The following is a 225000-nucleotide window of genomic DNA, read 5'->3' as shown; positions in this document are numbered from 1 at the left end:
TACCTCAAGGTCGAAATATCATTTTGAGGTGTTTTTCGTTCCATAACAGTCCTTCCTCCCTCTCCAATCAACAGACGCCTCCGCCCAGCGAAATCACTTCCTTACAATGCTCCCCCATACAGTATCAATTCCCCTCAACTAATCGCCTCCATCCCAAGCCAGCAGCTATCTATCCCAAACCTAGACATCTCTTTTTTGTCCCAATACCTGAGCTGAAACTTTAAAAATTTCTTGTAATTCAGATTTAGGTGAGATAGGCTTGGAGATTATATTTCACGGCTCTAAAAGTTGTCTTCCGTATTCCACCGGCTATGTCTTTAATTGCACCCAAGCAAGATTTAGCAATCATATTAGCACTTTTATGCGGCTTTTGACTTGACTAACCTCTCGTCTGACCTCTTTAAGTTTCAATCCTCATGAGCAAGTAAAGCCTAGAGGGCCTTAGGTAGCTAAACTGCTCTCTTACAGTCTTACTAGTCTTTTAGTACGCGAATCAACAAAACCCAATTGGGGCGACATTTTATTGTGCGAAGTGCGGTTCTGAAACCTAAAAATTGTAACCCGCAACACTCCTCTGTCCATCCTACACCTCCCCAACACTCCCTCGCCCACCCTCCTCCACCTAACCAATTTGCAGCCCCAGTCATTCAGACCTCACGACCCCCTCCCCACTCACGCACAAAAAAACACTTGACCCTCCCCCACTACTCCACTCAACTCCCACTCTTCTCACCCAGCCCCTAATGCAATCATCTCTAAGCCCCAGGTGATTAGAAGGAAAGCCAACCGCTCGTCGGTCGTTTGAGAGCACTTCGCCCGATGTTCGTTGGTTATGTTTTTGTAGCTGCGTAGCTGTAAGCTGAGCGTAACTGTATTGTTTTTGTTTTGTGTTGTCAGACGCTTTTTGTTTTACATTTCACTTAGCAGAGTTAAAAAGTTTTTAAGTCATTTGCGTCAGTAGATCTTGATTATACTTCAATTACTCCCATGAAAAATTAATTTGAATCGGTTTAATATCAAAGGATCTCATATGTGTACTCAAAGTCATATTTGCATTTTTATTATAGGTTTCTGCGAACTGAATTTCAACAAGCCCAATTTATCGTTGAATGTTTTTAGAATACTTTTTGAGCTGCGTCGATAACTTTTTCAGCTGATCACTCTAAAAAAGGTTCAGGTAAATTTACCTGAAAAAACACCTGAATCTACCTGAACAGTTCAGGCAGATTTATCTCACCTGAACCCTACCTGAACACACCTGAAATTTACCTGAAATTTACCTGAAAAATTCAGGTATCACTGCCTGAACTTTTACCTGAACTTACCTGAAATTTACCTGAAATTTACCTGAAAAATTCAGGTATCACTGCCTGAACTTTTACCTGAACTTACCTGAAATTTACCTGAAAAAAAACACCTGAACTGTTCAGGTAATTTTTACAGTTCAGGTAATTTTACCTGAATTTTACCTGAAATTTCAGGCAAAAACTGCCTGAAATTTCAGGTAAAATTCAGGTAAAATTACCTGAACTGTAAAAATTACCTGAACAGTTCAGGTGTTTTTTTCAGGTAAATTTCAGGTAAGTTCAGGTAAAAGTTCAGGCAGTGATACCTGAATTTTTCAGGTAAATTTCAGGTAAATTTCAGGTGTGTTCAGGTAGGGTTCAGGTGAGATAAATCTGCCTGAACTGTTCAGGTAGATTCAGGTGTTTTTTCAGGTAAATTTACCTGAACCTTTTTACAGTTCAGGTACTGGTTCAGGCGAAATCCGGGCGCCTGTAGCTCTATTCAGGTAACCAAGTTACCGATAAGATTAAAAAAATAAGTGAAGTAAAACCATAGTAAACTGTCGGAAGTTTTCTCGAGTCAATTTATCAACCGACTATTGAGAAAACAATCCAGTATGTTGTATTTTTAAAGTGAATCTCAGCTCAGTATGTACAGAGTACACACCTTATACAGGACCGCCAACGAGAAGGCGTCCACTAAGGTCCCAAACTATTGGAGTGCCATAGAAGGATACGCGGCAAAGCCGGATCCTTGGAGGCTCTCACTAAAACAAACGAACAAGCAAAAACAAAACAACACAAGACACATCAAGACAAAAAACAAGTGTAGTAAAACCATTGTAAGCTGTCGGAAAAGTTTTCTCGAGTCAATTTATCAACCGACTATTGAGAAAACAATTCAGTATGTTGTATTTTTAAAGTGAATCTCAGCTAAATGAATGATCAGAAAGCAATCAGAGAAGTCGAATGGAATCACAATGGCTACGGCGGAACAAAAACATAGAAACATCAAAGGTTGTAACAAATTGAAGCTTGAAACAGAGAAAAGACAATACAGAAAATATAGAAAAGACAAGTGTGCCAACAGAGGAAGAGACGGTTTTGATTTTAATTCTGCCTCTAAACGAAAATTGCGTCAGCTTCAGTAAAAAATCAGACAACCGAAAGCAAAGGTTTGAAAAAGATAGAAGAGAAAAAAGACGCACCATTGTAAAACAAAAAATCGCACTAACAAAATTCTCTTAAAACAACCAAGATTCCAAAAATTTTAAAATTTCGTAATCAATGAAACTCATTCCTGAAATTTAGACCCAAAACCATAAGAAAAATTTAAAATTTCTGACAAGACGTGGACAGTGTTCCCAGAAAACGAAGAAGACCAAACAAAGATGACGATATGACCAAACAAACATTGACGATATGACCAAACAAACATTGACGATATGGCATCGAGAGGAACTACAGAACGCTCCGAATTAAAAACCAAAAAGAACAAACGTTCTGCAAAGACAAACAAGAAGAAAAACTGACCCAAGACAACCCTTTAAACAGCTGAAGCAGTAAACAAACATCAGCGCTGGAAACAAAGACAATAGAAAATCGAAAGAGGATATTGAAAAAATATAACAAAAAAGCAGCAACAAAGGAGCAACTGAAAGAAACAAATGAAAAATCATTTCAAATCTGAAGAGAACCCGAAAAACGTTATCAAAACATTGCTAAGATGAAATTTGGAAGAACTAGAGGTTAGCAGAAGGTCCAAACTCAACAAAGATTGAGGAGATGGCAACAAAATCAAATCCACAAGCAGCAGCAAGAAAAAAACACTTGAAAATGTAAAACAAAGAGAAAACCTAAAGAACCAAAAAGGGAACCAAAAAACTTAGAAACAACAATCCAGAGAAAAAACAGCGAAAAAGAAAAGATTTGCGAAAATGTAAAATATTTAAGAACTCAAGGCAACCCTATAACAAGCTGAGGCAGTAAGCAAAAAATAGCGCTACAAAATTACAGAAACTACAGAACAAAAAAACTGATTGAATAGTAGTCAACAAGGAAAAAACAAGCCACCAAAAAAAACAGATTAAAAAATCGGCCATCCACAAAAAGCAGAACCCAAAAAGCAACAAAAAAAACCGCAAAGATGAAATTTAAAAGGTCTAGAAAATATCAAACTAATTCAAACAGGCGGGAGGAGAAACGAACGTCAAAAACAGATGGTCATTAGAAACTTTATAGAAGGAAATGCAAATTTCGGGCATTATTTAAAACCTCTGAATCAATTAGTGAAAAACAAGACACAATCAAACGACTAAACACATTAACAAAAAACCAAAAACGCAAATAAAAATAACCAAAAAAGACACAACAAGAAAACATTAGAAACGAAAAAAGGTACACCACGCTTGAATGACAGAATCTAAAACACATAAACTTTGAGGAAAACCCTTGACTGAAATAAACGTACAACGGAAAAATCAAAAACAGCTAATTACAAACATTAGAAGACCAAAAACAAGAGGAACTAAAAACCCTATTACTTAACAAAGATAAAACCCTAAACAATGAAAATTGATAGTAACCCAAAACAGAAAAACCCTAGCAACACCATAAAAACCGCAACAAACAAACAAAATCAAACAAAGAAGGGCGACGAAACGAAAAAAAAACAGACAAAAAGCCGCCGTAACCATTTTTCGACTTAATTCATCACGTTGCTTTCTGACCCGTGAAGGGAAAAAAATTTATTTGAATTCAATAAATGGTACAATTTTTTTCTGTGAAGCTCAACGGATTATTTAAGATAAGATACATAAAAAGTTGATCGCGTGTTAGAAGCTTAAAAAGTAAACATGACTAAATCCGAAATGACAGTGAATATCATCAAATAGGAAAATGCAGTATTACAAAACCTCTAAACACGCGAACTATGGAATTCATTTAAGGATAGAACTAAGTGAAACAATGAAATTGAAGATAATGAAATAAAGAATGATTACAGAATTACGAAATCTGATAAGATAAAAATTTACAAGAAGAAATTTCAGTCTATTGGCTGAAAAAGTGCTCTTTTTATTCCACAAAACTTGAAATTTGAAAATCCGGATAAGCACGGAGTAACTTTCACTAAATCTTTGACACAATTCAGCCAAATAAATTGAAATTGATTCAATCGAAAGCAGTCTTAATATCAAATGCAGCTCTTTTGTTTATACGATATAAAGTAAGAAAGTAAAGTAGGGCTGAAATAACACATGAAAATATAGCTTTTAAGTGAAACAAATATCATGCAAGGGTAAAATCTATGCTTGATTTTGATTTTAGTTAGGAATGTTTAAACTATTTGATGAGATTAAATAAAGCGACTGAAGGTCGTAAAACCTAACAGCCGAAAACAAAAAGAAACAACTGAAGGCCGTGTAGCCTACCAGTCCCAAGTGTTAGATGAAATTAGACATAACTAAAATCAAAATGAAGCATAGGATTGTACAATCAATTTGATAGTTTTGGGTTTTGTGTCTGCTTATCAACTTGCAAGTTATTTATTACAAATGAACCTCGAAAGATTTATCACCTTCAGCGAACCAAAATTTTGTTCGCGTGTTTATGATTAACTGATAAACAAACAAAGACTACGCTTAAAAAATGACAGTACATATCATAAACTGGGATATAATTAACAAACATGGTTTAAGAAAGATAAACACGCGAACTAGGTAAAAGTATTCAAAACTTCAGTAATAGGTGCAAACAGATCAAACATTGAAATTAGCAAAAATGATAAGTGAAGTAGAAGCAATTAGCTGCAAGCAGAACAGAAATTGAAATAGGCATAATATGAAACAATGAGGCAACCAATTGGATTAAAAGAGTTGATTTAGAGTTGACAAGTCCGATTACTAATGAGTGCCAAAATTATTGAAAAAAAGTCAGGGCTTCGGCTAGAAGAATAACTTTTCAAGATCAATAAATTTCTGACAAAGGAGCAAAAAAATGCACAGTAATTACCAAATAAATTGTTTGGGACCTTAGCCGAAGACACTGAAAATGATTCAACTAAACAGCACTTTTTAAACAAAAGCAATTTTGTCAAATATTTGAAAGAATAAATATTGGTTAAACAGAAATAGTAAACGAAACACTTACGCTTTGTTTTGATTTTTATTAATAATTTACAAATTGGCTCCAAGAATTAAGAGAGCTGAACACTGTGTAATCCAGAAGCCACATTCAAAAATAAATAGATAGGCTGTAAAATTTTAATCTTAGATGAGATTCATCTGTTCCAAATCAAAACAAAGCGTAAATTTTAATTAACGCTAACGCTATTTTTTTTTGTTTTTTTTTGTTTGACAAGCAAATATAAATATTTGTATGCACAACTAGAGTCCGATTACAAATGAGAGTTGACATGAAATAGGCATCATATGAAACACTGAGGCAACCAATTGGATTAAAAGAGTTGATTTAGAGTTGACATGTCCGATTATTAATGAGTGCCAAAGTTATTGAAACAACGCCAGTGCTTCGGCTGGAATAGTAACTTTTCTAGATCAGCAAATTTTGGAAATCAAAAGAGCGGGAAACGCTAAGTAGTTAACACCTGAATTGTGTGGGGAACCTCAACCGAACACACTGGAAATGATTCAATAAAAAAGCACTTTCTAAACAGATGCAGTTATTATACTCAAAATATTCAACGTATGACAGTTGGTTAAACACAAACATAAAATCTAACACCTATGCTTTGTTTTGATTTCAATTAGCAAATTTTAAACTAAGTCAAAAATAACTCAAAAATAAACCACGCTTTAAAATCTTTGTCTTAAACGAGATTGGACCTAATCCAAATCAAAACAAAGCATAAGTTTAAATTAACACTAACGCTATAACGCTATTTTTTTGTTTTTTTTTGTTTGACAAGCAAACTTTTAAATTTTTTTGGTTATTTGAATACAAATATGAATATGCACAACTAAAATTTCATGTTATGAAAATTAAACAGAAGGTTATTAGCTATTTTTGACATAGTTACAATCAACTTGCGCTGACCTAACTCATGTAGATGACATTTATCATTAGGGCTGAAATGACAGGGATGAATTAATTTATTTCCGTAAAATTTACTGCCAAGCTTATTTTTCATTTTCAAATTAAAAGCTTCAAGTCTGGTGTGTTTAAAGCACCTATTTCCATTTTGATCATCATAATATTCTGCATGGTCCATTCTAGGTAGCAACTCGAGAAACAGAATTTGATGTTTGTAGGGGAGATGTTCTACTAAATCTGTATAGTATTTTAGCAAAGTTTCATCATTTGTCGAATTGAAATCATTATTTCCAACACAAACTACTATGCGCCTATACTGCACAATTTCTGGGTAGAGAGACATTAAATGTTTTGCTTGTCGTCCTCCTTGACTTTTATTATCAATAGCTAAATCCTTAATGCAATCATAGTGACTAAAATTATCAAAGGCATTCCTCATATTTGAGTCTCCAATAAATAAAACCCTTTCACTTAGGACTAATTGCACATGATGGTGTAGATAGTACATATAATCTAACATGGTAACTACGTCCTCATTTTCGTCCTCGTCGTAGAAGTAGAAGTTGTTTCCATTCCGCCGTACCAGCCTCTTGATCTCCATTCTTGACCACAAAAATAGAACTTTGAACAGGACACAGGACAACAAACAAGGACCAAAGAACTCAAATAATTGTTACAAGAGCAAAAAAAATAACCAACAGATCCAAATAAATTGCTAAAAAGACCAAAAAACAATTTACTCGACAGAAAAATAACTGTCATAAGCAGTTTAATACAAAAAACAAAAGAACGCAAAAACATTCAAGGAAAATTAAAGAAATTTAAAATTGGATGCATAGTTATTGTACTTTAGAGTGTGTCTCAGCACAACGTGTTCGTAAAAACAATCAACAACCGCGCATTTATGCAATGACAATGGATGAAAATCAAACAGATCATCAAACGCAACCAGAACAAGTCCTGCCTGATAATTTATTGAAACACAATAAGAACGCGATTTCTCTTGGTATTTAACTGTTTTTAACTCGAAGCAAGAAAAAAAAACTCGGGGCTCGCAAATCAAGACTTTTTGAATGAGCACAAACTTTGGATATGAATTTTCATGGTCAACATCTAAAATCAGAACATCATTCAAACCATATCTAGTTCCCATTATAACCGCATTGCTCGACTGTAAACACTCAGATTCAGAAAAACAACTACGATATTTTTCATTTGTAGAGATTAAAGAATCAGACACAAATCCTTGCTTGCAACAAGGAAAAATATTTTGTTTGATGGGGATATCGTCTTTCCAATTAAAATACTCGTTTACCTGATGACGTATCGCCAGACTTTTACAGATATTTTTGAAATTGCAAATGTTATGTGTCAACCGTTTAAAAAATTGATGTTTGCGTTCATACCTTAAGACACTTTGATAGAGAAAAGGTCCCGATGATTTCAGCACTCTCGGGTAATGAATCAACTTATGTTGCTTAAATGTTACCGATTCTGAGGGGAAAAGTTGAACCAAGGTCTCCAGGTGTTCATCTGAAACAACAGAAAAAAACACAGATGACTTTGAAATCAGCAAACAAAATCAGTCGTAATAACTTACGAATTAAAACCCCCAACAGTTGATAGTCGGACTCCACAAACGTCGGGCTAAGCAAAAAAGAAATAAGGTCAAAGAAATCAAGCAAAAATTTCCAAATTTCGTTAAAGGGAACAGCGTCATATATCATTAGTGGTAGAAAACGGTAGAGTGTAAACATTTGATCGTACTTCTGTTTGAAGTGGCCTTGCGACTTATCTTTGATCCTCTCAAAATCAATTTCTGACGTTTTACCATCAATGTCACGACCATAAGCAAAATTATTTATTCTTAAATTAAGACTATCAAGGCTCAAATAGTCAGGTGTTAATTCGTTAAGAACTATGCGTAGTATATTCATGAGACCTCCCTGGAAAATGTCGTGATGTAGATCAGCAGTGAAGTTCTCGTAAGGATCAAAATAGAAAGTTTCTAAAACGCAAAGGTGCTTGATACCATTCCGTTTGTTCACTGCGTCTTCTCTACAAGACTCAGAACTTCTAAGATCCTGTAAACGTTCTTCAAAAACTGATTTAAAGGATGACTGCGGCACCGTACATTTTTCACAACAAAAACCTCCAGAAAAACTTTTATTGAAACCAAAAACAGCATGGTAAGCCAAATTATCTGCGACGAAATTTAACCGTCTCAAAGCAACAGATAAAGTTTTACCTGTTCTTGTTTTAACTTCTATACCTTTTTCTAAACCAACCAAATCGCCTTTGATTGCAGTTAATACCTCCTTAAAGCCGTATGTTTCAATATCTAGGTACGGAACCAGCGCTACAAGATGTGTCATCCGCATATCCGAGAGGTACCAAGGAGGGAGATTTTTCAGGCACCAATAAAAACATCCTATCTTATGAATTGAGGCTCGACTTCCAATAGGATTTACAGGTTCAATTTCATCAAAATACAATTGTAAACTCAAGTTTGTTATGTCGTCAGAACCACTCTGCTGTATTACGAAATCTACATCACTAAGATGCGTACTTTTATTCGAGGTATACGGAAAACTTAACTTTCCGACAGTCTGCATGCCATCTAATATAACTCCAACTTTGCTTAAACCTTCCAAAAGACGACTATATGTCCCCATAACAGCAAAAATTTCATCGTGATAAAAAATTGTGTTTTGTAAAACTTTTGATATTGAAACAAATTGACCGGTTCTCTCAATCTGTTTAAAAACAGATTGACCCTTAACTGATCTTATTTCATGTTCAACCCCAAATACTAAATCGCAAGGCATCACAAACTGCCTTTTCTGCTTCAACAGTTTAAGAACTTGATACTCATTTTCAGCCGAATAGAAGGTAAATTCTCCAGAAGCCTTTAACAGACTGCGGAAGCAATGACTTGCGAGAACATCAGGACATTCCGACGAAATGAGTCCTAAACAGAGATTAACAGTTTTTATTATATCTTCAGTGAAGTTCTTAGTAGCCCCAATATAACGGAACGCTTGACTCCACGTTGCTGATGTGTCTCCTAACATACTAAGTAAAACATTCTGACCAGCAGAACCATCGATTAACCTAGAAATCCTTTCAATTAGGTCCGATTCTTCCGTTATTTCAACAGCTTTAGGAGAGCTTAAAACTTTTTCAAGGTAGTCGGTTGAGTCACTATTAGTATCATCCACAAGCACTTCGTTTTCGCATTGCATTTTTCTATGATCTTTCCTCGCATGCTTATTCAAATATTTTAACGAACAAAATTCTCTAGGACAGAAAGGACAAACAAAGGAAGACGCAGCACCATTATAGTTACTGAGGTGGGAAGTGTAATTACTGAGAGTGAGTTCTTTCATATCGCAGCCTTTGAACTTACAAGAAAAAGCACCGTTACTTTTTTCAACTCCTCTATACTTATCCTGGCACCAACTGTAGACCTTTTGCTGTGTGCCTAAAAAAGAGGAAGATATTATTCCCGTTACATATGGCGTACAATCACGCGAATCAGAAGCCCCTGACTCGCTATCAGAAGAACTATCAGCAGAAACGGCAGTACTAATAGATTGACTTTTTAGATAAATATCAACATCGTTACCTCTTGAAACTGACAATTCAAGTTCGTGTTTTTTTACATGATTAACAAAACTGTTAAAGCCCGAAAAAAGTCGAAAACAAACAATACATTTAAACTCAGCTTCTAGACGATGATATCTTCTAAGGTGGTCAAGGAAATCGTGGTTAGTTAATATGACCCGCTTTTTGCAAAACTCACATTCCGCTCGATAAAGCAAACTGCTTTCATCAGTATTTTCAATCACTCTCTGGTTTCTACGCGAAAACCTTCCTGAACCTAGAAGATCACTACTTTTTGACGGTTCTATGTTCTCTTCATTACAAGAGCTACCCGTTACCTGCCCTGGCGTTTCCCTTTCTATGGGTTCCGAAACGCCTAAAGTGTTGTCGATCATATCCTGAGCAGGTTCTTTGTGGTCTACCAGAGAACTGCTCACATTATTAGAATTAGTGGGTTCTGTTAACACAACGCATTTAGAAAAAGATTTACCAGAACGCGTACCTTTTAATGGAGCACATGGCAAGGCGTTTAATGACTTCGATTGATGATCTTCTTTAAAGGGACACAAACAAAATTCTTTGTTAGAACCAAAATAGTTTTTTCCATACGAAACTGTGATCTCTTCGCCTTCATTAACATCTCTTAAAGTTCTTATTAAAACAACACCATCTTTACCTCTGAGCGTTTCATACCTGCAATTAGGGCGACATGAATGATTAACAAAAGAAAGGGGGCCTTGAAGTGAATAAGATTCAGAATTACGGTAAAACACGGAGAAATTTAGCTCGGGAGAGCTATCGATATCGCTAGGGCATTCTGTTACTATACCTGAGAGGCCTAAAATAAGTTTATTAGCAACAAATTTAACCTTGGCTATTACCTTAATTCCAAGATAACCACGATTGTAATCCTCCTGATAAGCACTTTCCGGTTCGTAACTAACCAACAGACTAGAAGTTTCGTACAGATTGCGCATATATTTCAATACCAATGAGTTTCGAGCCAATGCTATTCGCTGATCACTTCTTATTGCACGGTGAACAAGTCTACCGCCCCTGTCGATCAATTCTTCTAGAAGAAGCCAGTCCGCACTTGCCACCTCGTAATAGTCTTGCACTTTTGATTCAATTTCAATGTCTCTTTCCATTGTTGGAAGCAACAAAGTGACTCACTGTTCGATAGAAAGCAAAAGCATCTAAAAAACGAAGAAAGGAAGAAGAAAGTGAAGAAAATTACTGGAAAAACTGACAAACAGACAGAGAGCATAAGTTCTCGTAAAGCATAAAAAAACGACTGACGGCAAATGTATTGTTGTACATAGAAATTATGTTCTCACGCTTTACAGAAACCAGAAACAAAAATTGATGAATCAAAAAGAAACAACAGTTCGCAATATTAACATATTAGTTCAGTTTACATTGGAACATAACCAAAAGACAAAACAAAAGTTAAGTAAAACCAGGAAAGAAAGCGGACTAGAAACATAAGCGGCTATAATGACGTTCATTCAAAGTCTGACTTTGATTACAACTCCTGTGGATCATTATTCAGTGATCTAGCTAGCGAATCTACTTGTGTCGGCACCTTTCCAGAAGGAATCTTGAACACAATTATTTGCAGAAAGGACCACAAAATGAAAGTCTCGTCTGGGTATTTTCCGTTGAGAACGTAAAACATTCTTAAACCGATATCCACCGCGTTGAACAGGTCCCTGGCCTCAATGGTGCCCACAGGTGACACCACAAACACCTGCAAGAAATCGAAACCAAACATCACCGAGCTCAATTGCAGAAAAAAAATTGAATTATTTTTGAGTTACGTTTGGGAAACATAGAAAAATGAAGTCAACCTGAGTTGAAGTTTTCAATATTGCCCCAGGGCAACGCTTTTTCGACTCCTGCTCGATGTTTGACACTTCCTTAACAAACAGAATCAAAGTTCTCAACATACTTTGAAAAAATTAGGGAAAAGTTATTACTGATATGTCGACGATAAAGTTGTCTCGGCATTTAATGATCGCTTCCACGACAGTTGGGCGGCTCTTAACGCCAGTTGGGAGCTTCACAGGAGCCAACAAAGGAAGCAACCTGAACGCTAGCTCACTGTCTGGCACTGAAAATTGCACAAGTTGAGTATAATTAGGCTAACTAGTATAATTAGGCTAATTAGTATAATTGAGAACAATTTTTTGACAGCAGAATATTCTTACATTGCTTCAAACGAAGATCCGAGATTTTATCGCGGCTTTCATTGGGTGGACTTTGTGCCAATGTCAAGACTTTTTTCACATACAGAAGAAACAGCTTCGAAAAACTGTCATTGAGTGCCCTTGGAACCCAGAGCCTGAATTCAGCGTCCAGCTGGAAAACAATTCATTAAGACAAATACCCTGTGAGAACCGATAAAGAAAATACAAAAAACCTCTTCAAAATCTCGCACATTGAGTCCAGTTGTGTAAAAATAGTCGGCGTAGTCCACCAATGCTTTTCCAGAAAGAAGCTTTTGCCTCTCCTCAAAGGTGTGCCTCCGAACTACTTGCGCACTCTGATCTGTTTCACCAAATTTTGTCATCAGATCCGACAAATCAGCAAGCGTCTCGACTTCATCGAGTGACCGCTCTTTTCTTGCCCGCTTAGCAGGAACAACTAATCCTACAAAAAACGATTAACGTGAAGAAAAAATCTAAAACAAGTTCGACTTCTCTATTTTGTTTCAAAATTTAGACTGAGAAAAACTTTTTCTTAACAGACCAGCTCTTGAGAGGCGAGCATCTTCCCTCATTCTGGCCTCTGTTCGGCGACTTTTGAGGTGCTCCTCTATAGTTCCCGTAGGTGTGTGCTTTCGCACTGCTCCTCCAGGTAGCTTTTCTCTGAAGTACGGCTTATACAAGACAGCCTAAACATCTCAGCAATGAAAACAAAGTACGAGAGGAACAAAAAAAGTGATAATAAAACTTACAAAAGGACAGTTTTCGTCCACAGACGCAAGCTCTGGAAAAGCCTCTAATGCAAGCTTCGCATACTTAATTTTCATTGAGGTGGATGGTTTCAGTTTGTCCATCTCCGTTCCCGGAACTCTCTTAATACAAAAAAAAACAATTTGAAAACTTCAATCGATCAGAAATAAATGTTTTAAAAAAACAGCAGAAACCTTTATCATCTCATCTACAACCAGCCGTGTTAGCACTTTCAAGCCGTTCGCAACCTTGACGTCTATGTGGCCAGCGAGCTCTTTCGGCTTCTCCACATTTAGCTCATCAGCATCAGCATTTTCGCCACGAACAGGTGTGAAATGAGCCGATGGAGTACTAGAGGAACTGGCTGCCGTATTTGGAGTGTTCAAGCTTATAGGCGTTAGGGCCTCACTTCCTCTCTCTAATAAAGCCTTCATCTCAACAATAGCCGGCAGAGGGAACCCGATTGCACAAAGTTGCTCATCTGTGAGCAGTTTAAAGGACGCAGTTGTCAGACAGGATTTAACAATCACCTGTTTCAGAATTTCCTTCTGAGAATTTTCGAGATCCATGTTTTCAAGCAAATTAACCAAAGGCATGTTCAATCTACAAAAAATAAAATCAAGGTTTCACTGAAACAAACGAAAGATGAGATTTTTTCAGAGAAAACAATGATGAACCGAAATAAAAAAGAGCACTGTCAAAGCTAATCTCAACAGCTTAATTTGAATCTCAAAATAAAAAAAAGCAAAAAACAAATAAAATAAGATTCAACTATTAGCTGCACTTTTTAAACCACTGAAGGTCGTCGAAACTAGCAGTGGGTCAGCTAAACCAGGAACAATCACTAAAATTTGAAAAGCCAATTTTAGAGATTATTAGCAATCGAAGGTAGAAAAACCTCACGACTGCAACTTTTTAGCCACTGAAGGTCGTAGAACCTAGCAGCGGGTTAGCCAAACCGGCAACAATAACTAAAATGGGAAAAACAAATTTTAGATAGTATTAGCAACCGAAGGTCGAAAAACCTAACGACTGCAAGTTTTTAGCCACTGAAGGTCGTAGAACCTAGCAGTGGGTAAGCCAAACCAGAAACAATAACTAAAATCGGAAAAACCAATTTTAGAGAATATTAGCAACCGAAGGTCGAAAAACCTAACGCCTGCATTTTTTAACCACTGAAGATCGTAGAACCTAGCAGTGGGTAAGCTAAACCAGGAACAATCACTAAAATTTGAAAAACCCATTTTAGAGAATATTAGCAACCGAAGGTCGAAAAACCTAACGACTGCCACTTTATAGCCACTGAAGGTCGTAGAACCTAGCAGTGGGTAAGCTAAACAAAGAACAATGACTGAAATTGGAAAAACCCATTTTAGAAAAACCCATTTTAGCCTTACTATTTGCTGATGATTTAAAACTTCTTTACAATGGGAGACCTGAACAAGAATCCTTAGAAAAACTGCAAACGGATTTACAAGCCCTTCACAACTGGAGTGTGCAAAACCATCTACTATTTAACTTGAAAAAATGTTCCATTAGCGAATTTCAGTACGGTAGAAATAAGAACACCCTAGAAGATTTTTGTTTTATTATGAGTGGAAGAAATTTAAACCACAAAAGCCTTGTTTGTGACGTTGGCCTGTTCATGGATGAATCACTAAACTGGAACGAGCATGTGAAAGTAAGAGTTGGAATGGCCAGAAAATCGTTCTTTCGGTTGAGAAGAAGTACGTCCCCGATCATTTGCACCAAGAGTAAAGTCGACCTATACCAATCAATAATATCAATGTCGATGCTATCTGCATCCGAATGCTGGGAACTAAGAAAAACGAATTTCGAAATAATTGAAAAATTCAATAAAAAGGTTCTGAAGTGGATTTGCGGAAATTTTGACTACAAGGATGCTTTGATCAAATCAAACTTATTACCACCACTCTACATTAAAGTGCTTAAAGACCTTCTACTTTTCAGTAACATCTTGGAAGGAAGGTACAATGTCGACTTTTCTAAAGAATTCAACATCACCAACAGCGGTAGAAGGAGACGTGTTGTGCTTCCAGACACTAGATTTGAAATACAGAGGCAAAATTTTTGGTATAGGACTGGATTCAGAATAAACGTCGTGCAAAGAGCTCTTGATTTCTTTAACCCGGAGAATCTGAAGAACAAATTTATTGAATACATGTGGAGTTATTTTAATAGACATTGGACTGAAAACAATCCCTGTACTTGGATTTTTATTTGTTTATGTACAAACTGTCGTGCCAATCCTAGATTGTAAACGCGGGGTGTGATTCCCCAGTGGCATATCCACGAATTCATAATAATAATCATAATAAATAAATAATAAAAAATAGAGAATATTAGCAACCGAAGGTCGAAAAAACCTAACGACTGCATTTTTTTAACCACTGAAGATCGTAGAACCTAGCGGTGGGTAAGCTAAACCAGGAACAATCACTAAAATTTGAAAAACCCATTTTAGAGATTATTAGCAATCGAAGGTCGAAAAACCTAACGACTGCCACTTTATAGCCACTGAAGGTCGTAGAACCTAGCAGTGGGTAAGCTAAACAAAGAACAATGACTAAAATTGGAAAAACCCATTTTAGAGAATATTAGCAACCGAAGGTCGAAAAACCTAACGACTGCATTTTTTTAACCACTGAAGATCGTAGAACCTAGCAGTGGGTAAGCTAAACCGGGAACAATCACTAGAATTTGAAAAACCCATTTTAGAGATTAAGAGATTAGCAACCGAAGGTCGAAATTGGACAACGTGCGAGGTACTTTTTTCGTAGATCACCAAAATCAACAAATATCTCTGTTTCAGAACCTACTAGGACTATGACACTGTTACTTAGGCCCTCAATCCAATTGAACAAGTTCTTGACTAGATGGAAAACCACTTTTCGTGAATTCGCCCAAGAGTATTTTTTGAGCTAAAAATTTGACAACGTGTTAAGTTCTTTTTTCGTAGATCACCTAGAAGAAAAATTATCTCGGTTTTAGAACCTAATAGGATTATGACACTCCTACTTAGGCCCTCAATCCAATAAAGGTGGAAAAACCTAACAACAAGCACAACTACTACATGAAAAACGGAGCCTACCAACTCTTTCCTTTATTGAACGGAGCAGAAAAATCCAGAAGCAAAATCTGAATGGAAATATACAACAATCAAAATAGGAACCTGGAAAGACGGTAATGAGATGCCAATGGCTTTTCTGTTCAACTGAAGGTCGAGAAACCTACCAGCTAGCACAAACCACAAACGAACGAACAAACAAGCAGCAAATGTCCATACATAATCATATCAAGACAGTTTTCAAATGGTCGTCAGTTTTTAATTTACGAGGCAATATGTTCTACTTGAATACCGCAGTCATGATCTTGCTTGCAGTTAAAGCATATTGCTTGAAGACAATGCTGGCAAATCCGAGTAACACTTTCTCGGAAAACAAGATCATAACAGTTGCCGCACTCCGCCGTCTCGGAAAGAAACTTCGTTGCATTTTTCACGAAGAGTCCAACAACGTAATATCTCTCGAGAAAGCTTGTCAACCACCCACGTCCAGGTATTTTGTTTTTGCACCAAGATGACGGTACTTTCAGATGCCACGCTAAACTTCTTTCGTAAACAAAATTAAGAAAAAATTTTTTCGACTTCACAAAATGGCTTGTAATTCTAACGATCTCCTTTTCCTGTTCATCGCTAAATACTTTTCGTCGACCACCTTTCTCAATGCCAGAGAGGCACCATCTTCTGAGACTTGAGTATGGGACATTACAGCGCCGTGAAGCCTCACGCAAAGAGCTTTCTTTCACCATTTCGACAGCCGAAGCTTTTTGGCTCTCAGTGAAACCTTTGAATTTTTCTATTTTCGAGACAGCCATTTCTCTAAACAAAAAAACAAACTATTCAAATTTATATGAAAATAGAATGTGTGAAAGTGTATCGAAAAAGTCCTTCACTAGACTGAAAATCGCTTTATGAAACTGCACAAGAGTATTTTTTTAGCTCGAAATTTGACAACGTGTTAAATACTTCTATCTAAGACAACCTAGAACGATAATCCCTTGGGCTTTAGAACCTATTTGGACTTTCCCACTCCTACTTAGGTCCTCAATTGATTTGAATAAGTCCTTCACTATACTGAAAAACACTTTTTGTTAAACTGTATAAAGATCGTATTTTGAGTGCGAAATCTGACAACGTGTTAAGTACTTCTATCTCAGACCACCTAGAACGATAATTCATTCTGCTTTAGAACCTATTTGGACTTTCCCACTCCTACTTAGGCCCTCAATTGATTTGAATAAGTCCTTCACTATACTGAAAAACACTTTTTGTTAAACTGTATAAAGATCGTATTTTGAGTGCGAAATCTGACAACGTGTTAAGTACTTCTATCTCAGACGACCTAGAACGATAATTCATTCTGCTTTAGAACCTATTTGGAATTTCCCACTCCTACTTAGGCCCTCAATTGATTTGAATAAGTCCTTCACTATACTGAAAAACACTTTTTGTTAAACTGTATAAAGATCGTATTTTGAGTGCGAAATCTGACAACGTGTTAAGTACTTCTATCTCAGACCACCTAGAACGATAATTCATTCTGCTTTAGAACCTATTTGGACTTTCCCACTCCTACTTAGGTCCTCAATTGACTTGAATAAGTCCTTCACTATACTGAAAAACACTTTTTGTTAAACTGTATAAAGATCGTATTTTGAGTGCGAAATCTGACAACGTGTTAAGTACTTCTATCTCAGACCACCTAGAACGAAAATTCATTCTGCTTTAGAACCTATTTGGACTTTCCCACTCCTACTTAGGCCCTCAATTGATTTGAATTAGTCCTTCACTATACTGAAAAACACTTTTTGTTAAACTTTTTAAAGATCGTATTTTGAGTGCGAAATCTGACAACGTGTTAAGTACTTCTATCTCAGACCACCTAGAACGATAATTCTTTCTGCTTTAGAACCTATTTGGACTTTCCCACTCCTACTTAGACCCTCAATTGATTTGAATAAGTCCTTCACAATACTGAAAAACACTTTTTGTTAAACTGTATAAAGATCGTATTTTGAGTGCGAAATCTGACAACGTGTTAAGTACTTCTATCTCAGACCACCTAGAACAATAATTCATTCTGCTTTAGAACCTATTTGGACTTTCCCACTCCTACTTAGACCCTCAATTGATTTGAATAAGTCCTTCACAATACTGAAAAACACTTTTTGTTAAACTGTATAAAGATCGTATTTTGAGTGCGAAATCTGACAACGTGTTAAGTACTTCTATCTCAGACCACCTAGAACGATAATTCATTCTGCTTTAGAACCTATTTGGACTTTCCCACACCTACTTGGGCCCTCAATTGATTTGAATTAGTCCTTCACTATACTGAAAAACACTTTTTGTTAAACTGTATAAAGATCGTATTTTGAGTGCGAAATCTGACAACGTGTTAAGTACTTCTATCTCAGACCACCTAGAACGATAATTCATTCTGCTTTAGAACCTATTTGGACTTTCCCACTCCTACTTAGACCCTCAATTGATTTGAATAAGTCCTTCACAATACTGAAAAACACTTTTTGTTAAACTGTATAAAGATCGTATTTTGAGTGCGAAATCTGACAACGTGTTAAGTACTTCTATCTCAGACCACCTAGAACGATAATTCATTCTGCTTTAGAACCTATTTGGACTTTCCCACTCCTACTTAGACCCTCAATTGATTTGAATAAGTCCTTCACAATTCTGAAAAACACTTTTTGTTAAACTGTATAAAGATCGTATTTTGAGTGCGAAATCTGACAACGTGTTAAGTACTTCTATCTCAGACCACCTAGAACGAAAATTCATTCTGCTTTAGAACCTATTTGGACTTTCCCACTCCTACTTAGGCCCTCAATTGATTTGAATAAGTCCTTCACTATACTGAAAAACACTTTTTGTTAAACTGTATAAAGATCGTATTTTGAGTGCGAAATCTGACAACGTGTTAAGTACTTCTACCTCAGACCACCTAGAACGATAATTCATTCTGCTTTAGAACCTATTTGGACTTTCCCACTCCTACTTAGGTCCTCAATTGATTTGAATAAGTCCTTCACTATACTGAAAAACACTTTTTGTTAAACTGTATAAAGATCGTATTTTGAGTGCGAAATCTGACAACGTTTTAAGTACTTCTATCTCAGACCACCTAGAACGATAATTCATTCTGCTTTAGAACCTATTTGGACTTTCCCACTCCTACTTAGACCCTCAATTGATTTGAATAAGTCCTTCACAATACTGAAAAACACTTTTTGTTAAACTGTATAAAGATCGTATTTTGAGTGCGAAATCTGACAACGTGTTAAGTACTTCTATCTCAGACCACCTAGAACGATAATTCATTCTGCTTTAGAACCTAATTGGACTTTCCCACTCCTACTTAGGCCCTCAATTGATTTGAATAAGTCCTTCACTATGCTGAAAAACACTTTTTGTTAAACTGTATAAAGATCGTATTTTGAGTGCGAAATCTGACAACGTGTTAAGTACTTCTATCTCAGACCACCTAGAACGAAAATTCATTCTGCTTTAGAACCTATTTGGAATTTCCCACTCCTACTTAGGCCCTCAATTGATTTGAATAAGTCCTTCACTATACTGAAAAACACTTTGTTAAACTGTATAAAGATCGTATTTTGAGTGCGAAATCTGACAACGTGTTAAGTACTTCTATCTCAGACCACCTAGAACGATAATTCATTCTGCTTTAGAACCTATTTGGAATTTCCCACTCCTACTTAGACCCTCAATTGATTTGAATAAGTCCTTCACTATACTGAAAAACACTTTTTGTTAAACTGTATAAAGATCGTATTTTGAGTGCGAAATCTGACAACGTGTTAAGTACTTCTATCTCAGACCACCTAGAACGATAATTCATTCTGCTTTAGAACTTATTTGGACTTTCCCACTCCTACTTAGACCCTCAATTGATTTGAATAAGTCCTTCACTATACTGAAAAACACTTTTTGTTAAACTGTATAAAGATCGTATTTTGAGTGCGAAATCTGACAACGTGTTAAGTACTTCTATCTCAGACCACCTAGAACGATAATTCATTCTGCTTTAGAACCTATTTGGACTTTCCCACTCCTACTTAGGCCCTCAATTGATTTGAATAAGTCCTTCACTATACTGAAAAACACTTTTTGTTAAACTGTATAAAGATCGTATTTTGAGTGCGAAATCTGACAACGTGTTAAGTACTTCTATCTCAGACGACCTAGAACGATAATTCATTCTGCTTTAGAACCTATTTGGAATTTCCCACTCCTACTTAGGCCCTCAATTGATTTGAATAAGTCCTTCACTATACTGAAAAACACTTTTTGTTAAACTGTATAAAGATCGTATTTTGAGTGCGAAATCTGACAACGTGTTAAGTACTTCTATCTCAGACCACCTAGAACGAAAATTCATTCTGCTTTAGAACCTATTTGGACTTTCCCACTCCTACTTAGGCCCTCAATTGATTTGAATAAGTCCTTCACTATACTGAAAAACACTTTTTGTTAAACTGTATAAAGATCGTATTTTGAGTGCGAAATCTGACAACGTGTTAAGTACTTCTATCTCAGACCACCTAGAACGATAATTCATTCTGCTTTAGAACCTATTTGGACTTTCCCACTCCTACTTAGGCCCTCAATTGATTTGAATAAGTCCTTCACTATACTGAAAAACACTTTTTGTTAAACTGTATAAAGATCGTATTTTGAGTGCGAAATCTGACAACGTGTTAAGTACTTCTATCTCAGACCACGTAGAACGCTAATTCATTCTGCTTTAGAACCTATTTGGACTTTCCCACTCCTACTTAGGCCCTCAATTGATTTGAATAGGTCCTTCACTATACTGAAAAACACTTTTTGTTAAACTGTATAAAGATCGTATTTTGAGTGCGAAATCTGACAGCGTGTTAAGTACTTCTATCTCAGACCACCTAGAACGATAATTCATTCTGCTTTAGAACCTATTTGTACTTTCCCACTCCTACTTAGGCCCTCAATTGATTTGAATAACTCCTTCACTATACTGAAAAACACTTTTTGTTAAACTGTATAAAGATCGTATTTTGAGTGCGAAATCTGACAACGTGTTAAGTACTTCTATCTCAGACCACCTAGAACGAAAATTCATTCTGCTTTAGAACCTATTTGGACTTTCCCACTCCTACTTAGGCCCTCAATTGATTTGAATAAGTCCTTCACTATACTGAAAAACACTTTTTGTTAAACTGTATAAAGATCGTATTTTGAGTGCGAAATCTGACAACGTGTTAAGTACTTCTATCTCAGACGACCTAGAACGATAATTCATTCTGCTTTGGAACCTATTTGGAATTTCCCACTCCTAATTAGGCCCTCAATTGATTTGAATAAGTCCTTCACTATACTGAAAAACACTTTTTGTTAAACTGTATAAAGATCGTATTTTAAGTGCCAAATCTGACAACGTGTTAAGTACTTCTATCTCAGACCACCTAGAACGATAATTCATTCTGCTTTAGAACCTATTTGGACTTTCCCACTCCTACTTAGGTCCTCAATTGATTTGGATAAGTCCTTCACAATACTGAAAAACACTTTTTGTTAAACTGTATAAAGATCGTATTTTGAGTGCGAAATCTGACAACGTGTTAAGTACTTCTATCTCAGACCACCTAGAACGATAATTCATTCTGCTTTAGAACCTATTTGGACTTTCCCACTCCTACTTAGGTCCTCAATTGATTTGAATAAGTCCTTCACTATACTGAAAAACACTTTTTGTTAAACTGTATAAAGATCGTATTTTGAGTGCGAAATCTGACAACGTGTTGAGTACTTCTATCTCAGACCACCTAGAACGATAATTCATTCTGCTTTAGAACCTATTTGGACTTTCTCACTCCTACTTAGGCCCTCAATTGATTTGAATAACTCCTTCACTATACTGAAAAACACTTTTTGTTAAACTGTATAAAGATCGTATTTTGAGTGCGAAATCTGACAACGTGTTAAGTACTTCTATCTCAGACCACCTAGAACGATAATTCATTCTGCTTTAGAGCCTATTTGGACTTTCCCACTCCTACTTAGGCCCTCAATTGATTTGAATAAGTCCTTCACTATACTGAAAAACACTTTTTGTTAAACTGTATAAAGATCGTATTTTGAGTGCGAAATCTGACAACGTGTTAAGTACTTCTATCTCAGACCACCTAGAACGATAATTCATTCTGCTTTAGAACCTATTTGGAATTTCCCACTCCTACTTAGGCCCTCAATTGATTTGAATAAGTCCTTCACTATACTGAAAAACACTTTTTGTTAAACTGTATAAAGATCGTATTTTGAGTGCGAAATCTGACAACGTGTTAAGTACTTCTATCTCAGACCACCTAGAACGATAATTCATTCTGCTTTAGAACCTATTTGGACTTTCCCACTCCTACTTAGGCCCTCAATTGATTTGAATAAGTCCTTCACTATACTGAAAAACACTTTTTGTTAAACTGTATAAAGATCGTATTTTGAGTGCGAAATCTGACAACGTGTTAAGTACTTCTATCTCAGACCACCTAGAACGATAATTCATTCTGCTTTAGAACCTATTTGGACTTTCCCACTCCTACTTAGACCCTCAATTGATTTGAATAAGTCCTTCACAATACTGAAAAACACTTTTTGTTAAACTGTATAAAGATCGTATTTTGAGTGCGAAATCTGACAACGTGTTAAGTACTTCTATCTCAGACCACCTAGAACAATAATTCATTCTGCTTTAGAACCTATTTGGACTTTCCCACTCCTACTTAGGCCCTCAATTGATTTGAATAAGTCCTTCACTATACTGAAAAACACTTTTTGTTAAACTGTATAAAGATCGTATTTTGAGTGCGAAATCTGACAACGTGTTAAGTACTTCTATCTCAGACCACCTAGAACGATAATTCATTCTGCTTTAGAACCTATTTGGACTTTCCCACTCCTACTTAGGTCCTCAATTGATTTGAATAAGTCCTTCACAATACTGAAAAACACTTTTTGTTAAACTGTATAAAGATCGTATTTTGAGTGCGAAATCTGACAACGTGTTAAGTACTTCTATCTCAGACCACCTAGAACGATAATTCATTCTGCTTTAGAACCTATTTGGACTTTCCCACTCCTACTTAGGCCCTCAATTGATTTGAATAAGTCCTTCACTATACTGAAAAACACTTTTTGTTAAACTGTATAAAGATCGTATTTTGAGTGCGAAATCTGACAACGTGTTAAGTACTTCTATCTCAGACCACCTAGAACGAAAATTCATTCTGCTTTAGAAACTATTTGGAATTTCCCACTCCTACTTAGGCCCTCAATTGATTTGAATAAGTCCTTCACTATACTGAAAAACACTTTTTGTTAAACTGTATAAAGATCGTATTTTGAGTGCGAAATCTGACAACGTGTTAAGTACTTCTATCTCAGACCACCTAGAACAATAATTCATTCTGCTTTAGAACCTATTTGGACTTTCCCACTCCTACTTAGGCCCTCAATTGATTTGAATAAGTCCTTCACTATACTGAAAAACACTTTTTGTTAAACTGTATAAAGATCGTATTTTGAGTGCGAAATCTGACAACGTGTTAAGTACTTCTATCTCAGACCACCTAGAACGATAATTCATTCTGCTTTAGAACCTATTTGGACTTTCCCACTCCTACTTAGGTCCTCAATTGATTTGAATAAGTCCTTCACAATACTGAAAAACACTTTTTGTTAAACTGTATAAAGATCGTATTTTGAGTGCGAAATCTGACAACGTGTTAAGTACTTCTATCTCAGACCACCTAGAACGATAATTCATTCTGCTTTAGAACCTATTTGGACTTTCCCACTCCTACTTAGGCCCTCAATTGATTTGAATAAGTCCTTCACTATACTGAAAAACACTTTTTGTTAAACTGTATAAAGATCGTATTTTGAGTGCGAAATCTGACAACGTGTTAAGTACTTCTATCTCAGACCACCTAGAACGAAAATTCATTCTGCTTTAGAAACTATTTGGAATTTCCCACTCCTACTTAGGCCCTCAATTGATTTGAATAAGTCCTTCACTATACTGAAAAACACTTTTTGTTAAACTGTATAAAGATCGTATTTTGAGTGCGAAATCTGACAACGTGTTAAGTACTTCTATCTCAGACCACCTAGAACGATAATTCATTCTGCTTTAGAACCTAATTGTACTTTCCCACTCCTACTTAGGCGCTCAATTGATTTGAATAAGTCCTTCACTATACTGAAAAACACTTTTTGTTAAACTGTATAAAGATTGTACTTTGAGTGCGAAATCTGACAACGTGTTAAGTACTTCTATCTCAGACCACCTAGAACGATAATTCATTCTGCTTTAGAACCTATTTGGACTTTCTCACTCCTACTTAGGTCCTCAATTGATTTGAATAACTCCTTCACTATACTGAAAAACACTTTGTTAAACTGTATAAAGATCGTATTTTGAGTGCGAAATCTGACAACGTGTTAAGTACTTCTATCTCAGACCACCTAGAACGATAATTCATTCTGCTTTAGAACCTATTTGGACTTTCCCACTCCTACTTAGACCCTCAATTGATTTGAATAAGTCCTTCACTATACTGAAAAACACTTTTTGTTAAACTGTATAAAGATCGTATTTTGAGTGCGAAATCTGACAACGTGTTAAGTACTTCTATCTCAGACCACCTAGAACGATAATTCATTCTGCTTTAGAACCTATTTGGACTTTCCCACTCCTACTTAGGCCCTCAAATGATTTGAATAACTCCTTCACTATACAGAAAAACACTTTGTTAAACTGTATAAAGATCGTATTTTGAGTGCGAAATCTGACAACGTGTTAAGTACTTCTATCTCAGACCACCTAGAACGATAATTCATTCTGCTTTAGAACCTATTTGGACTTTTCCACTCCTACTTAGGTCCTCAATTGATTTGAATAAGTCCTTCACTATACTGAAAAACACTTTTTGTTAAACTGTATAAAGATCGTATTTTGAGTGCGAAATCTGACAACGTGTTAAGTACTTCTATCTCAGACCACCTAGAACGATAATTCATTCTGCTTTAGAACCTATTTGGACTTTCCCACTCCTACTTAGACCCTCAATTGATTTGAATAAGTCCTTCACTATACTGAAAAACACTTTTTGTTAAACTGTATAAAGATCGTATTTTGAGTGCGAAATCTGACAACGTGTTAAGTACTTCTATCTCAGACCACCTAGAACGAAAATTCATTCTGCTTTAGAACCTATTTGGACTTTCCCACTCCTACTTAGACCCTCAATTGATTTGAATAAGTCCTTCACTATACTGAAAAACACTTTTTGTTAAACTGTATAAAGATCGTATTTTGAGTGCGAAATCTGACAACGTGTTAAGTACTTCTATCTCAGACCACCTAGAACGATAATTCATTGCTTTAGAACCTATTTGGACTTTCCCACTCCTACTTAGGCCCTCAATTGATTTGAATAACTCCTTCGCTATACTGAAAAACACTTTTTGTTAAACTGTATAAAGATCGTATTTTGAGTGCGAAATCTGACAACGTGTTAAGTACTTCTATCTCAGACGACCTAGAACGATAATTCATTCTGCTTTAGAACCTATTTGATTTCCCACTCCTACTTAGGCCCTCAATTGATTTGAATAAGTCCTTCACTATACTGAAAAACACTTTTTGTTAAACTGTATAAAGATCGTATTTTGAGTGCGAAATCTGACAACGTGTTAAGTACTTCTATCTCAGACGACCTAGAACGATAATTCATTCTGCTTTAGAACCTATTTGGAATTTCCCACTCCTACTTAGGCCCTCAATTGATTTGAATAAATCCTTCACTATACTGAAAAACACTTTTTGTTAAACTGTATAAAGATCGTATTTTGAGTGCGAAATCTGACAACGTGTTAAGTACTTCTATCTCAGACCACCTAGAAAGATAATTCATTCTGCTTTAGAACCTATTTGGACTTTCCCACTCCTACTTAGGCCCACAATTGATTTGAATAAGTCCTTCACTATACTGAAAAACACTTTTTGTTAAACTGTATAAAGATCGTATTTTGAGTGCGAAATCTGACAACGTGTTAAGTACTTCTATCTCAGACGACCTAGAACAATAATTCATTCTGCTTTAGAACCTATTTGGAATTTCCCACTCCTACTTAGGCCCTCAATTGATTTGAATAAATCCTTCACTATACTGAAAAACACTTTTTGTTAAACTGTATAAAGATCGTATTTTGAGTGCGAAATCTGACAACGTGTTAAGTACTTCTATCTCAGACCACCTAGAAAGATAACTCATTCTGCTTTAGAACCTATTTGGACTTTCCCACTCCTACTTAGGTCCTCAATTGATTTGAATAAGTCCTTCACTATACTGAAAAACACTTTTTGTTAAACTGTATAAAGATCGTATTTTGAGTGCGAAATCTGACATCGTGTTAAATACTTCTATCTCAGACCACCTAGAACGATAATTCATTCTGCTTTAGAACCTATTTGGACTTTCCCACTCCTACTTAGACCCTCAATTGATTTGAATAAGTCCTTCACTATACTGAAAAACACTTTTTGTTAAACTGTATAAAGATCGTATTTTGAGTGCGAAATCTGACAACGTGTTAAGTACTTCTATCTCAGATCACCTAGAACGATAATTCGTTCTGCTTTAAAACCTATTTGGACTTTCCCACTCCTACTTAGGCCCTCAATTGATTTGAATAACTCCTTCACTATACTGAAAAACACTTTTTGTTAAACTGTATAAAGATCGTATTTTGAGTGCGAAATCTGACAACGTGTTAAGTACTTCTATCTCAAACCACCTAGAACGAAAATTCATTCTGCTTTAGAACCTATTTGGACTTTCCCACTCCTACTTAGGCCCTCAATTGATTTGAATAAGTCCTTCACTATACTGAAAAACACTTTTTGTTAAACTGTATAAAGATCGTATTTTGAGTGCGAAATCTGACAACGTGTTAAGTACTTCTATCTCAGACGACCTAGAACGATAATTCATTCTGCTTTAGAACCTATTTGGAATTTCACACTCCTACTTAGGCCCTCAATTGATTTGAATAAGTCCTTCACTATACTGAAAAACACTTTTTGTTAAACTGTATAAAGATCGTATTTTGAGTGCGAAATCTGACAACGTGTTAAGTACTTCTATCTCAGACCACCTAGAACGATAATTCATTCTGCTTTAGAACCTATATGGACTTTCTCACTCCTACTTAGGCCCTCAATTGATTTGAATAACTCCTTCACTATACTGAAAAACACTTTTTGTTAAACTGTATAAAGATCGTATTTTGAGTGCGAAATCTGACAACGTGTTAAGTACTTCTATCTCAGACCACCTAGAACGATAATTCATTCTGCTTTAGAACCTATTTGGACTTTCCCACTCCTACTTAGGCCCTCAATTGATTTGAATAAGTCCTTCACTATACTGAAAAACACTTTTTGTTAAACTGTATAAAGATCGTATTTTGAGTGCGAAATCTGACAACGTGTTAAGTACTTTTATCTCAGACCACCTAGAACGATAATTCATTCTGCTTTAGAACCTATTTGGACTTTCCCACTCCTACTTAGGCCCTCAATTGATTTGAATAAGTCCTTCACTATACTGAAAAACACTTTTTGTTAAACTGTATAAAGATCGTTTTTTGAGTGCGAAATCTGACAACGTGTTAAGTACTTTTATCTCAGACCACCTAGAACGATAATTCATTCTGCTTTAGAACCTATTTGGACTTTCCCACTCCTACTTAGGCCCTCAATTGATTTGAATAAGTCCTTCACTATACTGAAAAACACTTTTTGTTAAACTGTATAAAGATCGTATTTTGAGTGCGAAATCTGACAACGTGTTAAGTACTTCTATCTCAGACCACCTAGAACGATAATTCATTCTGCTTTAGAACCTATTTGGACTTTACCACTCCTACTTAGGCCCTCAATTGATTTGAATAAGTCCTTCACTATACTGAAAAACACTTTTTGTTAAACTGTATAAAGATCGTATTTTGAGTGCGAAATCTGACAACGTGTTAAGTACTTCTATCTGAGACCACCTAGAACGATAATCCCTTGGGCTTTAGAACCTAATTGTACTTTCCCACTCCTACTTAGGCGCTCAATTGATTTGAATAAGTCCTTCACTATACTGAAAAACACTTTTTGTTAAACTGTATAAAGATCGTATTTTGAGTGCGAAATCTGACAACGTGTTAAGTACTTCTATCTCAGACCACCTAGAACGATAATTCATTCTGCTTTAGAACCTATTTGGACTTTCCCACTCCTACTTAGGCCCTCAATTGATTTGAATAAGTCCTTCACTATACTGAAAAACACTTTTTGTTAAACTGTATAAAGATCGTATTTTGAGTGCGAAATCTGACAACGTGTTAAGTACTTCTATCTCAGACCACCTAGAACGATAATTCATTCTGCTTTAGAACCTATTTGGACTTTCCCACTCCTACTTAGGCCCTCAATTGATTTGAATAAGTCCTTCACTATACTGAAAAACACTTTTTGTTAAACTGTATAAAGATCGTTTTTTGAGTGCGAAATCTGACAACGTGTTAAGTACTTTTATCTCAGACCACCTAGAACGATAATTCATTCTGCTTTAGAACCTATTTGGACTTTCCCACTCCTACTTAGGCCCTCAATTGATTTGAATAAGTCCTTCACTATACTGAAAAACACTTTTTGTTAAACTGTATAAAGATCGTATTTTGAGTGCGAAATCTGACAACGTGTTAAGTACTTCTATCTCAGACCACCTAGAACGATAATTCATTCTGCTTTAGAACCTATTTGGACTTTACCACTCCTACTTAGGCCCTCAATTGATTTGAATAAGTCCTTCACTATACTGAAAAACACTTTTTGTTAAACTGTATAAAGATCGTATTTTGAGTGCGAAATCTGACAACGTGTTAAGTACTTCTATCTGAGACCACCTAGAACGATAATCCCTTGGGCTTTAGAACCTAATTGTACTTTCCCACTCCTACTTAGGCGCTCAATTGATTTGAATAAGTCCTTCACTATACTGAAAAACACTTTTTGTTAAACTGTATAAAGATCGTATTTTGAGTGCGAAATCTGACAACGTGTTAAGTACTTCTATCTCAGACCACCTAGAACGATAATTCATTCTGCTTTAGAACCTATTTGGACTTTCCCACTCCTACTTAGGCCCTCAATTGATTTGAATAAGTCCTTCACTATACTGAAAAACACTTTTTGTTAAACTGTATAAAGATCGTATTTTGAGTGCGAAATCTGACAACGTGTTAAGTACTTCTATCTCAGACCACCTAGAACGATAATTCATTCTGCTTTAGAACCTATTTGGACTTTCCCACTCCTACTTAGGCCCTCAATTGATTTGAATAAGTCCTTCACTATACTGAAAAACACTTTTTGTTAAACTGTATAAAGATCGTATTTTGAGTGCGAAATCTGACAACGTGTTAAGTACTTCTATCTGAGACCACCTAGAACGATAATCCCTTGGGCTTTAGAACCTAATTGTACTTTCCCACTCCTACTTAGGCGCTCAATTGATTTGAATAAGTCCTTCACTATACTGAAAAACACTTTTTGTTAAACTGTATAAAGATCGTATTTTGAGTGCGAAATCTGACAACGTGTTAAGTACATCTATCTCAGACCACCTAGAACGATAATTCATTCTGCTTTAGAACCTATTTGGACTTTCCCAATCCTACTTAGGCCCTCAATTGATTTGAATAAGTCCTTCACTATTCTGAAAAACACTTTTTGTTAAACTGTATAAAGATCGTATTTAGAGTGCGAAATCTGACAACGTGTTAAGTACTTCTATCTCAGACCACCTAGAACGATAATTCATTCTGCTTTAGAACCTATTTGGAATTTCCCACTCCTACTTAGGCCCTCAATTGATTTGAATAAGTCCCTCACTATACTGAAAAACACTTTTTGTTAAACTGTATAAAGATCGTATTTTGAGTGCGAAATCTGACAACGTGTTAAGTACTTCTATCTCAGACCACCTAGAACGATAATTCATTCTGCTTTAGAGCCTATTTGGACTTTCCCACTCCTACTTAGGCCCTCAATTGATTTGAATAAGTCCTTCACTATACTGAAAAACACTTTTTGTTAAACTGTATAAAGATCGTATTTTGAGTGCGAAATCTGACAACGTGTTAAGTACTTCTATCTCAGACCACCTAGAACGATAATTAGCTCTGTACAACGCAGGAAAAAACCCACTCAGTGGGTGCACACTAGACTCAAATAATTGCTTAGCCTCACCACAGGAGGCTGAAGAGCACTCGGTGAGTGCTGACACACACGACCTAAATAATTGCTTTGCTTGGTCACAGGCGGTCTTGAGCAAAAGAAAAAACAAAGACACGCACTGCTCAAGCCGTCACTGTGTTGCCCAAGAAAGAGCGCTGCAACGCAGCACTGCTACAAAAAGAAGAAGGCACTCGATGAGTGCTCACAGGACTCAAACAATTGCAGCGCTTCATCACAGGAGGCTCAGAGCAAGCACAAAAAAAAAGCTCAGGCCATCACTGTGAGCGCTGAAAAGCAAAGAGAGCACAACGTGCGAACTCACCGTTTGAGGATTGAAGACAGCTGTTGTTCCGCCAAACAAGCAAACAAATGCTCTGAAAGAGAGCATTTAGTCTAACATGAAAAGAAACATAAACACAGAAACACACCGAAACGCACCGAAACGCAACGAAAGACGCCCGCAAAACTCGCCCGCACCGCGCGTACGTCCCCATCATGAGGTGCACCAAAGCCCAGAGGGGGGGAACCGACTAACCGGCGTCTCAACGGGACAGGGAGGGAGGTGCACCCCATGGGGCGAAACGCCCTCACCTTATAATAATAGTATACATAAGTAATAAGGGGAGAGAAGATCAACCCCTCAACCAATATGGCTGAAAATTGGAGTAGAGTTTTCCCACATTATATGGGGACTACAGTGCTTATACTGGTACCCCAAAACAACATTTTCCCATTTTCCCAAGGAAATTACATGATTTTGTGAATATATTCACGGGGGTTGGGGGGGGGGGGGTCACTTGCAGAGTGAAAATTGACCCCCTAGATCTCGGAAAACCCTATACAAAATATATATGGGGAGAATCCCCATTACAAATGGAGTTGAACCAGCCTATTCGTGCAGTCAAAGTGATTATTTTCACCATTTCACATGTAGAAACGTGAAACGTACCAGTCACTAAAAGGTCCAAATGACCGTATGTGTCGAGGCCAATTTCTCAAAAACGGCTGAAAGAAACAAAACGCCATTTACAGGGATTCAAGTAGGGCTCAAGCTGAGTTCAAATCAACAAACAGATCAAAAATCGGTCCACTCTACGAGGAGATATTCCAACATCAAGGTACCGTACCAATTGACCAAAATGACCCATTTGGATGTCCTGTTTCTGTGTACTATAACCAATAACCACTCATACATGAACTATACATAAAATATACATATTCAGAATCTACGTTATACGTGCTGTTCAAATCACTAATTTTTACACGTGCTTTTATGAAATTCAGAGTTCAGAAAGTGACCAGACCTGGCAGTCATCCTCTTCTGGGGACAAAATGGGGTCAAGTTCCCTGGCCAATTTCTCTAAAACGGCTGAACAAAAAAAACGCCCTTAGTACAGTTTGAAGCACTGCTTGAGATACGCATCATATTAAAAAATGAGCCCAATCGGTGCATTCTTCAAGGAGTTATAGCAAAAATAAGGTACGGTACCAAATGGCCCCAGAAGAGAGATACGCCAGATTCAGAGCTAAAATTGACCTTCTGAACGACATAAAATGCCCTGTAAAATATATATGGGGACAATCCCCATTATCGACCGAGTCTAACGAACTAACTGTCCAGTCTAAAATAGCCAGTTTTCTTGATCTAATATGTAGCTACACGAAAAGTACCGGACACGAAATGGTAAAAATGGAGGTATGTGTCCTGGCCAATTTCTCGAAAACGGCTGAAAGAAACAAAACGCTATTTACAGGGATTCAAGTACGGCTCAAGTTGAGTTCAAATCAACAAACAGATCAAAAATCGGTTCACTCTACGAGGAGATATTCCAACATAAATGTACCGTACCAAATGTCAAAATTGACCAAGTACGGCCTATGTTTTGCTAAAATTCACCACCTGGCCTCCATAAAACTGCATACAAAATATATATGGTAAGACTCCCCACTAACTGAGAATTCTAGAACACTAACATTTATTGGGTAAATCGGGTGTTTTGTTGTACCGAAATTTGGGTCACCCAGAATAGCCCGAAAATTCGACCTATTTCAACTTTGAACATTAATAACTTTTTGATTAGGCCGATTTGGGAAACCAACCAAACACTGCAAGCAAGAGGGGTTCAGTGCTAACAAAATGCGACCACTCCCGTTTAATTTGGTCCAGTACTTTAGCAGATATTAACAAATTACTGTTCTGTACCACATTTATTGGGCTAAAATCGAAGCCCAAGATCTCCGGAACCGACGTAAAACAACGTGAAACAGCGTTCCCGGCGCATTTGTGGGTGTAACTCTGGTCCACTTCCACGTTCTAGGTCACGGCAAACCTTAATGGTGAGGTGGGAAAAAATTTCCCACCTCACCATGAAGGATATGATGTTTTGTGTGTTTTGACACAAAACAACATCCAAAGAAATTTGACGAAATCGTGAAAAAAGAAAAATTGTTGAGTTAACCCCATTCATTGGTACAATTAGCTTCAAGGACTTAAATACTGTCCAGAAAACACAAAAAGCACGCCTAAAAACTTGTTCAATTGCAAAAAAACACCACTTCACTCATTCATTTGGTCAAATTACCTATTTTGACTACCAAGTTTCACGTTTCGCTAAAATAAACCATCAAAACCTGTGAAAAAATGGTAAATAATATAAATAGTGACACTTCCCATTAACTGAGCAATCTAAAACACTATAATTTTTAATCTTGACACCAAAAATTTTGACATTATTTCACCGCCGAAATAGCCGAAAACGGCTGATAATCGAGGTTTGGTGCCTACAGAGCCAAAATTGTCCCCTTCAATTCCATAAAACCATATAGAAAATGTATACGGAGATACTCCTCACTAACATACAAATTCAACGAACCCATATAAGTAGGGATGCTATGATTTTTTGGGGCACCCAGTTTTGGGGAACACCAATATCACTAAAAAAATGGTGACTTTTTTTCAAATTTACCAGTCAATTACTTTTTCACCATGCCGGTTTAGGACGACACATTAACAGCAAATGCAAGGCAATTACAGCATAAGAAAAATAAGCCTACGTTCGAATAAATTGATAGAGTACTTTAGAAGATATGACCAAATTACTGAAATGTACCCCTTTTTTGAGCTAGAAGCAGAGACAGAGTTCTTCAGAAATCAAGCATAATTGAGCAGAACAGCCAAGCTAACGTGTTTGTGGTAGTAGCTTAGGTCCACATAGTAGTTCTTTGTCACGGCAAGCCCTCATGGGGAGGTGGGAATAAATTCCCAACTCTCCATGAAGGCTATGATGTTTTGAGTGGTTTAAATAAAAACAACACACCCACAGAAATCTGTTGAAATTTTCAAAACTGAAAACTTGTTGAATTAACTATTACCACCGCCAACGTTGGCTTCAAGGACAAGAATGTGGCGTAGACAACGCGAATTAATCAGGGAAAAGACGCATCATTGAAATTTTAACATTCCATCTACAAAGAAAAAAAAACGGCAAGTTTTCGATGAATTGCAACAAAATAACATACTAAAAAGCAAGTGCCGATTAACCAATGATAAAGGAGAGCTCGCCCATTACTGACTTTAAAAAAATGCGTGTTTGATCACAGAAATTAAAGCAATACTATTGCCGAAATTGCACAATTTCTGAAAAACAACGTTGCTTTTGTTATTTCGTCCTAGAAAATCTTCTTAGAAACCACGCAAGACTGAGTGGCTAATCAATTGAAAGCAGGTTTCCAGATGTCTAACAAGATCTGTTTAGAGGCTTATTTAATCGAAAATCTGATTGTGATCAGCAAAAAAGCCGTCAAAAGATTGAGAGAAGTCAGTTGGTTAACAGAAGGTACCAAATGGAAAAATGTCTCTGCCGTTTCACGTTTCGCTAAAATACAACATCAAAACGTGTATAGAATTAGTACAATGAGTATATATATATAAAGATATTCTTCATTAACTGAGCAATATAAGACACTACACTTTATAATCTTGACCCAAAAAATTCAACTTTTCTATGTCACTGCCGAAATAACCGAAATTGGCCGAAAATCGAGGTTCGGCGCATACAGAGCAAAAATTGACCACTCCAACTCCGTAAAACCATATAGAAAACGTACATGGGGGTACTCCCCACTAACATACAAATCCAACGAACCCTTAAATGTAGGGATGCTATGGTTTTTTGGGGCACCCAATTTTGGGGAACACCAATATCACTAAAAAAAATGGTGACTTCTTTTCAATTTTAGCAATCAATTACTTTTTTACCAGGCCGAATTAGGGTAAAACAATTAAAGAAAATACCAGACGGTTACAAAAATAACAAAATAAGCATATGCTGGTAGAGGTTTGCTGAGCACTTGACCACTTATCAACAAAACAACTAATTGTACCTCTATCAATCTGAATCTGAAAGACTTAAAAAAAATGGAAGCTACATTGGGACCATATGTCGTTACCGCTTCTATATTAGTGTAATCTAGTTCTCCAGAGATCTATTTTATGCAGGTATATTAGTTTTTTATTTAATATATAGGGAAGAGTGATTGCATTCAAGTTGATCCACTTTAAAACCACTGCGTTTCCTGTTATTATGATTTAAAGAAATTAAAGTCTCTTTAAACAGTTTTTCTGAAACTTTAGGATTGATATTCAATTCAGACAACTCAAATGGCTTCCAAATAACTTGTTTGATCTAGAAACATCAGTGGGGCTGAAGAGTGGGAAACCTTTATATTATACTTAACCGTAGATTTGCTAAACTTAATAAACGGCAGGAAATAGTTCCATAAATGTTTGTTTTGTCCTCTATACTTTGTAGAGCCCAATTTCAAAAAGAAGCACCTAAAATTAACAGGCAAACTTCAGTTCGACGGACAGGGTTTTGAAGCAGTGCTTATGTTGGAAAATGGAAATAGTTCGAATTAAGAAGAATAACAATCTGATTCTGAAAGACTTTAAATAAATGGAAGCTAAATGAGGACCATACGTCGTTACCGTTTCTATATACGTATAATCCAGTTTTCCAGAGAGCTACTTTATGCAGGAATAGTAGTTTTTGACTCATTATATAGGGAAGAGTGATTGCATTCAAGTTGATCCACTTTAAAACCACTGAGTTTCCTGTTGTTATGATTTAAAGAAATTAAATTCTCTTTAACCCGTTTTTCTGAAACTTCAGGATTGAAATTCAATTCAGACAACCCATTTGGTTCCCAAAATACTTGTTCGATCTTGAAACATCAGTAGGGCTGAAGAGTGGGAAACCTTTATATTAAACTTAACCGTAGCTTTGCTAAACTTAATAAACGGCAGGAAATAGTTCCATAAAGGTTTGTTTTGTCCCCTATACTTTCTAGAGAGCCCAATTTCGGAAAGAGGCACCTAAAACTAACAGGCAAACTTCACTTCGACGAACAGGGTTTTGAAGCGGTGCTTATGTTGGAAAATGGAATTAGTTCGAATTAAGAAGAATAACAATCTGATTCTGAAAGACTTTAAACAAATGGAAGCTAAATGAGGACTATATGACGTTACCGGTTCTATATACGTATAATCCCGTTTTCCAGAGATCTACTTTATGCAGGAATAGTAGTTTTTGATTTAATATATAGGGAAGAGTGATTGCATTCAAGTTGATCCACTTTAAAACCACTGCGTTTCCTGTTGTTATGATTTAAAGAAAATAAAGTCTCTTTAAACCGTTGTTCTGAAACTTCAGCATTGATATTCACTACAGACAACTCAATTGGCTCACAAATTTTTTGTTCGATCTAGAAACATCATTAGGGCTGAAGAGTGGGAAACCTTTATATTAAACTTAACCGTAGCTTTGCTAAAATTAATAAACGGCAGGAATTAGTTCCATAAATGTTTGTTTTATCCTCTAAACTTTCTAGAGAGACCAGTTTCGTAAAAATGCACCTAAAATTAACAGACAAACTTCAATTCGACGGACAGGAATTTGAAGCAGTGCTTATGTTGGAAAATGGAATTAGTTCGAATTAAGAAAAATAACAATCTGATTCTGAAAGACTTTAAACAAATGGAAGCTAAATGAGGACTATGTGACGTTACCGGTTCTATATACGTATAATCCCGTTTTCCAGAGATCTATTTTATGCAGGTATATTAGTTTTTTATTTAATATATAGGGAAGAGTGATTGCATTCAAGTTGATCCACTTTAAAACCACTGCATTTCCTGTTGTTATGATTTAAAGAAATTAAAGTCTCTTTAAACAGTTTTTCTGAAACTTCAGGATTGATATTCAATTCAGGCAACCAAAATGGCTTCCAAATTACTTGTTCGATCTAGAAACTTCAGTAGGGCTGAAGAGTGGGAAACCTTTATATTAAACTTAACCGTAGCTTTGCTAAATTTATTAAACGGCAGGAAAAAGTTCCAAAAATGTTTTTTTTGTCCTCTATACTTTCTAGAGAGCAGAGAGCCCAATTTCGGAAAGAGGCACCTGAAATTAACCGGCAAACTTCAGTTCGACGAACAGGGTTTTGAAGCAGTTCTTATGTTGGAAAATGGAATTAGTTCGAATTAAGAAGAATAACAATCTGATTCTGAAAGACTTTAAACAAATGGAAGCTAAATGAGGACCATATGTCGTAACCGGTTCTATATACGTATAATCTCGTTTTCCAGAGATCTACATTATGCAGGAATAATAGTTTTTGATTTAATATATAGGGAAGAGTGATTGCATTCAATTTGGTCCACTTTAAAACCACTGCGTTTCCTGTTGTTATGATTTAAATAAGCTAAAGTCTCTTTAAACCGTTTTTCTGAAATTTCAGGACTGATATTTAATTCAGACAACCCAAATGGCTCACAAATTACTTGTTCGATCTAGAAACATCATTAGGGCTGAAGAGTGGGAAACCTTTATATTAAACTTAACCGTAGCTTTGCTAAAATTAATAAACGGCAGGAATTAGTTCCATAAATGTTTGTTTTATCCTCTAAACTTTCTAGAGAGACCAGTTTCGTAAAAATGCACCTAAAATTAACAGGCAAACTTCAATTCGACGGACAGGAAATTGAAGCAGTGCTTATGTTGGAAAATGGAATTAGTTCGAATTAAGAAGAATAACAATCTGATTCTGAAAGACTTTAAATAAATGGAAGCTAACTGAGGACTATATGTCGTTACCGGTTCTATATACTTATAATCCAGTTTTTCAGAGATCTACTTTATGCAGGGATAATAGTTTTTGATTTAATATTAGATAAGAGTGATTGCATTCAAATTGATCCACTTTAAAACCACTGTGTTTCCTGTTGTTATGATTTAAAGAAATTAAGGTCTCTTTAAAGCGTTTTTCTGAAACTTCAGGATTGATATTCAATTTAGACAAACCAAATGACTTCCAAATTACTTGTTCGATCTAGAAACATCAGTGGGGCTGAAGAGTGGGAAACCTTTATATTATACTTAACCGTAGATTTGCTAAACTTAATAAACGGCAGGAAATAGTTCCATAAATGTTTGTTTTGTCCTCTATACTTTGTAGAGCCCAATTTCAAAAAGATGCACCTAAAATTAACAGGCAAACTTCAGTTCGACGGACAGGGTTTTGAAGCAGTGCTTATGTTGGAAAATGGAATTAGTTGGAATTAAGAAGAATAACAATCTGATTCTGAAAGACTTTAAACAAATGAAAGCTAAATGAGGACCATATGTCGTTACCGGTTCTATATACGTATAATCCCGTTTTACAGAGATCTACATTATGCAGGAATAATAGTTTTTGATTTAATATATAGGGAAGAGTGATTGCATTCAAGTTGATCCACTTTAAAACCACTGCGTTTCCTGTTGTTATGATTTAAAGAAATTAAAGTCTCTTTAAACCGTTTTTCTGAAACTTCAGGATTGATATTCACTACAGACAACTCAATTGGCTCACAAATTTCTTGTTCGATCTAGAAACATCATTAGGGCTGAAGAGTGGGAAACCTTTATATTAAACTTAACCGTAGATTTGCTAAACTTAATAAACGGCAGGAAATAGTTCCATAAATGTTTGTTTTGTCCTCTATACTTTGTAGAGCCCAATTTCAAAAAGATGCACCTAAAATTAACAGGCAAACTTCAGTTCGACGGACAGGGTTTTGAGGCAGTGCTTATGTTGGAAAATGGAATTAGTTGGAATTAAGAAGAATAACAATCTGATTCTGAAAGACTTTAAATAAATGGAAGCTAAATGAGGACCATATGTCTCTTACCGGTTCTATATACTTATAATCCAGTTTTCCAGAGATCTACATTATGCAGGAATAATAGTTTTTGATTTAATATATAGGGAAGAGTGATTGCATTCAAGTTGATCCACTTTAAAACCACTGCGTTTCCTGTTGTTATGATTTAAAGAAATTAAAGTCTCTTTAAACCGTTTTTCTGGAACTTCAGGATTGATGTTCACTACAGACAACTCAATTGGCTCACAAATTTCTTGTTCGATCTAGAAACATCATTAGGGCTGAAGAGTGGGAAACCTTTATATTAAACTTAACCGTAGCTTTGCTAAAATTAATAAACGGCAGGAATTAGTTCCATAAATGTTTGTTTTATCCTCTAAACTTTCTAGAGAGACCAGTTTCGTAAAAATGCACCTAAAATTAACAGGCAAACTTCAATTCGACGGACAGGAATTTGAAGCAGTGCTTATGTTGGAAAATGGAATTAGTTCGAATTAAGAAGAATAACAATCTGATTCTGAAAGACTTTAAATAAATGGAAGCTAAATGAGGACCATATGTCTCTTACCGGTTCTATATACTTATAATCCAGTTTTCCAGAGATCTACTTTATGCAGGAATAATAGTTTTTGATTTAATATTAGATAAGAGTGATTGCATTCAAATTGATCCACTTTAAAACCACTGTGTTTCCTGTTGTTATGATTTAAAGAAATTAAAGTCTCTTTAAAGCGTTTTTCTGAAACTTCAGGATTCATATTCAATTTAGACAACCCAAATGACTTCCAAATTACTTGTTCGATCTAGAAACATCAGTGGGGCTGAAGAGTGGGAAACCTTTATATTATACTTAACCGTAGATTTGCTAAACTTAATAAACGGCAGGAAATAGTTCCATAAATGTTTGTTTTGTCCTCTATACTTTGTAGAGCCCAATTTCAAAAAGATGCACCTAAAATTAACAGGCAAACTTCAGTTCGACGGACAGGGTTTTGAGGCAGTGCTTATGTTGGAAAATGGAATTAGTTGGAATTAAGAAGAATAACAATCTGATTCTGAAAGACTTTAAATAAATGGAAGCTAAATGAGGACCATATGTCTCTTACCGGTTCTATATACTTATAATCCAGTTTTCCAGAAATCTACATTATGCAGGAATAATAGTTTTTGATTTAATATATAGGGAAGAGTGATTGCATTCAAGTTGATCCACTTTAAAACCACTGCGTTTCCTGTTGTTATGATTTAAAGAAAATAAAGTCTCTTTAAACCGTTTTTCTGAAACTTCAGCATTGATATTCACTACAGACAACTCAATTGGCTCACAAATTTCTTGTTCGATCTGGAAACATCATTAGGGCTGAAGAGTGGGAAACCTTTATATTAAACTTAACCGTAGATTTGCTAAACTTAATAAACGGCAGGAAATAGTTCCATAAATGTTTGTTTTGTCCTCTATACTTTGTAGAGCCCAATTTCAAAAAGATGCACCTAAAATTAACAGGCAAACTTCAGTTCGACGGAGAGGGTTTTGAAGCAGTGCTTATGTTGGAAAATGGAATTAGTTGGAATTAAGAAGAATAACAATCTGATTCTGAAAGACTTTAAACAAATGGAAGCTAAATGAGGACCATATGTCGTTACCGGTTCTATATACGTATAATCCCGTTTTCCAGAGATCTACATTATGCAGGAATAATAGTTTTTGATTTAATATATAGGGAAGAGTGATTGCATTCAAGTTGACCCACTTTAAAACCACTGCGTTTCCTGTTGTTATGATTTAAAGAAATTAAAGTCTCTTTAAACCGTTTTTCTGAAACTTCAGGATTGATATTCACTACAGACAACTCAATTGGCTCACAAATTTCTTGTTCGATCTAGAAACATCATTAGGGCTGAAGAGTGGGAAACCTTTATATTAAACTTAACCGTAGCTTTGCTAAAATTAATAAACGGCAGGAATTAGTTCCATAAATGTTTGTTTTATCCTCTAAACTTTCTAGAGAGACCAGTTTCGTAAAAATGCACCTAAAATTAACAGGCAAACTTCAATTCGACGGACAGGAATTTGAAGCAGTGCTTATGTTGGAAAATGGAATTAGTTCGAATTAAGAAGAATAACAATCTGATTCTGAAAGACTTTAAATAAATGGAAGCTAAATGAGGACCATATGTCTCTTACCGGTTCTATATACTTATAATCCAGTTTTCCAGAGATCTACTTTATGCAGGAATAATAGTTTTTGATTTAATATATAGGGAAGAGTGATTGCATTCAAGTTGATCCACTTTAAAACCACTGCGTTTCCTGTTGTTATGATTTAAAGAAATTAAAGTCTCTTTAAACCGTTTTTCTGAAACTTCAGGATTGATATTCACTACAGACAACTCAATTGGCTCACAAATTTCTTGTTCGATCTAGAAACATCATTAGGGCTGAAGAGTGGGAAACCTTTATATTAAACTTAACCGTAGCTTTGCTAAAATTAATAAACGGCAGGAATTAGTTCCATAAATGTTTGTTTTATCCTCTAAACTTTCTAGAGAGACCAGTTTCGTAAAAATGCACCTAAAATTAACAGGCAAACTTCAATTCGACGGACAGGAATTTGAAGCAGTGCTTATGTTGGAAAATGGAATTAGTTCGAATTAAGAAGAATAACAATCTGATTCTGAAAGACTTTAAATAAATGGAAGCTAAATGAGGACCATACGTCTCTTACCGGTTCTATATACTTATAATCCAGTTTTCCAGAGATCTACTTTATGCAGGAATAATAGTTTTTGATTTAATATATAGGGAAGAGTGATTGCATTCAAGTTGATCCACTTTAAAACCACTGCGTTTCCTGTTGTTATGATTTAAAGAAATTAAAGTCTCTTTAAACCGTTTTTCTGAAACTTCAGGATTGATATTCACTACAGACAACTCAATTGGCTCACAAATTTCTTGTTCGATCTAGAAACATCATTAGGGCTGAAGAGTGGGAAACCTTTATATTAAACTTAACCGTAGCTTTGCTAAAATTAATAAACGGCAGGAATTAGTTCCATAAATGTTTGTTTTGTCCTCTATACTTTGTAGAGCCCAATTTCAAAAAGATGCACCTAAAATTAACAGGCAAACTTCAGTTCGACGGACAGGGTTTTGAAGCAGTGCTTATGTTGGAAAATGGAATTAGTTGGAATTAAGAAGAATAACAATCTGATTCTGAAAGACTTTAAATAAATGGAAGCTAAATGAGGACCATATGTCTCTTACCGGTTCTATATACTTATAATCCAGTTTTCCAGAGATCTACTTTATGCAGGAATAATAGTTTTTGATTTAATATTAGATAAGAGTGATTGCATTCAAATTGATCCACTTTAAAACCACTGTGTTTCCTGTTGTTATGATTTAAAGAAATTAAAGTCTCTTTAAAGCGTTTTTCTGAAACTTCAGGATTGATTTTCAATTTAGACAACCCAAATGACTTCCAAATTACTTGTTCGATCTAGAAACATCAGTGGGGCTGAAGAGTGGGAAACCTTTATATTATACTTAACCGTAGATTTGCTAAACTTAATAAACGGCAGCAAATAGTTCCATAAATGTTTGTTTTGTCCTCTATACTTTGTAGAGCCCAATTTCAAAAAGATGCACCTAAAATTAACAGGCAAACTTCAGTTCGACGGACAGGGTTTTGAGGCAGTGCTTATGTTGGAAAATGGAATTAGTTGGAATTAAGAAGAATAACAATCTGATTCTGAAAGACTTTAAATAAATGGAAGCTAAATGAGGACCATATGTCTCTTACCGGTTCTATATACTTATAATCCAGTTTTCCAGAGATCTACATTACGCAGGAATAATAGTTTTTGTTTAATATATAGGGAAGAGTGATTGCATTCAAGTTGATCCACTTTAAAACCACTGCGTTTCCTGTTGTTATGATTTAAAGAAAATAAAGTCTCTTTAAACCGTTTTTCTGAAACTTCAGCATTGATATTCACTACAGACAACTCAATTGGCTCACAAATTTCTTGTTCGATCCAGAAACATCATTAGGGCTGAAGAGTGGGAAACCTTTATATTAAACTTAACCGTAGCTTTGCTAAAATTAATAAACGGCAGGAATTAGTTCCATAAATGTTTGTTTTATCCTCTAAACTTTCTAGAGAGACCAGTTTCGTAAAAATGCACCTAAAATGAACAGGCAAACTTCAGTTCGACGGACAAGAATTTGAAGCAGTGCTTATGTTGGAAAATGGAATTAGTTCGAATTAAGAAGAATAACAATCTGATTCTGAAAGACTTTAAATAAATGGAAGCTAAATGAGGACCATATGTCTCTTACCGGTTCTATATACTTATAATCCAGTTTTCCAGAGATCTACTTTATGCAGGAATAATGGTTTTTGATTTAATATTAGATAAGAGTGATTGCATTCAAATTGATCCACTTTAAAACCACTGTGTTTCCTGTTGTTATGATTTAAAGAAATTAAAGTCTCTTTAAAGCGTTTTTCTGCAACTTCAGGATTGATATTCAATTTAGACAACCCAAATGACTTCCAAATTACTTGTTCGATCTAGAAACATCAGTGGGGCTGAAGAGTGGGAAACCTTTATATTATACTTAACCGTATATTTGCTAAACTTAATAAACGGCAGGAAATAGTTCCATAAATGTTTGTTTTGTCCTCTATACTTTGTAGAGCCCAATTTCAAAAAGATGCACCTAAAATTAACAGGCAAACTTCAGTTCGACGGACAGGGTTTTGAAGCAGTGCTTATGTTGGAAAATGGAATTAGTTGGAATTAAGAAGAATAACAATCTGATTCTGAAAGACTTTAAACAAATGGAAGCTAAATGAGGACCATATGTCGTTACCGGTTCTATATACGTATAATCCCGTTTTCCAGAGATCTACATTATGCAGAATAGTAGTTTTTGACTTGTTATATAGGGAAGAGTGATTGTATTCAAATTGATCCACTTTAAAACCACTGCGTTTCCTGTTGTTATGATTTAAAGAAATTAAAGTCGCTTAAAACCGTTTTTCTGAAACTTCAGGATTGATATAAAATTCGGACAACCCAAATGGCTCCCATATTACTTGTTCGATCTAGAAACATCAGTAGAGCTGAAGAGCGGGAAAAATTGATGCTAAACTTTACAGTAACTTTGCAAAATTTAAAATTGAAACACTTTGAAAAAATGCTGGAAGCTGCCTAATAAATGTGTTGATGTTTCTCCTAAAGTTTGTATTTGTGTTGTGTTTTAGTTTCTGCTAAATTTTTGTTGTTTCACTGCCGAATGCATTGAAAGTTATTTTCAGGTAACCACACCTGAACTTGTTCAGGTGAAAATTTACCTGAAATTCAGTTCAGGCGTATTTCAGGTGCTTTTACACCTGAACTTCACCTGAACTTCTAGTTACCTGAACTTGGTTCATGTAAATTTACCTGAACTTTTTTTAGTGTGATATTTCTATCTGTAGTATACGGCAAGTCAATTTCGCAGCTAACTGGCGATCTGCCAGCTGTGTTTTGCTTGACCGATTTTTTGTCTTCCCTTTCAAATTTTAGCCATAAAAAACAGGCAAGGCCCAGAGGATTGCCAAGATAATAATATCTTTAATACCCGCCGTGAAATTCTAAACAAATAAATCATGCATTGTGCCAATCAAGAAGTAAAACTGACTTTGCTGGCCGGATACCTATTAAAAAAGATGAAAACGAGTTTTTCTTAATATACTACAATTGAAGTACTTGAAAATGACATACAATTGAAGTACTTAAATGACAATAGTCCAAATGTATTTAAAATGTTAGATAACTTTTGATAACTTTATGGTGTACCTATATCAAGTACCTAAAATTGTTGTCGTTGTCTTACTCGGGAACAGGTAAAAAATGGTTCAGTAGAACGACTCATTCAGATCATTAAACAACGCCTTAGCTTTTGGAAAGTAGAAAATAACGGTAAAATTCTGGCAAATTTAAAGCATCAATAAATGCAGCAAAATCAATGAAACACCAGATCCACATGTGTAGACGAAAAACAGTGCGTTTTTCCCCAAGTTAAGCCCTCTTTTGTAGACAAGCTAATTGGCCTCAACAGTATAAGTACCTCCACAAAGGATAAGTACCTTTGTGTAGAATATAGTAAATAGATATTTAGACGAAGAAACAGTAACAACCAATTAACTAATGAGTTCGAGAGAGCGATGTGTGGAACGGCAAATGGCGCCTGTAACAGGGAACGGAAGAATTTCAATCAACAGAAAGGTTTTTCCCAGTCAAACGGTTTGCTTGGCAGTTTTCTTAAAGTTGCACCACTAGAGTTGCCTATCAAAAACATCAAACATGGTCCAAAAAACTCAATGGCCTCTACGAATTGCTTGCTACTCGGTCTAGTCATTAAGCCGGATGTTCATTCTTCAAATATACGTGAACGTGGGAAACATTAACTGTCTGGCAAATTTCTGGACATGGGAAGAAGGAGGTATGCACTTCCATGAACACATCGCAGAGGAGTAGTAATAGAAATGCCGTTTATTTTACCGGGGGGGGGTGTCCTCCTCGTTATAATACCGGCATGGACTTTTTTAGGTGCCCTTGTCGAAAACGTTTCATTTTATGCACATGTTTTTTATGCACATTTTTATGCACAGGTTTTATTGCACATGTTTGAATTAACTAGAAACTGAGAATTAAAGAATTTGAAAGCTCGTTTAATTTCAAGCTTGGAAAGAAGTTTCTAGATGAGTTTCGAACTGAAAATACCGCTTGAGAGTGAATGGAGGTCAAAATATCATGCAAATGCACTGAAAAATTAAAGAAATTGGGTTAAAAATTTGTCTGAAAATTGGTTTAAAAAGTTACTTTAAGGGTTCAATGCTGTGTCGCGAAAGGCATGATATGAGCCAATCAAATACGGGTAGAAAATATTTTGAATGGAGAGCTTGAGGTGTTTTTTTTGCGCTAAAATAGGTAAAAAACATTGAAAAAAAGAGAGCAAAATTGGGTGTTTTTTTATGGCAAAACGTTTTAAAAAGTTATTGTTTTTGACGCCAATAAGCAGTTTTATGGATTTCAAAGAAGTGTAAAAATATGGTAGGTGAAGTGCTGTTGAGGATTTGGGTTTATATTATTTATTTCTGCTTTTTTGATAAAAAAAGGTCAAAAATATGCAAAAATTGATGATTTTTGAGGTAAAGTTGTAGAATAAAATAGTTTTTGCTAGTTAATATGGAATTGGCAACAAAATTTTTTCAGGTAAAAGTTTGTCAATCAAATAATAATTAATTGGATGTTGTTTGTATTTTACTTTTTGTTATTTTGTTGCCATTTGTTTGTGTTTTTGATGAAAAAGTAAAATAAAATTGATGTTTTTTGGGATCTGAATATAAAGTAAAGTGTTTTTGTTTCAGTTGAAACCTAAGATGTAAGACCATTTTTGTCATTTAATTGCTTGGCGGAACAAACAATAGTGACTAATTATGTGCGGAATGTACGCTATTTATTGCTAATTTTTTGTGTTTTTTGTTTAAAGTATCAATATTTTGCAAACATGAAAGAGAAACAGTCCGGTAAAGTAGACGCTGTCATTTTGATTAATCTTTAGTGTACATTGTCGTTGTGAATAATTGAGTTTAAAATGTTGTGGATGAAAGGTGTGAGAGAATGAGAACAATTAAAAGCATGTTTTTGACTATTATGCCGGCGATTAATACACTTTTGTTCCTATAAAGACCTCATCGAAAAGTTCATGTATAACTTCACTACGTGATAGACGAAACTCGGGTAGGTCAATCTTAAAATTCGGCTGAGTTTGAGTTTGAGTTCCATTTTTATTATATCTGTGCAATCGACAAAGTGAAAGCGGAGTGAGGAAAAGTGTTCTCAAATAGTTTTACTGGTATTAATTTTTTTCGTTTCAATTCAAAGTCAGTCGAGTTTCTTGAAATTCTTTTACAGCATGTTGATACTCTTTGAAGTTTTTTGTCCACGGCAGAACAATGTTATGACAAAAAATTTTTCTTTCATTATAATAGTGACTTTTACCACAAAACTTTGTGCTATATCAGACTAATTGATGTTGCTTTAGTTAAGACATACGAAAGAACTCTACTTTACTCTACGGCTCTTCAAAAGAGACTCCGGGGAATTTCGTTTTAACCAAAGAGTAATTCTCTCAGCTGCTGAATTCTATCTTTTTTTCACCAGAAAAAGAAAACAATTCAAGATCTATCGTCTCAAGGGACTGCAAAAAGAAACAAACAGAGGCAACGAACTGGCTCTGACAGTGATTTCGAGGAAACGCGCCAGTACAAAGGCGGAAGAGGAAAAAAATCAAGAAGAAGAAATAAAAATAAAGCAAGGAAAAGCAACAAAAAATTAACTATTAAAATAGTGGAGGCATTGTTTGGCGCACACCGGAAAGTTTTCGTTAGTTTGCCAAACAATTTTGTTATTTTATTTGTCAAATCGGTCCTATCTTTGACCACACAGTAGCAAAAAACTTTGCCTACAGCTTGCAAATGAGGGATGATTTTTGTAAAGTACCTGGATTTCATTATCATGTTATTGCTTCTAACGATCAACTTCCTGATTCTTTCAAGTCTACAGCATCCAAACCGTTCAGAATACCTTGTCTATTTATTAACACTAACCTAACAAAGACAAATTTTTGCGGAGAAGTAAAGAACAGGATTGATGAAGCGGTGAATTGCAAACAGCAACACCAATTGAATTAGGCATATTCTGAGCAAAAGCTGTCTAACGTTGATTGTGTTTTTACTAATAGTTTTTAAACTCAAGCTGATTTTTTCCCTAATTTTACTACTAATAAATTTTTAATTTTTTATAATGGTGGCCTGTACTGACAGCTTTCCAAAATACTGGATATAAAAAATAATGGCTATAGTTGTTTGCAAGTTGACCTTAATTTGATTCTGATCAATTTTAATACGGGTTGAAAGGTTCAGTTCATAATTGTGTTTTTGTTGTCTTTTGAAGAAAAAATGAACAGACAAAGTTTATTAAAAAATAATAGAACGTATGATTACGACAAGCAAGGCGTAGAAAATCATTATCGTTGATATTCAACATCAAAGGTCATTCGTAGCCAAACATCACATGCACAATATATATGCAAAAAACTCTATAGTAATGAGTTTTGATTTTCTACTTCTAAATTATATTTCTAATTGGCTTCAGTTTCAGAATTTTAGTGACTTCATTGTAAATTTTTGCCAGACGTCAACACAATAGTTAATAGTTTTGTATCGGGATTCCAAGCGGATCAGCCAAATAAACTTTAATTTCGCGAAACAAAAGAACCATCCAATGACTTATTGCAACGATGAAGCGGTAACTATGATAAATCTTTTTCATCGTAGTTTTGGGAAAGTGTGTGCTGCGAAAGCTCCTTAAAATTAATGTTTCAAATATAAAAATTTTCTTAACAAATAGCGCTTTCATCTCTATCCATCGGTAGGGTGGGTGATAAATGAGTCCTTTGTCACTTTTCGTTCCGAATTAAAATAAAACGTTGAGCTTCATTGCGCAAAAAGAAACTTTAAACGTCGGTTGCAAAAACTCAGTCGAAGGTTCATTGAACCGAAATGGAGAAATTTGTAAGTTCTGGATGAATGAAATCATGAGAAACCTCTTGCGTTCAAGTTAAGCCAAAAGCTAGAATAAAGTGATTGGGATAAGTGTCCTGAGTTATACCATGCCCACTATTGTCAGGAAAATCCAGGGCTTCCAAAGTTTTGAATTAAATGCGGTGATATAGAAAGTTGTGGAGATCGGAATTCCAACAAAATAATGAATATTTCTATAAGAAACAAATTGGCTAAAATTAAATTTCTGACAGTGAAAAAGATTACTGCGATTAGTTCCGAGGTATGCTTGATTTGTTACCATTGTAATTTTCATACGTCGTACCGTTTGTACTTTTTATTCCAGCCGTAGCTAAAAAAATTTGTGGCAATATTTCTGTGTAGCGATACATGGCAGGTGTTTTTAGTTGAGTTTTCTCGATTGCCGTCAAACCATGATCCGCTACTATCATTTTTCCAACGTATAGATTAGCTTCAAAAGTTTATTTTGTTATGTTTGTTTGACTCGGAAAATACAACAGAATCTTTTTTAAACATTCTGAAATAAATTCACAGAGTGACAGCACTCAACGTTAAATTAACAAAAAATCAGTTGCTTCCCTGCAGAAAAATCGAAATTTAAAATAACCGACAAAAGTTTTTCGTCGTCATCTGCCATGGTCAGGTTTTCCAAAGTGTCCAGCATCTTGTCTCCAATATAATAACCAGACCCATCATGGAAACCATTGAAACCTAGTATGCTTGGAATTTTGTTATCCGGAAAAATAACTCCTTCGTTTTCACCCAAATAAAGAAAGTAAGGTGATCACGATTTTCATAGGAAACAATTCTAAAGACACCTCGTTCTCCTTCGTATGGTCTGGAGACAATATCCAGCGGAATATTTTTTTCATTAAGCTTAAGGCCTTCAGAAGAAAATAACATCAAATCTTTTTTGTTCACTTGATTTATTTTTCCCGGAAAGATAATTTCATTTAGTGAAACTAAGTGAAACCTGAAAAGATTCATCGTTTGTTGCTTCTCTACAAGTTTCTCTAACTTTCACTAACTCTCACCCATAAAACTTTCCTTTGATTGGCTCCTGAGATGCTTCGATGAGAATATAAGTTCGGGGAATTGTTGTAGGTATATCGTAAATCTCAAGAACATCGGGTTTTGAGATCTCAAGAGCTTGAGAACACTAGAAAAGCCTGGGCCTCAGGCAAAACAAAAAACAACAATTAAGAAGGAGAAAAAGATCCTTTCGGACAGATCAGACACTGATGACATAATTGACACAGACAGTGAAAGTAATTTAACATCAGAATATAAAACTGAAGCCTAGAAAGCTATCAATCCGCTAAATGCTTTGAACGACGCGTCCAACAATTAAGCTAAATAATCACAGCTGGAAACTCATGAGGAGCAAAGGACATCAAACAAGGTTGCCGAGGGAGAGCTGAAACCTTCTTGAGGTGTAAAGGGATTACTGGAAAGAGTGCGGCACAAACAAAAATTCCAAAATTGGAAACAAGACACAAGAAGCGAGTAGTAACAGAAAGAGCGCTGAGGAGAAACTTAAATTAATCAAGAGACCCAGCAATCAAATAAAATGGGTACCTGAGAGGTTTCGAAAACTCTCAGCTGCGCAAGATGAAGAGTTCAGTAGTGAGGAAACAGATGGCGTTTTTGTTTTTATGGAAATTCAGAACAAAACAACTGACTCAAAAAGAAATGCAAGTTCGTCCGGAGCATTGAGTGATGAAGCATCACTATTTTTGTATCTGGCAATGCTAGTCATTTTTCTTGTCCTTCACTTTGTCTTTGTTTATGTGTTTACAATTTTAACAATATCTTATCACGAAAAACCTTTTCCTTGGATCACAGCACAAGTTTTGATAACAGGATTCGAGTATCGAAAACAATAAAATAGTTAGTTTAGTTTATGTTGAGGCTCAGTCAGAGATAAAATCAAAATTCTGCTTGTATGAAGCTGAATATACAGCATCTGCACTAAAAAGAGCAACGTAAACGATTATGTGGTTTTTGTTACAGAAAACTTAAGACTCCTAAAATCAATATACACGTGATTTGTGGGAACTTGTAGAAATTTTTGGCAAATATTAATTTTTGTCAAACGAAGTTTTGGTGTTAAAACAATGAAAATCAACATGTTGATAATGAAAAAATTTACAACAAACAAGCGGAACGACTTATTTCGAGGAGCATAGTCAAAACTTCATGAAAAAGGATGAGCGAAAAAGCGCTAAACATGCAGAGCCTATAAAATAGGTTCCAAGTGCAGAAGAAGAAGTTTTTGGAATTCAAGTAATCACTGCAATAATGTACATCGGAACAATTATGTGAAGGCTGTTACAAAAAAACAAACTACAAAAATCTTTAAAGAGAATGACCCTGTAAAAAATTTTGGTAACAAAAAGACAGCGTTTATCAGCGGGAATCATCTGCACAAAAACACAATCGAAGATTTTGCAAAGAAAATTTTATAGAACAAGGCAATTTTGTGTCGACAGCAGGTAAGAACAACCGGCACTCCTAGAAAAGGTCAGAACTGGCAACTGGTAATCTTAAAATAACAATGGAAATATTTCTCTGAGGTGTTTTCACACTTTAACTTCCAACTCCTGTAAGCGAGGCAAATTCTCTAAACGAAGATTAGAACATTTGAATTAAAACTAACCAAACAGAGACAAATTTTTGCGGAGAAGTAAAGAACAGAATTGATGAAGCGGTGAATTGCAAACAGCAACACCAATTGAATTAGGCGTATTCTGAGCAAAAGCTGTCTAACGTTGATTGTGTTTTTACTAATAGTTTTTAAACTCAAGCTGATTTTTTTCCCTAATTTTACTACTAATAAATTTTAAATTTTTTATAATGGTGGCCTGTACTAAGAGCGTTCCAAAATACTGGATATAAAAAATAATGGCTATAGTTGTTTGCAAGTTGACCTTAATTTGATTCTGATCAATTTTAATACGAGTTGAAAGCTTCAGTTCATAATTGTGTTTTTGTTGTCTTTTGAGGAAAAAATGAACAGACAAAGTTTATTAAAAAATAATAGAACGTATGATTATGACAAGCAAGGCGTAGAAAATCATTATCGTTGATATTCAACATCAAAGGTCATTCGTAGCCAAACATCACATGCACAATATATATGCAAAAAACTCCATAGTAATGAGTTTTGATTTTCTACTTCTAATTTATATTTCTAATTGGCTTCAGTTTCAGAATTTTAGTGACTTCATTGTAAAATTTTACCAGACGTCAACACAATAGTTAATAGTTTTGTATCGGGATTCCAAGCGGATCAGCCAAATAAACTTTAATTTCGCGAAACAAAAGAGCCATCCAATGACTTATTGCAACGATGAAGCGGTAACTATGATAAATCTTTTTCCTCGTAGTTTGGGGAAAGTGTATGCTGCGAAAGCTCCTTAAAATTAATGTTTCAAATAAAAAAACTTTCTTAACAAATAGCGTTTTTCATCTATATCCATCGGTAGGGTAGGTGATAAATGAGTCCTTTGTCACTTTCCGTTCCGAATTAAAATAAAACGTTGAGCTTCATTGCGCAAAAAGAAACTTTAAACGTCGTTTGCAAAAACTCAGTCGAAGGTTCATTGAACCGAAATGGAGAAATTTGTAAGTTCTGGATGAATGAAATCATGAGAAACCTCTTGCGTTCAAATTAAGCCAAAAGCTAGAATAAAGTGATTGGGATAAGTGTCCTGAGTTATACCATGCCCACTACTGTCAGGAAATCCGGGGCTTCCAAAGTTTTGAATTAAATGCGGTGATATAGAAAGTTGTGGAGATCGGAATTCCAACAAAATAATGAATATTTCTATAAGAAACAAATTGGCTAAAATTAAATTTCTGACAGTGAAAAAGATTACTGCGATTAGTTCCGAGGTATGCTTGATTTGTTACCATTGTAATTTTCATACGTATTACCGTTTGTACTTCTTATTCCAGCCGTAGCTAAAAAAATTTGTGGCAATATTTCTGTGTAGCGATACATGGCAGGTGTTTTTAGTAGAGTTTTCTCGATTGCCGTCAAACCATGATCCGCTACTATCATTTTTCCAACGTATAGATTAGCTTCAAAAGTTTAATTTGTTATGTTTGTTTGACTCGGAAAATACAACAGAATCTTTTTTAAACATTCTGAAATGAATTCACAGAGTGACAGCACTCAATAACGTAAATTAACAAAAAATCAGTTGCTTCCCTGCAGAAAAATCGAAATTTAAAATAACCGACAAAAGTTTTTCTTCGTCATCTGCCATGGTCAGGTTTTCCAAAGTGTCCAACATCTTGTCTCCAATATAATAACCAGACCCATCATGGAAACCATTGAAACCTAGTATGCTTGGAATTTTGTTATCCGGAAAAATAACTCCTTCGTTTTTACCCAAATAAAGAAAGAAAGGTGATCACGGTTTTCATAGGAAACAATTCTAATGACACCTCGTTCTCCTTCGTATGGTCTGGAGACAATATCCAGCTGAATATTTTTTCATTAAGCTTAAGGCCTTCAGAAGAAAATAACATCAAATCTTTTTTGTTCACTTGATTTATTTTTCCCGGAAAGATAATTTCATTTAGTGAAACTAAGTGAAACCTGAAAGGATTCATCGTTTATTACTTCTCTACAAGTTTCTCTAATTTTCACTAACTCTCACCCATAAAACTTTCCTTTGATTGGCTCCTGAGATGCTTCGATGAGAATATAAGTTCGGGGAATTGTTGTAGGTATATCGTAAATCTCAAGAACATCGGGTTTTGAGATCTCAAGAACTTGAGAACACTAGAAAAGCCTGGGCCTCAGGCAAAACAGAAAACAACAACTAAGGAGGAGAAAAAGATCCTTTTGGACAGATCAGACAGTGATGACATAATTGACACAGACAGTGAAAGTAATTTAACATCAGAATATCAAACTGAAGCCTAGAAAGCTATCAATCCGCTAAATGCTACGAACGACGCGTCTAACAATTAAGCTAAATAATCACAGCTGGAAACTCATGAGGAGCAAAGGACATCAAACAAGGTTGCCGAGGGAGAGCTGAAACCTTCTTGAGGTGTAAAGGGATTACTGGAAAGAGTGCGGCACAAACAAAAATTCCAAAGCTGGAAACAAAACACAAGAAGCGAGTAGTAACAGAAGGAGCGCTGAGGAGAAACTTAAATTAATCAAGAGACCCAGCAATCAAATAAAATGGGTACCTGAGAGGTTACAAAGACTCTCAGCTGCGCAAGATGAAGAGTTCAGTAGTGAGGAAACAGATGGCATTTTTGTTTTGAGAAAATTCAGAACAAAACAACTGACTCAGTTAGTTTAATTTATGTTGAGGCTCAGTCAGAGATAAAATCAAAATTCTGCTGGTATGAAGCTGAATATACAGCATCTGCACTAAAAAGAGCTACGTAAACGATTATGTGGTTTTTGTTACAGAAAACTTAAGACTCCTAAAATCAATATACACTTGATTTGTGGGAACTTGTAGAAATTTTTGGCAAATTTTAGTTTTTGTCAAACGAAGTTTTGGTGTTAAAACAAAAAAAATCAACATGTTGATAATGAAAAAATTTACAACAAACAAGCGGAACGACTTATTTCGAGGAGCATAGTCAAAACTTCATGAAAAAGGATGAGCAAAAAAGCGCTAAACATGCCGAGCCTATAAAATAGGTTCCCAGTGCAGGAGAAGAAGTTTTTGGAATTCTAGTAATCACTGCAATAATGTACTTCGGAACAATTTTGTGAAGGTTGTTACAAAGAAACAAACTATAAAAATCTTTAAAGAGAATGACCCTGTAATAAAATTTGGTAACAAAAAGACAACGTTTATCAGCGGGTATCAATTGCACAAAAACACAATCGAAGACTCTGCAAAGAAAATTTTATAGAAAAAGGCAACTTTGTGTCGACAGCAGGTAAGAATAACCGGCACTCCTAGAAAAGGTCAGAGCTGGCCACTGGTAATCTTAAAATAACAATGTAAATTTTTCTCTGAGGTGTTTTGACACTTTAACTTCGAACTCCTGTAAGCGAGGCAAATTCTCTAAACGAAGATTAGAACACTTCAATGTGAGATCCAGTGATTGAAAATTCTAACAAGGATTGATTTGTCCAAAAACTTTTTCCGTCCTGTAACGCTCATCGAGCCAGGAACCCAAATTAAAAGAGCTGGTTTATATGTTCATAAGTGCGTCAAAATGGTAGCAACAATAACTAAGTTTCCTCTGTGCGCAGAACTTCCTGTGATAATAAAGGGTGAGAACTTTTTTTCTATTAGATATTTGGACCCTCGTAGTAAAATTTTATATTTTGATTAAAGAATTGCTTCATGTGACCCGCTCTACCCCAATTTCGTCATATTAGAAGATGGTAGTTGTCAACAAAATTGAGAGACACTGAAGGAATTCGATCATTAAAAATATCAACGATAATTGAAAAGTGACTTAAAGGCTAGTAATCAAAACCTGCAACGCAGCTTTTTCTCAATATCAAGCTTAAAAAAGAGTCAAATTGCTCGGAAAATTTGCCACAAAAATAAGGGAATTATTAGTTGAAAAACGGATAGAGGTTTGGATGGAAAACAAACAAACTGATAGAACTTGAGAACACTAGAAAAACCTGGGCCTCGGGCAAAACAAAAAACAACAATTAAGGAGGAGAAAAAGATCCTTTTGGACAGATCAGACAATGATGATATAATTAATTGAGATAGACAGTGAAAGTAATTTAACATCAGAATGTCAAACTGAAGCCTAGAATGTTATCAATCCGCTAAATGCTACGAACTACGTGCCTGACAATTAAGCTAAAGAATCACAGCTGGAAACTCCGAAACTCCTGAGGAGCAACAGACGACAAACAAGGTCGCCGAGGGAGGAGGTGAAACCTTCTTGAAGTGTAAAGAGACTACTGGTAACAAAAAGACAACGTTTATCAGCGGGTATCAATTGCACAAAAACACAATCGAAGACTCTGCAAAGAAAATTTTATAGAAAAAGGCAACTTTGTGTCGACAGCAGGTAAGAATAACCGGCACTCCTAGAAAAGGTCAGAGCTGGCCACTGGTAATCTTAAAATAACAATGTAAATTTTTCTCTGAGGTGTTTTGACACTTTAACTTCGAACTCCTGTAAGCGAGGCAAATTCTCTAAACGAAGATTAGAACACTTCAATGTGAGATCCAGTGATTGAAAATTCTAACAAGGATTGATTTGTCCAAAAACTTTTTCCGTCCTCTAACGCTCATCGAGCCAGGAACCCAAATTAAAAGAGCTGGTTTATATGTTCATAAGTGCGTCAAAATGGTAGCAACAATAACTAAGTTTCCTCTGTGCGCAGAACTTCCTGTGATAATAAAGGGTGAGAACTTTTTTTCTATTAGATATTTGGACCCTCGTAGTAAAATTTTATATTTTGATTAAAGAATTGCTTCATGTGACCCGCTCTACCCCAATTTCGTCATATTAGAAGATGGTAGTTGTCAACAAAATTGAGAGACACTGAAGGAATTCTATCATTAAAAATATCAACGATAATTGAAAAGTGACTTAAAGGCTAGTAATCAAAACCTGCAACGCAGCTTTTTCTCAACATCAAGCTTAAAAAAGAGTCAAATTGCTCGGAAAATTTGCCACAAAAATAAGGGAATTATTAGTTGAAAAACGGATAGAGGTTTGGATGGAAAACAAACAAACTGATAGAACTTGAGAACACTAGAAAAACCTGGGCCTCGGGCAAAACAAAAAACAACAATTAAGGAGGAGAAAAAGATCCTTTTGGACAGATCAGACAATGATGATATAATTAATTGAGATAGACAGTGAAAGTAATTTAACATCAGAATGTCAAACTGAAGCCTAGAATGTTATCAATCCGCTAAATGCTACGAACTACGTGCCTGACAATTAAGCTAAAGAATCACAGCTGGAAACTCCGAAACTCCTGAGGAGCAAAAGACGACAAACAAGGTCGCCGAGGGAGGAGGTGAAACCTTCTTGAAGTGTAAAGAGACTACTGGAAACACAAGAAGCAAGTAGTAACAGAAACAGCGTTGAGGAGAAAGTTAAATTAATCAATAGATCCAGCAATCAAATTAAATTGGTACCTGAGAGGTTACAAATTTTCTCGGCTGGGCGAGATGAAGAGTTCAGTAGTGAGGAAACAAATAATGTTTTTGTTTTGAGAAAATTCAGAACAAAACAACGAACTCTAAAGGAAATGCAAATTCGTCCGGAGCGTTGAGTGACGAAGCATCACTATCTTTGTATCTGGACATGCTAGATATTTTTCTTCTCCTTCACTTTGTCTATAATTTTGTGTTTACAATTTTAACAATATCTTATCAAGAAATATCTTTTCCTTGGATCACAGCAAAAATTTTGATAATGAGGTTCGAGTATCGAAAACAATAAAACAGTTAGTTTAATTTATATTGAACTTAAAAAGAGCAACGTAAATTATGGTGGGGTTTTCGTTACATAAAACTTAAGACTCCTAAAATCAATATACATTTGATTTGTGGGAACTTGTAGAAATTTTTGGCAAATCAAATATTTCTGTCAAACAAAATTTTGGAGTTAAAACAATTAAAATTAACATGTTGATAATGAAAAATTTTACGAGGAACAAGCGGAAGGAGGAGCTTTGTCAAAGCCTCATGAAAAAGGATGAGCGAAAATGCGCTAAGCATGCTGAGCCTATAGAGTAGGTTCCAAGTACTGGAGAAAAAGTTTTTGGAAATCTAGTAATCAATGTAATAATGTACATCAGAACAATTATGTGAAGTCTGTTACAAAGAAACATACTGCAAAAATCTTTAAAAAGAATGACCCTGTAAAAAATTTTGGTAACAAAAAGACAACGTTTATCAGCGGGAAACATTTGCACAAAAACACAATCGAAGATTCTGCAAGGAAAATTTTAGAGGAAAAGGCAGTTTTGTATCGACAGCAGGTAAGAACAACCGGCACACCAAGAAAAGGTCTGAGCTGGCAACTGGTAATCTTAAAATAACAATGGAAATATTGCTCTTAGGTGTTTTGACACTTTAACTTCGAACTACTGTAAGCGAGGCAAATTCTCTAAACGAAGATTAGAACACTTTAATGTGAGATTCAGCGATTGAAAATTCTAACAAGGATTGATTTGTCCAAAAACGTTTTCCGTCCTTCTGTAACGCTCATTGAGTCAGGAACTCACATTAAAAAAGCAGGTTTATATGTTCATAAATGTGTCAAAATGGTAGCAAAAATAACTAAGCTTCCTTTTTGCGCAGAAGTTCCTGTGTTATTAGAGGGTCAGAATTTTTTTTATTAGATATTAGGACCCTCATAGAAAAATTTTAAATTTTAATTATTGAATTGCTTCATGTAAGCCGCTGTACCCCAATGTCGTCATATTAGAAGATGGCAGTTGTCAACAAAATTGAGAGACACTGAAGGAATTCAATCACGAAAAATATCAATGATAATTGAATAATGACTTAAATGCTAGTAATCAAAACCTGCAACGCAGCTTTTTCTCAACATCAAGCTTAAAAAAGTGTAAAACTGCTCGGAAAATTTGCCTCAAAAATAAAAGGAATTATTAGTTGAAAAAAAGATAGAGGTTTGGATGGAGAACTTACTAACTGAAACCTTAAAAAATTGGATAAAAGTTAAAGATATTGCTGTGTCATCCTAAGCAAGGTGCCTGTTTTTTAAGGTTGATAAAAATGGTCTCAAATTGTTTATCAACCTAAGTTAATTATTATTGGAGTATCTTGCAACAAATCTTACGGAATCTTGACCCTGTAAAGGGAACACGTATAATCAATTACTCAAGATAATTAATGAACATTGAGAACAAAACACGATTGAAGAGAAAAAGATGTCGGTTGTCTAAAACAGGAGAGCCTTGGGGTCAAGAGTAAAGTTATGAAGACGTCTTGAGTCCAAAACCACATAGCAAAAAAGAGAGAGGTTCTTTTTAGTTCAGGGCCAAAATAATGACAATGTCTTAAGTTCGAGACCGAAAGATGAATATGCTTTGAGTCCAACACCAAAAACATAAAATTTTTGAGGTCAGGACTAAAAGTATGGAAAAATTCCGGAATGAAATAGAATTCTCTTTCATAAGAGCAAGTTGCGAGAACCCACAAATCGGTGAAAATGTATACTACATGACCAAGTTGTGGAAAGTTATAGCTGAGATTTCCTCTGTAGTATACAAAGTGGAAGCCTGTCTACCTTGCACTCGAAAAGTCTCTACAATAGAACTTCTGGCAGTCGACAATATCCAGTCCCGATCCTTACAGACTGAAGTGGAGCTGAAATGCCAGTGCGTGCAACTAGAGAAGGTGAAGAGTACTAACACTTTCTCGAGAATCAACAAAAATTAGTCTACTATTGTGATAGGGCCAAAGAAATAACTAAGAAGAAAAATCAATGGACAAACTAAGCGCCAAGTGCGGTGCGCTAGGAGATAATCTAAAGGCAATGGCGGCCGGAAACGCCAAACAGGAGAAATCAAAAAATTTATCGAAACAAGATTTGGCAGATTTTGCATTCAAGTCTGCTGAAAGGAGCTGAGCCGCCGATAGATTTAGGGAGGAGAATGACCAGTTGCTGTCAGAGCTTCAACAGCTAAAACAGTTCTTGGCCTACGATTTTCGAAGAAAAAATTTTCTCGTTGATAGACAAAAAGTTCATATAATAAGGAGAAAACTAAAAAAAAGTTAATTTTTTTTAAGATTCGATACCAAATTGTAATGAATTGGCCTTCTACATTGAGCCTGTTGACGCACCTTGATGCAGGTGAGGATGAAGAGTTATTCGAGGCGAATAATCGGGATTTCCAAATTATGTCCATTGCACGAGAAGCATACAATATTTTGTGCTTTAGGAGGCCGAAAAAATTCTGCAAGACAAAAACTGACGTTAGGAGTTTTTAATTATTATGGGTTAACTTAACCCTTGCTACACTCAATCCTTGATAAGAGGGGGGGGGGGGCAGTGTGAGTGTCTTATGTTTGCAGAAAAACACCAATATCTGTTGGCTTCAGGTTCAAAGAATTAGTTCAGAAATTTTTTATTACCAGATTTGAGGTTGACACAGGGTCAAGAAACAAAATAGATATTTGGTTAGACAAAGCTCAAGCTTCGAGCAATATCAAACAAAATGACATTTCATTCTTGACATGTTTAATTTACCACGTTGATAAAACCGATATTTGGTATTCAACAAAGAAAAGTTTTATTCAAACAGTCCCACTAGAGCTGAACACTCTACAGAACCTTAATTTAATTTAATAAATTCCCCGGCTTAAATTTCTTATTAATTCGACTTCTTCTTATTAATACTCCTAAAGATATAATATATTGTGCATGGGTGGCTGCTATTTATTGATGCCAATTTTTTTTTAATGAAATGGGTCAAAAAGTGTTTTGCCAAATGCTATTTGCCATAATAATAAAGGAATTATTAGATGAAAAAGGAAGAATTATCAGACGAATGATTGATTTGTCCAAAAACGTTTTCCGTCCTTCTGTAACGCTCATTGAACCAGAAACTCACATTAAAAGAGCAGGTTTATATGTTCGTAAATGTGTCAAAATGGTAGCAAAAATAACTAAGCTTCCTTTTTGCGCAGAAGTTCCTGTGTTATTAGAGGGTCAGAACTTTTTTTATTAGATATTAGGACCCTCATGGAAAAATTTTAAATTTTTATTAATGAATTGCTTCATGTAAGCCGCTGTACCCCAATATCGTCATATTAGAAGATGGCAGTTGTCAACAAAATTGAGAGACACTGAAGGAATTCAATCATTAAATATATCAATGGCCAATGAATAATGGCCTAAATGCTAGTAATCAAATCTAGCAACGCAGCTTTTTCTCAACATCAAGCTTAAAAAATGAGTCAAACTGCTCGCAAAAATTGCCACAAAAATAAAGGAATTATTAGTTGAAAAAGGATAGAGGTTTGGGTGGAAAACTTACAAACTGAAACCTTAAAAATTTGGACAAAAGCTAAGGATATTGCTGTGTCATCCTAAGCAAGCTGCCTGTTTTTTAAGGTTGATAAAAATGGTCTCAAATTGTTTATCAACCTAAGTTAATTATTATTGGAGTATCTTGCAACAAATCTTACGGAATCTTGACCCTGTGAAGGGAACACGTATAATCAATTACTCAAGATAGATAATGAACGCTGAGAACAAAACACGATTGAAGAGAAAAAGATGTCCGTTGTCTAAAACAAGAGGGTCTTGGGATCAAGAGTAAAAATATGAAGACGTCTTGAGTCCAAGACCACATGGCAAAAAAGAGAGGTTCTTTTTAGTTCAGGACCAAAATAATGACTATGTCTTAAGTTCGAGACCGAAAGATGAATATGCTTTGATTCCAACACCAAAAACATAAAATTTTTGAGATCAGGACTAAAAATATGGAAAAATTCCGGAATGAAATAGAATTCTATTCCTTGAAAGCAGGGAGCGAGAACCCACAAATCGGTGAATATGTATACTACATGACCAAGTTGTGGAAAGTTATAGCTGAGATTTCCTCTGTAGTATACAAAGTGGAAGCCTGTCTACCTTGCACTCGAATAGTCTCTACATTAGAACTTCTGGCAGTCGACAATATCCAGTCCCGATCCTTACAGACTGAAGTGGAGCTGAAATGCCAGTGCGTGCAACTAGAGAAGGCGAAGAGTACTAACACTTTCTCGAGAATCAACAAAAATTAGACGACTATTGTGATAGGGCCAAAGAAATAACTAAGAAGAAAAATCAATGGACAAACTAAGCGCCAAGTGTGGTGCGCTAGGAGATAATCTAAAGGCAATGGCGGCCGGAAACGCCAAACAGGAGAAATCAATAAATTTATCGAAATAAGATTTGGCAGATTTTGCATTCAAGGCTGCTGAAAAGAGCTGAGCCGCCGAGAGATTTAGGGAGGAGAATGACCAGTTGCTGTCAGAGCTTCAACAGCTAAAACAGTACTTGGCCTACAATTTTCGAAGAAATGATTTTCTCGTCAATAGACAAAAAATTTTTTGAATTACGAGAAAACTAAAAAAACATTAATTTTTTTTCAAGATTCGAAACAAAATTGTAATGAATTGGCCTGCTACGCTGTATGAGATCCTGTTGATGAATAGTTGTGCTTCAACAAAAAAATCAAGAAACTATTTCAGAGGATGAGCCTGTTGACGTACCTTGATGCAGGTCAGGATGAAAAGTTATTCAAGACGAATAATCGGGATTTCCAAATTATATCCATTGCACGAGAAGCATGCAATATTTTGTGCTTGAAGAGGCTGAAAAAATTCTGCAAGACAAAAACTGCCGTTAGGAGTTTTCAATTTTTGGGGGTTAATTTATTTCTTGCTACCCTCAATCCTTGTTAAGAGGGGGGGAAGTGTGAGTGTCACATGTTTACAAAAAAACACCAATAACTCTTGGCTTCAGGTTCAAGGAATTAGTGTAGGAATTTTTTTTACCTGATTTGAGGCTGAAACGGGGTTGATAGGTGTCAAAAAACAAAATAGATATTTGGTTAGACAAAGCTCAAGCTTCGAGCAATATCAAAAAATGGCATATCATTGTTGACATGTTTAATTTACCACGTTGATAGAACCAATATTTGGTACTAAACAAGGAAAAATTTTATTCAAAGTCCCACTAGAGAAGCTGAACACTCTACAAAACCTTACTTTAATTTAATAAATTCTTTGGCTTAAACTTCTTATTATCTCGTTTTCTTCCTTGTATTTACACTAGTATCAAGCTCATTTAACTAAAGATATAATATGTTGTGCATGGATGGCTGCTATTTATTGATGCTACTTTTTTTCAATGAAATGGGAAAAACAGCTTTTTGCCAAATGTTATTTGTCATTTTACTCCATCTCTCAGTGGTTTTCTAAATATACATTCAGTAAAGGTCTTATGAAGTTGACCTTGCTGGACATAATAACTTTGGACCGATATAAAATTGTTGGATTTTTGATTTTCGGTGTACTTTGGCGGCCGTCTTGGTTTTTAATTGTTTATTCTCGGAGGTTGTTCTTATGGCCAGGCTGAGAGAATGGTCTTCTAGAATAGACAGAAAATTGGGTGTCTATAAAGCCTTCCTCTGTCCCATCAATGCAATAGGATAATTTACTGTAATTTGTACAGTTTTCCCTGGACAATTTTTTTATCTTACTTTTAATGCTTCGAATTGTTGATCAGAACTAATCCTGCTGTTTTTTAAAGTGGTCAATTTTTTGTTATTACCATATGACATCACAATCACTTCAAATGTGCTCTTTCTCCGTTCGTTCCTGCAATTCCAAGTCACTTGCGTGTATGACGTCATATTTTGCTCTTAGTGGAGCGCATTGTTTTTGTTCATTCCCATCAAAAGGTTTTTGTCACACGTGACTTACTTGACTCTAAGAATTAATCTCCTCATTTAGAATTGCACATATTATTTTTGAGTGAGTGGTACTCTCTATCTTTATTAAGAGGTGAGCAGTGTGAGTATCACCTGTTCACAAAAAGATTACTAATAATTTTTTTGCTCAAAGATTCAGTTCAAGAATTGTTTTAGTACCTGGTTTATGGCTGACACAGGGTTGATGGATGTCAAGAAACAAATTAGAAATTTGATTAGATGAAGCTCGGGCTTCGAGCAATATCAAAAAAAACTGACTTATCTTGTTGACTTTTTTAATGCACCACGTTGATAGAACCGATATTTCGTACTGAGCAAAGAAAGAATTTTAATCAAACAGTCCCACTAGGCAAGCTTACCACTCTACAGACCCTTAATTTAATTTAGTAATTTCTTCTTCTTCTTAAACTTTTTATTACAACTTTTTCTCTTTTATTACACTGGTACCGAGCTCAGTTAACTATAGTTATAAAATCTTGTGCGCGGGCGGCTGGTATATATTGATGAGCCACCTACTTTCAATGAAATGGGAAAAACAAGTTTTTGCCAATTGTTTGTCTTTTTACTCCATGCCCCTCTAACTTTCTACAAAATTGATGATTCTGTTTAAACTTAAATTCAATAAAAGTCTTTTGAAGTTGACTTTTGTTGGACATACTAACTTTGATCATCCTTTTGTCTTCAAGTGGACTGACATAAACTTTTCGGGTTTTTGTTGTTCGATGTACTTTGACGGTCGTCATGGTTTTTGCTTGTTCATTCTCGGAGGCTGTTTTTATGGGGAGGCTGAGAGTGTTTTCTTCTGGGGCAGACAGAAAAATGGGCGTCTGTAATTCCTTTGTCTGTCCCCTCCTATGCAATATGATATTATGCTGTAATTTGTACAACTTTTATTGGTAAATTTTATTATTTTTCTATCAATGCTTTAAGTTATATTTCACGACTGATCCTGTTGTTTTTCTTTTCGTCAAATTTTTTTATTACCAGACGACATCAAAATCACCACAAATCTGCTCTTTGTTCATTTGTTCATGCAGTTCCAACTGACTTGCGTTTGTGACGTCAGTTTTTACTCTTAGTGGCGTGAGTTGTTTTTGCTCATTCCTATCACAAGTTTTTGTTCACACGTGACTTACCTCACTCTCAGAAATGACGTCCTTACTCTGAATTGCGCGGATTTTTTTTTGACTGAGTGCTACACTCTATTCTCAATAAGAGGGGACAGCGTGATTGTCACATTTTTATAAAAAGGTTACTGAAAAACCTTGGTTTTCACGGTAAAAGAACTTTTTTTACTTGATTTTTGGCTGACACTAGGTTGATAGGTGCCAAGAAAGAAATATACATTTGATTAAAAAAAAACCCGGGCTTCGAGCAAGGTCAATAAATTTTACATATCATTGTAGAGTTGGTTAATTTACTACGGCGATAAAACCAATATTTTGGACTGACAAAAGAAAGGCTTTCATTCCGTCAGGGAACATTGAACTAACCAGACGTAAAAATCACTCTAGAAAACTTTTTTGAATTTCTCTAATAATTTTTTCTGCATAATCTACTTATTACTTCAACTTCTTCCTTTTAGCTAATATTTTCACTAGTAGCCCACTGAATTAACTAAATTTTTAAACTGTTTTGCACGGGCGGCTTCATTATTGGCGACAGAGATTAAAAGTAAATAGAAAACCACCAACCAATTATAATGAGCCTTTCACTGGTTTCACAAAGAAATCAGAGTTTTTGATTGAGAATCGATTTTAAATTGTGTTTTTTGTATCAAAATGACGACAGGGATATAAAATGTGAACAGCTATTGGGACTCGACAAGAGATAATGTTTTCAAATAATCTAGTTAAATATTCAAGCGTGTACCCCCTAAAAGTTCGAATATCTTGAATTAGGTCGTGAAAGTTAATTGACATTAAAATTGCGTTCAAAACCATCTGTTTTGAAAATTGAGAAGTTTGATAAAAAAGAGTACCGTTCAATCACAAGTTCTGTTGTAATTCTTCAAACAGGATGTGCTCCGTCAATAATATTTAAAAAATTGTTTGAGTTTGATTGTCAAAAATTTTTCGGGTTTTTTGACAGATTTATTGAAATAAACTGAATAAACACATCTTTTAAAAGAAACAAAGATGGCGCAGCAGGCCTCAAAAACTCTGTTACCGGAGCCGTTTGCAGTGACAAATGATTTCAAAAACTATATTGCACATTTTGAGCTCTTGACACAGTTTCAAGAGTGGCAAAGAAAAGAAACAGTAAGCGGCGCAGAGACCATATTCGATGAATGGCAGCATTATTTTGTGCTCAGGTTACAAAAGTTGGCTTTTGATATCTATCGCACACATTCGTAGGACACTAGAAAGAGCTATGATGAGTCCTTAAAGGCTTTCAGGTTAAATTAAGGAGAAACCAAAAGCAGCCTTGATAAAAAATGATTGTGATTTTTTGTTCATTTGAAGGTGTTAGCCTTGTATCCGTAACCTCAAGAGTCATCTTATTTTGAGGGAACTTCTCGATGCCATAGAGAATAGACAGGTGCAACTCGACCTGAGAAAAAATTTAGGATAAAACTTTAGACAAATCTTTAGAAAGAACACTTCACATAGAAGCAGTTAAAGAATTGAGGAGGAGGACAATGAGCCAAGGTTTTCTCCCATACACTCAAATGAAAATTTTGAATTTTGAGTGTGCTATTTTTTTCAAATCATTTAAGGATAACATTCCTGGGTAGCAATCTAATAGACATTTTGGTCAGTAGTTGTCATTGCGAAGAGAGTGGCAACAAGAGCTTCTGAGCAGAAGGGAACGGGGTTCAAGAGAAACCGGGGATAGAAATAGGAATTACCGCAGCTATAACAGAAGCAGCGCTGATAAAAGACGAACCTATTACGACAGTAGAGCGCAACGCCGACACCAGGAGACGAAAACAGAAGTCAAGATCGATCAAACGCGAGTTTTGCCAAGCAGCCGAAGGTTGCAGTGACTTTTGAAAATAAAATTGTCGCCCTTGCCGTCAACGAAACAATGCAACCAGAATGCAAGATTTATTTTGGGTGTGGGAGCACAATCATTTGAACAAAAATTGTCCGTGTTCAAACGAGAATTAGCTGAAGATTATAAGGCTTCAATTTCAGAGCGCTGATTATAAACATTGCGTGACGGAAACAGTCCAGTGGAGGCATCGTTTGCAAAAAATTGATTAAAGACATACTGACTCTAATTGACAGTGAAGGTAGCTTCAAGCTTATAAGCGACACGCTCTATAAGCAACTATGAGAAACAAGCCATATCCTTATGTGCAATTAAAACGTAATAGCAACCAACAACAAGAAAATGGCTTTACATGGGTCAACAGCTATCTGCGTCCAATTTCAAAAGTTTACATTTGAAATAAAAATTCAGTTTATTGTGTCCGAAATCGATATAGCACCTTGTTTATTAGTCATGGAGTTCTTAAACAATTTTGATTGTACCATAAACACAAGAAAAATGAATTTTTTTAAGGAAATTTTTTAAAACTTAACAACTATTCCCATCACAGCGACGTATCAAAATTATGTTTTTAATTGCAGCAAATGATCATTAGTTTTCATTCGAAAAGTCTGCGAAGTTTTGTTAAGTGCAGCAATGTTGATAAAGAAGGTAACAAAAAGAACAAACAGAAATCTTAATTGAACCCTTGAAATATTTCGAAGACAAATAATTTAATAGCGAGATCGCTAATTGACATGGTTGATAATGCCATATGCGTTCCGGTTTTAAAGCGAGAATTACTTGTTCCAAAAACGTTGAAAGCTTTCGAAAAAAAACAGACAAGCAGGCCTGAATTATATAAAAAATCAATAGATGAATTTGTAAATAAGAAACATGTAAAATCAATTTCAGTGAATTTGTCTGTTAAAGTAAGAGCACTTGCACAAAATATAAAATTTATTTCTCCCGAATTGCAGTCAATGTGGGCTTTCGCGACCAAACTCACCGTGAAATAAAATTTAAAAGAATTTGCGTCAGCAGAAGGAACTTTTTAAAACCTAAGGGAATTAAATTTTGCAGGCGTCTTTTAAGGGCTTCTGACATTTTATTTGCTGTGCATGAGAGGGGCGTAAAAATTTGGATAGAAATCTGTGACGTGTGCCTTAACAGAAAAAGCACCGAGCAGAAACATCCACTTTCAATCGACAAATTACTCAAAGCGACAAATTAATCGGAGAAGTTTTCTCATGTTTCCAAAAAAAACCTGAATCAAATGAAAATTGGACCGTCCGAGGAGTTATGCGAAAACTGGATTCACAATGAAAATCTTTGTCTCAAATAAAGGATTTGTATTGAAAACACCAAACGGAACCTTTTTTTAAAAATATTTACCAAATGCTAGTACCATGGCAGGCAGTGTCTCATATGCTTCAATTGTTGCTTACCTCTCCTAGCGCAGCTCACATTTGGATGGAGAGGGCCCGGTATGGAAGTTGAGGTCATTTTTTAAAACTTAACAACTATTCCCATCACAGCGAAGTATCAAATTTATGTTTTCAATTTCAGCAAAAGTTAAGTGCAGCAATGTTGATGAAGAAGGTAACAAAAAGAACAAACAGAAATCATAATCGAACCCTCGAAATGTTTCCAAGACAAATAACTTCATAGCGAGATTGCTAATTGACAGGGTTGATAATGCTCTATGCGTTCCGGTTTTAAAGCGAGAATTACTTGTTCCAAAAACGATGAAAGTTCTCGAAAAAAAACAGACAAACAGGCCTGAATTATATAAAAAATCAATAGATGAATTTGTATATAAGAAACATGTAAACTCAATTTCAGTGAAGTTGTCCGTTGAAGTAAGAGCACTTGCACAAAATATGAATATTACTTCACCCGAAATTCAGTCAATGTGGGATTTCGCGACCAAAGTCACCATGAAATAAAATTTTAAAGAATTTGCGTCTGCAGAAGGAACTTTTCAAAACTTAATGGAATTAAATTTTGCAGGCGTCTTTTAAGGGCTTGTGACATTTTATTTGCTGTGCATGAGAGGGGCGTAAAGAGTTGGATAGAAATCGGGGACGTGTGCCTCAACAGAAAAGGCACCGAGCAGAAACAACCACATTCAAGCGACAAATTACTCGAACCGACAAATTAATCGAAGAAGTTTTCTCATGTCTCAAAAACAAAAAAAAACCTGAATTAAGACACATGAAATTTGGACCGTCCGCCGACTAGTTATGCGGAAACTGGATTCACAATGAAAATCTTTGTCTCAAATAAGGGAATTTGTGTTGAAAATACTAAACGGAACCTATTTTTAAAAATATTTACCAAATGCTAGTACCATGGGAGGCAGTGTCTCACATGCTTCAAATGTTGCTTAACTCTCCTAGCGCAGCTGACTTTTGGATGGAGAAGACCTAGTATGAAAGACGAGGTCATTTTTTAAAACTTAACAAATATTCCAATCACAGCGACGTATCAAAATTTTGTTTTCAATTGCAGCGAAAGATCATTAGTTTTACTCGAAAGTCTGCGAAGTTTTTGTTAAGTGCTGCAATGTTGATGAAGAAGGTAACAAAAAGAACAAACAGAAATATTAATCGGACCCTTGAAATATTTCGAAGACTAATAATTTAATAGCGAGATCGCTAATTGACATGGTTGATAATGCCCTATGCGTTCCGGTTTCAAAGCGAGAATTACTTGTTCCAAAAACGTTGAAGGTTTTCGAAAAAAACAGACAAACAGGCCTGAATTATATACAAAATCTATAGATGAATTAATTTATAAGAAACATGTAAACTCGATTTCAGTGAAGTTGTCTGTTGAAGTAAGAGCACTTGCACAAAATATGAAATTTACTTCTCCCGAAATTCAGGGATTTCGCGACCAAACTCACCATGAAACAAAATTTTAAAGAATTTGCGTCTGCAGAAGGAACTTTTCAAAACCTAATGGAATTAAAATTTGCAGGCGTCTTTTAAGGGCTTGTGACATTTTATTTGCTGTGCATGAGAGGGGGGTAAAGAGTTGGATAGAAATCGGGGACTTGTGCCTTAACAGAAAAAGCGCCGAGCAGAAACATCAACATTCAGTCGACAAACTACTCGAAGCGACATATTACTCGGAGAAATTTTCTCATGTTTCAAAAACAAAAAAACCTCAATCAAGACACATGCAATTTGGACCATCCGAGGAATTATGCAAAAACTGGATTCAGTGTGAAAATTTTTGTCTCAAATAAGGGACTTTGTATTGAAACACTAAACAGAACCTATTTTTAAAAACATTTACCAAATGCTAGTACCATGGGAGGCAGTGTCTCACATGCTTCAACTGTTGCTTTACTCTCCTAGCGCAGCTCACTTTTGGATGGAGAAGACCCGGTATAAAAGTCGATGTCATTTTTTAAAACTTAACAATTATTCCCATCACAGCGACGTATCAAAATTTTGTTTTCATTTTCAGCACACGATCATTAGTTTTCATTCAAAAATTCTGCGAAGTTTTCGTTAAGTGCAGCAATGTTGATGAAGAAGGTAACAAAAAGAACAAACAGAAATCTTAATCGAACCCTTGAAATGTTTCGAAGACAAATAACTTCATAGCGAGATTGCTAATTGACAGGGTTGATAATGCCCTATGCGTTCCGGTTTTAAAGCGAGAATTACTTGTTCCAAAAACGTCGAAAGTTTTCGAAAAAAACAGACAAAGAGGCCTGAATTATAATAAAAATCAGTAGATGAATTTGTATATAAGAAACATGTAAAATCAATTTCAGTGAATTTGTCTGTTAAAGTAAGAGCACTTGCACAAAATACAAAATTTATTTTTCCCGAAATGCAGTCAATGTGGGCTTTCGCGACCAAACTCACCGTGAAATAAAATTTAAAAGAATTTGCGTTAGCAGAAGGAAATTTTTAAAACCTAAGGGAATTAAATTTTGCAGGCGTCTTTTAAGGGCTTCTGACATTTTATTTGGTGTGCATGAGAGGGGCGTAAAAATTTGGATAGTAATCTGTGACGTGTGCCTTAACAGAAAAAGCACCGAGCAGAAACATCCACTTTCAATCGACAAATTACTCAAAGCGACAAATTAATCGGAGAAGTTTTCTCATGTTTCCAAAAAAAACCCGAATCAAATGAAATTTGGACCGTCCGAGGAGTTATGCGAAAACTGGATTCACAATGAAAATCTTTGTCTCAAATAAAGGATTTGTATTGAAAACACCAAACGGAACCTATTTTTAAAAATATTTACCAAATGCTAGTACCATGGCAGGCAGTGTCTCATATGCTTCAACTGTTGCTTAACACTCCTAGCGCAGCTCACATTTGGATGGAGAAGGCCCGGTATGGAAGTCGAGGTCAAGACTAAAACTATGAAAATGTCTTCCAAAAACTCCAAGACCAAGAAAACGGATAAGTTTCAGTAGCAAAAAAGGGTATTAATTCAGTAAAGCAGGAAGCGAGAAACCCAAAAATCGATAAATGTGTATATTAAATTCCCGAGTTGCGGCATTTTGAATCTGAGGTTTCCCTTGGAGTATACCGAGTGGAATCTTGTTTATTTTGAATTCCGAAGGCAACTACGTTAGAACTTCTGGCGCCCGCCGTTTTTCGGTCCCGAGCCTTACTGACTGAAGTGGAGCTGCAAAACCAGTTCGTCCAACTAGAGAGGTTGAAAGGACCATATTTTCAAAAAAAGACCTTGTCGAGCAGCGACAATAATTAGACAATCATTGTGATAAGGCCATAGAGGAGACAATGCAATGGACAAACTGAGAGCGGAGTGTGGGGCGTTAAAAATAATCTAAAGGCAGCGTCTGCCAGAAAAGCCGAACAAGATAATTAAATCAATTTATTGAAACAGAAATTGGCGGATTATAGGTTCAATGCCGCTAAGAAGAGCGAAGCTCCCAAATTTTTATTTTGAGACTTCCAGGTGACAGAAGTTGTTACTGAAATTTTTGGTTGATTTTGTTGCGACAGTGGGACACTCTATCGTTATTAAAATGAGACAGTGTGAGTGTCATCCGTTTATGGAGAGATCACTAAACACCTAGGGCTTCAAGGTTAAACATTTGGTCTAAGAAATAACTTATCACCTTTATGGCTGACACAGGGTTGATAGGTGTTAAGAAACAGAACAGACATTTGATTAAACAAAGATCAAGCTTCGAGCAATATCAATAGATTTGAATTATCGCTGTTGAACTTGATTAGTTTACCACGTTGATAGAACCGATATCTGGTACTGACAAAAGAAACAATTCTACTCAATCAGTGAACAACCAACCAACCAGACGGGCTAAACACTCTAAAGAACCCTTTTTTAAATTTATAATTCAATCTATATGATCAAATCATTATTGCAGTTTCTTCACTTTCACTATTATTTTCACTAGTATCACTCTCAATTCACTAAAGACAACTATCAACTCTCAATTTATGAGCGGCTGCTATAAAAAGACTTTTTTTTACTTTATTTCAACGAAATAAAGAGAATTTTTTGTATGTCAATCTAATTGACGGTCGTTTGAGAGGAGCTGTTAGAAGCAGCAAAAAATTATGCAGATATCTCAATAAATTATGACATTTCAGCATTTATTATAACATCTACTTCCTCGTACTGGTGAAAGTGACGATCTAACCCTAAAAAAAGAGAGAAACAGATACATATTAATTTCAATTTCCTTCACTATCATTTAAAGACAAGGGAGGATCGTCTTAAAACTGGTTTCATGCAAAATGCCAAATGGTTATTGACAGGAAGTATAAAAACATGCAGGAAATTGTATTGATCTGTTTCTATTGTGCAGAAAAAGGTACAACGGAGGACACCGAGAATAAAATTCTTTTTCTATTTCCTTTACTATCATTTAAAGACTACGGATCTGCGAAACTGTTGCAGCTGTTTTCCGGCAACGTAACAACTGTGTTCCAAATTGCAAAGATTGTGGTTGACCAAAATTGTAATAATTTTTGCCTTTTGAATATTGTTTCATAAAAAATTATGAAAGTTTTTTTTGGAATTTTTAAATTGTTGTTTATAAGTGATAATGTAAAGTGCATTATCACTTTGGTTCATCCTCGTGGTACGTAAATCATAATGGGGGAGCTATTATCGGAAAATCCGTCACTTTTAACAAATTACAATAGCATTTTCATAATAAATATGATATTATATTTAGTGCAAATTAGTCTTTAAGGGCTACAAAAATTATGTTGCCTGTTTTCTCTACAATGCGTAAGCAAAAGGTCAAAATTTGACTAGAATGAAGCCCACATCGCAGAAAAACCAAAACGTAGAAGATCTAGTGAAGAGTGGAAAACCAGAAAACTTTCTGAGCACAAGCTGAGCAACAATTAAATGAATTCTGTTGAATGCATCTTGAGAGCTGGAAATTGAGTGCCCGGTAGTTTTTAACCTTTTAATCATTTTTTTTCAGATAGATGTTGAAAAGAACAATGATTTAATATTTTTGAGGAGGAGTGACTCCTTGGTGGTGTTCGCAGCTGGTGGTGGTCTTACTAGTATTGATACAGGTAAACTAGTTTTGACACAGTTGTGATTTAAGCCTAACGACGCATCTTCATTTTATTACGTACACATTAGGCTTCCGCTGCAGCTCGCCATAGACAGAGACTATGCTCAACCAACAGCGCGTGTATTCGAGGGGGACATGCAGATTTCTTGCAAGCATTTGTTTCGAATACGGAACCATACACTTTCGAAACAGAGAGTGAAGAAGAGAGGGAAGCGTTTTACTTTCTGAAGTCTGTTTGCCCTCAATTTGTGAATTCATCTACCGTGATATAGTATGCTGCTATAGTAGCCGCCCGTGCGCAAAACTCTAAGTCTTTGGCTAACTGAGCGTGGTAATTGTTTAAAATGCAAGGTTAGAAGATAAATTATTGAGTAGATCATTGTGAAGGTAGTTGGACTAACGAAAACAGGATATAATAGAGTGGTTAACATTGTTGGTTGGTTTGGTGTTCAATGAAAGAATTTAATCCTCGCTTTGGTCGGTACCCAATATTAGTTCTATTATCGTGGTAAATAAACCAATTCAACAAAGATATGTCAGTTTCCTTGATTTGCCTCGAAGCCCGGGCTTTGTCTAATCAGAGGTCTATTTTATTTTCTGACACTTGTCAATTTTGTGTCAGCCATAAGTAAGGTAATAAATCAGGTTTTAAACTGAATCTTTAAAATTGAAACCCAAGGTTTTTAGTACATCTTTTTTGTATACGTGTGACACTCACACTGCCCCCCTTTTAACAAGAGTAGAGTGCGCCACTCAATCAAAATCACTAAATATTTTTTTCACAGATCTTGTTATATGAACGTGTTACTATACAAAAAGTTTGTAGTTTCATACGGAAAAACTAATTATAGGTTTTCGTTGTTCATAGCTTTTTCCGCCCCGTCAAGTTAAAATATGTAGTACGCTTCTCGCGCCTCATCATTTTTCAGAATTTGATATGCCCGGTCGATGGTCTTGAAGAAGTCTTCATCTCCACCAGCATCAGGATGCTTCAACAGGCTCATTTTGTGGTAATGTTTCTTGATTTATTCTTTTGAAGCGGAAATTTTTACCAACAATTTCTCATATCGAGTTGCAGGCCGTTTCATAATGTTTATTTTTTAAATTTCGAATAAATATTTCTCCGTGGTCTTTGTTTTGGCCTTTTCGTTTCTAAGATTAAACATTTTTTGAACAATGACTGAAGCTTTTTTGGCTTTTGTTGGCCTAATACTGATTGTAGTGTTGCAGCTTTTCAAGCTCTGACCGTAATTGGTCATTCATTTTCTTCTTTTTTTCGATGGTATCGCCATTTTTAGCAGATTTGACTTTCAGGTTGGTCAACTCTTGTTTCAATGCCTCAATGGGTTGCTCCTATTCAGAATTTCTGGCTGCTGCTGCCTTTAAATTATCTCGTAACGACTCACACTTGGCGCTCAATTTCACAATACTTCTTTTGTTGCCTTTTTGGTCTTCTTGCAATGGTTATCCAGTTCTTGTCGAAGCTCTACGAAGTCATTTTGAAGTGAGGAGAGAGTACTCTTCAACCTATCTAACTGCAAGCACTGGTTTTGCATTTCCACTTCAGTCAGCAGAGCAGGCGACCGAATAGTGGCAGGTGCCAGAAGTTCTAACGTAGACAATTTCCGAGTCCGCGACAGAAAAGATTCCACTCGGTACACTCCCTGGGAAACCTCGGAAAATCTTTTTTACATTTCTGGCATGTAAAACACATATTCACCAATCTTTGGAATCTCGTTGCCTGCTATTTTGAATAAAAAAATATACTTTACCTCCAAGGTTTCTTGATATTTTCAATCTTAAACTAAAGATTTTAAGATTTTCCTTTTTTCTTCCTTTTTTGGTCTCGGACTGGAGACGTTCCCGTTTGTTTTCCAAGCCTTGAACTCAAGACAATTTTTTGGTCTCTAACTCGAGAGGTTTCTTATTTTTTTTTATTGGTCTTGAACTCAAGACAACTTTTCTTGTCTCAAGTTCGAGGCGTTCTCTCCTCATTTGGTCTTGAACTCAAGACAATTTATTTTTTCTTTCTTTTTTTCTTCTTTTGGTCTTGAACTCAAGACTATTTGTTTTCTTTTTTTTATCTCGAACTCTAGGTGTTGCTTTTCTCCTTTTTTTGCCTTGAACTCACGTCATTTTTTTTAATTTAAACAACTGACTCTTTTAAGGACACTTTTCCTGCATCATTTTCTTTTGTTCGCGGCGTTCATTTAATATTTGAGTAATTGATTATACATTCGCGTTCCTGTTACTGTGTCAAGTTTCCGCAATAGTTGTTGCCAAGACGCTCCATTAATAACTAATCATGAATAGATGAAAAATTTAGAAAAATTTTTTACAAATTGAAAAATGAGGTATACTGTTAAGATTGACAAGGAAATCTCTTTTGCTTTTAACCAAATGTAAAAGTTTTTGGTCTTTAAATTCCAAAAAAATTGTTATTTCGTTTGCTAGAAAAATTTTCTGTTGAAACTGGTTGTTCCAGTGAAAAAAAGTTTCATGAGTGTCATTCCATCCAAATCTTGGAGTGCATCCTGAATGATAATTCCTTTACTATTATGGCGAAATGTTCGAGCAATTTGGCCCTGTTTTATGTTTGATGCGGAGGAAGGGCTGCGATGCAAGTTCTCATCACCTACATTTAAGTTACTATTCGTCAACCACTGACTTATCTTACGATTGATTTTCTTCAGTGTTTTCCATGTTGTTGAGAGCTGCCGCCTTCCAATTTGACAACATTTGGATACAACTGGTTGCATGCAGTGATTGCATCATGATTATACAAAATTTTTGTAATAGGATCCATATATCTAATAGAAGTAAGGTCCTGACTAACACAGGAACTTCTTTTGTGCAAAAAATTTAGTCTAGTTGTTGTTGCTACAATCTTGGCATATTCATGAACATATAAAACAGATCCTGCTCTTTCAACGCAAACTTATTTCTCGAAGAGTGTTACTGATGAACTAACAATATTTTTTTATATTTCAATCATTTTTTGGATTTTCAATTGCTGATTTCCGCATTGGAGCGTTCTAATTTTCATTAAAAAAAGTTTTCCGCTCCCTGAGAAGTTCGAATTGAAAGGTGTCAATAACGCTTGAAATATACATTTCCAAGTTTCATATTAACAGTTTCCATTTCTAAATTTAATCCGGAGTTTAAAAAACTCCTGAATTCCGGTCGTTTTCATCTGCTGTCCACGCAAACTAATTGCTTTTTCCTCTAAGATTTCTAATGCAAAAATCCTTATTTTTGTTTTTGTGTAAAATTTGTTTGCTGATAAACGTGGTCTTCTGGTTACCAAAACTTTCTGCAGGATCCTCCTTATTAAAGTGTCAGATCGTTTGACTTGTTTGCTCACCTTGATTTTCAAAATAAATTGTTTTTGAGTCGTCTTCAAAATGCGTAGTCTTGAATAAAACAGTTTTCGAGAAACCTAGGGTTCCTTAAAATTTAATAGGTATCAGTTTTTCACAAAGTATTTCGATGTAAATTTTTGCGTTAATTACCATATTTCCAATCATTTTCTCTTTTAGGTGAAACCCACTGTACAGTCTCCGCATACTTAGCGCCTACAATCCCATGTTTTGGCTTGAATATGATCTTCAAAATAAGTGGTTTTGCTGGCCTGTTGTAGAATTGTTTCAGTTACCGACCTCTTGACTTTAAATCTCCTATCTTCAAAACCTGATATGTTAAATTTTTTGTTCTGCCAAATATTCCTAAAAATTCCCTCATTTTAAGGGTATATTGATTTTAGTAGTCTTAAATATTCTGTAAGAAAAACGACATCGTCATATACGTTGCTTTTTTGCAGAAATTGTAGATGCCGTTTCATAGATGACAAACTTTAGTTTTATTTCAGGCTGAACCTCAGCAAATATCAAAATATCTTTTTCTATTGTTTTCAAAACTCGAATTTTTCAATCTCAGTTTGTACTGTGATCTAGAGAATAGATCTTTGTTGATACAATATTTTCAAGACCATAACCGCATAACTCAATACCAGGCGATGGGTAAGCAAAAGTGGCTAGCAATGCCAGATACAATCATAGTGATACTCCATCACACGATGATACGGACGAACTTCCCTCTCTTTTCAATTCCATTGTTTCTTTCCGAATTTTTCAGAAAAAAAATCTTCATCAGTTTCCTGACTGCTAAAGTACTCTTCATCTTGTTCAGTAAAGGAATTCTTTAATTTCTCAGGCACCGATTTTAATCGGCTGCTAAACCTCGTAGCCATTTTTGTTTCCTTCGGATCACCATCAATCTTTTCTTCAGGTATTATTGTTTTACTACTAGATTCTTGTGGGTTTCTTTTTGTCTTTGGAATTTTTGTTTCTGCTGTTTTTTTCCAGTGTAATCTGCAGGTTTTCAAGAAGTTGCAACTCCTTCCTCGGCAGATTTGTTTGCCTTCTCTTCCCCTTTAGAGGTTTCTCGCTCTGATTCCTTATCTTCATTCTTAGACTTGTCATTTGCATTATTTTCGCTGTCTGGAGTATGCGTCTGAGCTGTCCAAAATGATATTCTTCTGCTCTTTAACTGTTGTTTTTCGTTTTGGTTTTTCTCGTGTTTCATATTTTTTTAGTCGGTCATAATGGATCTTAGTAGCTTTTCTCGTCTTTTTATCTTCTACATTTAAATTTAAATTGTGTATAAGTTCAACTATTGTGTATGGTCCTCTATAAAATGAAGTTAATTTCCTTGTTTCTCTTTTTTTTACCTATTGGCGGGTGGAAAACTAACACTTCTTCGCCAACTTTATAGCTCTGTTTATACCTACTGCGATTGTAATAGGTCTTGTGTAATTCTTGCTCGACATCCATATTTTCTCGCATCAACTGATGCGTTTCCTGTAGTTTCGGCTTCATTGTGAAAACATATTCTCTTGGTGTTGCATACATTGTGGTCTGTGGTGTGCTATAGATGAAGTCTAAGTAGCGATAGTGGAAAACCCAGTACCACATACGCTGGGCTGTATTTTGTTACACGATGGATTGATGATTGATAGGCCATCATCGCTAAGGGTAGAAATGTGGTCCATTTTTTTGATATTGGCCTATGTATTTGGAGAGACATTCTTCCATTGTCCGATTTGTTGTTTTAATCAACGCATTCCCTTCTGGGTGGTAGGATGTTGTTAATGTCCTTTGAGTTTCTAGTTCGCTGCAAAAACTATAAATTTTGACTACCATAATTTTGACATAGTTTTTAACCCTTGGTCACCGTGTAGGTTGACTGGACAATCGAATTTCACTATCCAGTCTTCAACGAAAGCTCTTGACACGGTTTTTGCCTCTGGATTGGCTAAAATTACGGCTTCTTGCCACTTACTCAATTGATCACCGTTAAGCAAAATGTACTTGTTTCCCTGCGACTCGGGAAGTGGACCCATGATATCAAGAGATACTTGCCAAAAAAGATGACTAGATTTCCCTTTTTTGATTAAATTCCAATGTTTCTGCTTAGTGCGTTTCCTTTTCAGGCACACGTCACAATTTTGTATCCAGTTTCTTACGTCTTTTCTCATGCACGGCCAATAAAACTTTTCATAAGCCCTTTGGTATTTTTTCTCAATCCCAAAGTGACCTACGCTAGGAGAGTCATGCAACAGCTCAAGCACGTGGGGCACTCTGCCACCGTAAAAACCTTTGGTAAATATTTTCAATGTTGGAATTTGATTGGTGTTTACGATACAAAATCCCTTCGAGACAAAGATTTGAATATTCAACCCAGTATTTCCATAGCTGCTTTGATTGTCCATTTTTAATTTTCCGTGGTTTCGGTCCTCTTTTTGTTTAGTACTCAGGAGTATACTTCTTTGAGTAGTTTGTCTTTTCGCTGGGAAACTCGCAGTTTTACTCTCTGCAGTTTGACTAACTGCCAACCTCGACTACCTCTTTCGCTATTGTCTTGCTCTGCATTCATCGTAATAGCGTTAACAAAAGCTGTTTGTTCATCATATTCTGTTTTTATGCGCGACAGACAGTCAGCGTGTGGGATTTTTTTACCTGCTTTATGCTTGATGTCAAAATTAAATTACCCAAGTTTCTCTATTCATCTTGCAGCCACACCGTCTGGTTCTTTAAAACTATAGATCCAGACAAAAACCCGGTGCTCAGTTATAACTGAAAAATGCTGACCAAGTAATTAGTTTTCAAAATGTTGCGTAGGATGGCATATCCTCCGTTGTTTGTTTTTGGTTAAAAATTACTCCAATTCCTGTCAACGAAGCATCCGTAGTTAAGTATACGGATCCATATCTTTTGGATATTCCAAAATTGGGGCTTCCAAAGGCTTCTTCTTTACCTCGTTTATCGCATTTTTGTACTCTTTAATCCATTCAAACTTATCTGACTTATTCAGGAAACTGTAAAGAAGTTTTGCTGTTTTTACAAAACCCGAAATAAATTTTCAAATTTTCGATAATAGCCTACAAGGCCTAGAAAAGCCCTGACGTATTCCAGGGAGGATGATTCTTTCATTCTTTCTACCGCGCTTACTGTCTCTGGGTAGAACTCGATTCCACTCTCGGAAATAATGTGACCCAAGAAGCTGACATCTTTTTGAAAAAGACTGCTTTTTGACACCTTAATCATTAATCCATTCTCCGCTAAACGTTGGAAAACCAGTTCTTATTGTTTCAGATGTTCGTCGAAATTTCTTCCGAAAACGATAACGTCATCTAGGTACACTGGAGCCATTTCGTAGGAGAGGACAGCAAAATTTAACTCCATTAGGTTTTGAAAAGCTCTCGGTATAGACACTAGTGCCATTGGAAGTTTTTTCTCTTTTACAGGCACAGATGTGCTATAAAAGCTGTTAAACTCTGACTCTCTTCCTCGAGCGCCATCTGAAAGTATCCCGACAAGAGATCTATGATCGAAAATTACATGTTTCCCTCCAGTGAATCAATAACTTAATTAAATCGCTGTAAAGGCCAGCATGTTTTGTCTATCTGTTTGTTCAGACCATGATAGTCTACAACCAAGCGATAAGTTTCATCTTTTTTTTGATACAAAGATTGACGGTGCTGCTCAATCGGAATGTGATGGTTCGATTAAGTCGTCTCATTCCAAGTCTTCAACAATTTTTTTTCGTGGCTTTTCTTTTCTCAGAGCTCATTCTGCCGTATGAACATCTGAATGGCATAGCATCCTTTTTTAAATTTATTTTATGATAAATTCGGTCGCAAAATCCTATGTCATTTGAAATTCGCAAAAATATTTTTCATATTTTGTGCAAAGTGACCTAACTTTTGTCGTTTCCGCATAAGACAAACTCATTGAACTTCGCTTGCTTTTCAAAATCCAATTCACTTTTATAGTTTGCATTATTGTCAGTGTTATATTGTTGTATTCTTGAAATCTTTTTAATGCGATTATCCCAATTTTGTAAACTTTCTTCTTTTGTTCTAATGTAGAGTTATGAACTCTATAATTTTTCCTTGTTGTGTTTTGTTACCGTCTTCCTCGACAACTTTGGATTTAATGAAAGTTTCGCAGCGACGAGTTAAATCCTGATCCTCTGCAGCAATTAAAAACAGATTTTTATTACTTCATTGTGGTGGGGACAATTTTAATGTTTTCCCAATTTTCCCGCAAAAAATTCGTGTTTTTTTGCGGTTTAAAATACAGTCAAAATTATATAAGAATTCCATGCCCAATAAACAAGGCTTTATCTCGATTTTGGTCACTAGAAACTCAACTGGTATCTCAGATGTAAATTTTCTTGTACTAAGATTGGACTTGAATAGCTGTTGACCCCTTTACAGGCATTTTTGCATTTTTGGCAGCTATTATATTTTTATTGCATACTCTGATTTGGCTCGGTTTTCTCATTTGCTGGTAGAATGCTTCACTTTGAAGATTAACTCTAGTTCCACTATCAATGTAGGCCATTATCAGTTTGTCATGTATCATTATTTTGGCAAACAAGACCTCTACTTGGCTGTTTCCGCCACGCGAATTTTCACGTACCTATTTGAACATGAAGGCCTTCAATCTTCAGCTAGTTCAAATTTAATTACAGGCAATTTCGTTGAAAATGATTTAATCTCAAAACCACATTCAAAACAATTTTTTTATTCCTTAGATGCATGATTTCGCCAACCACAACGGCAACATTTTTCTCTATCAAAACGTACCGCTGTCTTTGTCTGCTCGGAACAAATCTCGTGCGACCGATCTCCGCTTCTGTTCTCGCCTCCTTGTTTTGGCGATCGCGCTCTACTGTCGTAATTGGTTCGTCTGTTATCAGCATTGCTTTTGTTATAGCTATCATAGTTTCTGTTACTATCTCCGGTTTCTCTTAATTTTCGCTTGCCTCCGCGCAGAAACTTTTGTGTCCTCGCTCCATTCCGATGAACATTTTCGATTGTTTTGCCTGTTAGGTTGTTCAGTCTGCAATGTTCGCATTAAATCTCTAGCTGAGTTTCTTAGCTGAGTTTTGCAATCGACTGGATGGCAGAAACCCGCGGCTTATTATCCTCCTCATCAAATCTCGTGACTGCTTCATAATGCAGTGCTCTTTTCAAAGTTTTGTCCAAAATCATAACCGCGTCATCCAATTTCTTTCCCAGGTCGAGTCACACGTGACTGTTTTCTATGCCTCCCGGGAACCCCCTCAAAATGAGATATTCTCTTTTCTCATTAGACTCTTGAGGGAACGCTTTCAAAGCTAAAGTTTGCAAATCACCTAGAAAAACTGTTAATTTTTCACCCAGGTGCTGGTCTCTCGTAGCTAGTCTCCCCCGGAAAACTACATGTTGCAACATAATTTTCAAAACTATTTGAACCCATAAAAAGCTCAAGTAACAGCGTTTTTGAGAGGTGCCACGCCATCACTGTTTTATTTAAAGGCTGCTTTTTTCAAATTTCTCAATTATTATGTTCGAAACCCGAATTACTTTTTGACACTCTATATCAGCAGCCCTTAATTCTTATTGACACTGTATATTTTTCTTGAAAAAAAATTTAAAACGCTAGAGGTTCAATGGTATGCTTCAAGTCTTATTACGTCGAATTCAATTACGCTAGACTTGGAACGCTATTCTATTATGGAAAAAACATGTACGACTCAATTTACACTGTTGGAATATTCAAGGAGTATTCATTTGAAAATTGGAAGATTGCAGTGTTCCTTGTCCAATCCCGGCCTTATTTTAAAATTCTTTTTTTGGGTCTTGATGTTCAGACGTCAGACTCGTTTTAAAAGTTCGATTTTCAAACAACAAAAAACAGATTTTTTTTAGAAAACACTCCAATGCTCAAAATTATTGGGTGGTGGTTTTCTAAATACTTTGAATCCCTGTCGCCACAATAGTAGCTGCAATTTATTATGTCTTTGGCTAATTGAGCACGGTAATTGTTTAAAATGCAAAGTTAGAAGTTAAAATATTAAGTAGATCAATGTGAAGAAAGTAGATTCTAAAAAAATATGAATGATTTAATACAGTGGTTAGCCCTGATGGTAGGTTTGGTGTTCAATGAATGAATTTTATTCTCGCTTTGTTCGGTACCTAATATCATTTCTTACATTGTTGTCAGTGAGGTAATAAATCAGGTTTTAAACTGAATCTTTAAAATTGAAACCCAAGGTTTTTAGTACATCTTTTTTTATACGTGTGACACTCACACTGCCCCCCTTTTAACAAGAATAGAGTGCGCCACTCACTCAAAATCACTAAAAATTTTTATTCACAGATCTTGTTATATGAACGTGTTACTAATCGAAAAGTTTGCAATTTCATACGGAAAAGTTAAATATAGGTTTTCGTTGTTCATAGCTTTTTCCGCCTCGTCAAGTCCAAATATGTGTACCCTTCTCGCGCCACATCATTTGTCAGAATTTGATATGCCCGGTTGATCGTCTTGAAGCAATTTACATCTCAACCAGCATCAGGGTGCTTCAACAGGCTCATTTTGTGGTAGTGTTTCTTGATTTGTTCTTTTGAAGCAGAATTTTCTACCAACAATTTCTCATATCGCGTTATCAGAATCTCGAACAAAAATTTATCCGTAGCCTTTTATTTGGCCTGTTTGTTTCTAAGATTAAACATTTGTCGATCAATGACTGAAGCTTTTTTCGGCTTTTATTGGCCAAATACTGGTTGTAGTGTCCCAGCTTTTCAATTGGTCAATCATTTCGTTGGTTATTCTTACCCTCATTAGTCGCTGTTTGTTAAACTAACAATAAACTGTTGCTTGTAATAGTTTTCAAGTTTTTGAATGATGTTGGTATTTTGTAATTTTACGAGCATATCATACGTTCTATTTAGCGGTTACTACACAGCAGTCATTCTTTTATACCGCAAAATTCAAACCAGTTTGATTTGTACCGTTCTAGAAACTAATTGAAAGTTAACTTCGCAAACACAAAAGCCATCAAATTCAGAAGAGGAGGTCGATTAGCGAGGGCTGACAGTTTTTTCCATCTGGCAAATTAATCATGTACACTAACACCTTTTGTTATATAGGAGTCACCTTTTCAAGTTTCCTAACACCAAGACACCACTTAAACCATTTGGTTAATAAAGCCCCATAAGCCGTTGAAAACTTCAATCAGAAACTTAACTTGTGGAAAGCCAACTTCAATTCTGCACATCATCTGTTCAATTCAATTTTTATTCTGGCCGAAACGTAAATTCTCAACATTTAGAAAAACGATCGATGCAAAATACAGATAAAGAATTACTAACACAATATTGAAGGAATCTTTGGAAAAGCTGGTGCGGAGTGAGCAGGTACACTATGACAAGAAATGTTCGGAAGAACTGACGTTCCGAGAAGCATGGGCTAAAAATTTGTCCCCCAAACCCAGAAGATTGATCGCAATGTTTTATGAAAACTGTCTGCACAACTATTTCTGCTGCATGGAAGGTTGTTGCAAATGGAACGAAAACTTGTGCGTATGTAGATTCTGAGAAGTAAAGTTTTATCTGATTATCATATACTATATTGCGCTCGATTCTTAAAACTGTCATTACTTCAGAAGTTTTAGAAACTCAAAAATTGAAATTTTTCAATTACACTGTAAATAATTGAAAATGTAAAAACCATTTGTAAAGTTGTCAGCGAGATATGACGTTCAGTTCAATATTCCTCTTCTATTAAATATCTGTCTCTTTCCATCGGTTACGAGGGGAAAATATTGCGACTTACTGGAAAGATTCCAGAGCCGCTTTAGAGGCTACCAAAAGATGAGCTAATAGTATCTCTCGATGTGAAAAGATTGTACAACAACGTACCGGTTGAGGAGGCAATTGAAATTGCGCTTAAACAATACTCCAGTGACGTGGTTCCTGAGATTCTGAGGTCAGCTATGAAGAGCTTTTTTGAGACTAGCCGTAAAGAGTGTTAAGTTAAAGTGTAATAAAATGTGCTACTCAAACTGACGTTGTAGCCATGGGTGGTTCATTGGCGGTTTTGTTGCAAATTTGTGGATAAAATCTGAGACATCGTTGCAGAAACGAAATGAGGGAAGGGAGAACAGAACACCTGACATCAAGAGAACGTGCAATTATTGTAACTGACACGTTACTTTCCGAGGGAAAGGAGGCGAGTGAGGATCGTGTTAAAACTGGTTTCATGCAAAATGCCAAATGGTTATTGTCACGCCCCTAGTTCGTCCCTCATAGTGATGATAATCCTTAAAATATCCATAATTAAGTGCTTTATATTAATTAATATTCAGTTAGTTTCAAGGCCATATATAGCCAGTATTTTCCACCTAGGCCTGTAACCCCTAATTTGTTTATGTTTATGAAAAACAACCGCAGATTGACAGTTTTACTAGCAAACACTTCAAGTGCACAAAAGCCTCAATATTTACTTTTTTGAGTTTCTTGATGATAAATTCACATAATCAGTAAATAACTTTGTGAGAGATTATGTACTTGGTGAAGTAATTATTCTGATAAAGTAGGTGCTAATACAGAACTTGTATATGTACTTAACAAACATCAAGGGACGTACAAAAGCCGGAAATTGCCCAACTTGAAAATCAGTAAATATTTGCGAAGGACCAATACAACTCAAGGCACAGTCCTGCGGACCCAACTATCACCAGAACACCGTCGAACGAGCCTGACTATCAGTTGCTAATAAAACTCAGCAAAAACTCAAACTTCTTATTCTATCATTGAAAACTTTGGCTTTATTTTCTGATTTATTAATTAAAGATTGAACTGGAAATTATCTCTAAAATTAATAAGTTAAAACAGGACACATTAGAGTTGTAATATGGCTAAATAAAGTTCTAAAAACCAAGGCAACTAGTGGATATATCGCGCATCCGAACCGCTCAATAAAAGGCTATTACTAGCTAAGTTTATTCAAAATATATCCGCTAAAAATCGCACTGTGAAACACCAAAATAAGTCCTCGCAAAATGTCTGTTATTATAATTATTTGCTTCGAATAATTACCTCATTAACATCGTAAAGTCAACCTTTAAAAGTCAGTGCGTAACATGGTGACAGGAGTTATTAACTGTTTTCCAGTTTAACGGACCGAAGTTCTGATTATTTCTTTGATAAATTCGACACTTTCTTTCTTTCTTTCGACATTTTCTTCTTTTGCCTTTTCTTCATTACCTTTAGAGCCTCCAATCATCCAGACCAGCATCCAGCACTTCCTTTCCGAGCAATACGATAATGCAGAAAGCAGTAACAAAGGAAAGAATGAGTGGAAACTGTGTTTGTGTCTTTGTGGACTAAGTGTAACAACAATTCAAAAGTGTTTGAGTGGACAATAACTGGAACAAAGTCAACCACAGCCGCCTCAACGGACAAAAACAACACAGGGTATTTGCAAACGAGGATATTGTGAGTAAATGAATTTGTAAAATTAATTTTGGTGCTTTAGTTATGTCAATTTATAAAGAACAAATTTTTCCCGCTATTAATAATTGTCGCTCTTCCCCAAATTTTGTAGAACATATTGAAAGAAATCACATTAATTATACCAAAAACAACAGAAAAACGCAAGCTCAGATAGTAACCGCTTTTTCCTCTTCATTTTATAAATCTATCGTGATTTATGTGCTAGATAAAGATGATAAACGTGTAGCAATTTATTGGACCGCAAAAAGTCTAAATCAAAAAGCTCGCAAATTTGGCCTTATTCGTAACAAACTTCAATCTGACAGAGATATTAACCTTGACAACATCATTACTGATTATCAGATAACATCAGAATGAACTAAATTACTGAAACCATAACTTAATTATAAACTAAAAGAGGGCAAAACAAAGTTTAAACAAAAATAAAAAACAATTATATTTTATTTCCCCGCCCAGCTCCGGAAGTTAATGAATCAAACAGTGACTCCGGTCATTATGCTGTTGCCTATCTGAGTGCAGCTTCCACAAGGCCTGTGCGGTCGTGGTCCCCACGAATTTTCCTAAACTAAGGGGCACTTATTAGAGGTGAGACTTCGGCGGCCCATACGGCTTCAACGATATAAGTCTGACGATTCGACCGGAGCTTTAGGAATAGGTTTATAAGCAGCCCATCTTTATTATTTTCTGAACGAATGGTTTCAGTAGTTTCTTTTTTGATATTCTAGTGCTACTCACTTAACTGTTTTCATCTCTTAAAACCCCTTAATCTCTCCATTAAGTTAAGTTAAGTGTGCTATTTAATACTTTAGAACGAAAGTAAGACTGATTGAACAAAAAGTATATAATCTAATCGGGTAAAAAGCAAAATGGCACACGCGCAGATCAACATCACGCCTTTTTCCGGATCAGAAACGGACAATTTTAACGAGTTTGAACAACTAATAACAGGTGCAATCGGAGTCGCAGCAATCGAAGCGGCGCAACAAGCGAATTTTTTGCAGTTACATTTAAAAGGAGATGCCTTACGATACTTCTTAACCTTACCAGAGGCTACCAGACTCGTTTTTGAAGACAGTATAACAGCTCTAAGGCACAGATTCACGCAGGATGACTTGAGAGAAATTAGAATCATAAAGTTAGAGAACCAAAAGTTCAATCCAAAAACAGACACTGAAAAAAATTCCTTAGTAAAGTTAAGAACTGAAGCCAATAAAGCATATCCAGCACCTGAAATAGTAGTAGCGCCAGCAGGAGTAGGCGACCCAGAAGCTCGTAGATTCGAAGGAGAGACAGCAGCAAGAGATTCTGCCCTTCAGATGTCAGAAAATCGAAAAAATGAGCAAATAAAGCGCTTCTTTTTTAAGTCTATGCCAAACTGGCTTAAGCCTAAGCTCTTAGAGAGGCCAGAAACAGATACAATAGATCAGTTATGCACCTTAGCTAGCCAACAAATTGCAATTAGGGAGATGTGTAACAGAGAAGAGTACTTTGACGACGGATTTAATGAAATAACTGAATCAAACACAGATAAAATGCTAAAAGCAATAACTGTTATCTCCAATAATCAAAAAGAACTTGAGCAGAAACTTGAGCAGAGAATAGCACCTAAAAATGAGCCATCAGAACAGGGCCCAGTAAACATTTTTACACCACATTACCCTCAACAAGTCTATAGACAAAGTTATAGGCAAAATTTCCGCCCTCAATATCAAAATTATCGGCCAAATTACCCCCAATATCAGTCTAATTATTGCCAATTCCAGCCAAATTATCGGCCCCAGCAACAGTATGACCCCCGTGCTAATAATTACCGAGAGTTTAGACCACAATTTAATGCCCCTAGACCGTTTTGTTATAACGAACAGCCACAAACTCGTAATTATTGGACCGAACCTTCAGATAGTCCCCCATTTGTTCACCCAGCTTATGTTAATAGACCTGTTTATCGGTTCCCAACAAAAAATACCCCACAAAACCTTCTTAGACAGGGTATAGTTTACGATAGTCCAGCTCCAGTACAAAACCGATATAGTACTCAACAATTAAATCAGTCTAATCGTGCAAGTAACCCTCAAAATAGAAATATGAGAGGTATGAATTTCCCATTTAATCAACAAAAAAACTAATAAAGCCACCCAACTTTAAAAAACAAAATAAAAATTATAAAAACTCAGTTAACTGTTATAACGAAAGCACGTCTAGTCCTAGTTTAGATAAAGTAATAGAGCCAGTTTATAACAAAAGTAACAAAAAGCGTAGAAAACGCAAAAGTAATAATAATAAAAGTATAGTTAAAAATTCTGTGCAACTCCCAACACAAGTACCTCAACCAGTACTGAAGCCAATACCACATGTGCAGTATTGAGCATACTATTCAGCATTGACCCACTTTTAGGCAGAACATTATCCTATGTTAAAGTTAAATTTAATGGAGAATTAGACAGACGCCCACTAGTTGATACAGGAGCATTTGCAAATGTGATAAGTCGTGAGTTTTACAAGGAACTAATTAACACAAATATCAATTCAATAACAGAAATAGAAAAGCCAGATCTAGATAAAGTTAAAATGGCACACGGAAATATAGTTAAAACTGACAAAACAATTAAAGTTACCTTTAAATTGGGCACACAAATATTTACAGAAGATTTCCTTGTTTTAATTGTCACAACTCCTGTAATATTAGGCAACCCATTCTTCGTTAAACACAAAGTTAGCATCTGCCCAGGACAAAGGTACATTAAATTCCCTGATCAAACATTACAAATAAATGAAATAAAGCCAGAAAAGCAACCTAGAAGAGTGGTAAAAGGCAAAAAATTTGGAGTTTATACACAGAAAAAGCAAGTGTTACAGCGAAATCAACAAGCAGTATTAGAATGCAAGCTTTATGACAAACTAGAATCATTCGCTGACAATAATATTCTTTACTTGTTGCTGAAAATAATATTCTTTACATCTACGTACTGATCACCCAATTACCATAAATAAAGGCAAAGAAATAGCCAAATTCTCATTCTTAACATCAGACCAAGCTGAAAAGTTGTTAGAAGTAGATCCTCAATTAATAAATGTTGCAAAAATGAGCGAAAATTACTTAACAGAAATAAATCAATTAATTCAAGTTACAGACACCCCGAAAAGAAAATCTCAACCAGCGAAACCAGCGCCAGAATACGAAAAACTATGGTTCCCAACGCCTGAAACGTGCCCAGATCCGACAAATTTGTCGCCCTTGCAGAGAGATATCTATGAGCAACTGCTAAAACTGCAAGAAATGGAGAAATTAGATCCAAAGGGTAACCGTCAGGATAAAATAACCTTTTTGAGCAAGTTTCCGTGGGAAAAATCAGCTCTTAATGATGAGCAAAAAGCAGTAGTAGGTGAATTACTAGTTGAGTTCAGTGACATTTTCTCAGAACACAGATTTGACGTCTGATATAACACAGACTTAAAAATAAAGTTAACTCCAGAAAGAAGTATACCAATTTATGAACAAGGTCCTCCAACACCTGTCCATTTGAGAAATGAGTTACAAGTAGAACTAGCACTAATGCATTACTACGGACTGATAACAACTTTGTCTCAATCAAGATATAGTAGTCCACTTTTCGCACAACGAAAGAATTCAGGAAGACTTAGACTATTAATTGACTTGAGAAAAGTAAATCATTTGCTGAAAAATGACTACGTGAATACGAATTTCCCGATTTCGAACATAAGCGATGCAATAAATTACTTTACTGGAAAAAAATGTTCACAAAACTTGAATGTTCTCAAGCATATCATTGCGTGCAAATGGCAGACGATGTATCAGTGCAACTGCTAGCATTTAACTTTGCTTCGAGAACTTATGCATATAAATGTCTCGCACAAGGATTGAATAAGTCAGTAACAGGATTTAGTTCCTTTATTTGACATTACTTGGACCCATGCTTAGCTTCAGGAAATTGTACCCAGTTTATGGATGATATCGGAAATGCAGTAACAAATTTTGAACAATTGGTACCCTCTTTGCGAGAAATATTTATCTGTATACGTCAATCAGGTTTGAAACTCTCGCCCGAAAAGTGTGAAATAGCAACAGATTTAATGAAATTTCTGGGAAATAACATCAGTGCAGAAGGAATATCACCAGAAGAGTCGAAAATAACTAAATTTCTTGATAAATTCAAAATGCCGAAAGCAACAAAACAAGTAAAACGATTATTTGGCTTCACGCAATTCTTCCGAAATTACATCCCTAATCTAGGTGAAAAACTAATGTCCTTTTACAAGCTCCTGAAGAAGGATGCAGTAATAGATACCACAGAAGAACATGTAAAAGCGTTAGAAGTAATAAAGAAGGATTTAATGGAAGCAACGAATGTAACTTTGCGATTACCAAAACCAGGGCTACAGTATGTAATTCTTTGTGACGCTAGTTACCACGGTGCAGGTTTTGTACTAATGGTGGAAGACTACGTAAATGAAACAGGAAAGAAAGAAAAGAAAACATACGCTCCCGTTTCGTTTGGATCGCATTTCTTTAATGCCACACAATTAAAGTTCTCAATATTTTACAAAGAGTTCCTAGCTTTGTACTACGCGCTCGACTACTTTCCACACTACATTTGGGGATCAAGCAAACAAGTAATTATACTCACTGACAACAAAAGCCTCACACCATTCTTTCAGTCAAAAGTAATACCGCCATCACTTTGGAATTGTTTAGACAGAATACTCGCCTTTAACATAGTAATCGCCCACATTCCTGGACGCGCTAATTACGCAGCAGATTTCCTCTCCCGAAAGGAGAATGACAAAACAGCAACAATGTCTTTAAAGTTAACAGATACAATTCTAGTCAGAGAAATAGAAATAGATACTGAAGCACAAAATCCTGATATTGAACTGAACGTATTATTTGATACTGAAAAATTTAGTGACGAAATAAATAGTGAAGAAGTTAACTTTCTCAAAAAATTTGGATATTATGAAGACTACAAAAAACGTCAAAGTAACTTACCAGTAACAGAAATTCAAGGGCTATTTAAACTAAAAAGAAAAACAGAAATAAAGTCAATTGAGTACCCAAATCCATTAGATGAGTTTCCAGACCTTACAGACAACTTAATTAGTCTTGATTTAGCAGAAGAGCAGCAAAAAGACACAGATATTAGAACAGTAATAAGGTGGATTCAACAAAATAATCAACAACCAGACTTAAAGTATGCTACAACAAGTTTAAAGAAGTATCACAAGCACTTAAACAGATTAATTCTTGAAGGAAATGTCTTATACCGGAATTTTTATGATGATACTGGAAAAGTACTTCATAAACAATTCTGTGTACCTAAGCATTTATGGAAAGAGACTATATATAGGCTGCATAATTCACAAACAGCAGGTCACTTAGGCATCAAAGCAACAATTCAGGAATTTAGAAAGCGATTTTATTACCCAGGCTTCACAGAACATTTCATTAATTTCATTAAAAACTGCCTTACTTGTCTCCAATTAAATAGAGTACCAAAAAGTCACATCACACCGAAGTTACAACCAGTCAGTTCACTACGATCATATCCAGGAGATATGCTCCAAATAGATTTAGTAGGCCCCCTAAAGTCATCGCAATTTAAGTATGTTCTGAGTGGAATAGATGTTTTCACAAAGTACCTATTCGCAGTTCCATTAACAAATGGATACGCTGACACAGTAGCCCGAGAACTACTAAAGGTGTTCTTCGAACACAACTACATTCCTCAAACGATACTTAGTGACTTAGGAACAAACTTTACTTCTGAATTAATGTCAGAATTAGCAAGTTTACTAGAAGTGAAGTTAAAACATGCCTCACTAAAGCATCCTCAAACTATTGGAGCAGTAGAACGATCTCACGGACCACTCAAAAGAATATTAAAACTCAATACTGAGGAACAATGGAAAGACTGGCACAAATATGTTCTTCTTGCAACTTTTATTCATAATACTTCATACAATTCAGCGACAAATTGTTGTCCTTCAACTTTATTCCATGGAAGAGAACCCACAAAACCCCTCGACATTAGGTTCTCCAGAAAAGTAATGGATGCAGTAGCAGTAAACTCTGACTTTGTAAATGAACTGACGCCATGATGCACAAGACGCCATAATGCAAAAGTATGGAGAAAACAAAGAAAAATTAACGACTGCTTACCTGAAGTACAAAAAGTATTATGATCAAAAAGCTTCAGCAAAACCGATTCTGGAGAAAACATTCTGTTTACTTTTAAACCCTAAGCTACTAGAACAATCAACAGTAATAGCTTCCCAAGTTCAAAAATGGCTACCGCTATATAAAGTAGAAAAAGTCCTTACTGATTCTAATTACATCATTCGAAAAGTAAATACGAACTACACCCAATGTGTTCATCGCATCAGATTGAAGCCAATTAAGCCAAGTGAAACTCCTGAAGACCTCGAAGTCATCAACCCAGCAAACTTTCAACCTGATCCATCTAGAAGACAACACATGGAGCCAGATCTTTTTGATAAACACATTCCAGAACTGATAAACGAACAAGAAAAGGCGATAAAACAAGCTACAAAAGAGAAACAAGATCCAGTCAGAGTGACCATAAATGTTCCCCTATGTGGACGATTAGCAGGACCAGCAGTAGCAGCACCTCCAGCAGCACCACCGGCCCCACCAAAGGTAGTAGCACCAGCAGTTAGACCACGAACTGCCCCAGTTCATCTTCCAGTATTTGACTCCTCAAGTTCAGATGAAGCAATTCCAAATCTTTTTGACGAAAATAGTAGTTAAGACGAAAATTTAGCTGACCTAAATCTGGACGCAGAGCAAATTGCCCGAATACCAGTTAATCCGTTAATTGCTGATGAAATCAGACAGCAAGAACCAGAAGTTAGTGTTCCTCTAGTATCATCCTCATCAGATGATGAAATGTTTCTACCAGCTCAACAGCCACAACCGTCAATAGTACCATTCGATATTGAATCACCTCAAGAAACACACGAAGAACAATTTGCTTTAACTGATAGAAAAAAAAGAGCGCGACCTTATAATCCTAAACGAAAACCAGAGAAAAGTGCATTCAAACCACTAGACTACCAACGGCGAAAAAATGTACGCGGATTTAAATTTGATAGAGAAATAATGTTGCATAAAGAAGATAGAACAAACCCTTACCTAACCAACCAAGTCAGAAGATCAGGCAGTCCTAGACCAAAAAACGCACGTGCCAGACTGGAACAAGAAGAAAAACGTGAAGCAATAAAAGCATCAGCACAAGCAGCACAACAGTCAAATACACCAAGTAGAGAGACAAAACTAGATCAAGTTAGGGCAAGTACAGCAAAATATTCAGGGAAAAAGCCCAGCAGTTCAGCAAACAAACCAGTAACTAGATCTCAATCGAAAAAATCTTTACCAGGCTCATCTAATCAAAATTTAAACCATTTTAGTCAAGAAATAAATGCAACATATCTAAGTTCTCCAACAGATATCTTATATTCACCATACTCTTTTGCACACTGTATATCAGCAGACCTTGCAATGGCAAAGGGATTAGCCCGACAAGTCAAAAGCTGGTACCCAGCAGCCCCAAGTGCAATTAGACTTAGATATCCACCTGATATTGGTTCAGTTTTAATTTACTTCGACCCCATTTCTGAACGTTATATCTTCAGTTTAGTTATCAAATTTAGATACTACCCCAAACCCACATACAAATCCGTATTAGCAAGTCTCTATGAACTGAGAAAAATAGTAATAGATGCAGGAATTTCACACTTAAGTCTTCCAAAACTCGCCAGTGGCTATGATAAATTAGATTTTAACATCATTTTTGAGCTTATATGCCAAGTCTTCGACCCTCTACCCATAACCATCTATATTCATTAGCATGTACAGACCCAGTAGCGTCTAGCAGCACCCTTCATTTGTCCAAAAAGTCCAACAAGCCTGAGCAACTTAGCCCTAAAGTCCAAAAATCGCCAAAAGTTCGAAAAATTTTGACCTCAGATCCTAGTTATTTTGTTATATCTCCAGAACTACTTGACTGAACCTGGATTAACCTATTGTTCTGAAAAGCTCTTATCCAGTAAAAGCGATTCCAGCTATTATTGACCCCATTTGACCCGTTCTAAGTACCAAAAACTTAGCCTAAAATTGACCCTTCCGAAAATCCTAGGTTCACTTCAGAAAAATTGTCATAAAATTGTGAAAAATGCCCCGATCACCCCAAACTTTTGCGCTGCAGAATTTGTCAAGCCGAGGAACCGACATGCAAATTTTGAAGCGATTTGGAGAACTTTAAAAATTGAGTGACAATGGAGCCCTCAATTTTTGACACTTTTCGAATCCGCTCGAGTTCAATGATAGCTCCCACAAAAAACCCCAATTGACCCATTTTATAGCTCTAGACCATCCTACTGCTCGTGTTTGACATCCCAGTACCTAAAAATCCTGTCAAAAATCAATAAAAGTTGAGTTATGACAAAAATACCGAACCCTACCAAAGTGCGTTAAAATTGATTAAAATGTAGTGAAAATTATATCCCAAAAACTGTCCCAAATGCCTCCAGCAGCTACCCCCAGCTGCCACCTACATGGTACAAACTCGAATAACCATAAAAACCCAATATTTCCAAGTATATGTTGAAAAATAACGCAAAAACGAAAATTGCGCTTCTGCTTCAATCCTCCGCTTCAAAAATTTTGTCATTTTATTCTCCGCCTGACCCGATAAAAGCAACCTATACCCCCTACAACCCTAGTGCAACCCTCCACTAGCTGTGTAGTACCATAAAAACCAGTCCCAGCTCATCCCAGTATCAACGATTAAGACTTAAACCCAAAGAAGCTCTGAAATCGCCACAATTTTGATAGGAAAAATTCAGTTATTTCCAGCTAGAGTCGATATTATTCACTTCTGACAGCAATCAACCATACCATCAGCACGCTCACATCTATAGCTCTCAGAAAAGACTGCCAAAATAACGAAAATCACAAAAATTTAACTGTAATTTCCAGAAAAAGTGATCAAAAATGCATCTTAATACCTGTATACGCCCAATTTTATTGTTAATTCAATTAGCCCTACTCATGAGCAGTCCAACCATAGCAATATCAATCGTTTTGAACAAGTTTTTCATAACCTCATAGCCAATAACCTATCCCCTATCTGAGCCTCTTCAAAAAACCCAGGTTCACTGCAGCAAAAACGTTATAACTCGTAAAAAAATTGTTGAAACTGCCCAAATTTTTGCGCTGCAGGGTTTTGTGAGCCGATAAAGCGATTCACCATTTTTGAACTCAAGCGAAGCATTTTAAAAATTGAGGGACGCTGGGCCCCTCAATTTTGGAGACCTTTTGAAAATTTACGAACATGTTCATAAAATCCGAAATATTGATCAAAAATCCGGTATTATTAGCTTAAGACATCCACATGCTCAAGTTCTACACGCCCATATCAAAAATATTGAAAATTGTTCAGTAAAATGTTGAAATAATAGTAAAAAACTGAAGCCTACCAAACTCTTCTCAAATTTGCCAAAATAGAGCCAGATTTAGACCAGAGAAATAGTATCAAATAGCCGATTTATCAGCCCATATCCAATATTCAGTCTCCCTAGTATATGTCTAAGCCGAATAAATCCATACAATCATAGAAATTCATTAATGTTGAAAAAAGTGAAAAAATCAAAAATTGCACATATCTGATCAAATTTAGCCCAAAATTCTAAAGTGAAAAACTCCACATAGTAAAGTTAAATCATGCACCAAACTTCACCAATAGCTGCCACCAACATAGTACTCACTATTATGATCCACAATTACTGTCAAAAGTCTATTATCTCCAATCCATGTCAACTTATGCACAAAACATGATGTTTCACAAGTAAAAATCTATTAAATTTCACAGAAAAACCGGCCCAAAACACAAGTTATTCAACTTCGAAGCCACCAAAATGCTACCCCTGATAGCCACAGATATCAGTACTAACAGTTAGCACCTGATTTAGGCCACTAGAGAATCACCAGACTGACACATGTCTCGACGAAGCTCAATTAGTGGAAAAATCATGCCTGAAAATTAGCATTTTGGACGCAAAAATCAATGTTCTGACCCGATAAATAGCTTCAAACCCTATAATTCACTAATATACATTAGTACCAAGCACAGACAGTACCAGTTTAACCATTCACTACCAATAATGTATGAACAGTGACGACTTATTCAGACCGAAATTTCATGATTCAAAAATAGCCAGGTTCAGATCACGAAAACAATCATAACTTTGCGAAAAATGCTTAAATTGCGCCAAATTTTTGCGCTGCAGGGTTTTTTAAGCCATTAAAGCGGCCTACCAATTTTGAGCCCGATTGGAGCAATTTAAAAATTGAGTGACGCTGGAGCCCTCAATTTTTCGCATTTTTCGGTTTTTTATACATTAGTCAAAAAATTAACCAAAAAGTGCCGAAAAACCTGAATCTATAGCATAGTTATTCCTCACCGATGTCTACTGGGTGGGCTAAGCCAAAAAATTTGCCCAAAATTCAATAAAAATTGAAAAATTCACATATATGCAACACCAGCCCTGATGCGGAAAAATGGCCAAAATTGCGAAGAAATTACATGTGAAAATTAGTACCAAATACTCTTCTAAACCAGTTCAAAGTACACAAGTGCTGCTAACAACCAGAATAAGCATCTAGAACCATTAGAACCAGTCCATGATCAATAATTTACAAGTAAATTAAAGTTAATGCTCAAAAATCATAAAAGTCGTTATGTCACCAGAATTTCCCTTTCACCAATATGTCATTATAAAGACAAACACCGCAATTAAAATGTTACCACATGCTCACACACACCACAGTTCCTAGTTCCAACAGTAAAAACCAATTATCAAAGTTACAATTGCCAAATAACAAAAAAAACTCACTTATAAATGACATTAAACTACATGATGAATACAATTGCACCGACACTAGTCATTTCTCATCGGCGCTATCCTCAGCCGCGGTACCACCACCACTAGTACTCTGACCGGCCTGACCCCTTGTCCTAGTAGAACGAGTAAAGTACCGCTCAGCATTATCCAAACTGAATAAATGCTATCAAAATAAATAAACTGCCTCAAAATAGCACTAAAATTCGATTAATTTGGCACAACAACAGTTAAAATACTCATTGCTATAATGACCGCTAATAGTTAACAACACATGACGTAAAACACACATCATCACTCTGACCACACTTACACCCTTCACTAACATTCACTACGCCTCACTAATTCTGCCTATTTCTCCCCTTACTATGTCCTCAATTCTTCCCAACAAAAGAAGTCTTGATATATAATAATTACTATGATATTAGTAGCACCTTATTAAATATTAGTAGCACCAAGTATATTATTCAGTATATTAGGATATATTACATCAAACTACAACTAAACATATACAACTACAAGTCAGATGATAATTTAAATAAATAAATAAAAATAACTAGTTAAACTGCCGTCTCCTCCAACTCAACTCCTCCCTCATCTTCCTGATCTTCAATCTCTCCCCTCTCCCTCCTTCTTCCCACACATCTTTCTCTCCTCCTCCTTCTCCACATCCCAACAGTCCCGAATAATAAGAATAATAATATGAATACTAATAACAATATTGAGTCCCAGTCCCATCCATCTCCTCCATCTTCTAAGCTGATAACTACTGCTAAGCTATTATTGATATTACACTCTGGGTGCCGCAAACGAGACCAGTGAACCCAGTTCCTTAATACATACCTGGTCCCGTTGCCGCAGCACCCCAGAGTGATATTATTCGGGCCGATAGTAATATTAAAGCACATATTGACAACAAATAATCTGAAAAACTCGAAAAAACATGTAAAGACTGCATAATTCGACCCCCCTAACCACTATCCCCATCATCACACATTCATCATTCAACCAAATAACCACACTTCAACATGTTTAAACACCATATTTAGTAGTAATATCAATAAACATACACATCAACACACATGATCACAAATTAAAGTACACCTGAAATGAACAAACATCACATAAACAAGTGCCATATTGAGAAAACCAGTACTAGAAGCCTGAGTAGAGTAAATAAATAAACAAATAAACACCGGAAGACCAAAGAGAACCAGTTGAAACACTTAGAAGAGCCACATCAGTAGAAGATTGTCCTGAAACATAGTTGTTATTATTGAAATACGAAAATGTTACTTACAATTGTGTTAAATCTCGTACTTTTCGGCCCCACTTTTGAGACTCCGATTAACACAGCAGCAACTCTGGATAAAGGAATCATCTTCCATAAGGAAGGAAAGATCCTTATTACCGAAAAGTTCATTAATGTGGAATTTTTAGTACCGTTTCCTCGTTATAATTTCACGATCAGACAACAAGTAGAGACTCTACTTAATGAACTCTCCAAAAAGTGGATCACGCAATCTGAGTTTTGCAGCCTGACAAACAGTGCTACATATCGGAATCAAACAGACGCCTTCAATGTTGATTGGCTTTACACAAAGATACTCAATGAAACAATAGAAGCCGAAATTGAAGTCCTTAAATTACGCAACGAGACTGAAAAACTCCTTACCAGAGTCGAAGAAGACCCTCACAATCAACAAAAACGAGCCGCCCCGCTTGCAATCGCAGCCGCAGTCGCTGGAATTGGACTTTTCGGTCCAGGAATAGCAATGAGCAGCGGAGGATGCGGTGGAATCACAGGAATTTTCGGATCTTGTCAGCGAACGTCTCAAAACGCTGAAAATATCGATCGATTAGCTAACAGTTTCAATAGCCTCAACGACTATGTCATGGAAATCAGTGCACAAACCGATGAGAAATTCTTCCTAGTTGCTGACGAACTTGCAAAAGTTTACAAAATTCAAAACGAAATGCAAGAAAACCAGAACAGAAACTGGTAACTAGTAGAGGAACAGTTTGCAATTATAGATCATAATCAGAATGCACTAGCCTCCTGTATGGAAATTCAATTATCACAACAACAATTGAACTTTAACTTTGACACAGCAGCATCATTACTTCTTACTCTTTACGCAGATATCAAAAGTTGGAGAGCAGCCTTATATTCCTTTCGAATTAATGTTATAAATGCCATTCCTACGTTACTAGACAAACGTCTTCCAATCTCTTTAGTACCTCGTAAATCTTTGATAAAGATCCTTGATGCAGTCCATGATAGCCAAAAGAACGCCCCAGATCGTCTAATTTTGGCAATACCCATGACTGACATACTTTGGTACTACGATGCGAAATTAGTACAAGAGATTTCGACAGTTGCAGACGGACTTTTACTGACACTAGCCATTCCCCTAGCCTCTAGCCAGACAGTGTTCAATGTTTACCGTGCAATAGTAATCCCTATGCCTCAGAAGGACTCCGTAGACGCCTTAAGATATGTAATAGAGGGAGAATACTTAGCAATCTCAGAAGGACAGATGGAAACCACAGTACTGACGAAAGCTCAGTATGACAACTGTCTTGGATCGCCACGATACCGAATCTGTCATGAGACAATGGAAACCCACCTTGGATTCTCCTCGTGTCTAGCAACCCTCAAGTTTCACCACACGATCTCAGCATTGAAAGTATGTGATACAGAGAAGGTTGTGTTACCCAACCCAGAACGAGCACAGAACCTTGGATACGGAATTTGGCTCCTAACATCAGCTTCAAATGATTATACCCTTTGTGAGATTGGTACGGATGAAAATGGCCGACACATCAATGTTCCTCATAAAGGTTGTAACATCTGTTTAATCACATTAAAATGTGGACGTACAATGTTCAGTGACCACATTAAAATCTGGGCTGATTTACAAAGTTGTCAGTACCTTCCAGCAACGAGAATTAATGTAAAATTACCAGATCCACTTGCACACTTAATTGACTCAGTACCTAACATAAACGACCTTCCGAAATATGATTCCAGTACTGAAGCAAACCTCGATTTATTGAAGAATGTTAAAACCGAATTTATTTATTCGAATAGAAAGTTATCAACAGAGTCACTAGATGCTATAGCAAAGCCAATTATCACTGAAAAGAAGTCATTTAAACCAGCACTAATCGACAAACTTGAATCTTACGTTCCAATCAAACTTTCTCTCTCGTTAACCATTATTGTATTTATCGGAAATCTAGCCCTACATATTCTCTTCATTTTCTTATACCGCAAAGTAGCTTTTGTACGACGAATGGTACCAAATTTCATGAAGTTTAACGGAACCAATGTACCGCTAAACCCAGTAGTTTCCGTACCCAAACATCTGAAAGCAGATGTAGTCACTACTCTAGCAAAACAATTAAAGCAGCCGCCAACAGTCATCTCCCCAGAAGAACTTGGAACCCTCAGACGACAACGAGGAAATTCCATGCCTGCAACTTCTACCATATCACTAAACACCATGGACCGATTCAACACAGACGACGAACTGGACAACCAAGCCCAACCCCGAGAGGAAAGTATGCTTTGAGTTCTTGAAAGTCTCATATAAGTTTGACAAGTATTATTCTTATAACAAATTAAGTACCCCTTCACTCAATAAGCTTAACTAATCAGTGCTTTATAAAATTGAAATAACTGTTCACTTCCAGAAATTAACCAGTGCTTTAAACTAGTCATTCAACCAGTATCCTTCTCCTACTCCTTCTCAAAATTTAGAGCCATTATTCACAGAAAAAACCATGATTATTTCCAGTGCTAATTCCCGCTATTCTTTTAACCTTCACCTTAACTTATGTCTTCACACTTTACTCTGAATTTAGCGCCCTTTCACATCCTTAATGTTCCTTCAAAGCTCTTAATCTTGTCTTAACTTTCCTCATTTTAATCTTTATCTCAATATGTCTTTACTTAAACTATATTTCTCTTAACTTCTTTAATTGTCTTTAACCTAAATGCTTTCGTTCAAAAACTCTTTTCTAAGAAAACACAAATTGGGTGGCTCCAACAAAAATATATGTTTATATCCTCATACTTGTGCAGACCATAAGTTTTAAAGAAAAATTGTAAAAACCCAGTTCCTTCTCAAAATTTTCATGGAAAAATTTCATAAAGTCGGGTAGTGTCACGCCCCTATTTCTTCCCTCATAGTTACGTGATGATAATCCTTAAAATATCCATAATTAAGTGCTTTATTTTAATTAATATTCAGTTAGTTTCAAGGCCATATATAGCCAGTATTTTCCATCTAGGCCTGTAACCCCTAATTTGTTTATGTTTATGAAAAACAACCGCAGATTGACAGTTTTACTAGCAAACACTTCAAGTGCCTAAAAGCCTCAATATTTACTTTTTTGAGTTTCTTGATGATAAATTCACATAATCAGTAAATAACTTTGTGAGAGATTATGAACTTGGTGAAGTAATTATTCTGATAAAGTAGGTGCTAATACGGAACTTGTATATGTACTTAACAAACATCAAGAGACGTACAAAAGCCGAAAATTGCCCAAATTGAAAATCAGTAAATATTTGCGAAGGACCAATACAACTCAAGGCACAGTCCTGCGGACCCAACTATCACCAGAACACCGGCGAACGAGCCTGACTATCAGTTGCTAATAAAACTCAGCAAAAACTCAAACTTCTTATTCTATCATTGAAAACTTTGGCTTTATTTTCTGATCTATTAATTAACGATTGAGCTGGAAATTATCTCTAAAATTAATAGTTAAAACAGGACACATTAGAGTTATAATATGGCTAAATAAAGTTCTAAAAACCAAGGCAACTAGTGGATATATCGCGCATCCGAACCGCTCAATAAAAGGCTATTACTAGCTAAGTTTATTCAAAATATACGCTAAAAATCGCACTGTGAAACACCAAAATAAGTCCTTGCAAAATGTCTGTTATTATAATTATTTGCTTCGAATATTTATCTCATTAACATCGTAAAGTCAACCTTTAAAAGTCAGTGCGTTATAACAGTTATTGACAGGAAGTGTAAAAACATGCAGGAAATTGTATTGATCTGTTTCTATTGTGCAGAAAAAGGTACAACGGAGGACACCGAGAATAAAATTCTTTTCCTGTTTCCTTTACTATCATTTAAAGACTACGGATCTACGAAACTGTTGCAGCTGTTTGTTTTCTGGCAACGTGACAGCTGTGTTCCAATTTGCAAAGTCTGGTTGACCAAAACAACAATTTTTTGCCTTTTGAATATTGTTTCAAAAAAAAATTATAAAGTTTTCCTTGGAATTTTGTTGTTTTTAAGGAAAATTGTAAAATGCATTATCACTGGGTCTTTTTCATGGTAAGTACCTCATAATTGGGGCGGGGGGGAGCTATTATCGAAAAAATCCGTAACTTTTAACAAATTACAATAGCATTTTCATAATAAATATGATATTTTATTTAGTGTAAATTAGTCTTTAAGGGCTACAAAAATTATGTTGCCTGTTTTCTCTACAATGCGTAAGCAAAAGGTGAAAATTTGACTAGAATGAAGCCCACATCGCAGAAAAACCGAGCCGAAGAAAATCTAGTGAAGAGTGGAAAACCAAGAATTTATCTGAGCACAAGCTGAGCAAAAATTAAATGATTTGTGTTTAATGCATCTTGAGAGCTGGAAATTGAGTTCACGGTAGTTTTTAACATTTTGATAAATTTTTCAGATAGATGTTGAAAAGAACAATGATTTAATAATTTTGAGGGGGAATGATTCCTTGGTGGTGTTCGCAGCTGGTGGTGGTCTTACTAGTATTGATACAGGTAAACTAGTTTTGATACAGGTGTGATTTAAGCCTTACGATGCATCTTCATTTTAATACGTACACTTTAGGCTTCCGCTACAGCTCGCCATAGAAAAGGATTATGCTCAACCAAAAGTGCGTGTAATCGGGGTGGACAGGCAGATTTCTTGCAAGCATGTGTTTCGAATACGGAACCATTCACTTTCGAACCAGAGAGTGAAGAAGAGACGGAAGCGTTTTACTTTTTGAAGTCTGTTTGCCCTCATCTTATGAATTCACCTACCAAAGTATGCTGCGACACTGCCCAACTGTTACAGTTAAAGGTATGCATTAATATTTTTTGTTCCAATTGCAGTTTGATTTTGATCAAAATTATTGCTGGCTAATTTTTCGTTTTCCATTTTGGGAGAAATAAACTGTTTTTCCAGAACCAGATGCAGGTTCTTTATCAGCTTCTGAAGAGATGTCCCTCGTGTGTGCAGAATTTCCAGGGAATGTGGTGTAACGTTTTGTGTCATCCGGACCAATCTACATTTCTTGATGTAACTGCGGATGTGGCATACAGTGAGAGCATTTTCTTAAATGAGTCATTAACAGAGCAAGTTAATAGCCATTTTAGTTGCAGAGCTGATCAGCAAATTGTATATTATATCAGAAAACTTTGATTCCCAATTATCTGTGGTTTTTATAAGATCTGATTAAAACTTTTCTGTGTTAAAGGTAGCGAGCTTAAGGCTCCCAGCAAATGGGCGACAGCGGGTAATGTCTTCACCTTGTTCTTAACTGTTTTACATACCTAATTCTATCATGATACAAACTGTTTCGCATTGTTGTTGTTAATAGGTGCGAAAGCGCTAAGTGAGCGAGCTATTATTGGCCCTTACTCGGTTCATTTACGACTCGAAAAGGAGTATTGGTTTTCCACTCGTCTTTTATTTTGGCACAGGAAATACTGCTCCTCACCCAGCAAAATGACATAAAAGAGAAGTGTTCGACAGAATAATGGATAAATCGGCAAGATTTTATATAAAGATGATTTATCGAATTATCTAGCACTGAAAAATTTATAGTGTTTTTGAGAGCCGATAGATAATTGAAGCAGAAAATTGGCTCTGAAACTTTAAATTTGTCAATTGCTCTCAAACGATGCTTATAGCAATTGTCTTGGTTTTTTCTAGACCGATTTGATTTTTCGTATACAGGAACGAATAAGCTTATCTACAAGTTTTTTTAATAGACGCAAAGCGATAGCGGGGGCTATTATTGGCCTTTTCTTGGTTTTTTACAATTCAAAAAATTCAATTGTATTGGTGTGATGTCAATTTTTTTAAAATCTATTCGCACTTTTTTTAACCTTTTCTTGTCAATGAGAAGTCAAATTGGAGTAACAATTTTAAGAGGAGCGAAAAGCGATAAGTGATAAGGCTTGACATTGTTTCACACTGATTAAAGTCAATTGAGAAAAAGGCGTTTGAACAGATTTTTTGTTTTTGAGTGTTTTGTTTTTCACGTGCGGCAATTTGACTTCTGTTTTCTCTTCATACTCGGTGCTAATAATTTTGAAGGGTGATACGTGTGCTCTAATAATGGTGTGCTCTAATAACGCAACTTATGGTTTTCAAGTCTTTTGTCGCTATTTGTCTTTCTCATAAAATATAAACGATTTCATTGATTTTGCGCGTTTTTGAAGTCTTTTTGTTAGTTTGGTGTTTAGTGTCATTAATGAGGGGGTGTCGATGGCTCTCGATTGAGTTTTATTCAAATTAATATACAGGTTTGAAAAGAAATCAAACGGTCCTACTGAATTTGACACTACTTTTTTCCAAAAAAAATCTTATTTTTCGGATTGTTCATCGTCTTCTTTATCGTTCATTTTATGGTTCCACATTTCAGCATCATTATGCTCAGCTTTTATAAGCTCCTTTACGAGTCACATTTTGATCAATTTAAAGGACGTTATTTATATCTAACGGTTTTCTCGACTTTGACACGAATTACGTTCAAAAAACATTATTGAATTGATTTCGCCGCCTTCGTTGTCCAGCTGTTCTTTTAATTCGTCTCGAATAATGATAGATCTCATCCGCAATTTTAGTAGGCATTTGGAGTTGATTTATTTGTTCAGACTGAAAGTTTTAACAAATTTGACACGACATGTTTCCAAAAATTATCAGTTATTTTTTTGCGAGTTGTCGAGATTTTGGGAGTTATGGTAGTTTTATTTGTTCTGTCATAATTTATTGTTTTCTGGCTTTCGTCGGTGAGCTGTTTTCTCAATTTGTCTCAATAATGATAAATCTCATTTGTCATTTTAGTAGGCACTTTGAGTTCATATTTTTAAACTGAAGGTTTTCACGAATTTGACTGGACCTGTTCTCGAAAATTAATCCTTTTAAAAGATTTTGCGAGTTCTTGTAGTTTTATGCGTTCTGGAAGTTGTGATTTATCATTTTCTGGCTTTTGCTGTCTAGTTGTTCTGTCAATTCGTCTCAATAATGATGGGTCTCATTGGCCATTTTAGTAGGCATTAAGTTTTTAATTTTCAAAACTGAAGGTTTACACAAATTTGACACGCTGGTTTCAAAATTTTGTGGCTATTTTTGGGGCAGTTAGATTTGGGCAGTTCTGCCATTGATGATGAATAATTTTCTATTTTTTTCTAGTTATCTCGCATATTAATTAAAAATAGGTATAATTTACTCTCTAATTAGGTTTTTTTAAATCCGATTCAGGGTTCCAGTTTGCGGTTAACAGTTTTAATGTCTTTGACAGCGTTTGTTTTCAAAATTTTTGATCGTTGTCTGATTTCGTTTCAACTATTGTTACGTGGTCCTCCAATTATAGTTTAATTTTTTAGTTGAAATTGATATATGCTTTTTAATCAATAGATAGTGGGGAAAAGTTGAAGAGTTCAGGTTTTCTTTGCATGTTTCACTTACTTTTATGGCTCTTATTTTCAATGAAATAGGAAAAACAGGATTTTTTGCCAAATTTTTGATGTCCTTTTACTCCATATCTCTATGGTTTTCTACCAGTTTGGTGTTTCTGTCTAAACTTCCATTGAGTAGAGAGAGGTCTTACGAAGTTGAGGTTGTTGGACATAATAACTTCTATCACCCTAAAGTGGAATGAGATAAATTTGCTTTCGGATTTTTGTTGTGTTTGTTTACGCTTCGTTTCTTCTTGTTCACTATCGGAGGCTCTTCTTATGAGGAGGCTGATTATGTTTTCTTCTGTTTGTTCAATGCTTTGAATTGTAAATCAAGACTAGTCATGCTTTTTTAATTTCGTAGTCAAGAGTTTTGTTGCAAACATCACAATGACTTCAAATCTGCTCTTTCTTCATTCGTTCATTCATTATCCCTTGAATTGCGTGCGTGACGTCGTTTTTCACTCTTGGTCGCACGTGACTTCTCCGAAATGACTTGTTCACTCTGAAACTGCCGTTTGTTTACTTCAAGTAAGAGATGAGGTCAAATGATTGTTTATGACTCTTAATTGTGGGTTTTTTGAGAGCAGCTAATAGAAGCAGCAATAAGTTATGCATATTCCTAAGCAAAATATAATATTTTGGCATTTAATATTTTTTGTCTGTTTCTTGTACTATCTTTTTGAGACTGCGGATCTACGAAGCTCTTGCGGCTATTTTCTCGCAATGTGCCAGCTATGTTGACCAAAACGGAGGAAAACGCTTAAAATTTGGTTTGGAGTTCAGTACTGCAATTTTGTTCTCGTTTTCTCTAAAGTCTTGTCTAAAGTTGTTTTTTAAAGGAAAGGCCATGTTTTTAAGAATCTAGTGTGCGTTCTCGGGATTAAAAGACTTAATCGCAATGTATCTATAAATTTATTGGGATTTTAACCTCATTGTCTCCCTAATTGGGGGAAGCGTTTAAAAAAATCTAAAAAGCGATCACAATTATTTCCTGGCAATCTGGCAGTTAGTTCCTGGCTATGTTAGTTCTGTCAAGTAGTGTAGCAACGCTTAAAATGTAAAATATTGGGAAGATACTTGACTGTGGGCAATATCAGGTACAAGGGCAGAAGTTTCAATTTTGTTTGTATCATGAGCCGACTGTCAAATTATGTGGGCATTCACATTAAGTAGCCGCTTTTTGAATTTCAGTGTTTGCAAAGAACTTGAAAACTAATAATTAATGATTTTGCTTCCTGGGGCTAGAAATTACTTGATGCGAATGCGTGCACTAGTCAGTAATTAGCTGCAAAAATTTGGCATAAAGTCTGTTCTTATCTTTTTATGTTCACTGAGGTAGTGGTTCTTAATAGAAAGCAAAATAAGTGTAATCTAATTGGGAGCAGTGTCTGTTTTTTTGTTAACTTAATGCTTTGTTCACTTAATTTGTTAATTGCATGTTAAATGTCACATTCCTCCTAGCGCTCAATTGATCCTTTATGCACATACCTTGATCTCTGTTCTAACGTACCCAAGGAGAAAAAGAATTTTAGCATGCTAAATCGTGCAAACTGTTTGTTCGTAGATTATCTGGATATATTCTGCCCCCCCCCCCCCCCGACTAATTGGGCGTGTAACTTCTGTGCCCCCAGGCGCACTTGCTATTTTTTACATAGTAGCGTACAGATAACGTAATTGAAATTGAGGGGCATAAAAACACTGTGGGGGAACAGAATTGATCCGGTTATCTATGGTATTTTCCATAAACTTGCAACGCAAGCTGCCGTCGGAGACGTAGAAAATACCATAATCAGGCTGTAGCTTAGTTCCAAAAAGCATATCAACAATCCAGGACTGATGGCGGTAAACGAAGGAAGCCTCGATATTGAAAGGAACAGTTAAAGAGCGTTAGCATTTCTGGAATAGTTTAGAAAAGAGAGCTGTTGCAATGTCCGAAGAAGGTTAAAAAAATATTTGCCACAAATTTAAAATAATAGTAAATGGAGAAAGCAAAGGAAAATTTTAAGCACCAAAATAACTTGCTTAATAGAGTTTGAAATAACTTGCTAAATCCTCCCATGTTACTGTTCAAAGCTTTTTTCATGCCGAAGCATATCAGATCGTTCAATTTTTGCATAAGATTTAGCGTATCATCGTATCATACTAATAGTTCTTCGACCATTCACTTGTGATGTGACTTTATGGGACCAGTTTTTTAAAAACAAGTCAATAGACTTCAATCTATCAAATAATTGCGAGTTAAGATAACTTTGGTTGCCTCTTTAGATGGAAAGTGGACTAAAGATACTCCACCAGAGTACGAGCGGTCGGCGGATGAAATAACTGTTTACTTGAGTCGGAACTATGCCGACAACCTCTATCATTCCTGCTCAAATGTCATATTTCCATCCACTGGTATGCCGGTAATCAAGACAATGTGCCATGGGAGGTCACCTGAGACTTGCTCGCCCAGACATTTCTTGGACTTTGTTGGAGGCAAGGATAACGGAAGGTCGCCGAGTGAATTCAACTTTGTAATTGTGGAACAAAATGATCGATTACCTCAAGGTTAAATAATTGACGTGTAACCTGATCTTAAATCTTCACTTTTAATGACCTCATCTCTGACTGTATTGGTTATGGGCTATGGAATAACTAATTGAGAGGAGGGGGGGGGGGTGGTGTTGTGGTAAAGCCGTATAGGGAACATACCCCAAAGATATTTTTCCAACACAAACTTAGCGAAGATCAGTCACGTTTTGGAGTATGGTCCTATAATTGCGTAGCCACAAAGAATTCAAATCGAAAGAGACTCGATAAAAATTTCCCGATGAAAAAGGTGAAATTTTCCCGCTAAGTTTTTAAAATATAAAAATTCTGTAAAATAAATTGCACTTTAGGAATGGAACCCTTAGATCTGCCACTTTTCCAATGCAATGCAAATGGATACAACAACAGTGCCCCATGTAGCTGCATAGACTGCCCTGCTGCTTGTAACAAAGAATCGGAAGTGATCAGTAGCAAGTTAGAAGATGTCAATAGTAATCCTTGGAGAGTTCTCGGCATCCCCGGCTATGTTGTGATCGTGGCAGTACTCTACATTGCAGTATCTTGCATATATTTGGTGGTGTCTTATATGCACTGTTTGTATTACAAGAAACCAGAAGATGACACCAGCTATATTGACGCCAGCTATCATTCTCAATACTCGACGGTGAGTTTGTGTCCACTCTTTCTATTTCTATTCGGTTGCTGCCCTTTGTGTCATTTATGACCCCAAATACAGAGCATGTGTTATATAGGGCGTTTCTGTGTGCATTAAAGGACCCTGTGAGTGAGGGACTTAAAATTTTTAGGTTGAATAACTTGGTTGATTACTTAATCTATGATGATCATGATTATTGGATCCGTATTGACCCTTCAAATTGTCAGCTGAGAAAAAATTTTCATTGCTTATTTTGTTTCCTTTAACTCTAAGTGGTTTCTCTAAAATTTGTGCTCGTGATCAATTGAAAGGCATTTAATTGTATCTCGTGAGTCGTTGGAAGTGCGATAGAAAATTCGGTTGTTTTCCAAAAGTGAATTGAGTGAACTTGAAGCTGACTAACTAACAGAAAAACATTCTTGCTATTGAAGAACTAGACACAGAACTACTCATCCTCATTGGCACTGAGAGGAGGTCTCATGCGTTTGGGACTGTTCCCGACTGCAGAGTACAATTAGATGCATTGTATAATGTTCATTTCATTGATTATCTTTAGTATAGACGTATGTGCCCTTGATTATTTTAAATGCTTGAAAAAGCAGACATTCGTGGTTTAAAGTGATATCTTGGACAGCATCACACACTGTTAATTAATCCCCATTATCCCCCATTTCCACCCCCTTGTTTTGGTTCTTAATTTTGGTTTTGCGAATTTAAAATGTTAAATGTTTTTGAGCTGCCGTCAACTAGCCTGTAGCAGGCTGTCTGCTCAATCGCAGTCTTCTGCGAGTTTTAAATCTCATATACAATTTTTCGATTTATATACACTGCAAGACAAATTCAATTGTCATTATTTTTAGTAGCCGTTTTGACTTCGTTTTAAAACTTTTTTACCTCTGTTTTTTACTTCCTCAATGTTTGCTTTACCTTGGTTCACAGTTTGTTCAACAATTTGCGTGAAGTTTTTTTCGAATTCTCTAGGCTAGTTTATGCTTCGCTTATTCTGCTTAGTGTTTTTTAAACAGAAATCGCTCAGCAAAGCAGCCTAAAATGAATAGAATCAATATGGCCAAGCCAAAAAGAGAATAGGGATAAACGCAAACGCAAAGACCAATTTTAGATGCCCGGTATTTAAACGGTATATAATGTTTATAGCTGCGAGGCTGTAAGCTGAGCGTAGCTATATTGCGGTGCTCTTGTTTTTTTTGTTTCGTCGTCTGACGCTCCATTTTCGTCTTACATTTGTTCTAGAACATTCTGTCTCGTCACTGCTTAAATGGTTTTTTTTGCGCTTGATTTCACGTTTTCTGCGGTTATTTTTGCGGTTATTCAGAAGCTGTCTGTTGCTAAAACAAAGTTGATTGTAAGAAAAAAGATTGTATGGGCCGACAGCCGAGTGGTTAAGACGACTGGCTGTTAATCAGGAGATCGGCCGTTGGAGCCGCGGCAGTGAAACATTTTTTGCACCCAAAAACGACCTCCTTTGAATTAAACTTGTAAGTTTTATAGGCCACGATAACCATCTATTTTACGGCACGCAAGTCTTTCGCAGCTATTCCGGCAATCTGCCGGCTATGTTTATTGGTATTGATAGCGATCCCTGTGTCGTCTCATTGAGAAAATGCAGAATCTCTAGCCACGAAATCCAATCAAAATGTGTGAATTACTTTGTTTTGTACCACAATCAATTTCTAGTTAATTTTGTTCTTTCATTACCAATCTGGGCAATGGGAATCAATGGTGGCTTTTTTCTGGCAATGTGCTGGGTATTTTTTTTCTGAGCTTATTTTCGTCCTCATCTGAATTAAGATCATGAAAATTCTACAAAAATTTTGTTAGTTGTACACGTCCTTTCGTGAAATGGCGCCCAAAATGATGTCAATTAGTATTTTTTTGTCTTTCTTTTCGCTCAAAACTTTTAAAATTACAAGGAAGGCCTGTGGTTGCTATTTTCCATTTTTCGATTGTAATTTCATCATGCCACTGATTTGCAAAGTAAGATCCCAGTTTTCGACAAAATTGCTCATTAACGAAATTCTCAAAACTTCTCCAGTCCTTGCGTTAAGCGAAAGAAAAGTGTTATGAGTTTTTGTCGGTTCTAACTGGTGAGAAGAAAATAATCAATATGCTTCCCATCATTTGGTTGAGTAGAACAGTTTTGCATAACCTGCTGGATCTTGTCTTACATTCGAGCACTTCATTGTTACCATTTATTATGCGCCACATATTGTACTAATTGGGACATATTTTTCAATCTTCGTTGCGGTCGTATAAGGTCTTTTGTTGCATTTGTGTTTAAACTTAGCTCTTTCGAGTGCGAGTTTCTGTGCTTAACTTGAGTTTATAGTAATCACAGAGCTGTAAAAAGTTTAGGTGCTTTATCGGTTTCTTAAGCTTTCCTTACTATCTCATTTATTGGAGCTGTAAACTGAGCGTAGCTGTATTGAGGAGATCGTGGTTTTTACGACTCTTACAGTAGTATTGGAGTTCTACAGGTTTTTTTAAGCTGAAGAAAGTTTGTTCATGACTTGAACTTTTGACTTTTTTGAACATTGACTTCTGTTTTCAAACTTTGGACTTTATCAGTAGCATATTTTATAATATAATGAACTGCAAAAGTTAGGTAGCGCGCCCTGTTTTCACGAAGTAACAATTCATTTTTTGAGTCAATCTTGTCCGACTTAAAATCAAATTTCGAAAACAATTTTTGAAACATTGATCCCATACACTATTCTTCACGTCTACCTATGAAATTGATAAAAAGCAACGTCCACTTAACAGAAATCCATATGTAAAGTTGATGAACTCCATCCAAGTTTCAGAAAAAAGAAGTTTTTACAAGATCACAATTTATTCCAATTTTTCTCTAATGTTTAACACAAGTGCAAACTTAGCCACAGTTGAAAAAACCTGAAAACATACCACATCTTGTGACAACTTTGGCGAAACTAATACTTTCTTTTTACTGTGAAACATGGATGGAGTTAATCGACTTTACATTGGGATTTCTGGTAAGTGAAAATTGTTTTATGTGAATTTCATAGTCAGACGAGAAGACTAGTGTAGTGGATCAATAGTTTAAATTTTTTTTGAAATTTGAGTAAGTCGGATTTTTTAACTCCAAAATTGAATTTTTACTTCGTGAACATAGGCGATGCTAACTTTTGCCGTTCGGTGTATATATTACTTTTGCCGTTCGGTGTATATATTACTTTTGCCGTTCGGTGTATATAGTAATTAGGAACTTTTGTAATATTGAAAGTCAGAAGGTCATTTTGAGAAGTTTTCTCATAACAGTCCCCCTTTCAAACTACAGAACCCCTCCAATGCCCCTCCGCCCTACAGTACTCCCCAACCTGCCACTCCTTGCTACCAAACCTACATGACCACGCCATGGACAAACAACAACCCCCCCCCCCCCCACACACACACACACAGACACGCACACGGCCATGTCCTTCTCCTACAGACTAAGAATTGTGGCTGTTTTTTTTAAAAAAAACTTTTATGGTTTTATTAGACAGTTATTTGTTTCCTTTCCCATTTTTGATTTTTATGATTTAAGTAAGGTTATAACGAGACTTTTCGATTTTTTTCCGGCTACGTATTTTTGTTTCGTCGTCTGACGCTCTTTCGTTTTACATTTGATCTGAAACATACTTTTGCTTGAGCGATTTAATATGTCGGATGACTTTTTTGCTTAAATTTCTGCTTTTTGAGTCATCTGAATGAGCGAAAACAAAGACGGTATTGCTGAGTGGATAGGAGAACTGTCGAGCAGACAGTGATTGTATATAGAGGGAACTTTTGGCCCCGTAGGCTACACCATCTTTAGGCGACACACCCTCTAATTTAAATTTCCTTACCCGTCATGACTAGATTTTAATAATGCGTGATTTAGCTCATCAAAAATGATTTTTGCACTTTAAGACTCAAGTTGAAAAAAATTTCGCCTGACGGGTTTGACTTTTCGAGTGACTTTTACGCCCTTTGCTTTTTGCGTTTATCAAATTTGGCTGGGCTGCTACAGATCACACAATACGGGATCTCTTTATGTATGCCAGTCAAACTTGACAAAAGATATAACAAATCGAAGGCAAAGATATATGCCTAAGACCTGTCTGTGCTATAAGTCTCAATTTAAAGTAGTTGGGGGGCTGAAAAGTTCAATTAATTAAATAGATAGTTTAAATGAACAAGCTTACACTGAGTAGTATTAAACCGGGTTGAGCTGTTACTTGATTGTGTTGTTGTTAAGTGAGTGCGTCGTTGAAACTTCTTCCAGTCGATTTCTAACAAGTATGTTCTGTTGGAAAATTTGCTAAGTTGGAAATCTTTAATAAAATTTCTCTGTTTAAATTTAGGAATTTATTTTGCAAGAAAAATGAAGCAGTTGTCTGCTGCTCGTCGTTGGCTCTGATATTTGTCTCTGGAAGTTTCACTGGTAAAGTGAACTCGAGGGCTTCGCCCTTCACTGTTATCTCTTGAATGAGTATTATTGTTTTGTCTAGTAGGTGTCCTATCCCGGTCATGGTCTCTACTCCTATCACGATATCGATTATCTGATCTTGGAGGACCGTTGCTTTGTCTATCCCTACTATTTTGCCTATTGTTATCTCTGTAAGAGTTGTTTCGATGGTTATTGTCTCGTTCCTGTGATCGGTTATCGTAAGAAGATGATCGGTAATTGTTTGAAGAGTTTGATGGGTACGGTGATCGATGTCGGTAGTCTGATCTAGAGTTGTTTTGATAATTGGATTGATTTTGGTTATAACTATTTTTTTGTCTGTCCCTAGAATTCCGATTGTCATAATTGTTTGATTTGTAATTTTGTTGACCTGGTGAATGGCTCCTACTACGTTTATAATTATCTGTGAACTTTTCTCGTTGTTGAGGTGGGTTTCGGTTTTCGTTTTTAAAGTCCTTGTACTTAAAGCAGAAAGCTATTGTGTGACCTGAACGTTTGCAAAACTTGCAGAATCTAGACTGGTTTTGTTTGAATCTGGGATTGTCGTTGTTGTATGTGGCGTTTATTTTATGATCTTTCATTAAATTTGCAATTTCTGTGAGTTGGTTTTTTAACCCTTCTATTTCTATTTTATTGTCGATACTACTTGAGGCAGTACCCGTGAATTCACTGCTAACAGAAAAACTTAAGTCTTTAGTTGCTACATGATCCTGTAATTGTTGCCAAGTTGTAGCTGGGTTTTCTATTAACCGCTGATGTGCCTTTTGCTTGAGTGTAGGTGGCGTTAATCCTCTTACAAAGTACTCCATACACTTAGCGTTACGCTGGTCGTTGTTAAAATCTGGATCTGGCCATCCTTTTTCAACTGCTTTTGTTACTCGGTGTGTATAGCTTTTTATCAACTCATCTGGTTGCCTTTTAATACTCTCGACTTCAATTCTTTTCCTATACTTGTCTTTTGCATCAGTAAAACTGGTAATGAACTGATTTCTAACTTCGTTCCATGCTAAACCTGGTGCTAAGGTTTCAAACCATTGGGCTGCGGGCCCACGCACAACCGAACCAAACAACGTTTTTTGTCTAGCGTCGTGTGTTGCTTGCAAATCAGCATCCGCAGGATCTCTTGTTCCTAGTGAGAATTGGATTTTTCTTTGTATTAAACTAAAGAATTCCTGGGCATCTTCAGATAGATCTAAACCTGTAAATTTCTCTAACGCTATGTCGGGGTACGCAACAACGTTCGCTGCCATGTTTTATTTTAGTGTACGAAAAGAATATTTTATACGAAAGTATTATTAGTTTGGGTAATTAGTGTAGAAAATATTTTTGTTATAACAATTATGTAATAAAACGCTAATACTAAAGTAGAAAATTGAACTGTTTGTTTTGTGTTATGAATTTTATTTGTTTAGGACCGATTAATGATTGTTTTTTTAGATTCAAAGTTTTTGCCGTTATCAGTACTAAAAGTTTCAACCCAAGAGTAAATATCGGTTTGCTCAACGGTAAAATTTAATAACCAAGGATAAGTGCTTTCAGAGTGTTTAAATTCAACAGAGTATTGGTGAAATCTGTTTATTTTTGAAAATCTAATTTGTGTGACAAATTCTGTTTTTATAAGTAATTTAACTCTATCTGGTAAGCTCGGATCGTCAGGAGAAACGTTGATGTATTTGGGTTTAATGATTTTTAAGATTTGTAAACCAAACGGGGGAATTTTATTTTGGTGGCTCATCCACACACAAGATGATAACGTTTATGCTAATTCTATCACACTGTTCTGATTTCTTAGAGCACACAAAAGTTCCTCAAAGTTTGGGTTGGTCCACTTGTAAGTTATGTAGATTTCAGTTTCTGTTTCGCTAGAAGTGATGGTAAATGCGTAAAAAGTTTCTGTTCTGGTCAGTTAAATAATATGAAACTTTGCCTATTTTGTTATGTACTTTAATACTTATATTTAGATCTTGAACGTTTACTTTAATATATGACATATAAATAACATAGAACAATTGTTTTTGTTGTTTTATTAATGTATTTTTGTATGAAATTACACAGAAGACAGTATAAAAACGTTTAGTACGGGATGTTTAGTACATCAGTAGTAGTTTTTTTGTAGCTATTATTGTGTTTAAATATTGTTTCTTAAGTGCTTGAGTCTGTTAATGACCGTATTTTAACATGAGACAATAACTTTTCTATGATAAATTTGTGTACAAATTTGGGTTAAAAAGGCTAGTTTACGCTCTTTTAATTAATTATTGGCTAAATTTTCTGCGGGAATCTCGATCACACTGTTTTTAGTTTTTAACAAAGTTAGTAAATTCTGAAAATTAGGGTTCTCAGATGCATAAGTTATATAGAAATTAGCTGGGGAATTATGCTCAAACACGTAGAAGATAGCTACAAAGGTAATTCCGTCAGTAATAAATCGTGTTATTTTACCCCTTCTAGTGTTTTCTATTGCTGTTAGATTAAGATGTTCTACAATAACTATTCCAGTTTGGTCCATGCACTGTTTAAAACCTCTATTGGTGAAATTGTACTTGTGAAACCGGTTAAAATGGGAGAATTCTCATCAATTTATGTTATTTTCAGGCTAAAAATCTATGTTGGGGGGATAAAATTTAGTTTAAAACCCGTTATTCTTTGTTAAATTTGAGCCTTATTGAGATTTATGTGGTCAAAACTTGGTTAATATTTACTAATTTTGTGTAAAAATGACGTTAATATGGCTATTTTCTTGAGTAATATTGGTTAAAATTGGATAAGAATGATGTTTTTAAGGCTTAAATGTGATTAGTATCCGTTAAATTATGATAAAAGTGACGTTAATTTTGTTAAAGTCTGGTTAATATTTGAGAATTTAGGTCAAAATGATGTTTATTTGGTTAAAATTTGATGAATATTACCCCACCCGGGTCAAGGAATTGATAAAACAGACTGAATTTTCAACTAAGGAAGGCTTAAATCTAACCAAAATTGGGTTAGTTAATGTGAAAATGCAACAACGTGTGCTTAAATGTGTAGAAAATTAGATATAAATTACACTAAACACGTATTGGGGGATGAATTCTGGTTAAATTTTCGTTAAATTGTTTGAAGATGCTATATTTTGGTCAAAAATTTAGTAAAAATTAGACATATGTTACTCTAAATATGATTTGGGGGATGATTTTTGGTTATAAATCGGCTATTTAGTGTGAAAATGCTAAAATTCTGCTGTGAATTTGGTGAAAATTGGCTAAAGTTTAGTTTAATTAGGTGTTGGGGCGGTGAAATTTGGATAATTTTTGGTTATTTGGAGTGTATATGCTACAATTTAATCATAAATTTGGTCCAAATCGGGTCAGAAATAGTCTAAACAAGTTTTGTGGGGATAAATTCTGTATAAATTTCGATTATTTAGAGTGAAAATACTAAAATTTAACCATAAATTTGGTCAAAATCGGGTTAGAAATAGACTAAACAGGTTATGGAGGGATGAATTTTGTATAACTTTCAATTATTTAGAGTGAAAATACTAAAATTCAACCATAAATTTGGTGAAAATTGGGTTAAAATCAAATTAAATATGTTTTGGGGGGATAGAATCTGGTTGAATTTCGGTTATTTAAGGTGTAAATACTAAAATTTAACCATAAATTTGATGAAAATTGGGTGAAAATTAGGCTAAATAGGTTTTGGGGGGATGATTTTTGGTTAAATTTTGACTATAAAATGTAAAAGTACTTCAATTGTTATATAAATAAACTAAAAATTGGACATAGATTACCCCCACCCGGGTCAGAACAATGTTACAAGAGCAAAGAATCAGTTGCCTGTTACTATTTTAATGTAAATTTACTGTATTTCGGCCGTTAATTTGATATAAATTACTCTATTTGTTTGTCTATTAGTGTGCTTTCACTTCTGTGGTAGTGGTTATTTTACTATTTTAATCCGATCGGATAGAAAAACAAAAATTCAGGCGTGATTCTTTCCTCTGGGCGCACCAGTTATCAATTTTGGCTGGGCTCTTACAGATCACACAATACGGGATCTCTTTATGTATGCCAGTCAAATTTGACAAAAGATATAACAAATCGAAGGCAAAGATATATGCCTAAGACCTGTCTGTGCTATAAGTCTCAATTTAAAATAGTTGGGGGGCTGAAAGTATTTAATTTATAAAAGAGTAAATATAAAATTACAGCTTACTAATTACCAGTTGTGTAGTGGTGAAATGGAGGTGAGCTGCTGGGCGATCGTTCACTTGGGTGTTTCTTCAGTTATGTTATTTGTCGAAAAAGGAAGTTATAAAATTAAATCTGGAATTATTTGTCTAAGTTGAAAGCAGTTGTCTGCTGCTTGCTTCTGGGAGTGATTTCTGTCTCTCTATTTTTATTCCGTCCCACTTCGCTGAGAGAAACAATTAATTCCTCTCAGCTCCGTTTGGGCCGATAGGGAGCGAATCACAAACTCACGTTCATAGTGAGGTGCTTCTTAATTTTCTTATTGGCCGAGAAGGCAAGAGAATTAACTCTTTTTCTCAAGGAGAAATTATTGAAACTCCAAAAAATAATAAAAATCTAAAAAGCTGAGAGCATCAATTATTGATTTCGTAGGCGCCTGTTTTCTGCTTTTCCCCTCTTCTAAAACCGCAACAATTATGGTTTTCTTGGGGGCTTTTTATGAGACTCTATTGTCTTTTCCCCTGAAGCAATCTGCTTCATCTTTATTGAACTTGGGGGGAAAGATCTGCATTGCAACTGTCAAAAGCAGAAGTAATTTAAATCAAAAGAAACTGTGGTTTTACAAGCCGCCTACGTTCAACAACGTACATTTTCTATCCTGGATATAAGCGAGGAGATCCAGGCCTAAAGTTGTGTTATTTAAATAAGTCGAACTGAGTTGTTTAAATACTTGTGTACTGGTAGTCTTAACAAGCGTTAGTTTGTTTAGCGCGCGGCGAAAGAATGGTTAATTAGCGCCTAAATACGTTCGCTCTAATGCGGGATTAATTATCCGTTCATTTGTAACGGCTCTCGTAATACTACACGTTTCGCGTGATCTAAAATTCTCTCTCAATCACAATTTCAAGCAAATATTGCACGTGCATCTGGGGGGTGCAAATAATATGCGCCCACTAAGCTGAGGGGGCACAAACGGAAAAGATCATAATTTTGAAAAGCCCTATTAGGGCTTTCTCATTATAGAGCTTATGTGTCTCATAAAAATGACAGTCCGAAGCTAACCCAAAAAGTCTAGTGGTCTATTAAAGGACTGGTGGTCGATCTGTCAATTTTATTTCTATCGTTGTTTCAATTCATGTAACGCCACAAGCGTCTATCGCGGCTATTTTCCGGCAATCTGCCGGCTATGTTTTCAATATCTTCGTTCAATCCCAATCATGCTTATTGGAATCAACGGCGGCTATTTTCCGGCAATCTGCCGGGTATGTTTCTATTTCGCAGCCAAATAAATGGTTATAAAGATAAGCTTTGCGTTATTTATATGGGCTCTTCTGGATTGTCTTAAACTAGGGTAATGAAGCTTTGACGAAAACGGAAAAACCAAGAGGAGGTTAACCAATAAGAATCAGGATTCTTTTCATTGGTGTTCGCTCTTGCTCAAATACCCTGTATCATCTTTGTCATTTTAGACTGGAGGGCACCATTGTCCCTCTAAGACCTCATCTTCATCAGGGGATACGAGCGAGTTTAGCGATGGTGTGAAAAAGGGAGATGGCCACGGAGAGGTGGTGTTGGAGATAGGAGTGTTTGAACAGATCGGAAGACAGTTCCAGATGGCTCTCCATGCCTTTTTCTTCCAGTGGGGTCTCACTATGGCCAACCAACCTGTAGCAGCTCTTCTTTTTGGAACAATGGTTGTCGCAGTTTGTAGCAATGGGTTAGTCTGTTTAGTTAAAACTAAACTTAATATGGAACTATTTTTCACTACTTCCAAGATGGCCAACGCCAATATAAAACTCGCAAATTTGACCGCCAAAAAATGTTAACTTGACTTTTGTCCTAACCGTTGTGGTAACCAGTAAGTCTCCGCTAAGAGATTGAATAGTTTTGTGAATTTTCCTTACTAGAAATGTGTTCTCTTTGGAGCTTGAAAACACCTATTGTTTTCAATTAATAATGGTTTATATTAAGTGCATCTCACCGCGTGTTGGGCTGTGGAAACAATATCAGTGCAGCACACTTAACATTCTATGACGTTCCCTCGTGCTTATGGAGGAAAAAAATTGTTGACAGTGAAAAGGGGGAAAAGATCCGATCTGTTACTCTAATTTAGGTATTTTGAGCATTAGCAAGTCCAGAGTAATACTCTACCAAAAGTACATTTTAGTCTGTTGTGGCACTTTTTGGTGTTTGATGTAGAGCCAACTTTACAGGTTTTTATAAAGTTACCGAAGTCAGCAAATTTCATCTGCTCTATAAACAGTGGGTTAAATAATTGCTTCTCTTTGGACAGAAAATTAAATTACAAAGTTAGATCAGTCACCTTATTTTTTCAAATCCGTCTTTTACTACTGAGCTTTAGTGCAGTGTGTCTATGGTTACTGTTGTTGGCAACAATACTTAATTGTTCAGTAGAGAATTGTGGAAACTATGTGATGTTTTTGGCAGTAACTAGTTTTTATTGTATCGCTGTTAAAAGTGAGTTTGTATAAACTCCCATTAAGTCTTTTCTTTCAAGTTACTTTTAAACTTAATGCTTTTATTCTGCGAAATGACTTTGGCTACCAATTGAGTTATAATGACGTACTTTACTGACTCGCTCGAAATAGAGTCCACAAAGTTCAGATGAAATCAACGCTACATTCATGCACTCTACTTAATAACATTTTACATGTACGCAATTATAAAAACGCTTTTTGCATCTAGATAGTTTTTTGTGCACGACTTAACAAATGAAAAGTTGAAGTCGTCCGATTGTAATATGTTTCTAGTAGAATGCTTTTATACATCAGTCGTTGCTCTCTTACAAGAAATACACTTTTAATGCTATCTCTAACTGTCCGACTTTCATTAAATGTGGAACTTATGTGAGTGGGATGTATGTGGTTTTTTGTACGTTATGTCTTTCATTGCCCTCGAACAAAGTTTGAAGCAACTATGGTAAACGTGTGGCTTTGATGCAATATTTTTGCTTGGCCGTTTTGTTCTAGAACATTCTTTCGATTTCACTTCTGAATTTTTCACGCTCGACTTTTCGATTTTTGGGTGATTTGAATTGCGCGCATTCAGAAATTAAGTCTGTTACTAAAATGAACCCATTGTGGGCGAAGACCTGAAATAGCCCTTGTAGTGTATATGTTTATGTCCCGGACTCTCATCGAGATGTCGAGGCCTTTGAACCCTTCACCAGTCAGAAGTTTTTGCACCATAAAAGTTTTGGATCTTTTCTGCTAGCGGCGTATGAATAAAATATAGAATTAATATGATGTTTGTTTGTTCATCTGACTGTGCGAGCATGCTCTTAGCCTGTATGGAGGGGGGGCGCTAGCGCCACCCCATTTATAAATGTGTAAACATATTGTTAAAGCTAAGTAATCTTATACGTGAACATATGAGCAATATGCATTTATTAAAATCTAGCACAGCTATCGTTTGAAAGAATTACGTATTCAACCAAAATTTGTTGCATATAACGTAAGCATCAATAAAAATTTCTGTATTAGTTTATTTTTTGTGTTATCGGCTACAATAAGGGCTTGAATTTTTAAAACTTTTTTAATGAAACTATTCTAAAAGTGCCTTCAATCTACCTAGACACTTGTTTCAATGAATTACAAATATCCCTCTTATAATTCGCGAAAACTTAGAATTTGGGAGGTGCAAATTTATCGGCTATATAAGGCTGGGGGGGGGCGCTAGCAGAAAAGATCCAAAGTTTTTAGCCTATGCCCCTTTCTAAATTGTTTGCCTCATCAGTCGTTCGAAAGCAATTGGACCGACGTTATGTTTGTATTTCCAATTACTTAATTATATCTACATTGTTGTAAATCAATTTAATTCGCGCAACAACGTCCTCCCAATGAGCAAAGTGTAGGAAAGTACAACAGTATGTCTGCCCTCAGTTATGTAATTACTTTTAGAAATGAAGTGCTCTTGTTTCCCCCTTTTGCACTAACATGTCTAATTAAATTATACAGTACCTGTAATTAAATTATAGGTTGAAAAGAAAGTGAAACGTTAACTCAGTTCAGACGAGTGTACCAGTTGAAGTTTTCAAGGCGTTCATGGAAGTTTGTTGATGCATTATGCCTCGGTACCAATTAATAATTGGGGTTGATACTTATGCATTTCATGTTTTGTAGAATTTTTGGCGCTCATTTCAAAAGAGCGCCATGTCACTATTTCAGATATGGACTGTTTATTTCGGATAGCAAACCGAGGGATTGGATGTTAATGGTAATGCTATGCTGGTAACTTATTTAGACTATAATGATGGCAATCATAGTGCATTTTGGTTTCAGACCGCGACAAAAACTATTACTCTAAATTCGCTAGGTCGCTCTGAAATTAATATTCGTTTGGTCGGAATGTCTTTATTTAAAATGCTATAATTATCATCCGTTCTTGGTTAAGACCTATCATTACTTAACAAAATAACTATTACTCTAAATCCGTTGGGTCGTTAAATCTAAATTAAGGCTTGAATTGTTTTAGTTATTAGATAAATAGAGCAAGCGACAACACCATGAACTGTAGCTCTAAACCATCAGATGCAAAATTTCGAAACTAAAAATCATGCTTTAGTTTTGACTTCCGAAGAATAATCAAAAAGGTTGTGCTGTTCTTTAAGAGAATTTTGCTTTACGTCAATTTATACATTTTGCTGGGATAATAATTCCACATTCCGCCCTTTGGGGCGTTACACTGCAAATGATGCTCTTTAAACCATTTTGGCTGACTGCCAAAGAACATTTGCCCATTTTCTGCAGGTTTGTTTAATTGAATGATTGCAGTAGGAAATGTTCCTGAATGCTGGATTAAATTTTCCGCGCTTTGGTGTGTTATAGTGCTTTTGATGCTTTTTCTTTCAAATAGTTTACGATTTGATTTTTGTATATTTTGGATACACATTGAATACGGCGTATGAATAAAATATACAATTAATATGATGTTTGTATGTTCATCTGACTGTGCGAGCATGCTCTTAGCCTGTACGGCTACAATATTTTTTTTGTGTTATCGGCTACAATAAGGGCTTGAATTTTTAAAACTTTTTTAATGAAACTATTCTAAAAGTGCCTTCAATCTACCTAGACACTTGTTTCAATGAATTACAAATATCCCTCTTATAATTCGCGAAAACTTAGAATTTGGGAGGTGCAAATTTATCGGCTATATAAGGCTGGGGGGGGGCGCTAGCAGAAAAGATCCAAAGTTTTTAGCCTATGCCCCTTTCTAAATTGTTTGCCTCATCAGTCGTTCGAAAGCAATTGGACCGACGTTATGTTTGTATTTCCAATTACTTAATTATATCTACATTGTTGTAAATCAATTTAATTCGCGCAACAACGTCCTCCCAATGAGCAAAGTGTAGGAAAGTACAACAGTATGTCTGCCCTCAGTTATGTAATTACTTTTAGAAATGAAGTGCTCTTGTTTCCCCCTTTTGCACTAACATGTCTAATTAAATTATACAGTACCTGTAATTAAATTATAGGTTGAAAAGAAAGTGAAACGTTAACTCAGTTCAGACGAGTGTACCAGTTGAAGTTTTCAAGGCGTTCATGGAAGTTTGTTGATGCATTATGCCTCGGTACCAATTAATAATTGGGGTTGATACTTATGCATTTCATGTTTTGTAGAATTTTTGGCGCTCATTTCAAAAGAGCGCCATGTCACTATTTCAGATATGGACTGTTTATTTCGGATAGCAAACCGAGGGATTGGATGTTAATGGTAATGCTATGCTGGTAACTTATTTAGACTATAATGATGGCAATCATAGTGCATTTTGGTTTCAGACCGCGACAAAAACTATTACTCTAAATTCGCTAGGTCGCTCTGAAATTAATATTCGTTTGGTCGGAATGTCTTTATTTAAAATGCTATAATTATCATCCGTTCTTGGTTAAGACCTATCATTACTTAACAAAAATAACTATTACTCTAAATCCGTTGGGTCGTTAAATCTAAATTAAGGCTTGAATTGTTTTAGTTAGTAGATAAATAGAGCAAGCGACAACACCATGAACTGTAGCTCTAAACCATCAGATGCAAAATTTCGAAACTAAAAATCATGCTTTAGTTTTGACTTCCGAAGAATAATCAAAAAGGTTGTGCTGTTCTTTAAGAGAATTTTGCTTTACGTCAAATTATATTTTGCTGGGATCATTATTCCACATTCCGCCCTTTGGGGCGTTACACTGCAAATGATGCTTTTTAAACCATTTTGGCTGACTGCCAAAGAACATTTGCCCATTTTCTGCAGGTTTGTTTAGTTGAATGATTGCAGTAGGAAATGTTCGTGAATGCTGGATTAAATTTTCCGCGCTTTGGTGTGTTATAGTGCTTTTGATGCTTTTTCTTTCAAATAGTTTACGATTTGATGTTTGTATATTTTGGATGCACATTGAATACGGCGTATGAATAAAATATACAATTAATATGATGTTTGTATGTTCATCTGACTGTGCGAGCATGCTCTTAGCCTGTGCGCACTAGGCAAGCGTAAAAGTGGCATTGTTTGACTGAATATGGTGGTCGGTATGAAAAATTTTCGAATGAATTGTAGTTTATTAGTCACTTGTGCTGTTCGAATATTGATTGAGCGTAGGGGACAATAATGATGGAAGATTGACTTCTTATTTATTTTCTAACCTTCATTAAGTTACGATTTTTAGTATGTACAGCAGTTAATGCATGTTCTTACGTCACTTGTGATTTTTTGACATTACGAATTTAAGAAAGGTCTTGAAGGTTTCATTAACAAATCTTCAACTTTTTAACAAGTGAATGCTTTCCAAGTTTCAATGAGTTTGGAACTGTTTTTAGGTTTAAAATACTCAAATGTTAATCAACCATTCTCTCAGACATTTTATCGATTCCTTTTCGAATGTTTTAAATGTCTATTAATAATGTGCTCCTGATGTTTTGCCGTGTATTCAAAATGATATTGTATTGAAGACGCTCAAAATCCACACAAATTGAAGGTAATAATCGGCAAGAATGTTCCTGCTATCATGAAATCAACAAATGAAATATCAGGACAATTTCCTCTTCGGACCTGTTCAACTTGATTACAGGAAGAGAGAGAGCAATGGCTTCTTGCTCTCCTTAATTACAGCTCAGTGAAAACAGAAACTGAATTTAACAATTTTGTAGCACCCGAAATTGGAATAATTTTAATTTAATAAATTTGCAAATTGGCTAGGGTGGGAGGGGGAGGGGGGGGGGGGGCATGAGAGGAAAAGCAAAACTGTTTACTCGAGCTTATGAACCGAGTTGTCTCTTCATTCCCTGTTCACGCTTTTACCGTTCTCTTTTCTTTATGTCAACTTCTGATGATTGCGTTTGGAATCTTATTTCATTGTCTGATTACTTTGGATGAAAATCAAAGTGCCTTGAAGCCATCCCCGCTCTCATGCACACACACACAATCACTCTTCATCGACCCCCCCCCCCCGCCCTCGCTCTCAGCAGTGACAAAATCGTTATCCCATATGATTCCATTAATTTGTCTGATTGTCTGCTTGTATACAATTTCGCGCTTCAATAATCCCCCGTCCGCAAAAGCCGTTGCTTCGCAGACTGTTCTGTGCTTGTTGCTTTGTTCTATTTGTCTGTCCTTCGAATACTCCTTGATATGTTTATCACCAACGTCACATTTGCCTGGCTGTAAACTTTCAACACTCTTTCAGTCCTAAAATGGTCGAGAGATAAACGAAAATTAGAATTGTAAATTGACGCTTCAAATGTCATTGTAGAATCTAATTGCTACATTTGAATAAGTAGTTTATTTTGGACGGGTAAGACCACGAAGGCTGATTAGAATTCAGGTAAAAAAGATTTGAGAGTTGATTGCGGGGCGATGGAAGTTCGAGGGATAACCTTTTAACTGATTAGTATTATCATCCTGCTCAATTTATTCACTGCCCAAAATCGCTGCATTTCATGTCTTGAAGACTGTTGATAATGAAGTGGTCGCGCATTTAATTAAACCTCAATTTTGAGAAATAAAATATTTTGTCTAAGGTGTGTTGGCTATGTTTTTAAGGCTTCTACTTCTTTTCACCCCGATTCAATTAACCCCGCATATCTTAGCCCCACATCATTTAACCCCTCTAACATTTCACATCGCCAATTAGCAGTGGACATTGCATGCATGTTTTGTCATAATTAAGTGGATAACTTAATCCCATGTTTTTTTATTGTTTCATATCAAGTCCCACAGGCTGCTGAGGCCTGGCAAAGTAAATATTCTACAAATTTAATAGTCGTTATTATATAAAAGATAAATATCGTGAAGATATGATAGATGGGTGATTAAATTGGTGTTAAACTAGGCGGGTAATTAAATAGGGGTGAAAAAGCATACACCATTTTTAAACCATGTCTTTTAAGATTGACTTGCGCCATTTAATTACGAGTTGTTAGAAGTACTAATCAGGTCTCATGCACAGTATTGGGCTTTTAAGCCGACAGTGCATCAAACTAATTTTCGTCAATGGTGTAAAAAGAAGTTTCATTTTTCCTTGGACCCTATTTACGAACCTGTGATTATTCAAGCACTTATAAAATATGCAAATTTGCGTTTTAGAAGATTTGTATGAAAAACAAATTTTTAACGAACAATTTAAACAGTGGAAACTAGGTATGAATATATACCGTTAATTTTCTGCTGCTATTAAGTACTAAAAATTCAGCTGTGGTTTGAAACTGATTGTTAATTTTCGAGAAGAATCGCTTCTTCCTGAAAAATTTTCGTTTGTTCTAAATGCTTGACATACTAAAAAAATAGTAGGAAACTCATGATTATAGAAGATTATAGAGTTTGACTCTGGGAAGATGCTAATGAACTTATTGTGTGTTAATTAGCATTTTCATTCCTTGTTTTTTATGATAATCTTAAATTGCTTGGAAGTGGTACCATTTTTGGAAAAGTATAGTAAACTTAATACCTTTTCGAGGCTTATTGAAATTGTTGAAACGCCTTCCTATAGCTCTTGTATTCTCTCCTCTTTGGTTGACACAGGTTGAATTTTGCCTTAACTTAGTTATCCATTCCTAAGGGGTGAACATCGAGGGTCATGTCCGTGATTAAAGTAGTTTCCTTACTTTATATTATTCAATAATGATCGGTAAGAGACACTAATGCCTTCATTCAGCCATGTCTAATTTGAGGCCAGAAAGAAGCTGGTTCAATGGGAAATTGGAAGGTTTTTACTGCTCAATTAATTGGGTGCCATTATACACAATTTATTCAGACAGCAAGCATTGTGATGTCATAGTTGATATTGAAGTTCATCAGAATGTAATTCAAAGTTGTCTCTTGTTACGATTGAAAAGCGGAAATGGTGTTAGATGAAATTTGTGATCAGTTCTTGTGTTTAGATTACACTATGTGCGGTGGACAACAGACCCTGTGGAGTTATGGTCATCTAGTAACAGTCAGGCCTACAGGGAGATGGTGCACTTCAACAACCATTTTGGACCCTTCTACAGGATTGAACAGATTATTGTGAAGCTCAGGACTAATTCCACTGGCCACTATATCTACACGCCTAGAGAGGAGGACAATTTGTACAGACCTCAAGACTTCAACCCGATATTGGACGCGCCAATTTTACATGAGGTGGGTAATAAAAATAGGTAAACAGTGATACGCAATTAAATTCGTTTTTTTATCTGCCGATAATAATCCAGCACGTACAAATAGTGATGCATCCAGAAATACATCAAAAAGTAGCAAGAAAAGTCAATTATTGGCTTGAAAATGAAACTGGAAACTGCAAAATGATTGATTTATTAATAGCTGCGATAGCTACGTGGAACTGTAATTTTCCTTTTTACGACTAGAAAAGAATTTGTACTACTCGAAGGCTATTGGAGAAGTTTAAATCAATAATTCTCTGATTAAAATAGACACAGGAAGTAAGAAGTGTCGTTTTTTGCGGATGAAAATTGAAGAGCGGAGCGAAACTTGAAGTCTGACAAATTTTCTCTTAAGCGAGCAAAATCACGTGTGACTTTTTCAAGCAGATTTTTGTTTTTATAGCTGCGAAGCTGTAAACTGAGCCAAGCTATATTGCGGTGATCTTGGTTTTTTATTACAATTCAAAGAATTTGAATTGTATTGGGGCGCTGTCTTTTTACAATTCAAAGAAGTTGAATTGTATTGGGGCGCTGTCTTTTACGACTCGAAGAGGAGTATTGGAGAAGTCCTTTTTTTAATCAATTTTATTGGAGTGATTTTTGAAGCCGGAAATGAAACGCCTGAAAAAAATTGGAGTGATATTGGTGCTGAACAAAAGTGAAGAGCGGATTGAAAAGAAAGTTGTTTTTGTTCATACCGATGTTTTTGAGAGAGCAAGAAATTGATGTGTGAAAAGATTTTCTCTAAGCGAGCGAAATTTTTTGTTCACGTGCGGCTTTTGAAAGCAGTTTTTTGCAACTTTTGATGGTTATGGGGTTTGATTATGATATTGTATTAGTTTTAGGCTTGTTGTGATAGGAATTGAAGGTTTCGAGTAGTTAATTTGAGTTTAATGCTAGTTTCGTGGTTTTTGATCAGTTTTGCTGATTTTTAGACGAAATTTAATGAATTTTTGCCTGTTTTTTTGTTTTACTGCTTTAAGTGGGATTTGAATAGAAGCTTGCTACATAAGGAATTTTCAGATACCAATTCATTAAAGTTTTTTTGGTATAAAATATTTTTTCTAAGGAAAAATGACAGAAAAATTGAGAAATTTTAAACCATTTTTCTTATTTTTTTTGCAGTTTTTCTTTTTAATCTTAGACAAGTTTTTTTAGCCTATTATGACTTGCCCATTGCTTTGCGAGATTTTCATTGCTCTAATTGCAAAAAAAATTATTCGGCTTTATGTTTCTGTACTATTAAAAAAACTCATTAAGTTTTTCTAAGTTTTTAATAGCCGCCTCATCTTCTCAGCCGGCTATTATAGCGCTCCTATTTTTTTTACTTCGTCGAATAAAAAATTGTTTCGCTTTACCTCATTTTGCCGCTTTTTCAACATTTTGCGTGAACTCTTTTTGACTTCTCTAGGCTAGTTTCTCTCTTCTCTCATTCTGCTAAAAGTGATTTTGAGCATCAGTTGCTCAGCAAAGCAATTCAAAATGAACAGAGTCAGTATAAAAAATTGAAGTCAGAAATAGAAACGGGATAAACCCATAAAGCCCAATTTTAGATGCCCGCTATTTGAACATCGTTCCTATAAGTCTTAGTTACCATCTCTAATGCTTATTGGTATTGAAAGTAGCCAGTGTAGCCTCTCTAAGAAACAGAATTACGCTATGTTCAACTACGAAATGCCATCAAATTAAATCGGACTTAATAAATGTTTTTGTACAAAAATCTTTTCAATATCTTCTATTCTGTCAATCCGAATCATGCTTATTGGAATCAACGGCGGCTATTTTCCGGCAATCTGCCGGGTATGTTTTTTGTTCAATTTGTTTTCGAATGCCGTTTCTATTCTTCCTTTTTTTATGGCATTTGTGGAGATTTAGGCTTCACAATAGTTGTTCTTGTTGTTTAGTCATAAGTATGAGCAATTTTCTCCTTCTAGTCGGTTCCGGAGTTCTTCCGGCTATGTGTTTTTTAAGATCTGTTCACACATTTTCATGACTTTTGAAGTCTAATTGGAGTAGTGATTTTGGTCACGCCGAAACAGGAAATGGAGCGCAAAAGCGAGTGGTTTTGCGGCGTGATATTTTTTTCGCTATAATTTTAAAGTAGAGTGAGAAAACGGTGTTTGAACAAAAATTCGCTTTCTCGCTAGTGGTTTTTTTGTTCACATGCGGCAATTTCACTTTGCTTTTCTGTTTTTTCAATTTTTTGGATCGGATTTTTTTCGAAATGGTTTTTCCAATTCTTTCATAGTCCGTTCTAGGTCTAGTTTTTTGTTTAGTCAATGTGACTTTTTCAAGCAGATTTTTGTTTTTATAGCTGCGAAGCTGTAAACTGAGCCAAGCTATATTGCGGTGATCTTGGTTTTCTATTACAATTCAAAGAATTTGAATTGTATTGGGGCGCTGTCTTTTTACAATTCAAAGAAGTTGAATTGTATTGGGGCGCTGTCTTTTACGACTCGAAGAGGAGTATTGGAGAAGTCCTTTTTTTAATCAATTTTATTGGAGTGATTTTTGAAGCCGGAAATGAAACGCCTGAAAAAAATTGGAGTGATATTGGTGCTGAACAAAAGTGAAGAGCGGATTGAAAAGAAAGTTGTTTTTGTTCATACCGATGTTTTTGAGAGAGCAAGAAATTGATGTGTGAAAAGATTTTCTCTAAGCGAGCGAAATTTTTTGTTCACGTGCGGCTTTTGAAAGCAGTTTTTTGCAACTTTTGATGGTTATGGGGTTTGATTATGATATTGTATTAGTTTTAGGCTTGTTGTGATAGGAATTGAAGGTTTCGAGTAGTTAATTTGAGTTTAATGCTAGTTTCGTGGTTTTTGATCAGTTTTGCTGATTTTTAGACGAAATTTAATGAATTTTTGCCTGTTTTTTTGTTTTACTGCTTTAAGTGGGATTTGAATAGAAGCTTGCTACATAAGGAATTTTCAGATACCAATTCATTAAAGTTTTTTTGGTATAAAATATTTTTTCTAAGGAAAAATGACAGAAAAATTGAGAAATTTTAAACCATTTTTCTTATTTTTTTTGCAGTTTTTCTTTTTAATCTTAGACAAGTTTTTTTAGCCTATTATGACTTGCCCATTGCTTTGCGAGATTTTCATTGCTCTAATTGCAAAAAAATTATTCGGCTTTATGTTTCTGTACTATTAAAAAAACTCATTAAGTTTTTCTAAGTTTTTAATAGCCGCCTCATCTTCTCAGCCGGCTATTATAGCGCTCCTATTTTTTTTACTTCGTCGAATAAAAAATTGTTTCGCTTTACCTCATTTTGCCGCTTTTTCAACATTTTGCGTGAACTCTTTTTGACTTCTCTAGGCTAGTTTCTCTCTTCTCTCATTCTGCTAAAAGTGATTTTGAGCATCAGTTGCTTAGCAAAGCAATTCAAAATGAACAGAGTCAGTATAAAAAATTGAAGTCAGAAATAGAAACGGGATAAACCCATAAAGCCCAATTTTAGATGCCCGCTATTTGAACATCGTTCCTATAAGTCTTAGTTAGCATCTCTAATGCTTATTGGTATTGAAAGTAGCCAGTGTAGCCTCTCTAAGAAACAGAAGTACGCTATGTTCAACTACGAAATGCCATCAAATTAAATCGGACTTAATAAATGTTTTTGTACAAAAATCTTTTCAATATCTTCTATTCTGTCAATCCGAATCATGCTTATTGGAATCAACGGCGGCTATTTTCCGGCAATCTGCCGGGTATGTTTTTTGTTCAATTTGTTTTCGAATGCCGTTTCTATTCTTCCTTTTTTTATGGCATTTGTGGAGATTTAGGCTTCACAATAGTTGTTCTTGTTGTTTAGTCATAAGTATGAGCAATTTTCTCCTTCTAGTCGGTTCCGGAGTTCTTCCGGCTATGTGTTTTTTAAGATCTGTTCACACATTTTCATGACTTTTGAAGTCTAATTGGAGTAGTGATTTTGGTCACGCCGAAACAGGAAATGGAGCGCAAAAGCGAGTGGTTTTGCGGCGTGATATTTTTTTCGCTATAATTTTAAAGTAGAGTGAGAAAACGGTGTTTGAACAAAAATTCGCTTTCTCGCTAGTGGTTTTTTTTGTTCACATGCGGCAATTTCACTTTGCTTTTCTGTTTTTTCAATTTTTTGGATCGGATTTTTTTCTAAATGGTTTTTCCAATTCTTTCATAGTCCGTTCTAGGTCTAGTTTTTTGTTTAGTCAATGGAAATTCTTTCAATTGTACGTCAGGTCTTTTCCTTCTATGTTTTTTGTTTCGTCGTTTGACGCTCTTTTTTCGTTTTACATTTATTCACACAGCAAAGCTGAAAAAGTCAAATTTTATGGCACGCAGGTCTACTCTTTCGCAGCTGTTCGGGTTATCTGCCGGCTATGTTTAATATTATTAGGTTGTATTAATAATGTTAGCGTTGCTTTGAAAACATTTTGACGTTTTTACGGGATTAAACGTTTTGACGTTTTTGAGCTATTTTTCAGCGTTTAAGGCTGATTTAACAAATTTTGGCCAATTGTTTGGTTTGATTGCATCGATTGGGAATTTAATAAGTGCCTATTGCTGGTTGGCGTGTTCCATTAAGAATTGATAGCAGTTTCTTTGTATAAAGCAATTGTTTACTGAGAAAGGTAACAGAGTTTCGGAAAATTAAAACAGTTCTTTTCAGTTTCTGTCAGTGTTTCTTCTCAATAGAGGAGGTTGTTTGCCTATTATCGTTGGTGGCTTTTTTGTTGACTCATTGACCGATACCAATAGCACGAAAAGAGGTTCTCTGTTTGTATATGCACTTTTTTTAATAAAAGAGAATAATAAAAAAAATATTATTTTCAATTGCTCTCAAACGAAATTTTTAGCAATCTTACTAGTTCTGTGGTGTTTTTTAATGCGATTTTTTGCTTGAAATAGTTTTTTTCTGACTCATATGACTTCTCATTTTTAAAAACCGGATGAACATGTAATGCTTGGAAGGCTTTAAGTTCTCTTAGAGCCTTACTTCTCTATGAATGCGATTCAATAAAACTTTCAAGACAATTTCTTGATGTGAAGGTTGGTTCTTAATCTTAAAGTTTGACCCCTCAGTAACCCCCCCCCCCAACCCACCCCCTGTCCACCCTCATCCGCATGGCAGTTTGGAGCCCCTCTCGTCCAGCCCTCCCAACCCTACACCCCGCTCTTCTCATCCTCCCAATGCTAGCAGCTCTCTTAAGACCCAGCTTGGTACTACGACAGTCAACCGTTTAGTGAAGTGGAGATTTTACATTGATGTTTCCATAACTGTGACACGCTTATTTTATGCCAATTATTAATTGCTCGAAGTGAACCAATTAAGTTTGAGGGCAAGAGGAGTAATTATATTATGTTTGAAATATCTCTATAAACAGCAAAAATATAAAAATTAAAATAATCAAATCTAAAACATCTTACACGAAGCATTTTTTTTACCATACTTTAAATGCTCAATGCAGATTTTTATATAACATGCTGGTAAATTTGTGGACATTTTTTTGATTTTTTTAAAATTGCTTGGTGCAATTTTTGTTTTGTTAATAGCTGCCGTCATCCTTTCAAAGGCTATTAGTTAGGCGCTCCTTTGAGTTTTTTAAAACCTTTTTTGTTCAATATAAGTTACCACTTTCACGTTGGACTTCTAACTTACTTCACTTACTGTTTCAACTTAGATTTCATTGAGCAGTAATACGCAAAGACCTTCATCGTCAAAAAGCAAAATAAATAAAAACGGGATAAACCGTTAATGTCCGGGCAATAAGACTTAATGTTTAAACTTTTAGTGCATTAAGTTATCAAAATTCCTTAGAGTATACTGCGAATGGGTTTTTGCAATAAGGTTATTGTCTTGCTAATTGAGAGGCTGAATTCGTTGTCGTTATTAATCTAATGAAATTCCAGACCAAATAAGAACACTTCTCATTTTTGTCTTGCTGTGTTAATCCCAAGTTGGGTCAGTAGGGTCAACAGCGGATATTGCAATCGGCCAGCTATGTTGTATCTTTTAATTGCTCTCGAACCAGCACAAGCAGTTATTGTTGTCTATAGACAATAGAATCTATCCCCAGAGCAATTTGTCCAGTGTTAGTCGGTTATGTTTATTTTTTTTTCTAATTACTCCTAATTCTTTGGTAAATTCGATATATCAAGATTTGCGGCATTATTAGTTGCTTTCAAACCGAGTTTCTTACGATTTTTTTTGTCCTGCCATCTTTTTTGTGCGATGTTTTACTTGATCGACTTTTCGTTTGACCCTTTTGACTTTTAATCCCCAAAAGCGGGATAAACATGTAACGCCCGGAGAGCATTTTTCCCTTAGAGCTTGAGAGTTTTCTAGTCTCCAAGTATGCGATTCGCCGAAACTTGGAAAAATAAGTTTATGATGTAAAAAGCGGTTCTTATACTTAGATTGCCGCAACTCCCCCCCCCCCCCCCCCCCAACTTTAAAGTCTTGTGTACTGACCTTAATATTGCCTGAAAATTTGGCTTGACCCCCTCCACAATACTAACATCCCTACGCCCGAATTGGCTTTTACCAAAGTCAACCGATCGCTGGTCGTTTGAGAGGCAATTCGCCCGACGATAGTCGTTTATGTTTATGCAATTTTAGTACTACCGACTTTTGGTCTGACCGTAATTTGTAATTATGTTTCTTACTGGACTTTTCGTAATTTGTAATTATGTTTTTTAGTGCACGATTTAATTAAGGCTGTAAGTTAAGCTCTTTACTACTCATTAAATGCATCCAAAGGTTCTGGAGGTGAAAATTGTTTGAATTGTATTGAACAATTTTGTTGTCAAAACGATTGGTGATTGTCAAATAGACTTGTTTTTATTAGATTCAGTTTTTGTAAATCGTATTCTTTAATAAATTATTAATAGCCGCCCTCATCTTCTCAGCCGGCTATTATAGCGCTCCTATTTTTTTTTTACAATTCAAAGAATTTGAATTGTATTGGGGCGCTGTCTTTTTTTTTTTTTTTTAAGATCTGTTCACATATTTTCATGATTTTTGAAGTCAAATTGGAGTAGTGATTTTGGTCACGCCGAAACAGGAAGTGGAGCGAAAAAGCGAGTGGTTTTGCGGCGTGAATTTTTTTCGCTCTAATTTTAAAGTAGAGTGAGAAAACGGTGTTTGAACAAAAATTCGTTTTCTCGGTAGTGGTTTTTTGTTCACATGCGGCGATTTCACTCTAATTTTTACTGTTGTTTCGATTTTTTGGATCGGATTTTTTTCTAAATGGTTTTACCAATCCATTCACAGCTCATTCTAGGCCTAGTTTTTTGTTTGAATTAAATTTTCATTTCTCGCTAGTGGTTTTTTTGTTCACATGCGGCATTTTGACACTGATTTTCTGTTTTTTTTTTCTGATTTTTTTTTTGAAATGGTTTTCTCAATTCACTCATAGTCCATTGTAGGTCTAGTTTGTCTGTTTAGTCAATGAAAATTCTTTGAATTGTACGTCAGGACTTGTCCTGCTATGTTTTTTACTTCGTCGAATAAAAAAATGTTTCGCTTTACCTCATTTTGCCGCTTTTTCAACATTTTGCGTGAAATCTTTTTGACTTCTCTAGGCTAATTTCTCTCTTCTCTCATTCTGCTAAAAGTGATTTTGAACATCAGTTGCTCAGCAAAGCAATTCAAAATGAACAGAGTTGGTACAAAAATGGATGTCAGAAATAGAAACGGGATAAACCCATAAAGCCCAATTTTAGATGCCCGCTATTTGAACGTCGTTCCTATAAGTCTTATTTACCATCTCTAATGCTTATTGTTATTGATAGTAGCCCCTGTAGCCTCTCTCTAAGAAACAGAAGTATGTTCAACTACGAAATACCATCAAAATAAATCGGACTTAAAAGATGTTTTTGTACAAAAATCTTTTTTTTTTCAATATCTTCTGTTATTTCAATCCCAATCATGCTTATTGGAATCAACGGCGGCTATTTTCCGGCAATCTGCCGGGTATGTTTATTCATGTAGACATTTAATGGTAAGATATCAAACAGATGTTTTCCATTAAAGTGGTTTGTTTTCATGACAGTGCATCTGCCAACAAATTAAATATTCAGATTTGTTGAATGTGGTCAAATGTAATAGTTATTCCCAGTGATGTCGATCTTATTGGCTCGATATTAAATTCGGCTTCATCTTCCAAGAGTAAGCACAAAATATCTCTCCTGTTTGAATAAATAATCACTGATCAAGGAAAATAAGTGGATTTATATTGGAATTGGTAAAGAAAACTAGTTCACATATCTTTGATATTTATACGTTACATGCAGTAGTAGATTGTGGAAGAGAAATTTGATGCTTTTTGCATATTTGGCGAGGGAAAACATGGAATATTGGAACAGTAAGGTTTATAACTAAATGCCACATGTAGAAATTCCGTTAAGTGGTAATTATGTTGCAAAAAGTGGCGGGACACAACACAAATAATTCTGCGAGATGTTAATGTTGAACACCGCCTGACAAATATAGACGAGGTATCACGAAATGAAATGTGGTAGTATGAACACCGCTGTTTGTGAAAAGCAATGAGTTTCCTGAAAGCAAATATTTCAGTAAACGGACACCACGAAAATATCTTTCAGCCGACATTTTTTTATGGTCAGCTCGAATAATTTACATTTAGGCTGTTTCATTGGCAGCTCAGATTTGAGCTGAATGAAGTCTACAACTGTTAGGATATAACCATCTATAAATGTTTTGTTCCGACTCCACTTCTGGGGGGGTAGGAACTGTATACTCAAATGGGTTTTTTTTTCAGACAATTTTGGCCGATCGATATATTCATCGTAGAGAAATGTGAGTGGTATCATTAAAAAGCTCATCCAGCTTAGAATTCGAAATTAAAAAGATTTTTTTTTGAATATCGTTTTTTTCGCGGAGTTATTGAGGTAAGTTTCATGTGAACACGGGATATTTGGTTCACTTTTGTTCATTTTTACCGTATTTTTTGTTCGAATAAACATTTTTTCTTTGAAAATTTTAATTCAAAATTACATTTCACGTCACAAAATAAATCAATTTTGTGTTCCTAATAGACGAAAAGCGATAAAAACGACTAGTTCTGGTCTCATAAGGAAGTTTACTATAAAAAATAATTCGCATTCCATTTGAGTTTTTTTTAAGAAAGTTTTGCATATTTTTTTTTTCAATTTACCAGAGACTAGTCACTTTTCATATCGAGGTTCCGTTCATGACAAACATCATTTACAATCAAATGAAGCCCCATGAACTAAAAATTCGTTTCCAAGGAATCGCTCATTTTTTTTGGATTCGTATCTCAGTTTTCGTAATTTTAAATGAAATTTTGATTTTCATTTTGAGATTTTACTAAAATTTTGGAATTCTATGGCATAAACTCGTTGTCTAAAAGTGCAATCGGTTCCGTATTCAGCATTAAGTGAACCTATCTAGTGCTCTAAATGGCTGTTAAGACTTTGAAAATAAATTTTTGATTTTAATATTTAGCAATCTTAAACTTATTTCCGTGAACTGTGAGTCAATCTCAGTAATGACAGGATGCCCCTCCTTCCTACTGAAACCACAAATAGGTCGTTAATGGTTTTATCTTCTAACTATTGGTTATTTGACTTCAATGCAACAAAATTTCAGAAAAAAATTTAATTCAAAAAATAAAAATTTAATTTTGAACATTTCGTATTATTGCTTCCTTTTGAAATCTTTTTACGTTATCCTAATATTAATAGCTCCCATTGGCTCATAGAAAAAGTTCAATGGATCATAGCTAAAGTTTTCAGAGAAAAGTTATGGTTTAAATGGCTTCAACACTTTCTTCTCTCCTTTTTCTACTGAATTTTTGGTTTTTTGCCTCTATTTGTTGTTGTTTTCATAGTCAAAGGACTTAATTTGATGTCTTATTGACTACCGATGCATGAAAAGCATCCCTGTAATAACATCGTGGCATAACTGAGCGTATTTATTGATTTACGTTGAACGATATTGAATTTAATGACTGTTGTCTTCAAAAATATTTTTTTGAAAAAAGTTTTGAATTTTAATCAATCTTAAACTTATTTTCTTACTGTAAGTTAGTCGGAGTAATTACGGAACCCCTTTCCTTTCTACTTCAAAAAATTATCTAGTGAGCGGATTTAATCTTCTAACTATTGGTTTTTTGACTTCGATGCACGAGTTTTCATAATTTTTTGATATTTTTTTCGTTAGTGGTTCCTTTTGAAATCTTATTACATTATCCTAATATTGATAGTTCCCATTGGCTTAGCAAAGACGTTCAAGGGATGATAAAAAAGTTTTCAGATAAAAGCTTATGGTTTAAATAGCTTCGACACTTTTTTCGAGCACTTTCATACTGAATTTTTGGATTCTGCCTGTATTTGTTGTTGTTTTTTTCATAGTCAATGACATGTTGTAATGTCTTTGATAACTTTTGAATGACAAAAAGCCTTGTCGGCACATCGAGGCTTAATTTAGCGTACTTAATGGCTTCCGTTGAAATCTATTGAATTTAATGGCTGTTAAGACTTTAAAAATATTTTTTTGATATTTTTTGAACATAATCAATCTTTCGTCGTTTAATGTTTTTCTCGTAGTCTTTTAAATGGCAGATCTCTTGAGCGCTGTAATGAGGCATGGCAGTATGTAATTCAATTAGTAGTTAGGTTTTGTAACATTTCGCACATCGTTTGTAATTTTTTGAGTTTTTCTTTAGTTCGTTTCTTTGGCTTAGTTTAATCAAAGACAGGGCCTTTTGTTTTTGTAAGGATTTTTCAGTAAAGTATCAAGGATTATTCAGTTGAAGGCTAATGATTTTAAAGACTTTTGAATTTTCTTGGTTGAAAAAATGTTGAATAATTTTTGAATTTCGCCTCATTGTTCGTTCTCTTAGTAGATGGGTTGTGTAACGATTGTTCTAAACTCAAACATCTATTTTTGTTATCTCTTCAGTTGGTTGAAAATTAATTCAAAGTTGTAGATGAGCTCAGGTTGGAACATCATGTGCGAATGCACATTTAACGAGCCTCCTTGTTGATATAACTGCTCAAACAAAGTTTGTAGCATTTATTTATCCTATTGATCTCATTACTCCTTGGTTCTCTGCAGGTTTTTCGTTTTAGCTGTAGGACATCCGGTCACGACTTAAATTTGATTTCTTCCTGTTCGATTATACACTTCTTTTTGATCGGTGGATTTGACAGGTTAGAAAGGCTTTTCTAGCATACATTAAATGACATTTTTTTTGAACATTTTTTGCGTCTCGAAACAGTTTCCAATGAATTTTTTACTCTTTTGTCACGTCCAATCGGCGTCAAGAAATTGGCAAAAATTCAACATATTTTGTTAATTCGACCGTATAATTGGACAATTTGGCTCCTTTTAAAAGTTTTGCTGGTTTTATTTGTAGCTGCGATAGGTATATCTCAGTGGAGCTATTATTGGCCTTCTCAACTTTGGACTTATTTCAACGTCAACTTTCATGCTGCGACCTTTGATGTCAATGCTCACTTCAAATCTGGTTTTCGTTCACTCTTGTATGCAATTTAGGGATCTTTTCCGTTTGTGCCCCCAGTACGTTATGCGCCCCCACGTGTCATTACATAGTAAATCATTATTTAAAATATGGCACGTGCCTCTGGGGGTGCAAATAGTATGCGCCAAGCTGGGGTGGGGGGGGGGGGGGGGGTAAACGGAAAAGATCCCAATTTTGAATGGGTTGTGTGCGTGTCGACATTTTTCACTTCTCTTGTTGGAGCGAGTTTTTTGCTCATTCTTGTGAATAATTGTAGCCCACCCCCCAACTGCCTCTCCCCCATTCACCTGATTCTACCCGTAACCCCGCTTGCTCCCCAACGCGAACCCCTTCCCCCCAACACCCCTCATTCTCTCCACGCGACCCTCAATTAAGCTTAAGCTAGCCCCCTAAGTAGTCGAAGCTGGCTACCGACGAAGCCAACCGCTCTCCAGTCGTTTGAGAGAAATTCTCCCGAAGTTAGTTGGTTATGTTTACAATTTTTGGTCACACTTGACTAATGCCACTCTCCTTAATAACTTTCCTCACTTTCAAAACGAGATATAGCTGCGATATGGATAACGGGCGCAAGCAATTATTGTTGTCTATAGACAATAGAATCTATCCCCAGAGCTATTTGTGCAGTGTTAGTCGGTTATATTTATTTTAATAGCCGCCTCAGCTTCTCAGCTGGCTATTATAGCGCTCCTAATCTTTTAAATATTCAAAGAATTTGAATTGTATTGGGAGGCTGTCTTTTTTTAAGATCTCTCCACACATTTTCATGATTTTTGAAGTCAAATTGGAGTAGTAATTTTGGTCACGCCGAAACAGGAAGTGAAGCGAAAACGCGAGTGGTTTTAAGACATGAATTTTTTGCTCTAATTTTAAAGTAGAATGAGAAAACGGTGTTTGAACAAAAATTCGCATTCTAGCTAGTGGTTTTTCGCATGCGGCAATTTTACTTTGATGTTTACTTTTTTTACTGTTTTTTTTTTCGATTGTTTTTGGATTGCGTTTTTTTTTCTAAATGGTTTTCCCAATCCATTCATAGTTCATTCTAGGCCTAGTTTTTGGTTTGAACCAAATTTCCATTTCTCACTGGTGGTGTTTTGTTCTCATGTGTTATTTTGACATTGATTTTTCTGTTCTTTTTTTGTTTTTTTTATCTGATTCTTTTAGACATGGTTTTCCCAATTCACTCATAGTCCGTTCTATGTCTTGTTTTTCATTTAGTCAATGAAAATTCTTTGAATTGTACGTCAGGACTTGTCCTGTTATGTTTTTTTACTTCGTCGAAAAAAATTTTTTCGCTTTACCTTAGTTCACAGCTTGTTCAACATTTTGCCAACATCTTTTTGACTTCTCGAGGCTAGTTTCACTCTTCTCTCATTCTGCTAAAAGTGTTTTTAGACACCAGTTGATCAGCAAAGCAATTCAAAATGAACAGAGTCGGTATCAAAAAAAATAAATGAGAAATAGAAACGGGATAAACCCATAAAGCCCAATTTTAGATGCCCGTTACTCGAACTTTGTTCTTAGTTACCTTCTCTAATGCTTATTGGTATTGATGCTAGCCCCTGTGTGGTCTCACTACGAAACAAGAGTACGTTCAGCTGCAAAATGATATCAAAATAGTTCGCACTTTAAAATTGTTTTTACAAAAATCATTTTTTCACTAGTTTTTTCTCTTCTTTCAATCTCAATCTTGGTTATGCGGATCAACGGTGGATATTTTCCGGCAATCTGCTGGGTATGTTTTTTCTTCAGAAATTACTCCTAACTCTTTGGTAAATTCGATATATCATGGTGATAATCGTCTATTTGAATTTTGGCTGAGGCACATGGTTTTTTGTTGACGGTGAGCTTCTGCAAGTTTTTTTCTTGTGTAAAAAGTTAGTTATTGAGCTATTCTTCTGATAGCTGTAGTTTCTGAAAACTGGAGCAAGGCTGTTTCAAGAAATCAAGTTCGGGTATCCTTTTTGGTGAAAAGTTTAGAGCTAAATTGAAAATTCGAACTTCACTAATGAAGAAAATTAAAAAATTGAACCAACTGAGAAACCGAGATTATAAAAGTGACGAACTTAATTTTTTCGGAGAAAATCTGCTGTGTGTGGAAACCAAGATAATTTTGGTGGTTGGTAAAAAATTAGAAATTGTGTTTAGATTCTGTACCTACAAGAGAACATCAGTAGCCTGGTAATTTATTCGGACAGACATGAACGAAATGTGTCTCTCGACGATATCTGTCACAAACCCATGCACCCTGTGAACAGCAGGTGTGCAGTAACAAGTGCAACTGAGTGGTTCCAAAACTCACATGATAATATAGACCAGAAGGCGTACAGGACCAGGCGCAAGAGAGTGGTGAAAGCCAATCATTACAAACACATCAGTGCTTGTATAGAGTAAGAGTCGTTACTTCTAAATTTTGCCAATTTCAACAATTAAATTTAGATAGTAACTCATCTTTATATGTAAACACGCCATTTTTACCGGTTCTAAGAAGCAGCTTTTTTGTCGAGTTGCTTCATAGAACTTCCTGCTAATTTTTGCTATTATAAGCAAGTATTTTAGTAAGTATTTTGTCGCTAATATTTTGATCCTGACATTTTGGTTTGCTTTCGTTAGTAATGGCCGCCCTCATCCTCTCAGCCGGCTATTATTGCGCTGCTTTTTTTCAATTCAAAGAATTTGAATTATATTGGCGCGCTCTCGTTTAATGACTCGAAGAGTATTGGTGGAGTGTCTTTTTTTGATCGGTAATTTTGTTGAAGTGTATTTAAAACGCGAAATGAAAAGCGTTAAAACAAAGAGTCTAGGTCAAATTGCTGAAAGAGCTGAGGGAAGAGAGATTGGTTTTCTGTTCATGCCGTTTTTGAGAGAGAGAAAAACGTAGGTGTGAAAAAATTCTTTTTTTACAACTTTTTTTTAGTAAAAGGAGGTTCTATCAATTATATAAATTGGTAGTAGTGATTTTGGAAGCATTTTTTACCATATGAAGCAAAATCTACACATTTGGTGTCAATTTTTACTTCACATCAGAGCTTTTTTAAAAAACTATTTTGGTTTTGTTTTAAGCTTTCAGCGTTCTTTGTTTTCTTCAATTTTGAGAACATTTGGGATTTTTGTGGTAAAATCAGTTGTTCTAACCCCCCTTTTGGTTGTCTCTCATTTGGTTGATGTTACTTCTGAGTTGTTTTTATGAAAGAAAATGGAGTAAATTTGAGCAAATTTTGACAATTTTTCTGTTTTTTCTTTTTTACCTATTTCGTCGAATGGTCTTCGCTGTAGTTTCCGAAGAGCAATTTTTATATGTGTTATTAATTGCTCTTGAACGTAGTTCATAGCAATTATTGTAAACGTGTGTGTCTTTTTTATGCAAAATTTTCGCTTGACAATTTTGACTTTTTGAGTGACTTTTACGCCCTTGACTTTTTGCATTTCGCGTGATCTAAAATTCTCCCTCAATCACAATTTCAAGCAGCTGAACTCAATTAGCGGCAACTTAATATTAAAAGTCAAATGAAAAGTGCGCCGAAACTGGTGTCATTTTTTACTTTAAATCTTAATAGTGGTATATGTTAACCTCTAATGTGGTTATTTGAAGCCCACTATAGAACTTCTTAGTCCCATTTAGGCTCCCCCCGACTGAAGCAGGCTGCAATTGATTAGAGCTCCCACTAGTCGTTCAAGAGCAATTCTTCCGACGTTTAGACGGTTATGTTTACTATGAGTTGACACTTTAAAGCTAGGGAAAGATCTTCTCGCTGAAATCAATTATTAATAGCAGCGTCCTCAATTCCAGGCGGCTATTATAGCGCTCCTAGTTTTTACAATTCAAAGAATTTGAATTGTATTGGTGCACTATGTTTTTTAAGATGTGTTGACACATTTTTCAATGACTTTGATCGTTCAAAACGGGATAAACAGGTAAAGCCTAGCGGGCATTAAGTTTCATTAGAGGCCCAAAGTGGGCTTTAGTTGTCCTTCAAGTGCTAATAGTGGTGCAGCTGCGGGGATGGCCTTAATTTAAGGTTAAAAGGTCATCTTTAGGAGTTCTTGGGCTCAAAATGGTGCAAAAAATCATGTTTCTGTGGTTTCTGTGGAGTTTCTTTGTTTGATTAGTCTTAGGTTGAAGTTTTTAAAAGTTGATTAAGGTCGTTTGCGACACAAAATTACTTGTTATGACCATTTTATGAGCTATAAATTTTGGTACTACGAACACAAACTCGCGAAAGGATACTAATTTAAAGGGTTGGATGATAGATTACTGCATAGTTTCTAGTGGTAATGGAATGGTTTTCAACTTTTTGCCATCATGAATTTTAGCATTTTTTGACAAAGCTTGCAATTTTTTAATATTTTTGTGACATTTATTGTCCTTATTCAAGTTGTTTGAGTCCCAGGGGCCCGAAAATCTCATTAGTGGTTGGATTATAAGTTACTGAAAAATTTTTAGTTGCCATGGAATAGGTTTCATCTTTTGAATATCACAAATTTTAGCAATTTGTTTGACAAAATTAACATTTTCTTCAGGTTCTTGAAACTTTTCGTCATTTTTTCAGTTTTTCAGCTTCAAGGACAAGGCAATCACCTTTGAGGTTTGTTAATAGGGCATCTCATATTTTCTAGTAACAATGGCATGGTTTTTAACATTTAAGTGTCTCGATTTTTAGCATTTGTTTGATAAAATTTGCAATTTTTTTAAGGTTTCCTAAAGTTTTGGTCAGTTTTTGATATTCGTCTATTCTCAAGTGCGAGAAAACCTATTCCACGTTCTGATAAAAATTTGCTGCATGGTTTTTAGTTTCATTGGATTTGTTTTCAACAATTTAACCTTTCGACTTTGGATGTTTTTTGATAAAAATTTGCAATTTTTTTTAAGTTTTTTCAAAACATTTGTATTTTATTTTTTCATGTCTCCGTAGACAGGTAACCTCATCCAGTGTTTGAAAGTATGTTATTAAATAATTATTAAATGCTAGGGGGCAATTGAACGGCTTTCAACATTTAATAGAACGAATTTCTATTTTTTGAAGTTTAAAATTTTTTCTAAAAGTTATTGCCTATCGATCTATGAGCCATTGAGTTTTTTAAAGCTTGGAATTGGGTTACTGGATAGCCTCTAGAGAAATAGAAATGATTCTGAAGATATTTATATCACGATTTTAAGCAACATTTTCTGATAATTTGCAATTGATTTCTTTTTTTCTTAAATTTTTTGTTCATTTTCGAGTTAATCATCGATCTTCAAGGGCCAATGAATATTTTTCAGGCCTTGCAGACATAATACTGGACCGATTTCAGAAACAGAAATTGATTTTGAACATATTTTTTAAATAGATTTTTTAAAGGGAAAAACTTTTTGCCTTAGGTTTGAAAGCTTCGAGTTTTAGCAATGAGTATATTTTGTTCAGTTTTGATTCTTTTAATTTCTCAATTTTTTGAGATGATTTTGTTTGTGTTCTGGCTGGAATTGTCCAATTGATCTGCTGGTCAGGTAGAGTACGTCTGAGTTTTTCATTCAATTCTTTGAATTGTATTTCAGGACTTGTCCTGCTATGTTTTACTTCGTCTAGCAGATTTTTGTTTCGTCTTACCCTGACTTCTTGGATTTGACTTTTTCAATGACTTACCTCACTCAAATTTTTTAATATTTTTGTGACATTTATTGTCCTTATTCAAGTTGTTTGAGTCCCAGGGGCCCGAAAATCTCATTAGCGGTTGGATTATAAGTTACTGAAAAATTTTTAGTTGCCATGGAATAGGTTTCATCTTTTGAATATCACAAATTTTAGCAATTTGTTTGACAAAATTAACATTTTCTTCAGGTTTTTGAAACTTTTCGTCATTTTTTCAGTTTTTTCAGCTTCAAGGACAAAGCAATCTCCTTTGAGGTTTGTTAATAGGGCATCTCATATTTTCTAGTAACAATGGCATGGTTTTTAACATTTAAGTGTCTCGATTTTTTTCATTTGTTTGATAAAATTTGCAATTTTTTTTAAGGTTTCCTAAAGTTTTGGTCAGTTTTTGATATTCGTCTATTCTCAAGTGCGAGAAAACCTATTCCACGTTCTGATAAAAATTTGCTGCATGGTTTTTAGTTTCATTGGATTTGTTTTCAACAATTTAACCTTTCGACTTTTGGATGTTTTTTGATAAAAATTTGCAATTTTAAGTTTTTTCAAAACATTTGTATTTTATTTTTTTTTCATGTCTCCGTAGACAGGTAACCTCATCCAGTGTTTGAAAGTTTGTTATTAAATAATTATTAAATGCTAGGGGGCAATTGATGACTTCTGAACTCACTTACGGAACTTTAAATTTTATGAACATTTACTTGTTAAAGGCCAATAGTGTGCATCTAAGTAGTGCCAAACATATATGCCCTAATTCTTGATTAATAAAGTCTCGAGTTTTTGATTTCGAATATTAATTTTGGGATCTTCTCTGTTTGTGACCCCAGTACGTTATGCGCCCCCAATTACAGAGCTCGTGCCATTACATAGTAAGTCATTATGTAGAAAATGTTGCACATGCATCCGAGGGGTGCAAATAATATGCGCCCACTAAGCTGAGGGGGCACAAACGGAAAAGATCCTAATTTTGAAAAGCCCTATTAGGGCTTTCTCCTTGTAGAGCTTATGTGTCTCATAAAAATGACAGTCCAAAGCTAACCCAAAAGTCTTGTGGTCTATTAAAGGACTGGTGGCCGATCTGTCTATCTAATCTCTTTAGTTGTTGCTGATCTCTCAAAAGACTGATCTTTTAGTTGTTGCTGATCTCTCTCATAAAATTTTTGTCAATAATGTTTGAAAAGTTGCATTTTATCGTCATGTAAAGGATTTTATTTGAATTTTATAGAGCACATTTTTTCGATATTTTCAACTTTCCCTTTCCTCGGTTTTTTCTGAACTGGTTACATAGTCTATTAATTGGTAATAATTTGTTGCTAAGCATCCGTGTTGTGTTAAAGTTCTTATGGGGTCGCAACTTGAGCAATTTTCATCAGATGCTCTTTCTCTACAGTTTTCTCAGTTATGTTTCTACTTTAAATTTTCCTGTTATTGTTTGAAAATGTTAAGTATAATCAATTTGGAGGTGTTTTATGGTCTTTTTACACTTTTTTCGGCCTTGTCACTGAAGTTAAATTGAAGTAGTGATTTTAATCATGCTGGAGTAATAAGAGGAGCGAAAAACATAGTTTTAAGGCGTAAAGTTTGCGCAAACTGCTTTTCAAGTAAAGTGAGGAAATGGTGTTTAAATAGATTTTGAGGGTGAATTTTTACCTGCGCTGATTTAAATTCTGTTTTGCAATTTTTCTCTTCATTTTCTGTTAAAATAAATTTAAAAGGTCATATGTGTGTTCTGATGATGCATAATTGCGGTTGTTGAAATACCTCAGAAAGCAACTGATGATTTTCATCAAAACTTAGACGCTCTTTGTCTTCTTAAAATAAGTGATTTTTTGGATTGTACCTGTTTTTATAGGTCATGTTGTTATCAATTCTCGTTAATGATAGGTCTCAATTGCTCTCTATTGAGGTATATATAAATTAGTTTACTGATTTCATTTGATATATTTGGTGTCTTGTTCTGATTATGGATTATTTTCATTATGTATAGCTCGATAAATTTTGTTTTTTATATATATCTTATGGTTTTCTTGACCTTGACACGACTCGATCTAAAAGATTTTTGGACTTTCCTCCTTTTTCGTTTTTTTTTCGCTGTCACTAAGTCTAATTATTGATAGATCTCATTAGCCTTTTTATTAGTTATTCTTGAGCTAATCTCATTTTTTCAATTCGAAATTGAAGGTTTTCGAAGACACGATTTGTTCTTAAAAACTATGTTATTTCTGTGATGCTGCGAGTTCTTTGTGATGTTGCGAAGTTGTTTTGTCTCTAGGTGACAAGTCTCTAGGTTCTCTAGCTGTCATGTTAGTATTTTTTTTCTTTTCATGCCTAACGGTTTTCACGACTCTGACACGATTTTGTGTCCGTTTTGTAGCTGTTTTTTGTTCTGCTGCTTACTCATTAATGACAAGTCTCTTTGGTCTCCTTTTAGGCATGATTGAATCCAGTCAAAAGTGGGGTTTTGCTAACAGTTATTGATCTAGACACTTTTTTTCGAAAGTTTTGATTTTTTGGTTGCTACCTACAGATGTTGCTACTTCTCGTACTGTCAATTTCTTAAGTTCTTGCGGCTTTTTTTCTTTGATTCTTAGAAGATTGTGTACTGGTTACTCATTTTAAAGATGCATAGAGACAGTATTTTTATAATGTGTTGTTATTTTCAGTTGCTCTTAAAACACTAAGTCCTGGAAAAAACTCTTGTAATTGTTTTTAGATTTTTTCATATTTTGCTCAACTGGAGTCATGGACTTTGTTGACTGTCTTTGTTTGATATTAACTTGGATAAAGTTTATTATGGGGTCATTAATTAGTTAAATTTTTAAAATTTTTAAATAGTTAAATTTTTTGGTTTGTAAATCAGAACTTGTCCAGCTATGTTTTTACAAATCAAGGAATTTGAATTGTATTGGGGAGCTGTCTTTTTTAGACCTGTTCACGCATTTTCATGAATATTTAAGTCGAATTGAAGCGACGATTTTGGTCACGCCGGAACAGAAAGTGAAGCGAAAGAGCGAGTGGTTTTGCAGCGTGAAATTGTTTCACTCTAATTTAAAAGTAGAAAGAGAAAAATGAGTTTGAACAAAAATTCGCTTTCTCACTTGTGATTTTTTGTTCACTTGTGGCATTTTGACATTGATTTTTACTTTTTATTCCGCTGTTCCCGATCTGATGTCCAAGATGGTTTAGTGGTTTGACCTGCCGGCTGCTCTATAAGGTCGCCCAGTGTGTTTGTTTTTGTGCTCAGTAAATTGTTTGTTACAAAAGGTGCCTACATTTTAAACAGGTGTTGCGAATAGAATGATTGTGTTTAGATCTCCGACTAGACTAGATGACGGGACTGCCCTGAAGAGTTCCTGTATGGCTTCATGGGGTGGTCCAATTGAACCCCTGATTGCATTGGGAGGGTTTCCAGGTATGTAGAGTTTAGGGATTCAGTACTGCAACCAATGTGACAGTCATCCGATATTTTAGACTATCACCATTTGGGTGATGTGACTGATTAGGCCTCTTATTTTTAGAATCGGTACAACATTTGCTGGACAATCCAGTTTACCGTGAGTTACTCTCTATCGCTACATATGCACACTTTAGAGCTGAATGTAGTTGTCGCTATTCTTCGTTTCAGTTGCATCATGCGATCAATGCCTCTCATATCTATCTTTCTATATCTGATTTTTAGCGCTGTCACAATAGATTGAACGGATCGTTCATTAAACGAGGTATCGAACAATAAAATCGAAGTTTTAAATCGCAAAATGATGCGGGGTTGTAACGGTCTGTTTGGTGTTCTGACGCCTCTTTCTCAAGTCCCATTGTACCCTAGAACATTTCAAAATGAGTTGAATCCTTTTTGATTGAAGGCCGTGTAACTATGTTTTCAATTGCAGGCAATTAAATAAATTCATTTCATTTTATCACACTGTTGTCGATATATCTCCTTTTGGTCTGTTGTCTGATCAACTTGATCTGTTCACTAACTGAGCAGCTGCATGCCATAGCAAAATTTGTTTTCAGAGGCAGGAATTTTGAATGGTCTTATATATTTTGCGGACGTTGCTGAATTGCGAAAGAATGGAAAACAATGTGGTAGATTTGGTAGCATTGAACAGGGTATAAATCCCTGACTAATTTCAGGGATAGTTCATAGTAGTCTCTGAGAGCGCCATCTATTCTTCATGCAATAACATATTGCTTATATCATTTTACGATGAAATCCTTGGAATCTTAGTTTTCAAAATTGGGTATCACATTAAGACCAGAATTCAGGTGTTCCAAAGCATGAAAGCTGCTCTATGACTTTGCTCTGAATCATACAAACTGCACCGATAGGATTTTGACTTTTATGGAATTGTTGTGATCTGTTGCTGGCGTTTTAATATCCACGACTCACACTTATGATGATTCATCCCGGTGGGGTGTTTTGTGATAAATGTGATATTTAATGGATGTTGTATTTTCAGAAGGAGAATTCAGAAAGGCGACTGCCCTGGTTATCACTTTCTTGGTGAAGAATAGCCTCAATGTTAGGGAGCGGGAGCTAGCCGAAGACTTCGAGGCAGGGTTGGTGAAAGTCAATCAGATTCACTTCCTAAGTTATGCCTAAGCTATATAAAGCTAAATGAAGAAGAGAGGTTTGTCCTAAAAACGATACGTTAATTGCGATGGATGATTCAATTTCACAAAAGCAACGCAATTCAGTTATGTTTGCAGTATCACAACCAGTGTTATTAACGCTACAACCAGTTTTTCTAATGTTTTTCTGAAACTCTTTTTTTAACTCTATTGGGTTGAAATACACCGTGAAGTGAGTTAAACGTCAGAGCTGTGCGAACACGAAGTACGTGAACAATGTGTAAATGCAGTTACAAATTCAGAGCACACAAATAATAGATAATTGAGAAGATGACGGTGGCTTTTAATAAGAATGTTGGCTTTCTGCATAAAGGATTAGAGAACTGCTTCTGTACTTCAATCAAGCCAATTTTCAAAAAAATTAATGACAACTTTCCTTTCAATAGATCAACCGTGAGAAAAAATATAATGCTGACAAAAGAAACCTGAATGTAAGAGAACGTACAAAAAAATATCTGAAGCATTGTCGGTTAATAATTACCTGAAGCGTTAATGGAAATAATTGTCTTTTCTGGAACGGAGAAAGTTGAAGTTGACAAAAGTAAATACTCCAAAATTTTAGGTGCTTTTTAAGCGCTTCTTTAGTGATGTCCAATAAGAGTGATGATTTTAATCAGGCTGGAGTTGTAAAGGGAGCGAGTAGGTTTGAGTCGTGATTTTTATCTTTAAAGTTGAATGAGATATTGGTTTTTGAAAGCGAATTTTTCACGTGCAGCAATTTCATTTGTTTTCGGTGCTCCTTCTCGTCAGTCCTCCTCTTACATATGTACTTAAAATGTTTAATATGTGTTCTAATTGCGCCAATTTGCTATCAATCTTTTCAGTTCATATCGTCTGCTTTTTATTACTTAAACGCTGTTTATCTTAAAAAATAATGAACTTTGCTAATATTTGCTGTGCGTTTTGCTGCCGTATCACCTAATTACATTAATGAGGGATCTCATCCGCTGCTAATGTAGATTAAGTTTATGGAAATAATTGTTTCAGTCCCTAACTGTGGCTTTCCGTGACTTTTGTATTTGTTTTTATAGCTGTAAGCTGAGCGGAGCTATATTGAGGTGCTCTTGGTTTATTTTTCGTTTAGTCGTCCGACGCTCTTTTTCGTTTTGCATTTGTTCACACAGCAAAGCTGAAAAAGTCAAATTTCTGAATCAGTTCTTCCTCTCACTAACGGCGTTTGCGCGCGTGACGTCATTTCTCACTCTCTTTAGCAAAAGTTTTTTTGCGTGACTAGATTTTGATCACAAGTGGCTTACCTCACTCAATAAAATGACTTTTGCACTTTAAAACTCAAGTTTAATTTGAATTTGTTTAAGGTCAAAGGAACTCATATGCGCAGTAACGGTTCCTAATAAGAGGTTTCTGTGGGATGAATTTTAACAAGCTTTATTAATTTATCGCTGAGTGTTTTTTTACCTAGCTTTTTGAGCGGTGGCGATTTTTTTTTTCAATTTAAGACTTTCTCTGTTTTCATATCTATTATACGGCACGCAGGTCTATTCTTTCGCAGCTATTCCGGCAATCTGCCGGCTATGTTTAGAAAATATTAGTTAACTTTTGATTTTTGCTGAATTGGGTCATATTTTTGTCTGATCTTTTATTCTCAATAATGACAGGTTTTTGTCGGATGCTAATGAGGAATAAGTGGATCTAATTATCCGCTTGAGTTCTTAACTTTAGTTTGTTATTCGTTTGGGCACTTCCTTTAAAAAACTTAAATTTATTTTTCTTTTGTTGTTTCTCTTGGTCATATCGCTTAGTCTTAGAATTAACATTGCTTGCTTAGAACTGCTAGGTATTTTTAATACCCGCACAGCGATAGCTGGGGCTATTATTGGCCTTCTCTTGGTGTTTTTCATTTCGTCGTCGCGATTTTTGTTACGACCATATGACGCCACAACCACTTCAAATCGTTTGTGACGTCATTTTTCGCTCTTAGTGGCGCAAATTTTTTTGGTTTATTCGCGTGATTAAATTTTTAGTCACACTTGACTTACCTCACTCTCAAAAATTACTTCCTGATTTTGAAATTGACTTTTTTTACTTTATTTCAAAGAGATAAAGTCAAATGGGTGTGGCTCACTCTAAATGAAGGTTATTTTAGAGCAGCTAAGAGAGGCAGCAAAAACTTATACAGATTTTAAATGAAAATATAACGTTTCAGCCTTCAATGAAAAGACAATTTTCAAATTTTTCGTCTGTCTTTTTTACTGTTTTTACTGCAGATCTACGAAGCTATTGCGGCTATTTTCTGCAATCTGCCAGCTTTGTTTGGTTTTTGTTTTTTTTTCTGTCATTGATTTCCACAATGTTGCTTTGTGTTTTGTTTCTAAGGATGCTTAGAGTCAAAGTTTTGTTATGGTGAGAGATTCTTAAAACACAATCTCGAATACATTTCTAATTGTTTTTAATTCCTCTCAAACGAAGTTTGTAGTAATTATATTAGTCCTGTTGGTTTTTAATGCGATTTTTTGCTTGACCCATTTGACTTTTCGTCCTCAAAAACGGGAGAAACAGGTAGCGCAGTGGGCATTAAGTTCTCTTAGAGCCTTTCAGCTCACTAATCTCAAAGTATGTGATTCATACTTATGATGTGGAGAGCGGTTCTTAGAGGTTGACCCACACCCACCCCCGCTGCGCTCACCTCACACCCCTTCAATTCAGCTAAAGCTAGCCTCACTAAACCGTAGCTAGCTACTGACTAAGCCAGCCGGTCGTTTGAGAGTCGGTTATGTTTAGTTTTTTGCATTTTTGCGCATTTAGGGTCAAAGGTGTTGCTTATCACAGTTTGATCCTGCTGTTAAAATCCTGACCTGTTAATTGTCAGGTCCGTAGTTAATTCAATTCTTTGGATTGTAATTCAGGACTTGTCCTGCTATGTTTTTTATTAGCTTTACCTTTTAATCACGTTTTTCGTTTTACATAAGCCACGATTTTCACGTATGACTCGTTACCCCAAAAAAGTAGGCACGCAACTGTTTGAACATCCAATTTTCATGAATTACAGCTTGCTTAAATATGAAAAATTTCAGTCTCATCCTGATTCTATTGTATCAAAAAGTATTATTGAATGTTTTTTTTTAAAGATATTTGGAAGTAGTGCGTGCATTTGCACGTCGCCATCCTCACCTGTCAGTGGCGTATCAAGCGCAGAGGTCAATTGAGGACGAAATAGAGAGGGAATCGGAGGGAGACATCAAGACTGTCGTATGCAGCTACCTCATCATGTTAGTAATATCACATTAACTTGAGGGCTGAGCTGCAGCTCTCTAATAGCGCTGATTTTTAACACACACGAATTTCAAAAGATAAATTCAACGACAAAAGTTCAGTCTTGCGCAATTTGAACTGGGAACTGCAATTTGATCAGAGCGAAAAGTTTCTTGCTAAGGTGAACTTATCGAATCCGTGTAACTTGAAGGTGTTTATGTTCTTTGAGATGACCAATTGTGTTGGCAATGCTTGCTCACAGGATAAAATATGCTTGCCACCGAAACTCAAGTTGTTTTCAAAAAGTATATTCGAGTTTGAATTGAGATAATTTTCTGAATGTGAGCTCTGTGTAGTTTTTGCATCAAACAGCTGAGTTGAAATCCAACATTGGTAATTGCGTCATCATTGATCGCAGGTTCGGCTATATCACCTGTTGTCTGGGCAAAATGGGTGGGTTGGGACTTCGCACTCTGGTGGACATGAAGATCACAGTTGGACTTGGCGGAGTTGTGATTGTGCTGAGTAGTGTGGCCTGCTCCATTGGTGTGTTTGGCTTCATAGGAGTTCCAGCAACTCTCATCATAATGGAAGTGGTTCCTTTCTTAGTACTGGCTGTGGGCGTCGACAACATTTTCATCTTGGTCCAATACTATCAGGTTGTTGCATTTTTCTCAACTGAACTATTGTGGAAAATGACCAGGGGAGGATAATTAGGTATTTAAAAGAACATGGTTCATAAAGGGACACGACGAATTATTATTCTTTGTTGTCGAAAATTATGCATGGCTAAGATGAATGCTTAGCGATCAGTTGAGTTTTTTTTCATGTCTCGCAGGTTGTGTCAAAGAGAACGATGAGAATAAAGTTCGCCGTTGGTTCTCAAAAAAAATTAAGTTTTGTTTTGATAACAAGCAGAACATTATTAAAACACGAATTAATATTATTAACATGATACCTGTCATCATGGTTCTCCTGAAATACCGAAAGCTCAGTTTCATGATAATACGGACAGAAAAATTGGAGATCCGAAACGATTTTATGTTCCAGAGATACAAGCCGCCTAAGGACCGGAACGAGCCTCTGGAAGTGCAAATAGCCACAGTTTTCTCCAAAGTGGCACCCTCTATGCTCCTCTCGTCGTGTGCTGAGGCACTGGCTTTCTTCCTGGGGGCCATGACTCCCATGCCAGCAGTGAGGACTTTCTCCCTCTACGCCGGCATGGCAGTCACTTTCGACTTCCTCTTCCAAATTACATGCTTCGTGGGCCTGCTGACCTTAGACGCTAAAAGGCAAAAGGTTAGTTTACTCAAACAGAAGAATTTTGAACTTATTCCTCTCCTCAACAAAAACTAATGAAGAGATCCCCCTCTCACGATTGTAGAAAATTTTTGTCCATTTTTACAGTACCATTGTAGAGATCTCGTCTTCTCGTATATTGGTGATAAATTGCTGCGGTCCCCTGTCATTTCAGGCTGGCCTACACTATGATAATAGTGTCGTTTATGACCATTATTAGATTGTAACCAATCGACGATTTTAGTGTTCTTATATGCCACTATGTTAAAATGCGTTAGGATATGTAATGTTACGGTTGGCCCGAAAGGATATGGATGCAAATTGTTTTCAGAGTAATTTTACCGATCAAAATAGCATCGTTGATTTCTGAATTGTGGCAATGACATTTGGTAAATATTTGAGATGGCGATTAGCGAAATGGTTAACAGCCTTGACGATTTGAACCTAGATTATTTAAATCTAAGTTCCATTATATAACTTATTGCACGCATTATAATCAGACGCTGTATGTGTCTAGGAATCACCTCAAGATTTTAACTAAATGTGTAACTATTGGGCTCAATGTGACCATAATACAGCATTGAACATATCACTGAAAAACATTAACTAAAGATTGCCGATGAGCAATTTAGCCTTGACTTTAGACTTGACGGGTAAAATAGTAAATTGTATTGATTGCAAATTTATTCCTAAGCACAATATTTCTCAACTGGTCACTTCATGTTTGCTGTAAAATATTGACGTCGATTTTACTATTTTCAGGACGCGCGATTGGACGTTGCGTGTTGTGTGCCGGTAGACAGTTGTGAGAAAACCTCCCAGCAGGAGGGAATGGTGTATGCCCTCTTCCGAGACTACTACTCTCCAATCCTGCTCAATGACCTAGTGAGACCTCTAGTCATGGTCGTATTCCTGGGCTGGTTCCTAGCATGCTGCTGCATGATGCCACATATTCCGATTGGACTGGATCAGAGTCTATCACTGCCATCGGTAAGGATTATGCACAATGGCATCCACACAATGGCATCCATTTGATGCTAAGATGAATTCTGCTGTGCATTGCATTAATGTCAGTCGAATTATAAATGAACTCAGGTATTAAGCATTTAATGGATGCCATTATTGCCTTAACTGCATTAGCGATAGTTAAAATCTACCTTTCAGCTGATACTAGCAGGGCCGCAAAACCATAAGAAAATGATTTATACGAATAGAAGGTTTAAAAGAAGTTTAGGTTTCTGTTTCGCACCGACTCATGCTGTGTTGCATGATTAAGGACCCCTAAAAGTTGTTACGATATGAGCAAGGTTGACCATTGTGCTCAATTCCGACTGATATCTATTATATTAAATGTAAGTCGCCCTTGAGCGCAATGGTTAACAGCGCTCCTATCTTCACATGTTTTTACGATCCTCAAACATGCAGCCTACACCACCATGCTTAAGCTCCTGATCTGCACATGTTTTTGTGGTCATTGAGAATGCTGCTTAGAAAAAATGAGGAAGACAAAAATGCCAATGACGAAAGATTTGATGTATTCAGTTCAATAGACAAAAAGCAATCGGCGTCGGATGCGCAAGGGATTAGACCAATGATTGTGAAGCGAGGGGCACGGGTTGAAGCCCGAGTAGGTGCGGAAAAGGTTCCGTAATGTACTGGGGGTAAAAATGTGGTGATTTGGTTGTCGTTTCCTTCCGTTCTTCATCTCTTTCCTTTTTAATAGCCGCACAGCGATAGCTGGGGCTATTATTGGCCTTCTCTTGGTTTTTTTACAATTCAAAGAATTTGAATTGTATTGGGGCGCTGTCTTTTTTTTAAGGTCTGTTCACACATTTTCATGATTTTTGAAGTCAAATTGGAGTAGTGATTTTGGTCACGCCGAAACAGGAAATGGAGCGAAAAAGCGAGTGGTTTTGCGGCGTGAAATTTTTTCGCTCTAATTTATCGGTAGTGGTTTTTTGTTCACATGCGGCAATTTCACTTTGATTTTTACTGTTTTTTTCGATTTTTTGGATCGGATTTTTTCCTAAATGGTTTTTCCAAACCATTCATAGTCCGCTCTAGTTCTAGTTTTTGTGTTTAATCAATGAAAATTCTTTGAATTGTACGTCAGGACTTGTCCTGCTGTGTTTTTTATTTCGTCGTCATGATTTTTGTTACGACCATATGACGTCACAGCCACTTTTTGTTCATTCGTTCATGCAATTGCAACTGAATTGCTTGTGTGACGTCATTTTTCGCTCTTAGTGGAGCGAGTTCTTTTGTTCATGCGCGTGATTAAATTTTTGGTCACACTTGACTTACCTCACTCTCAAAAATGACTTCCTCACTTTGAAATTGACTTTTATTTACATTCAAAGAGATGAGGTCAAATGGGTGTGTATCACTCTAAATGAAGGTTATTTGAGATCAGCTAATAGAGGCAGCAATAACTTTACAGATTTTTAATCAAAATATAACAGATCAGCCTTCAATGAAAAGACGAATTTTTTTGGTCTGTCTTTTTTACTGTTTTTTTAGACTGCCGATCTACGAATCTATTGCGGCTATTTTCTGGCAATCTGCCAGCTATGTTATTCGTTATTGATTATAGCTGCGAAGCTGTAAGCTGAGCGTAGCTACATTGCGGTGCTCTTGGTTTTTTTGTTTCGTCGTCTGACGCTCTTTTTTCGTTTTCCATTTGTTCACACAGTAAAGCTGAAAAAGTCAAATTTTCTGAATGACTTCTTCCTCTCACTAACGGCATTTGCGCGCGTGACGTCATTTCTCACTCACTTTTGCGAAAGTTTTTATGTTATTTGCGTGATTAGATTTTGATCATACATGACTTACCTCACTCAATAAAATGACTTTTGCACTTTAAAACTTAAGTTTAATTTGAATTTGTATAAGGTCAAAGGAACTCATATGTGCAATAAAGGTCCCTAAGAAGAGGCTTCTGTGGAATTAATTTTAACAAGCTTTATTAATTTATCGCTGAATGTTTTTTAGCCTAGTTTTTTGAGCGGCGTCGATTTTTTTTTTCAATTTAGATCTATCTGTTTCTATCTCTAATATATGGCACGCAGGTCTATTCTTTTGCAGCTATTCCGGCAATCTGCCGGCTATGTTTTCTTCGTTAAAATTTTTCTTCATTTCCTAATTTTTTCCTTCTGAATTTCATTCCCTCCCTCTCATCTATTTATTATGTTGAAAAAAGTTGTACTTGAGCGCAATAGTTAACAGGGTACCTATCTTCTTGATTTAACGGTCCTTAAAGATGCAGCCTACACCACCATGCTTAAGCTATTGATCTGACTTTTTGTGCTCCTTAAGAAAGCAGCATAGTAAAAACAAGCAGATAAGCAAGACAATATACCCAATGACCAAAAGTTTGCGTATGTAGTCAGTTCAATAGACAATAGCAACAGGCGTCCGTACCCCAAGGGGTGAGACCTATGACTCTGAAGCGAGGGGCATGAGTTCAAGCCGAGTAGGGTCGGAAAATGTTGCATGATGTGCCGGGGCTAAAAGTTTTTTGAGTTGGTTGTCTTCTTCTTCCGTTCTTCATCTCTTTTGTTTTGTTGATTATTTATTTCTTCCTTTAGTTTTTCTTCACTCCCTCATTTTTCTTTCTGCATTTCATTCTCTCCCTCTCATCTATCTATCTATTATGTTAAATAAAAATTGCACTTTAGCAGAATAATTAACAGGGCTCCTATCTTCATGATTTAACGGTCCTTAAAGATGCAGCCTACACCACCATGCTTAAGCTATTGATCTGACTTTTTGTGCTCCTTAAGAAAGCAGCATAGTAAAAACAAGCAATTAAGCGAGACAATATACCCAATGACCAAAAGTTTGCGTATGTAGTCAGTTCAATAGACAATAGCAACAGGCGTCCGTAGCCCAAGGGGTTAGACCTATGACTCTGAAGCGAGGGGCATGAGTTCAAGCCGAGTAGGGTCGGAAAATGTTGCATGATGTGCCGGGGCTAAAAGTTTTTTGAGTTGGTTGTCTTCTTCTTCCGTTCTTCATCTCTTTTGTTTTGTTGATTATTTATTTCTTCCTTTAGTTTTTCTTCACTCCCTCATTTTTCTTTCTGCATTTCATTCTCTCCCTCTCATCTATCTATCTATTATGTTAAATAAAAATTGCACTTTAGCAGAATAATTAACAGGGCTCCTATCTTCATGATTTAACGGTCCTTAAAGATGCAGCCTACACCATCATGCTTAAGCTATTGATCTGACTTTTTGTGCTCCTTAAGAAAGCAGCATAGTAAAAACAAGCAATTAAGCGAGACAATATACCCAATGACCAAAAGTTTGCGTATGTAGTCAGTTCAATAGACAATAGCAACAGGCGTCCGTAACCCAAGGGGTTAGACCTATGACCCTGAAGCGAGGGGCATGAGTTCAAGCCGAGTAGGGTCGGAAAATGTTGCATGATGTGCCGGGGGTAAAAGTTTTTTGAGTTGGTTGTCTTCTTCTGCCGTTCTTCATCTCTTTTGTTTTGTTGCTTATTTATTTCTTCCCTTAGTTTTTCTTCACTCCCTCATTTTTCTTTCTGCATTTCATTCTCTCCCTCTCATCTATCTATCTATTATGTTAAATAAAAATTGCACTTTAGCAGAATAATTAACAGCGCTCCTATCTTCATAATTTAACGGTCCTTAAAGATGCAACACGCACCTTGCATACATCACCATGCTAAGTTTCTTGGTATGCGCATTTTTTTGTACTCATTAAGAAAGAAGCATAGCAGAAACAAGCTATACAAAAAAGCCAATGACAAAAATTTGCGTTTTTTTGTCAGTTCAATAGACAGAAGCAACAGGCGTCGTTGGCGCAAGGGGTTAGACCTGTGACTCAGAAGCGATTGGCATGGATTCAAACCGAAATAGGGGCGATGGGAATTTGTTTGTCATCTTCCGTTCTTCATTTCTTTCCTTTTGTTCGTTTTTTATATCTTCCTTACGTTCTTTCTTCATTCCTTCATTTTTTCTGCATTAGAAAGTTCAATAGGCGTAAGCAATTGGCGTCCTTAGCGTAGAGGACGTGACCCATGACACGTTATGACCTGGATCACAAATTTGAGAAGTTGTTTTTCTTATTTAGATCTTTTTTCGTTCCTTTTATTTCGTGCCTTTTTTCTTTCTAATCTTTCTCTTTTGTCTTTCCTTGACTCCTAATGTGCATATAGTTTGCGCTGATTAAGCTTGCCAACGGTTAAAGCCTTTGAATAAAATTTTGCTGATTCAGAAATAGGAATAGTAGTAGTAGTAGTAGTAGTAGTAGTAGTAGTAGTAGTAGTAGTAGTAGTAGTAGTAGTAGTAGTAGTAGTAGTAGTAGTAGTAGTAGTAGTAGTAGTAGTAGTAGTAGTAGTAGTAGTAGTAGTAGTAGTAGTAGTAGTAGTAGTAGTAGTAGTAGTAGTAGTAGTAGTAGTAGTAGTAGTAGTAGTAGTAGTAGTAGTAGTAGTAGTAGTAGTAGTAGTAGTAGTAGTAGTAGTAGTAGTAGTAGTAGTAGTAGTAGTAGTAGTAGTAGTAGTAGTAGTAGTAGTAGTAGTAGTAGTAGTAGTAGTAGTAGTAGTAGTAGTAGTAGTAGTAGTAGTAGTAGTAGTAGTAGTAGTAGTAGTAGTAGTAGTAGTAGTAGTAGTAGTAGTAGTAGTAGTAGTAGTAGTAGTAGTAGTAGTAGTAGTAGTAGTAGTAGTAGTAGTAGTAGTAGTAGTAGTAGTAGTAGTAGTAGTAGTAGTAGTAGTAGTAGTAGTAGTAGTAGTAGTAGTAGTAGTAGTAGTAGTAGTAGTAGTAGTAGTAGTAGTAGTAGTAGTAGTAGTAGTAGTAGTAGTAGTAGTAGTAGTAGTAGTAGTAGTAGTAGTAGTAGTAGTAGTAGTAGTAGTAGTAGTAGTAGTAGTAGTAGTAGTAGTAGTAGTAGTAGTAGTAGTAGTAGTAGTAGTAGTAGTAGTAGTAGTAAAAGACTTCAATTTATCAAACTGCTGGAATTTTAACATTAACAAATTAAGATATGTACATAAAGCTGAGTAGAAAAAAGCTGTACAAAAGAAGGGATACTAAGATACACATATAGGACATCGACACTTTATTGACCACGTACAGGTTTGATTGAATTCAAATTTGCAGTCTCGCGGATCACTAAAGAATTTTCGCAAGCGACTTTGTAATCCAATGGAGGGTAGAGTAAATCAAAATCACCCACATTAAAATCATTTACAACAGTTTGAATGCGGTTAAAGTACGACTTGGCGGTCAGCTTCTTGGCGCATGCATTGACAGCGAGATGAACTGTTTGACCGCTGCGGAGACATCTGTTGGATCGTGCGCGACTGAAATACTGACTGAAGGGAATACAACTTTTGCCTTGAACAATGCTGATGAAGAACTTCGAATCACGATCAATAAGTTGATAGGCAATAGGGAGGCTCTCTGAGAGAGACAAAATAGATTTATACTCACTATAACCAAAACACCAGCATAGTCCCTTCCAATAGAATTTTTCCTAGAGTCGCAAATGGGTGACGTCAACATGCCAGGCTGGAGAACCGTAGAGAAGCGACGACATCACGCACGCGGAGAACAGGTTGAATTTTACTTTAGAAGGAAGGCAATAGGGCACAGAGTGTCAGAGATAATTAAAACTCTGTCGCGCTTTCAGGAGTTTACCACGTATGTGGGCTTCTCATTTGAGTGTTTTTGATACTTGTAATCCAAGATCGCATATTGAATCAACTCTCTGGAGCTGATAATCGCCAATAAAAAGACTGCCAGTTGTCTTCTCTGAGAGATGTAAAAAGACGCATTTATTTAAATTGAACATCATGCTATTGTCTCTGCACCACTGTGAGAGACGCTCAAGATCTTGTTGCAAATTAAAAAAGATATTTTCAGAGGAGCATATCAACTTCGTATCGTCGGCGTAACAAAAACAAGTTGAAAAAGAAGGCAAAGCCAGCTTGTCATCTATATAGATTAAAAAGAGGAGAGGGCCAAGAACACTCCCTTGGGAACACCGCTTGAGATAGACTCGCAGTCAGACAGACATCCATCAATCTGAACTCTTTGAGTTCTGTTAGTGAGATAAGTTTTCATCAACTTTAAAAAATTTTCTTCTAGTCCAAAGTATGCCAATTTGCAAAGTAATATGTTATGATTCACAGTAATATGTTAAGATTCACAGTAGACAAATGCAACATGCATCGGTAGCCTGAGCGTGGTGTGAGGGTTCGAGCACAAGCCGTTGCCGAAAATCGCTTCTGATTTTTGTACCAAAAATAGTGAATGTTGTTTTTCGTCCACATACTGTGTTTCCCTCTTGCTCGCTTCTTTTTTCTTTTTCATCTTTCTCTGTTATATTTCTATATTTTTAAGTTCGAGTGCTCTGTCACTGTGTTTAAGCGCATAATTATCGCACGTTTTAATGTTTTTCATTTATGAAGCCTAAAGTAGTACAGGAGTTTTGTATAAGCTCATTATCTGCACAAGTTTAAGCACTCCTTAAACATGCAACTCAGCAACGCCAAAATGTCGCTTAACAGAAAACTTCTGCTACATAGAGTAATAGACACAAAAGCGTTGGTAGCGTAGGCGTTAAAGCCTACGCCTGGTAAGCTAGGGGCATATGGGTTCGAGCCGGAGTTAGCTCGAAACAGAAATCCTAATTTCCTTTAAACCTAATCTGTTGAAGGATTTTTCTTGTGATGCCTTTGCGGGCCTGCTCGTTTACTATAAAAGCTGAAAATTAGACAATACGAAACTAAAAACCGCCGTTTCTCACAACCGCTTCTATTTTATCAATAACCATAGTTCAGATTGAGAGCATCTGAGATCACGCAAACATCAAACAGTAAAGCGTGAAAAACTGAGTTAAAAGCTAAGAGTGTTCTAGAGTACCGCAAAATCTTTAAAGCTAGAACTTTGCCAAAACACACGTTTACAACAAATATTTCTAACTTCGTTCGGGAGCAATTAAAAAACACGTAGTACCCAGGTCAGTAAATCTTTGCTCTGGGCGAGCATACTTTCAAGCCTTCATAGCCTCGTGGTAACTGCACCTGACTAACAGTATTTTGTCCCAGGTTCGGTTCTCAGCCATCTACTTTGAGCATTATAGGTCATTGACCTCCTCGATATGTTCGCTTAACCATGCTGCTCAATGCGGCCCTTAAACGTAAGCTTCGAGAGGCCCCTTTAAAATGCAAACATTTTTTCCCGTTTCAGAGCTCGCGCGTTTAATATATAGAAAGAAAATACATGATTAATAGCCCCCGTCAGCCTCTCAAAAGCTATTATTTAGCACAATCCGAAGAATTTTTGTATTGGTGCGCTGTCTTTATTACGACTCGAATTGGTGACTTCTATTTTTACGGAATATGTTTAGAGGAAGTTAAATGCGGCACGTGGAAAATTTTTTTAAGTCAATCTGTTGAACAAATTCAGAAGCAGAGAAAAAATTTAGACATTCGTTGTAATTCTTCAATCTTTAGGGGTCAATTAAACTTATTTATGGCACTAAAATGAGTAACTCGATTCTCTGTTAAGGCAACTAGTTATTTATGAAGATATTGGTATCTCGAATTTTTGCAGCTTAAATAAAATTTGCAGATCTTTCATTTTAAAAAACTTTGTCATGTTTTTTTAGTGTTTCAAATTTTATGGGCAAAAAAATTTTTTTAGGGCATCAGAGTGGGTAACTGGATAGTCTGCAGAGACAACTAATTAGTTATGAAGATAATAGTATAAGGAATTAAATCAACTTTCTAAAAGAAATGTGCAGATTTTTCATTTTAAAATCTGATATTTTCATGTTTTGTCCTATAGGGGCCAATGAAACTTCTTAGGGCCTGGAAATAGGTAATTTGGTAGCTTCCAGAGACTACCGAAGCCAACCGGTCCTTTGATAGCAATTCGCCCGACCTTGGTCATTTACGTTCAGTTATGTTCAGGTTTTGCTCAACTGCAATTTAATTTTGGTGGGTTCTGCGATGAATTGGTTTTGAGGTCTGATGTATTTTAAAAAGTTGCTATGATATTGACAGTTTTTTTTAAAAAAATTTTCAAATTGCCCGGTAGACAATTTTAGTCCAAAAGATGTGAACACCAAGAATCTTCTTCTAATCTTCAGTTTTTTGCTGTAAATTTTCTTCGTCATTTTTTGATGTTTTTGACTGCATCTACTTGTCTCGTACTTGCTAGATTTTTCTTGGAGTCGAATTCTTTTGTTCGCACTTTCTTGATTTTTTTTATAAACCGTATTCAAAACGCTGGTACCAAAAAATCTACAATTTAATGCCAATATTTCTCGTTTTCTCTATTTTGTGCTACTGTTTTGTTGGCTCCTAATAATCAATTCATCTGCTGGCCGTAAAGGATAGCACTGTTTTTCAATCAATTTTTCTGATTGTATTCCAGTAGTCCTGTTTTTAAGTTTGTTTTTTTTCTATCACCTTTTTCGTTTTACATAAGTCACTACTTTCACCTTCATTTTTTTAAGTATCTGACTCGCTGTTTCAACTCAATGGAATTTAAAATTCATTCAACACATTAAATTGCTTGAGCACTTTTGGTCAAAAGGCGAAATCAAAACTTAGTGCATTAAGTCAGCAATGCTCCCTAGAGTATATTGCAGATTGCTATTGAATCCAAGTTTTCACCAATTTCTAGTGAAACTGCGGATGAAACCCCATCGTCGCTCAGTGGGGTTAAACGTATATATTGTTTTGCAAATGCGGGCTATGGTTTTGTTCAATTCTTGGAATCTCGAATTATAGACGTTCTAAGAAATAATGTGAAAAATTTGATTCTAGTATTTCAGCCGATTTGCATTGAGTAGTAATGCAAATCAGTATTGGTTTTTATTTTAGTAATAGTGTTCTGACGTTGCTTTAATAGTTCGTACGCTTCAATATAACAAGGACAGGTCTTCTCAAAGATCTTAAGCCAGGACAGATTTTTTTTCTTGTACTCAGGGGTTGAGTTTTTGACATTTGGATTGAAAATATACAGGGAAAAAGTTTGATTGACCCAAATGTCAAGGTTTCACTGCCGAAATAAGGATTGAAAACTCCATTTCAGGCAGCCATATTGTGCATTTTAATTGTGCAAAATAATGGCTGGTTTCAATATTTAGTTGAAAACCAACTTAAAGCGATTTATTGCTTTACTGGTTTTCTTTTTAATAGCCGCCCTCATCTACTCAGCTGGCTATTATAGCGCTCCTATTTTTTTACAATTCAAAGAATTTGAATTGTATTGGGGCGCTGTCTTTTTTTTAAAGATCTGTTCACACATTTTCATGATTTTTGAAGTCAAATTGGAGTAGTGATTTTGGTCACGCCGAAACAGGAAGTGGAGCGAAAAAGCGAGTGGTTTTGCGGCGTGAAATTTTTTTGCTCTAAATTTAAAGTAGAGTGAGAAAACGGTGTTTGAACAAAAATTCGCTTTCTCGCTAGTGGTTTTTTGTTCACATGCGGCAATTTCACTTTGATTTTTACTGTTTTTTTTTCGGTTTTTTGGTTTTCTAATGAGTTTTCCCTATCCATTGATAGTTCATTCTAGGCCTGGTTTTTTGAACCAAATTTCCATTTCTCGCGAGTGGTTTCTTTGTTCGCATGCGGCATTTTGACATTGATTTCGTTTTTTTTAAAAAAACTTTTTGATCTTTTTTTAAAAATGGGCTTCCCAATTCACTCATAGTCCGTTCTAGGTCTAGTTTTTGGTTTTCTCAAAGAAAATTCTTTGAATTGTACGTCAGGACTTGTCCTGCTATGTTTATAGCTGCGAAGCTGTAAGCTGAGCGTAGCTATATTGCGGTGCTCTTGGTTTTTTTTTTGTTTCGTCGTCTGACGCTCTTTTTTCGTTTTACATTTGTTCAGACCGCAAAGCTGAAAAAGTCAAATTTCTGAATCAGTTCTTCCTCTCACTAACGGCGTTTGCGCGCGTGACGTCATTTCTCACTCTCTTTAGCAAAAGTTTTTTTGCGTGACAAGATTTTGATCACAAGTGGCTTACCTCACTCAATAAAATGACTTTTGCACTTTAAAACTCAAGTTTAATTTGAATTTGTTTAAGGTCAAAGGAACTCCTATGTGCAGTAACGGTTCCTAATAAGAGGTTTCTGTGGGATGAATTTTAACAAGCTGTATTAATTTATTGCTGAATGTTTTTAGCCTAGTTTTTTGAGCGGCGTCAATTTTCAATTTAGATCTGTATCTGTTTCTCTCTCTATTATATGGCACGCAGGTCTATTCTTTCGTAGTTATTCCGGCAATCTGCCGGCTATGTTTTTTTACTTCGTCGAAATTTTTTTCGTTTTACCATTTTGCCGCTTTTTCGACATTTTGCGTGAAATCTTTTTGACTTCTCTAGGCTATTTTCTCTCTTCTCTCATTCGGCTAGAAGTGAATTTGAACATCAGTTGCTCAGCAAAGCAATTCAAAGTGAACAGAGTTAGTACAAAATGGATGTCAGAAATAGAAACGGGATAAACCCATAAAGCCCAATTTTAGATGCCCGCTATTTGAACGTCGTTCCTATAAGTCTTATTTACCGTCTCTAATGCTTATATTGTTATTGATAGTAGCCCCTGTAGCCTCTCTCTAAGAAACAGAAGTATGTTCAACTACGAAATGCCATCAAAATAAATCGGACTTAAAAAATGTTTTTGTACAGAAGTTTTTTTTTCAATATCTTCTGTTATTTCAATCCCAATCATGCTTATTGGAATCAACGGCGGCTATTTTCCGGCAATCTGCCGGGTATGTTCTGACATTTTTGTCTTTTCGTCCTCAAAAACGGGATAAACAGGGATAAAGCCCGGAGGCCATTAAGTGACAGAGCAGCTCCCTTAGCGCCTTACGCCTCACTGAATCTGTTTTGACATAAATTGATGGCGTGAAGGGCGGTGCGTAATCTTAAATGTTTGACCATTTTTGATCAATTTTTTTCCTCATAATTAGCAGTTTTAATGCCAACGTCGGCAATCTGACTGTTATGTTTTCTATTGAGCTTCTGATGCCCTTGTGTTAACAACTCTTCTCAGAACCAATTCTTGATATGTATTTGGGCTGTTGTCAGCTAGGCTCCAACTGTCATTAGAGGGAAGTTCGTCCAGTTTTTAAGTATATTAAGTATAGTGTATCAAAATATTCGAGTAGTAATCCGATAATAAATGAGAGATCAAAATATGCTGCGGGATGGCAATTTTGCTCATCAATCAATCATTAACAAATTTTGGACTATCTTGACAGGACTCATACATGCGAGACTACTTTGCGGCAATATCAGAAGACCTCAACGTCGGATCCCCTGTTTATTTTGTGATCAAAGGACCCTTTCCATACGACGACCCAGAAAAACGCAAACTGGTCTGCTCACTTAGCGGTTGCAGTCCCAACTCTATTGTCGAACAGATCAGTATGGCAGCGTCTGAGAAAAATAAAACTAAGATAGCAAAAATGCCCAATTCGTGGGTTGATGACTATATGGATTGGAGTGAGCCCGAATCGAAGTGCTGCAGATTTAATTCCACTAACTCGAAGGAACTTGGAAGCTCCAAAGAGTTCTGCAACGCTTCAGTTGTTTCCAAGGCTTGTAAGAGTTGCAATATAGACGGAGGTGTTTTGAAAGGGAGGCAGTTCTACAACCTGCTGCCTTATTTCCTCAGCGACATTCCATCACAAGACTGTCCTAAGGCGTTAGTGACAAATCATTTCTTTCTTTATCATAGGACAAATAATCGTGTAATGTAGTCATTGTTAAGACTGTACAAAAAGCTTGCTTGTTCGATGACCTTTAATTTTGATTGCTTATGCAGTAAATAGAGATCTTTATTAATAGCCGCCCTCATCTTCTCAGCCGGCTATTATTGCGCTCGTATTTTTTTTACAATTCAAAGAATTTGAATTGTATTGGGGCGCTGTCTTTTTTTTTAAGATCTGTTCACACATTTTCATGATTTTTGAAGTCAAATTGGAGTAGTGATTTTGGTCACGCCGAAACAGGAAGTGGAGCGAAAAAGCGAGTGGTTTTGCGGCGTGAATTTTTTTCTCTCTAATTTTGAAGTAGAGTGAGAAAACGGTGTTTGAACAAAAATTCGCTTTCGCGCTATTGGTTTTTTGTTCACATGCGGCAATTTCACTTTGATTTTTACAGTTTTTTAGATTTTTGTATCGGATTTTTTTCTAAATGGTTTTTCCAATCAATTCATAGTCCGTTCTTGGTCTAGTTGTCTATTTAGTCAACGAAAATTCTTGGAATTGTACGTCAGGACTTGTCCTGCTATGTTTTTTTACTTCGTCAAACTTTTTTCGCTTTACCATTTTGCCGCTTTTTCGACATTTTGCGTGAAATCTTTTTGACTTCTCTAGGCTAGTTTCTCTCTTCTCTCATTCTGCTAAAAGTGAATTTGAACATCAGTTGCTAAGCAAAGCAATTCAAAATGAACAGAGTCGGTATAAAAAATTGAAGTCAGAAATAGAAACGGGATAAACCCATAAAGACCAATTTTAGATGCCCGCTATTTGAACGTCGTTCCTATAAGTCTTAGTTACCACCTCTAATGCTTATTGGTGTTGATAGTAGCCCCTGTAGCCTCTCTCTAAGAAACAGAAGTATGTTCAACTACGAAATGCCATCAAAATAAATCGGACTTAAAAAATATTTTTGTACAAAAATCTTTTTTCAATATATTCTATTCGTTCAATCCCAATCATGCTTATTGGAATCAACGGCGGCTATTTTCCGGCAATCTGCCGGGTATGTTTGAACATTGAGATCTTTTAATTTCATGAATGACTCTGGAGAAAATACGGGAATATTATTCAGTGGGAATCTATTTTACCTGCTTTCAGGCAAAATTTGCAGCCGTTCAAAGCTCAAATCTTATTTCTCAGATGATCGCAATTAATTTTGAATTAAAATCCTTTTTGATCTCCTTGGTTCCTTTCTTCAATTCCAATCTTAATGGAATGAATGAACCATCAGTTAGTTGGCCTTAATTTTCGATAAAATTGCGACATATATTTAACCAACAGTAATATGTGTTCTGTTCTGCAGTGGTAAAGCAGCCTATTCGAGTGCAGTCTCTCTAAAGACGGTGCCAAATCCCCCCTATGTCCAGAGTGACAATAGCCCAGATACTGTTGGGGACGCTGTGGTGGCCAGCTATTTCATGACATATCACACTGCACTGAGGACCTCATCCGACTTCACAGAGGCACTTATGGAGTCACGTGGTTTGGCTGCCAAAATATCACAAACACTTGGAGTTGAGGTCTATCCATACTCGTAAGTTGACAAAAGCAGCGAGTTTTTTGAGTTTTTATTTGATCAAGATTTGTGTATACTACTAATAATAATAATGAAGTTAGTGAGTTTAACCAGGTGTTGTTGCAACCAACTTGGTATTAGTTATTTGGAAAAAAAATCGATCGAAGTAATGACTCTATAATTTAATTTTGTTGTGTATGATGAGGAAGAGTGTTCAGCGGATAGGAATTGGCGATATTGATAGCTGGTGGACATATAAGGTCTCTAGTCGTATGAGAAATACACAGAGAATTTCAAGTCTGATAAAAAGTTGAATGGAAAAAGAATGATTCAAAACTGCAAGTAGTGAATGTTGATAAAGCATTACTTTGATGTGTTGAAGGGTATTCTACGTGTTCTATGAGCAGTACGTGACGATAGTGAGAGACACTTTAGTAAACATGTCAGTGTCTCTCATGTCCATCTTCCTCGTCACTTTCTTCCTCCTTGGATTAGACATTGTGAGTGCTGTGTTTGTGGGGGTGACGATCCTCATGATCATAGTGTCCATGTGTGGTCTCATGTACCTCTGGGACATCTCTCTCAACGCAATATCCCTCGTCAATCTAGTCATGGTAACAAATCAAATTATCCAAACTTTTTTTACTTTTTAATTGCTCTCAAACGAAGTTTGTAGCAATCATATTAGTCCTGTCGGTCTTTTCATGCGATTTTTCGCTTGACCCATCTTTCGTCTGATGCTTTTGACTTTTCGTCCTCAAAAATGGGATAAACAGGTAGCGCCCAGAAGGCATTAAGTGCTGTTAGAGCGTTTCAGCTCTGTTTCAGCTCAAACTGTTCTGGAGACTTATGGTGTGAAGGGCGGATCTTAGGGGTTGAAGACACCCCCACTGTTGACCCCCCCCCCCCCACTTTTGCCCCCACCCCTCACCGCGCTGTTGCGCCCACCCCACTTTTGCCCACACTGTTGCCCCCCCCCCCCCCCCCCCCCCGTGGCTACTGACGAACAACCGCTCGCAAAAACACAATTTTATACTAAGTTTCCTAATTTTCAAGCTTTTTGAAAATTTTTTTCTTTTTTTTAGTTCTTTCAGCCCTAGGTGTCAAGAAACCCCTAGGTGTCAAAAAATGCTTTTTTGATAAAAAAGCATTTTTTCAAAATTTTTTTGAAATTTTTATCGGTTTTTAGGTTTCTCCAGCCTCAAGAGCCGAGGAACCTCATCTAGGGTTTGACAATGTTTTACTGTATAGTTTCTAAATCTAATGGAATGTTTTTCAAGATTTCGACACCACGAATTTTAACATTTCTTTTTACAAAACTTTCATTTGTTCATTTTTTTTGGACATTTTTTGTCATTATTCAGGTTTTTCAGCCTAACAGAAAATCTCCGTTAGGGTTTGATAATAAGTTAATGGAAAATGTTTCTGGCCATTGATTAGTTTTCAACTTTTATTATCACAAATTTTATCAGTTTTTTGCAACTTGCAATTTTTTAAGCTTTTTTGAATTTTTGTCATTTTTAGGTTTTAATATCTTGAATTTTAGCAATATTTTGTTAAAATTTGCCACTGTTTTCAAAATTTTTGAATGTTTTTGTCCTTTTCTGAGTTTAACAATCATTTCTGGCCAACGAAGCTTTTCAAGTCTTGCAGATGGGTTACTTGACATAACTCAAGAGACAAAAATAGTTTTTGGACATTTTCACTGCGAAATTTGGAAGCTTTTCTTTTAAATTTTGCAGTATTTTGCAAATGTTTAAGATATCAGTTTTTTATTTGATTTATTTACTAACAAGGCTGGAAAACTAAAAGTTGCAGAGTCGAATCAAGCTAAAGGTAGCCTCTATAAACCGTGGCTAGCTACTGGTGAAGCTAACCGCTCGCCGGTCGTTTGAGAGCAATTCGCCCAACGTTAGTCGGTTATGTTCTAATCGATCTGTTGCTTTTGTCCCCTGATATTTATTTCATGTTCGAAGTGAAAATAATTATGCTGCTATTCAGCGGTAATGTATGTATATTTTCGAATTAGTCCGTACACTTGATGTAACACTATCAGTCATAATGGAATTATCATATTTCAGGCCGTTGGTATAAGCGTAGAGTTCTCAGCCCATACAGTGAGAACATTTGCTGTCAACCCTAATCCCTCCCGACTCCAAAGAGCAAGGGAGTCCTTACTGGAAATGGGCAGCTCCGTGAGTACTTCGACTGCATTATTTTAATCTTGTGCTAGCATGTTCGAGAACAATCTTAAATTCTTTTACCTACTCGACTTTACTCGATTGGGAAATTGAGATTTGGCTTGAATAAAAGGAACATTTTTGCACTTCACAAAATTCAACGCAGAGGCAGTAATGACCTCAACTAAAACTAATTTTCTCAATAATATCAACACGACAGTGTTGTCCGTAAAGAATTAGCTTTTTTCAGCAGTCCGTCTAAGCAAAATTTTCGTTCCTTTGCTCTGTTTAATAGCCGCCGTCAGACTCTCGACGGCATTATATAGGCGCTCTCCTTTTTTACGGCTGGAAGAGGAGTAATAGTGGGGCGCCTTTTTAATCGGTAATTTTTGGAGTGTATTTGCAGCAGGATGTTAGTCATTGCCGCAAGTAAAAACTAAGTGTTTAGTTCAAACGACTGAGCGGATTGAAGAGCAGAGATAAGAATGGTTTTTCTCAACGCCGATTTTTTTTTGAGAGAGCGAGAAAGGTAGGTAAAAAAAATCGCTAAGGGAGCAAAGTTTTATGATCACGTGCGGCTTTTTCGAAGCAGTTTTCAATTGCTCTCGAAGAGAAGCAATTATTAATAGCCGCCGTCAGCTTCTCAACGGCTATTATTTAGGCGCTCTTCTTTTTTTAATTCGCTTTATCTTTTGATCACGTTTTACATAAGTCTCGATTTTCACGCCTGACTTCTGACTTACTTCACTCAATGTTTCAAGTGAATGGATTTAAAATTTTTGCACGTATTGAATTACCTAATATTACCTAACGTATTGAATACGGTCAAAGTCAAAAGAATCGGGATGAAGATATAAAGCACGGTCATTAAATGCATTAGGTTATCAAAGTCAGTTAAAGCGATTGCTAGCTGGGAGTGCTATTACCGTTAAGAGCCTTCAGTTTAGAAGCTGAATTAAGTTTAATTAATAGCCGCCATCATTTTCTGAGCCGGCTATTATAGCGCTCCTATTTTTTTTTTACTTCGTCGAACTTTTTTTCGCTTTACCTTTTTGCCGCTTTTTCGACATTTTGCGTGAAATCTTTTTGATTTCTCTAGGCTAGTTTCACTCTTCTGTCATTCTGCTCAAAGTCCTTTTAAACAGCAGCTGCCCAGCATAGCAACTCAAAATGAGGAAATAAAAAATAAAAAGTATAAAAAAATCAAAGTCGGAAATAGAAACGGGATAAACCCATAAAGCCCATTTTTAGATGCCCGGTACTTGAACTTTCTCATAAGTTTTAGTTACTATCTATAATGCTTATTGGTATTGTTACTGGACCCTGTAGCCTCTCACTGAGAGACAAGAGTATGTTCAATTACGAAATGACATCAAAGTAAATCGCACTTAAAAATGGTTTTGTACAAAAATCAATTTTTGTTGATATTTTCTTTTCTTTCAATCCCAATAGAGTTATGGGAATCAACGGCGGCTATTTTCCGGCAATCTGCAGGGTATGTTTTTAGAATCCAACCGAATATGCAGAACCTACATACCAAATAAGAACGCTTCGACACTTAGAAAACTTCTGTCAATTTCTGTCTCTTAATTTTTGTCCTTTTTTCACTCCCAATTGGCGTCAGGCGGATCAACGGCGGCTATTATCCGGCAATTTGCCGGCCATGTTTCTGTTTCAATCCCAATGTGCGTCAAGTGGGTCAACGGCGGTTATTTTCCGGCACTTTGGCGACTATGTTTTGCTTTTCCATATTTAGCGGTGGTGCAGATTCAATATATTTCTAATTGAAAAAAGTTCTGATTGTTTTTAGATTTTATTATTCTAGATTTTATATTCAAGATTTTTTCAATTAGAGTAGTATATATTTTTAGATTTTATATACTATTCTAATTGGAAAAAAATAGTTTTTAGATTTTTTTTCGTGCATTTTTGCGCATATAGGGTAAGGGCGTTGTCGTCTATCATCGGCCGATCATGCTGGTAAAATGTTAATAGTCAGGTCCGTAGTTATTCAATTCTTTCTATTGTAATTCAGGACTTATGCTATGTTTGTTTTAATTCGCTCGTGACCTCACTGTTTCAACTGAATGGAATTTAAATTCTTTCACGCATTGAATAACGCAATGTAGTGAATACGGTAAATGTCAAACGAGCAAAATCAAAGAAACGGGATAATTCGGTAAAGCTTGGTCATTAAGTCATAATGCACTAGGTTATCAAAGTCCATTAGAGCGATTGCTATCTGAGATTATCGTTAAGCTTAATAGCTTTTAGTTTAGAAGCTGAATTAAGTATAGTTTTAGAATCCAACTGAAACTGCACGCCAAATTAGAACACTTTTTGACATTATAAAACAGAAAAAAATCTGGTCAATTTATCTCCTCTTTTTTTTTCTTTTCCTGTTTCAATCCCAATGTGAGAATGTGAGTCAAGCTGGTCAACGGCGGCTATTTTGCGGCAACTTGCCGGCTATGTTATGAAAAATTTTTGCTTGACCGTCTTTTGGACATTTCGAGTAACTTTTACGCCCTCGACTTGCGTTTTGCGTGACCTAAAATTCTCTCTCAATCGTAATTTCAAGCAGCTGAACTCAGGCAACTTATTAGTAAAATTCAAATGATAAGTGCGTCGAAATTTGTGTCATTTTTTTTCATTTTAAGTCTTAATAGTTGTATACGCCGTTTCCAGCGGTTTTTGTACTCTTTTTCATGTTTCTAGTGTCTGGGTTATTTTTTTGTTGAGATTAGTTTCGTGTTGATTTTAGCGGCCTTTTTTTGTTAAAAATCAATTCAAGATTGTTTTGGATGGAGTAAATAAGCCTTAAAACAAACAGTTTTTTTGCCTAACTCTTCTGGTTTTAATGATGTTTTTTGTTTAAATGTTTTGATTACGGTTGTTTGTGGAGTTATTGCTACTGAGTGAGAACGTTTAAAAATTTGATAGCACATATTGTTATTAAATAAAACATTCTGCAGTTTTTACTTTTGTTTTAAGTGTTTTTCAGTACGTTTGGGTGTCTTGTGGGTGACCAATGAATCAACAGGAACTGTTCTTTTAGATGTGTTAAAAACCTTTATCAATAGCGGCAAAGCGATAACTGAAACTATTGTTTGGCCTTCTCTTGTTTTTTTTATTTCGTCGGCAAGTTTTCGTTACGACCATATGACGTCACAATCACTCCAAAACTGTTTTTTATTCATTCGTTCATGCAATTTCAGCGGAATTGCGTGCGTGACGTTATTTTTCATTTTAAGTGGAGATTTTTTTTGTTCATTCGAGTGATTCACACACGTGACTTGATCTCTCAAAAAATTTTTCCTCAATCTGAAATTGACTTTTCTTTACTTTAATTCAAGGATTAAGACAATTGAGTGCGTGTCACTAAAGGGTATCTGGGGGCAGCTAATAAAAGCGGCAAAGAACAATTTTTTCCAGAATATGACATCTCATGCTTTGTTCAAAACTTGGCAATTTTTAGAGAGAATATAAAAATATTTAACGGATTGTAAACAAATACACAAACTTGTTAGATTTTATCCCTTAATTCTTTGTTTGCTCGGTTTTTCTCCTTTTTCGATGAATTGTTTGTTATGATTCCCCATCATTCGATATTCTATTGCTTACTTAAATGCTACCGGTCATGCTATTATAAACAAAGCTTTTGGAATCGCATCTTATGAAAAGTTCCATAAAAATATTTTGTTAAATAGCCTTTTCCGTGATAATTTGTTTCCTCCGTTTGTTATTTCATACTGAATGGTATCATGAAGTTGATAATTTTGTCAGTCCCGCTATGTTTTTTATTCGTTTCAATTTATGATCACATTTAATTGCTCTCAAATGACGTTTGTAGCAATTATGTTAAGTCCTGTGGTCTTTCGCTTGACCACATTTTCGATTTTTCGCTTGATCGGTTTTTCGTCTGACGCGTTTGACATTTTGTCCTCAAAAACAGGATCACCGGTAGTGCGTTGAGGACATTAAGGGCTCTTAGAGCCCTTGTTTTTACTATACTCTAAGTATGCAATTCAACGAAACTGTTTCGAAGACATAAATTCATGGTGTGAAGGGAGGTTCGAAGACATAAATTCATGGTGTGAAGGGAGGTCTTAGAGTTTGACGACCCCTTCATCCCCCCCACTTCACCCCAGACAATTAAGCTGAAGCTAGCCTTCCTTAACCTTACTTTGCGACTGTCGAAGCCAGCCGTTTTAAAGCAATTCGCCCGACGTGCGTCAGTTATGTTTTCGTTTTACACAAGTCGCGACTTTCATTTTTGACTCCTACCTCTCGCACTATTACAACTGATTTTGAATTCTTTCACCCATTGAATTACGCAATGTAGTGAATGTGGTCAAGGGTAAAATCAAAATCCTTCATCGTAAAAGCTGAATTAAATATAAGTTTAGAATCTAACTGCATTTGTACACCAAATTAGAACACTTTTTAAAATTAGAACACTTAGAACAAATTCTGTCAATTTTTTATCTCATCTTTTTAATAGCCGCCCTCATCTACTCAGCCGGCTATTATAGCGCTCCTATTTTTTTACAATTCAAAGAATTTGAATTGTATTGGGGCGCTGTCTTTTTTTTAAAGATCTGTTCACACATTTTCATGATTTTTGAAGTCAAATTGGAGTAGTGATTTTGGTCACGCCGAAACAGTAAATGGAGCGAAAAAGCAAGTGGTTTTGCGGCGTGAATTTTTTGCTCTAATTATAAAGTAGAGTGAGATAACGGTGTTTGAACAAAAATTCGGTTTCTCGGTAGTGGTTTTTTGTTCACATGCGGCAATTTCACTCTGATTTTTACTGTTTTTTTTCGATTTTTCGAATCGGATTTTTTTCTAAATGGTTTTCCCAATCCATTCACAGCCATTCTAGGCCTAGTTTTTTGTTTGAATTAAATTTTCATTTCTCGCTAGTGGTTTTTTGTGTTCACATGCTGCATTTTGACATTGATTTTTTGTTTTTTTTTTCTTATTTTTTATCTGATTTTTTTAAAAATTATTTTCTCAATTAGTTCATAGTCCAGTTCTGGGTCTAGTTTTTTCTGTTTAGTCAATGAAAATTCTTTGAATTGTACGTCAGGACTTGTCCTGCTATGTTTTTTTACTTCGTCGAACTTTTTTTCGCTTTACCATTTTGCCGCTTTTTCGACTTTTTGCGTGAAATCTTTTGACTTCTCTAGGCTAGTTTCTCTCTTCTCTCATTCTGCTAGAAGTGAATTTGAACATCAGTTGCTCAGCAAAGCAATTCAAAATGAACAGAGTCAGTATAAAAATTGAAGTCAGAAATAGAAACGGGATAAACCCATAAAGCCCAATTTTAGATTCCCGCTATTTGAACGTCGTTCCTATAAGTCTTAGTTACCATCTCTTATGCTTATTGGTATTGATAGTAGCCCCTGTAGCCTCTCTCTAAGAAACAGAAGTATGTTCAACTACGAAGAAATGCCATCAAAATAAATCGGACTTAAAAATGTTTTTGAACAAAAATCTTTTTTTTTCAATATCTATGCTTTCAATCCCAATAATGCTTATTGGAATCAACGGCAGCTATTTTCCGGCAATCTGCCGGATATGTTTCTGTTTCAATTCAGATGTGCGTTAACTGCGGCTATTTTCCGGCAATTTGCTGGCTCTGTTTATGGTAAGTATAACCAAAAGAGACATGGGAATAGTACTGTCATGACAAGGGGAAAATACGATTATAACTTCAAAAAATTATAAATCATACATACCATTTCAGGTGCTGAGTGGCATCACCTTGACTAAGCTGGGTGGCATTCTGGTGCTGGGCTTCTCCAACTCGCAGCTATTCAAAGTGTTCTACTTCCGAATGTACCTGGGTATTGTGATATTCGGAGCAGCCCACGGTCTAGCCTTCCTTCCTATAGTCCTCAGTTACATAGGTTAGTGACTCTTGGTAATTTTAACTACATGTTCAGACCTATTTGATCAAAATTTTGAGATGCCATCGTAAATATCGATTGCGGTATTATTAATAGCCCCACAGCGATAGCTGGGGCTATTATTGGCCTTCTCTTAGTTTTTTTACAATTCAAAGAATTTGAATTGTATTGGGGCGCTGTCTTTTTTTTAAGATCTGTTCACACATTTTCATGATTTTGGAGTGGTGATTTTGGTCACGCCGAAACAGGAAATGGAGCGAAAGCGAGTGGTTTTGCGGCGTGAATTCTTTTCGCTCTAATTTTAAAGTAGAGTGAGAAAACGGTGTTTGAACAAAAATTCGGTTTCTCAGTAGTGGTTTTTTGTTCACATGCGGCAATTTCACTCTGATTTTTACTGTTTTTTCGATTTTTTGGATCAGTTTTTTTCAAAATGGTTTTCCCAATCCATTCACAGCTCATTCTAAGCCTAATTTTTTTGTTTGAATTAAATTTTAATATCTCGCTAGTGGATTTTTCGTTCACATGCGGCATTTTGACATTGATTTTCTGTTTTTTTCCTATTTTTTTATCTGATTTTTTTAAAAATGGTTTTCTCAGTGAAATTTGAGTAATAATTTTATTCATGCTGAAGTAATAAGGGAGCGGAAAAGTGAGTGGGTCTGAGGTCTCATTTTTCATTCAAAGTACTTTTAAAGAGAGAACAAATGTTTTATTTTGGAATCGAATTTTGTTACGTGAGGCAATTTGACTTCATTTGTTCTCTTGAGTACAATTAAATTGATACATCTGTGTTTTAATTGCGCCATCTTGCAATCGTTTTAATACATCAACGTTATTTTTTAATAGCCGCCATCCTCCTCTAAACGGCTACTATTTAGGCGCTCTCCTCTTTTTAAAATTCGCTTTACCTTTTGATCACGTTTTTTGTTTTTATTAAGTCACGATTTGCACGCTTGACTTCTGACTTAATTCACTCACTGTTTCAACTGAATGGATTTCAAGTTCTTTCATGTACTGATTTACGTAATGTAGTGAATACGGTCAAAGTCAGAAGAGCAAAATCAAAAGAAACGGTATAAACATATAAATCCCGTTCATTAAGCCATAATGCATTAGGTTATCAAATTTCATTGAAGTGATTGCTAACTAGCATTAGTGTTATGCCTAATAGCCTTCAGTTTAGAGGCTGAATTAAGTGTAATTTTAGAATATAACCGAACATACAGAATTTACACACCAAATAAAAACACTTTGGTACCTAGAAAAATAATTTCTATCTCCCAATGTGCGTCAAGCGCGTTAACGACGGCTTTTTGGGCAATTTGCGGGCTATGTCATGACTTTGCCACTAATTATTGTCATAACGTTTCATTGAATATTAAAGTTTTACCCCTTTTGTTATAGTTCCTGTTGTCTCATCAGTTAGTATCATAATCGACAGGTGTTATTGGTTGCTAATGAGACATAATATGGTGAACATAATTTTTGTTCCGAGTTCGTGACTATTGTTTTTTGTGACTTTGATACTGTATATTCCCAAAATTTTTAATTGCTCTCAAACGAAGTATGTAGCAATTATAGTCCTGTCATAAGCAATCATTGTCGTCATTTTTGTTTTTATTTGTAAAATTTTGTTTGAGCTTTTTGTTCCTGAAGATCGTTTCACCCGCTTGAGTGATTTGACTTCACGATCAATTTTTTCCACGTTTGAATTTGTTGTTTTTATGTGAGCTAATTGCTCTCTTCAAGAATTTAAGCCTGCAACTATAATAAATAACTTAATACTAAAAATAATAAAAATGGCTGGTTTCAGCAATTGGTTCATTCGGTTTGTTTTGCTTCCCAAATACTCCCCAAAAAAATTTGTCTGCATTTATATTTTCCATAGTAATATGAGGCAGTAAAGTTCGTTGTTGTTTAAGAATTTATCTGTTTGTTTGGGTAATTTTTTTTTTCACAGTTTTCACCTTTCCGGTACGTATTACCGATACGGATTGCTTTTGATGCAATCTTTTTGTTTGACTGTTTTTGCTTCTGATAGATTTGACTTTTCCTCCATAGAAGTGGACAAACTGGCGAAGCCCTGATTGTATTAGTTTGCTCTGCTAGTCTGTGAGGAGCATTACGCTTTGTTGAATGTACGGTTTATTGGAATCAATGAAAGGCATAAGTTGTGTAAATGTATAGTTTTGAGTTTGTCCCCCTCCCATAATTTTTTGATTATAGCTGCGAAGCTGTAAGCTGAGCGAATCTATATTGCGGTATTCGTGAATTTTATTATCCACGAAATGGATTGTATTGGTTTTCTGTCTTTCTACAATCCAAAGTAGATTTTATTGGTGTGCTATCCTATTTTTTTAAGATCTGTTCACACATTTTTCGGCTTTTTCTCGGTTGTGAGAAGTGAAATTTGAGTATTGAGTTTAATCAGGCAGGAGTAGTAAAGGGAGCGAAAAAGTGATTGAGCTTGAGGTCAGATTGTTTATTCAAAGTACTTTTAAAGTGAGAACAAATGTATTGGAACGAATGTTCTGTTTTTGAAAGCGAGTTTTTTTTACGTGCGGCAATTTGACTTCATTTGTTCTCTTGAGTACTATTAAAATGATATATCTGTGTTCTAATTGCGCCAACTTGCAATCCTTTTAATACATCAACGTTATTTTTTAATAGCCGCCATCCTCCTCTAAACGGCTACTATTTAGGCGCTCTCCTCTTTTTAAAATTCGCTTTACCTTTTGATCACGTTTTTTGTTTTAATTAAGTCACGATTTGCACGCTTGACTTCTGACTTAATTCACTCACTGTTTCAACTGAATGGATTTCAAGTTCTTTCATGTACTGAATTACGTAATGTAGTGAATACGGTCAAAGTCAGAGCAAAATCAAAAGAAACGGTATAAACATATAAATCCCGTTCATTAAGCCATAGTGCATTAGGTATCAAATTTCATTGAAGTGATTGCTAACTAGCATTAGTGTTATGCCTAATAGCCTTCAGTTTAGAGGCTGAATTAAGTGTAATTTTAGAATATAACCAAACATACAGAATTTACACACCAAATAAAAACACTTTGGTACCTAGAAAAAAAATTGTCAAAAGTGAATTTCTACTCCCAATTATTGCGCTCCTGATTTTTAGCAATTCAAAGAATTTGAATTGTATTGGGGCGCTGTGTTTTTAAGATCTGTTCACACATTTTCATTCATGATTTTTGAAGTCAAATTGGAGTGGTGATTTTGGTCACGCCGAAACATGTAGTGGAGCGAAAAAGCGAGTGATTTTGCGGCGTGAATTTTAGAATTTTAGAATTAAGTGTAATTTTAGAATATAACCGAACATACAGAATTTACACACCAAATAAAAACACTTTGGTACCTAGAAAAAAATTGTCAAAAGTGAATTTCTACTCCCAATTATTGCGCTCCTGATTTTTAACAATTCAAAGAATTTGAATTGTATTGGGGCGCTGTGTTTTTAAGATCTGTTCACACATTTTCATTCATGATTTTTGAAGTCAAATTGGAGTGGTGATTTTGGTCACGCCGAAACATGTAGTGGAGCGAAAAAGCGAGTGATTTTGCGGCGTGAATTTTTTTCGCTCTAATTTTAAAGTAGAGTGAGAAAACGGCGTTTGAACAAAATTTCGCTTTCTCGCTAGTGGTTTTTTGTTCACATGCGGCAATTTCACTTTGGTGTTTACTATTTTTTCGATTTTTTGGATCGGATTTTTTTCTAAATGGTTTTCCTAATCCATTCATAGTCCTTTCTAGGTCTAGTTTTTTTAGTCAATGAAAATTCTTTGAATTGTACGTCAGGACTTGTCCTGATATGTTTTTTAATTCGCTTTGCTTTTTGATCAAATTTTTTGTTTTACTTAAGTCACGATTTTCACGTTTGACTTCTGACTTACTTCACTCACTGTTTCAACTTGATGGATTTTAATTTCTTTCACGCATTGAATTACGTAATGTAGTGAATTACGGTCAAAGTCAAAAGAGCAAAATCACAAGAAACGGGATAAACATATAAATCCCGGTCAAGAATTCATAATGCATTAGGTTATTAAAGTTCGTTGAAGCGATTACTAGCTGGCTTGTGTTATGCCTAATAGCCTTCAGTGTATAGGCTTAATTAAGTGTAATTTTAGACTCTAACCGATTATGCAGAATTTACACACCAAATAAAGACCCTGAAATTTAGAATAAATTTTGTCAAAAGTCATTTTCTATCTTTTTTTATTTTTAATAGACGCACAGCGATAGCTGGGGCTATTATTGGCCTTCTCTTGGTTTTTTTCATTTCGTCGTCATGATTTTTGTTACGACCATATGACGTCACAACCACTTCAAATCTGCTTTTTGTTCATTCGTTCATGCAATTTCAACTGAATTGCATGTGTGACGACATTTTTCGCACTTAGTGGAGCGAGTTTTTTTGTTCATGCGCGTGATTAAATTTTTGGTCACACTTGACTTACCTCACTCTCAAAAATGACTTCCTCACTTTGAAATTGACTTTTATTTACTTTAATTCAAAGATATAAGGTCAAATGGTTGTGTGTCACTCTAAATGAAGGTTATTTGAGATCAGCTAATAGGGGCAGCAGAAACTTATACAGACTTTTAATCAAAATATAACAGATCAGCCTTCAATGAAAAGACGAATTTTTTTGGTCTGTCTTTTTTACTGTTTTTTAGACTGCCGATCTACAAATCTATTGCGGCTATTTTCTGACAATCTGCTAGCTATGTTTCTGTTTCAATCGCAATGTGCGTCAAGCGGGTTAGCTTTTGCTTCTCGGCAATTTGCCTGCTATGTTATGACTTTGCCAGTAATTATTGTCATAAAAGTTTTGTGAATATTCAATTTTTACCTCTTTGTTATTGTTCCTGCTGTCTCGTCAGTTATTATCATTATTGACAGGTCTCACTGGTTGCTAGTGAGACATAATTAGACATAATTTTTGGTTCGAGTGTATGTTTACTGGTTTTTGTGACTTTGACACTATTTATTACCAAAATATATAAACATGTAGCGCCCAGCGGGCATTAAGTGCTCTTTTAGAGCCTTTCAGGTCAGAGCCTTCATTCACAGAAACTGTTTTGGATACTTATACTTATGGTCTGAAGGGCAGTTCTTAGAGGTTGACCTCAACCCCCACATCAGCCCCCCTTGCTCTTCACCCCCCCCCCCCAATCACCACCTCTGCGGTCGTTTGGGAGCTATTTGCGCGACATTAGATGGTTATATTTTATTGAGTTTTGCCAGCATTTGCTGTATTTTTAGTTGTGTTATCATTTAATATCTTTAAGGACTGTTCTCATATGTTCCTTATAAAGTTTTTTCAGTTGATTGCTTTGTTTCAGTTCAATCTAATGCTGTCTATGACTTTGACACTAATTGTTTTTAGGAAATTTTGCAAGATTTTATTCACATTTTATTTTGTCTCAGTTCTTAGCTTTTGCTTTTTATTACGCTGTTACTTTTAAGAAAATTTGTAATTTTTTTTTTACTTTTGATAGGGTTTGTTGTACTTATTGCTGTCTGATCACCTAATATTCAATAATGACAGATCTAATCGGTTGTAATTGTGGAATAAGTTAGTGGAAACAATTGTTTTATTTCTTAGTTGTTTGTTTCCGTCACTTCTATATTTGTTTTTTCAAAAAATTTTAGTGAAATTCTTTTTTTGCGAAATTTGGTCGTTTTTTGTCTTATCATTTTGTCTACTTAATGACTGGTTTCGTCTTGCTAATGCGAAAAAGATGGATCTAATCGGTTCTTTGAGTTCTTAACACTCGTGTTTTTTTATTTTGGCTCTTTCTTTAAAAAATGAAAATTTGTTTTCTTTTTTTTTTTAGTTTTGTTTGGTTATTTCTCTTGTGGTCTTTTCGATTAGTCTAAGAAGTAACAATTATTGTTTAAAACTGCTAGAAAATTTTGTAATCTGCTGTAGTTAAGTATTTTGGCAGGGAGCTTTGAGATTCTCTTACCTTGATGCCACCGACAAAGATTCTGATTGTTGCCAATTTCTTTAATTTTTGCCTTTGGTTTCTGTAATCGATTCCGAAATAGACAACAACAACGCCTTTGACGTTACCTGTCAGAATCAATCACAGAAATCAAAAAGAGGCAACAAATAAAGAAATTGGAGACAATCAGGATCTCTCGCGATGGCATCAAGATAAGAGAACCTCAAAACTACATGACAGTATTTTTAGTCACAGCTAATTGTGAAACTTTCTAGTAGTTCTAAATGAGAATTGTTACTTTTGAGACTAATCCAAAAGCCTTTGACCCTATATCTTAGTTTTATCTTGCTGTTATAAGATTAATTGTCAGGTCCTTAGTTGATTCAAATCTTTAGATTGTAATTCAGGACTTGTCCTATGTTCTTGTAAGCTGTGCTTCAACATTTTGCGATGACTTTGAGCTTTCAAAACAGGTAACTCTGTGGGCATTAAGTTTCTTTAGAAGCCCTAAGCTGGTTTTAGTAGGCTTTAAAATTTTTAGAGTGGTGAACCTGCTCGAGAGGCCTAAGTTCGAGGTTAAAAGGTCATTTTTTGCGCCAAAAATGGTTCAATTTTTCTCGTTTTTCATTGTTTTGAATTTTTGTTAGCAAGTTATAGAAATACCGCTGTTCAAAACTCGATTTTCACTCGATTAAATGAATAACTTGCTAGTCTGTAGAGAGACCTAATTGGTTGTGATGATTTGAGTATCGCAAATTTTAGCAACTTTTTATCAAAATTTGCAGTTTTTCAGTTTGTTAAATCTCATTTTTTCAATTTATTGAGGTTTATGAGTTTTTTGAGTTTGTTGATCTTAAAAGCCCAGTTAATCTTTTAATGGCTGGAATATGAGTTACTGGACACACTGGTGAGACATTGATATGTTTTTGAAGACAATTAGATCAAGGATTTGAACAAATCTTGAAAATCCAATTTTCTTATATTTGGAGGTTTTTTGAGTTTTTGATCTATAATAGAGGTGAATGAAACAATTTCTGTATTACAGAATTTTCGTCTGAACACTTTTTAAGTAATTTTTTCACGCTTCACTTGATTAATGCGTGTTAATTGGCTAATTCAGTAGCTTTACTTAATCGGCGGCAGTTTACTAAAGTCAAGTAGGAAGTCTGCCGAAAATGATGGTATCAAAAATGGCTCTAATAAAGGCAGTTCAAGCCCTTCAGGTAACCCCCCTCTGCTGAAGCAGTTTTTAATTGAACTTCGCCCGCCTGTCATTTGCGAGTAATTCGGCTGGCATTTTCAGTACTCTCAGTAATTGTGTATATTAATAGCAATGGCTGATCATTTTGTGTTCTCACATTGTGTCTCAATTTCTCGTATGTGTTTGGTTTTTGAATAACCAATTTTTGGACTCTATTGACTCAACTAAATTGTATGGCGATGCAAGAGAGAGAACATATGCTGTTGGATGAGCCGTTTTTCCATGTTTCATTCTGCTCGAGTTAAACCTCCCATCTATTTGAAACACACTTAGTCTCGTTTTTAATAGCCGCACTCATCTTCTCAGCCGGCTATTATACCGCACTCATCTTCTCAGCCGGCTATTAAAAAAAAACAAAAATTGGATTGCATTCGTGCTGTCTTTTTACGACTCGAAACAATTGGTGGAACGTCTTTTTTATCCATAATTTTTTGGAGTGTATTTGAAACAGGATGTAAAAGTTAATGCTGCACGTAAAAACTGAGTGTATATTTCAAACGACCGAACGAATTGAAGAGAGAGTGGTTTCTCTTCATGCCAAATTTTTGAGAGAGAGCGAGAAAACAAAGTTTAAAAAATTTCGCCAACTGAACAAATTTTTTTTGATCAGCAGTTTTTTATTTTTAACTTTACTTTTTCCAAACCATATTAACAAGTTATTGTTTGTTTGGGCGTTTTTTGGTCATCTCAATCATAAATTAGAGTTTTATATGCAATCTTGAGCTATTTTGTGATTTCACCGTTTTGGACGCTTTTTTGCGGTTTTTGAACTTTTTCAAGTTTTTACGAGAACGGGGTAGTTTTTTTTTGGTTAAAATTAATTTTCATTCGGGTTTTCCTGCCTTTTTTATTTGTCATTATCGCTTGAAGTTTGTTTCTGTTGAAGAAATTTTATCTTTTTCCATAATTTTTGTTTTTCAGTTTATACTAATTTCTATTTTTTCTGCCTTTCAGTTTTTCACATTCAGTTGTTTGATTTAGATTGGCTGTAGGGTTATTATTATTCAGTGAAAACAAAAACAATAAAGGTTTGATAGCACATTTTAAAAATAAAATAAGTAAATAAATGCTGCAGTTTTTACTGCTTTCTCTTGTTTTTAACAATTTTTCAGTGCGTTTGGGTGCCGATTTTTTTTACTTCATCGAATAACAATGTGTATCGTTGTACTTTAGTTCACAGCTTGTTCAGCATTTTCCATGAAATCTTTTTGACGTGAATTGTTTTTGACGTGAATTGAGTTATCATTTTTGCAGCCTCAAGGGTCAAGAAATCTCCTCTGCCCCTTTTGATAATAGCTTACTGCATAGATTCTGGTACCAATAGAATGGTTTTCAACGTTTTGATATCTTGAATTTTTGCCATTCTTTGATGAATTTGCATTTTTTTCAAGTTTTTCATTGTTTGTTTTTCTGGCTGCAGGGCCACGAACCACCTATGGGTTTTTATAATATGTTACTGCATAGGAATTGGAATTGTTTAACGGTCTTATATCACTAGTTTTTGCAGTTTTTCGATAAAATTTGTTTTTCGATCTTCAAGGGCCAATGAAACGTGCAGAAGATCTTGCTTATGGGTTACTGGACAGAATAGAAGCGCAAAAAAAAGTTTGGACTTAATGCCAAATTTCCCCTTTGGTCAATAAACCCCTTTCAAGTTTTGTGCGTGGGTTAATGAGTATATTTAATTGGATGAAAATTGGCCTTCAGGGTGAAAGCTTCACGAGTTTTAGCAGTGAGCATTTTTTGTCTTTTTGATTATTTTAGTTTGACTGTTTGGCATCTTTTTGACTAGCAGTGTTCAATTGATCTGCTGGTTAGATACTGTGGTTCTAAGTTTTTCATTCAATTGTTTGGGTTCTATTTCAGGACTTGTCCTGATGTTTTTACAATTCAAAGAATTTGAATTGTATTGGGGTGCTGTCTTTTTTTAAGATCTGTTCACATGTTTTCATGATTTTTGAAGTCAAATTGGAGTAGTGATTGTGGTGACGCCGAAACAGGAAGTGAAGCGAAAAAGCGAGTGGTTTTGCGGCGTGAAATTTTTTAACTCTAATTTTAAAGTAGAGTGAGAAAACGGTGTTTGAACAAAAATTCGCTTTCTCTGTAGTGATTTTTTGTTCTCATGCGGCAAGTTCACTTTGATTTTTAATTTTTTTTCAATTTTTTGGATCGGATTGTTTTCTTAATTGTTTTCCCGATTCATTCATAGTTCATTCTATGCCTAGTTGTTTTTGTTTAAACCAAATTTCCCTTTTTCGCTAGTGGTTTTTTGTTCACATGCTGCATTTAAACTTGATTTTCTTTGAATTTTTTGATCTGAATTTCTTAGAATTTTCCCAGTTCACTCATAGTTCCAACTATGTCTAGTCTTTTGTTTAGTCAATGAAAATTCTTTAAATTGTACTTCAGGACTTGTCCTGCTATGTTTTTTAATTCGCTGAACAAAGATTGATTTCGCTTTACCTTAATTGACAGCTCGTTGACCTTAGTTGCCATTTTGCACGAAATCTTTTTGACTTCCATAGCCTAGTTTCATTCCTCAAGTTTCATTGCTCATTCTGTTCAACGTGCTTTTAAAGAGCAGTTGCTCAGCAAAGCAATCTAAAATGAACAGAGTCAGTATCGAAAGAAGAAAAAATAGAAATGGGATAAAGCAAAGCCTAAATTTAGATGCTCGCTGTTTGAACTTTGTTTTGTGACATTTGTTAACATCTCTAATGCGTTTTGGTATTAATGCTAGCCCCTGCATCCTCTCATTAGGAAACAGGAGTATGCATAACTACGAAATCTAATGAAAATAGTTCGCAGTTGTTAAATATTTTGGTGCAACAATCAAGTTTTATCATTGTTTTGCTGTTCCTTCGATCACAATTGGTGTAATGGGAATCAATGGCGGCTATTTTTCGGTAATCTTCCGTGTATGTTGTTAACTGAAATGTTCCTGGCATATATGAAACTTCAGACGACAGAAAATGGTGCTTTCAGTTGTCTAAGTTGTCTTCGTATATTAGAGGTACAAAATATTGTTCAAATGTGTACTGAAGTATGCACTTTATTGAGTGAACTTAAACTGGTTTAGATAAGCTACAGTTTAAAAAGTTTTCAGTACCATTGGCCAGTATAAACTATTCATTTTAAACTAGTGATCATGTGTCTAACTTACAGGTCGGTTGAATCAAGCTTTTTCGTAAAGCATGCTCAATAACATTTAGCTCGAAGCTGACTCATTAGATTTTGTTCCTTAATTAACACAATACTTCGGTCAAATTTCAAGAATTTTGGTCAAAGATGAGAAAAAGCAAATAAAGTCAGAATTGTAACTCACACGGTCGATTTTTCTGTGGTATAGTGTAAGCCCCGATATATGACCCAGGAACCAGGTCATCGCTATCAATTAATGTGCATATCAAACAAAAGAAAAAATTGATTAAATTAGTGCAACTGAGCGGGAATTAGCTGAAATAATTACATAAAATTACGGTGAAACGTATATCAGCTAGCTGTTTGTTTGGATGATATCTCGATGTGAGTGAGGTAGAAGTTTTGAGACTACATCGTAACTGGAAATGTATTGAAGTGCTGAATTAACAGGCTGATTCATATTTCTGTCGATGAGTTGCTAGTACTTAAATAATTTCTGTCTATTATTTGAAATAAATGTCTTTAAGTTTGCAGCATATTTACTGCTGTTGTACAGGTTACACGCACAGCAGCCTTAGCTGTTCGCGGTTCAAAACTTCTGTTGTTTTGAATGAGCATGAAAAGAGCCCTAACCAATCGGGTATACAGTATCCACAAACCCCCATTAGTCATGAACAAGTCACAGTGGCCCGAATGCAAGGCTTGAAATGGTTTGTTCACCACCACGACTACTATCACTAAATGATCTGCTTCCTTTCGCCCTGTTGATCAAATTATTTATGTCTTCGTAATTTAAAATAAAAATTCTTTGGGCCTGTCTGCTTGTTCCGTGAACAAAATGTGCATTACCCTGTTCCGTTCGAAATTAATGAGTTTTTCACTGGTATTGATTGACATGGACTGAGTTGGGACTGACATTTAAAATTGTAATAACTGTAAACGTTTGCACCCAGAGAAACTATCAAACAATGAAAAATAACTGAGACGTGTTTTCATTCTACGGAACGAAAGGAGACAGAGAGATAACATTTTTAATGAGACCGATCTATTGTTCTTGTTTAACAAAAACTGTTTTTAACTCATTCGTATTTTTACTAATTGTCTGTTAACTTCCGTTATTGGGATCGATTTGATTGTATTTATTTCTAATTCCCCGACGAAATTACTGCAGCAAACTGAGGGTTTTAACTGTCTTTTCGGAAATGCTTTTTATCCGTCTCACACATACCAGTTTTTCATCTCAACAGTTTGCTCCTATAACTTCATTTTGCCTGTAAAGATTTCGATCGATGTCTCGTTTTTTTTTGTGAATACATAAAGGAAATAAGCTTCATGTATTCAGAAAGTTAATTAGAACAACTTCTATAGTGACTAGTTCGTAAGTGATAGGTTTTGAAGCAAACGGCTGGATGAATCCGAAAGTAGTCGCTGAAAGTATATGAAAAGGTTCCGAAGATTTGACCAACTTTATTTCAGTTTTGACAGAAAATAGATTGAAGAAGAGTTTAGTGCTTCGTTTTGAGAGATGTGCGGTGAAACAAAGGGTCTAATCAAGGCTGAGCTGTCAATAAATTTTTGCTCGTCAACTACTTTCTTATCCAAACAAAGGAATGCTAATGAATACTATAAAAACTTTTTAATTGCTAGGAATCTAAACAGCGTATCTGTATTCCAACTGTTGATTTGTTTTTTAATAGCCGCCGTCAGCCTCTCAACGGCTGTTATTTAGGCTCTCTGCTTTTTTAAATTCGCTTTACCTTTTGATAAAGTTTTTCGTTTTACGTAAGTCACGATTTTCATGCTTGACTTCTGACTTACTTCATTCACTGTTTCAACTAAATGGATTTTAAATTCTTTCACGCATTGAATTACGCAATGTTGTGATTACTTTCAATGTCAAAAGAACAAAGTAAAAAGAAATGGGATAAACCGATAAAGCGCGGTCATTAAGTCATTGAGAATTAAGTTATCAAATTTCATTAGGGTTCTCTAGCTGACATTGGTAATTAAGCTTATTAGCTTTCAGTTTAGAAGCTGAATTAAGTATTGTTTCCAGAATCCAACCGAAACTGCACGTCGAATTAGAACACTTTTTGACATTACAGAAATAGAAAAAAAAATTGGTCAATTTTTCGCTTCGTTTTTTTTCTGTTTCAATCCCGATGTGCATCAAGCGCGTGAATGACGGCTATTTTCCGGAAATCTGACGACTATGTTGCTTAATAGCGTTCAATTTAAGCTGATTTAAGTGTAATTTTAGAATATTACTGGATATGCAGAATTTGCGGACCAAATAAAAAAATGACACTTAAAAAATTCTGTCAATTTCTATCTCTTTTTTGCTGCTTTTTTAAAGTTTAGTGAGAAACCAGTGTTTGAACAAAAGTTGACTTTCTCGTTAGTGTTTTTTTGTTCACATGGCGCCTCCGTTTTTTAATTTTTTCTGGATTTTTATGAAATTTTTGAATTGGGTTTCCAAATCTATTCATGTTTTTGTTTTTAGTGGATGACGCTTTTTTGACTTTTAGTTCTGCAATTTTCGTGCTATGTTTTTGCAATTCGAAGTATTGGGATTGTATTCGTGCGCTCTTTTTTATGATCTGATCGCATTTTTTTCAGTTTTTTCACGTCAGTGAGAAGTCAAATGGGATTGGCGATTTTAATCACGCTGGAATAGTAAATGGAGCGAAAAGAGAGTAAATTTGAAGCGTCATTTGTTTCAAATTCTTCTCTTTTGCGATAATTATATGATACATATGTGTTCTAGTTGTGCCTACTTGCAATTGCTTGAATTAAGCAACTGTTAGCTAATGTTTTTTTATGACTTTGACACTATTTGTTGGCATAAAATGTTGGTGAACATATAATTTTTGCTAATATTTATTATATTTCGGTTTGTAGCTGAGAAGTATGAACAGTCTACCGATAAGGTTTCAATTCAATTTTTTTACGTGTCATAGAGCAACATTCAAATAGGCAAATGTATTTGCATTAACGCACAAAGCAACGTATTAACATTGGTTTTTTTTATAGCAAGGTTTTTTTGAAGACGGCAAGGTTTTTTTGATACTCTTTTACTGGTTGTCTGATGCTTTTGACGCAAAAATCGGATCATAATCAGCCGACAATCAGGTAGAAAATCTAAAAATGCTCAGTCGAAAACCGCCTTATTCGATACATATCATGGTAGTATTAACTTGAAATTAGGTCATACGGACTTTTTTCGGGCTTTATACATTAATTAGAACGTATTATATTCTTATCTTAACGCTTAGAAATACTCGATTCCGATCGGATAATAATCTCTCGCTTTACTCAGTAACACGTTTGTCTTATCAATTAGCATAATTAATGACAGGTCTATTTGGTTGCTAATAAGGCATATATTAACCTAACTAATGGTTTGAGTTCATGGCTAATGGGCTTCATGAATTTGACTTTTGTTTTCAAACATTTTTAATGAATTTTTGAGATTTGTTTGTGTATTGTTGTACTTTTTGTTGTGTAATCATGTATTTGCATTAGTGACTGGTGTCATAGGTTGCTAATAGGTTCAGTTGAATCGATAAAATTGTTTAAGTTCAAAGTTGATGCTCTCTTTGACTTTGACACTAATTTCCAATTTTTTAATGTCATCATTGACTGGTCGTATCTGTTGCCGAAGATGCTTAAATGACCGCATTAATTGGTTGAGTTTATAGTTATGGCTTTCTATGATTGATACGCTGTACGTTTTCCAACAACAATGAATGAATTTTTGAGTTTTTGCCTCATTTTTATTGTTTATTTGCCCTATAACTAAGTCTCCGTAATGGCAAGGTTCTTTTGTTGATAATAAGAAATCGATTTAATTTATTTAATGACTTTCAATGATTCAATGAGGTAGGGTATGCTATAGTTAAGAATTTTGGCAGGTGCTTATGAGGTTCTTTTACTTAAAAAGATATTCTGATTTTTACCAATTTTTCCCAAGTTCTTGGGTTTTTTTTCTTTGTATGTCATTGATGGCCACAGGAGTTTTATGGCCTCAGGAGAGCCAACTTGCAACCAGCAATATGTTAGCTGAATTTTTAAGCCGTTTAAAATAGTTGAGCGTGTTTGCTCACTCTGAAGTCTGTCAGTTTCGACGGTTTTCAGCTCGTCAAATAAATGTCAAGTTAAATTTCTTATGCTACTTCTGAAGTGGGTGTTCTATTGCATTTTTCTATTAAATTGATCTTATATACAAATAAAATGACACTTGACAGGGACTTCGAATTCAATTGGTTTCTGTTGTAGAAGTCTGCTTGATGGTGTTATTTTTCATGGTGACTGGCATAAGTTTCCAGGCTAGTCGATGCTATTTAAAAAGGAGATAACAATCCATATATTGGCAACAATCCGGGTTATTTCTCCGGCTTCCAAGTTAAACGTTTTTTCGTTGTTTCTTTACTGAAAAGAAAGTATCACCAAGGTTCTAAAATTCTTATAGCTTTTAGCAAATGTTTTTTGAATTCGATATAAATAAGACTAGGAGACTCGGCAATGTGCGTTTGCACGTACGTAATATTCCGACCCCACTCATCAATATTTTTGAAGTTAATTGTCTACCAAATGAGGAGGAATAGGAAACGTGAGACCTGTCATAAATCACGGCAAAAACTCGTTATCTATTTTCTTAAAGTAACACTTGGTAATTATAATAGTGATAATAATAATGAATTTAACCAAGCTTGAAATCTAGCAACTTGGAAAACCTCTCGGTGGGGTATTTGAATTTATTTTTTGATTATTAAGTTCAGATGAAGTTTATATCGGAACTTTGACGCCTACTCATTGATCAAAAAAGCTCGAAACAAAATCAAAATAGCATCAGATAAAACCTAAACAAATTATTTACTTCACTAGAAAGCAGATGGGACCTCTCCTCAATAAGACAAGGTAATAAGTAAACAAAAAGGGGCAGACAAGAATTCAGAGTTTTTTGAAACCAAATAATTTCAAAAGTCCTAACAACCATAAACCAACTATAAATTACTACATAGGTTCACGTCAACTCCTTAAGAAAATAATGGGACCTGTCACTAGTGAGACTAAATCATAAAACTAGAAAATAACAGCAAATACAGGCAAAACTTATGCAGACAAAGTTTGAGCGTTAGGTTACATAACCACATTAAGACAGTGTTGAAGCCATTGTAACAATAAGCTATAAACTAAAAATGATTATAAATGTTCACTTTGGCCTTATTTTAACATCAGTTGGGCCTGCAGTACCTTAAAATAAATTTAAATAATGATCAGTATCGAAAAATCACGAAAATTAATGAAACTAATGTCAAATGACATAAATCTAATGACAAAAAGAGGAAGAAAAACAGCAAAGTTCAGATTACATTGATGTTTTTGACAACACATAAATTCAAATACATAAAAACATTAGCTAATGCTTAAACATTAGCTGAAGAAGCTTGCGTAAAAACTTGAGTTTTGTTTAATACCAATATCGAAAACTCAGTTTTCGATAACTGAGTATTCGAAAACTCAGTATGGAAACACAAAATCAAAGTAGGAAAACCATCAATTAAAATTAAAATCTATTAAAAAAAAGATGATTCGTGTTTGCTTCACAAAAAAGTTGAGGGCTTCTGTATTTGATGAAACTAAGTTGCAACTTTACAAAAACAAGAAGAAAAACAGCAATATTCACAAATACAGTAATGTTTTTCTAAGCAAAAAGTCTATAAAACTTTAGCTAATGCTAGGTTAAAACCCTAGACTAAAAACGTGCCTACTGTTTAGTAAAAATATTCAAGAATTCCAAAAATTTTTATGGAAACACATTGTCCTAGTCAAAACAGCCTACATTTTAATCATTAGATAAGTAAAGAGTAAGAGTTTATTGTTCGCTTCACAAGAAAGTGGATGGACCGGCCACTAATGAGAGTAAGTTACAACTAGACAAAATTAACTGCAGAAATACAATGATGTTCAGAAATACACTGATGTTTTTGAAAGCAAAAAAAATTAATTTCTATGAAAACTTTTACTAAAGGAATTATATAGCTCAACGTATAACTCCAACGTATAACTCCTTGATGCCTATTATTACTCAAAATATGTCACACTAGAAAGAAAACGAATACAGGCAAAAATTGAATGATAGAAAAACGCTGAAGCCATTAAAACCCTTCTTACTGAAAACATCAACGATGTTCAATAGAGTCTCCTCCTTTCAATGTCATTGTAACGTGACATTTATATGAGGTTAGAAAACACCAGAGTGAACTAACCACAGTCCAACCTCCCCAGAAAGAGGATTACACCTGAAATTATTATTTAGACTAAGCTGCAAGTTGTCAAAAGCAAGTTAAAAAATGACAAAGTTCTTTAATTTTAACAAGAAATTCGATCTGTCTTTAATTAAATCGCGATTGATTTGTCTGTAATCAACATAAAAGAAAACAAAAAAATGTTCAAAGGTGTTAAAAGAAAGGCAGCGCTCCAATACAATCCCAATCTTTTTTGATTGTTAAAATGCACGAGGAGACTGAAACTACCGTTGCTATCATTGCGCCACTATTAAAGGCACCTAATGCTTACATATCGTTGCCTAATACAGTTTTTGCAGAAAGCAAAGTTTGATGATGCATTTTCGATAATTCTCAATTTAAATTTTAGCGAAAAAACGGACAACTTCAGAACACTGTTAGGAAGCGGAGGTAAAATTATCCTTCATCTGAGTTTAAGAAGACTGTGCCAGCAGCTTGTAGGCCTGTTCTTCCGCTAATTTGGGACAAAGGGAGCTAAAGAGCTGTATTTGTGCCTCTTTGTCCATGAAAAAAGACTTTTTCGAAAGAAGGGTTTTTCGAAACTTTGGCCGAAAAGTTGGATCAAACAATTCAGCAACGCTCCTAACTCCAAAGTAAAACTCCCTAAGTAACACTAATAGCAAGGTCGTTAAAGTTTTTAACATTTTTAAACCTCGATAATTTCTTGGAAAAAAAAACGAAATTAAAAAAACTGAATAGCTTGATGTTCTATGCTTGACGGGCTCTCTAATGATACCACTCAACTTCCCAACTCTCTACGATGAGCATATTGATCGGCCAAATTGACTGAACAAAAAAACCAGTTGAGCATATAGCTCCTCCTCCCACTATGGTGGGGTCGGGACCAAAATCAATATCACTTATTGTGGTATCTGCTAATATCTATTTTCAGTTTGACTTTTGGCTACAATTTATAATTTTTATTTGGGTGCTTTTAATATGCCTTCCCGATACCAACTAATCTTTTTCCAAAAAATGTACAAAACAGGTTAATGTCTGATGTTGAGTAATCGTCTTTGTTTTCAGGTCCATTTTCAAAGCAAAAGAGGCTACGACGCCAGGCGGGAGCGAGACGGAGATGTGATGGAGTCCATGGCGATGATTATGACTCCATGGCGCCCCAGCTGAACTTGTCAACCGCTATTTGCCCGAAGGAAACAGAAGTGATTGTAAGCAATAAAGGAGGCGATGAGGGCAGCGAAGACAAATTTAATTTAGGCGAAGATACAGCTAACGTGGGGCCTGGCAATAAAGACCACCGAAATGTTCATGTCACGCCTTCATCTGCTCTCAAATCAGATAAAGAAGCTTGTACCAATTTTAGCAACAATAGCAAAACTAACGTCGGAATCTTGGAACCCGAAAGTCATGGAAAGCTCTGTGGGACTGGATTTGTGGAGAAACCGCAGACATCTTTAATGAGACCCAGTTGTTCGAGCGGATCTTTTCAGTTTGGCCAGACATTGTCCAATGATATTTCTGAGTCAAACATTGACTCAATCGATTGTGTGGAAAAGGAGGATGTTTCTGGTGCTGTTTTTGTGTCTAGCTATAACATACCATCGGCTGCAGTACCGCCTGTTTGTGCTACCACGAGTAATACCCGCTCTGAAGATCCCAAGTTCCCCCCTCTTAGCCTTTACCATGATAATGGTGCGCCTAATGTATTCGATAACGATAGTGCGTTTTCTGCTGCTTAAGTCTGCTTTCTAAACGTGTAAATGCCTTGCAATATGCAATTATTTGCTTGTGTTCTGTGATCTCTCAATCTTGTGCTAATAGAATGTAGATTTATCATTACTAACCAATTTAAGGTTCCAGTTTGTCCCCCCTCGAACGAAATACGTACAATAAAAAAAATTATGTGACTTACCTAAAAGTGGCAATATCCATTACAATTTAAAATAATAGCATGAAAGTTTAGTTACTATTTGTATAGATGATCATGTTCCATGGGGGGCAGTTCCTAAATTAATTACATTGTGAAATGTTGAGTTTTAGAGTAGGTTTAGACTAAATTTCTTCATGTTTTGTTGCACTATCCACTTTGTTCAGACGAGTTATGATTTCAATTGTTTGTGCTGTTTTGTAAGAGAAAAGTTTTGCCCGTATTTTATTCCAGGAAATATTATTTGTTTGAGGCCAAAACTTTGTTTTTTTTTTAATCAATAAACAGAAATATCAGCTGCTTTTGAAACTTAGCAGTAATTATTCACGCCTCCTCTCTTCTTTATCAAGCAACTAAGCTAATTTCTCCCAACCCTACTTACATTGAATTGTTTGCATCTAAATGTTGTAAATAGTGATTTCAGAATTGAGTAATTCCAAAATATTGTGCAACCAACAATACATATATCTTTAGACGCATCGAACTTGGTGCTAACTAATTGTTCCTTCTCAATACCACAGTATGTCTAATAAGATGTATAATTACCATGAGATATTACCATGTAGCCATGACCTATCATTTTGAGCATATTTTGAACAAATCACTAAACCCGGCTGACGAAAGAAAGTTGCAATTTGAAATTGTTGCAATTCAGTTAAACTTCATTACTAACTCAGAATCTATCTTCCTCATTTTACGCCTGATGCATTAAATAAGTTGTGCTTGACAATTCATATTTCCATGTTGAGCCTATACAAATTATACGAATTTCGGTTTTTGATGAGTGAAATTATAGCAATTGTTCAAATTTGATAATAAAATGTTCAAAAATTTCCTAGCTTTTTTTCTAGCCGTTGCCTACTAATTGAAGGTTAGTTAAACACATTACCACAAAAAATTAAAATGCAGAAGGCGTTAAGTTTCATCAGAGTCACTAAGCTGGTTTTAATAAACTTTCAGGTGCTTAGTGTGCTAAAGTTGATGGGAAGGCCTAAATGAAAGGTGAAAATGTCCAATTTGTAAAGTTATTAATAGCCGCGTCAGCAATTCTAGGCGGCTATTATTGCGCTCCTGATTTTTAACAATTCAAAAAATTTGAATTGTATTGGGGCGCTGTCTTTTTACGACTCGAAGAGGAGTATTGGAGAAGTCCTTTTTTTGATCAATTTTATTGGAGTGAATTTTGAAGCGGGAAATGAAACTCGTGAAAAAGTTTGGAGTGATTTTGCTGAACAAAATGAAGTGGAGCGAAAAGAGAGTGGTTTTTTGTTCACATCGCTGTTCTCTGTAGAGCGAGAAATTGAGGCGTGAAAAAGTTTCTGTAAGCGAGCAAAATTTTTTGTTTAAGTGCGGCATTTTAAAGCAGTTTTTTTTCATTTTTTTGGTTAAGAGGTGCGGTTACGATTTTGTTTTGATTTTAGGCTGGTTTTGGTAGTGTTTGAAGGTTTCTGGAAATTCATATGATTTTTATGCTAATTCGGATGTTTCTTAGCCTTTTATAAATTGATTATTGGTTTGCGAGCAACTGGATACCCACTTGGATGGAAGGAATTTTTGGATTTATGTTTTTGTAATATTGAAAAATTTATTCACTTTTTCCAGTTTTTAGTGCAAGTTGTTTTTAAAAGCTTTTTAATTTGGCCTCAAGTAATTTAAAAAATCACCTAAGTGGTTTTAGCAAGTAATAGTTGTTTTGATGAAGTAAATTTGGCAGAGATAGTTATTTCGGGATCTCAATTTATAAAAAAAATTATAAGTTTTTTAAATCGTATTTTAACAGATTTTATTTTAGTTTTTACTTTTTTGTTTTAGGTTGTTTCAAGACAATCATAATTTAGTGGAAGCAGGTTTTGTCTGATGAGTAGTTGGATTGCGTTTAATTGGATTTCCACTTCGAGTTGTTTCCGGAATTCTTCAAAAACGGCTATGTTTTTTTACGATCTGTTCACACATTTTCATGATTTTTGAAGTCAAATTGGAGTAATAATTTTGGTCACGCAGAAACGGAAGTGGAGCAAAAAAGCGAACGACTTTCCGGCGTGAATTTTTATCGCTCTAATTTGAAAGAGTGAGAAAACGGTGATTGAACAAAAATTCGCTTTCTCGCTTGTGGTTTTTTTGTTCACATGCGGCAACTTCACTTTGATTTTTGCTGTTTTTCGATTTTTTGGGTCGGATTTTTTTTCTAAATGGTGTGCACAATTAATTCATAGTCCGTTCTAGGTCTAGTTTTTGTTTAGTCTATCAAAATTCTGTTAATTGAGCGTCAGTACTTTTCCTGTTGTGTTTTTTAACTTCGTCTAACAGATTTTTGTTTCGACTTCTTGGAATTGACTTTTTCAATGACTTCAGTGACTTCTACTGCTTTGCAGTTAAAGTTTGTGTTCGTGATGTCATTTCTGCTTTTAGGTCAATTGTGTGACTTACCTCACTCAAAAAATGACTTCTGAACTCACTTATTGAACTTTAAATTTTATGAACATATACTAATTAAAGGTCAATAGTGTGCATCTAAGTAGTGACAAATTTATTTGCTCTAATTCATGAGTAATAGAGTCTTGAGTTTCAATGTTGAATAGTAATTTTGAAAAAGCTCCATTAGGGCTTTTTCCTTGTAGAGAAAACATGTCTCATAAAAATAAACCCGAATCTAACCCAAAAAGTCTAGTGGTCTAATAAAAAGCTGGTGGTCTATCTGTCTCTCTTTAGTTTTTTCAATTCATTGTAGGCCACAAGCGTCTATCGTGGCTAATTTCCGTCAATCTGCCGGCTATGTTTAATGTTTTCTCAAATTTTGATTTTCTTGCTCTCAACCTAAAATAAAAATGGTTGATTTTCTGGGTTCTTTTGTTTGCAATTTTTTGATTGATCGATTATTCGTGTAACAGTTTATCGTCTTCAAAATCAAGCAGCGCCCCAGGGCATCAAGTCAGCTCTAATAGAGATATACTAGTCTCCAGAGTGTTCAATTCACCGATGCTATTTAGGCGACAAAATTAGGGTAATCGCTAATTAATTGCTCTCAAACGAAGTTTATAGCAATTATATTAGTCCTGTCGGACTTTTTTATGCGATTTTTCGCTTGACCGATTTTTCGTCTGGCTTTTGACTTTTCGTCCTCCAAACGGGATCAACAGGTAGCGCCCAGCGGGCATTAAGTGCTCTTAGAGCCTTTCAGCTCAAACTGTTTTGGAGACTTATACTTATGGTGTGAAAGGCTTAGAGGTTGAGACACCCCCCGTGGCTAGCTACTGACAAAACCAACCGCTCACCGGTCGTTTGAGAGCAGTTCGCCAGACGTTAGTCCCTTATGTTTAGTAAAATCTGTGGTGATAGGTTTTTGCTAAATGCGTACGGAAGAACCCTAGCCAGTTCAAGATGAATTTTGAAATGAAGGAAACGGGTGAAGACGCTCCAGGTAGCTTCATGTTGATATCGATCTAAATCTGGAAATGATATAACAGGGCTTTTGCTTCTCTGTATGATTGTGGTTATTTGACTGTGTAAGAGAATGTAGATAAGGATTCAATTACATTGTTCTAGACAGTTTGTTAAGTTTTTATATCAGTTTTAAGTTGCGGGAACAACCAACTCGTTTTGGTTGCGATAAGGACAAAAGTCAATGTTTTTTCAAGTTTTGCTTCTGACTTGATTGTTGCACGACATGCTCCAGGGGAAAGAGGAGGCCAACTAACACATCACAGACGTTTGACCAGATCGTCGAAGAGGGTGTAACCCAAGTTGCCTAGAAAACCGTTTCGAAAAAAGGTCAAGAAAAAAATTGGGCTAATCAGCCAAAACGCGTGCGAGCGCGGAGACCGGGCGAACGTACGTGCCGTACGCCGTTTTCACCTTCACCACACGGTGTTGTCCATCTCGTCCAGGGTAGACTTCGAGAACACGTCCAAGGGGCCAAATTCCACGTGGAGTCATATCTTTCAGAATCCAAACAATGTCGTTGACTCTCAGTGGTGTTTGACCACTATCGCTCCATTTGGACCTCTTTAACAGTGTCGGAAGATACTCCTTGACGAGTCGTTTCCAGAAATGGTTGACCATTTGCTGCACATTCTTCCAAGACTTGAAACTGGCGGGTTCTTGGCTGTCGAACTTTCCTGGTGGGAGAGAATTGAACGGTCTGTTAATCAGAAAATGGTTTGGCGTGAGAGGCATTTCATTTTCCGGAAGGTCAGCGACAATCGTTAGTGGTCTGGAGTTCAATATAGCTTCGGTCTCGACCAGAATTGTCCTGAACACATCAAGCGACAATCTTCTGGAGCCTAGAATGATCAAAAGAGTGCGTTTTGCGGTCAAGCGCGGTCAAGCTGGATCAAGCGCTCCCAAATACCGCCAAAATGAGGTCCATAGGGAGGATTGAACTTCCAGGTTGTGTTCGTTGCTGCCATTGCTTTGTAGATTTTGTCGTTGTCGAGACGTTTCACAGATCTTTTTAGTTCCTCAGATGCACCAATAAATGTCTTGCCATTGTCACTGAGCATTGTTGTTGGCTGACAACTGCGGCTTACAAAACGTCGATAAGCGTTTAGAAAAGTGTCAGTGTTGAGATCGGGACAAGCTTCTAGATGGACACACCTAGTAACCAGTCAAGTGAAGATGAGGCCGTAGTGTTTTTCAATCTGTCCTTTGGCATCTTCTATATAAAAGGGTCCAAAAAAGTCGACTCCGCTGTTCGCGAAAGGATACTGAGTAGAGTCTGTCGGAAAACGGCAGGCAGGAAGGGGAGCCATGACAGGTTGAATGTTTTGAGCGGCAAATCGTCTGCAGAGAAAACATCGGTACTTTATACTCAAAAGTGTTTTCCTGAGGCCAATGATGTGGTATCTTTGCTGCACAAAAGCTTTCACTGGCTCTGTTCCTTGGTGAACGCAAATGTTGTGTGCATGCTCTATATAGAGTCTCGCTATCTTGTCTTTTGCGTGCAGTATAATCGGAAATTTCTCGACTTCGAGGTTATCTGGCGCAAATTGCTATCTTCCGCATGACCGAAGCATTTCATTGTTGTCCAACATTGGGTTGAGCGAACGGATTTTGCTCTTTGAATCTATCCTGGAACCACGTTTCAGGGCTTGGATTGTTGAGAAGAAGAAATTTTGCTGCGACATTTTGATCAGCCGATTTCTTGCAAGAGTGACGTCTTCTGTTATATACTGCTGATCTTTAGGCCTTTGTTTTCTAATCCGAAAGACCAAATTGAAGACTGTTGCTAATGTCAGGAGCAACTTGTTCCAAGTTGAGAATCACGTCGGGGTCACCATAAAATGTAAGAGAATGTAGATAAGGATTCAATTACATTGTTCTAGACAGTTTGTTAAGTTTTTATATCAGTTTTAAGTTGCGGGAACAACCAACTCGTTTTGGTTGCGATAAGGACAAAAGTCAATGTTTTTTCAAGTTTTGCTTCTGACTTGATTGTTGCACGACAGACTGAAAGCCTTGTTAGGAGTGACCACTTGGCTAATATTTTTTCAGAATTAATTATTTTCAAAGATTTTTAAACAAAAACTTCAGGCATAATTAAAGCGACTTTTTGGGTGTGTTCCTGGTACTCTTTCAATTGAGAACGCTCAGATTATAACTACTTTCCTGATTTAGAAACTAATTGGATTGTTGTGTAGTTGTAAGGTCAATAAAAATTGCGAAGTTAACAATACCAGAACCATTTTTCAAAAAAGTTAGACAGTTGTGATGAAAAGGGTTAAAGGCCTAGTTTCGCCTACTTTGAAAAAATTCTCAAAGTGTGAGTTGAGTCGTCTGTGATCTAAAATAAACAAAAAAATCATTGATAATAAGTCTTGAATACCAAAACGAGCTCTATATTTTTTTTTTCTGGTGTTGCCGAATTAGAGCCAATCAAGGGTATATACAACTTTATGTTAGCGCCTTCATTTAGAAGTTCTTGTTGCAAATACTATATGATCACAGTTTCAGCCCTTAGTTTGCAAATTCTTTATCAAAAGGGGAACCCCTCAGCTATCAAAATGTTGGGAAGTTAACCTAAGACATTGGCTGCCTTTAATGACAGAAACTGATTAACTTGTTCCAAAAATCACGGCATACTGGTTTTGGGTTAAAAACATAGGTTTCGTTCACATCAGACCTAAAAATGCGCACATTTCGATTTCGGCCTGAATCATGTACAATTATGGAGTGAACTATCTATCCTCTTTTCTTTTCGTCCGTGCAACAAACATTTCAAGGTTTTTAAATTTTTGTGCAGACTTCAACTCTGAGTTCATCAGAATGCAAAGAACCTAAAACAACACATAAAAGTCAGAACGCAAGCCTAAAACAAACGCCATAACAAAACTAAAATAATTGTATTATGTTAGGCCATTTATGGACAATTTTCTTCTGAAAAAATTGAGATTCACTTTAGGACAGGAATTTAAGTTTAAGAAAAGAACTGGTGCTAAAATTGGAGGCTCAATCTTGTTTTTTTCCAAAAAAAATGTTGCTTCAGGTAAACTAGAGGAATGGCGTTCGAGGAATAACGATCTGCTACAAGTTTCATTTTAAAGTAGCCCGAGATTCATCAATGAATTTACTGATGTAGGCTGAAATCCTCGTTTTTTACAGACCTTTCCATTTGAAGTTATAAATATTCGATCTTAGGATAGAATAAAAAAAAAACAACCAGAAAGAACCAGACGGTGGGCTGGCTTTTAACTCGTACTAAGACTGAAATTGACCAGCAAATTTTCATAGCTACACAGCAGAACTTTGGATTGATTGTGGCCACGTTTGGAGCTGTCGCATTGGTGCTTTAAATCATTGCCATTTTTCTTCTTCATTGTACTCTATGTGTAGAGAACACGTTTCTAGTAATGTAAATTCAGTAAGATAATGTTATGTTCAGTCTCTTTTATCCGATAGTTACTGTTTTACACGTGTTATTTGGACAAAATCAGGTTCCCACTTTTTTGGCAGGAAGAGTTTCAACTTTTCTAATATTGGCTTCGGCCATCTTGAATTGATGCTTCATCAACAGGCTACGGGGAGAGGAAACCCATAAAAAAACCACAGAAAGGGCAAAGGTCGTAACCAAGAGATCAGAAGGTAGCTCGCGTTGCCTAGCTTTCCGTTCCTATAAAAAAGTAAGCAAAAAACGGCTAATCAGTCAAAACACGTGCGAGACCGGCAACGGGGCGGACGTACGTTCCATTAGCCGTTTTTACCTTGACAACGCGTACAGATCCATCTTTTCCAGGTGACGTTTCCACAATTCGCCCGAGAGGCCATATCCCACGCGGAGTGAGATCTTTGAGGATCCACACCAGGTTATTGACGTTCAACAAATCACTCTGTTCGGACCATTTGCTTCGCTTCGTTAAAGTGCGGAGGTACTTTTTAACTAGGCGTCTCCAGACGTGGTTCATAAGCTGCTGTAAGTTTTTCCACGACTTGAAGGATGCTGGCTAGGTTGATGGAAAGTCTCCTGTGGCAATGAATTGTAAGATCTCTAAACCACAAAATGATTTGGGGGTGATGTGTTTGTCATTGTCTGGTACTTCAGCCACATGTGTAAGAGGTCGAGAGTTGAGCATGCTTTCTGTCTCAACCATGATGGTGTGGAAGACATCTGATGTAAGCCTCCTACTCCCTAGAATGATTAAAATGATCCGTTTATCATTTTGGATCAACCTTTTCCACGCACAACCAAAATTCGGTCCGAATGTCGGGTTAAATTTCCACACTTTGTTCTTTATAAGAAGTTCCGAGGCAATGCGTTGATTGTCGGGACTACGGACGCATCGCTTCAATTCTTCATTTGCTCCAACAAATGTTTTGCCGTTGTCACTCCGAATTTGTTTTGGTTGACATCTTTGTGAAGCAAAACGTCGGAGTGCGTTGAGAAAAGTGTCAGTGTTTAAATCACGGCAGGAACCAAGAGATCAGAGGGTAGCTCGCGTTGCCTAGCTTTCCGTTCCTATAAAAAAGTAAGCAAAAAACGGCTAATCAGTCAAAACACGTGCGAGACCGGCAACGGGGCGGACGTACGTTCCATTAGCCGTTTTTACCTTGACAACGCGTACAGATCCATCTTTTCCAGGTGACGTTTCCACAATTCGCCCGAGAGGCCATATCCTACGCGGAGTGAGATCTTTGAGGATCCACACCAGGTTATTGACGTTCAACAAATCACTCTGTTCGGACTATTTGCTTCGCTTCGTTAAAGTGCGGAGGTACTCTTTAACTAGGCGTCTCCAGACGTGGTTCATAAGCTGCTGTAAGTTTTTCCACGACTTGAAGGATGCTGGCTAGGTTGATGGAAAGTCTCCTGTGGCAATGAATTGTAAGATCTCTAAACCACAAAATGATTTGGGGGTGATGTGTTTGTCATTGTCTGGTACTTCAGCCACATGTGTAAGAGGTCGAGAGTTGAGCATGCTTTCTGTCTCAACCATGATGGTGTGGAAGACATCTGATGTAAGCCTCCTACTCCCTAGAATGATCAAAATGATCCGTTTATCATTTTGGATCAACCTTTTCCACGCACAACCAAAATTCGGTCCGAATGTCGGGTTAAATTTCCACACTGTGTTCTTTATAAGAAGTTCCGAGGCAATGCGTTGATTGTCGGGACTACGGACGCATCGCTTCAATTCTTCATTTGCTCCAACAAATGTTTTGCCGTTGTCACTCCGAATTTGTTTTGGTTGACATCTTTGTGAAGCAAAACGTCGGAGTGCGTTGAGAAAAAAGTCAGTGTTTAAATCACGGCAGGACTCAAGAGGTGCTGCGCGTATGACCATGCACGTGAAAATGAGGCCAGAGTACTTGGTTTGTCTTTGGTGTCTTTGATATAGAAAGGTCCGAAAAAATCAATTCCTGTATTAGCGAATGGGAATTGCGAAAGACTATCAGGAAACTGGTAATGGAGCTATTGACGGCTGGTTATTTTGGGCATCAGAATGTTGGCACAAAAAACATCGAAATCGGATGCTGAACAATGTTTCATGAGGCCGATAACGACTTATCGCTGTTGAACAAAAGCTTTAACGGCTTCGGTACCTTGGTGTATACAAATTCGATGCGCATGCTCAAGATACAGGCGTGTTTTTGAGTTTTTGGCATGAAGAACTTTTGGTAATTTAGCAATTTGTAGTTATTCAGGTGCAAATTAAAGTCGGCCTTGTGATCTAAATATTCCGTTTTTGTCTAAGTACGGGTTTAGTAATCGAATCTTGCTTTTAGAGTCCACTTTACGTCCTCTTCTTACCGAGTGAATAGCTGAATGAAAATCTTTTCCTGTGAAATTGGAGTTAGGTTACTGTGTGCTTGGTTGATGTCGTCTGCAGTGTACTGCTATTTTTTATTTCGTGTACTGCTCTTTTTGAATTCTGAAGAGAAGGTTGTAAATAATTGCGAGTGTTAACAGCAGTTTTGTCCAAGATCGAAAACGTCTTGGGTCAATGACTGGTTCGTTTGGTTTTTATGTACTCGTTCTGTGAACAGAAACTATTTTGCTGTGAGCTGCGTTCCAGCCGGAGTAAGGTTTCTTTAGGAAATCAGGAGCCTGTAACCATTTAGAACACAAATCTTCTGGTTCTAGGCCACGTGTTCCATTGTCTGCTGGAATTTCATTTGTTGGTATATAATGCCATTGACTGGATTTTGAAGATTCGTGTAATTCTCGCATTCGGTTGGCGAAACATTAATCATTAACGAAACTCCATTTTTGTCCTAATACGCTAGTGAAATTTTTTGACTCGTCTAAGTCTTCACATGGAATTCGTTCGAGCGCTTCAGGACAATTTGATAAGAACTTGGTCAATTTGAAACCTCTTCGTTGGAGGCTTTTTTTGACTTGCATTACAATGTCTTTCGCTTCAGTGATAGTGGGCAGCGAATGAAAGTAATCGTCCATGTAAAATTATTTCGTTATTGCTACAAAAGCTTTGGGAAAAATTTCTGCATTGTCTTTAGCACATTGCTTTAGGACAAAGATGGCCATTGTGCGTAAACAAATTGGCCCAAAAATCAAGCCCAAAAGTCGAAAATTATAAAAGTGTTTTTTGACCACAGAAAGCAAAGTGCTGATTGATCTTGTTTGACTGCAATTTGCATGAACATACTCTCAATATCTGCAAGTATTGCAACTGTATGCTCTTGTAAACGTAGCAGTAAGGCAAGTAAGCTGTTCAAGAGATCTGTCCTGGTTTGTTTGGATTTTGAACCGGATGATGAGGCAGGTACCATATTTTTTCATGTTCAGGTTCTGTCATTTCGACTGGTTTTTTGTTTTTTTTGATTAAGTCTGTTGAAAGCGTTTGATCGCTTTTTTTCAGCGTGGGATTATTACCTTGTCTTTTTTCCAAGCACTGCAGCTGACCAGGAGCACTATGCTAATTGTTCTCCAAAAAGCAAGGCGTGTTCAAGTGAAAACCAATGTCATTTCTCTCAGAGTTATGTCGGATAGTTTTGCAAAAAAAACTTTTAAGGCATCAATGTCTTCATCTGAAAGAACTGTTTTCTTAGGTCCCTTCATTTTCAATTTTCCAGAACTGCTCAACTAATTCGCTAAAACGTGGTTATTCCATCTGTTGTCATGAAACATGATAATTAAATGGTGTGGTTGTTGTTGAATGATGGTTAAATGTAGATTCTGAAAGATTGAGAGAAGTTTCATGCTCCCCAGCTAATGTTCATCCGAGTTTTGTTTTCACATCAAACTGTTGATTTATGTTTCCGAGTTTTACTTCGATTGGATGAGTGTAAGCAAAGACGTTTACATCTAAGAGGGCTCCAATTTTGCCACGAGCAACCTGAGGGAAGTGGATGTGGTGAAGATTATTAAACGAATTTGATACAACTCAGATATGTGGGTTGGTGTGACGTTCATTGCTGGCGTGCCGTATGCACGAGATATCTCAACGGTTTGTCTCAATGATTTATATGGAGTGATAATTACTGGTGTTATAATCTTTGAGAGTAGCATTTCGTTCTGGGTATTCACATATTGGAGTGGAGTTGATGTTTGCGCTTCACAGGGAATTGCTAGAAAGTTTGTTATGGTGTCAAGTAAGAATGTGAACTGGCTGCAATGATGTCTGAGTGCATACGTATCAGAGGCTTTGTCGCCATTGACAAAAGACACTGGAATAAGCTGTAGTTGTTCAAGCCCGTCTCTCGGAGGAGCCGGCTTTTTATTTACGCAGAAGCTTTGATTATTTGAAGGAGAATCGAGGTTACTCCTCTGAGTATTCGGTTCTTTCGTTTTACCAAAAAGTTGTCCATTGCGACAGTGTTGTTGCGTGTTTTCGTTTGGTGACACTTCATTTGATGAATGCTGTGTAGGTCTAAATGGAGCAGATTCTGTTGAGAATGCTGCTGGTGGTCGCTTCACTTGTTTTGAAGGGTCGTGTAGAGTAGAATGATGTCGGCCGTTTCAGGACTGGCAGTTCTTTGTGAAGAACAATTTTCTCTGAGGTGATTATTGCTCAATCACTTCGTACACAAATTGTTTTTAATAACCATTTTATATCGATCTTGTGGTGATTGCTTTTGGTAGTCGGGACAAGTTGCCAAAAATGGTTATTATTGCAATTGGCGCAATGTCGGTTGTTTTGCTGTTTTCCGTTAGTTTTCGTTTTGTTTGAGATCGTTACCGCGGATGATCACTCCCTATTAGAAGTTGTCATTTGTGGTTTAATTGTTGGCTGCAAAACAACGTTAGGTTGGCCACTGCCAGATAGGTTCTGTTTTTTTTGTGATGTCGGTTTATACTGAGCAGCCGCAACACAAATCTGACGTTATTTATGTTATTTTGTTGTCTAAATGATGTAAGGGTTTGATCGCGATTTATGGTATCGTAAAATTGAGCATGAAGTTCTAGAAACTGTTGAAAGGAAGCAAGTGACGCTGGTTCAGCTGTTGTTGTAAGCCTATGTTCAGTCCATCTGAACAAAAAATTGTAAGGCAATTTTTCTTTAGCTTTTTTGAGCAATGTGAAACTCTGAAGGTCTGCCTGGGAGCCCAGGTGTTCAAATGTTTGAACTAAGCGCTTTAGAAAATTTGAGACTGCCACAAAAAAGATTTTTTATTATTTGATCATTGACATGGCTTGCTTGTCACTTACAACGTAGTTGGCAATGTAGATTTTGCCTGGGTTTTCTGGAACGGGTGGTGGCAGACATTGCGGTAATTGAGCCAAATGAGAAGGATTTGAGTTGCTGTTATCATTAAATATTGCAACTGTTGGACCAGGCAAATGAGAAAATTCAGTTTGGTAGTTGTTGCTGTTGTTATAAATTGTTGTGGCAGGGATCCTGTGGTTCAATTGTAAATGATCAGCTGTGTATTGTTTGTCTGATTTTGTTAGACCTAGCAAATGGTTCACCGATGCAGAATTACAATCATTAATTGTTTTTGTCCTGTACGATTGTGCAAAATGACTTGGTTCGATGTTATTTTCAATCTCATTGCGAACTAAGTGGTTGCCGAGGAGCTTTTGCTGGCGTAAATTCTGCCACGACTGTGATCTTCCAGCTATCTGATCTCCAATATTCCTCGTTGCGACTGAAATCACGATGTTAAAAGGATGGTTTAACAGCTCTCCATTTGCAGCTTATATAATATTCCCCTTTTCGTTTGACATCATTGTGTTTTGCGCAGTACCAGGGTTTATTTGAGATTTCATTCAAGAATTGGACACCAGTACTGTCGGATAACTGTTCGTTACTTGTGAAGCAATCGTAGTTTCCGCCAAAGTACCAGGAGGAAACTGATAATTGCGAATCTTTTCTGTACTCATGGCGGTTTGCTGTACATTTTGTGTTTGAATTTGACACACTTGCTCTTTCAGACTTTTTACATTGATGTCAAGTTCTCCAGAGTCAACTTTCGGTTCCTGAATATTTGTCTTTGGTCAGACAACTGCTGGCGCTGTTTGTTTGCTACTTATAATATCTCTTGAATTGGAGAGAATCTTCACTTCCGACTGGTTCTGTGCAGTTGAATTTCCTAAACCGATCTGTGTTTGACGGTTTTTCAAAAGTAAAGTTTCATGAGCTGGAATTACTACATAGGGGTCCTGGGACGGCTCTTATGGCCCCGTTACCTGTTGAATGGACACGATCAAACCAGTTGTAAAATCTGACACGTTATCAGTATTGTTAGGTACAGGAAATTGATTGCAAGTTTTGTTCTGAGTACTAATTTCGTTAGTAAATTGATACTTCTGCAGGTACGTATCCTCAGCTGTCGTTTTCTGTTTTTGAGTTATGTTAGGTTCAACATTGTTTTTACTTGATCCTGAAGTAATTTCATCTTTTTGCTTAGTATTTTGAATGTTGGTGTAATTTTGTTTGGTGTCAGAAGTTGTGTTTGTGGCTATTGACTGTTGAATTTTTAGCAAATCATTAAAGTTTTTGTTAGTGGTTACATCAACCTCAAACGAAACGTCTATTGGTTGCTTTGTTGGAAGTAATGAATAAGATGTCTTCTGCTGCGTTCGGATTCAGTCCATCAGTTTGAATTGTGTCAAAGACAAACGGATTTGAGGATATGTCCAGTTGTTGATTCGCTTTGGCCTTTTTTGCTGACAATGTTTGACTAGTTTTCTGAAAATTTTGATAACAGCGGTTGTTTTGCGGTTTTTTTGCAAAAAGAGGGAAGGTTTTGTCCTGGGAGGTATTGGTGGTGGTTGAAGCAGAGCTTTAACCTCAATATTGTTGTCCTGAACCGCTTGTGTTGACTTCTCGGTTTGTATTGGCGATAATCTGTTGGACTCAAGAAGGCGTGAGCTGCACTTCGAACTGACGCTAATGTCATCTCGTAATCGTATGGACGACTGGCTGAGTTGTCCGTCGTCATCCAGGCTATGGAATTCTTGTCAGAAGATCTGCAATTTCGAGAGAAGTTTGGACTGTCTTTCTGTTATTGATGAAACTGTGCTTGGATGAGGGTTTTCGAGGACAACTTTTTCAGCGGCTTTTATAATTTCTTCTTTTGTTTCTTCGATTTTGTTGATTAGAAGAATCAGCAATCTGAAACTTTTTCTATGTGAGTAGCTGCTCCGAGTAATTTTCTTTGTCATCTTGTTGTTTTGATCTCTTTGCCTTTTTCGAGTTCTTCATTAATTTGAGATAGGTAGAAACGGCTTCAAAATTTCTTCGCGGCGCAAGTTTTATGGGGTAAGGGGGTTGGAATGCCCAGCACCAATTCAACAATAAGATCGAATAATGAGTTCTTGATTTGATAATTTTACACGAAGCAAATTTCTCCAAAACAGTTACACTATATTATTGAAGCTAAATTTAGCTTTTTGGTTGATCGTTTGAGAAAAAATGAAAACTCTCGAACATGTGAACGTAGACTGTTTTTTTTCTCAACAGACTCATATAAATGCTGGTTTTATTTATGGAGTTTTGACCAAAAAACTTAGGATAACTAACTAATTGTTACATTAGACCAAGGACTTTTGCTTTTGTTAGATGCTCACAATTAAATTCCAGATGTTTTTTTTACTTCTAGAGAACGATATCCTAACAAATTGTGTCTGATGCAAAGAATAGAACAAGAGCCTCGCCTAATTCGTAATTAGGAAAAAAGGCGATGCATTCAGGCAACACGAGCTACTGAACACAAATTGGGTAGCTTGCGAAGAAACTTTTGTAATGAGATCTTTTCTGTTGAACATTTTCTTTTATTTTTGCTGTTTTGAACACCAAAATGACGAATCTTTTACCTGAAGGTAACATATCAAACTAGCCTTTGATCATCAATCTTCATCATCCTGTAAGATGACGTCTGAAACCAGTTTTTCTACTGTGACAGTTGGTGATTACTGTGACCTTTGGAGAAAAAAACTTCCTTCATCTAATTCGTAACCAGGAAAAAAGGGACTTCAACTGTAACTGCTGAGACAGAGGACAAATTAACAGAAAAATCTGAACTTTGTAGAAGCTATGTTGCCATAAGTACTGATCAAGATTTTGCTATCTGAGTTGGAAAATTGCAAGAACTTCTGGCATGTGTAGCTTGCATTTTCAATGAACTAACAAAAGCGGCAAAACATTTTTTGTTTTGCTTAAAGAATTTATTGCTGCTGAGCTTTTAAACTAGCAAAGTCTTTAAAACTCTGCTTTAAACTAGCAAAGAGCTTTTCGTTCCAATAAAACTGCAGCTATTCATCTAGGAATGTTCCAAGGAAAGTTGAAAACAATTCCAACAAATTTTAATCTCGATAAGATAAAACGACACTCGATTTTTGTTTTTGATGCGCCGAGTTTTAACTGCTATCAAATCTTTTTTAATCGAGTATTTGCAAAACAATCAGCATTTTTTGTCCGAAAGTTTAAAATATTGCCGGAACTTTCAGAAAACTAGCTGTTGCTTCTTTGCTCAAACTATGCTGAGAAAAATTCAAGTTTTTGAATCAATGTTTTCGAAAGGGGGAACGGGACATCTTAGGTAACGTCTGAGACTTAGGGCGATCATCTGCGTTAACGTCTGAAACCAAAAACAATTGTCATGGCCTTTTCTAGGTGACTACTGAAACCTATATTTTCCAAAAAAGAAGGTCACAGTTCAGATTTTGATTTTTTTTCGTATAGTAAAAAAATTTGTCGTCGAAGAACACCCATTGTCATAGAATACCAATTGTCATAGAATACCCATTTTCTTAGAACACCAACTAGACAGAAATCCGCCAACAGGTAAATCTTTTTCAGAATTCCAGTTACTGTGTAAATTAGAATTCCACCAAACTGTCATCAATAAACTCAAATTACATTCAATAAAGCGGGCGGAAAAAAGGGGGTGCTTCTGAGCGAGAAAAATATGTTTATCAGAAGGATTGCAAAAAAAATTGCACAGAAAATCACCAAAAAACTATGTACTCTATCTGTAGTGAGCACGTTTCTAGTAACGTAAATTTAGTAAGATAATGTGAACACGTTTCTAGTAACGTAAATTTAGTAAGATAATTGACAGACGCTCACTTTACAGTTCAGACGCTCACTTTACAGTTCAGACGCTCACTTTACAGTTGACAGACGCTCACTTTACAGTTCAGACGCTCACTTTACAGTTGATTCAAACAGTTGACCTTTAAATGCTCTTTTTTGAATACACAAAATCGTTTCGTGCACATTGAATTGAACAAATTCTCTCAGTTTCCTTTACATAAAACATTTCTTGTGAAGATTAAAGCAATGAATATAGATAGCAGCTGTCAAGTTCCCAACCTGCAAACTCTTGATGAATGGAAACAGCTAAATAAAGATACTTCCTACAAACTTTATGTTGATTTGTCTAATAAATTACATCGAAAAGATTTATTTATTGAACAAGTGTTAACGGGACTCAAAACGAAAATTGATGCTCATCCCTGCCTTGGAGGAGAACAAGGCAACAACTCTGAGAAACAGTCAGCATCATCCTCCAATGGTTTTGGTTTGTTCCAGGAACAGGTCAGAGATTTCAAAAAAAATGATTTCACGTCTTTGCAGGAGAATTGTGTTTTGGGTAGTAGCATAATAGCAAAGCTGTATGATGATGCAAGTATTCCACTGGACGTTGCAATTCATGCATACCGGGGTTCCACGACGCTTGAAAAATTAAAAGTTGTTGACAAGTATGAATCAAAAAAACTAAAAACCCTAATTTTGCAGGATGGGACTAATAGCGTTTCAAAATCTTCCAAAAATGGTAAAGATTTGTTTGCGGACTATCAAAAACTGGTTGATAAATGCATGGAAAAATTTACTCCCGATTCAATGGTGCTGTGTGAAATTCCTCCTTTTAGGGAGATACCTATAAACAGTGATAAAAATGAAAAAATTGCAGTCTTTAATGATTTGCTAAATAATACTTATGGGAATGTTGATAATGCAATTGTAGTGCTTAAGCTAAATGATATTATTCGAAGTGTTTCAACATACAATCCACGCATCACACATTTCAACCAATTGTACCATGACAATGTGCATTTAAATTATAAGTTGGGAATACCATTCCTGAAAAACATACTGCTGGGATACCTATTAAAAACCTCAAATGGGGTTATTGACTTTAGTAAAGTAACATCTAACGCTTCTTATAAAATGCAAAATAAATTCTCTAATTATCAGCAACGCTACTTTTCACAGCCTCCAAACAACAACCTATCATTTAATCGCTATCATCCATATTAACTGTTGTCAAACCTTGACTTTTAGATGAAATAAATGGAAACATTTTGATAGTTTGTTTGATTCATTAGGCACGAGCGGTTTGACATCAATAACTGAGTATAATGTTGAAAGCTGTAATTCTGATAAATTTATGTTATTATTTTTTGACGAGGCAAACAGTGGTTTTAAACTTTCCCACGCCACTGAGCCTCACTTACAATTCTAAATTAAGAAAACTTGATTTGTGTTTGATAAAAGTTGACCTGCTGAAAGTTTTCGGCTTTGTATGTTTTTTCTCATCTGGGCTCTTTTTCCTTCTATATGTTCACATACTTATGTTAATTCACGGGGATGTTGAAAGAAACCCAGGGCCTTTGGAAACCTTAAATAGTATACACACAAAATGTAAAAAATGGCCCATGCAGCTGAAAATTGTGCATGCTAACTGTCAAAGTATCCAGAAAAAACAGCTACAGTTGAAGAGTTTACTCAATGACATCGGTCCAAATTGTATTTATGGTTTAACAGAAACCTGGTTGACCAGTATTGATAGTAATAGTTTTTATAACCCTAATCCCTATCAGTTTGATATCCACAGATGTGATCGACAGGATAAAAAAGGAGGAGGATTGTTATTATTAGTACCCAAATTTTGCAATTCGAAAATCAGGAAAGACCTTAACAACATGTCCAAAATTTTTGAAAGTTTATGGGTTGAATGCAAATTATCCTCTCACAAAAGTATCTTGATTAATATTTCTTACAATCCAAATAAACAATTTTGTTCACAGTTTTTGGATGAATTGGCTTTATGCATCGATAAGGCTTCCACTGAAAATAAATCAATATGCCTAATAGGAGATTACAACATTAATTACTTGAACAACAAAGAAAAACAGAAACTGGATACAATTATTCTACCTTACGACTTGCACTTGATGAATTCAAGAACTGCAACCAGGCACCAGAACGGTAGCTGCAGTTTATTAGATTATATCATAACTGATAATGGGCTGAGAGGGAAATACTATTATGTATTCGACTCTCCTATCAAAAGCGATCATCTTGCACAAATTCTATTCACTGATTTCACGCTGACTCAAAAACAAAAACCACTCAGGAAACTGATATTTGGTAAGCGTAATTATGATCCCCACAAATTCAGAAATTCTTTAAATTACATTAACTGGAGCCTCATCTATCAATCTAATGATATCGAAGAAATGTTCTCACGTTTTGAAAGTCTGATTGCAAATGTAATCAGATTACATGCACCAATCAGAAAAATTTTTATACGGAACAACAAACCTAATTTTTCACTTGCAGATAAGTTTGTCTCAAACGCAACAAAATGCCTCAATAAAAAGAGGAACGAATTTCTACTATCAGAAAATTTTGATAATTTCCTAAAACTAAAAGATCTGACGAGTAAAGAGTATCTGAAAGATTATGAACGCTTCCAAACACAATTGATTGAGTCTGCTAACAGCTCCAGGAAACAATGGAATCTGATCAACGAAGTCAGAAATAAATCTAGAACAGGAACTAAAATTCTCTCTTTGAAAAACTGCTTTGAGGATGTAGTAACCGACAGCAAAAAAATAGCGAATTTGCTTAACTATAAATTTAGTAAACTTGGTGAATTTCTTTTAAATAAACCAACCATTAAACAAAACTTTCAGCAGATCAACCCTAATTTGTTCTCGTTTCGTTTCTTTACCACATTTGAGTGTCGTAAAGCTCTCAACAACCTCAATAAAAACAAACCATTGGGTCCTTCAACTATTCCGGCTTGGGCATTAAAAGATGGTGCTCATATTTTAGCAGAGCCGTTATGTTTTCACTTCAACGGATTTCTTAAACAAAACAAATTTCCTTCTCTACTGAAATTGGCAAATATTACACCTATCCACAAAAAAGGAGACACTGAAAATCCGCTGAATTATAGGCCTATTTCTATAACGCCTGCTTTGTCAAAAGTTCTTGAGATTTTAATCAAAGATCAAATAGAGGAACACCTATCAAAATACAACCTCCTATCCAAAATGCAGTTTGGATTCAGGAAAAAATTTTCAACAATTGATGCTCTTGTATATCTGACAGAAACTGTAAGACAGAAACTTGATGAAAAAAAAGTGGTCACTGCGGCGTTTTTAGATTTGTCAAAAGCTTTTGATTCAATCGACCACTCAGTTTTACTAGAAAAACTTAAACACCTTGGTTTCTCTTCTTCGGCTATCCTTTTCATTAAGAGTTACCTCACTAACCGACATCAAAGAGTAGTGATACCAGAAGCTGAATCTGACTGGCTGGAGGTTAGGCAAGGAGTTCCACAAGGCACAGTTTTAGGACCACTCCTATTCAACCTATATGTAAATGATCTACCAAATTTCATCAACTGCAGTTTAATCCAATACGCTGATGATGCAGTTGTTTATACTTTCGGCAAAAAAATTACTGATTGCAAGCTGCATTTAGAGAAATCAATTTCTTCGCTTGTTGACTATTTTTCATACCATTCTTTAAAACTGAATTCAGAAAAAACTGAGTTCATTGTCTTTGGCACTTCTTCCGCAGCAGAGTCTATTAAAGTTGACAACCATATAATAAAAGAAGTTGAGAATGTGAAATATCTCGGAGTAATTTTGGACAAAAAATTGATGTACCAACAACAAGTTAAACAAATACTCAGCAAGATGGCGCAAGGAATAAAAACACTTTACGTCCTGAGAAACGTAGTACCATACCATTTGCGCAAAATCCTACTGAATTCTCTTGTTATTAGTCATCTCCAGTACTCAGCTGTTTTGCTTTCGTCAATTTCAAAAAATCTTCTGACAACCTTAGAAAAGCAACTCAATTGGGCAGTTAAAGCTTGTTATGTTCAACGATTTAACAGTTCATCACTTAGTATCAAACTAGATAACTATATACTGCCAATTAAACAACTACTTGAATACAGAACAGCAATGTATGTCAATCAACTCTTGACATTTAAGAAGCCTGCCTTCCGAAGAATAACAGGACTTAGCTTGCCAACCTATAAGTTCTACAGACATTCAAGGACGAAAACTATTTTTCTTGAAGAGAGGTCAAAAACATCATGGTTGGACAAAAGTATTATCCGAAAAGGCTTATCAATTAATAATTGTCTTGAAAAATACTTAAAAGGGAATGAATCAAACAGGCGGGTTAAAAAAAGTCTTCAAGAACTACTTTTTCCAACAATTTCAGAAGGACCCAATGGGAAACATTGTCGGCAATGTTTCTTGGAAAGCTTTTAAATTTAAATAACGCTTCATTTTTGAGTTTGTATAATTTGTTTCTTCTACCTGGAGAAGAAAATCTTTTACCTGTTATTTATTACTTATGTTATATCTTTACGCTGCCATTTGTGTTATGTTTAGGCTCCTTGACCTATTTATACTCATTTGGAAATTCAGTGTTTTTTTTTTTTATGTTATGCTCAGTCTCCTTTATCGGAGAGTTACTGTTTTACACGTGTTATTTGGACAAAGTCAGGTTCACACTTTTTTGGCGGGAAGAGTTTCAACTTTTCTAATATTGGCTTCGGCCATCTTTAATTGACGCATCATCAACATTCATCAAGCTAATGTTTTGTCGATTAAGCTTCTGAAAAGAAATGCTGTCACGGAAAAAAGGCTCCGACCATCTTTGTACGAATTGTTGACTCGCACTTGCGGTTTCGAAGATATGCTGTTGGCTCATTGCTTATTTGCTTGTCCACTGTTCAGCGGTTTTGATCTTATTCCTCAAATATCAAGTTCACATTTAGTTACACATATTTTCACACTTTTCGTCAGATTTTTTGAATCTTTCCTTTGTGGATTTTAATCCCATTTCCGTTTTTGGAAATGGTATAGTTTTTTTCTCTAGAGGCAGTTGGTCCCCGTCTTCATATCGTGTCACTGCTCAATTTTTAAGAATTTATTCATGGCATGTACCTTTAGATCATGAGACATAATTGAGGAAAAATAAAAGATTATCAAGGATAATTTTGGATGTGTTGAGCTAGCTCTTCCGTTTTTGATCAATTAGCTCTACTATGGACTCAGCGAGGACCTTTTAGATTGCTCGACTTATATAACGATTGCCTATTATAATCTGCATATATATGAGCCGTATTTGTCTTTTTTGAGTTTTTGGACTTTAGTTCAATTAGGTTTGGTTTGGACATAGCGAAAATCCTATAACTTGGGTGGGTATGCTTTCTATTTTATAGATAAGTGCCTTGGGTTGGTCTAGTTATCAAGCACAGCTTTGAAGGACAGAAAAAGTTGGCGGATAGACGATCCGATTCGTAAACAAGAAGTACACTCTCTGTGTTGATGATTAAACTACTCTGTCACCAGAGTTGAATTAGTCTGCTCTTTGGTCTCACTGCTAAATTTGCTAGAACTGATTTAAGAGCTGAGAAAGATACCCAAGATTTTTGTGTTTTTGATTTCGCATTGTGCAGTCATTTGATGTATAGGGTCAGCAATGAGACTTTCGTCGTTGACCTTTTTTGTAGATCACGTAATCAATTTTACCTTGATTTACTTTGTTGCTTTAATTTACACCAATCTTGGATGCTTTCCGGTAATGATAGGATACCTTAAGTTAATTCGGTGGCTTGCGATCTCTACTACAAGGCAAATTTGCAAAAGATATCTCATTCTCAAAGATTTGCAAAGATAACTTAGAACTTCAAATGAAAAAAACTTTACTTTTGAAGTTTCATGGTTGTAATTGTGGTTTCCTAATCACTGCCTAAATCCTACGAGACGAGAAAACCGCTGCAAATCACGGAAAGTGCACTTTCTCAAAAATTTAAGTTGAGTACAATTTTAACGTCTTTCTTCAAACAAATTATAGATGTAATGACATGTGATATGATGATTAAAATGCTTTTGTTGATCAGGTTAGACAAATGCTCACTGTGTTTATCAGCGCACGAGCAACAAATTTCTTTGGGTTATTAAATCAACAAAAACTACATGGTAAAATGTTTGGGATCTTTTCCGTTTATGCTCCCTCAATGGCAGAGCGTGTACCATAACATAGTAAATCACATGGCACGTGCGTCTCGGAGGCGCAAATAATATGCACCCCCTTAAGTGGGGGGCACAAACGGAAAAGGTCAAAGATTTGATTTTCACCTTTTTTGATCGATGACTATGATAAATTACTAGTAAACATCACATGTCACCGAAAGATATAAAAGTTGTAAATCAAAGATGATTATATGCAGGGTAAAAGGGGGGAATCACTGGGTAGGGTATATAAATGAGCCAAAATTTGCATTTTCGCAACTTTTGTCAACCATGAAATCTAATTAAAATTTTTGATTAGAATATTTGACTATAGATTATGGGCCTAGAACTTTTCTAAGATAAGTAATCAACCAACCCTAAAAACTACACTATTTCATTTTCTCTGCGCTGCATCAGAGGATTGATGAAGTCAACCGAAGAAGAGACGAGTGGACAATAACAGACAACCCTTGTAGTCAAGAAGTGGCCAAGCGCCTGAACTTGGGGGAAGCAAGTGGGATCGAGGTTCTAAAGTGGCTAACTACGTTTGGGATTCTGTTTGCAAACCAGCAGGTTGTGTAGCTGGCTTAGGGACTCTCTTTGAGGAATAGCTGGTTAGCTAACGGGCAATTTGATTTTGGAAATAAAGCACGTACAGCTGTGTGTGTGGTTCATTGAGGAGGCTTGTATAGCTATGTGCAGCTTTGTTTCTGGAAACTTGTGGGGGTATTTTGAACTTATAGGTCAGAAGTATCAAAACCTTCATGAGCGCTGTCCATGGTGTGTGGGATATTTGTGTAATAGAAAGTGCTACGAGGAGGATTTTGGATTACTTAGCATTGATGAGAACAACTCAGCATAAGCAACAAACTCATTATTTTTCCCAACCCTCAGTTTGCTATCATCCCTGTGCTCATAGTGGTATTCTTGTTGAGGCATTCTGAATGTTTTCAGTGTGCTAAAAGATTTTTTCGCGAACACAACGACACGCCATTTCGTTGCATAACAAGGAGGCCACCAACAGCTATATATGTTAAAAGCGCCATAGAATGGCACAAAATTAGGCTTTACGTCCAAACTCTTTTTCTCCCAGCCTAATCTAAAATGTATTTTTTGGAGCTGGTTCATCATGGTAACAGGTATAATCTTGCAACTGGTTTTCGAGCAAATGACAGTAACAGCTAGAGTCTAGGGAACTTTTTTTACTGAGGGTTAAAAATAAAGCAGCAAAGCACAGAGTAAATGGCAACAAATTAGTATAGAGTCTCCCAGGATAAAGATTAAGTTTAACAGGATAAAAGTAACTGATATTATTTGTTTTTTGGGGGGTAACAATCAGGTATGAGGAAAGTAATCAAATAAAAGCAAAGAAACAGAAATTTGAAAAATAAGTTCAGTTTATTTCGGCTCAACTATATGAGAGATGGATTCGAAGTCAGAAAGAAAAGTCATTAGCGGGCATAAGACTGACTTCGTACATTTTGCGGAACAGTTTGAACCCTGTTCATAATCAACCAATTTTTTTAAAAAAAAATCATAAGTGGAGATGCAACTTAAGAAGATTATGTGGCAAATCATAGAATTGACGCATCAGAGGAGCGACCACATCACAGAGTAAATAAAGCAATAGAGGAACTGGAAGGGAACAAAAAAGACTTTATGATACGAAGCCTTCCGAAATTTGGTAAAAAGTCAGTTCTAGGTCTCAGACCTGAAAAAAGTGATGGCACTAAAGCTTGCAATGTTCTTTGCGGAAAAATCATAAGTGTTGAGAGGCCACTTCTACATAAGCTCATAGCAGAATTGAAAATCCTTATCAAGAACACAAAAGATAACGTAATAGACTACTTATCGAGAGCAGACGACATGCAATATAACTACCCATTGCTTAAGGAAAGAGTTTGTAACAAAATTTACAATAAAGACATTTCGAAGGAACTACCTTACGAGAGCTTCAGAACAATTTTAAATTCTTGTTAAAGATAACTTTGAATGATAAAAAGGGCGCTACAAAAAAATTCAGAGAAAAGTGACAGTTTATTCTACAATAAGAGGTAATTTCAATTCTCAACAACTTCGACACATGGCTAAAATTTGAACACTTAATAAATCAACTACAGAACAAACAAGGATGAAGCTAATGAAATAACTTAAAACCGGTGAGCAAAGTCACATCTCCAAATTTTCGTAACAAGCAGAAAGCAGAGACAAAGGTTTTTTTTATCCATAGCAGAAGTTTTAGTCACAACTATCAATCGGTGGCTCAGGTTTTAGTTGAACAACTTAAAGATGAGGACTAAGGTTATTTCTCATTGTTTCAAACAGCAGATTTTCATTCCGACTTAACCATTTTTACACTTTGGAACAACAAGTCGTATGATTAAAGAAGAAACTTCATTTATTGATATTGACAAAGAGTAGACAAGGAGCGTAACAAACGCAAAGAGTAATAAATTTCATTTAAAGGACAGGGAACAATTGCGATAAGGAAAACGGGCTCACAAAAAATTAAACGGAAAAAATTTTTGTCAAATTAACTACTTTTACCTGATATTTCTGAATATTTGATCTCGTTATTAAAATTTAGAGCTTCGGACAATAAAGTCTTGTCGAGTTTCTCTTAGATTTTTTTCTGATTAATATGTCATCTTTGTGTTTTTATTTGGAGAACAGTGAACACTGTAACAAGCTCAACAAAATGTTTAAAGACAGCGATGAGCGTCTTAGTTATTTTGCACAAACGATTAGGGCAAAATAAGTTTGAGGAGATTGAGGCAAAGTAAATTCGAGGCAAAACAAATTTTAAACTTGAGATTTAACGACCTCAGACTAAAAACAATTGAACATGATGTAGGGAACAGTGAGTTTCCAGTGTACAAATGTCAAATGAATAATTCAGAGAAATTTCCAAAACCGAAGGATTCTGGTACAAGAGCGAAAGATGTATTAGAAATAGTCCATACTGACGTACTGATTGTCACCGGTATGGAATTGGCTTCGCAGGCAGTGTTAGTGACAAGGGAAAGAGCAATAGAGAAAGTTAAGCAATTTGTTGCACATTTAGCAAAATTAGGAACGTCCGGGCGAGTTCACTTTGAACAAGATGAAGCAGAGATATGTAAAACAAGGCTTAGGACCAGAGTTTTCAGCACCTTTTACACTTGTTTAAAACGGTAAGGATCAGCGTAGCTGAGGAACAATAACATCAATGGCGGGAAGCCAAATTAAGAAATCAGGAATTGACTGAAATATACTGGTCTTATGCAAAGAAGGAGTGCTTAAGGAAGGAGTTTGTAACAAAATTTACAATAAAGACATTTCGAAGGAACTACCTTACGAGAGCTTCAGAACAATTTTAAATTCTTGTTAAAGATAACTTTTAATGATAAAAAGGGCGCTAACAAAAAACTTCAAAGAAAAGTGACAATGTATTCTACAATAAGAGGTAAATATTTCAATTGTCAAAAATTTCGACACATGGCTTAAATTTGAACACTTATGAAATCAACTACAGAACAAACGAGCATGAAGCTAATGAAATAACTTAAAACCGGTGAGCAAAGTCACATCTACAAATTTTCGTATCAAGCAGAAAGCAGAGACAAAGGTTTTTTTATCCAGAGCAGAAGTTTTAGTCACAACTATCAATCGGTGGCTCAGGTTTTAGTTGAACAACATAAAGATGAGGACTAAGGTTATTTCTCATTGTTTCAAACAGCAGATTTTTATTCCGACTTAACCATTTTTACACTTTGGAACAACAAGTCGGATGATTAAGGAAGAAACTTAATTTATTGATATCGACAAAGAGTTGACAAGGAGCGTAACAAACGCAAAGAGTAATAAATTTCATTTATAGGACAGGGGACAATTGCGATAAGAAAAACGGGCTCACAAAAATTTAAACGGAAAAAAATTCTGTCAAATTAACTACGTTTACCTGATATTTCTGAAAATTTGGTCTCGGTATTAATATTTAGAGCGTCGGACAATAAAGCCTTGTCAAGTTTCTCTTAGATTTCTTGTTTGATGAATATGTCATCTTTGTGTTTTTATTTGGAGAACAGTGAACACTGCAACAAGCTCAACAAAATGTTTTAAGACAGCGATGAGCGTCTTAGTTTTTTTGCACAAACGATTAGGGCAAAATAAATTTGAGGAGATTGAGGCAAAGTAAATTCGAGGCAAAACAAATTTTAAACTTGAGATTTAACGCCCTCAGACTAAAAACAATTGAACATGATGTAGGGAACAGTGAGTTTCCAGTGTACAAATGTCAAATGAATAATTCAGAGAAATTTCCAAAACCGAAGGATTCTGGTACAAGAGCGAAAGATGTATTAGAAATAGTCCATACTGACGTACTGATTGTCACCGGTATGGAATTGGCTTCGCAGGCAGTGTTAGTGACAAGGGAAAGAGCAATAGAGAAAGTTAAGCAATTTGTTGCACATTTAGCAAAATTAGGAACGTCCGGGCGAGTTCACTTTGAACAAGATGAAGCAGAGATATGTAAAACAAGGCTTAGGACCAGAGTTTTCAGCACCTTTTACACTTGTTTAAAACGGTAAGGATCAGCGTAGCTGAGGAGCAATAACATCAATGGCGGGAAGCCAAATTAAGCAATCAGGAATTGACCGAAATATACTGGTCTTATGCAAAAAAACTTACCAAACAGAATTAAATTGAAAGTTTTTTGTTGTACTGCATACGTACATCAAATTTAGATATCACTCTGGTTATTTGATCAGGTTTGACAAAAGGGTTTTTGCAATCATTAGATAACAGCAAACCATGTTTTAAAGGCGTAAGTGATGAGAAAATACTTGTAAAGTTAAGAAGTCGAGAAACGTCACATTTAACGAACATAAACTTTTCCATTGAAACCTATTGATTGCCGGTAAAGTGAGTTCAGATCAGGAAGCAGATGCCTATCTATTAGCACATTTTTGTGAGATATTAAATGATAATTTGATACCTGAATGAAAAGAGGAAGCCATAAAAGACAAAAACAATGGCTTAAAGGAATGCAAACTGAGAGCAGACGACACGCAAAATGACTACCCATTGCTAAAGGAATAAGTTTCTAAGGAAATGTACAATAAAGACATTTTGGAAGAACGACCTTACGAAAGCTTCAGAACAATTTTAAATTCTTGTTAACGATAACTTTTAAAGACAAAAAGGGCGCTAACAAAAAAATTCAGCGACAGAGAAAAAAGACAATTTATTCTACAATAAGAGGTAAATATTTCAATTCTCAAAAACTTCGACACATGGCTAAAATTTGAACACTTAAGAAAAAAACTACAGAACAAAAATGGATGAAGCTAATGAAATAACTTAAAACCGGTGAGCAAAGTCACATCTCCAAATTTTCGTAACAAGCAGAAAGCAGAGACAAAGGTTTTTTTTATCCATAGCAGAAGTTTTAGTCACAACTATCAATCGGTGGCTCAGGTTTTAGTTGAACAACTTAAAGATGACGACTAAGGTTATTTCTCATTTATTCAAACAGCAATGTTTTATTCCGACTGAACCATTGTTACACTTTGGAACAACAAGTTGTATGATTAAGGAAGAAACTTCATTTATCGATATTGACAAAGAGCAGACAAGGACAGTAACAAACGCAAAGAGTAACAAAATTTCATTTAAATGACAGGGGACAAATGCGATAACAACAGCGGGCTCACAAAAATTTAAACGGAAAAAAATTCTGTCAAATTAACTACGTTTACCTGATATTTCTGAAAATTTGGTCTCGGTATTAATATTTAGAGCGTCGGACAATAAAGCCTTGTCAAGTTTCTCTTAGATTTCTTGTTTGATGAATATGTCATCATTGTGTTTTTGTTTGGAGAACAGTGAACACTGGAACAAGCTCAACAAAATGTTTTCAGTCAGCTATGAGCGTCTTAATTTTTTGCCCAAACGATTAGGGCAAAATAAATTTGAGGAGATTGAGGCAAAATAAATTTGAGGCAAAATAAATTTTGAAATTGAGAGTTAACGCCATAAGACTAAAAACAATTGAACATGACGTAGGGAACTGTGAGTTTCCAGAGTACAAATGTCAAATGAATAATTCAGAGAAATTTCCAAAACCGAAAGATTCTGGTACAAGAGCGAAAGAATTATTAGAAATAGTCCATACTGACCTACTGATTGTCACCGGTATGGAATTGGCTGCGCAGACAGTGTTAGTGACAAGGGAAGAAGCGATAGAGGAAGTTAAGCAATTTGTTGCACTTTTAGCAAAATCAGGAGCGTCCGGGCGAGTTCACTTGGAACAAGATGAAGCAGAGATATGTAAAACAAGGCTTAGGACCAGAGTTTTCAGCACCTTTTACACTTGTTTAAAACGGTAAGGATCAGCGTAGCTGAGGAACATTAACATCAATGGCAGAAAGCCAAATCAAGCAATCAGGAATTGACTGAAATATACTGGCCTTATGCAAAAAAACTTAGCAAACATAATTAAATTGAAAGTTTTTTGTTGTATGCATACGTACATCAAATTTAGATATCATTCTGGCCAAAATTTGATCAGGTTTGACAAAACCATTTTTGGAAACATCAGATAACAGCAAACCATGTTTTAAAGGCGTAAGTGATGAGAAAAGTACTTGTAAAGTTAAGAAGTCGAGAAACGTCACATTTAACGAACATATACTTTTCCATTCAAACCGATTGATTGCCGGTAAAATGAGTTCAGAACAAGAATGAGACGCCTATGTAGTAGCACTCTTTTGTGAGATATTAAATGATAATTTGATACCTGAATGAAAAGAGGAAGCCATAAAAGTCAAAACAATGGTTTAAAGGAATGCAAAATGAGAGCAGACGACACGCAATATGACTACCCATTGCTTAAGGAATAAGCTTGCAAGGAAATGTACAAAAAAGACATTTCGGAAGAACGACCTCACGAGAGCTTCAGAACAATTTTAAATTCTTGTTAAAGATAACTTTTAAAGACAAAAAGGGCGCTAACAAAAAAATTCAGAGAAAAAAGACAATTTATTCTACAATAAGAGGTATATATTTCAATTCTCAACAACATCGACACTTGGCTAAAATTTGAACACTTAAGAAAAAAACTACAGAAAAAAATGGATGAAGCTAATGAAATAACTTAAAACCGGTTAGCAAAATCATATCTCCAAATTTTTGCAACAAGCAGAAAGCAGAGACAAAGGTTTTTTATCCAGAGCATAAGTTTTAGTCAAAACTAGGAATCGGAGTCTCAGATTTTATTTGAACAACAAAAAGATGACGACTAAGGTTATTTCTCATTGTTTCAAACAGCAAATTTTTATTCCGACTGAACCATTGTTACACTTTGGAACAACAAGTCGTATGATTAAGGAAGAAACTTCATTTATCGATATTGACAAAGAGCAGACAAGGACAGTAACAAACGCAAAGAGTAACAAAATTTCATTTAAATGACAGGGGACAAATGCGATACGAACAGCGGGCTCACAAAAATTTAAACGGAAAAAAATTCTGTCAAATTAGCTACGTTTACCTGATATTTCTGAAAATTTGGTCTCGGTATTAAAATTTAGAGCGTCGGACAATAAAGTCTTGTCAGGTTTCTCTTAGATTTCTTTTTTGATGAATATGTTATCATTGTGTTTTTGTTTGGAGAACAGTGAACACTGGAACAAGCTCAACAAAATGTTTTCCATACTGACGTACTGATGATCACCAGTATGAAATTGCTTTCGCAGACGGTTTTAGTGACAAGGGGAAAATTAGAGGAAGTTAAACAATTTATTGCACATTTATCAAAATCAGGATTGTCCGGGCGCGTTCAGATTGAGCAAGATGAAGCAGAGATATGTAAAAAAAGCTTAGGACCAGAGTTTTCAGCACCTTTTAAACTTGTTTAAAACGGTAAAGATGAGCGTAGCCGAGGAACAATAACATCAATGGCGGGATGCCAAATTAAGCAATCAGGAATTGACTGAAATATACTGGTCTTATGCAAAAAATCTTAGCAAATAGAATTAAATTGAAAGTTTTTTGTTGTACTGCATACGTACATCAAATTTAGATATCATTCTGTCGAAAATTTTATCAGGTTTCACAAAAGGGTTTTTGCAATAATCAGATAACAGCAAACCGTGCTTTAAAGGCGTAAGTGGTGAGAAAAGTGCTTGTAAAGTTAAGAAGTCGGGAAACGTCACATTTAACGAACATAAACTTTTCCATTGAAACCGATTGATTGCCGGTAAAATTAGTTCAGAACAGGAAGCAGACGCCTATCTAGTAGCATTCTTTTGTGAGATATTAAGTGATAATTTGATACCTGAATCAAAAGAGGAAGCCATAAAGGACAAACAATGGTTTAAAGCAATGCAAACTGAGTATAACACATTAGTTGAAAATAACGTCTGCTTAATTGTAGATAACCAGTGAATTGAACACATTGGTAAAGCTAGGATGTTTCTCTCAAATGCGTGCCTTGCCGGGGAATAATCAGATATAAAGCAAGATGTGTAGCCAAGGTGAGTAGCCTTTTGAAGTGTGTCAAGATTCTGAGCTCAATTAAATTAACAGGAAAACAGCATAATTAAATGCTGACATTGAATGATAACAAGCTACTAAGCATCACTTTCACCAAAACTCATTGAAGTTTATGGTCAAGGGTGATTTTATGGAATGTAAAAAGGCGATAATCACAGTGTATATAAATGGTACAAGATTTGTGCCTATTGCCACAGTTTGAAACCGTTAGTTGTTATTAAAAACAATTGATTACAAGGTTTGACTCTGCACTCCCATCATAAGATATTCTGTTCGGTCTCGTCCAGATGATTCTGGCATGGGTGTTTTTGGTGGTCTGTCACAGGGTGACTTGTCTTTTCGTTATGGTACAGGTTCTTAGTCTGCTCGATCTGGCCCAGGCATGGAAAAGTCTGCTGGGTCTGCCCCCAGTGATCAAAGTCTGTAGGATATTTTATGTTCGATCTGACCCAAGGTCTATACATGGGCTTGAATCGACAGGTTTGGGTCTGTTTGGTCCAGCCCATGGTCGCGTCTAGGTCCCGTGTATACGATTTCATCCAAAAATAACTGGGAAAAGAATGGTAAGGGTGTGAAAGTAGTTATCTTTTACTCTTATTACTCTTCTGTTTAACGACGGTGCAAAGAGTGTAATTAAAAGAGTTTAAATTGAAAACAAAGGTGAAAATTTTAGCCAGAATTTTTATTTTTTAACTTTCATGTTTTAACACTTTTATATTTTTAGACTTTTGGCATTTAGTGTTTTATTTTTTTAAAACTCTCCCAGTCTGAATTCTTGGTTAAACTTTTATGATAACACCATTTACACCGAAATCAAGCGGAGAAATAGAGTGTAAAGTAGTTAATTTTTTTTTTACTATTTTTTTACTATATATATATATATATATATATATATATATATATATATATATATATATATAT

General features: G+C 35.8%; 1 protein-coding gene across 4 annotated transcripts; it reads left to right on the top strand.

The window, feature by feature from the left end:
- The first annotated feature begins 96388 nt into the window (after positions 1–96388).
- LOC142353971 (NPC intracellular cholesterol transporter 1-like) lies at positions 96389–194201 on the top strand. 4 transcript variants are annotated; one of them, XM_075406211.1, is made up of 24 exons: positions 96389–96399; positions 101681–101778; positions 101849–102082; positions 102188–102323; positions 102480–102518; positions 106957–107238; positions 107571–107884; positions 117985–118232; positions 125906–126146; positions 139822–140063; positions 146609–146709; positions 146816–146851; positions 147758–147857; positions 151016–151156; positions 151558–151798; positions 152190–152438; positions 153201–153428; positions 164679–165124; positions 166486–166716; positions 167081–167312; positions 168780–168893; positions 174631–174793; positions 185725–185878; positions 192506–192715. In XM_075406211.1, exons 2-24 carry the CDS (start codon positions 101725–101727, stop codon positions 192561–192563), a joined length of 4284 nt encoding a protein of 1427 aa, XP_075262326.1. In that variant the 5' UTR covers positions 96389–96399; positions 101681–101724; the 3' UTR covers positions 192564–192715. The 4 variants fall into 4 exon arrangements, with proteins under 4 accessions (XP_075262326.1, XP_075262323.1, XP_075262325.1 ...); XM_075406208.1 differs by lacking the exon at positions 185725–185878 and having other exon boundaries at positions 192506–194201; XM_075406210.1 differs by lacking the exons at positions 102480–102518; positions 185725–185878 and having other exon boundaries at positions 192506–194201.
- The last annotated feature ends 30799 nt before the right edge of the window (positions 194202–225000 follow it).

The sequence above is a fragment of the Convolutriloba macropyga genome, chromosome 15, assembly GCF_964194025.1.
Source record: "Convolutriloba macropyga chromosome 15, txConMacr16.3, whole genome shotgun sequence".
Lineage (NCBI taxonomy): Eukaryota > Metazoa > Xenacoelomorpha > Acoela > Convolutidae > Convolutriloba > Convolutriloba macropyga.
The sequence above is the reverse complement of the archived record's forward strand: the minus strand, read 5'-3'. Positions and strand labels throughout refer to the sequence as shown.

Bases quoted from the DNA above. Each gene is read 5' to 3' on its own strand.
- LOC142353971 (XM_075406208.1), top strand. From the start codon at position 101,725: ATGATTCCTTGGTGGTGTTCGCAGCTGGTGGTGGTCTTACTAGTATTG. The intron at 102,083-102,187 runs GTATGCATTAAT...CTGTTTTTCCAG, and splicing joins CCCAACTGTTACAGTTAAAG to AACCAGATGCAGGTTCTTTA. The intron at 118,233-125,905 runs GTTAGTCTGTTT...TCTTGTGTTTAG, and splicing joins GTCGCAGTTTGTAGCAATGG to ATTACACTATGTGCGGTGGA.